General features: G+C 40.6%; 10 protein-coding genes and 1 pseudogene across 29 annotated transcripts; 4 read left to right on the forward strand and 7 right to left on the reverse strand.

Annotated features, from left to right (window-relative positions):
• Positions 1 to 300: 300 nt before the first annotated feature.
• On the forward strand, positions 301 to 15499 carry LOC148361816 (rho GDP-dissociation inhibitor 1-like). 8 transcript variants are annotated; one of them, XM_088342603.1, is made up of 7 exons: positions 309 to 432; positions 8443 to 8562; positions 8647 to 8835; positions 9294 to 9377; positions 10171 to 10247; positions 11831 to 11894; positions 15259 to 15499. In XM_088342603.1, exons 3-7 carry the CDS (start codon positions 8649 to 8651, stop codon positions 15453 to 15455), a joined length of 609 nt encoding a protein of 202 aa, XP_088198729.1. In that variant the 5' UTR covers positions 309 to 432; positions 8443 to 8562; positions 8647 to 8648; the 3' UTR covers positions 15456 to 15499. The 8 variants fall into 8 exon arrangements, with proteins under 8 accessions (XP_088198728.1, XP_088198731.1, XP_088198729.1 ...); XM_088342609.1 differs by having other exon boundaries at positions 8443 to 8539; XM_088342607.1 differs by having other exon boundaries at positions 8443 to 8535; positions 8644 to 8835.
• A 4518-nt stretch (positions 15500 to 20017) lies between these two features.
• On the reverse strand, positions 20018 to 51255 carry ppp1r12c (protein phosphatase 1, regulatory subunit 12C). 2 transcript variants are annotated; one of them, XM_088342612.1, is made up of 20 exons: positions 50895 to 51255; positions 47043 to 47217; positions 46831 to 46961; positions 45644 to 45762; positions 44422 to 44581; positions 42975 to 43119; positions 42823 to 42897; positions 40508 to 40587; positions 40195 to 40304; positions 40046 to 40113; positions 36648 to 36781; positions 36477 to 36564; positions 33724 to 33841; positions 33510 to 33625; positions 31086 to 31132; positions 26524 to 26557; positions 24355 to 24459; positions 23279 to 23329; positions 23124 to 23174; positions 20018 to 20587 (listed from the first exon to the last, which is right to left on the reverse strand). In XM_088342612.1, exons 1-20 carry the CDS (start codon positions 51101 to 51103, stop codon positions 20501 to 20503), a joined length of 2103 nt encoding a protein of 700 aa, XP_088198738.1. In that variant the 5' UTR covers positions 51104 to 51255; the 3' UTR covers positions 20018 to 20500. The 2 variants fall into 2 exon arrangements, with proteins under 2 accessions (XP_088198738.1, XP_088198737.1); XM_088342611.1 differs by having other exon boundaries at positions 40195 to 40307; positions 50895 to 51254.
• A 4091-nt stretch (positions 51256 to 55346) lies between these two features.
• Positions 55347 to 59071, forward strand: LOC148361818 (nicotinate-nucleotide pyrophosphorylase [carboxylating]-like). Its single transcript, XM_088343200.1, has 4 exons — positions 55347 to 55599; positions 56683 to 56993; positions 58472 to 58603; positions 58672 to 59071. Exons 1-4 carry the CDS (start codon positions 55347 to 55349, stop codon positions 58864 to 58866), a joined length of 891 nt encoding a protein of 296 aa, XP_088199326.1. The 3' UTR covers positions 58867 to 59071.
• Positions 59072 to 59939: 868 nt separating this feature from the next.
• Positions 59940 to 120986, forward strand: LOC148361819 (integrin alpha-M). Of its 2 annotated transcripts, XM_088342621.1 has the most exons (32): positions 59940 to 60086; positions 62958 to 63154; positions 67163 to 67280; positions 67410 to 67504; positions 70984 to 71066; positions 72059 to 72173; positions 72306 to 72436; positions 72710 to 72852; positions 76323 to 76476; positions 76604 to 76816; positions 76925 to 77042; positions 80304 to 80446; positions 81805 to 81951; positions 86147 to 86344; positions 89970 to 90100; positions 93681 to 93838; positions 94147 to 94233; positions 96321 to 96487; positions 101302 to 101418; positions 101482 to 101552; positions 101624 to 101771; positions 105261 to 105359; positions 106322 to 106401; positions 106474 to 106554; positions 108743 to 108818; positions 109804 to 109911; positions 110786 to 110827; positions 110893 to 111018; positions 113366 to 113482; positions 113555 to 113620; positions 114432 to 114542; positions 118966 to 120986. In XM_088342621.1, the coding sequence occupies exons 2-32, from the start codon at positions 63112 to 63114 to the stop codon at positions 119155 to 119157; spliced, it is 3678 nt and encodes a 1225-aa protein (XP_088198747.1). In that variant the 5' UTR covers positions 59940 to 60086; positions 62958 to 63111; the 3' UTR covers positions 119158 to 120986. The 2 variants fall into 2 exon arrangements, with proteins under 2 accessions (XP_088198747.1, XP_088198748.1); XM_088342622.1 differs by lacking the exon at positions 94147 to 94233.
• On the reverse strand, positions 83548 to 83633 carry LOC148361820 (U2 spliceosomal RNA; annotated as a pseudogene).
• A 4763-nt stretch (positions 120987 to 125749) lies between the features above and the next one.
• On the reverse strand, positions 125750 to 154612 carry LOC148361821 (sodium channel and clathrin linker 1-like). Its single transcript, XM_088342613.1, has 17 exons — positions 154361 to 154612; positions 146677 to 146793; positions 146510 to 146605; positions 145018 to 145083; positions 141096 to 141160; positions 139443 to 139533; positions 138366 to 138427; positions 138126 to 138303; positions 137030 to 137128; positions 134848 to 134919; positions 134698 to 134769; positions 134496 to 134635; positions 134198 to 134390; positions 129434 to 129630; positions 129290 to 129368; positions 125917 to 126014; positions 125750 to 125831 (listed from the first exon to the last, which is right to left on the reverse strand). Exons 2-16 carry the CDS (start codon positions 146731 to 146733, stop codon positions 125958 to 125960), a joined length of 1524 nt encoding a protein of 507 aa, XP_088198739.1. The 5' UTR covers positions 146734 to 146793; positions 154361 to 154612; the 3' UTR covers positions 125750 to 125831; positions 125917 to 125957.
• Positions 154613 to 159725: 5113 nt separating this feature from the next.
• Positions 159726 to 168691, reverse strand: LOC148361822 (uncharacterized). 2 transcript variants are annotated; one of them, XM_088342614.1, is made up of 10 exons: positions 168573 to 168691; positions 168286 to 168347; positions 168126 to 168201; positions 165712 to 166068; positions 165514 to 165612; positions 165321 to 165436; positions 165059 to 165167; positions 161395 to 161552; positions 159936 to 161326; positions 159726 to 159860 (listed from the first exon to the last, which is right to left on the reverse strand). In XM_088342614.1, exons 1-10 carry the CDS (start codon positions 168585 to 168587, stop codon positions 159790 to 159792), a joined length of 2454 nt encoding a protein of 817 aa, XP_088198740.1. In that variant the 5' UTR covers positions 168588 to 168691; the 3' UTR covers positions 159726 to 159789. The 2 variants fall into 2 exon arrangements, with proteins under 2 accessions (XP_088198740.1, XP_088198741.1); XM_088342615.1 differs by lacking the exon at positions 159726 to 159860 and adding an exon at positions 164925 to 164983 and having other exon boundaries at positions 160917 to 161326.
• An 8877-nt stretch (positions 168692 to 177568) lies between these two features.
• LOC148361823 (group XIIB secretory phospholipase A2-like protein) lies at positions 177569 to 184481 on the forward strand. The gene is made up of 4 exons (XM_088342620.1): positions 177569 to 177885; positions 179086 to 179174; positions 179996 to 180161; positions 184323 to 184481. The coding sequence occupies exons 1-4, from the start codon at positions 177642 to 177644 to the stop codon at positions 184439 to 184441; spliced, it is 618 nt and encodes a 205-aa protein (XP_088198746.1). The 5' UTR covers positions 177569 to 177641; the 3' UTR covers positions 184442 to 184481.
• A 945-nt stretch (positions 184482 to 185426) lies between these two features.
• Positions 185427 to 195427, reverse strand: LOC148361824 (uncharacterized). 3 transcript variants are annotated; one of them, XM_088342616.1, is made up of 7 exons: positions 195312 to 195427; positions 194986 to 195099; positions 194529 to 194899; positions 194287 to 194430; positions 189537 to 191288; positions 186934 to 187006; positions 185427 to 185660 (listed from the first exon to the last, which is right to left on the reverse strand). In XM_088342616.1, exons 3-6 carry the CDS (start codon positions 194859 to 194861, stop codon positions 186941 to 186943), a joined length of 2295 nt encoding a protein of 764 aa, XP_088198742.1. In that variant the 5' UTR covers positions 194862 to 194899; positions 194986 to 195099; positions 195312 to 195427; the 3' UTR covers positions 185427 to 185660; positions 186934 to 186940. The 3 variants fall into 3 exon arrangements, with proteins under 3 accessions (XP_088198742.1, XP_088198744.1, XP_088198745.1); XM_088342618.1 differs by having other exon boundaries at positions 194986 to 195122; positions 195312 to 195412; XM_088342619.1 differs by having other exon boundaries at positions 194986 to 195071; positions 195312 to 195376.
• A 16421-nt stretch (positions 195428 to 211848) lies between these two features.
• LOC148361825 (uncharacterized) lies at positions 211849 to 219428 on the reverse strand. Its single transcript, XM_088342623.1, has 4 exons — positions 219249 to 219428; positions 217022 to 217658; positions 216856 to 216948; positions 211849 to 213760 (listed from the first exon to the last, which is right to left on the reverse strand). The coding sequence occupies exons 2-4, from the start codon at positions 217616 to 217618 to the stop codon at positions 212711 to 212713; spliced, it is 1740 nt and encodes a 579-aa protein (XP_088198749.1). The 5' UTR covers positions 217619 to 217658; positions 219249 to 219428; the 3' UTR covers positions 211849 to 212710.
• Positions 219429 to 223353: 3925 nt separating this feature from the next.
• scrn2 (secernin 2) lies at positions 223354 to 238118 on the reverse strand. 8 transcript variants are annotated; one of them, XM_088342625.1, is made up of 10 exons: positions 237984 to 238039; positions 235751 to 235831; positions 235516 to 235678; positions 232761 to 232942; positions 230875 to 231074; positions 227589 to 227804; positions 226939 to 227104; positions 225588 to 225768; positions 224403 to 224558; positions 223354 to 223576 (listed from the first exon to the last, which is right to left on the reverse strand). In XM_088342625.1, exons 3-9 carry the CDS (start codon positions 235675 to 235677, stop codon positions 224406 to 224408), a joined length of 1260 nt encoding a protein of 419 aa, XP_088198751.1. In that variant the 5' UTR covers position 235678; positions 235751 to 235831; positions 237984 to 238039; the 3' UTR covers positions 223354 to 223576; positions 224403 to 224405. The 8 variants fall into 8 exon arrangements, 7 of the variants coding, with proteins under 7 accessions (XP_088198751.1, XP_088198753.1, XP_088198750.1 ...); XR_015851156.1 differs by lacking the exon at positions 235751 to 235831 and having other exon boundaries at positions 225584 to 225768; positions 237984 to 238118; XM_088342627.1 differs by lacking the exon at positions 235751 to 235831 and having other exon boundaries at positions 227589 to 227762; positions 237984 to 238118.
• Positions 238119 to 288358: the final 50240 nt, after the last annotated feature.

The raw sequence follows: 288358 nt of genomic DNA on the forward strand, positions 1-288358 counted from the left end.
TTTATTTGTATAATCTCAAAGGGCTGTACAGACTATTAAACCAAAATAATGAAGTTTGTGACAAAAAGTATTGTTAAGTGATTTAACTGTTTTTATGTGTGAAGACTTAAATTATACTTTTCAGTTTAATGAAGATAAATAGAAAATTACATTTCAAATGCTGTAATATTTGGGGGTGCTAGGGTCCAAAAAGGGCCTGGTTACGCCCATGCTGCACGCCAGTACACGCAATTCCACCGATTTTTTCGTGTTTCTCGCCTAGAATACTTTTGGCGCTTCTTGCTCGCCGTAGTTCCTTTCCCGGAAATGCTGCGCGGGCGGGTGGCGCACCGGGCGGCGCCGTTCCGTTATTCGCCATACTTGCACATCAGCCTTACAACGAACGCACGTAACCGCGAGGCACTTGGGCACCTCCCCGCCGAAACACTCCAGGTTTGTCTTTTCTTTTACCATTCGAAACGAAAACATAGCGTTTCTTTGTCAGACTTTCCCGGCCCTGGCCCCTCACCCACCGGCAGCTTGTAACTCGCCAGGTGGGCGTTAGCCGGCTGCTTTTGGGTTAGCTCTTAGCGCCTTGTCCCCGACGTCTGCCCCACCCTGTCAAAAATTGACAGCAAAAGGTAAAAAAAAAAAAGAAAAAGTTCAGGTGAATATTTTCATCGGATTTCATCACTTGTGCAATAGCAAGGCCATATAAGAATTCTTGTTTAACTCTTAACGTCGTCCTGTAACGTTATTCTAAATTATTAGTTTGCGATAGCACCGGAAGATTCTGCTCTACTGCTGCAAACCATTGTGTTGCCTTTGTAATGTATGGTTTCATCCTTTCTGCGTCTCACCATGATTCAACTTGATAAGTCCATTTGAAACCTCTTTTTAGAGGATGGCCCTTTCCTTGCGTTCTCTCTAAGCATCCCGACGGCCTCTTAACTAGTATGTGAAGGAGTTGGTGATACAGCATTTTGTTGAGTGGGAGCGTGTTACTGTTACTAATTATTTCATTAAAAAACTATTTGCGATGACTGACAGCCAAAAGTATCGAATCGAATTACTCTAGGTGCTTTGCAAGAGCTTCTGGGTGTTTAAAAATGTAATGTGTCTTTTCATTATAAAGTGTCTCATATTGTACATAGATTGTTTCCATTTAAAAGATTGTTTAACAATTTATAGCCCAAACGGGGTCTATTGGTGTGACACTTTGACTAAACTAATTAAATTTATGTCCTACATTTACTCAACTAAACCCTTCTAACAGTCAGGTTATCGAGTTTGTACGTGTGACAATCCTCTCCATACGTAACTATTAAGCAATTGTGCAGGTTCTATTTTTTTCTCTGAGCCATATGTATTCATGAAAAGAGCCATATACGGCTCGCGAGCCATAGGTACTTGACCTATGCTTTAGAGCAGGGGTAGCGAACACGGCTCTAGAGCCGTGCGGCTCTTGGCCAATAAGAATGCGGCTCTTTGCCTCATCATATTTTCTATATACTGTGGCTCTTTGCCTTGTTTCATATTGAGTTTTTTTGTGTGTATTGAGGGTGGACACTTTCCTTGAAATCAACACAAGAACAATACTTGTTGTATTGTAAGGAGAGGAGTGTGTTATGGGAAATAATCCGTTTTTATTGTGTGTAACTGTTATGGCAGGTCAGTGCGTGGTGTGGCTCTTTGACCCTCAGTTAAAAATTCCGGCTCCTTGTGTCAAACTTGTTTGCCAACCCTGCTTCAGAGCCTTCAAACTAACTTCAATTATTTAATTCACTTATCTTCCTCAATTTCTGGGTAATTTACAAGACAATTTCTTTTTTTCCCCTCCTGAGATGATGGAAATTAATTTCAAAAATAAAAAAACTAAATTCTGCAATTTTTCACCAAAAATTCTGTGCTCACATTTGCCCCACTGATTTTGTTATTTGCTTGACATTCGCTACTGGTGACACACAACCAAATACTCTTATGTGGATATAATCTGATGACTGATTTCAGTATTTCATTTTATAGTTGGATGTAACTATATAAAGTAGAGAATATCAGAATATTAATTGGGGCAAAATAAGTATTCTCATACTTGAAGCAGCTCCTCCGGAAATGTATTCAGTTGTATTTTGTAAGTACCATAAAATTTAGACTACCCTGCACCCAATACTTTTTTTTTTGAAGGAAAAAATATTTTGTACATACATAAGCTGCACCTGACTATAAGCTGCATGTGCCCACATTAAAACATGAGAAATTTACAAAGAAAGGTGTACACAGAAAGAGTTTTAATCATATGCGGTACCTGAACCCCTTAACATACAGACTTTTGATGAAAAAAAAAATACAAGTCTGTACAACGTCACTGAAATATGTCATGCCACATATCATTGGAAAGCTCAAACTCTTGGGATTCAAGATGTAATGACCATATCAAAATATCCTCATCAGAGAAACTTCGCCATTAGTCTTACACAAGATACCCGAAAACTAAAGCCGAGGTCACTCACCAATATGTCCCCGGCCGTCTTTAACTTTTTTTAATGTCCACAAAAATGGCTTCGTTACATCAAGGAAAAATCCATAGAATCCAACCATATAAAACATTTACTCCAAAACACACAATAATACCGGCAGATAAATAGGAATCCGCCTTAAACATTTCTGCTTCGTTGGATATTGTTTCTTGTAATCCGTTCGTTTCGCCACATTATTTCTGTTTACAAATAAACAGACTCGTAAAATTATCCCCAATAGTTAGCGTTCCCTTTTTGATTGACACATTTTTCATGCTGTATGGCTGATCATGCTAGTTTTATTGGTGCAATAAGTGCAAAGTTACATTAAACTTGGGTCTTCCTCTACACATATTCCACATGTTTAACTCTTACCTTTACTGCTTGGGCGTCTCTGGTGTCCGTAAGAAAAAAAATGCATAAATTACCCGCATTACCGCATAAGCCGCATGGTTAAAAGCTTGGGGAAGAAGTTGAGGCTTATAAAAAAATGCATCAAAATTTCAACGGATCTGGCAATTTGATAAGTGTGGGCACTCTTGTTGATTTATTAACTAATGTTATGGTAAGAGCTAATCACTTTAGCCTGCTTTTTATGCTCTCAATCACAAACACACATGCTTGATTAACAAACTAATGTTATGATAAAAGTTAATACATCAGTCTCCAACTACACGTCTTTTAATCGCAAAAACATTTCTATCAAGGACACAGGAATGTCGGACGAGTTAGCTAAGCTGCCGCTCTAACGGTATTGTTCCTGCTTCAGTGGCTCCACCCCTGCTGGCTTGTCCAATCAGGAGGCGCAGGTTGGGTAGCGAGGAGAGAAGCAGAGGGGAGGGGAGTAGGAGCAAGAAAAAGTGAGTCTTGAGACTTAGTACCGTATTTTCCGCACTATAGGGCGCACCCCCAAAAAATAGTTTTTGGTCCTATATCTTTCATAGATAAGGCGCACCGGATTATAAGGCGCTACAATGAGAACGTCGACAAAACAGTCAGATGATTCAGTCCAACTGATTACCCCCTTAACATTCCCAAAGCTTGCAAAGAAGCAAATACGTGTCGTAGACACGTGCGGATGCGGTGTCCGTACGATGTCACTCAAATGCATCATTTCAAATATCATTCGGAAGGTTCAAGTCTTGGGATTCAAGAAATGCCAAACATTTCTTAGTTTCTATTTTCTTTTTCGCTCGCAACTTTACTGTGCATATGACAATAAACACTTGGAATTGAGTTTAATTCACTCAACTCATCACGAGATACAGGGAAAATATAAAGCCGCATAGCTCACCTAAGTTCTCACGTTCAATAATGATACGCAATCATGGTCTTCTTACAACCGTGAGTGAAGTAAATCCAGGAGAGTAAATTATTTGCAAATACAGACTAATAAAACATGTTTCTTTATGGTGTACTTTAGCAAGCTTGCTAAGCTTGCTACGCCATTGCTAAACTCGGCCAATTGCAGGGTTTGTTTTGGCCATCAAGCCAATCCGAGGCTCCGAATAACTTCAGCCAATAGCGATCGATTTAACGGATGATTGACACATCTTTTTCGGCCAATTGCAGGGTTTGTTTTGGCCCTCTAGCCAATCCTTAGGCTCCGAATAACTTCAGCCAACAGCGATCGATTCAACGGATGATTAATACATCTTTTTCGGCCAATTGCAGGGTTTGTTTCGGCCCTCTAGCCTATCCGAGGCTCCAATAACTTAAGCCAATAGTGATCGATTCAAATGATGATTGACACATTGGTTAGCCAATGAAACGCCGGTTTATAAATCCCAGCATACACCGCGGACTACTCCACGTTCGGGGGAAAATCGAGTCGGCGGCTGTTGCGTAAGTTGTGAGACCTTGTGATTTAATGTTGAGCCATATATAAGGCGCACTGTATTATAAGGCGCATGGTCAGCTTTTGAAAAAAATTAAGACTTTTAGGTGCGCCTTATAGTGCGGAAAATACGGTAATCGGTTCGTCGAATTAATAAAAAGGCTGATACCGATATCAGTCAAATTCCTAAAATATCGGTGCTGATAATCGTCCCGCCCGATTATAGTTCGACTTTGAAATATATGCCTGCTGTTCAAATTCTAAGAGAAAACGTTTTAGAAAGGCTAATGAGAAACCACAGAGAACCCCCCCTCCAAATTCTGAGAAAAAAGTCGGGAACACTTCAAAATCACTGTGGCATCTTACGATCACAGGATAGTACCCTTGAAAGCACAAGTCTGTAGTTCAAACAAGGACTGTTTTAACAGGGAGAAGTTTTTTTTTTACTCATCTGGGAACCTCATTTTTTGCACTTTGTTCAAATTTGCACTTAATTACTAAAAAGTTGTGACAATCGTCTCCAGAAATTCTTACTACAGGGAGTGCAGAATTATTAGGCAAGTTGTATTTTTGAGGATTAATTTTATCATTGAACAACAACCATGTTCTTAATGAACCCAAAAGTCTCATTAATATCAAAGCTGAATATTTTGGAAGTTGGAGTGGGGCTTTTTTAGTTTTAGCTATTTTAGGAGGATATCTGTGTGTGCAGGTGACTATTACTGTGCATAATTATTAGGCAACTTAACAAAAAACAAATGTATACCCATTTCAATTATTTATTTTCATCAGGGAAACCAATATAACAGCTCAACATTCACAAATATACATTTCTGACATTCAAAAACAAAACAAAAACAAATCAGTGACCTTTCTTTGCAAGGACACTCAAAAGCCTGCCATCCATGGATTCTGTCAGTGCTTTGATCTGTTCACGATCAACATTGCGTGCAGCAGCAACCACAGCCTCCCAGACACTGTTCAGAGAGGTGTACTGTTTTCCCTCCTTGTAAATCTCACATTTGATGAGGGACCACAGGTTCTCTATGGGGTTCAGATCAGATGAACAAGGAGGCCATGTCATTAGTTTTTCTTCTTTTAGACCCTTTCTTGCCAGCCACGCTGTGGAGTACTTGGATGCGTGTGATGGAGCGTTGTCCTGCATGAAAATCATGTTTTTCTTGAAGGATGCGGACTTCTTCCTGTACCACTGCTTGAAGAAGGTGTCTTCCAGAAACTGGCAGTAGGACTGGGAGTTGAGCTTGAGTCCATCCTCAACCCGAAAAGGCCCCACAAGCTCATCTTTGATGATACCAGCCCATACCAGTACCCCACCTCCACCTTGCTGGCGTCTGAGGCGGACTGGAGCTCTCTGCCCTTTACCGATCCAGCCACGGGCCCATCCATCTGGCCCATCAAGTCTCACTCTCATTTCATCAGTCCATAAAACCTTAGAAAAATCCGTCTTGAGATTTTTCTTGGCCCAGTCTTGACGTTTCAGCTTGTGTGTCTTGTTCAGTGGTGGTCGTTTTTCAGCCTTTCTTACCTTGGCCATGTCTCTGAGTATTGCACACCTTGTGCTTTTGGGCACTCCAGTGATGTTGCAGCTCTGAAATATGGCAAAACTGGTGGCAAGTGGCATCTTGGCAGCTGTACGCTTGACTTTCTCAGTTCACGGGCAGTTATTTTGCGCCTTGGTTTTTCTACACGCTTCTTGCGACCCTGTTGACTATTTTGAATGTAACGCTTGATTGTTCGATGATCACGCTTCAGAAGCTTGGCAATTTTAAGAGTGCTGCATCCCTCTGCAAGATATCTCACTATTTTTGACTTTTCAGAGCCTGTCAAGTCCCTCTTCTGACCCATTTTGCCAAAGGAAAGGAAGTTGCCTAATAATTATGCACACCTGATATAGGGTGTTGATGTCATTAGACCACACCCCTTCTCATTACAGAGATGCACATCACCTGATATGCTTAATTGGTAGTAGGCTTTCGAGCCTATACAGCTTGGAGTAAGACAACATGCATAAAGAGGATGATGTGGTCAAAATACTCATTTGCCTAATAATTCTGCACTCCCTGTAGTGAGAGTCTTATAATGGAGCATTTTTTTGACTTGTGATTTGATTTTGGAGTACACTTCTTTGGTCATGTCTCACTGTGTGTATGCGCTTTACATGTTGGAAACATTCCTCTCACGAATGCTAGTTTGGGCAGGCCACTACCAGTATGTGGAAGGAGTTTTTCTTACCCGCAAAAAAATAAAAGGTTAGGAAAAGTTTTCTCTCAAGCTCGAAAGTTTACTCTTCTTGTTTTTTGAATTTCATGCACAAAGTTAATGCGTTTACCTTAGTGGATATTGTTTTTATTGTCATACTCCCATTTTAGCTCAGCTGGACTAGGAAAAAAAACAGGTCTCGACGCCTATCTTAAGTGGTTGGAATGTCAAGACCTATTCTCACACATGCATAAACAGGCTTATTTGAATTTTGGTTTGAGCAAAATAACAGTAAGCTTCAAGCATTAGACAACTAAAGTAATATTAATGGACTTCAAATAAAAATAGGCTTCTTGAACTGCAGTACTGTATTAGACTGGTGGCCTGTTAAATTATGGCCATGATACTGTACATCAGGGGGTTATAAACTTATGCATTCACTGCCGCATTGGGTTAAAAAATTTGGGCGAAGGGCTGGGCCACAAGGAAAGAAATAATGATTTATTTTCATATTCACTAAAGTTTAGCAATTATAGGATGCCAGTTTATTATTTTAACTACAATACCTCACTGTGCTTGTTTTGACTCTTATATACAGTTAACCTTGTTTTCAATATCGGCCAATAATGTTACTGTACTTTGATTTCCACACCCTTCAGGGTCGGGTCGGATCTTGCTTGTTTAATTTAGGTGATTTAATTATAAAGAAAGCCTAGGTGAAGACTGCTAAAACATGTTGGAATTTTTTATTGGTGTTATGGGTACTCTCTTGTTCCCCTTAAAAGTATAAATTTCATTGCAGTCTCTCCTTATTTTGAGTGTCTACTAAACTATAAACTTATCTACCCACATATTTTTCAATCTGATAACTGTAATACTTACCAAAAAAAGATAGCGAAGGTGTACTGTGTTTTCATTTTTGGGCATTTTATGTAAAAATTCCAACCATTCTAAAAAAAAAAAGAAAAGAATTGAGCTTAGTATTTTCAGAATAGCAGAAATGATATGCCTATATGAATAAATAAACATGCCAATATCTAAATATATATTTTATATTTCATTTTTTATCTATGGACTATGTAAGCAATTGCTTTTGAAACACTAAGAATTAAAGCAAAGTAATAACTTGTGTACCTTTTCTGAGCATTAAACTGGATGCATTGAAAATATAAAAGTGCAATACTGTATAGCTTGGTCAAAAGTGATTTATTTAAAATTAGATTTATTAGATATCTTGATCAAATAAATACCGGCAATAAAAAAAGCAAGTACAGAAAATGTAGCCGGCTATTCAAATGTTCAGGATGCAATGGACAAGAAAGGCACAAAATCAGCACGTTTTTACGAGTAGTATTTACTATGAATGAAATGTTAAAAAAAGATATTATATATATTATATATATATATTTGTAACATTGGGCGGGCTGGAATAAAAAGTCTGACAGTTGGCATGTGACGCACGGGCCGTAGTTTGCCAACAAATGCTCTACATTAATTTGAACATTATTGCATTAATATTGAGCCATTGCTGTTTACAGAACACACATGTAACCTAATAGTCCATCACAAAAAAGCATCTGTGAGCGGTCATATGATTTGCAAATCCCTTTTGGTGACTCATGTAGTGCTGATGTCATTTCAGAGAAGTGACTTGATGTGATATCACGCTGCAGCTAGCACGCTAGGTCAGCAGCCTCAGTAGCATCTTAAAGATGAGCACTGTTAGTCTTTTCTGTACGTGGTTGTGCGCGTGTGCGCGCTCTCAGCAGTTACGAATCAGTTGGCTCAGCGTACCTCTTCTTTATTGTTGTGGTCACCTCTCCCTCCTGGGGAATATTGCACAAAACCAACATAAGGTATTAAGCTGGGATATGATTGTTTCTTCCGAAGGGGGCGTGACAGAAAACCAGGACTCGATCTGGCTGCACTTATTTGATTCCACTTTCGTGCAGTACCCCGTTGGGAGCCTCAACCTCCTTCACAGTAGGCAAATACGGAACTTAAGGATTGGTCTGTGTTGGCTGTTTCAGTGTCCGTGCCTCTTTTCCGCCTCCCGTGTGTTTTACAACATGCCATTTTTGTGGTTGTCAGCAGATATGGCTGAGGATGACGTGACTCCAGAGCAGCTCGCAGCTATCGCTGCGGAAAACGAAGAGCCGGAAGTTGTCAACTACAAGGCACCTGCTCAAAAGACTGTACAGGAGATCCATGAGATGGATAAGGATGACGAGAGCTTGCGGAAATATAAGGAAGCACTACTTGGCACCACGCCGGCGCAAACGGGTAATGTTGACTGAATTTTACAGATTGAAGTTTACGTTAAACCATTGCCTGATAAATGTTTTTGTGTCTGGTTACAATTGTATGCAATTCAAACAAAAGACACCCTACGCAAAACACGTTTTCTTGATTTAAAACTAAATCCTAAATCTCCTGACGAAAACAACTCCTTTGAAACTCAAACATAACCCAAAAAATAGCTACTCACAAAGTTTGTGCCAAATATGCATAAATGCTACTTTGTTGTTTTTAATGTTCACTTGTATTTTTTATGAATCAACACCATCTGTGTCGTATTCAAATTAAACTCCCCAAATAATACAGTATTCTTATATTGCCCACCTATAAGAGCAACTGAACAAAAATAAAATGTATGTACAAGAAACCAAATAAAGGTGTTTTTAGCACCTCATTTCTAACACATTGCACGAATTAGTTCATGATTGTTCTGTTGTTTTTAGATCCCACGGCTCCCAATGTCCAGGTGACCCAAATGGCTTTGATGTGTGAAAGCGCCCCAAATCCTCTGATACTGGACTTGCAAGGTGAGTCCCTTGCTCTACTGCATATTCAGACCCCTTGAAATTTTACACTCCTTTGTCACATTAACACAGTACCTCCTCAGTTATTTTCTCTCATGCCCCCTATCGGCATTTGTGGGTTCCAGTGGAGAATATTTATTCACTGAGTCACTTGAGGGTTTATTACACTTCATGTCTACACTGTGCACTACATACAAATTCTCACTTTCCTATAAAAGATTATAAAATTGTAATTAAGCATTTTTTAAAAATACAGTATGCACTTGGGTATCCAATAGACCTTGTTTGTCATTATTGACCTCAGTTTTCTACTTAATTCCAATATGGCACTTAATGGCCAGTGAGCTGAGGAGCAGGAGTTTTGGCACCACCTAGTGTCTTAGTAGATATGGATAGCACTCGTGCAAGAAACAAAGCATAATAAAATTAAGATTGTTCATCAAGTTATTGCACTACTCAGGTGTGAGTTGCCTGAGAAAACTGAACCCTTCAAGGGAAAAACTTGAATAGTTTTTATTTATTGTGACATAGTTTTTGATAATAAAGTCAAGACAACTCATTGAGGCTTTTTGGTTTCATGTATTTAATAATACTTTTTGTTTCGTATTCCCAATATTTACTTTATACCCATTGGAGTTTTGATAGCAACCAGTTCAGGGTGTCCCCTGCCCACTGTCCGATGATTGCTGGGATGGGCTCCAGCACCCCCGCGACCCTATCGAGGATAAGCGGTGCAGCTGATGAGATGAGATGAGATTAGTTTTGATATTGATGTTTGACTTTTTCTTTCCCCTAGGAGATTTGGAATCTTTCAAGAATGAGGCCTTTGCTTTAAAGGAAGGAGTTGAATACAAAATAAAGATCAGCTTCAAGGTGAGTGCAGCACTTATCTCTGGCATGCACACATTTGCAACACTTTTGTTAGACTGACTTTATATACAGGGTTCCCACAGGTGCTTGAAATCATTGGAAATGCCCGAATTTGAAATTTGTCTTTACATGGATTGAAAAGTTCTGCCATTTTGGGTGAAGTGCTTGTAAATCCTTGAAATTGTTGCCATGTTTCTCAAAGAGTCTGCATAAAAATGACGCCGACTTTGATCTTATCTCTGGGGGCTTCACTTTGCCATTTCACTTATTCCCCCTGATTCACTGCAACTGGCAGTGTTTTTTACAGCGTTGTCCTATGTCGTTTCCTCCTATGGGTCGCGCCCGAGAGGACAGGTGCTTGCTACACCCAAACAGTGCACTACGAAATGTGAATTAGTGCAAGGATTATGTACCAATTAAGGACATTTCTTGTTAAAAACTTGAAGGTTGTGTTTCCCAATGGTAAATTGTAATAGGAAGAACTTCCTGCACCTGAAAATGTTAACTACATTTTACTGTTAATTCTACACAACACCTTTTACGGGGAAACATTTGTTTTAAATATAATTACACGTGTATTGTTCAGATACACAAAAACGTTTGCTATTTATTCCAGGTCAAAAGATCATAAGTCTTGATAAATGCACACGCAAGATCAAAAATTACATAATTAAATCACAGATATATCTGTGTCTCTGCAAAATGCATGATTCACATCGGATTTCTTCTTTTAATCTTACCGGAGAAATCGGAAAATGAGCTTTGAGCGTTCCAAAAATCTGCTTGAAGTGGGCCATGAAAAAGTTGTTCAAAAACCTTTATATACAGTAAATCAAGGCTCAGGTGAGCTACCGGTATTTAGTGATTGGGCTGCAAACAATCGTTAGCAAAACATACATAAATACTTGCTTGAGGTGAAGCACAATAAAATGCATTTAATGTGGAATTCCCCCTTTATCAGTAGCACTCCATTTAATTTCATTTTTCAACGGTTATAAAACATTTCAGTTAAATGGGACAGTGTGTAGTATTTGACCACTAGATATTGCTGTGTTGTGTAGTGCAACCAATACAAGTGCTGAAAAGCACAAAGAAGACTACAAACTACAGAGATTCCAAGTAACCAAATCGCACCATTTTTCTTTTCTTTTTTTCCGCCTTTGAGGTTTCTGGGTACCCATAGATGGCGGACAATTAGGTCAGTTCCCTCTTGGTGAGCCGACAGTTCAGATCCCTCTAGGCCCGAACAAACTGAGGCCAACCGAAGGATAGCTTCTTCCCTAAAGTCACCATACCACTAAACAGCAGTTGTGGAACACAGTTTTAAAGTGCGATATGGCACGATGTCCTTTTAATGAACAAAGGTTTCACCTATAAAATATCACAAGTTTTAAAAAAAAAAAAACAACGTTTTTTTGGGGGGGGGATTTCTCTATGTAATACATCCGCATAAAAAGATGGGAGTGTACTGCCTTTGCCACCCTTTTTATGATATTTATATCAATGGTCAAAAAATGTGCCAAATACTTATATATTTATGTTGAGTGAGTGCAGCATTTCAAGTCTTTTTTTTCCCCCTTTCACAGGTAAACAAGGAGATTGTTTCAGGTCTGAAATATGTGCAGCAGACATACAGGAAAGGAATGAAAAGTAAGTAGAAATTTTAACCGTCACAGAAATGTTTCTGCCAAATGAAACCGTTGCTTTAGTTCAGGGGTGTCAAATGTATTCCCCGCGGGCTCGATTAGGCCAGCCAACAGATTTAATCCGGTCCGCGGGACATTGCTGGGAGAATCTCAAGGGGGAAAAAAGGAGCAACAGTGACCTGCAGTTTTAAATATGTCCTCTGGATAAAGCCAGATGCCACTCCAAAACACCCACATTAGCTGTGCATATTTTTTGTTTTGTAAAATGTGTAGTAGGGATCGACCGATACGGGTTTTTGAGGGCTAATACCGATTATTAATATTAAGAGGGGGCCAATAACTGATATTTGGAGCCACTATTCGTTTGCAGTGAAAGCTAAAAAAATTGCTGTAGGAAATTTTTGATAATTAAAAATAAACAAAGTTATCTTGTTATGAATTCCCAATAACTTTAAAAGCTCTGTGAAATGCTTTACAGTAAAAAAAATACAATTTTAACAAAGGGCTGCACGTTTTTAAAAAAAAACTTATTTGCAATTTTTCAAACGAGTTATTGCAATTTCAATTATTGTTTTTTTTTTAAAGTGCATTTTCTCTGTTATTTTCTGTGAGTACTTTATCATCGTGAATGGTGTTTCCCATAGAATTTTGTAAGACCAAGAACAATATTGATTAAAGAAAATAAAAAAATACATGAAGTATGATACAAACGTGCATTTTTTAAAAATCAACATCTAGTCCTCAAATAATACACATTGTACCTTATTGTAAGTAAATCCCATGCAAATTACAGATCTGTTTATTTATATTTTACCTTAATTCTAAATGTTTTTCTTAGATCTTATTTTGTGTAGCAAATTAAAAAAAGATATTTGAGAACTGTGGAATACTTTTAAAGCTTTGTTTTGGAAAACCCAATTTTGCCCAGTTTTACACAGACCCTAGCTCCAGAGCAATGCTAGGAATTTAATGGACGGAACTATTTGAACGCACTGGAGTATTTCGATTAATCGGGCAACCCTAATTTCAACAGAACTAACATGACTAATCTTTCACTTGAATCAAAAAGTAACAGTGCAGGAAATAAACTTAGGCTCAGCAGCAACTCATAGAAAAGGTACATAAAACGAAAAGTTCCCTGATTTCTTTCTTTTTTTTTTTTTTTTAAACAATCAATAAAAAAAAAATCGAAACAACCAACATGACTTAAACTAACTTGAAAGTGCCCTGTTCAGGTGTGGCGTGTAACATACTGTTGGCACTGGCGCTTCTAGATACCGGACTCACATTTTTTTTTCATGCAGCAGCCCTGATTTGCCTTTTCTTTCAACACATTAGTAAACACTATTTGGGATCGCTATCTAACTAGATGGTAGTTGCTATTTTAAAAGGTGACATGATCCCATGAGTGACGTAAACAACTTGGGGTTAAGCGGAAAGCCGTGAAGCTGAAAAAGTCTTCAGGTGCGCGTGGACAAGTAACGCACCGCTTTTGAATGTCAGTAAGGGTAATGGCATTGTCACGGCGGAAATAAGAATCAGTTACCCTGTTGCTAAAAAAAATAAGCTGTTACGTAGGGCTGCAATAACAAATCGGTAATATCGATTATTAAAAGCGTTGGCAACCAATTACCTCCAAAGGTTTGCTGTTTGTTTGACTTATGAGCCACTAAGTACGTTAAATCAATGTAAATGAGCGCATTGAAGTGTTAGTACTACTTTGGTCCGACAGAAGGCATCTTTAGACCTTTTTATAAAAGTATCTTACTTTTAAATAATTTTTCATTTTCATCATTACAAACAAAATTGGCATGAAATGGTCGAAAACTACAAAGTTAACCATTTTGAAAGGAACAAATAGTGCTGCAGAAATTGAGAAAAAAATATGAAAATAAATTATATAAAGTTAATAGAAACAAAATAATGATATATTTATCTCAACACAAGGGGCAGATTCTTAAGCATATTATATGTATATATATATATATATATATATATATATATCATTTGCACATCGGGAATGTTATTCATCTTCAAAGATTTAACCCAGAAACAAATTTTTTATCAACATTTGAAAAGTGGGTTTACATTTGTGATATTTTTCGGTCGGATAAGAATGTTGCTACACATCAAATCTATTTACTGCTCTTTCTTTGTTTTTGCTTGTATGATAAGTCTAAATTGATATGATCTTCGGATAAAGAGGGGGGAAACGACCATCTTATACATTTGCAGGTGTATACGATTGATTTGTAGGTATTTTTGTTTGTTTTTTGACAAATACTTGGATTTTATATTGTTTTATATCATAGAATTTTTCTTTGTTTTGTGCATTACTTTTCTATCTGTCCAAAACCTAAATATTTGAATATTAGAGGAAAGTAAATACGAAAATCTGATTCCCCGATTAATCTAAAGAATAATCGACCGATTCATCGTTTATTAAAATAATCCTTAGTTGCAGCCCTACCGTAATAGTGTTGTTTATAATTGTGTTATTCCCAACACTGGTCATATGAAAGGTAACTCACGGAGATGACTAGCTTAACTATGATTTTTTTTTTCTCTAACAGTATGTTGCATGCTACACCTGAACAGGGCACTATGAAATGTATACTATTGCAAGGTTTTTGTATCGCTTATGGACATTTATTAAGAGCCATGTATAAAAATAAGGTAGCGTTTTCCAGTGGTAAATTTGATTGGGATGGGCAGGGCACCCGTATGATGCGGCAGGGGTAAACCAGTGAAAGCTGTTGAACAGCAGGGCCCGAACTCGGTCCTGCTGAGTGTTTTGTGTCACCCTGACCCGAGTGACACGGCTGCTTTCTTGTGTCCCGTTTCATCTGGAGGGACGAAAGACTGACCAACTTGGGTGCCGGGGTGCTTAACTTGTTTGGGTGTTTGGCATTCGGGTTGGCCACGGTCAAATTTTTTGATGTTTTTTGCTACTTTTTCCTTTTTTTTTTTTTTCTTTTTCTTTGGTTTAGTGTATGTGATTGTCTTTCTGTCGGTCACCTCTCTTGAGGGATATGACCAAGGTAGATAGATAGAAACTTGATTTGTAAGAACTTCCTGCAATTGACATGTAAGCTACATATTACCGTAATTTTTACACAATATGAGGAAGGATTTGTCTTAAAAACAAATGTACGCGATTTCCTAAAAATCATTCGTCTTGATAATTGCACACGCAAGATAAAGAATTGCATACGTAAATTGCAAAATACATGATACATACCGGATTACTTCATTTAAAACTACTGAAAAAATGTAAAACTGGCCTTGAAAGTGCTTAAGAAGTGCTTGAATCGTGACGGATTACATTGCACTCGATGAGTCTAACGTTGCTTTTTTTTTCTCCCCAGTCGACAAATCGGACTACATGGTGGGCAGCTACGGGCCCCGCCCGGCCGCGTACGACTTCCTGACCACGGTGGAGGAAGCGCCGAAAGGTTTGCTCGCGCGCGGGAACTACGTCATAAAATCCAAGTTCACGGACGACGACAAGCACGACCACCTCAGCTGGGAATGGAATCTCAACATCACCAAAGACTGGAACTAAAAGCATCTTTTGAACGCGCGCTGGAATAAATGATGTTTACCGAATGCCGACAGCCTCACGACCCGATCCTGCAGTCTCCTTCCGCCGTTTGGGCCTTGCTGTTTTTTCTTTTTCTCAACTGTCTTGTATTATTTATGTGCTCAATCCTCATCTGCTTCCTCTATTTCTCTTAACACCCTGCAAAACTCCCATCACTCATCCAGCATCTGTAGCTGCATTCCCCCTCACCGCTCCATCCAATCGCATCACCTTATTAATTCATATGCTGCCATTTACGATTATTGACATCCAGTGTTGGGCGTGTTACTGAAAAACATTAGTTTTATTATCTAGTTGCTTCATTTAAAAAGTAATTCTGTTACCCCCCCAGATTACTGACACCTAAAAGTAGTTTTACAAATTACCGTATGTACTATCATTGAAGCGGAACCCCTAAGACTGCTTCAAAATAGCCACCTGATAAAAGAAATAGAAGACAACATGTACACCAACCTGTGAAAACGGTGAATCCTTGCTTTTTCTTGGCTCGCACAATCTTGGGAGCTTGTAAACGAACACTTAGCTGAGACACTCAATATCCGTTTTGTCTCTGGGCTTCAAAACACTTGAAGATCTGTTCCTCCATTTCTTGGTACAGAACATTTATATTGTCAATTCTGTGCTCACAATTCCCCTATTGATTGTTTGTGTATCATCTATGCCTACTTCCCACGCACTGCTTACCATTTGCTAATGGTAATACAGAACCAAATATTGCATATAAACTAGAGGTAAGATCCAAAACACCTGATGACCCTGGGAGAGTCCCTGATGATGTGTCCATGTTGCACCCAAAGGTGTATTTTGTAATAGGCCTGCTGGCATTCAAGTCAAGTCAAGTCAAGTCAAATTTATTTATATAGCCCTTAATCACAAAAAATGTCTCAAAGGACTGCACAGGATTACAGTTACAAAATTACACAATTACCTGATCTTAAACTAGCAAACCAGCATGCGGGCAAGGAAAAACTCAAAACCTCAGTGTGAGGAGAAAAGAGAAACCTTGAGAAAGGACCTCACATGTGGTAATCCCCCTTCCAGGATTGAACAGGGTGAATTACAATTAGCATTACTGTACACAGAATAGTAAACACTAGGTAAGATGTTGAAAATGTCCGGAAAGAGCATGACATCAACGACGACGCCAGCTGGTAAATGCAGGGGTTGACATGCTGCAGGTCAGACCCCGGTCCGCTGACCCATCCCAAATCCTCCTTCTCCTTCGTATCAGCCAGGCAGGCCTCAGAAAAAGACAGGACAAAACAGAATACGAGGTGGGCATCAATCATATGCTTTGGAATAGAAGTGTGTCTTAATTGAAGCCTGACCCAGCTCAAACCCAACGAATTAACTTGATTTGTGTGGCACTTTAAGAGATACAAAGAACAATGTCTGGTGGATAAGTCCGTGAGATAAGATTGGCCAAACCCGAACGTCATGATTGACATTTTAGGCTTAAAATTTCGAATTGGGCTTAGGATCTTACCTGTGATATAAAATGACCTTTGTTTCAGTATTTCATAGTTATGAATGCGGCTTGAATGTATACTGTAAGGAGAATATCTCCACGAGGCCCCTTTAGAAGAATTTACTTTTATTGTCATTCTTTGTAACCATGCACACAGAACAAAATGTCGATACACCTGACCCGTACAGTTAAACTGTAGCGAGCCGATGCAGCCGCAGCCAAACAGGGCGCCGCCATTTTAGACGCAACTGCTGTGTTGGGAGTCATCAGGTGACCAAACCCCCCAATTCCAACCCTTAATGTCGAGCGCCAAGCAGGGAGGCAATGAGTACCATTGTTGTAAGATATGACTCGGCCGAGGCTTGAACCAGTGATCTTCCAGTCTCGGAGCGGGCGCCCTACCATCTAGGCTACCGAGCTGGTGAGCGTGTACCCTGTGCTAGAGACAGCGCCACTATAACTGTATTTAGTTGTACTTTGGAGGTAGATATAAACGCCCACCTTTTTCAAAATGGCAGATTAAGGGTCGTATGTGAGCAAAAAGGATCAGTTTGGTATTGTTTTAGTTCATAATCTGCTTTTGATAAGTAGTGGAGTACCCCATCATATTGTGATATTTACAACATTTGATTAATTACGTGTTACGGAAAAAAATAATTGGGGTCCTTTGTAACGCATTAGTCCCATTACTGTCGACTTCCTTGCCATTAACTCATTGACTGCCTATGTGGACTATGACGGTGAATGAGCTAAGCTTCAATTGCTAGAACTGCACTTCCCCCGCCTCGTTCCTTTCACAGTTTCCCGAATGAAGTACATGGTCAAAGCATGTGTACAATCAACTTGAGTTTTGCCGCCTTATGTAGTAGTTAACACTGGTTGTGAAAGTGTATCAACATAAGTGATAATCACCCGCCCCCACCACATCCAACCTCGCTTTCCTTCGGCTTGCTTGCTGTTTTGATATGACCAAGACTTGCCTTCTTTTTAAGCTGCTGCACATAAAACATCCCTTTTGAAAATGAGGATTGTGGCACACAAGATAAGTCCAAATCTGCCTTACAATTGATAAAACGCGAGATTCGAAAGCTAGCCCGTTGCAAAGCGGCTGCACGGTAGCCTGAAAGTTGAGGACTGACTTCTCTATCAACTAACATGTAGCCCTGTTGTAGATGAGATTGTTTCCGACCCTCCAGAATAAAAAAATAATAAAAAAACCACGAGAACCTAAAGCCTTTAAAATGCTAATGTCACAAAAACTATCACGGTTTCTTGTTTGCTTTGTTAGCTTTTTGCCTTAATGTCCTCATTACCGCCTCCCCCAAGTAACCCGATCTGGTTCTGATCTCATCAGAACCATCCACTTGCCTTTTTTAATGCAGTGACAAGTTTTGATAAAGTACAGTAGTTCCAATTAAGACTGCTTTTTGAAACAAGTGTCTGCTAACCCAAAATGAACTTGTACTCACGTATGTATTCTTGCGCCATACATTCCTTCACATTGTATAGTTTCTATGAAATCACTGGCATGCTGGTGGGGTTGTACATGATATCATTTGTGATTGTTCTTGGTCAATAAAAGGTTTTTCTCAACTTGGGCTTATTTGTGCTGTATTGACAACCAGAGTTGGTGATGGTGAAAATCAGAATCATTAACAATCCGTTAACAGCATGGCATTACAATATTTGACATTTACTTTTCCAATGGCAGTGAATATGCAACAGCACACCTGGCCGTCTAACGTTCTTGAGCCGGAATATCAAACAACAGACTCGCTATGTCGTATGATCCAATCCAGGCCACCATAAATAGTACGAGGTCAGGGGTGTCCAAACTTTTCAAGAAGCAGGCCGGATTAGGTAAACTGTAGGCCGACTATTCAGCCTGGCATTCTTTGAAGTCTTTAATAAATTTAAAAAGGGCTACTTTCATCTGGTGAAATTATTTTTGTGTAATTTTCATAATGTGGTCAACATTACCGGTGGGCGAGATCTTAATTTTGTGATTAGGCCGCAGCCAGTGAAAATTTGATCACGGAGCATAACTAGCCCCTGGGCCAGACTTTTGAGATGTCTGCTGTAGGTCATTTCTATCAGTTAGGATTTTTAAAATACTTGCAAAACAAATGCTCCCTCTGGCCACTAGAGAGATGTAAATGATATACTAGTAGGCCCAGCCTAGTAATGTGATAATAATAATAATAATAATAATTTCCTTGTATTGTCATTCTGTGTAACAATGTACACAGAACGAAATGTCGATTGCATCTGACCCGATGCAGCCGCAGCCAAGAGAGGGCGCCGCCGACCACTTTTTAAGTCTTAGGAATGACTCGGCCGGGGCGCGAACCCGAACCTCCCAGTCTCAAAGCGGGCGCCTTACCATCTAGGCTACTGAGCTGGTAAGGGGGGCGGCAGAGCGGTTAGGTGGTAGCATGCAACCCCACGGTGTGGAAGTCCAGGGTTCAATTCCAGCTACTGCAACCCCCCAATGAAGGGCTTAGTTTACTTGGTTTTCCGCCTCCCACGTTCCAAACACATGCAGGTTAAATAGCCAGTCCTAATTGTCCCTAGGTCTGTCTTTGTGTTCCCTGAACCAGCTGAGCATATACACTGCCCTAGTATAGCTGGGATGAGCTCCAGCACCCACCCAAACCCTACTGATGAGTGGCACAGAAGATGTATTCCACGCAGAGCTAAAATGTATTTTTGATTTATTTAAAACCAGTACGACAATTAGGACTAGCTTCAACTTCTTTGTATAGCATCATGAGTTGGTTCAAGTGTCAAAGTGTATTTTACCCAACTGTTAAAATGATCCATTCAAAGCCAAACATTATTTCAATTATTTTTGAATAAAAGTGTCATACTTGGATCCCTTTTCATCCATGATTACATATAGATTATCATTCAGCCTACATTAGTAGCCTAAAGTACAATACTGAAAGACTACAGTAAGCTAAACTTTACAGATCTGGCTCACCCGAGAACAGCAAGTCTGGCTCTGGGCTCTAAAGCCAAACTCAGTTTGACATCCCTGTTCTTGCACAAAAACTGCTTTTTACTAAAACCTTTATGCATTTAAAAAAGTCCAGTTAAAAGATAGCAACATTAAATGACAAAGCCACAGTTGTTACTGTATGTACATCATTTACATATTCAAACAAATACAGAATGAGATAAACATGGCACACATTTGCAGTCCAAAAGGGAATGACATACATTCAATTTGAGCAGGATTTGGCACATTTTTTCCTCTTAACCATATTGGAGGTCCAAAATATTCATTAGCATGGCTTTGAGTTTTACTTTGTTCAAAGTCTTACTCTTACAAAGAAGGAGCACTTCAAATATTAACAGTTAAAAGCAATAAACCACAATCCCAACCAGTCCATAAAATTGCGCTTTTGCTCGTTTGACAGTAAATCTGCAATGGGGCAGAATTCTGGTTCCACTCCCTTGGCTGTGTTTGACGTTGTAGCGACTCCAGTCCACCCGTTCATATTACGTGAAGGTTTTTTTTGTTTTGCGGTCGATTTCATCTCGAAAGTTTGCTGATGACGCGGATGAGGGCAGCGTTCTCATCCTTGAGCCTCTGGTTGTCTGCCTTAAGGTCTCCCAGAACCTTCAGAAAAGAAACTGGTGTTAGGCGTGCAGTCAGGGGAGGCAGGTGAGATTGTGCCTCACCTGTCATCATCGAAATATATCATTAAAGCAAAACAAATAGTCATTTAGTGCTTCACATTTGAAAAAAAAATTTTTTTCTTTAAATTGCTGATACTAGGAGTGGTACAATAATAATAATAAATCAATTCATGTATACACAATGGTTCTTTTTTAGGCAATTTTTCAAATCGACATTTCTCCCTGGAATCGATTTTTTGACAACATATTCGGTACGTAAATATGCGGAAAAGCTTGTTGAATTTGAAGGAGCTTCATTTTAATTGGATAGCTTGCACATGTGCTATTTTTCTTTCATTTTAAAGACTTTATTTTATCATCTTACAGTGTTAACTGTAAATAGGATCATTAAAGGATGTTATGTTCTCATTGACTCCGTTGAAATAAAGGTCAGCTTCCGGACTGACTGACACAAACTGAGCATTGGTTGAACATCATTCATAGTTTATTGTCGCACAAGTATATGATTTATGTTGCTTGTTTTTTTAGGAAAGAAATTTAAATAGCAATCGTCAATTATATCGAATCGCAATTATCGAGAATTGTGATACAAATCGAACCAGCACCTTAGTAGCACGATACAATCGAATCGTGACCATAGCATCTCGTCCCAACCCTAAGTGGTACCACTTCATACAAGCACCTCCACACACAAAAAATACACTTGTTTAACAAAAAACGATCTAGCTTTATGAAGGATAAATCGGTTCACAAGCAGTCACAGAGGCTACCACTAGAGACCGCTCAACACCAAGTCAGTTGGCACATGCGCCTCCGACCCGATGAACCTGATTCGACGTCCTTGATTATACCTGTAAAGTACTTGTATTCCACAGAAAATTTGTTTTGATTACATCTCTTCAATCTCACTTTATACATCTACTTTTTGTGATTTTTTTTACCTTAGCCAAGAGTTCTGAAAAAAGGAAACAGTAAGGTGTCTGAGGGAAAAAAAGGAGAATGATGACAATTGAAACAAAGCAAGAAATACAGTGGTAATCTATTCTCACAAATGTCTCTACATACGAAGGTTTCAGGTAAAGTACTTGAACAGGAGAATATTGCCTCTAGTTACAAATAGGTTTCAGGATACAAATTGAAATTAAGGTACAGTACGCGCTGCCCTTTGCCGTGCATATGCAGGAATCCTGGCATGCTCTTTGTCTCCCCTCACCACTCTGTAACCAGTATATTGTATGGTACCACCATGAAGAGCTATCATTCACAATGGACTCCACAAAAGACATACAGAAAAGTGTACGAGGAGAAAAGAAGAGGAGAGGAATTTTTCTGGCCATCGAAACAAAGCAAGATATAATAGAAAGGTATGAAAACACACAAAGCTGTGCAGGAAGAGTGCAGAGGGGACAAGGAGGACGACAAAGCCATCATTCCATCAGCCCATATTAAAGACATTTTGGCAAAATTCCATGAAGTCTCAGAATTTGTGGAATCACCCAGAAAAAATCTTGACGGGTCAGGCTATCGCTCATTATGACATCTGCCTCGCGCATTTTCGACGGATTGTCAACAGGCGACAAAATCATACGCCAGTGGATCAGTTTTTCAAGAAACGAGAAGCAAAAAAGAAACTGATGCGGACCAGTAAAAAAAATAATATTTTTATCAATTTTCTTTATTCTTTGATTTTTTTCTTACATTATGTACCTCTTGTTTCATGTTTATTGTGCGGTAATCTAATTTGGTGGCCTTGGGGGTAGGGCGCCCGCCCTGAAACTGAGAGGTTGCTGGTTCGAGCCTCAGCTGGGTCACACCTAAGACTTACAACATTGGTAGCCATTGCCTCCCTGCCTGGCACTTGGCCTACGGGGTTGGAATTGGAGGGTTTAGTCACCTAATGACTCCCAACGAGATGTAGCAACACATCAGTTGGGTTGAGCGAGGGGGCTGGGAATCCCCTCTTCTATATCAATCTCCCAGAAAGAGTCAAAAATGTGAATATATATATATATATATATATATATATTATATATGAAATTTCAACATGTATTCGTTTCATGCTATGACGCTTTCAGGTTACCAAGCTACTCCCAGCATCAATACAATTTGTAAGTAAAGATACTACTGTAATAGAAAAACACGGACGCGGTGTTCATGTGAGTGACCAGGCCAAGGAGTACAATCAGAAAGCAGCGAGCGCCAAACACGAAGGCCCAGAAGGATTGCAGCGCTTCGTTGCAATCATTTCCGAGGGAGGTTATATTACTGTTGCAGAAAAACAGCAAAAAGGAGGACAGACCAGAGGAGCTGTTTTCTATAAAGGATACTGTAGAAGAGGTGCTGGCTAAGTGGAAGGGAGTTGCTACTTTAGTTTTAAGGGAAGATTTGTGTTCAAAAGAAATCTTGTCTCCAGAGTAGCTCGTGTCTTTTCAGACTCGTAAACATCTCGCTTTGTTCCTTCATACAAAAAGTATATGTTGTTATCGAGTGCTTAAGATTGTGAAGTCAGTAACAACCTTCAACTCGTCTTCCAGTTCCACGGCTCTCCTTTGGAGGGCCAACTTCTCCTGAAATACAACATCAAACTGATAAGACTTCTCACACTTTCTCTTTCGATCTCCTTCCTAAAAATGAAGAAAAAGAAGCTAAAACTGTAGAAGAGCCCACTTACAAATCGCTCGAGCTCCAACAGGGCAGGTCGCTCCGTGCCGTTATCTTGATTCTGTCATAGAGAAAGATTTTCAAATTGTCAAACTGCTTTTCTTTCTAGATTGGAGGTGAAAAATCTCAGGAATTTATACAGTTGGAAACTTTTATTGGAATAAATAAATTTAAAAAAAGCCCATTACTGAACTCATCACGTTTTGAGACAATTTAAACGTGGTTCAAGTTGTGGGTTTCATGAGGTAATCCTTTTCCTGATATGATATAGAGCCCGGCTGGACCCATATATATTACTCCTCTCAAAGACGTCATGTGTGTCCCTTTTAAGAATCTCAAAAACAACAATAATATACATAATTATGAAAGTTCTGATGACCATTTTGATGGGCAAGCCAATAGAAACATAGCCTTTTCTACGCAAACGAGTACAAAATGACTGTTGCAATTATACGGTCAACAGTGTTGAATAAAATGACAATATAGCCTAAAGGAATTTTTTTTTATAAATTAGAAATTTTATTTTATAATTAAAATAAAGCAAAATATCAAGAAAGTCCACGGATATGCGATGAAACCCATTTATTTTTTACATGACAGACAGTAGAAGTGTCAGAAGTATCTCTGGGCATAATGTTAGTGAGCCTGGTCTTTAGCAAAAATATTTATGTACAAAAAAAAGAGAAAAAAAGAGAAAAAAGAAAGGAAAAAAGGGGAAAAAGAAAAGAAGCTAACAAGCAAAAAATTCTAAATATCAAAAAGGAGAGAACAAAGGGGGTAAAGGAAGAAAAAAATGAATACAATGAAAAGGGAAAATAAAATAAATATGAAAAAAAAAACAACAACAACCAAAAAAAGAAATAAAAACAAAAAAGAAAAACAAAAAATACATTTCAGGTGATCTATATGAAGTTTTGTGTGGCGCTAATTAGCCCCAAACACCTAAGTGATTCTCATAAAAAGTTTACAATTGCAATGATCCCCAAATTTTAATATAATTTTGGAGAATTTCTGAGTTCTTACTGTCTGAGTTGATTAGAAAAACAAACAAAAAAATCTCCGTATCAGACTTCAAAGGGGCCCAACCTGTCTGAGGCTTTCCAAGTCCACTTTATTCTGGTTGAGCAGCAATTCCATTTCCTGCAGCTTGTCCTTCAGTGTCATGTTCTGATGCAGTACCTGAAAGTAGAGCTAGAGGGGGAAACAAACAAAAATTTGAATTTTAAAGCCAAGCACCAATCAGCAACTCTCTTCCTTAGGTTCAAAGGAAATCATTTTTAGAACATTTGGTGTTTGTACACCTTTTTCCAAACCAAATGAAAGCACTTTTCAAGCACATTCAAGGCCATTTTTTTCAATTTTCCGAGTCCCTTCGAAAGAAGGAATCCAGCGCCAATCAAAAGAATATTTTGTGTTGTTGACGTTGATAACGAAAAAGTCGCTATCTTGCTGCTGGCACATACTTTGTGCTATTTTGAGCTATTTATGAACTAAGATGTTTTTGTGTCAATGGGCTGCTAAACACCGACATGAATTCTGCAGGTCAGCTACGTCAGACTTGTAGGTGCTGGGTAATAATTAAGGTCAAAACGCAATACAAAAAAAAAAAAGTACCGTATGTATGAAAAGCAGAAAAATGAGCCAATTTTAGACTCATTTTAATGATATTGATTGCTCTAAAGCAGGGGCCATTCAAACTTTCAATCTTAGAGACAGCAGATCTTTTGCCTTTTGTTTTACTTATTTTAATTGAGATTTTTTTTGCATGTTTTCAGAGGATCTGTGTCTAAATTGGTTAAAATAGAATTGTAAATAGTTCATTTTATCATTTATTTATAGCACTGAAGAGTTATTATATTTTTTTAAATGATTACATTGTTTCAATTGTGGCAATTTCGGGGATTTTGTTATTGTTCAGTGTTTTAAAAGCTAAAATTGTTTTGTATTTTGAATATTTTAACAAATATTTCATGTGTTTTTCAGAAATTCCCTGCAGAACATATGAAAAACTAAATAATTTGGTGCAGAATGTTATATAATTATTGATGATATATCACCCCAAAAAATCTGAGGAGCCGTTTAGGAGCCAAAACAGTTGGCTCTTCTCAGTTAGCTGAGCCAAAAGAGACAGTTTTCTAAAGAAAGCAGGGAGTTGTAACGCTTTACATGACAACGTCATAACAAGCCACCAGAGCGGGCGTCTAGGCAGTGTCTGAAATAACGTCAGCCCGGACGCCCGGGGAGTGCATCTTTTACGTCGGGCGTACAACTTACACAACGTCTCCGCCCCCTTGGTGGCTGACAACTTTTTTGAAAAAAATTAAATAAAAATAAACTCTTTAGTTTTTATTTATTATATTTTTTTTCAAATCAAACATTTGCTTTATTCCGATTTCGAAATCTTCGTTCGGTTTGGAAATTTTGGTTTGTTAGGCAATTTGCATATTCGGCAGCCAATCAGAAGCCTGCATCGAATAACTTCGTGCTTCCGGATTTTCCCGAGCGTTATAAGCTCATATGCATATCATTTTTCAAAGAAGACGCACAGAAAACACAAGAAAAATGGATAAGTGGTTAGGAATCAAGTCAGCCCCAGAAGAAATATTCAAAAGAAGCTAACATAATTTATGACGCTACAAAACGTAAACGTACATTAAAAGCATCGTGGAAAGAGGAGTTCCCGTGGCTTGTAGCAGACGACGCAACGCAAACATTGCAAGAATGAAGATGAGGAAATACAGGTACATACTGATGGCAGATGGAAACAGCAATGTCATATACATGCAATGAAGGTTATAAGTAGATTTATAATAAACTTAATTTTAAAGTGTCGTTCTGTTATATATTCCGATTATCAAACCTAAATACTTTGCAACAATGTTTTTTGTTTTTTGCAATTAGTCGTCTTATTGTGTTTCAAGTTGTGAAAACTGGGGCAGGCAACGTTATGGCTGGGCAGGCAACTTTTCAGAGTTGTCTGCCCTGGTGTCTGCTAACTTTTTGTCACAAGTTTCAGACACCGGTATAGGTGACATTTACACACACTTTTTTTTTAAACATTTTTTTCATTTATTGCATGGTCTGTAGAGTCAAACTGCCAAAAACCATGGCGATGGCTACATTTTCAGGCACTTCACACCAAATTCAAGCATTTTCAAGGCTCTCAAGCACCCGTACAAACCCCGTTCAAAGGAACACATTTTTAGAAATGTTTTCTTTTCAGGAATGTGAAAGGGAAGGAACTAGGGCACGTACCATCCTGTAGTCGTCGACTCTTAGTTCACCGGCGCTGCGGGAAAAAATATCTCAGATTACAACTCGTTTTGATTGTTTTTGAAATACATATAAGTGAAACTTCGTGGGAGGGACAGAACACACTCACTCGAGGCCACCAACCATAGCCCGGTAAAGACACTTGGGATCATACAACAACACTAAATCCAGGGTATTAGGCATTGCATTCCTTTCCCACACTTTCCACTCACCCTTGGACCTTAAAAATCAGATATATAGATACAGAGACCCTTTGCTATTTTGCACATCAGTTATCCCTGATCCACTCCTTGGCGGCTTTTTAAATGAATTGATTTTGTCTATGTTGTCATTAATATCATTGTATCGTGCTTTGTGTTAAGCGATAATGTATTAGAGGGAAATCTGTGATGGGTGGGAGTGACCGCATGTGTTCGTGACTGTGATAACCTGGTGCATGGTGTCAGTCAAACAGCGGGCAGGCGCTGCCTCTGTAAACAAATTTGGGAAGCACTGGGACCTCAACCGCGACCACTAGCCTTTAGCGGGTCGTCACATTGAAAATTCATCAATTAAATCAGACTCTGGGTAAAGTCAGAAGAGGGCAAGAAAATCATGATCACCAACGGGTGCTTCATGGAGTTTTATCGGGTTCCAGAAGCGTCTAAGAGAAGGCAAAAGCAGTGCTGCTGGTTCAGCCTACTGGTTTGGCAAACAACTTTTCAAAGCCACTGCTGTGGACCCTGTATCTTGCCAGGTCTATTAGCCAAGAAATTAATGACCAGGAGCCACCACTCATGGAAAACAGCTATGTTCGGGGCGATCTTATTATAGGCATCGCGGAGATCTGTCTCGTTTTGAGGACACCCGCTGCTAGCCAGCCGCTCTCTAAATAGCTTTCTTACACTGAAAGGAGAACCCCTGCTTTTGTATAATGAAACCATTATGTGTTGTGTATTATTATTTGTTGATCTACATTTATTATTTTTTACAGTCATATTGACCCTTTGTATGTGATGCCTTCCCAGGCAAAATGAGAGCCGTGACAGACATCAAGAAGCACCCTAGCAGACAGCACTTAAATGAGGATTTTAGTTGAAACAAATATCTATAACCATGACAGAAGAATATAACCACCACTTTTTATGATGGTGATTAATTGCTGTGCTGTGGGTTGTGCTAACCGGTTCTAACCCCTATTTGGAAATGTATTGCATCCCTTTTAAAGAAGACAGAAGAAGGCAATGTTTATCTGCATCAAATGGAGGGACTGGTAGTGTGCCATGCACAACAGGGGCAGCCTTCAAGTATTCTAGGATTTGCAGCGAACACTTTTTACATTGTACTTTGGATGTATTTTCGAGCAATTTTATGTTAAAAAGGTACGAGTCACGCCAAAGACACTCAATGGAATAAAGTTAGCTACTTTTGTGTTTAACCGTTGCCATTTCTTACTATGCAAAAGAGCTGCTTTTATTGTGATTAACCAGGGATTCAAAACAGTAATTTTCCAAATATAACATGTATTAAAAACTTATGTGCTCTACTACATCATTATGCTGAAATTAATTGCCAAAATTGTCAACAGATAAAACGGGAGATGAATGTCCGGAAGATAAAACGTAATTTCAACATGCTCAAAAGTGATTTCTATACATGGTGCAAATGCCCCATGTTTTACTGTTCTACTATACCCCCCCTAAATTCAGATAAAAGGTCGTTTTAGTAAATTTGGCATGGGGGGTGCATCTTTCGTCACAACATCTACTAGCAATGGTAGGCATCCAGACTAGACTTTTATAAGCTTTTAGATCGGCCCCGGTGTATGGAGATACTCCATTTACGATATAGTGGGAATATTGGGGGTTCTGGTGCCCATTAACTGCAAAAACCTAGTGATCTCTGTAGTAGCAAAAAAATCAAAAAAAAATCACGGCTTGTTATCAAATGTCATTCAGTGAAATAGAATCTGCTGAACAATTAGCTTTTTTTTCTAAAGGGTAGGTTTGGTGGTTTGTTGACTTTTTGTGGCACTCTCAAAATAATAAATCAAAATATTTTTGCTTTTAAGGCTCTTTGGGTCAGAAAGGTTTCGGATCCCTGCTATAGAGTATTTGTGGTAAGATCTGGAACATGCTGTGCACAAAGGAGTACCATCAAACCTTAAGGAACTTGAGTTGTAATGTAAGAAAGACTGGGCATATATTTCTTTTTTTTTAAGATGTGCAAAACGTATAAGGACATACCAAAAAGCCTTGTGGCTGTGTTTACAACAAAATCAGGTTGTTAGGGGCAATATTTCAGCAACGCCTATTTTTAAATCTTTAGTTTGTTAGCACAATATTAAATGTTAAATAAATATAGTTTCTTCTTACGATCGTGTCTCAAATTTTGGTAATTCTTAGGAAATATTTTTTGATCTCAAAGTTTGAAGCCTGAAATATGGCAATATGTCAAAAAGTCCTTGGAGGGCCAAAACTTTCGCAAAGGCACTGTACCTGTGCAAGCCACCGACTTGATCCTTCAAAGCAGTGAGAAGCGTGATTCAACACGACCTGATGTGCTGTTCAAAAACTATTTTGGCATGTAAGAAGTTCACGTCAGTTGTGCAATGAACAGGAGCAGAGTCCAGGTGATGTATTCAAACGCACACATCAAAATTGATTTGCAGAATGATTATTTCTCAAAGCACATCTCCTGCAGGGTCGACCCATATGGGTTTTTCAGGGCCGACCGATACCGATTATTAGCATTAAGAGGAGGCCGATGACAGATATTTGGAACCAAAATTCATCGCATTAAAGGCTCAAATATTTGGTGTAAGTAATTTCTATTAAAGCAAATTGAAACCAAGAATATTTGTTATGAATCCAATAAAACTTTAATAGCTTTCTGAAACCCTTTACAGTATATATATTGGAATTTTAACACTACCCACATGACTAATCTTTCACTTAAACCAAAAATTACAGGAATTAAAATTAGGCTTAGCAGCAACTCGTATAAATCCAGTTCATATAATTTTTTTCGCTTTGAGACATTTTTGTGATAAAGGGCTATATAAATAAACGTGACAAGACTTGACTGAGATACTCAAGAATTTTAAAGGCCAATTGGAAATTCTTTCTAGTGACTTCAAAATAAGAAATCCAGCACCGATCCAAAGAACGCTTTTTTTGGGGGGGTTGACTTTGATGTAAAAATAAAGTCGCTATCTTGCTGCTAGCACATATTTTGTGCTATTTTGAGCTGTTCCTATTTAGGTTTGCGATATTTTTATGTCAATGATATAAACTGACATGTATTCTGCCATTCTGCTGGATCATTAAAACAATCTTTACCTCCAAATTCTAAGCTTTGTTTCCAATATTATGCCTTATCATTCACCCTACATTAGTAACCTACCCTACCCTATGGGGCAGCATGATTTTAAGAAAATTTCCACTTTATAGACAGGAATAGCCATTGCGATGACATTTTCGATTTTATAAGAGAAGTTCATTTTCTGTGCTAGTTTTTTTGCGAGTACTTACTCATACTGAGCAGTGTTTGTGAGAGCCCGGCAGATGGACAGTCCAGCGCAGGGGGCTTAAACATGGTCATAGTTTGTATTCTTTGTCGCACTACACAATACAGCAATATCTAACAGTGAAATAATACACATTGGCCTTTAAAAGTAAATAAAGTCCATGTTAATTACGGATTCATATTTACTTTTTCAGATTAATTTATATTTTCACATGAATTACTTTTTTTTCTTTCGATTTTATTTTGTGTAGCAAATTAGAAAAAATGTTTGAGAACAATGAAATGTTTTTAATCAGTTTTCATGTGGAAAACCTGATTTGGCCAAGTTTCATCTGGACCCCAGCTCCAGAGCAGTGATAAGGACCAAATGGACGGAACCATTTCAAGCCAGGAGTATTTTTTTTTGTTTTTTTTCCCCCCGAGTGTTTTTTCATCATATTTAAGCCTATCCTGTCCTTTTTAGGGAAAACTGTTTTAAAAATGCTATAATTTTGGGGAGTAGCAAGGGTTGAATTTAGGGGTGTTTTAGCACCCCGAAAAACAGGCTGGTTTACGCCCATGGGTAAAAGTTTACTGTAGATTAAAAGGTAATGCCATAGGGATTGTATCTAATGAACACATTCACCAAACATTCATTCCCCTTTGCTCTTTCCAACCTGACACCGAACTCTAAGCCCACAGACCAGGAGGCCCGACAGCATACAATGGTTACCCCCTCAGCATCATATGCGTCGATGGTCATTCTCAACTATCCTTTGACATTTACATCTATGGCACACTTTGGCATCCATTTAATTAACCGACCTTACATCCTGAGCAGAACCAAGTTTTAAATATATCTAAACGACTAGTCGAATAAATAGAAACTGATACCGATACCTGTCAAACCCCAATATTGGTGCAGATTATCGGCTCGCCTGATAATCGATTGACCTCTAGAATGCACCACACGCAGCTGAAATCTTATTACAGTAGATTATGCTGCTTAAATTCAAGAAGAACATGTGGGAGGAACAATAGAAGGAAAACTAACTCACATGGGACTGTCCTCGTTGTTTAGGTCGTCCAAATGATCATCATTGTTCTAAAAGATAAAAAAGGGACACGTTTGCTTGAAAAAGAACAGCTAGGCTCATTTAAAAGCATAAAAAAAGCTCAGTAGTGATGGAGGGTTGAAATTTTCTGGGATATTTAGATGGCTGCAACAACAAATCGATAACATCGATAACTAAAATTGTTGGCAACAAATTAGTTCATCGATCCGTTGTGATGCTGGATGTATGCGTCACTCAGCACGTCCCGGAACCAATTAAGTCACACGAGCATAACTGAACGAGGTGGAGTGCAAACTAAGGCGCTATTTTCAAAAACTACGTTAAATTAAAACAATGAAACATGACGGACACGGAGAAAACAGTTTGGCCGAAGTCCAGAAAAGTGTGGGAGCATTTGCAAAAGCTTTGCAAAAGTGATATTGCACGCGAGCACCACCATGGTGAGGCAGCAATCAAAACCAAAACATGGAGTCACCGACCAGGATGAAAGGAGCTCACTAGAAGGGTAAGTGACTGCATTACTTGTTTTTATTTGTTTGTTATTTGTGTTTTTAAGAGGGGAAACGTGACCTTCGTCTCTGGTAGCTCGCTGATGTTGGCGTTTGCTTTTTAGCTGATTAGCGCGCGTGTGTTGATACTAGTTATTTCAGTTAAATTATCTTAAGCAGTGTTTGATTGTATTTTATAAAAGAACACTCAACTTTCACACAGTAGTGGTAAGAATGAGCACCAAGTTTAAATTTTCTGGCTAAGTCCAAGTGATTAAGTGAGTAAACGGAACGTTAGTCTCTGGTCGCTCGCTTGATAGCTTATTAGTGACTGTATGTGTGTGTGAGGGAGATGCGTTTTATTTCAGTTAAACATAAGAATGAAGTTTACTAGGGCACAGCACAAAAATAAACATACCAACCACTAATTAACAAAAGGGAACAACAAACTATTTGCATCTAACAGACGGAAAAAAATCTGCTGAAAAATACAATATTATCATAAACGTTTCCCCAAAGGGAGTAGGCTTAAGCAGTGTTCAATTGTGCTTTATAAATCAAGCTCAACTTGCAAACAATAATGTTAATAAGTGTAATATTAGGCATCGAGTTTTACTTTTCTGGCAAAGTCTGTGTGATTATTGTATCCTTGTAAATTGTGCCATAATAATACTTATGATATTTGTTCTTATCCCATTAGAAAACAGCAAACAGTGATGATGAGAAAGAGACACCATGCTCACCAATGCAAGCAGCTGTCATCACTGAGAGGATCCTCATCATGATCCTCCATTTTTGCATTGCATGCAAGGTTCTCAAAGAAGTAAGAGTGATTGAGTTTGTGAGCAAAGGTGATAGTATTTTGCATGTTAATGTTGAAAATAATGTTACTGGGTTTTTCCCATTTGCATTTATTTCTTGTTCCAAAAGTTCATGTCCCTTCAAACAACAAAAATACCTTTTTGTTAACATCTTATACATTTGCAGGGGTATACCATCGATTTACATGTATTTTTGTTTATTGTTCAGTTATGGGTTTTCAGATTTGCAATGATTTTTTGTTCCAAAGGCTCATGTCTCTTAAACAACAAAGATGCCTTTTTGCACTTTATACAAAAAGTATATATATATTGGCAGGTGTATCATATACATTTGTATCTATTTTGTTTGTTATTTGACCAACAGATTTTTTTTAAAAAATTGTTTCATATTAAAAATATTTGGTTTGTGCACTATTTTCTCATTTTTCCCCAAAATGTCAATATTTAAAAAAAAAAAAAAAAAAAAAGAATATTAATGTATTTTTTATCCGATCCTTCGATTAATCAAAAATATAATCGTCAGATTAATAGATTATTAAAATATTTGTTAGTTGCAGCCCTAGAATGTTATTAAAGTAATGGATCAACAATACAAACAGCAGAGATATAAAAACTCCTATCTAATTCTAATGAGCGCATGCAATTTGATCCATCAGTGAGGCAACCACCAGTGACAACAACACAAAAAGATGTGCTGCAATCTGGCACTGTTCTCCACAGTATGGTTGCCCTGGTGTTGTCATCTACAAAATATAAGGCTTACATATTACCTGACGCAGCCCCCAATTGCATTTTCTTTCGGCCGGGTAGTAAATATGTGCTGGTCTTTGTAATCGCCATCTTAAAGGGTCACATGATCAAAAAATACAGTCTAAAACCCGGTGCACCTTGCCCAAAGACAAAATGGAGATTCATTCTTAAATTGGAGCATGTGGCTTTCAATCAAGTGCGCTCTGTAGTCTAGAATTTACAGTAATCTGTAAGCAAAAAGTCTGACAATTTGTTACATAGAGGTTATCCAAATGATTGAAGACATGTGTATCTAAGGTGGCACAATCGACTTAATACAAAATCAATCACTTCTGCAACTTTACTACCTCGTTTCCCGGCTGAAGGATGCCAGTGGAGCGCCTCTCCTTTCTGGCCCGCCTCCTGTCCTTAGGCCCCAGACGTCGGTCAGCTTCAGGTTCCTCCTGCTTCTCTTGGTCTGTACCTATAAAAAATGTACAAATCAAAACACTCATGAACACAATCGTGTGCTCTCATCACACTAATCACAAATTGATCTGTAAACTGCAGAACTAAACTGACCCCTCTCTGCCGCCATGAGTGTGATGATAGGGCTGGTGGGCTGAATGGTACAAGGCAGAGGATCAGAAGCTCGGGATATGGTCTTTTCAGCTTCCTTTAGGTCTGTTAGAGTCACACCCTGAAAGACACAGGGCACATTTGAAATGAGTCATTTTTGTTGGTTGATAAAACACAATTCATGGGATTTTCAACGAACAAAAAAGACTCCTTGAAAAAAACCACTGCGTCCACATAAAAGGTGGGCGGATGGATCAAAAAATTTTATTTCATCGAAATTAAGCAAGTACTTGGTTCAAATCGATATGTTAAACCACACCCCCTACATTGCATATTACCGTACTTTTATTGCAGTGTGTATTTTTTGTAGCACTATTAAAATACTCTACACAACACGCTACAGTGGGTATTAGCACGTCACATTGGGTATTTGTATATTGTATTCCTTTTGCTTTATTATTGTATTGTTCTCAGCGAAGGGATGCTGCTGGAAATGTGAATTTCCCTGCGGGGATTAATAAAGTATCTATCTTTCTATCTACAGTCCTGGGATCGATACTTGGCTTTTCCAATTTCCTCTGAGTGCTGCTTCTCTGCACAGAAAGAGCACCTACCCCTCTCTCTCGCCGGGTGCCCTCTGATACTCTCCGAGTTAATGCCCGAGGGAGTAAGCACACTTTTACAACTGTCCCCATACCTGGCTATCTGCATCCTTCTTACCGGGCAGAGGGGAGTGCAAAAAAAAAAAAAAAATATCCAGATCAATCTGCCAAGCCCTAACAAATGCTAAAAATGGCGGAGGCAACAGGAAAAGCAGCGCAATGTGGGCTCTTAAAGTGGTTTACTACTGTGATAAAATAGACATTTTGCATGAAAAAAGTTCACGCTCCAGATGAAAGAGCAGCAAGAGATGTAAATATATTACTGTTCTTGAACAAAAACATTTACATCTGTTATCACTACAGCAACAAAGCCAAAATATGTGCTTTGTTAAAACAAAAAGTAAAAGGTTTGGAATAAGAGCCAAATTACACTCATTTGATTTCAATGCATTGTATGGGATTTAATCGTATAAAAACTGTATAAAATAAACGTTTCAATGTTACAGATTTTGCTTATCACGGGTTCATTTTGGAACTTAACCATTGCGATAAACGAGGGTTCACTGTACTGGCAGCAGTAAAGCAGTCAAAGTAATTCTCAAACCTGACTGATGTCCTAATTATAACAGAAATCTATTTTTCAGAAAGAGTCAAAAGGATTTGCATACATCAAAAAGTTTGTTTGAAGCAGGGGTAGGCAACCCAAAACGTTGAAAGAGCCACATTGGACCAAAATAATAAAAATAAAATAAATTTGCCCAGATAAAAAAAAAAATCAAAAGCCTTTTAAAACCTTGTAATGAATTCTATGCATGCTGTATGTATCTATATTAGCCTACTATCAAAATGACTATGTTGGATGGAGTGCATCCTCTGGATAATGATGCATCATGTGACTATTCTGTTGTAGGATATAACCTCAAGTCAAACTTCATTACAAAAATAATGACTTACATAATGTTTCATTGCCATGAAAAAAGTAAAGAAATGCAATGAAAAAATCCATCACATAACACGACTCACAGGCAATTGAGTATTTTGCCGCCCAATGTCCTTGATTTACTGTTAGGTGATGTTGCTTGCCATTTTAATGGCCTTTTCCTCCACTGTCTAAGTAGAGAGAGGCATGTCTTCAATTTTCGGCACTATTTTACGATTGTTCTAGACTCCTTCATGTTGTCACTGTCTGAACGGTTTTCCCTGCTTTATTATCTCCTGGGTTGCAAAAAAACTCAGTAATCAAAAAAAAAGTGTTTGGAAATGCAATCCACTTGTTAAATCTATATTTGCCCTCATTTAATTTCTCCAAAATTGATGCAATCTCACTTCCAAAAGGGTACTCTGCCGCAAATGTAGCAGGCTTTCGCCGGAAAGTTCTTTCCACATTACTCTTTTTCTCATTTAATAACTTCACACTACAGAGCAAACATTCAAGAAATCCATACAAATAGGCACTGAATGCAAATAGTTAGTTCCAAGAAACGTTGAATCCTCTGTTCTCATCAGTTATTTTTCCCTTTATAGGTTTGGTGTCCATTGCCGATTCGTTGAAAACAGCCACCTGCCTTGCCTGGTGATGCTTCCACTTTTAAACGGGCGGAGCTTAGGACACACAGCTCATGATGTTGGGAGAGAGTTAAGCGGAGAAATCAAGTCATGATTATTTGTATAGCCGTTTATCACAAGAAGCAACACACTGGAGTTCAGCTTGTAGCACTTGAACTTGTACCGGCTCCTTGTTGAAATACAATATCTATTCCACACATTTTTACAGCACTATAGACCGTTAAGTGTTTGTGCCATGTTTAGCCTTTTTATATAAACCATATTCATAAAAATATATTTCCCTCCACAATCATTGGAAATGCGCCAAGGAGCCGCTTGCCAGAGCTTAAGAGCCACGTGTTGCCCACCCTGGTTTAAAGAGACCGTGATAATTGAAAAAAAAATAATAATAAATGAATGGAATTACAGCAAAGAGTTTTTTTTAAATACCCAGGGCATTTGTAGCATAATTGAAATCAATGATTAAAGCTCTCCAGCAAAATGTCTACAATGTATTTGATCAATTCAAATTAAAACAGAAAAAACATTTAACATCAGTATGGAGAAAAGATCAGATGTACCGTAGGTCTAATGTGTATATTGAGATACCTGAGTGGAGCGACGGGACTGGCGCAAGAGTCGAGAGCGAGCTTTCCTCTGAGATTCAGACTCCTCATTTCTGAATGGGGCTTGAAACCTTACGAAATGCATAAAAAAGGACAATATAGCTCAAAGTAATATGTACACAATGTCAACTTGCGCATAATACACAATTCGTACTTGCGACGCTCAGTAGTGGGTGTGTTGGGACTTTCAGACGTGCTGTCCCTCGATTGAAGGGAAGGCTGAACTCTTGCAGTGCGAAGCAACTTGTCCTGCTCCTTATCTTCCTCTCCACTTCTCTCATGTGAGATCTACATTGTGTAAAAGCAAATGTCACAGATATAAAATGTCCTTCAAGGTTCGTACTTTTCATGGCCAAATTCAAGCACTTTTTAAAGATTTTCAAAGCCAATATTCCAATTTTTCTAGTACCATTTAAAGATGAACTCCGGCGTGAATCAAGTATTTTGCAGAAAAAAAGTGAAACAAAATCTTATACCGATTTTTAATCGCTTTCTATTGTTTCCATTCTATGACATTCGTATCTGGTACTATGACTAAAAGTAGTGTAATAATGAGATAAAACTTTGCAAATGTATGTCCTTGGTTGCCTAGTGGAATGGATTCAGCGCTCTCACCATTGCTATCCGGTTTTGATCCCCCGTGCCACGATTGTTATGCACTAGCGTTTTTTTTCTCGAGTGATTATATGTACAAATATGGTAATTTAGCGGTATACATTTATATTTAGAATTGTATCCGTGTATAAAACGCCCTGAATTATAAGGCGTACTTACAAATATCTGGCCAATTTGCGTTTTTTAGAGCGCCTTATAGTATATAGAAAATAATGTAGTTTGTTATCCTAAAAAACAAAAATATATATTTTTCCTACAGATTGGTGCAGCACATGATGTAATACTTATCAATATTTCTGATACTTGTGTGAATACTAAAGAAAACTTTTAACAACTCTCTGTAACCTTGATACACACTGAACATAAGCTTCATCAACAACTTGTCTGGTATATGAACATTTTTTCAGGGTTCGTACACCTTTTTCATGGCCAATTTCAAGCAATTTTTAAGAACTTTCAAAGCCAATTTTCCAATTTCTCTAGTACCATTAAAAGAAAGAACATCCAGTGTGAATCATGTATTTTGCAGAGCCTTAAATATATCTCTGATTTAAATAGGCCATTTTTAATGTTACGTGTGCATTTATCAAGACATGATTTTTAAATCTTGAGTAAAACATAAATATATTTGTTTTTGAGACAAAACTCTCCTCATTTAGGTGTTTGGGAAAAACGAATAATTAGTAGCTTATATTTTCAGTTGCAGGAAGTCATTCCCATTACAATTTTCCACTAGGAAATGCCACCCTAATGTTTTGCATGGCTCACAATAAATGCCCATAATTGATACGAATCTAATACACATTTCAGAGTGCCCTTTTTAGGTGTAGCACCTGTCTTCTTGGGCGTTACCCGTAGGGGGCGATGAAAATTCGTTGGACAATGCCATACAACGGAATGGAAGCTGCAGATAATCACGAGGGAAAAAGAAATGCATTTGCAAAGCAAAGGCGCGAGAGAGCAGTGTCGACATTATTTTTAAGACTTCTTGACAAACATGGCAACAATAACCAGCATTTACAAGGACTTCACCCAAACTTCAAACGCTTTTCATTCTTTGAAAAAACAACAACAACATGAAAATTCAGGAATTTTCAATGATATAAGCAAGGAGTGACCGATATGGGTTCAGTGCCGATACCGATTATTAGTACCAAGAGGAGGCTTTGTTAAACAAATTAAGTTATTAAATGTACTGTGCTACCTCATGAGCAGATAATTAGTAAATAAAAAGTATATCAAAATCTACTGCCACCTACTGATATGGATGACTATTAAAGTTCCTCGTCTGAAAATAGCAAAAATACTGAATAATGGCCTTATTTTTTTTGGAAAGATAAAATTGGGCAAATTCCAGCAGCACACGAGACAAGGTCTCACGGCGCACTAGTGTGCCCCGGCACACTGGTTGAAAAACACAGATATAGACATCAATGGATTCTTTGTTTTAATCACGCCAATCACTATTTCTTAATAAACAGATTACAGTGGGACCTCGCTACTTCGCAAAAAAAAATAAAAAATAAATTAAAAATTAATAATAATGAAAAATATTACATTGACATTAGAAATTACATTATTTTACAAAATTTGAAAACAAAATATTCAATTAGTATTAGTAATTGCATCATTTTACAAAATTTTAAAACACAAAGAAATGCACGTATACGCTAAGTCACGGCCATAAACGCAAGCTCATTGGCCAGCTCGCTGAATACTCGACTCCCCATTGGCCCATTCACTACAGTATGCCACGCATATCTCGTACGTATACTGTACAGCACAATACAGTACGCTTCTCGCCATTACTGTAGCCTGTGTCTTTTAAAGTTTTGTGAAGTCCTCGTGATGGCTCCTAAACGCTCTTCATCCCTTGGTGCAGCTTGTGAACCGAAGAAAAAGCGAAATATGCTAACAATTACAGAAAAAGTGAGTTTATTGGACAAATTGAAAGCAGGAAATAGCTACGCTAGCGTAGCCCGACAATATCAATTACACCGCCTCCTGCAGCTTCTCCTGCATCATCTGCGCCGTCATCCGAGGAGCAGTAAAGCTCTTCCTGCCCCTGTGCAGTCATTCATCGATATTACCTCATCGTACTGCACAGGTCTTTTTATCAACTACGCTTAAAAGAACTTATTGTGAGAGGTATGTTAAATTTTGTTTTATTGTTTAACAAGAATCTCTCTCTCTAACCGTATTCTATATGGTGTACTGGATTGTACTGTATACAGGGGGTGTGAACTGCAAAGGTTTTTTTTAAAAGGTGCGCCGCTACTTTGCGGATTTTCACTTATCGCGGGTGGTTTTGGTCCCCATTAACCGCGATAACCGAGGTCCCACTGAATACAGAATATGATTGCGACAAAGGAAAAAAAATGTTCACATAAAAGGGGAATCGAATTCTGCAGGGGAGTCTGAATAAGGCACACCACCGGTATTTGCTGCTTCGCGTTTGCGTCACTTCACCATGGCGACATTTACTTGACATTTCAGTCAAGGGTGGTCACAAAGGGACAGGGGCAGAAAAACCGATGCTAATTGCGAATGTGAAAAATATTCGTAACAGCCCTAACATTTGTAACTGCGGAAAGTGCAGAGTGAGGACAGCTTCCGGCTTGAGGGCCTGCCCCGTTCTCTCATCCAATCAGAAGGCACAGGGTGAATAGACAGAAGGCAGGAGAGGGAGAAAAAAGATCGAATCGAAATACGCCTCAAATAAGTAAACGGGCCGATACCTATATCCGTCAAAATCCCCAAATATCAGTTCCGATAATCTGCCCGCCAGATAATCAGTCGGCCTCTCATTTTAAGCACCCGTACGAACCATGTCTTTGTAACCCCGATACACACTGAACATGAACTTCTTCAACAATTTGCCTGATTTGTCACGATGATTTTATACTCAAGAAATTAAGCCACAATTTGGGCCCTCACCTTGTCAGTTGGACTGGCCGCAGATACAGTTGCACTTTCAGTGTCTGGACTGGACAAACCGGAGCTCTCTGAAAAAGGAAAATAAAGTTTTGCTTGAGCCTGAATTACGGAAAATAAAATGACTTGTTTCGTGGTGGCAGTCGTTTTACCGGGACTCCCATTGTCCTCGCTGAGTTCTAGGCCTCCTGAGAGGTTCCTCTCTTTAGATTGGTCCTGCACGTTCATCTTCTCTTTACTGCTCATCCTGCAAACTGAGGTCCTGCTGACATAAATAAAATAAGAAATAAATACAAAATAATAAAATTAATTAAATGTGCAAGCTATATGTTATTGGATTGAGTAAAGAGTATAACAGTTAAACCGGCTTGACGCTGACAGAGAACCATTTATTAAAATTATTGAGTACGTGAAACAAATGCTCAATGTTTGAAAGGTTGTTGCACAGAATGGATGAAAACTAACCTCCTTTTTTTAGTCTGAGCAATTACAGTGGTAGCACCTTGTTGGTTCTGCCGTTCTCGAATGGACTGCTCGTTGCGCCACTGTGAAGACAAACAGATAATAGTGAGCCACACTGCAAAACAATTTTCTATTCTTATGGATTTACAGTTTCCGAGGGTCTTTTTTTCACATGCCATCCATCTGAAGAAAAAAAATGTTAGTTTGAAGTATCATTTTTCTTGCTTTCAATATATTTTCTTGTTTTTTTTTCTAGTTAAATTAAGAAAATATGTATCATATAAGTTATTTTTTCATAGTTTGGCCGGGGGTGAGACTTATACTCTCGTGCGACTTATGTGTGAAATTATTCACACATTATTATATTATTTCACATGTTATTTTTACACTAAACCGCAGAAGGGCACTCGAGGCCTGTGTTGATCATTTCAATATGGCGACCTCTCTTGGACCACCAACACTACATCACAGGGCAGGAAAGCACAACAGTGCCTTTACTTATTGAGCAAACTCAAGTAAACAAGTGCTCCCATGTAGAACCTATCCTGACTACATTCAACCGAGAAACCATTGAAAGCTTCTTTTCCAGCTGCATTGCTGTGTGGAGCAGTAGCTGCACAAACTACAACAGGAAAGCCCACGCATTGTAAAAACAGAATAATCGGGGTATCACTTCCCTTTCTGTAAGACGTCTACACCATCCACTAAACATTGTATTTTACACATTTTTCTAAGGGTAGGTCAGGGCGTTTCCAAGAGTGGCCATTGAGTGACGACCAGGTTAGAACATTAAAAGCTTTGCAAATGTGTATTGTGCTTTGGCCAATTTTTTAGACATTGTGAAAGAGTAGTAAATGTTCGATTTCCAGAGGTCAATCAATGATTGTGCACACTTGCGTGTAATAATGGTGCGTAAAAATGAATCACGAATTGTGTTGTGCATTTCATTTTCAAATCTGATTTGAATAAACCCCTGGAAAATGGCATTATCAAATGTTATGAAGTAAATATTTTACCCGGTTGGATTCACCAGACTCTTGCGGATGTAAGGAGGCCATGGTTGCCTACATTAAACAAATATAATGATGGCAAGGCAACATAATTGGCGAGTTACGCCAGCTTTATAGGTTTGATATTTGTTTATCAAAAGTCCGGCGGCTAGCCAGCAGAGTGTTACGGGGTTAAGTACAACGTTCTTATTCTAGGATCTTTACCTTGTTTCTGTTGTAATATTGAAATGTGTCACTGTGAATATACTCATCGTTGTATGAATTTTCTAGTTACATCCTTTCCATTCTTTCAATTGACCAAATTAATATGTTAATCCAGTTTAGTAATTTAGTGGTAATTAATGCACATTGTCGTTATCGAGATATTTGATTCCAATTAATTACTTTGTTTATTTCAACTTAGTAATTTAGTGGTGTTTAATGTACCTTATGATTATCCATATATGTGAATGTACATCTTTATTTCAGTTTTATTTATGTTAGTAATTTAGTGGTAATCAATGCGCCTTATGAATATCCATATATTTAAGTGTACTTATTTACGTAATGTTTTATTCAATTGTTGCCAAAATATATTAAAAAAGTAAAAAAATATATTCTTGAATTAAGCAATTTCTTTTATTGAGTAGACAGTAGAAAAAATGTTTCCATTTTAAGAAACATTTTATACAAAGAAAATACAACTAAAATGAGTTTTAAGTAAACATTTTCTTATTTTACCAGGAAAAAATAGGATATCTTCAAATAACAAAAATCATACCTAACATAAGCAAAATTTTCTGTGAATGAGTTAAGAATTTAGTTTTTAAGCGGTGCATAATTACATATTTGCTAATTTTAAAGATTGTGTTTATTTTATTTTAGGATCAAGATAAAACATGTTAAAAGGGACACTGAAAAATACTTGACCACTTGATGTCACTGAATTATGTAGTGCAGGGGGGAAAAAAAAGAGTGCTAGTACAAACTACGGTGAAGTGACCAAACAGCAGCATTTCTTTGCCCAGTCTGTCACAAGGTATTTGTTTTTTTTAGCCATTCCAAAAAGATGTTAGGCAAGTATGTCAGCTCCCCGTAGGTGCCCTGCATGTTATGTATAATAAAGGCACATTTCCTTGACCTAGAAGTATTAAAAAAAAATACCCAACTTTATATGATAGTTCATGTATTTGTCTTAAATTAAGAAAAAATAATATTTTTGAATGATATTTTTACCACTTATAGGCACTAAATAATACACAAAAAGAATTCTCAAAATTGTCAAAGGGGTAATATTTTGCAGTATAGAAAGGTTGAAAAGTGTCTCACGTTGGCTTGTTTCTTAATTAAATCCTCAAGAAGCTCCTCCACACTTTCATCTGCTACATCCAATGGTGTTTCACCCTGTAGAACATGACACAATTATGAAAACAGCTCATATAGCACGATGTGCTTAGAGAAATAAATGTAAAAAGTCTCACTCCGCAGCTACGGGCTTCCATATTGCACATCTGTTCAGCTAAAATTTCACAGGCTTCCCCCTGGCCCCAGTGTGCAGCTGCGTGCAGAGGAGTCCAGCCATCCAAATCCATTGCTGACACGTCAAGCCCACATTGACAGAGTAGCCTGAACATCACAAAATAAAGTGAATTACGGATTACAGAGACCTTTCGCTACTTCGCGTTTTGGTTATCGCTGGTTCACTCTTTGACGAATTTTGAATTGAATCGTCTTCGTCATTGACATCAACGTATGGTGCATTGTGTTTCTTATAGATGGCAGACAGCGCGGAACAGATTAGGGAGGGCGCTCTGTGTTGGGCAAGTGTGACTGTTTGCTGTCAGTTAACATCTGTGAATTAAAACAAACTTGAAAGCCCCGCAATCACTAGCATTTAGCGACTTGTTACATGGGAAAAAAAAAATCATCAATTAAATCGAACTCCACGGTATGTCAGAAGAACGCACCAGTGGGCGCTGCATGGATTGTTGTCACGTCCGGGAATCGATTGAGGCGGCGTCGTAAGGGAAGCAATAGCCAGGCTGCATGTCTAGCCGATTGCTACGGTTAAACTAACACCCGATGCTAACACAAAAACAGCCTGCCACTTGGGCTCATAACCACACAAGGGGAGGAGCTTCAACGGCCATGAAGGTGTGGCGAGAATCCAAGTGTTCCAATTTCTGCATGAGAGCCGGAGGGTGACAAAGCCCGCACCACACAGGGGTCGACACGGGCTCTTTGCTTTTATCTGAAGCTGCGCGTGCTTTTCACGAATGTCCTCCAATTTCTTTTGAATTTTGTACAATGAAACTAAAAACATTCGTTCAACAGGAATTGTGTTGTGCGATGCTACTTCGCGGATTTTCACTTTTTACGTGTAGTTCAGGTCCCCATTAACCACAAAAACCGAGGGATATCGGTCTCGTCTCAATAAACTGGCAAGGAAAGCGAGCTGCTCTGTTGTAGGCACAGAGCTGGACAGCCTGACAACAGTAGCTGAGAGACGGGCACTGAAAAAGCTGCGGTCAATCATGGACAATTCATCACATCCATTACACAGCATTATATCCAGACAGAAGAGCAGCTTCAGCGACAGACTGCTGTCACTGTCTTGCACCACGGACAGACTGAAGAGATATTTTCTTCCTCATGCCATGAGGCTCTTTAACTCCACCCGGCGGGGTAAAGGCCCACATTAAACCACACCCCCTACATTGCATATTACCGTATTTTTATTGCAGTGTGTATTTTATGTAACACTATTTAAATACTCTATACAACACGCTACAGAGGGTATTAGCACGCCATGTCACATTGTGTATTTATATATTGTATTCCTTTTGCTTTTCCCTGCGGGGGTGAATAAAGTATCTATCTATCTATCTATATACAAATTGAATTGTGATCATGGCGAATGCAGCCTACTTGAGAGCTTCCACGTAGCCTTTGGCCGCAGCCACGTGAAGAGGAGTGGCCCCAGTCCTTGGATTCCGTACGTCTGCAGGTAGTCCCTCGTTCAGCCAGGTCCGAGCATCGCTTGTGATCTGCTCCTCCTCTAGCCGCTTCACTGCTTCCAAGTCCACACCTAAACGCAAGCAAGATCAACACTTGTATATGTATTCCTATACGACTTCATTTATAGACCCAAAAAGCTTAAAACATTCATAAAAGTCTCTGAGGATGCAACAACGCTATACTAGATAATAAAAGGAAAATTATATTCATTTTTTTGTAAAACACTTTCAGCAAAACTGCACCAATGTAGTGATTGACAAAAGATCAAATCACAACATGGGTGATAGAGGGATGTGCTGCACTAACGAATACATCACAACAACGTACATTTAGTAAAACACTGGTCATTTTTTTTGTTTTGTTTTTTAAATGTGAATGTACACAACAATTGCAAAAGTGAGTACACTCTTCACATTTCTGCAGAGATTTTATTATAATATTTACTGAAGAAACACACAATAAAAGGAGGATGCAAACAAAGGCCATGGCCAGGAGGATTAAAGTAGTTCTGCAAAATCATGGGGCCCTTACAAAATATTAAACTTCACGCACTTTTAATTGAGGGTGTACTTACTTTTGTTACCAGGGGGTTAGCTACTAATGGCTATATTTTGAGTTTGAGGGGGAAAATACTTTAACACTGCTATATAGGCTTTACACATTATGTCAAAGAGATATTTCTTCAGTGTTGTTCAATTAAACATTATGATGAAATCTGCAGAAATGTGAGAAATGTACTCACTTTTGCGAGATACTATATTACACTTTTCTTGATTAAACTGCACAAGCCTTTTATTCAATGGAAATTTGTTTTTGATTTGGGTCGCAGCTTTTAATTTGGCTGGAATCGTGGGTTCTGGAGTCAGACCAGTAGAGAATCACTGATCTTGATCCTTAGTGGTTTAAGATTTAGGATGACTATTATTATTGTATAAATAAAATTGTTGTTATTACAAATATTATTTGTAGGCCGGCTGCAAGAATATTGCCACTCAATTGACCAGTGCGTGGTTAAAAAAATAGGGTTGCCAATAACTAGCCTAAATTATCAGTGATTATACATTCTAGTGTATTTTCATGATGCCATATTGAGTCACTTTAACCAAAGTGTTGTTTCTTGGCAAAGGTTTACCTTGTCTCAGAGTGTGTTCCTGAAGAAAGTTCTCTGTGGTTTCATCCAAAGCTATGTCCAAAGGGACATCCCCATCACAGTTGACAGCGGAGACAGAAGCCCCAAAACGCAAAAGGAAACTGATGGAAAAATAAATACATCGCCCGTTTGTATACATTATAATACTATAAAAAGCACCATAGCTAACAAATTCACTTTGTTGTGAAATTACAGTTCCAAAGTGAGTTTTCATTTTGTGCAAATACACTGCAGCCAGTCTAGCATGTTCATTCTTTAGCTGGGATGTTGTGCTGCCAAACACTGCTACAATAATAGAATTGTTCAAAGCAGAAATAGCCTGGCACATGCCACTGGCATTAAGATATAGTGTAACATTGCATCCAAGCACATTTGCAGCACTTCACCTTCTTGTCTTGATATACAGCTTTCTCTCAAAATGTTGTTATTTTTATCCATATTTTCAAAACCCCACACAATACAGCGTAGTTACTGATTACATTTTATATTCACTGCAACTAGGAAATCAAATTTGAGTGCACTATACTTTTCTTTGTTCTAAAGGGAAAAAAATAAAATAGATCAGTTTATTTACGTTTCTGTTTCTTATCAATAAACTGTTCCTAGACATATATGATCAGGAAACTTGTATTATTCAAGATTCAGATCTTGGCAGTGCATGTCCCACCACAAACCAACTTGAATTAAGTGTATATGTTCTTTAAAGCTATAGTCCCATCAGACAGGCAAAGGTTTGTATATCTGGATTGCTAACAGAAATGCTAACAATACCTCAATCCCAATTCAAAATCTTAGCTGGAAACCATAGAAAGACTTTGAATCCCTAGTTTCAAGGCCAAACCACATTTCCAAACCCAAGCTGGAAACCCTAGAAACGCTTAAAATCCTTGGTTTCAAGCCAAAGCCCTTCTTCACAATAATAGCTGGATACCTGAGAAACACTTTAAATCCTGAGTTTCAAGTGAAAACCTGCCCGAGTTTGCCTAAAGGCACCTGAAAAACTATCATATGCATAACAGAAAATTATCTTGAATGAAATCTTGGCATGTGTAGATTAGATGATGCAATAACGCTGTAAAATACGAAAAAGTAGGGAAAAGTGAAGTATTGTGAACCGTCTCCAGATGCACAATTGTTACAGTATCTAAGCTTTAAATGAAGGGCCATACTCTGCAATATCACAGTTGCCACGAACAGCAGCGACGTGCAGGGGTGTCCAACCTTCACTGTCAACTTGGTTTACATTGGCACCGTGCTTCAAAAGAAAGGACACCATCTCCATACTACCGTCAATGCAGGCCTTGGAAAATTAGATTTTCAATGTAAGTTGTGTTTACATCCAACAATAAGGGAACATCTTGTGTCATAAAAGCAACTCCACCTGATGTAAAGCGGTTATCCCGTCAGCATTGGAACAGTTGATGATTTCAGAGCCATCCTTTTGGTTGCTGCTTTTCAACTCCTCGGCCTGCATCAGCATCACTTGGGCCTCTTCGGTCTCCCCACTTGCACACGCAGCCAGGAACTCGGCAGCTATGTCAAACCTCACCCGTTTTCTAACCAGTGTGATAGACAAAATGGGGACTTGAAACACAATACACAATTTCAAACATCATTTTCCATTCATTCATTTTCTCTTTGGTTCTCCTTTTTTAGGGTAGTGGGTGAACTGAAAGTCCTCTTGTTGGCTGAGTTAAATCAATAAATAGACACATGTAAAAGAAAACATTTCCCCGCTACAATCCAAAGAATCATAACATTTGTGAACATGTGCTACTTGGAGAATGCACATTTCTACACATTTTTCATGGCCAAATTCAAGAACTTGTTGAGGGCTTTCAAAGCCAATTTTTCAATTTCTCTAGCACCATTTAAAAAAAGAAACATGATTTTTAGATGTTGAGTAAATCGCGAATGTATTTGTTTTTGAGACAAATCTTTCCTCATATAGGTGTTGGGTCAAAATAACGGTGATATGTAGCTTTAATTTTCAGTTGCAGGAAGTTCTTCCCATTACAATTTACCATTGGGTAACGCTTCCGTAATTTTTTACCATGGCCCATAATAAATGTGTACAAATGATACGTAATTCTTGCACGTGTATACGTACATTTCTTAGTGCCTTGTTTAGTTGTAGCATGCAACTGTTCTGTTGGGCACGACCCTTTAGGGGTGATGACGCTTAACAGGACAAGAGAGCAGTGACAAGACACCAGAGAGCACTTCACTTAAGTATTTCAAGCAAGTTTTTTTCCATTTTATTTACCAACCCCGCGGCAAAACGCCTCACTGGTCTCGATTTATTTATATTTTACATCATTCCAGTGAACTTTGTACAAGCACAATTTGTGAACAAATGGGACACCGCATTGTAGCTTACATTTGAAGTGAGGTGCAAACAAGCATATTTTGGTGAGAGACATGAAAATCATCCTTTATTTATTGTCAAAAACCGTCGGAGTCTCATAAAAATGGACACCTTCTCACATTTGCTCCATTAGTTTTCCCCTTTTCACTTAAATATGTTATCAATTTCTAATCATCCAGTTTTTTGTAGCTTGTATTCTGATGGATGGCATGTGTAAAAAAGACCCTCGAAAACTGTAAAATGTATATCGTGATTCAAACAATCAGATCATTTCTAAATGGACGTAAAAATGACTTATGAGTTGAAATGACTGATCAGAAGCGTTTAAAGTTAATTTGGGCAGGGTAACTTCCAGACCCCTTTTTTGTTTTCTGGTGATTTGTAAATGTTTTAAATTAATGTTTATAGCAGCATGACTGAAAAGAAAAAAGTAAATGGTAAAATATAAATGTTTTTTCTCTCACAAAAATACAAAAGTTATATGCAAAAACAACATCTTTTTGAATAATGATGTAGCTCGTGCCCCCTGATCAGATAGCTCGGAAGTGGCATGTACATTATGTAAGGTTGTTCATTTGTCACTGGTGATGATGACATTTTGGTCCAAAAATTTAAGATTTTAATAACTTACAGACAATTGCCTGCATGTAAACATAGTCACTGTGAATATCTGACTGAATGAAAAATGATCAACTTATATTTAAATGTTAATAGTCCTCTGAATGTGAAATTCACTTTATATTTACGTACTGCTAAGTGTTCCAGTGAGTGTGACATCTCCTCTACTAAATGTAAAAAAGACAAAGATGTATTATTGAGCAATATAAAACCAACCTATTGATGGAAAACAATATCAAACACTACGTGTGTTTTAATTTGTAGCTTTGTGATGCTTAAAATGTGTTTCTGTCTGATTGTCTTGGGCAAATACTGATTAGCTCAAAGTAATGTGATAAGGCCCATTTTTTGATCATGTGATCACGACATCTGTAGTTATCAAGCCGCGGCGCAGTTTGCTGAGGAGTTGAACACATGAATCATATGTGTTGGAAGAGGGACGGATGCAGGAAATACTGGATAAAAATCACTTATTATCAGTTGTTATTCTGTCTTGCTGTGTGTAAACTGGGTGACGTGGGTGAGGTAAGATCTTGGGACCGGGCCCGAACCAGAATTTCGAAACAGGACCGGGCCTAAATGTCAAACATTATGTCGGGTCCGCCCGGCTGGGTTCTCTCTCTCTCTCTCTTTACTTTTTTTAATTTCATGTGTTCCATGCATACCTGTCAACCTGTAAGTTTTTGCCCTACAAAGTACGTTTATTATGCATTTTAAGACGTGTACGTCGTACAAGAAAATCTGTACGGAAAAACGCAAATTTTTCAATCATGGGTACCATCCGGTATACACAGACTATCACGAAACGGCAAATCAATCAAGTCAAACGAGTTCGAGTTGTGTAGTGAAAGGAAGTCTGTCTCTTTTTAGAGAACCGGGTTTTTCGGCTCAACTCATTAAAAGCTCATTTGCTTTGATGCATTATAATACGAATTATTATGTTATATAAAGAAGTTAAGAAAAAAAGGAAGTATAAAAGGGAAAAATGAAAAAAGACAGGTTTGTGGTTATCCCTTTAATCAGTATATTACCAACAATAATTGAATACAGAAAATGAATTCATAATTTGAATAAGAAAATGTATTTTTCTACTTAATTATATTTGCATGTATTTTTTCCTTCTACAGTGAACGTCCAAGCTACTTTATTCTTGAACTTTTTTTTTATAATAAACCTCATTCATGTCAAGCAACTCAGTATCTCATAACAAAATGTTAATCAACAATATACTGTATATGATATAACGAAACACACGTACAATATAGGTCAGCACGGCGGAGCAGCAGTGGTTAGCGCGTGTGCGGCACAGTTCTGAGGTCATGAGATCAAACCTCCTGTGTGGAGATTTCATGTTCTCCAAGAGCCTGCGTGGGTTCCTTCCGAGCACTCCGGTTTAATCCCACATTCCAAAAACATGCATGTCAGGTTAATTGGCCGGTCCAAATTGTCCAAAGGTGTGAATGAGCGAGTGCCTTGTCTGTCCGTGTGCCCTGCGACTGGATGGCAACCAGTTCAGGATGTCCCCTGCCCACTGTGCCAAGACAGCTGGGATGGGCTCCAGCACCTGCGCAACCCTACTGAGGATAAGCGGTGCAGATAATGGATGGATGGAAGTACAATATAACATTTTAAAACTACATAAATAAACACGTTTGAAAAAAAATATGGTGTAAGATTATTTTGTATTTTGTAAGGGAAAATACGACAGTTTGTAAGGGCAGGGAGCCGTGGAGGTTGACAGGTATGTCCATCTTTCTTTTTCTCTGTGCTTTCCGGGCATCATGCACGCTGCAGCCAATCAGTTGACTGGTATGAAATGGGCTAGAATTGGCACCTATTCGGATAACCAGTATCGCTACCAGCTACTGTTAAATAATGTTAATGTCATTGTTTGTTTTATGAATGGTGAGTCTGTCTCAAATGGTACAGAGCTTGCATTCAACATGATGTGTGTCGTAGTAGGAACGGGTGGTTGGGTACAACCACAACTGTCACAAGCAAAAAAATAATGTTTTTCTTAACAGGTATTTCATGGGGAAAACGTATGAAAGCAGAGCATTAAATAACTCATTTGTTTGGTGAAACTGATACGTATAAAGATAACAAGCATAAAAATAACCCGTTGTGCCAGATTAGCAGTCCACCCACACAGGTCCACTTCATTTTGGGATTTAGGGCTATGCAAACAAGAAACTTTCTGGCAATTTGTGTGAAACTGTTCACCCAAAAAGCTTATAAAGTATTTACCTTCTCTTGAGGAGTGGGCTTTCATCGCTCCTCGTAATGTTCCGCTGCTCAGCCATCGGCTGCTGCATCTCGGCCTCCGGCTCCTCGGTTCCTCTTTCCGCGCTTTCGCCTCGCCATCTTCGCCGGGGCACAGCCGAGGCTTTGTCCGTAGAAGAACCGGCCCAGCGCTTTAGCTGCTCCCGCCGCTTGGTCCTCGCCACGTCTCCCATTAGTTCACCCAAGGAGGACCGTTTTATTGAAAATAAAACATAGCCGGGAAGCTAAAAACACGCCCTCCATGCGTATCCTTTCACTTCCTGGTCCAGATCGTGCTGGTGGACGCCCCAGCTCCTGTTCTTGCGTCTGTGACGTCATCACTGCGCGATTGCGCGGCACTCGATGAAACCAATCCTGAGATTAGGTGACTGGGGGCGTACGCATAGAGCGGGGGAGTCGAAGTCATTTCTAGCTTGGGGGAAACATAGTAGGGGTAAAAGAACAACAGGAAGGGGGGTTCAGACTAGTAGATTAAAAGGAAATAAAGAACAAGAAAGAGGGAGGGAGGAAGGAGGAGTGAGGAAGAGAAAGAGAGAGAGAGAGAGAAAATGAAGGAATAAAGAAAGAGAAAAAGAGAGAATGGGAGAGATAGAGAGAAAAAGGAAGGAAGAAAAAAATAAAGAAAGTAAAAAAGAAAAACGAGAGAAAGTGTGAGAATGAGAACAAAAGTGAGAGAGGTAAAGAGAAAGAAAGAAAACAATAAATAAATAGTGAGAATGGAGAGAAAGTAAAAGGAAAAAAGAAAGAAAAAAAAAATCCGGCATGTATAAAGTCCAGTCCCCGGAGGCCAGTTGCAGCCAGTGATCACATTTTACCAGCCTGCGGCCCATACCTGTTAACCTGTACGTTTTTGCTGTACAAAGTACATTTATTATACATTTTAAGAGGTGTACGACGTTCGAGAAAATCTGTACGGAAAAACACAACTTTGTCAATGACGGGTACCATCCAGTATACACCGACTATCACAAAATGGCAAATCTATCAAGTCAAACGAGTTCGCCGCGGTAGCCTCTATCTCGATATCGTTTTTTCGTTTTTCGTCTAATAGCATCTTTCTTAGTTCTTTCAAATCTTCCCTTAGCAAATTTAGTGTTGCTTATTAGCAGTATATTATAAAGAACAAACCCTAACGAAGCGAGCGGTTTGATGTAGTGAAAGGAAGTCCGTCTCTTTTTAGAGAACCCGCTTTTTCGGCTCAACTCATTAAAGAGAGCTCTCAAACGGCTCACTTGCTTTTATGCATTAGATTACGAATTATTATGTTGCCTCTGCAATAAATTGATAATATGCAGCCCACCAGTAATGTTGATCGCAGCATATAACACATTTGTACAAAAAAAAAAATTCAAGAGATGATGGCAGTAGCCCTTTGGGCCACCTTGCCCTTGGCTTTCTGTGACAATTTAACCAACCCCATTTCCTACATGGCGTCATAAAAAGAAAGGAGAGTTGACTGAGAGGGCCGCCGCTTCCAGGACAATTTGAAATTGGAGTATTTTTTCACCAAAATCTGAAACACTGGCGTCTGCCTAGTTTGCTAAGAGACTCAGGCTGGTTTTGAAGAATGGAACCTCAAGAGGCACTTCCAGACAAAAGATTCTGACTACAAAAAGCCAATTGGAAACGATTGCTGTAAAAAAGTGAAGCTACTGGAAGCACTTTTTGACGAGACCCTGCATGTTAAATGAAAATGCTACAAAGGCAAGTTACGAGGTCGTGACGCTCATCGCCAAGCACTGGAAACCTTTCTCAAAGGTGGAATATATGAAAGACTGTTCATAGAATGCCAGGCTGAATAGTCGGCCCTTAAACATTTTCAGTTTACCAAATCTGTCCAGATTTCTGAAAAGTTACTGAGGGCCTCCAGAGCCTTTTACAATACTTTTCACACTTACCCCATTCATACACACACTCAAACACTAATAGCATAGTCAGCCATGCATATCGGGGGGTATAAGGGTTCAGTGGCTTGCCCAAAGACACTTCGGCGTAGAACTCAGAGGAGCCAGGAATCAAGCCTCAGCCTCCTTTGTCCCAAAACAACTGCAGGTTCAGTGTTCTTGTGATAAAATGATATCTTACAAGCAAGGTGCCCTTGTGTTTATGGAAATCATTGTTTAGAAATGGAAGGGAATACAAATTTAAGAAAAAAAGCACCAAAGTGAGAGTTCTGCTTGAAAAACATCCTTTCACAAAAAAAGTTGTTTTTCTTAGAAATTAGTATTTTTGAGAAACTCAGCAAAGCTCAACTGTTTTTACTAAACGATGGTAAAAGTTAAAAGCATATAGCTGTATAGCAAAGGAACTGAGTTTTCTGTAGACCTTTAAAAAACGTTTGGCATTGAATGAGTTAAGGTAGTGTATTTTGGGGAATTTCAAGGTATTTATTATATTAAATTCTATCCGATGGAAAGGAAATTTGATATGCTAATGGTATGGTATGTGGTATTGACTTTAATGACTAATCGGTATCTGAAAAGATTTGGTCTCTTGTTTTAGGGATTGCAACACATGCTCTTTGCTAGACATAAACATTCCAACATGCACTAAAGGGTCAAATTCCACATGACATTTTTCGGTAGTTGAAGCATTCAGTCAATGCAAAGGAACATCTGAAGGTCCCAAGAAAGTAAGTGAACGTGTCATTTAATTGTTTTTCATGGTTAGTTACATTTTAATTATAATGACAAACACCATTGAAAATTTATCCCATAGTCCTCGTACAGCATATCTAATGTTAAAGGCACAGGGTGTAGTATTTGATTACTATATGTGTATGGCATTGTGCAACCGAAAACAAGTACTGAAAAGCACTAGGAATAATACAAACAACGGGGACTCAATGTGACCAAAACACAATATAATTTTCTTTCTTTTTTTTGCTTATCTTTTCCAGAAAAATGGAAAAAGAAAACCGTTTTTAAAAAAGTAAAGAGAAGAAGAGGAAAAGGTGAAAAAGGATAAAGGAAAAATATGAAAAAAGGAAAAGAATAAAATTAAAAAAGAAAAAAAAAGAAAAAGAGGGAATTAAAAAATGAAAAAGGAAATACAAGCAAGATACTTAAAAAAGGAGAGACAAGGAAAAATAATGAAAATAATAATTAAAATGAGCCAAATTATCTTACAGTGGAACAATTTTTTTCACTATTTTCAAAACCTTTTCTGAATTAATTGTGAAATAAGAAATAATGAAAAATATTTTTTTATCTATCTATCTACTCTTGTCATATCCCTCGAGAGAGGTGACCGACAGCAAGACAAATACATACACAAAAACAAAGAAAAGAAAAAAAGGAAAAAGTATCAAAAATCACAAAAAAACGGACCATGGCCAACCTAAATGCCCAGACACCCAAACAAGTGAAGCACCTCAGAACCCAAGCACCTAAGAGACAGCGAGGCAAAGAAAGGACGGCGAGAGACCGAAAGGTCTCGCAAACCCTAGTTATAGGGTCACTAAAGGTGAGAGGATGTGGAAGTAAAGTGACTGAGTGGAAGAAAGAGGAGATTGGAAGGATGATGACTAAAAGGAAGGTTGATGTGTAAGCCTTGAGTTAACCAACGATGAAAGGAAAGGTTGAATTACAGTTTGGAGGTATCTATGGTAGAAAGTCTGGAGTTACGGGTTGACATGCTAGAGAAGGAGTGGCTGTGCTTGTGAGTAAATAATATGTATACAAAAGGGAAAAAAACGGAAAAAAACCCCAAAGGTTTTTAAGGTTAGCATTCAGCAAGATGGCGGACAATAATGTCAGCTCCCTTTGGGTAATGATCCTCTTGGTCGGAAGTGGCACATTTTTATCAAGCGAATATTTATTGCGATCGTTGGAGCAGTTTATTCACGCACAAAGAATAAACATGTTGTGTGAAAATAAATATATGTTAAAGAATATATTTTTGACTTCCATGAGGATACCTCTGAAATATCCCACAATAAATAAACCCAAAGTTAGGCTAATGTAATTATTAAACACAAGTCATTTAGCTTACAAGCTAAACAAATGTTTAGGTCTTAAGTAGTTCATTTATTTTATTTTAGAACTACTGAACCACAACTGTGAATAAAAACTGTTCAAGTATCATTTTAACTTCTTTTATTATTAAACATAAAAACCTACAGCTCCATGCACAAATCACCAGAAAATGAAAGGAATAACCCAAATATGAAGCTGGACAGCTGGCAGTCTGACTAGGACCTTAATCTCTGTATGCGTTTTCACTTAACTTGGGGGCCTGTGTGTCAACAAACCTATCGATCAACCATCAAAAACGAATAAACAAAAAGGCTGTACTCGAATAAACAAACATATGTCAGTTTTTCCTCAAAGATGTACTCGGAAAATTCACAACTTGACAATTTGATTATTTTTATTTCAATTACTATTTCCTTGGTTTTTAAATGCATTTTACAGAATGGTGCCTTCCATACACAATCCAGCCCACATGATTCCACCTCAAACGTTGACGCAGCTAGCAAAGGCTTGGCTAGCTGAGGACACGCCTAACTTTGACCCTGCAGGAGTCTGTGTGGGGGAAAAGATGGTGGAGGCAAGCTTGTTGTGTAAAAGTCCAGGCAGTATCTTGGCAGGAAGTCCCTTCTTCACAGCCGTGTTCTCTGAGGTTGGCTGTACCGTGGAATGGATTTATCACGATGGAGAACAAATGGGTCAGTGTTGAATTGATCTAATTATTAGAGAACACTACAATTATTTTATGTATAATACTTGTTTTTATTAATGATGTGAATCCTGTGGTAAGGCTGTAAATTTCACACCTTGGCCTTCAGTAGTGCTACATCTGAATCAATCCAACCCTCAATAACGATTTTATGGTTATAAAACATTTACTGCACCTACAGCTGCGGCACACATTAAAAAAAGCGTTAATAATAACCTAAAAAACTGCATCAAATAGGAATGTAGTCACATAATACTCGGCAAAAAATATTTTTCTTTTGTGCACAAAATACATCATCCTTTTTTTCCTCAATAAAATTTTAATTACTCCATTGAACAGATTATCTGTGCGTTTTAGTTTCATCAATAAGTTATTTTCTGTCGCCTTCGAAAGCTAAAGCTGAGAGTCGAACCTGGCATAAGCTATGCACATAACACACGTACCCACTTCTCTCTGCCTAGCGCCGTCTACACTGAAGTTTGATACGTCAGTACCCTCGTTTGTAGTATTTTGTGACATTTTTACAAAAAAAGCTCATGTTTTGAAACCATTTATTTGGACAAAAATGAAGGTCAAAATGAGCCTCAACGATCTTAAGTAAGTGCTAGAGGGAGAAAGGTTTAAAGTGGTCTACAGTATTTGTTGATATGGGACACAGGCTCTGGCATTATTCCTATTTCATGATTGTTATCAAATCATCTAACATTACAAAGTAAAATAAAATGCGCTTGGAAACCAGTTTTCTTATGGAGAGCAGATTTGGTGGTTTTGCCGGATTTGATCTCGAAATATACTATGTGGCCAAATATTTTGCTATAATGGCTCTTTGGGTGAAAAAGGCTCCTGACCCTAGGGCTTAATACTTGATTATTAAAGCAACCATCTGGACGCAGCGCAACCAGTGGAAAAGCAATGAAAATAGCTGGCAGACAGTTTGGAATCATTTAATAAGTATTTATGGACAACATGTAATTAACATCACATGGTTTGGATAAATTATAGGCCAGCAGAGAAGGCCTTGCAGGCACTGACAGTCCACTGCTGACCGTATCCTATTTGATTCAAACCATAGGCCCTGATCCTGCCACACTAACTGCTGTTGTGCGAGGGCCGGCCCGATGCGTCCTGCTGGGCGAAAGGCCGGCCCTGAACTGTCTCGCCCGGGCCTCGGGGATCGCCACCCGATGTTCGGAACTCCGGGGAATGGCAAAAGCAGCAGGATGGCACGGAGAAGTAGCGGGCACGCGTAAGACAACGCCTGGCTTCCGCCTTGTGGAAAAATATGCCATTGTGGTTGGTGACGTGTCCATGCACAGGCAGGACTTGAGTGGAATGGTCATGCTGAAGGATAACCATGTATGGGCCTCAGGAAGCATCACAGAGGTGGGCATGCAGAATTTGTTGACAACATTTTAAAAATTGGGTTTACATTTTTATATTTATAAAAAATGTACACATAAATTGAAATGTATATCTTTTTCATTTTTGTTTTGAATGATGAGTCCAAATTTATTGTCATCTTTTGATAAGGTGGTTGGAAAATAGTATTTTACATATTTGCAGTCTTATAGCATACATTTGTATGTATTTTTGTTTGTTATTAAAGTTATTTAGCATGTTTTATATTATATAATATTTTGTTGTTTAGTTCAGTGCTTTTCTATCTGCCCCAAACTGCAATGTTTGAATAGAGTGGAGGAAATTAAGTGTGTTTTTTAAAAATCCAATGCATCGATGAATCGAAAAAAGAATCGACTGATTCACCGATTATTAAAATAATCGTTAGTTGCAGCCCCTATTCTAAACATTTTCTAATGCTTTAAATAGATTTAGAATAAACCACTTTTGGGTGCCATTTTCCTTTTGGGCATGGTCATTGGAACACAAGAATGAAAAAACCCCAACAGTAAGACTGAGTCCAGATGGAGACTAAAATCCTGAAATAAAGGTACAAACAGCCAAAATGTGTAATTGTCTACATATTCTTTGACAAACATTAACCTAAAGTTTCAAAGAATCCATGGAAAAAAAAAAAGGAAAGCGCTTTGGGAGGTCGTCATTGACTTGAAGAGCGCTATATAAATGCAGACCAATTACATTTACATTTACTGGAAGTTGAAAAGCAGCTGTTCAGTCTTCTCGCGCTATTTTGATGAAAAAAATGCTGAGTCTACCAAACCAAAAGTCATAAGTCAACATTTGGGGGCATTTTCACATCTAGAGTACCCTACCTAACTGTCTGTGAAAGATGGTGGTCATATCTCGACGCCTTCTCCCTTTTCTCGGGTGGACAGACACACAGGGAAACAAACAAACAAACACATATTTATACTTACATCCCAAATGAAAACACCCTTGCTTTGCTCGCAGTAGATAATGATAAATGACCAGTGTTGGGCATGTTACTTTAAGAAATTAATTAGTTATAGTAACTCACTACTTCTTTTAAAATGTAAATGAGTTAGTAACAAATTACTCTATAGTAAAAGTAACTTGTTACCAGGGAAATTGACTATTTTTGTCTCTTAAAAAGTAAGTTGTGGTGTGTCAAAGAATAAGAAATGTTCGAGTCATTTGAATTGAGAAGAACAGACAGGTAGTAAGTTGTGTTATCGAACCTTGTAATATTTATTGCACTTCACCAGCTACAGATTTAACATACACTTGAAGTCCAACAAAAAATAAACAGTAAAAATTATCATTAAAAAAAATTAGCATGTACATTAACACGCACAAAATCGTACAAAAACACGCACACATTTTTTAAAAAATAAAACAAACCATAATTTGTCCCAGTAATCTTATATATGCATGTTGTCAACGTCTTCCTCTCCACATGCTTAGAAATTTCTGCTTTCTAGGCTGTAAAAGCTGCCAGGTCAGTGTGTGGCTTTAGCAGTAAGATCGAAGTGGAGTGTCGCTGCACCGAAGAGGCGATGGAGGCAGCTAGAGTAGGAGCAGACATAATTATGCTTGACAATTTCGAGCCCAAGGTACACAAAACAACTTGCAGCGCCCCCCTTGCAAAAATCAACATTAAAATTACTATGATTGTCAACAGGCTCTCCGTGTGGCAGCTGCTGCGCTGAAGCAAAAATTCCCAACTTTGCCAATAGAAGCCAGTGGCGGTGTCTCTCCTGAAAACTTAACTGAGTATTTCTCTCCGTGGGTGGACATCATCTCCCTGGGCTGTATAACTCAAGGCTGTCCTGTTGTGGACTTCTCACTCAAGATTCAAAAGTCTTCTAAAGCATAGAGAACATATCTGGGGTCGTACGGGTGCTTGAAATCCTTAAGATAGCTTGAATTTTAAGGGTGTGTTTTAAGGTCAGGATAATGCTTGAATTTTGGGTCAAGTGCTTGAAAATGCTTGAAATTGTTGCCATTGACATGTTTCTTGGCAATCTGACTCTGTGGACCATGCAATAAAGAAAATTCACCCAAAAAGTGCATGAAAATGACGCCGATATGCCTGCTCTTGTGGTTTGTCATTATTCTCATTACAGGCTATTATTAGACCATCCCCTAATCTAAAACCTACAGAGCAAAAGTTACGAGTCAAATACAAAAATTAGCATTGTAACCAACAAGCCCTTTTGGCTTTGTTGTCATAATTGCAGGTTTTTGTTCAGGAACAGTAACAGTATTTGAATTTTTGGTTGCAGCCTGTTGCTCTCTGAAGGGTGAACAATTTTCATGTATTAATATAAATTTGCCACAGTAGCGGACCACTTTACCACACCTAGTATTGTCCGTTTCTGTGGGTGAAAAAAGTTCATGCCGCGCTGTGCTTCCAGTTTGCCTCTGTCATTTTTAGCTCCTGATAAGGGTGCGTGCCTAGATTTTGCCCTCTTTTCTGCCTGGCAAGCAAGATGCAGCAGCAAGCCAGTAAGGAAGAGGTGCTAAAAGTGTGCCTGTCACAACTATAGGCATAAACGGAGGAAGATGGGTGAGAAAGAGGACTGCGTTATCTGCATCTCTTAGCTGCACTTTGAGGAAATTGGAGGGGTTAAGGATCGATCCCAGGACAATAGTGTCGATCCGATCCAAGTACTTGCTTCATGTCAATAGTATCAATATTTAGATGGTACAGCCACCCCCTCTTTAAAACAGGGTCACGTTTTCGATAAGGTTCTATCAGTACCTTAACGCTGGTGCTTATGTGGCGCAACAAGGGTAGCTGACTAGTTAAAATGTTATATCTTGGGATTTTTATCTTGTGTAATCCGTATTTGACTGTTAGGGGAAGTGTATTATTATTTTTTTCAGGGTATTGAGTTTTGTATGTCAGAAAGGGGTAAGAGGAATACCAGTATATCACCACTAGATGGCATGGTCTCACAGGTCAGAGAAGGGTGCTTGGGCCAAGTCTCACGGGACCTCATGTGATTTAATGAGACTTTCTCAATAAATCATCCTTAATTTCTACAAGTAAAATGTGTCGTGTGAGACTGACATTTATCATCTATTTTGCAGGTGAGATGTATATACTGGTAACATACTTACTGTGAGGATGACAATATGTGAAAATATGTTTGTAAAGCTTGTTTGTGATGTCTGTAAAGTTTACAAAAAAGTGAAATAGTACGAGTGAGTCGTCCGTTGGCATAAGCAACAAATAGGGCCTTGGGTGAGGTATGCTATGTTATGCTGGACTAACTTAAAAGTGTACTGTGATATTCATTTGTATATTTTGATACCAAATAACAAAAAGTGAGTTGTTGTTTTGGAAGGTACAGTTATGTTGTTTTGTTCAACGATTCTAGAAACGTACCAATTGATGGCAATGTTATTTTGTATTTATATGTTAAAAGAGGGGCAGCACGGCGCCGTGGTGGTTAGCGCATGTGCGGCACAGCCCGGAGATGGCTGGGATGGGCTCCAGCGCCCCTGCGACCCTACTGAGGATAAGCGGTGCAGATAATGGATGGATGGATGTTAAAAGTGATCTCACGTGATTTAATGAGACTTGCTCAATAAATAATCCTTAATGTCAACAAGTAAATGGTGTTGTATTATCTATTTTGCAGATGAGGTAGAACAACAACAACAACAACAAAAACAAAAATATATAAAACAAATGTGTAACACCAGCTGGAGCTAGACCATCCACCTGGGTCCCGTTACACTTAGTTTCACTTATTGGGCATCCATATATTTTCAATGCCTTTTCCCCTCTTTATAGCAAATTTTTTAGAACTTTTGATTGCAAAATATTTGTCGGCTTTGAATCTCAAAATGAATAATTATGAATAGTCTAATTACTCGATCTTGTCTTTTTCACACCTGCAAAGCCTTTATGTTTTTTGGGGTTAAGTGTGTTAAATCTGTGGAAGGTTTTTCCTGTCTATATGTATTCTGTTCAATTTACTTAGACGAATAAAGTGACCCGACCCAGTAACAAATGAGCATAGCTGGTAAAATGTTTAGCTATTTTACAGAATAATTTCACTGCTAATGACTTTTAATTAATTCTTAAGATTTGGGTATAAATTTCAGTTTTACAAAATGTGGTATCAAACATCCATCCCTCCATTATCTGCACCGCTTATCCTCATTAGGGTTGCCGGGGTGCTGGAGCCCATCCCAGCTAACTTTGGGCAGTGGGCTGGGGACACCCTGACTGGTTGCCAGCCAGTCACCGGACACAAAAAGTCAGACAAGTCATTCGCTCAAGTCACTCGCTCATTCACACCTAGGGACAATTTGGACTGGCCAATTAACCTGACATGCATGTTTTTGGAATGTGGGAGGAAACCGGAGTGCCCGAGGAAACCCACGCAAGCATGGGGAGAACATGCAAACTCCACACAAGAAGGTTTGATCTCACAACCTCAGAACTGTGCCGCACACGCGCTAACCACTGCGCCGCCATGCTGCGGTATCAAACATCTAAACAAAGAATGATTATTTTACTTCCCTAAATCTCATCACGTTATATTTTCTCAGGGTAGAGATGTCAAACACAGTTTGGCCTGGGGTCTGATCCAGACTTTCTGTTCTGAGGCCGGCCAGATCAATAAATAAAGGCCAAATGCAAATGTTTACCTTTGTTTTTCAGTATTATGGTTTATTAATTAGTAACATTAGTAACTTACTCTACATATTATAATTATTGATGACAAGGGATCTTCTACAAACACAACACACTTATTCACAAACAATGCTGACAAACTATTTTCATGTATTACACTTGAACCGACTCACCACGCTATACAAACTCAACAATGCCATCCAGCAGTCAAAGAGAACAGTTTGGTTTGCATTTAGTTGAAACAAATCATACCTTTGACAGAAATGACCTAGAAACCCCCTATTTGACATACTCAGAAAAGTATGGCTGGTCGGATTAAATCATCCAAGGTATGTTTTACATACCTGCCTTAAGGATTCTTTAATTCTAAAAGTGCAACTAGAGGAAGGACGATATTTTAAATAAAGCTGTTATCGGGAACAGTACCAATTGATTATCACGTATCAGTATTCACACATCCCAACCAAACCACACATAAACATAGAAACAGATTTTGTATTTATTTAAATGCTGTAAAACATTTTAATGTCCCTGGAAAAACCTCACCCATCAACACACACACAATGTGTGTTAGACTATTTTACAGGGGTCGCTCGGATGCTTGAAATCCCTGAAAATTTTTGAATTTTAATGTTGTGTTTTCAAGGTTTGAAAATTGCTTGAATTTTGGGTGAAGTGCTTTTAATGCTTGACATTTTTGCCATTTTTCTCAGCAGTCTGACATAATAGACCAGGAATGAAATTAAATAAACCAATACATATGTGCCAAAAGGCAAAAAAGTAGTTTATACGAGCGCGTCTAAGAATGAGTTGACTGAGGCTGCAATGATGACACAAGCCAGGGGATGGTGGCAGAATGTAACTAAGTTCCAAATTCTGTACAGCTTTTTAAACTTTAGAGTAATTTACTTTCCTTATCTTGCTCCTACCCTAAATACATTGTTAGTGTTGGTGGGATCAGTAAAAGTAATGATAACAAACAATAATCTTTATTCTTAACAATAATGTATTATTTATTCTTTGAATGGTACTTGAGAAATTGGAAAATTGGCTTTGAAAGTCCTTAAAAAGTGCTTGAATCTGGCAATGAAAAAAAAGTACGAACCCTGATTTTAGCTTTTAAATAGAACACCGCAAAAGAGGAAGAGCATTTCACAAGATCTGACTCTCCTACACAAAAGTCCCTAACACTTGAAGTGAAAGTGTTAACATCATTTTAAAATATACAATTTTTAAATGGCTTCTTAGAAAAGGTTTTTAAAAGTACGTGACTAAAAGCCATTCATTTCAATGTGCCTATTTTGACACTGCAGACCGCCGAGTGAATCTTGAAAGTTTCCGGGACTTTTACACAAAGTGTCACAAACCACCTGTTAAGGAAACGCCTCACAGTCACAACGGAAGCATTGCACACATGCTGGCCTCATAATGCACCTCGCCTTTCTTTAGAGAAGTGCAAAGACAAAGATGCATGCTCAGCTTCACCTCTTCCTGTTTACATGGAGTCTTGGTAAGTTATTTTCTTTTGCAGTCCTAATTAGGACAATTTTGCATTCCGTATATAAAATACAAAGATGTGCAGATCGAATGTATCTGTAACATATGTCAGGGGATTTTAGGAGTTTTGGGGGTGCTTAGCACCCAGGGTGTCTGGATGGTTAAAACATTTTCATAATTTACTTTAAGAGATATAACATGTAAAATTTGATTATGATAACGTTTTAAACAAAATATTTGCTAAAGGCTTTCTATTTTAAAAGGTCATTTCTATCAATTGAATTTTTTTTAATAAGGCCATTTTATTAATTAAATATCCCTTTTTTAAATTGAATAATGGCACTCGGGCATCCATAAAGACATACTCCCACCATAATACACCGGAGCCTCAATAGACTTGAGCCAAAGAGGAGCGGTGCTAGGAATCAAATGGATTGAACCATTACAAGGCATTGGAGTATTTCCGACGCTGAGCTGTTCACTTTTATTTTTCGTTACACTTTTTAAAAATATTTTATAATATTTAAACCTATCCTGTCCTTTAATAAGGAAAATAAGTTAAAAGATGATACAGTTTTGGGGGGGTTCGTTTGAATTTGGGGTGCTCTAGCACTCCCCAAGAACCGGCTGGTTACGTCCATAATATAAGTTACTTTATATTCTTCTACATTTCCACATTTTTAAACATTTCTGCAGCAACATTGAACACAAACAAATACAATTATAAAATGAAATACTGGTAATATACTATCTCAGAAAAAGGATAAGACTTTACACTTAAAAATATAAAATAAGGAAAATTAATGCTGTATCTCAAGATTGTTAGTAGCTAGAGAAAAAGTTTGAGTTCATTTGTTATGTCTAGACAAAATGTTGGACTCATTCAGAGAAGCCAAACATGTATTTTAGCTCCAGAGTTAATTGTGGTGATCAATTTGGAATCAATCTGAAAATAGTTCTTCCTTTGACTGTATTTCTGTGCAGCAATTTAGCCTAAATTGTTAGTGACAATTTTTAATTATCCTATGGACATATTTTCTTTTATCATATTAAATAAAACATTCTGCGACTGTAAGCATTCTCAATCCAAATATGTGTTGTAAAACCCATTTTTCAGAAATACATGTAATTGCAAGAAATTCATTAGAGCACTGCTTTGAGATTGCATTCAACCAATTTGTCAGTAACGCAAACATTTTTTTAAATTGATGCTACTATGAACGCTAGTGGAGTGTCTCGTTTTTTTTCCCTTCAGTGAGCAGAAAGCTGCAGTCTTCTTTATCTCTTTGCACAGGAGCAAGTGCGGCAACTGCCACGATGGGTAGCAGCCCAAAATGTGATATCAATAAAAAAAATAATTAGGGGATGGCTACAAAAATGCAACACGTCAATATTTTGCTTTTTATAAGGACAGTGTGTATTATTTTGGGCTTTCTAGTGGTAAAAAAATAAGTTAATTCCTTAAACAAAACTATTGATTTTTTTATAGGCAAAGGTCCAAGAACAATCATAAAAACCAGCATTTAAAAAAAATACTCGTAGGTTGATCTATTGGGATTTGTTTTGCATAACACTTGCCTCACCTGAGGAAGGGGACATAATGTAACTTTCTGCCCTCTTGCTGAGTACCCCAAAACTTTAAAAAAGCTGGGCAAAATTTGGCTTAACCAGTCTCAAATAGAAGTCTTGGTCATTGGTCCTGAAAATCTTATAGACAAACTTTTACCAAAACTGCTAGAATTTTGAACTTCACAAAGTGTTAAGAAGTTTGGCATTGTGTTTGACTCTAAGCCCAAGTTAATTCGACATATAAAAAAATAACTAAAATAGTGTTTTATCATCTGAAAAAATATAGCCAGAGTCTGCCCATTTCTCTCTTAGGCAAACACGGAGGTTGCTGCCGCATGCTTTTATATCATCTTGTTGAGATTACTGCAATACCCTGCTCTCCTGTCTGCACAAAAAGAATACTGCTAGCCTGCAGCTACTAATAAAACGGCAGGACGTGTGCTTAAGGGGCCAGGAGGAGGGATCGCATTACACCAGTTTTAATTCGCACTCGTAGGGTGTGGAGCAGCACGGCGGCACAGTGGTTAGCGCGTGTGCGGCACAGTTCTGAGGTCATGAAATCGAACCTCCTGTGTGAAGTTTGCATGTTCTCCCTGTGCTTGCGTGGGTTTCCTCCGGGCACTCCGGTTTCCTCCCACATTCCAAAAACATGCATGTCAGGTTAATTGGCCGGTCCAAATTGTCCCTATGTGTGAATGAGCGAGCAAATTGTCTGCTCCTGTGTGCCCTGCGACTGGCTGGCAACCAGTTCCGGGTGTCCCCTGCCCACTGCCTGAAGACAGCTGGGATGGGCTTCAGCGCCCCATCCTACTGTGGATAAGCGGTCCAGATAGTGGATGGACAGATTTGGTTCCGAACATACCAATTCGGCCAACAGGTGGTGCTCGTGATTTTCACACCCTAATTACTTCCCAAAACAGCCTCTTTTGTCTCTGTGATATCAAGAAGGAAGCAATTCTCACAACATATTTTATTTGTAGCTTTAAATTATTCATTTAAGTTCATTGATCAGTCCAAAAGACAAATATATAGGCCAGTGTTTTTCAACCTTTTTGAGTCAGGGCACGTTTTTTTTACATTGGAAAAATTTCGCGGCACACCACTCACCAAAAATGTTATAAAATGACACTGAACAGTATGTTTAATTACAATATAATTTATAATACCCGCTGTTTTTAGAGCACATACACTTGACAATGACATAATATTTGCAGAAAATGATTCATAAACGTTTTATGAAATTTTAAATTTTAAAAAGTGACATTGGATAATTTCCCATGGCACACCTGACAATCTCTCATGGCACACTAGTGTCCTGCTGTGCAGTGGTTGAAAATCACTGATATGGGCACAAAAATAAATAATGTGAGCATGGTTTGACTCTGACAAACTATGATTTATTTACATGGTAAGGAAAACTGAATCAAAAGAAATAACAGAGGACATTGTTGACACAAGAACTGAGGGGGTGGAGAAATTATGTATTAGGAATCAAAGTGCTTATCAATAAGCCCACTTTTCCAGTAATCAACTCATTTCAAATGGTCAGGAATTATTTCACAGCCTATCAGAATGATATTTATACCCAGCACCAAGGACAGTTTTCTGGTTAACAGTGGGTTAGAAAGCATCACATGAGGGCAGGGAAGACCGCATGGTCCATGACGAAAGACAGATCTTTTCTCCCCTTTTGGAAACGATCTTAGGGACTTCTCAACTGTTCGACAGGGAGGGACTGATCCACGGGTTGTCCAGGCCTCGTAATTGCCATGTGGAAGGCTTCCTCAATGTTTCAGCCTTCTTTTCCCATGGTCCAGGGTGGTAAAGGCCAACCAGGGCCCTGCTCAGGGCATGAAAAAAAAAGAAAACAGATAGGACTGTCGCTCGCACCTGCGCTCTTAAATGCTGCTAATGTCTATGTCACCAGAGGCATGTACTGTGACCTTTTGAAGTTCCAGTTGATGCGCTTCAAAATAAAGTTCTCCAATTAAAAATGTGATTATAGACAAATTTTCATTTGGACACGCATTGACATATATCTCTAGAATGAAACATGATGAGCATATGCAAATCATTAATCTTTTGAGTACAAATTAACATTTTTGGGGTTCAAATCTTTGGATGCAGCAAAGAAATAAATTGTGATGTGAAGTCATTACTCTGTCATTACTACCTGTGAAAAAATGCAATCTCTGTATATCGGCCCTGGTGTGCACTTAAGGAAAAAAAGGGTCTTATGAATGAATTGTGGGTCTTGGCAGAGTCTGTAATTGGAACGATCAGGGGAAATGATTTTGTCAGTGTAGTACTCTACACATCTTTAATACAGCACTTTGGGTTGCAATTCATTGCCTGAAAAATGCCATAAAAATAAAATCCAGATTTAAAAAAATGCTTTGCTGAAATGTGTTTTTCTTTTACATGAATAGCACTATGCCACCTCTTTTTTTAGCTCCACCTGTGTATTTTGCATTCAACATTGACACCACAAATCCAGACGTCTACGACGGTGATGAAAAAGCTTTCTTCGGGTATAAAGTGCTTCAATTCATGTCTGACTCTGAGAAAGGGTAAGATTTCTTCTGCAGATTGCTATTAAATGAACCTCTGCTTTCACATCAATCAGTGACATTGATTATTTTACCCAAATAAACTAATTGGTTGAAAATGACATTTACATGGGTTTCCCTCATCCTCAGAGTGCTTGTCACTGCACCACTAATGAATAACGGCTCTGGAGCAGTATGCAAACTGGACCACAACTATACTACTACCAAGTGCTTCAACCCACAAGGTACAGTCTAGCAATATTCGACTATAATCTTTTTTTGTTTTATAATATCAGATTGTCATGTCAATATGCAGATGTAAAGACAAGTTCACACACCAATCTATTTGCACAACTAGGTCCAAATCAAAATGAAATGTAAAGGTATCTGGCACCCTTTTTTAATGAAAGAAAGCTTGAGGCACACTGCCCTTTGAGAATGTTTAAAAAATATTTTGCACCTTCAGTTTTATGTTTTTTTTTCCCAACTTAAAGGGACATTGTGTTTATTTAGTGCTTCCTGCTGGTAAAAAAACAACCGTTGTTTATTAAAGAAAAAATATTGATTTAAAATACTTTAACTACCATATAAACAGCAACATCCAGTGGTCAAATATTACACAGTATCCCATTTATTTATCTTGTAGCCCTAAATCGAAAGTTGTCTTTAATCATATGTAGTCATGGTGGCTGTGGAGGTAAGTTACTCATTTTGGTTAATAATTTTCTTGGAATTTTGGATTTTCCACATGTTTTACTTTGTTTTTTTCTTATTGTTTTGAAAAATAACAAATACTGTACTAAAAATGAGCAAAGATTATCTGCCAGTAGAACATTTTTATTCACTATTTCATAACTTTCCCATCTTTGTTTTCTTTTTGTGAAAGAAAATTGAAATTAACAGGAAAATATGAGTAGGATTCTTATGTTATCTGATTTGTTAATTTTTTTGCAGTGCAATATTGAACAGCTTTAACAAAATGTATTTTCTTGTACTAATGCATAAGCAGGTAATTAGAATATATATATATATATATATATATATATATATATATATATATATATATATATATATATATATATATATATATATATATATATATATATAACAAAGCAAAGATACTGAACAATGAAAACTTTTTTCCTGCAATGATGAAATTGAGCAATTGCATTTTTTTGATAGTGGCACACTAAACGAGGTCTCACAACACACTGGTCGAAAAACACTGATATAGAGCGCAACAATAAGCAGCTTCACCAATCATTACTTTAAAAGAGAATGCATTATCGCTAAAACACTATAATGATCAAAAACTACAATATGTAAGAAATATTATAATAATCCTGCATGTATGGATGAATGGTAAAATTGGACTGCAACTATACACCACGGGTGGTGTTCCAGCTCATGACACTTTTCCCTGTATAAATGAGTTTTTTTTTCTTTTTAAATGTCACTTTTGAAATTTATTTTAGGTATTTAATAGTTTACCGTTCTCCATGAGCTAATTCCTCAACAAATTTGCACACTCATTTTAATCCTAGTTCTTTTTTTAAAAGAACGATTTAGTTTAGCTTTTTGGACAGGTAAAAATATTATGAATATTCTTCACCATTTGTAAATGAAGTAGTATTAAGAAAATAGTTACGTCATTAGGTGTCAGACAAACCCAAACACGGGATACAAAGGAATGTGCTCTAACCGTACAAGGGGGACGTTTATTTAAACAGCATTAACAAAACGCTTTACCTGCGAGAAGTGGGTGAGGGACTGGGACAGTAGAGGAGGAGATCTTGAGAGGGAAACTTAACTTGGGAATACCTTTAAGAAGACCGTTAAAGTGTCAGGTCTTGGGACAAGGAGGGAAACTTTAGAGGGGATCTTGGGGTGGAAAGAATATTTTAAAGGAGAGTTGGGATTACCTTTAAGAAGAGGGTTGGAGTGGCAGTTCTTGTAGTGGAGAAACTGGAACCTGAAATAATCTGAAGGAGGATGAAGAGTGGAGCGGAGGGGAAGGAGGAGCCCTAGTCATTTTGGTGAGTGAAAGTCTTCAGGAATCAAAATGCAAAGTGAGGTGGGTGCCCTTAGTATTTACGTTTGAGGTGGCTGATTGTCTAATTCCAAACACCTAGAGAGAGGAAAAGTGAAAGGGACTGGAGAATGGGGCAAATCTGCCATCAAAAGATGAACCACAGGCACCAAACCCTGACAAGTTAAAGGGACTTTTTATTATTTGACAACTAGATGGAAGTGTATTGTGTACTGCAACTGACAATGAGTAGTAAAAAAACACATGGATGTAAACAAACTACAGAGACTCAAAGTGACCAAAATCTTTCTTCTAGTTGTTTTGCCAAGCCTTTCACATTTTTTAAAACTCTTGAATGTGCAAATAATACACATAAAACCTTTTAAAAAAAATGCACAATTGAAAAATGCTGATGAGCAAAACGGGACCTTGATCTCCTGACTAAACGGTGGCAAAATCAAGCAATTGGTTGCTGACACAAAACAGGGCACCTGCAATTTTGTATAACAGACACTTTTTGTAGTTTAAACATTTTTGCTCCTTTGAGTAAAATAACTTGTTTATAACTTTGTAAATGAATGTCTTGATTGCATTCAAATTACCGTATCTTCCGCACTATAAGGCGCACCTAAAAGCCTTTATTTTTTTCAAAAGCTGACCATGCGCCTTATAATACAGTGCGCCTTATTTATGGATCAATATTAAGTCGCAAAGTCTTGCAACTAATCCAAGCAGCCGCCGACTAGATTTTCCCCCGAACGCGAGTAGTCCGCGGTGTATGCTGGGATTTATATACCGGCGTTTCATTGGCTAACCAATGTGTCAATCATCATTTGAATCGATCACTATTGGCTAAAGTTATTCGGAGGTAAAGGGGGCGGATCCTTTTTATCATTTACAGGCTTGTATAGGCTAAAGGGGCAAAACAAAGCCTGCAATTGGCCGAAAAAGATGAAAGTGAATAGCATGTGTGGTTGTCTACGGCATAGAGGAAACATGTTTTACCATTCTGTATTTGTAAATATTTTACTCTCCTGGATTTACTACACTCACGGATATAAGAGGACCATGGTTGCACATTATTATTGAACACAACGACTTCGGTGAGCTACTCCGGCTATATATTTTCCCAGTATCTTGTTTCAGACTGAACTCGATGTTTCTGTGATAAGTGGTGCAGATAATGAATGGAATGGAGTGTCTATTTTTAAATTAAACTCAATTCCAAGGGTTTATTGTCATATGCACCGTAAAGTTGTGAGCGAAAAAGAAAATAGAAACTAAGGAATGGTTGGCATTTCTTGAATCCCAAGACTTTAACCTTCCGAATGATATTTGGAACGATGTAGCGCCTTATTATCCGGTGCGCCTTATGTATGTCAAATATAGGACCAAAAACTATTTTTTCGGGGTGCCCCCTATAACCCGGTGCGCCTTATAGTGCGGAAAATACGGTATGTGCATATTAAAAATTATTTTATTTACTTTCCAATGGAGTCCATCACAGCTGACATGGATCAGCGGGCAAGGGACACCCTGGATTGGTTTCCTGCCAATTGCAAGGAATTGCACATTAAAATTAATTCTTTATATATTACAATTACACCAATTTTTCCTACATCTGAGCACTTGCCTCCCAAAATGTCAATCTCAAGCACATCGTTACTTACAGTGTTCAACTTATGCTTATTACAGGATTTTTCATTGATGACAAAGAAGTACAAGTCAAGCACCTTGGACTGTCCATAGCTGAAGACCTGATAAACTCCCAGTTCACTGTAAGAATGCAAAATTTATGTTTTGCCATATTAAAGCAGCATCATTTTTTTTAAACTTTAACGTCAAAATGCATTTTCTTATCTTGCCATTCCAAATAACTATAAATAAATATGTACAATGAAATACTATAGCTTGTAACTCAGGGGTCGGGAAACTATTGATCTCGAGCCCGATATGATTTGTTTCTTGAGTACATCATGGCTCGGAGATAAAACTTGACCATAGCACATTTCTTTGCAGTGTTCAAAAGTCACTTGATTAGATTAAAATTTTGAAATAACATCAGGTACTGTCCATTATATATGGGGACACATTTTTAACCACAGTCTACAGCTAGGGTATTACACTTACAACACACCAACCTAAGTCGTTTTGGCAGTTTGTAGCTAAGAAATCCTTTCAATGGAAGCTTGTTAAACTATGTACAGTATGTTCACTGTTGAGATACTTTATAATGAAACCCCACAAAAAACACTCTTAACACCCAAAACGCCAGCAAAACACTCAGAGAAATTTGATTGGGTGAGGAGTAGGAATAGGTGGAGCTATACACAGATATACACACTATAGACACGCGAACATCTCCTCGCCCAGCCCCGTCTGCACTGAAGGTAAAAACCTTGGCACCCTCCTTTGCAGCATTTTGTGACATTTTTACAAAAAAACTCTTGAGTAGCTGTGGGAGGAAGTTAATTGGTATATACATATTGATATGGGAGACAGGTTTTGGCATTATTATTACATGGATTTGATCAAATCATCAATTGACACAGTGAAACAAAATGTGCTGAAGAATTAGCTTTTGTCTGGAGAGCTGGTTTTTGTCTTAAAATGTATGGTGTGGCTTTTTTAATTTTAAAAATGTTTTAAATTTTGCTTTATGGCTCCTTGGGTCAAAAAGGTTCCCGACCTCTGTTCTAACTACAACATTTAGGGACATGATGATGAGGATATTTTGGCTATACCTTTTGTCACCCATGTCATTGTGAAGGTTTGCAGCCCATATGTAGCTCACGAATGTTATGAGAACTTTTACCTGAACAGTGTGTGCTATAAGATGACAGAGGATCTTGATGAGATTGCTTCATTCAAACCAATTTTTCAAGGTAAAATATATTAACTGCTTCAACACTAACTAAGGCAGTACAAAACTGAAGTTGTTTTGTCCAAAAGTGCTTCAAATTCTTCTTCCATAACGTAACAGGTATTAATTGGCAAATTATATATTGTCCTCCTAGAATGCAAGAAGAAGACTGTTGATCTGGTCTTTCTCTTTGATGGGTCAGGAAGCATGAGCGAAAATGACTTTGAAAAGAATAAAGATTTTATCCTGGATATAATGGGCAGTCTCGAAAAGACATCGATCAAGGTCAGTGGTGCTTCATAAATGGTTGTGATGTCGACACTTTAAAGACAAAAGCAAGGTACCCGAGTTTGCACAACGACAGCTTTGATATTCTCATTTCTCACGTTTAACAATGTACCAAGACATCCATTTGAAGACAAACATCACTTATACGTTAGAATCATTTTTGTCCAGAACATTGTTAAAAACAAAATAAAAAACTATGCAATGTTCGTTTTTTGACATGAGGTTTTGTATCATTAACCATAAAGTTTTCTGTGTTTGTGTGTGTTGTAGTTTGCCGCGGTTCAGTTTGCCACAAATCCCAGGACAGTCTTTAATTTCATTGACTATCAATATGGAAGGGCACGCCAAAAACTAAAAATGGAACGTCACATGGAGAGCCTCACCAACACCCACGAAGCCCTTCAATTTGTCTTGTGAGTTATATGAATACATTACAATTTTCAATTAAACCTGAGTACCGATTTAGAACACACATTTCACAAGGTTAATTTTACCTTAGACATGGGGTTGGAGCCATACTGGACCAAAAAAAACAAATTTGTCTTGAGCCGCAAAAAAATTAAAAGCCTTAAAAAAACGTTACATTAAATGTTTGAATGACTGAACACTGTATGTGTCTTTATTAGCTATATTAGCCTACTATCATAATGATTAATTGGATGAAACACATCCTATGGAGAGGGCAGCACAGCGGCGCAGTGGTTAGCGCGTGTGCGGCACAGTTCTAAGGTCTTGGGAACCTCCTGTGTGGGTTTAAAGCCAGCTACCGGACTTCCTGTGAGGAGTTTGTATGTTCTCCCCGTGCTTGCGTGGGTTTCCTCCGGGCACTCTGGTTTCCTCCCACATTCCAAAGACATGCATTTCAGGTGGATTGGCCGGTCCAAATTGTCCCTAGGTGTGAATGAGCGAGCGAGTTGCCTGTCCCTGTGTGCCCTGCGATTGTCTAGCAACCAGTTCAGTGTGTCCCCTGCCCACTGCCCGATGATTGCTGGGATGGGCTCCAGCACCCCGCGACCCTACTGAGGATATGCGGTGGTGAGACATCCTATGGAGAATGATGCAACACTTGACTACTCTGTTGTAGGATACCACCTCGAGTTTAACTTCAGTAGGATATTGATTAATTACTGTATGTTTCATTGCTTTGATAAGATTTGCAAAAGAATTGCAATAAAGAAAAAAAAAATGTCATTTTTATTCTGATGATTCGAAAAAACAAAATGGAACGTGCAATAGCTCAGGAGGTAGAGCGCTCGTCTTGGGATCAAGAGATCGCAGTTCGAATCCCGTTTCCTCCGTGTTACATGTCGAAGTGTCCTTGGGTAAGACACTGAACGTCTAATGCCCCCAATAAGCAGGTTGGCGCTATTGGTGTGTGAGTGTGGGTGAATGGGTAAATGTGAAGCACATTGTAAAGCGCTTTGGGAAGTCTTCATTGAGTTAAAAAGCGCTATATAAATGCAGATCATTTCATTTCATTCCACTGCCCCTTATCTGGGCAATCAAAAAAATGCAATAAAACACAGCATCCATTCATAAAAATAAAATAGCAGGCCTTTTGAAAAGGTAAAGTAAATAAATCACATTAAGACAATTTTATTTTGATTTTGGTGCAGTAAGTTTTTCTCTTCTTACCTTTTAACTGCTGGTTTGTATAAAACAGCCCCAGCCTGGCTTGTGACACTGCTCCTTTAAAAGACTGAGCTGTTCTAACACTGCGGAGAGAGTGGAAAACAAGCAGAGGAGAAATGCGTCTGCGTTTTGCATTGCAGCCAAGTTCTCTTCACGTCACAATTTATGTCTTCGCTGCATCCAAAGCGACAACCTGTATCTCGTCTTTTACAAGTCAAGTAAAGTAATGTTTATTTGTATAGCCTTAATCACAGAGTCTCAAAGGGCTGCCCAGACCACAGATTATTGCAAACCACAGACTATTATGACACCATCCCCTGGTCTAAAACCTACATGAGGGCAAGGAAAACCTCAAAAACCTCAACATGAGGAAAATAAAGAACCTTGAAGGGACTGCACATGAGGTGTAATCCTCCTTCCAGGATGACCAGGCTGCAATGGATGTTGCAATAACAAATAATACACAGATATTGTCAACGTAAAATATAGGTTATTTGTATGCCATAGAATAGAAGTGTGTTTTAAGCCTAGATTTAAACATTTCCACTTAGGTTGCAGATCGAATCTCAGGGGTAAGAGCATTCCACAGCACCCGGGCCCGAATGGAGAACGCTCTCGAACCTGCGGATCTCTTCTTGGCTCTTGGGATCACTAGTAGACCAGCATTTTCAGAGTGAAGGCTTCGGACCGTAACATAGGGGGAAATCAAATCTGAAAGAGTTGAGGGACAACGTAACCAGTGAGAGAGCGGCAGTCAAACCTGTCAATTCCCATCCGTAAACTCCTAGCTGATCTTCCTTCTCGTCCTATAGTTACATAGTTACACCCCTAGTTGAAAGGTACCACAGGATATATTCCACACATTTTGTAGCATTGGAAAATGTTAAAAGTGTTTTTGTATTGTTTGCCCTCCTACAGAAACCATATTAAATGTAAATTTAAATGTGTACTTTATTTATACATCCCTTTATAACAATACTTTCGATGTACCAAAGTCTTTTTACAGTAATAACAGAGAATAAATATGTTAAAAAACAAACAAAAAAAAAACAATAAAAGACGATAAAAGCAATTAATAAAATTTGACATCAATAAAAAAGTGCCACTCAGTAGCGCTAAAGAGGCCCAAGCTGCTCCTGAGCCATACGTTGCTGACCCCGGTCCCAAGAGAATGGTTTTACGTCAAAGTTTGAATGTTGACAATTATTCAAGATGTTTAAATACGCTTTGGTGGAATAGTATTGGGAATGAAACAGAAAAAAAGTAGTAAAGTTCTGATTCTCACAAGAAGCACAAAACAAAAGCATCCACCCACCTGAGTACCAAGCGCTTAGGAGACCAGAAAAGTTGGTGCCCAGCTAACTTTTAGGCAAGAGACTATCTGTCTATTGTTTGAATGATGATGAAAACAGTTTGAGTCTTAGGTGTTTCATATCCAGAGCATGACAAATATTAAGTAAGTGAATAAGGTTAAAGTTGGGAAAAGTGAAAGAGCATTGGTAGAACAAGAGTTCACATGGTACGGAAGAGAGAACAGAAGGAAGGGCGGATCTAGGAACAGACTTGTGTACATGACTTGGCTGAAAAGGACAGAATAATATTTCCAATTGATTTCCATGAATACTTATCAATTTTCATAAAATAAGATTTTCCTTGTAATCTACAAACCAGGGGCAATTTTAGGTTCAGAGCTTTGGGGGTGCTGAGCCCCCAGGGTATCTGCCTGGTTATGTATTCATTCATTTATTTTTATCTAAACAGGTAATAAGGAAGAAAATAATAAGTAAATAACCTACCTCTGTGTTCTCAAATACAAGCTGTTTTATTACCAAAAAATTAAGAAATCATTTTCAAAAAATTTGCATCAATTCATAACTTTTTTTAACAGTAGATGGTTTATAGGTAATCCATCAAATTGTGATGATAATGTGGTTATCTCATGAGGAAAAAATACATAAATATCAGAATACATTTTAATTTTATTTTTATTGTGGATGGGTTTTATTTAAGAGAGCATTGCTATGAATAAAGTGGACTGAACCATTTCAAGATAGTGGGGTATTTCCAACGCTGCGTTTTTCATACTTCTGTTTTGCTTTAATTTTTTTAAAATCTTGCATTTTTCATCATGTTTGAGCCTATTAAGGAAAAGAGAGCTTTAGAAATGCTATCTTTTGGGGGACGCCTGGGTGCTTGAGTACCTCCAAAAACGGTCTGGCTGCAAAACTAACATTGTCCTGCTTTCCAACAGGATAAACCTCTTTGAAAACAAAAATGCAGGTGCCTCTTCTGATGCAACAAAGGTTCTGGTCCTTATCACTGATGGAAATCCGAGTGATGCCGACGAAGATTACAACATTATCCAAACCTATAGTGAAAAAGGCATCATTCGCTTTGTTATTGGGGTTAGAGAGAAATTCACATTTATAGTTGAAAGTAATATCACTTAACTTGAAAAACACATAATGCATGTTTACTCAAATCGGAATCTGCACTGAATACAATTACAAAATATCTGTGTTGTGGTTTCAGGTAAAAATAAAGAGCCTGAGTGAAGTGAAGACAATTGCCTCGGACCCCAAGGACAACTACGCCTTTAAAATTGAGAATTACGAAGGGTTGACTGGATTATTGGAAAACTTTCAAAAGCACATCTTCAAAATAGAAGGAGAGACTAAAGTGGCTCGGGCTCAAGATATGACCAATGAAATGTCACAGAGAGGCTTTAGTTCTGCCTTCTATAAAGTACGCAAACTCTGTAAACTCTCAATCGTAGTGACTGGAGACTTTCCTTTTGTGGATATGACGACCTACACAATGCTCAAATTAAATTACTGTGCTTGTCCATGACAGGATACTCTTCTTCTGGGATCGGTGGGATCGAACAGCTGGCGAGGAGCTCTGTATGAGCGTCGAGATCAAACTGAAACACAGATTGAAGATGCGCAAATGCAGATGGACTCATACATGGGTATCCTCTCCTTCCCTTTTACATGAGTGAGACATGTCGGTGTCCATGTGGGCCTGTAACTTTATCAAATGTTTTTTTTGTGCCAATCAAATACAATCAAAACCAGGTGTCGAGCTGAGAGCTATGTTTTGTTACGAATTAGCGCAAAGTGCAACCAGTTTTACATGCTTTACTAAAATAACAACTGATCAGGTTATTACCATGTGGTTACTATGTTATTATCAGGTTAATTATTGAAAGTATAGTTAAATAAGGTTGATGCTTAGCTTAAACCACAGCCGCACTTGCAAGACTTGAAGCCATCTCGAAGGACAAGAACATAGCAGTGAAAGATCAGACTCATTGAAGCGCTGGTTACTTCCATCTTCCTCTATTATTGCAAGACATAGGCTCTCACAACAAAACTGGAAAAGGAAATCCAGGCCTTGGAAATGCTATGCTACAGGAAATATGTGTCAAACAAAACAGTGCGCAACACCATCAGAGGGCACATTGTACTCTTCAAACAACTGTTGTCAACTGTGCGCGGACAGAAATTTCAGTGGTATGGTCACGTCAAAAGATCATAAGGACTGGCCAAGAAAAATCTCCAGGGCACAGTTCAAATTTCCTCAGGTAGCATCGTAGTGGCTAAGGGCACCACGTTGGAGACCTCTAATCAAAACCAACTAAAAACCAAAGCCACCATCCTTTACTGTTGCTTACAATACATATTGTAATTTCCATTTTACATTGCTGTACAGTAATCCCTCGGTTATCGCTGTTAATGGGGACCAAAATACCCGCGAAAAGTGAAAATCCGCGAAGTAGCGACGCCCCTTCAAAAATGCTTTAAAAAAAAATAAAAAATAAAAATAAAAATAAATAAATATATATATATATATATATATATATATATATATATATGTATGTATATATATATATATATATATATATATATATATATATATATATATATATATATATATATATATATATATGTGTATATGTATGTATTTTTCTATTATTATTTTTTAGACCCGCGAAGCTCTGAACGTGGAACCGCGAAGTAGCGAGGTCCCACTGTATTTGAGTCGGATCAGGAGGCTGCTCCTGCTACTGGTAAACACGGAAACCTGTCCTACATGTTCCATGTAGGGGAGCAAACCCCTACCTCCAAAACCGGCCTGGAAAGGGATGGGTGTACTTGCCAGAGATACACCACAGGGATTAAGGGTTAAGGGATACGTGAATCATGAACCATGATTTTACATTTAGAATCTGCGCAAATATCGCTTTTACTGTTACTCCAACAATTTTCTTTTAATTAAATCTCCTAGGTTACAAGGAGCGAATCAGCCCAAAGGAGAGTGGAAGGAACATCAACATAATTTGCCAATAGGGATAATAAAGTAAAAAGTATTATAAGAGTCTATCTACTTAACCTGGTCATATCCCTCGAGAGGGGTGACCCTCTAAGAGTAAAAGTTTCAGCGTTATAAGAGTAAAAATAACAAACAAAAGTGCAAAATAGCATTCAAAACAAACAGTGAGCCAAAAAGAAGAACAAGAAAAGGCAATAATAATAATAATAATAGTTTGAAATAAATAAATAAATAAATAAAAAGAACAACCCTGCCATTCCAGATCATTTTTTTGCAGGAGTCCGATAGATAAAGCACAATAAATTATTTATTTATAACTACCCCCTTTTTTATGTCACAGAAACAAAGAAATTATATGGAGTTTTTATTGTAAGAAAAACAAAACAACAAACATGAAACGAGATACTTCATACATATGCAAAATTTAAACTGGACCGGTTCAATTACATTACTACATTTGTTTCTCCCCTAGACAATGAAATAATAAAATAATAAAATAATGATGATAATGATAAATAATAATAATAATAATGGATTCATATAATTAAGGGCTATACAAATAAACATGACTTGACTTGACTTGACAAGAACACAAAAATAAATTGAAAAATAAAGTCAGAAAGCAAAGTTGAGAAAAATCAAACAAAACAACGCACAAAAAATTAATTAACAGGAAATCACAATAGAATGCAATACAATAGAATTTATTGTCGTTGAGACTCCTCAAATGCACAATAAAATTGAAAGGTGTCATGGTTTGGTGCCTGCAGTCCCTCTTTTCCCAAAAAGACTGCAGCTTCATCCTATTATGCAGTCCCTTCACTTGTCCTCTCGCCATGTGTTTTCAATTGAATAATGAGCAAACTCTACTCTAAATACCCCGGGCTCTCACCCCACCTTGCTTAACCGTTTTTATTCCTGAAAACTTTCACTCACGAAAACGGCCAGATTCGCCTCCCACGACCACCTTCTTCAATTCCAACTTCGTTCCAGTCTCGCCACTCCAAGACCCACCACACCAATCCCTCTTTTGGTCCCCTCTTTGTCCCATGATCGTTCACCCACGCTATTTCCTTAAGGTAGTCCCAAATCTTCCCTTCAAGTTTCACACTAAGAACCCCTCTCTAGTTTCCCTTGCAAGCATACCTCTCAAGATCTCCTCCTCTGCAACTTTGGTCTCAAACCCCCATCTCGCCGATAAAGTATTTTGTTGCTGTTTAAATAAATGTACCCCCTAGTGGGGTTTGACCACAGCCCTTGTTTCGTGCGTTTGGGTCTGTCTGCCACCTCGTGACAAAAGGTTTCATTCATCCTGATGGTGCATGAAAAGGTTCAAGCTAAATACCCCAGTTTAAGATGACAAGTTAAGGGCAATAGTATAAAAATAACTATGAACCATACCTTGTCGTTTTCAGATAATCCCAGTCTAAAGCATGGTTAACCAGTGTTTTTGTTTTGATACATTGAGTGTGATTATTGTCCTTGGGTAGAAGCTGCCTTTCAATCTATTAGTCCTTGACTTGATGGCTGCAAAATCTAATACAAAATGAGACAAAAACACACATATAAAAAATGAATAAAAAATTGTTAAAAAAAGATAAATAAACACAAATAACCAGATTATCAAATCAAGTAAAACAAATACTAAATTGATTAAAATTGCAAATATGAAAAAATAAGACACTAAAAACGAAAAAAAAAACCCTTTTTTAATTATCAATCACATTTTGATGAATTTATTGACTTGCCTATCTCCCCGTAAAGCCAAACAAAATTGCATTTAAATGTAGACAATTATGTCTACAATATTGATTAAGGCTTGGTGGACCATTTTCACATGGTTATGTATGCATTCAAGAATATTAAATATTGAATATTTAAATGTCTGTTTGTGCAGGATACTCAATATCTGTGGGACAGATGAACGGGGTTCCTTTATATTTCACGGGTGCACCAAGATTTCAGCATGCAGGACAAATCGTACTCTTTAAGAGTAATGGCAGCAGCTGGAACGTAGCACAGAGAATAAACGGGGAGCAGGTTGGTAAACTCCATATGTATACCAGTGTTCTCGTTTGTAACGCATTGGGTCAAATCAACGTGCGTCCCTGGGACGCAACGTTTTTGACACCAAATTGTCTTTATTACCCGATTACTTTTTTTTTTTTTTAACAAAGATTTACCGCACTCCAAACTTTTTGTCAGGCAGATCCGCCATTGTTGTTTTGGTCTCGCGCCGATCTCGGCAAACGAGATCTCGTTGCTTCGAGATGACGTCATTGTTGTGGCTGTTGTCGAGTGAAAGAGAAGTATGCTTCCGAAAAAACAATTGGTATTAGGTGCAAATCAACAAAAAAATGGTAATTTCTTCAGTGTCGGTCATAAGTCGAAACATAACACAGAAAGTGGTAACAATGACAATAATTCCGGCACGAAAAAACGGCTCAGAAATTCTTCAGAAGACCGCGAAGGCAAGGAAAACACGTGTTTTGAAGCGAACGATTTGACAAAAGAAAATAAACAAAAGAATACTAGCAAGAAAAGGACCTTTCTGCAAAAATTGACTAAATCATATTCCTGGTTACGCTATGAGGAGGATGATAATGGATTGGACTTTGAGAAGGCATTACAACTATGGCGGGACAGCAAACCACGAAAAATATATAAACTGAAAAATTTGAAGTAATAACTGCTTTGTATTACCAAATAACTGTGATGATTAAAGGTGAATGAAAATATAGATTAATATAATTATTTTAGCAATAATATTTTGTATAATGTACAATAAGTGATAACTGATTTGTATTACCAATACACTGTGATGATTAAAACTGAATGAATATATATATTTATATTATATATTTGTCGCCGATTTACAATTTCAACCACGATAACACTAAATTTTGGGGACCCAGAGATCTCTGTTGGGACCCATAGATTTATGAACATGCGAGTCTCTGGGACCCATCACTTTTCAGAGCTAAAATGAACACTGCGTATACTTAACCCAGTTTACTCTTTACGGTTTCTCTGTTTTACGGATTTGTATCATGCATTGTGTTCTGCACTCTAGACAGTCCCAAAGATTGTATTCATTGGTCATAAATAAATCAATGTTAAGAGTATACAGTCCTTTTATTTGTTCAACAAATGCTTGGGCTGGTAAAAAGCTTTTGTTTTTTTTATTTGAACACATTGTTCAGCATTAATTTGTATGATAATTATAAATAAATAAATGTTTCTACTTCAACTATCACGGGTTCCTTTTTAACCAAACCCTTACAATAAACGAGGGATCACTGTATTGAATACCTTGAATCCCATTCTCTCTTTCATGTTGTAATGTTGAAACAAAGCAATGATATAACCCTGCAAATGTTGTTTTCCAAAATGAACAGATCGGCTCATACTTTGGGGCAGACATTTGTACCGTAGATGTGGACTCAGATGGTGACAGTGATTTTCTTCTGGTGGGAGCGCCAATGTTCTATAAGCCTCAGGAGAAGTCTGAAGGACAGATCTATATCTACGCTCTGACAGATGAGGTAAGGCAGGATGGCAACTGAAAATTCAAGATTCAAAATTGTCTTGATTGTCATTAACATAACATGCCAATGCAATTTTTGTTTGAGTGTAGAGTGTTTACAAAGGCAGGTTAAATTGGGAGAAAAAAAATGCCTCCCAGTCTGTAATGGCACGGATGAGATGTCATCAAATCATCGGGCGACCGATTATCAGCACCAATATTTGAGAATTTGACAGATATCGGTATCTGCATTTTTTTTTCATTTGACGGGACAATTATTATGTCTCATGCAGCCGAGACTCTCTCTTTTGCTCCTACTCCTCCCCTCCCCTCCTCCTCCCTCCTGCTACCCACCCCTTCTGATTAGATAAGCGAGTAGGGGGGGGGGGGGGGGGGGGGGTTGCATGTATGGTTTATTGTTCGATATTCTTTATCAATTATCCATTATCCATTACTGGTCAAATCATAATACGCTACAAAGCCAAGGGGCCGAGACACTTGCTCTCAGCCAAGAGGCTGAGTCAAGTCAAGTCAAGTCAAGTCATTTTTATTTGTATAGCCCTTAATCACAATAAGTCTCTAAGGGCTTCACAGATTAGTACACTATGTTACACAGACTATTTTTCAGCCGACAAGAAGAGTAGGCTATTATTCATATGCAATGGAGTAGAAGTGAGTTTTAAGTTTAGATTTAAACATTTCCACTGAGGTTGCAGATCGGATCTCAGGGGGAAGAGCATTCCACAGCACCGGTGCCCGGATGGAGAACGCTCTCGAACCAGCAGAACACTTCTTTGCTCCCGGGATCACCAGAAGACCGGCACTCTCAGATCGTAGGCTTCGGACCGGGACATAGGGGCAGATCAGATCTGAAAGATAAGAGGGAGCAAGTCCATGTATGATTTTGTACAATACTAAGAGAACCTTGAAGTCACATCTTTGGCTAACTGGGAGCCAGTGCAAGTTAGCCAAAATCGGTGTTATGTGATCGTACTTTTTTGTCCTAGTTAAAAGCCTCGCTGCGGCATTTTGTACTAGCTGAAGAGACTTGATTCTGGACTTCGGGAGACCGGAGAGTAGTGCATTACAGTAATCGAGACGGGAGGTAACAAATGCATGAATTATAGTTTCCGCATCAGACTGAGACAGTATTGAACGGATTTTGGCAATGTTACGAAGATGGAAGAAAGCGGTTCTAGTAATTTTCTTTACATGCATCTCAAAGGTTAGATCAGGGTCAAATATGACACCTAAATTTTTAACTGAGTCACTCTGTGTGATGTGACATTTGTCATTTGTCAATGTTCACAGCAGTTTTTGAGAATAAGTCACGGCATTTAGATGGACCAATGACTAACATTTCGGTCTTTTCAGAGTTAAGACGCAAGAAATTGAGTGACATCCACTCTTTTATCTCAGTGAGGCAGGCCTCCAAATTTCCACAGTTTAGTGTGGAAGATTCCTCCAACGGAAGATAGAGTTGAGTGTCGTCTGCGTAGCAGTGGAAGCTGATATTGTACTTGCGAATAATGTCACCTTATGGAAGCATGTAAATGTTGAAAAGAAGGGTGAGTCAAGGTCCTAGCCACAGAGCCAAGCAGCGATCAGTACGAATGTACCGATCCCGGAGGTACTGCAATACCGGGCCGATGCGTGGAGTGGACAGAGCAAGCTCTTATTCTATCTCCCGATTGCAAAAATCGACTCATATCTGCACAGTCTAAAACCTACAGCTGGCAGTATACAAGTTTAGAACCTCCGACACAGTCCATAACCCACAGGTGGAGCCACTGAAGCCGGATAGAGTGGCAGCTCAGCTTACATGTCCCGACATGCCCGTGTCCTTAATAGAAAAGCGTGTTGTGATTAGGAGAGAGTGTAAAATGTGGAGTTAACTTGTTTTAGAGAGGTACGTTCAGGTGGAGACTAATAAATTAGATCTCATCGTAAACTTATTTTGCCAATCAAACGTGTCTGTGACTAAGCAAGAGCATAAAAAGCATGCTAAAGTGGAAGTGATGAGTTTTTATAACACTTATTTGTCAATCTGACCCCATAACAGGCGTGCCCAATTGAAATTCTTTTGGATTTTTTGTTTTAAGTTAATTTAAGTCGTGTTGTTGTATTGTAATTTATTTATTGAAGTTTTTGTCAAAAGTTTGAGGAGATGAGTTTTTATGTACCTTTATACAAGTTTCTGCTAAGCCTAATACTATTTCCTGCACTGTTAGTTTTCAGTTTAAGTAAAAGATTAGTCATGTTAGATGTGTTGAAATTCTTATTTATTTACTGCAATAGGTTTCAGAAAGCTACTTGTGTTTTATTTGAATTCATAAAAATATTTTTTCTTTCTTTTTACATTATTGCTAAATCTTAAACTTTTACCGGCAACAAAAATCATCTCCAAATATTGGTTATTGACCTCCTCTTGATACTAATAGTCGTATCGGCCCTGAAAAACCCATATAGGTCGATCCCTAGAGCGGATGTTCTTGTACTGTTTTCCTGATGGAAGCCGTACAAACAGTCTGAATTACTGATTTAATATACAGTGCATCCGTAAAGTATTCACAGCGCTTCACTTTTTCCACATTTTGTTATGTTACAGCCTCATTCCAAATTGTATTAATTTAATCTCTTATCTCAAAATTCTACACAAAACACTCCATTATGACAATGTGAAAGTTTTTTTTTTTTACGTTTTTTGAATTTATTAAAAATAGAAAACTAAGAAATCACATTTACATAAGTATTCACAGCCTTTGCTTAATACTTTGTTAAACTACCTTTGGCAGCAAATACAGCCTCAAGTCTTTTTGAATATGATCCCACAAGTTTAGCACACCTATATTTAGGCAGTTTTGCCCATTCTTCTTTGCAATAAGTCTCAAGCTCAATCAGGTTGGATGGGAGACGTTTGTGCACAGCCATTTTCAGATCTCTCCAGAGATGTTCGTTTGGATTCAAGTCTGGACTCTGGGCCACTCCAGGACATTCACTGAGTGGTTCTGAATCCAATTTTTTGAGATCTTGGCTGTGTGCTTTGGGTCGTTGTCCTGCTGAAAAATGAACCTCCGCCCCAGCCTGAGCTCAAGAGCGCTCTGGAGCAGGTTTTCATCCAGGATATCTCTATATATTGCTGCATTCAGTTTTCCTTCTATCCTGACTAGTCTGCCAGTTCCTGCTGCTGAAAAACATCCCCACAGCATGATGCTGCCACCACCATGCTTCCCTGTAGGGATGGTATTGGCCTGGTGATGAGCGGTGCCTGGTTTCCTCCAAACATGGCGCCTGGCATTCACACCAAAGAGTTCAAACTTTGTCTCATCGGACCAGAGATTTTTGTTTCTCGTGGTCTGAGAGTCATTCAGGTGCTTTTTGGCAAATTCCAGACGGGCTTCCGTGTTCCTTTTACTAAAGAGTGGCTTTCGTCTGGCCACTCTACCATACAGGCCTGATTGGTAGATTGCTGCAGAGATGGTTGTCCTTCTTGAAGGCTCTCCTCTCTCCACAGAGGAATGCTGGAGCTCTGAGAGAGTGACCATCGGGTTCTTGGTCACCTCCCTGACTAAGGCCCTTCTTCCCCGATCGCTCAGTTTAGAAGGCCGGCCAGGTCTAGGAAGAGTCCTGGTGGTTCCAAGTGTCTTCCATTTACGAATAATGGAGGCCACTGTGCTCATTGGGGCCTTCAAAGCAGCAGATATTTTTCTGTGTCCTTCCCCAGATTTGTGCCTCAAGACAATCCTGTCTCGCTGGTCTACAGACAGTTTTTTTGACTTCATGCTTGGTGTTTGTGCTCTTACTTGCACACTCAACTGTGGGACCTTATATAGACAGGTGTGTGCCTTTCCAAATCATGTCCAATCAACTGAATTTACTGCAGGTGGACTCCAATTAAGGTGTAGAAAGATCTCAAGGATGATCAGTGGAAAAAAGATGCACCTGAGCTCAATTTTGAGCTTCATGGCAAAGGCTGTGAATACTTATGTAAATGTGATTTCTTAGTTTTCTATTTTTAATAAATTCAAAAAATGTAAAAAAACAAAACCTTTTTCACTTTGTCATAATGGAGTATTTTGTGTAGAATTTTGAGATAAGAGATTAAATTAATACAATTTGGAATGAGGCTGTAACATAACAAAATCTGGAAAAAGTGAAGCGCTGTGAATACTTTCCGGATGCACTGTATAAGCTTAAGTTGTTCTTTTCCTCAGATGCTGCTCCAAATGAAATTAAATGTAAGCGAAGGGTCTATGGGAAGGTTTGGTACCAGCATAGCTAGTCTTGCAGATTTGAATGGAGATGGGCTGCGAGATGTTGCAGTTGGGGCCCCTCTTGAGGATGCCAACGCCGGGGCAGTGTACATCTACTTTGGGGACAGACAACAAGGGATACGCAGTGTTTTCAGTCAGGTGAGACAAAGAACACTGAGATTGATTGGACTCTTGATTTTTGTTTAAAAGTCTTACTATTATCACGTAAGTAAAGAAGCTTGCTCTGGCTATATCATTATTTATTAACGTAAATTCCAGGCTGCAAAAGCTCACCTCATCAAAAGTGAACTTTCAAGGTGGCGATTACAAAGAGGAGCACATGTTTAGTACCTCGCTCAAAGAAAATGTGAATGTTGTCTTTTTCGCATAAAACGGGAGCCCTATATTTCTAGACAACAGCCCTAGAGTTGTAATATTGTAGAGAATAGTGCCAGATTGCAACAGAGATGTGCCTTTTTGTGTTTTAATATTCAAGATCTTTGTAAAGTAAGTTAACATTTCCAAAGGAAGTTCAAATTTAGAGAGGGAGTTCTAAACAGGATATAATATAAAAAAGAATATATCTCTCTCTCTCTTTCGCTCTCTCTCTTTCTCTCTCTCTCTCTACACACACACACACACACACACACACACACACACACACACACACACAAAGGAAAGACATTGTACATATATGTACATTTTTCAAAATGATTTGTGTTGTATATGTACATCAAGGTGTTACTGAGTAGTGAATTGTGAAAAAGGCAATAAGTTATTGTCCTGCCGTTGGAGGTGGGGGTTGTGGGTGATGGAAACCTCTGTTGTCATTGGTGGTTGCACATCAAGGTTCATGGATCCCTTAACCGCATGGGTCTTCAGGCACCAAAGGAGGACGCAACTCTGGACAGCTTTTTCCACTGTTGCCGGTTCCTGGCCTGTTCTTGGGTTGTGGCAAAGTTGGCCATCCCTTAATGTTGTCGGCCCAGTTCTTTTTCAGTCTTTCTCTCAACCTGCCCCCTTGGACAGTTTCTGCACTAATGGAACAAATTCCATTCACTTTTAATCATTTCTAGAGGATTAAAAGAAACTTCAGCGACCCGACATTGACACCAATGATATGGAAAGAGAAGTGTAGTGTTTGTGATGGATATTTTCTAATGCTTTTCAATTCAGATGTACTGTATAGAGGACTTGATTTGCGGGTGGAAAAGTTTGAATATTGCGAATACATTGTAAATATTAACAAAAAAGTACGTACCATGAAACCTTGTGGTTTGATCCTGACATGTATTGTAAGAATAATGTTAGCAAAAATGTCGACTAACTTCTCTCGAAGGATGTCATATAGACGTCACAGCTGGGTTTTGTATTTAGAGTGAATGTCTTGTGTAAAAGAGCAGGTCGCCATTTTCTTCAGTTCTGCCACGAAAAAAAAAAAAGAATGAACTAAACTGTATCTAAAGACCCAGTGTTTAAAATGTAGTACAAAAGTAGCAGCTTGTCATCCAGAATTTACATTATTATTTTTGTCATTGTTTGTGCATAAATCCCGATTCAATTCAAAGAAAATAAAAAAACCGAGAGAGTTGATTCATCCTTGCAATTAAATTTGTAAAAGTAGAAATTTTAGAGCACTCGCACCATGGTTAGGCAAACTTTTTGAGTTACGGGCCGGCCTTGGTAAAAAATTTTGCATAGTAGCTGGTAATCTGCCCCATACGGTGTCTTGAATCCGATACTGCACTGATACAAACAGAAAAACGATGATGAAAGCCTATCCAATTTTTCTCATATGTGTTTATGAATAGATATAAATGCAGATATCTACATGTATGTGTTACTTTTCATTTTTTTATAAATTGATCAATTTGATAAAATGTGTTACTTTTCATTTTTTTATAAATTGATCAATTTGATAAAATTGGTTATGAAACACATAGAATGAAAGAAGGGTAATACATTAGATAGATAGATAGATACTTTATCCATCCCCGAAGGGAAATTCACATTTCCAGCAGCATCCCTGAGCTGAAACAATACAATAATAAAGCAAAAAGAATACAATATACAAATACCCAGTGTGACGTGCAAATGCCCACTGTAGCGTGTTATATAGAATATCTAAATAGTGCTACACAGAATACATATTGCAATAAAATTTGGTAATATTTTTATAAACCACAAAATATATTGAAAAACTTGAAATTCAACGGGGCTGGCTCAAAAGTGTTTTTTTAAAATGGCATTCAATAAATATCTCGATAGTTACAATGATGTAAATAGTTCAGTCAAGACAACAAAAAAACAAACAAAATAAGTTAAGATTAGATAATCCTTTATTTGTCCCACAATGGGGGAATTTATTTTGTTACAGCAGTAAGTACAAAGAATAATGAATAACAGCTAAGAATATGAACAGCATAAAAAAGTATGCAGAAATATGAATATAAAAAATAAAAACCAGAATATTTCCAATGGCAAATGTGCAAAATGGTTAAAGTGGCCAGTAATGTACAAATAGCAGGTGTCCAATATTAAAAACAGAATAGACCTGTATACTAAATACACAATAAAAAATAAGTACAGAAAAATGAATGTTAGTCTTGAGATATGAACACATTATTTTTTAATGGAGGGAGGAGGTCACAAAGGGACACAGGGGACAAGACTGCCAACACACAAAAACAAACGTTTATTGTTAGTACCTGTTTACCACCGTCTACATCAGGGATGTCAAACTCAATTGCACAAGGGGCCAAAATTCAAAACACACTTAAGGTCACGGGCCAACCAGGATAAACATTTAGTGAACTCACTTCAACTGAATGTTTTTGGAACATAAATATGAATAAAAACAGACAAGAATATTAAATTTAAACCTTAAATCACTTACAGTATTTATTATTTTGCTGTAAATAAAAATATCTTGTTAAATTATACAACTTAGAACTAAACTTAAACAACTTAACATTAAAATAACATTCAAATTCCTTTGCTCCTATGTCAATTTATATATTAAATAAAACTTACAATACTTACAATATCCCAAAAGATTTTGCTCTCCTTAATATATCTCCTGTCAGAAGTAGAAATATGAAAATGCTACACAAATTATTTTATTAAAACGTCAACATTCTGAGAACAGGGATGTGCTTACCTTTGGCGCAGACTGAGTTGGGCGAGAGATGGGAGGGAGTGCTTGCACTTTTTGCATAGCTCCACCCATCCCTCCCACTCACCCAATCAAATAACTTTAAGTTATCTTCCGGTGTTTTCGCGTATTTACAATTTGTTCCGTGGATTCATCAAAAAGTATCTGAACACAGATTATATAGTGAGCTTTCATATAAAGGATTCTTTAGCGTTATACAGCCAAAACGGGTTTTTTTGTGTGACACCTTGACTATAAATTGTAGTGAAAACGTGCCCTATATATTCTGAAAAGTACTGCTTTGGTTTGGCTTTGTGTGTATCTGAACAGGATCAATGGCTCAAGTTTTGAACCATTAATAACAATAATGTAAAATGGTCTTGCGGACAGGATATGATTACACGGCGGGCCGGACGTGGCCCGCAGGCCGGGAGTTTGACACATGTGGTCTACATCATCATTTAATTTACTATTTTTGTTAGGCAGGCTGGATTGAACAGCTTGGGAGGCCACATGCAGCTCATAGGATATAGTTTGCTCACCCATGACCCATACTGTGTGGATATTTTTATTGCTACCAGTACACAGTGCCTTAAACACATATATTATGGACTTTCTTTTTTAATCCAGAGAATTTTGGGACATCAAATAAAACATGGGATAAGATTCTTTGGACAGGCCATCAATGGACACCTAGACCTCGGGGATGACGCTCTTCCTGACATTGTAGTTGGATCCTATGGAGCAGCTGTTATCTTAAGGTATGTACAAAGATCCCTCGGGTTTTCGGTTAATAGGGATCAGAACCAGCCGCTAAATGTGAAAATCCGCCACTATGCTTGTATATAATAATGGAAGACTGCCGGTTCTCTTGTGTGAAAAATTATCGATCTGTGACTCTGATCCGCAAAACAAAACTGGAGTTTTCTGATCTGTAGCACACCCAATTCCATTATTGTCCCATTTGGACAAAAACTCCCTTTTTAAAAAACGGACTAATATTTTAAAATAAAAACCTTTTAGTTTCACTGGCATTTTACCGATCCTTCAATTTTAGGTTCCTGATTCTTAAATGGCTATTTGAAGGCCGCGGATACTGGTATTGGTTACCATAGTGAATATTTATCAGTGTTAGGCACGTTGGTTATAGTTGCTCACTACTTTTTCCAAAAGTAACTGAGTTAGTAACGGATGTAGTTCATAGTAAAAGTAACTAGTTACCAGGGAAAGTAAATATTTCCTTTACTTTAAAAATAAGTTTTTGTATTTCAAAGAATTTGAAATTTTCCGGGCAGTATTCGAGTCAGTTGAATAGAGAAGAACAGACTGTTGTGTGGTATTATTTATTGCACCTCACCAGCAACATATTTATCCCACACAGCCGTAAACAATATAAAGTGAATTTCATAAATTAAACCTAACTCACACAACCTGAGACAACTGGTCAAGTAGACATATGCTTTTGTACATTGAGAATTTTGTTCACAACAAAAGTCAACTGTAAAACAATATAAAGTGGGGTTCACTCTACAGAATAAATCACTATCTAGTCAGACAGCTTGTTAAGTAGTTATATGCTAGTGTATTTTCACACAACAAAAGTAAACTGCTCAACAATATAAAGTGTGCTTAACACTGCAGTGTAAAATAAAAAAATCAAATTCTCACATCCTGAAACAGTGATTAATTAGTAATAGCAAGCTGTACTTCAAATATTTTGTTCACAACAAAAGTCAACTGTAAAACAACATACCTGTCAACCTCCACGGCTCCTTGCCCGTACAAACTGTTGTATTTTCCCGTACAAAAAACAAAATAATCGTACACTATATTTTTTTGGGCGGGGGGAATGATGCATGATGGGAAATCCCCAGGCGGCAGACGCATGCGCACAGTAGCATCAAACCGCTCGCTTCGATTGCAACGAAAAAACGCTACCAAGATGGAGGCTTCCGCAGCGAACTCCTTTGACTTGATTGATTTGCCGTTTCGTGATAGTCTGTGTATACCGGATGGTACCCATCATTGACAAATAAGCGTTTTTCCGTCCAGATTTCCTTGTACGTCGTACTCTTCTTAAAATGCATAAAAAACGTACTTTGTACGGCAAAACCGTACAGGTTGACAGGTATGAAACAATGTAAAGTGGGGTTCACTTTATAGAATAAATCCCTTTCTCTAGTCAGACAACTTGTTAAGTTGATATATGCTACTGTACTTCAAGTATTTTCACACAACAAAAATAAACTGCTCAAAAATATTAAGTGTGTTAAACACTACAGTGTAAACTCGAAAAATCAAACTAACAACCTGAAACAGTGGTTAATTAGTAATAGGAAACTGCACTTCAAATATTTTGTTCACAACAAAAGACAACAGTAAAAAGATATAAAGTGACTACCCAATCCCTTTCCCCATGTAATGTCATGTGCTTAATAACGTAAGAACTACTTTACCCATAATGTCACATTGTTATTGAGCATACGCTGTGTGTCCGCAAAAGTTACGGTTGTATGTTATGGTTTATTTGCAAGTGACAGAAAAGAAAGCCCTTGCCAACACACCTCGTTTTAATTCATTAAAAGTAACGCACCGCTTTTGACCGCCAATAGTGTTAACGGCGTTGTTTCTGCGGAAAAAAACTGATCAGTTACATTACCTTGTTACTGAAAAAATAACTATGCTGCCCTCACTCTAAAGTTTCACCGATTTGCGCAAACTAGACAAAGAGTGAACGACATCTTGAATAACAAGACCTCTTGGATTTTCAATGTTGTTTATTCAGGCAATGGTTTCGACCACTACCCTGATATCGTCGTAAAACTGAAAGAAAAGTATAAAAAAGTGCTGTTAGTGTGCTAACTATACACATACCTGTCAACCTCCAGGGCTCCATGCCCTTACAAACTGTCGTATTTTCCCTTAAGAAATACAAAAAAATCTTACACATGTATATTTTTTTCAAACACGTTTATTTATGTAGTTTAACCTGTTATATTGTACATGTGTTTCGTTATATCATATATATTGTGAATTAGCATTTTGTTGTGAGATACTGAGTTCCTCGACATTAATGAGGTTTATTATATAAAAAGTTAAAAAATGAAGTGGCTTGGACGTTCACTGTAGAAAGAAAAAATAATTGCAAATATAATTAAGTAGAATTTTCTTATTCAAATTATTAATTCATTTTCTGCATTAAATTGTTGTTGGTAATATAATCATTAAAGGGATAACCACAAACCTGTCTTTTTTTTCATTTTCTCCTTTTATACTAACTTCTTTATACAACATAATAATTTCTAATATAATGCATCAAAGCCGTATGAGAGCCAGCTCTCTTTAATGAGGTGAGCCAAAAAAGCCGGTTCTCTAAAAAGAGACGGACTTCCTTTCACTACACGACTACCACAGAATGATGCATAATGGAAAATCCCCAGGCGGCAGACGCATACGCACAATGGCATCAAACCGCTTGCTTCGTTTGCAACGAAAAAAAAAACTATACCGTGATGGAGGCTACTGTGGCAAACTCGTTTTACTTGATTGATTTGTCGTTTCGTGATAGTCGGTGTATACCGGATGGTACTATAATTGACGAATATGCTTTTTTCTGTATGAATTTTCTTGTACGTCGTACACGTCTTAAAATGCATAATAAACGTATTTCGCATGGCAAAAACGTACAGGTTGACAGGTATGACTATACATAAACATTTCGTGCTAAGCTAACAACGAGTCACACACAAGTACGTAAATGTGCACAAAATCTCACAATGTTCAGAAAGTCATCACAATCTGTTTCATACTTTCAGACAATAATAGTCCAACCCAACTTCAAATTGAAGAATTTTCACAGAGCGTAACACTGTGCTTCTACAGTGCTTCGCAGTCTTTGTGTTTCTGTTACTTTCACTTCCTCTTTCAAACAATAAGTCTGGTATCTGCACTGATACCACATTGGTACTAGTACTACCCACCCTGTGGATGTACTTCTTTTTTTAAATGGGGGGAGCATTGGCTCAGGAGGTAAAGTGCTCCCAGGTTCGATTCCCAGCTCCTCTGTGCTTTATGTCGAAGTGTCCCTGGGCAAGACACCGAATCCTTAATTCCCCCGATAGCAGGTAGTTACCTTGCATGGCTGACGCTGCTACCGGTTAATTAGTGTGTACAAGTGTGAAACACGTTGTAAAGCGCTTTGGGAGGTCTTCATTGACTTGAAAAGCGCTATATAAATGCATTTACATTACATTACATTTACATAAACCTAGGTTTGTTCTGAATCTGTTGGTAAAAGGATCAGACAGCTCATCAAAACTCTTTGTTTTCAATGTTTTCCAGGTCCAGACCCATCATTAATGTTATTGCCGTTCTGTCCTTTCAACCAAAGCAGATAAGCATCGACCAAATTGACTGCTCTGCAAGCACAGATGTTGTTTTATCTATGGTTAACTTAACTGTCTGCTTTGGAATGATTGAAACAACAAAGAGTAGACCAGGTGAGAATGACCCCTTCAACTATAATTTGCATGAATCTGGCTCTATTAGCTTTCTGGGGCGGCATGGCGGCTAGGTCATTAGCACATAGTCACACGGTGCGGAGGTTCAGGGTTCAAATCCAGCTACCCCAGCCTGGCTGTGTGGAATTTGCATGTTCTCCCCGTGCCTGTGTGGGTTTCCTCTGGGTACTCTGGTTTCCTCTCACATTCCAAAAACATGCATATCAGGTAAATTGGCCGGTCCAAATTGTCCCTAGGTGTGAATGAGCGAAAGAGTTGTCTGTCTCTGTGTGCCCTGTGACTTGCCTGCAACCAGTTCAGAATGTCCCCTGCCCACTGCCTGAAGACAGCTGGGATGGGCTCAAGCACCTCTGTGACTCTACTGAAGATAAGCGGTGAAGATGATGGATGGATATTGTTAGGAATTAAATATCAAAAATGTACCGTTTACCTAATTGTTGGAATTACCGTAAATCCCGGTCTATAGAGCGCACCTGATTATAAGCCGCATCCACCACATTTTAAGAGGAAAACCGATTTTGTACTTACACAAGCTGCACCTGGATATAAGCTGCATGCGCCCACATTAAAACATGTAACACAAAATTAACCCAAACCCGACTTTAAGTCCCGCGATTGAAACTGAATGTCCTTCATTAAAGTACACAGTCCAAAAGTCACAGCCGGCAAAATGAACGGATAATGATACCGGTACTTAAGGTTTGATGCAGACCTGCAGAGTCCGGGTCCCGTTAAAAGTAATCCAATGAAAAAAATATATATTTTTCCCACCCATACCTTTGGAAATATACATCAACTATTGTCCGCTGCGTCCACAAACACGTCTCACCTTTACTCCACTTCTCGTCAGCCCCCGTTGTTTTCGCCCCTTCTTTTTGATTCGCCCGTGGAAAACATATCAGAGTAAGTCTCTAAAATAAATACATTACAAAAATATACAGTTGCAAATACATATTATACATGGTTACACATATTTACAAAGAAAGACGGTACACCGAGAGAGTTTTCAAAGCTTTAATAATAATAATAATAATATAACTTTCATCCCAAACGGTGCCTGTGACAGTTAGCAACACGCTCGCAACACAGTAAACAGGTCCGTTAAAAAAAACATACCGTACTTGTAAAAATCACGGTAAACCGTCCTCATCTTCCTCCTTAGAACTGAAGCCATCAAAGTCGTCTTCCTCAGTGTCGGAAAGAAACTTTGTCATATAGACGTCGTCCCACGCTCCCATCCACTCCTGATTCTGTGCCCTCCTCTCCGTCACGCAGCAGACCTGCTTTTCGCAACCCGTTGGTGATGGTGGATTTTTTTATGCTGCCCCACGCTGTCAGGATCCACTAGCAGACTGGCGAAAAACTTGCCTTTCACACGCGGCCAGTCTTAGTGAAAGATTTTTCGCCGCTAGTCAAGCCAAGAAGTTGCAGTCTTCCTCGGCGCATATATTCCACCAGTCTAAATCTTACCTTTTGTACTCGAGCGCCGCTGGCGGCCGTTCGAAAAATTACATAAATTGGCCGCATCACTGAATAAGCCGCAGGGTTGACAGTTTGGGAAAAAAGTAGCGGCTTATAGTCCGGAATTTACGGTAGTTATCTGACTCCATTAACCAAAAACAACCTGCATTCTCCTAACAATGCATGCTCGTTTCTTGATGTGAAAAGATGGACAAGAGACATGTCTTTGCTCTCTTTCTCCCTTTAATGCTATTATTTCTCTATTTCTCTTTCTTGCTCTCTATCATTTTCATCTCTTTCTCTTTATTATTCTCTCAAACTGTCTTTATTTATTTCTCTTTTTTCTCTTTCTCACCCTTTCTTCCCTTTTTCTGTTTCTCTCTTTGTTCTCTCCCTCACTTTTCTTTTTTTCTCACTATTTCTCTTTACTCCTTTTTTTCTCTTTCCCATGCTCACTCTTTCTCTGTTGTTTTCTTTTCTATCATTATTTTTGTCTTTCTCTCTTTCTCACTTTCTGATTTTTTTCTCCCTTTCTCTCTCTAAGATACACTCATTAATTCTCTAATTCTCTCACTCTTTCTCCCTTTTTCTGTCTCTTACCTTCTCTCTTTCACTCTCACTTTGTCTCCCACGTTCTTTCTCAATTTCATCTCTCTTCTTCCCTCTCTTTTCTTTTTTTTCTCTCTCTCTCTTTTTCTTTCTGTCTTTCTCCTAAACCTACTAGTCCGGCCCCCGGTGAGATTTTTTTCGAACATGTGGGCCCCAGCTAAAATGACTTTGACACCCCTGACCTAAACGAATTGCCACAGCTATGGTTTGCTCAGAATATATTCTTGAAGGAACTGCTTATCTGATTCGTTGTAGCCTGTAGTACGGAACCTCACCACTCGGTAGCTTGTCAGTTCTTACTTTAGCAACGACGCTTTCATCTATGCAAGACGGTTGGATTTCCTTTCTGGAGAAAAAGTCCAAATCTGTGAATTCTGAATTGTCTTTCCAGGATCAATGGACTTGGGACTTAACATTTCCTACATGCTCGATGTGGATCCAAAACGACATTCGCACCGAGGCTTCTTTAGCCAAAGTGACAAGACATCAAGGAATTTGACTTTCACCTACGATATGCCGGATAAAGAAGCATGCTTCCTCCACCCCATCTTCATGCTAGTAGGAGTATATTCATGTAATATACCAGGGCTGGGCAATATGGCCTAAAAATCAAATCAGTCTGGACCAGGGGCTATTTTAGGTTCAGAGCTTTAGGGGTGCTGAGCTCCCAAGGAGTCTGGCTGCTCAAAAACTTTCATTTTTTAAATTAACTAAAAGTGATATAAAATGTAAAATTCAATTGTGGTAACATTTTAATGACGATATTCTACTAAAAGGTTTTTATTTTATTTTCTATCAATTGTAAGTTTGTTCTAAGGGCATTTTTATTAACTGAATATTCTTTTTTTTAGTTAAATTATGGCACTCTTGGGCTTCCATAATAATATACTTACTACCGTAATGCACCGGAGCGTCCACAGACTCTACCGTTATGCTGCAAGTGACATTAGCCGAGCCAAAGAGGAGCGCGGGAGGGGGACAAAAGGGGTGCAAGGAATCAAATGGACTGAACCATTTCAAGGCAGTGGATTATTGTGAATTTCCCTACGGGGATGAATAAAGTATCTATCTATCTCTTGCAACTCAGAGTGCTGGAGCAGTGGGCAGGGGACACCCTGAACTGGTTACACAGAGACAGACAACTGAACCAGCCAATTAACCTGCATGTTTTTTGAATCATGGGAGGAACGCGGAGTGCCCGGAGGTAACCCACACAAGCACGGGAAGAACATGCAAACTCTGCACAGAAAGGCTGATAGCTGGATTCTAAACCATGACCTCAAAACTATGCCGCATACGCAGTGACCCCTGAGCTGCTGTGCCGCCCGATATTCATTATATTTAAGCCTTTTATGTCCTTTATCAGGAAAAGAGTTTGAAAATGCCCAAATATTGGCGCATATTCCTCTTTCCCGTGTTGGGCAAACGTACTAACGATTGTACTACAAAAACATACAGAGTATCTTAATATTAGTTAAATTTCTGTCACGGACCAGATCAGGAAACGAGAATGGAGAACATACTCAGTTTATCAAGGAGAGGAGGAATGCGGGCACACTCGATCCAGGGATCGATGGTCGCGGAAGTGGATTACAATCCGAACAAAATAGTGGTCAAAATCAAACAGATCAGGCCGAAAATAAAACGGGATCAAACACAGGCAAATTCACAGAACTAGGCATTTCACACAGAGTTTAACAGGTGTTTCGCTGACGCTCTGACAACTAACGGCCCAAAGGACTGCGTTTAAGTACTCCCAGGGAGCAATCTGTCAACGTGTTTCAGCCGATGTCCATGGGCGGGGCCAATTGGGCGCCGTGGCAACCGTGACAGAACCTGGCACCACACGGCTGGGACCAATTGGGCGCCATGGCAACCGTGACAATTCCCTCTTCAATGGTGTTTATTAGTGGTTGTGACTTGTGTCTATCTCTACACCACCATTTCTGCTCAAACGGCCCCTGGCGGCTGCTAGAAAAATGCCTGCATCGCTGCATCTCTCTGCATAAGCCGCGTGGTAAACTCGTGTGACAAAAGGTATGGCTTATAGTCCGGTAATTACGGTAATTGACTTTAGATAATCTACACCGCTTGACAAACATGCATGCAAAATGTTTACGCTAAAATAATCCATCCATCCATCCATTGTCTTCCGCTTATCCGAGGTCGGGTCGCGGGGGCAGCAGCGTTAAAAGGGAAGCCCAGACGTCCCTATCCCAGCCACTTCCTCCAGCTCATCCGACGGGACCCCGAGGCGCTAAAATAAATCATTTGTAATTATTTTTACTGCCACAATATTACCCTCTATTTTATGATAATCCACACCAGCTTTAAATAAATTAAAATGAACTCCTCAATTTTGATCCTCAATTTCACGAGTTTGCACGTTTTCAAATCAGGGTTCGTACTGGTGTTTGAAATCCTTGAAAATGTTGTTTTTTCAGGGTCAGGAAAATACTTCAATGTTTGGCAAAGTTCTTGAAAATGCTTGAAATTGTTGCCATTGCCATATTTCTTGGCAGTCTGACTCTATAGACCACACAATAAATTAGGATTTTTTTTTGTGTGCGAAAATTACGCCTATACGCTTGCTCTGGTGGCTTGTCATTATAGCGTTGTCGTGTGTATCGTTATTGCACCCAACTGGTTGCACCCAACAGGACAGCTCTATTTGCAAACTGGCTCTTTTGGCTCGGCTCACTGAGAAGAGCTCCCAAACAATTCCTCAGATTTATTTAATGATATATCATCAATAACAATATGCACCAAATTATTTAATAATTAGTAATTTCACATGTTTTGCAGTGGATCCCTGAAAAACACATGAAATATACAATAAACTAGGCAATTCCCTAGGCAATCGTGGGAGTTGGAGCTGGATCTGAAAGATGTTAAAATGTTACTGTTAATGAAGTTGTTAGTATGTAGTTGTTGGCGCGTCGATAGCAATAAGGGGATGCCTTAGGGAAAGTCGAGAAAGATCGAAGCTATAGTAATAACATAGTAATTACACTGTTATTACGCTGTCTAATAACATTTTGAAAGGGCCCATTCAAATTGAATTGAATTGCCCGGAGTGCATGGGGCCCATTCAATTTAATGGGTTACCATGGTACCCATTACCATGGTACCCAGGGAAGTTTCCTGGGGTGGCTCAAGTAGTCTTTCTCCCACATCATATTGAACCAATTGGTGGATGCTAACTATTGGATGACTCGTTAGCAAGTAGCCGTGAACATAATTTGTTAGCATTTAGCCATTAGTATAACTCGTTAGCATGTTACTGCTAGCATATCTTGTTAGCATGTAGTCGTTAGCACAACTTGTTAGCATGTAGCTTTTGGCAGAATTTGTTAGCATGTAGCTGTTAGCATTATTCGTTAGCATGTAGCTGTTAGCTTGTAGCTGCTAAGATAATTTGTTATAAGCCATTGGCATGTAGCAACAAGCCTTTAGCGTTATTCGTTAGCATTTAGCCATTAGATTGTTGCCGTTAGCATTACTTGTTAGGATGTAGCCGTTAGCATGTATCCATTAGCATAACTCGTTATCATGTATCCAATAGCATGACTTTTTAGCATGTAGCCACCAGCATAAAGATTAAGCATGTAGCTTTTAGCATGTAGCTGTTAGCATAATTTGTTAGAATGTAGCTTTCAGCCACTGTGCTTACAGCACTGATGGCAATGAGTTAACCTGGAATCAAGCAACCCAAACTAATATGCGCCGGCCCAACACCTTGCCAGCTGTGCATGTAGCAGTTAGCATCTACTCATGAGCATCAACTCAGGCCTTTGAACAACACAAAATCCCTGAAAATGCAAAACAAAAACAAAAAATGAAATCTATTCAGAGCTGTAAATGAATGATAAAATGCAAAAAAAAAAGACTATTTACAATCCTATTTTAACCAATTTAGACACAGATCCTCTAAAAAGAGCAAATGAAAACAAGTAAAACAAAAAGCAGAAGGTGGGCAGTTGAGTGGTTAGCCTGTCACGGCGCAGTTCTTAGGTCAAATCCAGCGACCAACCTTCCTGTGCGGAGTTTTCATGTTCTCCCCTTGCTTAAGTGGGTTTCCTCCCACATTCCAAAAACATGCATGTCAGGTGAATTGGCCGGTCCAAATTGTCAATTATGTTGTCTGACTGTGTGCCCTGCGTCTGGTTGGAAACCAGCTCAGGGTGTCCCCTGCCTTCTGCTTGAAGATAGCTGGGATGGGCTCCGGCACCCCTGTGACCCTACTGACGTTAATCTGCGCAGATGATGGATGGAAAAAGGAAAAGATCAGCAGTGTCTAAAATGTAATGATTAAATTCACTCTGCTTCGGAGTAATCAAAATCATACAAATGAGTCCATATGTGGCTTATTCTATAAGTATTGTTAGGTTTTGAATATTAAAATGTATCGTTTACCAAATTGTTCGAATGAGTTATCTGACTCCATTAACCAAACACAACCTACATTCACCCAACAATGCGCGCTCGTTTCTTGATGGAAAAGATGAACAAGAGTAGCCGGCATTTTCGCACGGGGGCAGATTTGATTTCATTAGCAATTAATTAAGTGAAGTCCATCGAATATGGCTGAATTAGCGTTCCACGAGTCTCTGTGTAGCCTTCTCTGAAGTCCTCTAGCTTTATTCTCTCGGCCCACGCCCCCCCGCGAGATGGCGTCTCGACTCCTCCCATGGGCGTGCCAAGGAAGCCCCCCCCCCCTTGGGCGTCGCGATGTCTGGAAAACTCAAAACAACACAGAACGTTTCTACATCATCAGGGCCTTGTTCTCAAAACATCGCCTGCCGTCCTCAGTCAGAGTCCTGTTATCAAAATTCCCTAGTCAAAATATTCTGCATTTGGAACGGCATGACCTGTCATTGAACAATAGCCTACTCAGTGAAAATCTTCATTGCACTCAATAAATGTAACATGTATATCATTACCCAACACCTAAAGCCCTTTGCTTGTTTGTAAACAGTGTGATGTAGCGAAGCTGCATGTGCATTGTTAAAGCGGAATGGCAGAATCTATGTCAGTTTATAGCAGCCCATTGACACAAAACGTTCGTAGATCATGAATTGGAACAGCTCAAAATCACACAAAGTATGTGCTGGGAGCAAGATAGCAACTTTATTTTCATCACCAAAGTCACCCCCCAAAATGTTCTTTTTATCGACGCTGGATTTCTTCTTTTGAGGGTACTGGAAAAACATTGGCCCTGTGAAAGTGCTTGAAAAGTGCATGAATTTGGCCATGAACAAGGTGTAAATGCTAATTGAATTTCTGAATGTATTTCTCAGCCCTTGAACACACTGTTTACGTGTGTGATCTGAAAATACATTAACATTGGCGTTGGTATTTCTGTTCCTTAGAAATGTGTGGCGGACACACTCTCAACAATCAGTATAAAACTAAACTTCTCCCAAGTGAACAGCGAGTATGCAGCCGGCGTCCTGAACACGGACGGCAAAACACAAGCTGTCATTGAGGTACCAGCAATCGTATTACTCACCATCTTCAATTTGGGACGCACTTAAAAACTATCCTTGTAGGTTCCTTTTGAAAGGCAGTGTAAAAAGAATGACACTTGTATTGCGGAAATTGAAGTGGACTTCACATTTTTGTAAGTATACCATGCACACCAGTATCTTCATATCCTTATGTATAAAAACATATTTGTACTGCTTTCATAAGAACTCCAACGTTACTCGTGGCTGAAGAAAATTACTTCACCGTGTCCATCACCATAACCAATCATGGTGACGATTCGTACAACACCAGCCTGACCATGAACTACCCACCGAGTATCTCCTTCTCAAAGATGTTTCAGATCATCACAAAGGTCCTACAAGCAATTGATTGTGTATTACATATCTGCTTTTCTCAAGCAAAGGCAAGCCGAAGTTCTTTTCTTTGCTTGTTCAGCAAAAGAACAAGCATATTCTTAGCAGTGTTCTGCATGTTACTTTTATTCACTTCTTCTTCCAAAAAGTTATTAACTTAACTACTCTGTAGTAATAGTAACTAGTTAACCGCAAAAGTAAATATTTTCGTTACTTTAAAGAGGAGTTGTTGTAGGTCAAAGAATATGACATTTTCTAAGCAGTATTTGAGTCAGTTGAAGAGAAGAACAGACAGGTGACTTATCCTACGCTTGTCATGCAACAAAAATAAACGGTAGGCAATATAATACAATAACAATCAGCAGTAAACGGTGTAAGATTAATTTAATGAATTAAATCTAACTCTCACATCCGACAAAATTGGTCAAGTAGACAAAGCATGCTGTACTTCAAGTAAATTTTCACAACATAAGTCAATCGTAAAACAATATGAATTGAGGTTCCCATTACAGAATAAATTACAATCTCAAGTGAACCAACTGCTCAGGTAGACATACGCGACTGTGCTTCAAATATTTTCACACAACAAGAGTAAGCAGTTCAACAACATCAAGTGTGTTTAAATACTTCAAGTGTAAAACAAATAAATCAAACTCTAAAAACCTGAGACAACTGGTCAAGTAGAAATCTGCTACAGTACTTCAAATATTTTCACACACCAAAAATAAGCAGTTCAACAATATCAAGTGTATTTAAATACTTCAAGTGTAAAACAAATAAATCAAACTCTCACAACCTGAGACAACTTGTCAAGTAGAAATCTGCAACTGCACTTCAAATATTTGGTTCAAAACAAAAGTCAACAGTAAAACAAAATAAAGTCCATATCCCACTTTCTACCTCTCTCACTCCCTCCCCTCTCTCCCTCTATCTCCATCCTCCCAAGAGGTAATATCGGGCCTAAAAAAATTCCGTCCGACCCGAGTCGCGCGTACATAAACCCAAACTCGCCCAAGCTTGACGAATTAACTCGTTTGATAAACAAGCTTCAACTTGCTGCCAAAGTAAAAACAAAGCTTTACTCTTGATGTGCGTACTTCAGCGCTGAACTGTGCGTTTCAGCTGAACTATGCAACTTGCTGAGTCCCTCAAGCAAACGCAGCGCCAAAATGAACGGTTTGGCGCCGAAGTGCGCATCTCGGTGACGTGCAGCGGACGAAAGTGATACTGAACAAAATGGCACAGAAAATAAAATCAAATTCTGCAGGTTACAAGATGCAAATAGTGAAAGATTTGACCAAAAAGCAGAAAGAAAGTTTGTAAAGCTTGTAAGCTATTTGCAAGAAGCAGAAATGACGTCTGACATGAGGGAGGTGGAAGGAGGAAGCCGCGTGTCTTTTACCCCAACACAGAGGAAGAAAAACTTATTTGGATTTAGTCATTTTGATTGAACTCATAGTTTCGTAAGCATGCTATTCATCTAAATAATTACTTGAATTAAAGTGCATGCTGTGAAGATCTTTCACGAAAGTGAGAAAAAGAAAAAAAACGAGAGAGAGAAGCCTGACTGGCCCGATTTAATAATTGACATTTTAAGGCCTGGCCCAAGATCCTACCTCTAATCCTCCCCCTCTATCTATGACAGCTGACAAGAAAGCGGCAGTTTCGGAACAAATTGTTGTTGTTTTTTTAGATGCAGGAACACACTAGTTTTCCCAAATGAGATTTTAAATCAGGGGTGTCAACCTCATTTTAACTCGGGGGCAACACAATAGAACACAGATTCTCTCGGGGGCCAGAATAGTAGATTAGAGAGAAAGGTAAAGAGAGAGAAAGAAATAAAAGAAAGAGAGGGTGGGAAAAAAAAGAGAGAAAGGGAGAGAAAAGAGAGACAGAGAAAAGATATAAAAGTGAAATAGTGAGAGAGGGAGAATGTGAGAAATAAAAGTGAAGTAGTGAGAGAGGGAGAAGGAAATAGAGAGAAAGAAACAAATCCAAAGAGAAATAGAGAGAAGGGAGAAAGAGAGAATGGGAAAGCAAGAGAGGGAGAGAGAGAGAGAAAAGACAGAGAAATGGAAAAAGGAAGTGATAGCAAAATAAGGTCAAAAGAGACAAATAGAAACAAAGAGAAAAAGAGAGAGCGAAATAAGCACAGCGTTTGTGAGAGGCACCTGGCTTTGGCAACATCAAGTGTACATATTTCAACCTGCAGCTCATTTTTCGTTTGCGCTTCCCTCAGCGTTGTCTTGCGGGCCGGATTAAATCCCTTACAGGGCCTGATACGGCCCGGGGGCCACCTGTTTGACACCCCTGTCCTAAGTATTTTGAATTTAACAGCTCATGATATTACTCGTGATATTACGTTAGGATATTCTCACCGCATTGTTTTGTGTTATGGCTGCCGCGTTAGGTTTAATGAGAGCCGTGTTTACGTTCATGTGTTGCCGGTGAATGAATATGTCGAAAGCTGAGCAAGGATGTCCCGCTTATCTGCCTTACGCACAAGAAGACTGCACACTTCACATACCCTTAGCACGAGACAACATGCTTATTTGTATTAGACAAAGTAACTGCATTGCAACCAATGTTCCCTCTGAGCTGCGTGTGTGCGACATTGCGCACTACCCAGAGCTTTTCTGCCACAAGAAAATCTAGTCGGCTCACAAAAATCAGGGCTCGAAATTGCTAATTAAAAAGAAAATTAAGTCAAAGTTTCAGTGCATGAAGGTAAAAATGCACTGGTTCCCCTGACGCTGTTTTCTAAATGCGGTATTTTGAAGTCAATGTCAAAGTAGAACAAAGTGGAGTAAAGTCAGTAGAGTGTTTCGAGAACCGGCTTCTTTGGCTCGGCTCACTAAAAAGAACCGGCTCTTTCGGGTCCCAAACGGCTCTTCAGGTTGTTTTTGCTTCTTTAATCCCTACGCGACTAAATATTATGTAAAATTATGCACAAAATGACTTAAAAGAAGGGGGGGAAATAGAGCAAAAAATAAATAAAATGCCAAAACGAAAAAGTAGTGAAAAGCTGAGGAAAATAAGAAACAAAAGGAGAGAAAAAGAGAAAAAAAGAGCAGGAAAAATTCAGAAAAAAAGAACAAGTAACAAATAAAAAAGGTAATAAAGAAGAAAAAATTAACAGCTAGGAAAAAATAAACACGAGATTTTTTTAAAGGAATTAAAAAAAAAAACTGGATAAAAGAAGAAAAAGTTTGTGTTGCATTTAAATAATTTCCAAATATATCAAGTCAATCTTGTTGCCAACATTGAACTTCCACTAAAAAAAAGTTATTAAATACAGTTGTGTATCGTGCAACCGACTAAATAAGCCCCCAAAAATGTTAGTATTATGCGACAAAAGATACCAGGAAAAAAAAGGAAATCTTGTGAAAGAATTGTAAAAACAAATGACGTTTGTAGGCCGTAAAAATAATTAGAGGGAACATTGTTTCCAACACTGAGTCTTAGCAATCTTTTGTGTCATGACGCAGGCCACAAAACGGACCCTCCACAACTGCGACGGTCTGGAAGGAGTAACTGACAAAACCGTTTGTGGTATCAGTCTTCCCGTGTATCGCAGCAGATCAACCGTGAGTTCGAGTGAAAACGCACACACATGCAAGCAACACTGACCCACATGATGCACAATCATATGCTTCTGAAATGGCTTAAAGCAGTCTTTCTCAACTGGTGGGTCTGGACCCAAGAGTGGGTCAGGGTTCTTTGCCTTTGTAAAATAATTTTAAGAAGGAGAAAAAAACGGAGGGGCAATGACACTCCTAACAGTCGATTGGGGATCATGCCCTGCTCGATTTCTTCTTCCTGTTCGGTCCATCGGTGCCATCCTAATTGTGTTTGAGAGGGACCACATCTCATTTTGTTGTAATTCAATTGATTTTATTTATATTTTTTGCCCGTAAGAATGGGTCCCAAGAAAGTTAGTGATAAGGGAAAGAAAAAGTTGGAAAACAGCGATCGAGTCGAAGAACACGATTACAAAATACTAAATTGGTGTACAGTAAATGCTTTAAAAATGTTATATTTTTAGCTTTTTACCAGTACATCTTTATTATCTACATAATGATATAATTATCATTGTTTAGGTACTTGCTTCATTAATATTTTGAATTTCTCCATTTTTTTGTAATGGGTGCTTGCGTGGGTTTCCTCCGGGCACTCTGGTTTCCTCCCACAATCCAAAAAACATGCATTTCAGGTGAATTGGCCGGTCCAAATTGTCCTTAGGTGTGAATGAGCGAGTGAGTTGTCTGTCCCCGTGTGCCCTGCGATTGGCTGGCAACCAGTTCAAGGTGTCCCCTGCCCACTGCCCGATGATTGCTGGGATGGGCTCCAGCACCCCCGCGACCCTACTGAGGATAAGCGGTGTCGCTGATGAGATGAGATGAGATGGGTAGATCATTTTGACTTGGTTGTTTTGTGAGTAGCTTGCATGCTGAAAAAAGTTTGAGCACCCCTGCGCTACACAATACATCTACTGGTCAAATATGACACAATGTCCTCATAATGTTATTTTTTTCCCCTGCATTTGAAGGCAACATTCCAAAGCTCTTTCCACGTCAGCACCGAGTATCAGTGGAATGACACAATCACAATCAGTGTCATTGGAAATAGGTAGACGTCATTCCTTTGCCTTCACTTGTATGAAATAATTTTTAACCGCGTTTTTATTTTGTCTGCCCGCAGTGATAATAACAACTCCACCAAGTCTCAGCTGACCAAGATGATTCCAGTTCAGTTTGAAATCAAAATGGCAATAATGCCAGTGTAAGTTACCTTTCAAATTCCATTCCTGTGTTTGTGTATTTATATTTATATATTTGAGTCATTTATGCAACAGTTGCTACAGTTTGTCTGGATTTTTCCAGCTTTAATTTTGAAAATCATTAGGATTGAAATGAAATATTCTTTACTGCAATCAGTAAACAAATTTGCCTCTCGATGTTGCTTGTGTTATATATCTTTTTTTTCTCTGAAGGATGCTAAAATTTCCTACACAGAAAACAAATTAAATTACGCTATAACTTTGAGTTCTTTGAATTCTCACATGAATTACTAATCCCAAGAAAATGGATTCAATGAACTAGGCCGATTGAAATAGGACACACAATTTAATAACACATAGAATTATTTATAGGAAAAAAAGGGAAGGACAAGACACCGTAGATTATGGGAGTTTTGGACTGCTGAAAGTCTAGAAGTTACTAGCACAAAAAGAAAGTTTCCCGCGATAATGCTAGTCGATTTGGGGAGATTCCCTTATACAGAAAAACACTTCTTATTCCCAAGAACCAGCTAATATTGTGTTAAATCTGAAACTGTCCTCTTTCTTGTTGTTGCGAGGGGTTTGGTCATGTGCTCCAGATGGTCGCAACATATGGCCCACGTGCTAAACTCAAGGCCGTAGTGCAGGCCCGCACAGCCGTTTGCCGTGGCCGTAATGCAAGGCCAACCAACCAGCCAGGGAGAAGAGGGCGAGCTATCGATCAGCTCCTCTTTTTATGTGGACCAGGGACGCTTGACCAGATCATACCTCTTTGAGTGTGGTCTCAGATATCTGAGACCACCAGGATTGGATGAAGTTGCTAAACTTGTTAGAAAGCCAAAGAAGTGAGAAATTTGCGTAATATTCTGTGCTTGAAATTGCCCCTCCAATCGACATAATTACGTTCGGTGAGAACATTATTTTATCAATGCATAGCCTTGGATGTTTTAATTAAATTCAAAACTTCATGTTATCAGATTTCATTATGGTACAAGGTGAATTAGTACGTTCGGGAACCGTCCGAATGGGGACGCCGTCGTTCCATCCATTCCAAAGTGAACCACCCGAAACAAAGAAGGTGGAAGTCAATTTTGTGCTGGGCTTATTTGCTTATATTATTTGCTTGGGATTTTTTGTTTGGCAGTTTTTAAGGCAGAAGCCCCTCTTGATTCAACCAACCCTTGTTATATTCAGTTCAAGAACAGCATGAAATGGGACATGAGCATGACCCAAAATTAATCAAAATAAATGTAATATATTTTTTACTGATTATTTCCCAAGGTCCTTATCGATACTGCATATCAGGGTTGTTCAAACTTGTGTGAGGGCCGACATTCAGCCTGACCTTCTTTGAACAGTCTTTAATAAATTCACTTTCCGGGAAAGGTTTGCGGTGCTTGGCCATCAGCGTTGCAACCTCGTAGCCTGCCTTTGTAGCATTTTCATTTGACTTGCATGGTCTTGGCGTTAAAACAGCTTCCAGTTGCTTCACCTTTTCACAATTTTAGTTTCCAGTTAGTTTTCTGTAAATGGTAAATGGACTGCATTTATATACCGCTTTTCAAGTCACGGAATACCTCCCAAAGCGCTTTACAATTTATTTCACATTTACACATTTACGCACACACCAACAAACCAATAGCAGCGTCAGCCATGCAAGGCGCTGACCTGCTTATCTTAACTTAAGGGTTGCATAGACAACATTTACAGCTTTTCCCTGCAAATTACATAGATGCAGTTGTTATGGATTTTGGTGAAAAAGTACTCTAATTTCCACTTGTCCTGGAAGTGGTGGCCCTCAGTCATCTTTCCTTTTTAAATTTACATTCGCCATGTTGGAAAGGGTGTGGGCTAAGATTTTCACAGAAAACCAAGGGTAAGGCAACCAAACGGCTACTGCCATCATATGGTGATTTTTTTAAATTTTTTAAATTATTTATTTGTTTTTTGTATACACTGATTTTGTACCTCGGTCAAAATTACTGGAGGGCCACATATTGTCAATTTTAGGACAGACACCGCAGGCCAGTAAAAATGTGATCATAGGCCGTAACTGGCCCCGGGCCGGAATTTGGACATTGCCGCTGTATATCTACTAAAAATAATTAAGATAAATGTATGTACATTAGTTTTTTTTAATTGTTCTTGTGTTATTTTTTTTTTTATGTAATTAAATTTTTATTTTTTTAGGAAAGACGACACCACCACTTATCTGAACTTCTCAGAAGGGGATACAAACCACAAAAGAATGTCCATTGTATATAAGGTAACTTAGAACAGTAACTGGCGACTCTTTGGTGCTCCCTAGTGGCACTTTTCCAAAAATGTTCGATAATGGGTGATTTGGTTTCTGTAGGAGGAAAAACATGACACAAACATTCTAAATATTTTCCAATGAATATAGATAGATACAGTATGGGTTGCCTTCGTTACATATAAAGCTTTTAATTTTTGTTTGTTTGTTTAGGAAGAAAGGAGGGGTCCAATATGGCTCTTTTAATATGTCGGGTTTCCAACCCTTTCTATTAGCATTATTTATCCTGTAGGTTTTTAAAAAAATATATATTTAAAAAAAAAAAAGTGCTTAATGCTATTAAAACTTACTTGAGGTGTGATATATTTTAGGAGTATGCAATGAGTCCAGTTGGAAAGTTTTTTTTTCCACTAGTGCTTGTACTTTTTCCATACTTTTCAGTATTTTTTCAACCGTTTCATTGGTTTTTGTACTTTTCAGTATTTTGGGGTATTTTAAAAACTTTTCCATTCTTTTCATAATTTACAGCACTTTTTTCAAATACTTTTTCCTACTTTTCGACAATTTTTGTACCTTTACCTCTAATTTTCACTACTTTTCCATACTTTTCAGCATTCTTTTGTCATTACTTTTTACTTTTCAATACTTTTTCACTCAAAGTGTTTTTTCTACTATGTAGCTCTGGGCAAAAATGAGTCTACACATGCACTATACCTTTGTAGTGCAAATCTTTCTCTCATATTTGCAATACAATTTATTACCTTTTTAAACCAAATCACGTTGAGACACTGTATGGAAAACATCAGCTCAAAATGGAACACATTTCGCCAGAGGAGTTAAACACGAGTCGACTTTGGATCATGTTCACACAACAGCATGTAAATATAATTATCACCAGTCATAGTGCAAGTTATTTTTAGCAATTTGATAGCTTTGATTGTGCATGTGAGCAAATTCCAAATGCTGATTCAAATAAACAAATGTTCTGTGTTGACAGGTGAACAACCTGGGCTGGAAGTCGTTTCCATTAAATGTTTCTCTGCTCTTTCCCACTAAACTTCAACACAACTTTGAAATGGAAAATTATCAAGTTTTTGTACAACAGGTATGGATCACCTATGCTGTTAGGCAGATGGAAGAATAGCTATTGGAAAAGTTCTAGGTTTAAGAGAGGAAACACCAGTTTTATTAACCCAGTTTTATTTCTATTTTAGAGTAATGACCGGTCATATACTCAAATTTCGGTTTGTAAACCTATTAGTTCAAATCCAGTAGTCCACAGTCAAGATCAAAGGAATAATCCATTTTTTCCCGCGACTTTGATGCAGAGCTCTGTGATGAATCAGGTCCTTTTTGGATTCTCAGATCACCATGATTTCCAATCGTCCAAGGGATCAAATAATTTTCCCGTAAAGGAAAAAAAAACACCTTTGAAAAAGGCCAACAAGGAAAGAAATATATTCAGTGTTTTTTAAGAATATACTTTAACAACTTCAAGCCGTCTTCAGCTCTGCGTCAAGGAACATGAAAAGGGCACCTACTCCTAGCCCTAGTTGGTTACAATAATTTGTAAATTTACACAGAAAATAGGCAAGTCAAGTAACAATATAAAATTAATTTACAGAGACATCAAATATTAATATATCTCAAATTTGATTTAAATGTTAAAATCCGTTACAATGAGCAATGTTTTCTTAGTGCATCAAATCAAATTTTAATAGAACAATGAAAAAAAAACCTTATAAAAACACGTCTAGATCGGGTTTTCCGTCCATTGTGAATCACACCATCGCCGGGTGGAGTCAAAAAGAAGGAGGAGGGATTTGTCAATTTTTTGATCTTTTATTTAAATGTCGAATCATACTTTAATCCACTTATTTCTAACTCACTTTTTAACGGTAGTCACGGGTAACACTGATAACCAGTAACTGCCTGCATGCTCATGATGACATTATCATAATTTGTTCTTCTTTCACCAGAATAAAACTTGGTGTAAGAGTATTACAGGAATTATTTCTGAGGTAAGACAAATAAGTATTACAGTTACAAATTGTTAACTCGAGCTGATCACTTTTCTTTGTTTTAGTATTGCTCGCCAGAAAAAGACTGCAAAATGATCAAATGTGACACGTTCTTACTGGAGAAAGAATCTTCAACTGAGTTTAAATTGATAGGTGACATCCAGTTTAGCAACCTTGAGGAGCGCGCAAGGGTAAGTAAAAATGTTCTACACCAGAGATTTTGACTCTGGAGCCAGATCAAGACTTCTGTTCTAAGGCGGGCCTGATCAGTCAAATAATCTCAATTTAAGATTTTTAGCTTTGTTTTTCAGTATTTTATCATTCAGCCTACATTAGTAACCTACGCAACATATTATAATCATGGAAGACAAGGGATCTTTTCTAAACACAACACATTTATTTACAACCAATGGGGAAAAGAATGTCATGTCGTTTTCATTAAATGTGTCAACTAATTCATTCTGACATTTGAGCGTTTTTTTTTTTTTTCATACCTGAACCAACTCACCACGCTGTACAAACATTGCCCTATAGTGGCCGAAGGGAGCATTTGGTTTGCATTGCTTTACAAAAATCATAACTTTTGATTAAATTGACCTAGCACAGGGGTCTCCTATGTGGTGATATGCATCTCTAAAATAACAACATATCATGTTATTATTTTGTTTCTATGTTATTACCAGGCTAATTATTAGACGTAGTGTTAAATCTATGCTTCTCATTTAATTCCGGGTCAAGCTAAAACTTCTTACCACTTTATTCCAGTCCCTCTCCACCTGTTTTCTCTATTCTATCTATCTATCTACCCTGGTCATATCCCTCGAGAGGAGTGACTTACAGCAAGACAAACACATACAAGAACAAAGAAAATTAAAAAAAAAGGAAAAAGAAGCAAAAAACACACACAAAAATATTTTGGACCATGGCCAACCCAAATGCCCAAACACCCAAACAAGTTAAACACCTCGGCACCCAAGTTGGTCAGTCTTTCGTCCCTCCAGATGAAACGGGACACAAGAAAGCGGCCATGTCACCCGGGTCAGGGTGACACAACACACTCTTCTGTCCAACCGCAGGGCCCGACAGCTTTCACTGGTTTACCCCTCCAGCATCATACGGGTGCCCAGCCCATCCCTTAGAACGCGTTCAATATCCCTTTCACAACACCTCTCCACTCATTCCTATCACCAATAAGAGCTTTAGCTTCAACTATATTTAGACCTCCTTCCTGCAGTGCACTCATAACACCATCCATCACGTCAATAGCGGCCTTCCTCTTCGTCTCTCTCCATTTACTTCTGCTCTTTAAATCCTCTTCAACATTCGCTCCTCATCCATCTTCTCCATGTGTCCAAACCAACACAGTATTCTCCTATCCACACGCTTGCTCAGTTCCACTACTACTCCACAATTTTATTTCAATCTATCAATTTTGTCACTTCTAACATACTCCTCAAACACTTCATCTCAAAAACATTTAATTTCCTTCTTAAATCTGCTTTCAGGCACCAAGTCTCTGCACCATACAACACAGTCGGCACAATCACACTCTCATACAGTCCCCTCTTAACATCCATACTCATACTCTTGTTGCTCATCACTCTCCTCAGAGCACCCAAAACATTGTTTCCTTGATTCACTCTGCGCAATACCTCACACTCCATTCCACCAACTGCAGCCACATCACAACCCGAGTACCTAAAGCTTCCAATTTCTACCAGCACCTGTCCATGCAACCTTTTTTCTAACGCCATGCCCACTCCATCACGTGAACACTCTATCACCTTACTCTTCCCAACATTCACACATAACTTACGCCTATCACACACTCTTCCAAACTCCATTACCAACCTTCTCAATGTTTCCTCAGCATTAGCCACAAGCGCTGTGTCATCTGCAAACAACAACTGACTTACCTGCCAGACCGTTCCACTGTTATCCATCATCTCTACACCTCTGCCGAAAGGTCTCGCAAACCCTACTTATAGGGTTACTAAATGTCAGCCTGTTTTCTCACCCTCCTTAAATATGTTTTCATTGGGTTTGCAACACTTCGTGTCTACACTTTATACTCATTCTCTCAGCTATGTATATACAAAGCTACTACCCACTAATGTAGTGGAAGTGCAATTGCAATTTATTCTATGGCAGCCAAAAAAACGTTCCCGATGTCAAACGCGCACCCCTAACGGGGTGAGCTTGCCCCACGGTTTTAGAACCACTGTGTTAAAATAGACTCAGTCAATTACTGAAGAATAATTTAACCAGGAAATCACAATGACCCAGCACTGAGCTAAGTTCAGAACAGGCCTACGGGCAACCTCAGCTGTCATCGGGGGTAACCACCTTGGAGACCCCTGACCTAGAGACCCGCCTTTTTTGACATACTCAGAAGTTTATGGCGGGCCGGATTAGATCATCTAATGGGCCAGATCTGGCCCCAGGGCCTTATGTTTGACAATACTGTTCTATATGCACTCACACACGTTATTGCCAATGTTGATCGAATCTGGGTGGTGGTATTGTCTCACGTTGCAGAGTATGCCGTTTCTGAAAAAATATAGTGGAGACAGCGCAGAGGTTAAGTTCAGAAGCATGATACACGTTGAATATGACAAGGAAAGATTTGTGCTGGATTCTTCTACTGAACAAGAGGTAATTCAAGCTAATTGCAATTAGTTCTTTTACTAAGTGTGTTATGCTAATTATGCTGAAATTGTCCTCAAGAAAAAAGGTTTGGTAGGTGAAAAGTGGGATGACATGTGGAAAGGGAGCAGTCCTACAAATAAATGGGTATGTTATGCCGTCCAAAACACATTTACAGTAAATTCTGGACTCTATTTTTTTTCCACGTTTTAAACACTGCAGTTTTTATTTTTCTCGCGAGGTGGATGGTTGCAAAGGGCCCTTCCCACGGATCTCCCCTGCTTCAGTGACTATCAGGGCTTTGCGTCGATGCGTCCCTGGCAGGTCCTGGGTCAATTCGATTGTTTAATTAAAACGAAGCATCTTAATTTTTGCCAAGTGCTCTGAAAGTCAAAGTGAAAAAAATCAGCTAAAGCGAGTGACTAGTACTTCTTATCGTGGCCAAATTCCTCGTCATCTAATTAGTGACATGCATGTATTGAATGGATGAATGAGATTCTAATGAAGTAGGATCACAGTCTTGGGAAAATCAGTGGGGAAATGTCTAAGAAAATAACAGTGATTGAGACACTCCGTTGTGGACTCTGAGACTGACAGCTGCGGACAATCAACTAGCAAAGCAATTCATATTAATCGAATTGGCATTAATATGCACGCACGAGTGCGACAAAAATCATGATACATAAATGCTATGAATCTTTCTAACTAGTAGTGTCGGCTAGTTGAATATTTTAGTGTGGCTGCGGCAGCAAGTGACAAATTACCAAGTATATCTTTACTAATATGACATTACATTTTTCAGACCGATAGGCTTAAAATCCAGCTCGTGTGAAGACAACATATAGATTCATTCTTATATTTGCACATGCGGCTTTTGATCAGTTCAGCTCTGTAGTCCTGAATTTACGGCATTTATTTTTTTCAAATATCTCATGATCCAATTTGTGTTTGCCAACAGACTGAAGTTCACGTCGAGTTCATCATTTCGCCTAATAAACTGCTTATAATTTTAACCGGAACTGGACTCGGAATTTCACTTTTGATTCTTGTTACCATCATCATGTGCAAGGTGAGATCTGATTGGCTCTATTTGAAACATTATTCATTATTCATCTCTGTCAGCCGAGTAAATCTACATACAGTAAACCCTCCATATAACGTTGTTCACTTTTCATGGTCTTGTTGCTTCACAGAATTGCATCTGATTGGCTTAACCAGGGTTGTCAAATGCAATGTACGTAATTGGAGTTGACGGAACAAGGGTCTGTGTACTGTTGGGCTGAATCAGGTTATCCGCAGAACAGTCTGTGATAAAAACATTCCCTCGTACTCAAATATTTATATTTTTTTTACATTTTTACATGAAATAAGATCTTAAAATAAAAAAAAATAGAATTAATATGAAAATAAGTCAATCAATCAATAATAATAAATCCATAATTGGCTTGAGCTGCACTTAAAATGAATACGAAAAAAAACAGGAATACAAATTACGGAGACTCAAAGTGACTGACCCGCACTATTTTTCTTCTCTTTTGTTTTTTTTTTGGGTGGTACTAGTAGCAGCAAGAATGGTAGGCCTATCCCCTTACATGTTTGCATAAAACACATAATGAGAGACAAGAGACATTAATTTCAGCTCATGAGGAGATGTGACCAGCTCAAGCCCTGATCCTCATCTGACCAGAACCTGAGTAGTTCCTCTTTTCTATGACAAACAGTTCAGTCACACAGGGGCAAATTTAATTTCTTTTTAATTTAACTAACTTAACTCCATCGAATTAGCCGAATTACCCAAATTAGTGTCGCTCGAGTCTCTGTCAAACCTTCTCTCTCGATCTTCTGAAGTCCTTCTTCCGGCCCACGTTTTTTTCCACAAGCTGGTGTGCCGGCTCCTCCCATGGGCGCGCCAGGAAAACCCCCACGTGGCCCCACCACCTCGGAGAAGAGCGACCCGATGTCTGAAAAAACTCATAACAGCAGAGCGCTTATCAAAACAACTTTTCCAAACAATGCCTGCCGTTCTGCGTCAGAGTTCTGTTATCAAAATTCCCCTGCCAAAACATTCCGAATTTGGATCAGCGTGACCTGTCATTGAACTTCAGCCTAGCCGGTGAAAATCTTCATTGCACTCGATAAATGTAACCTGTATTCAATCGTATAAAATCCCTCATAATAAAATGTATAAAATCCTGCACTAGCTAGAAAGGAGGGCCAAAATTTTGCTTGATAACCGTCAAAAGGGTCAAATGTTAGCTAGATAGCATGCAAAAAAATGTAAAAAGCTAGCTAGATAGCCTGCTAAAGATTAGTTTAATACATGAATACATTCTCATTCTACTTGATTCACTGCTTAAAATAATTTTCAATACTTCAATACAATGTCCCTAAAGCCTATGAACTTGAATGTTTTTATTTGAATTTCTAAAATAACAACTTATGTTACTACTGTTGTTATTATGTTATTACCAGGCTAGTTAATAAAAATAGAGTTAAGTAGACACAGTCAACCAATAAAAAATTAATTTGACCAGAAAATCCATGTTGGAGATCCTAGATCTAGATCATGTGAGTCAAACTCCTGTTAGCTTAGGGGCCACACGGTATCAATAACACTCGGACTAGAAAATAATGGCACCACGTTGGAGACCTCTGCTCTACAGCAAGCCTGCTCCTTACCAGATTAACTACTGTAATAAAGCTAAAATAATCCCCAGGGATAAATCTGGCACCTCTACTGTTTATCATGTGGAAAAATAATGGGTTTTATAGTGTTTCCATTTAATTTCTCGATATGTTGGATTATTTATCCTGCATTAAAACTGTACATGTAGGCTATTTGTCATTTCATTAAACTCTGTTAAATGTATAATTGAGGAGTAATGTTATAACTATTCATGTACAGTATTACATTTATTTCTACACCGAATCTTCAAAAAATGCATACATTGTATTGATTGACCAATCACAAGAGAAAAAAAGCGTCTGGGAGGGAACGAGCTGTTGATTGATGGGGAGCCAGATCCCTTCATTCAAAAAGACGATTCGTTCGCAAACGACAGCAGTCGTTTTTGCAACTCAGCCCTCATTTGCCCTTTCTTTCGAAGAATTAGTAAATACTATATTGCTAATCGCTATCTAACTATATGCTAGTCACTATTTTGAATAACGTGAAAAGACGCAACGTAAACAACTTTGTGGAGAGTTGAAAACCGCCCTGCTGAAAACGGCTTCAGATTTGCGGGGACATGTTGCTGTTGGGGTTCTGCAGCTAAATTAACCCACTGCTATTGACCGTCCGTAACGCTGTTGTAACGGCAGAAAAAAAAGTAAGGAATGAGAGTATGCCGTTACTGAAAAAATAAGGCCGTAAAGTAATGGTGTTATTTCCAACAATGTAGCAAACATAACAAGATTACTGTTTTGAATGGCATTAAAAGCAGCTCATTTACGTGTCCATCGATGAGTAAAGTATTTTCAACTCAGCTCAGCTCAAAAGTGATTCCTACAAGGTAAACAAGGTGCAATTGTTCGGTGCTTTAATGTTCTTTTACATTCCCCAAATAATTAAATATAAAGTCGTTTAGGTCTGCACGATGACGCACAACACCGCCACAGCCTAAAAATTACTTAACAATCCTATTAAAATCGTCTAAAATCCCTATCCAAAATGTACTCGAAAGTAAATTTATTGTTGTTCTTGAACCGTTTTTAGAATACGTACGCTCTTGGTCTCTTTTGAAAGGTAACACTAGGAAGTTTTGTTCCAAATTGCATTTGCTATGAACATTGAGTAATCTGAGTTGGAAAACACAGAAATAGAAGGTTTTCTCACCTGAATATTTTTTTAAATCACATGCCTGCAAAAGAGTGTAGCATGGGCATCTTAGCTGGAAAACAGCTGGATAAATAGCATGAAGCCTAACCTAGTTTCAGGTCGAATTTAATCAGCCTGAAAACCTGAAACCTGAAAAACTAAACATGGTCTACGGTCTGCATTTTATATAGCACTTTTCAAGTCAATGAGGACCTCCCAAAGCACTTTACAATATGCTTTACACTTTTCCCTTTTCCACACTTAACTAACCGATAGCAGGGTCAGCCATGCAACTACCTGCTATCGGGGGCATTAGGTATTCAGTGTCTTGCCCAAGGACACTTTGACATATAACTTGGAGGAGCCGGGAATCGAACCTGTGACCTCTTGATCCCAAGACGAGCACTTCAACTCGTGAGCCAATGCCACCCCGTATACATTGTATTTTACACATTTTTCTAAAAGTATGTCAAAGTGTTTACAAAAGTGGCCATTTGGAGACGACCAGTTTGCAGCTCTAAAACCCCTGCAACTGTGTATTTCATTCTAGCCAATTTTAGACCTTTCGAAAGAGTTGCAAATGTTTGACTACTTACTCTTTACAATGGTCACTCACTGATTGTGTGTGATAGTTTTGGTAAAAACGGATCCCTAGTTGCATTAACTATGTTTATTTTCGGGTCCGATTTCAATACACAAGGTGGCATTAGCTCAGTAGGTAAAGCGCTCATTTTGGGATCGAGAGGTCACAGGTTTGATTCCCGGCCCCTTTGTGTTATATGTCGAGGTGTCCTTGGGCAAGACACTGAATCCCTAATGCCCCCAATAAGCAGGCAGGCGCCTTGCATGTCTAACTCCCTATTGGTGTGTGAGTGTGTGTGTGAATGGGTAAGTGTGAAGCACATTGTAAAGCGCTTTGGGAGGTCTTCATTGACTTGAAAAGCGCTATAGAAAAGCAGACCATTTACCTTTCACCAATACACATCATAAATATGCATCTATCTATTCTGGGAGTTTCATTGGCTACCCAATGTGTCAATCATCATTTCAATCAGTCACTAGTGGCTGAAGATTTTTAGAGCCAAAGTAGGTCATGTCCGTTTTTTCAATACAGGCCCTAATAGGCTATTGCAGGCTGCGGACTATTCAGTCTGTTGAGAGTGGTGTCAATCAAAGGGTCTGAGACTAACAACCACATTGGAAATCATTTTACACGTATGTTCACTTGTAATCATGGAGCAAAACAGATGGATTACAACAAGGAAAGACAAACGATGCAGAAATGCTTTTGGGCAGATTTTTAAATTTTTTTTATCTGTCGGCATTATCGTGTGTTTTAGGGGCCAATGTTTTGCACGGTTGGATTCTATGGACTGTCGTGAATGTAACAAGACCATGTTTGGGTAAAATTGTTTCTTTAGTATGCTATGGCACTTATTCGGTGAGTTATACTGGCTTTATAGTTTTGGGTTACCTTATTTCATACTGATGTTACTGTAATGAGTACATTTTGAGATCCTAAATTCCAATAGTTTAAGCTTTCCAATGATATTTGGCATGACATATTTCAGTGACCGGTAATTAGGAACTATCAAAACCTGCCATCGGCAGTCAATAAGTTCACCCGAGATGGAGTCAACTAAAACGAAATTTCTTCTGCTTTGTCTGCACAAAGCTGGGATGCTTTAGGAGAAAAACAGTCCAGTACTATAAAGAGCAGGAAGAAGAGGCTACTCTCCAGATGGGAGCGGATGTTGGCAGCGATAGCGGAAACCGACAATTGGAGAGTGAGATGCCCGCTGAGGAAAAAACACTTCTTGAAGGCAACCAGCCAGCTGACACAAATACAGCCTCAGACGACGAGTGACTTATTACTTGGGGGGATACCACCCATTTTATTGTGGTGGTTCTCCCTGACTCAGGAGGTGTATTTGTTTTCTTTGATGGTTTGTTGGGTCACCCCGAGATCATCAGAGGAGAACGGATACCGGAGAGCACGTCATCTTGGATTTTAGGCATGTTCAACTTGAAGACTGAAATAGGATATACTACCTACTTGCTTAAAGGGACTGCGTGTATTATTTGACCACCAGATGTCTCTGTATTGGATTGTATAACCAAAAAAGAGTGTGAGAAAGTACAAGGAAGAACACAAGCTATAAAGACTTAGTGAACAAACAGCATTATTTTCCTTCATATTTTTGCCCAGCTTCTTACAAGGTTTTGGGTTATGTGGGTTTCCGTAGCAGCAAGATGGTGGACAATCATGTCACGTCCCTCTCGGTGAGCCTCATATAAGGTCCAACGAATGCACATTTCTCGGCCTACAGGATTTTTTTTAAAATGCAGATTTATGACATGTATTTTTGTTTATTATTCAAATCGTTTTTTAAATCAATGAAGTTTTTTTATCTTACCATTAGAAAACGCTAAATTATACACACAGTCGTTTTGAGATATAATCTTTTAAAGGACAGAGTGTATAATTGGACCACTAGCTGTTGCTGAATGTTGTAAGGCAACCGAAGATGAGTGTTAAACAGCACAATGAAGAATAAAAACTTAGGCAAATAAAAGTGATCAAAACATTTTCTCTTCTCAAGTTTTTGGATATCAGCTTCCTTAAGTAAGGCTTTATAATCATTAATAAGCTCATGCGAACATGGTATTACAGACAATTGCTTTTCCAAAAAGTCTAAAAACAGAGGTGGGTAAAGTGTCATTTTACTTAAGTAAAATTACTGTTATATCAGAATAATAATACTCAAGTAAAAGTAGTCATCCAAATACTGACTTGAGTAAAAGTAAAAAGGCACTCAGTGAAAAGATTACTCAAGGACTGAGTAAAGGTAGCAAAGTCGTATTTGATTTTTTTAAAAGATCATCAAATATCAAAGTCCTCCTACTGAACAAAAAATACATTTAATTTAAAAGTAGATTGAAATAATCAGCATAAATTTAAGTGCTTTAACAATGAAAAAAATAGTATAAACCAAATAAATAAATTAAGCACATGTAGCACATTTAAAGGCCCAATACTTATTCTAACAGGGTCTGCAAGCAGAACAAGCTAGCCTATGAACTTTGTCAAAGGAGACGTTGCATATTGAAGCTGGTGTTTGGCACCCTTTTTAAGGATAACCTGCTTCTGATGTGAGGCCAGGAGTGCTCCCCCTTTTCTGGGTTTTCATTGTCTGTATTGCTAAGAGACATTGTCCATCTGTTTCATCCGTAAACAAAATTTCCCCCGCTGAAGTTGAATATGGTCACACCATCTGCAGCAAGATCATGTTGTAGGTCTTTGGAACTGGTCTGTTGGTTGAGTTTGACTGTTCTCACCATCCTTCGCCCCTGCTATATCTGAGATTTTTCTTGGGCTGCCACTCCGGGCCTTAACTACAACTGTGCCTGTGGCCTTCCATTTCCACACTATGTTTATTTTTGTTTCCATCCTCTAAGTCTAAACCATGATGTTGAACAATCTTTGTTTTCAGGCCAGTTGACAGTTGTTCTGAGGCTCCCATGTTGCCACTCTTCAGAGAAGATGCAAAGAGGAGAACAACTTGCAACTGGCCGCCTTAAATACCCTTTCTCATGATTGGATTCAACTGTCTATGTAGGTCAAGGGTCAATGAGCTTACCAAACAAATTTTGTGTTCCAATAATTAGTGCTAAAGGTATTCAAATAAATAAAACAACTAAATTTATGCACCTGCCTACTTTTGTTTAAGTAATTATTGCACACTTTCTGTAAACCCTATGACTCCCAGACTTCCTCAACAGTTGCATCCCACATTTCGATCCCGTTTATTTACATGTGAAAAATAACTCATGAATATACATATTTACATTGGCTCTGTGGATATTCATTCGCCTTCATTTTTCCAAAACCGGACACCAAACATTAAGCCCACACAGCACAATAAGGGGTGAGTTGCTGGGCCTTTGAACCCTTCATCAGCAGAAAGGCCCGACAGCATACACTAGTTTATTCCCTCTGCATCATATGTGTCGATAGCAGTCATTCTTAGCGATCCTTCACATCCATCCGCAGTACACACTCTTGCATTCATTAAATAACAGACCTCATATCCAGAGCATGTTTTGCCCCATCCACCCCAACCATATTTGGCCCTTCCTCTCATTCTATTTCCCACCACTTCGGCACGATATACAGTGGAACCTCTGTTCTCGACCATAATCCGTTCCAGAACCCTGTTCGAAAACCGATTTGGTGGATCACGGAAAATCGTTTTTCTCATTAAAAGTAATGTAAAATCGTTTTAATCCGTTCCAACACGCTTAATGTTTAGCAAGAACGTAAACATGAAGCTAACCCAGGCTAATCGTACGTTAGCGTAATCTTCCGTGCAAAAGATTACGCTAACATGAACGTGTAAAAATAAAAAAAAAGGATTATGAATAGGATTTCTTACCTTTGTGGACGGTGGGGAGAGAAAAATCAAGTTTTTCAACCTCTTCCAAAACTTGCGGCAGTTAGTTGCTTATAGCTAACTTCCTTAGCCGCATCACTCGATTTCACAGCCTCCTTATTCTTTACTATCGCACTGATAGTAGATTTAGCCATGCTGTATTCACTAGCAAGATCGGAAATTCGTACACCTCTTTCAGATTTAGTTATTATGCCTTTCTTAAAGGTCTTAAATAGTTGGACGAACAACTTGGTTTTTTTCACCTGTCCTGCGTGCACCGACCTTCTTCGGAGGCATAATTAGGGGCTAAAACATCGGTACGCCGCTCAGCATCGCACCCTAGCGTACAGGCGTTAGAACTCCGATTTTTTGACCGAACAGCGATGCAAGAATTTCTCAAAATTTTTGGTCGAACACCGATTTGTCCGAACTGAGAGGCGTTCGAAAACCGAGGTTCCACTGTACTCTTTTAGTCAAACGGCCTTCATCCATTCTTTCCATATGTCCAAACCCTCTCAGAACATTTCTGTCAATCCTCTAAGCAAGCTCTCATCACACCAAGTTCTTACTTCCTCATTTCTTAACCTACTCCACACATACTTCGTAAACATCTAATTTCAAAGACATTTAAATGATTACGCTGATGTACTCTTAAACCCTAGATCTCTACATTTGAACAATCCTTTAGGATACTCATTGCCTTGCACCCTTCACTCACCCTCTTCTTCACATATTCCTCCAAACCACAACCTGCTGCCACATACGAACCCAAATACTTAAAGCCATCTACCTCCTGTCACTTTACCCCATTCAACAAAATCTCTAATCCACCTACCCCACTACATCTCGAACACTTCATGACCTTACTCTTGTCTGCATTCACATCAAGCCTCCTTCTCTTATACGCTCAATCAAACTCCACTACCAAAATACAATAAATAAAGCAATAATTTCTAATAGCTCTGTCAGGCATCCTTAATTTTCAACAGGGAAAATCGCAGATTTAAATGGAAAAAATCCCCCTAACATGAAGATTAAATGAAAAGGCAGCAGGTTTTATTATGTAGTCTATATTTTCTAATATTGCAAAAGTAGTCTTTATTTACTTCAAATAAATAAAAACACCAAATTTCTATCATTGGATCAAATGAAATCGATTTGGATTTAAACTGTAAACATTTATGAACCAAAAACAACACTTTCTACAAGTAAGTAAAAAAAAAAAAACAATAAAATCCCGTCTTCCGGGGCAGAAGAAAGCCTTTATTAAGTATTCATGGACTAAATATAATTAATTTCACACACTTCAAATATTTTTTAGGCCAGCGATATAAAAGGCTTGCAGGTCTTGACAGCCCATCACTGGTATTAAGCTGTATTATGGAGGTAGTTGTAAAATGCCTACCCCTATTTTTCTCAATAGTTGTATTGTTGTCGGCAGATTCTAAGATTGTATGTTATTCCGTGAACGAAAAAAGCAGTCTGAGACCAGTAGACATTATGATTCATGATCGGCTTCAAAATAATGGCAGAGCAACACACCATGTTGTAACGGCGAAAGAGTCACAAAATGTCATTAATGTTGCGGTACAGTACTCGTTACCAAAAAAAGTTATTTTGTTTTAGAAGCGCGTACCTTTGTAAATCATTACTAAATAATGTCACCAAACAAATCTGTCTTTGGTACTGTATTATGGATCAGGGTTATTTAAAGAGATTTATGTTTGACAGAAAGGTGTGTTATGACATTGCAGTGGACCCAAACGCAGGTAGCCCGACGAGGTGCTCAAAAATGACAGACTCATCCACTAAATTAGAAAAAAAAACAAGAATAAAACTGATACAATGACAAAAAAAAATCGCAATGCAGGATGGACTGGGAAAAGGTGATGGTGTAAAATGAAAATCACCGGACACTGGTTGCTGTCCAAATTGTCCTCATGAAGGGTGTGGGGTCATTAGAGACACCTGTCCCAATTACGAACAGATAGGCACCCTCTGATGGATGGAATTGTGTCAGACAGCCCAAAAGAAAAATAAATTATGGAGGCTGCAGCAACAGGACAGCTGAAGGTCTTTGCTGGAACAGGGAGGTGGGGGCTCTTCTCGCAGCAAGCGACCGGGGAACGTAACAGGGAGCCGGAGTGTCCGGGGCCCTCCGATCAGACGGAACAGCGTGCAGAAACAGTAAGGGACTCTCCTCGCAGCTAGAAGAGGGAGCCGAAGCAGCCGAGGACTCTACTCGCAGCCGGAACAGAAGCGGGCAGGGAATCTCCTCTCAGTGGGGTGCTTCCCGTTGGGTCCTTTTATGGTTTGGTGATTATGTTATAAGTTTGCGGTGGACCCAAACACGAGATGCAGGAAACACGTTTAGGTGCTCAAAAAGGATAGTGTTTAATGACAAACTCATCAACAAAGTAAGAAAAAAATGGTTAAAAGGAAGAATAAAACTGTTTAAAACAAAAAAACAAACCTCAGAATGCAGGATGAACTGGAAAAGGTTGATGGTGGAAAATGAAAGAAGATAAAGACAATTTAACAATAGTTACCGTCCAAAATGTCCTTATGTAGAGTCAGGCTAATAAGGAACAGGTGTGTCCAATCACACCTCATTGATTGGACACACCTGTCCCTAGTCAGCGCCCAAAACGTGACACTTTCTGACAAGGGAGTAAAGGTAAGATTAGGCCTAAAAAAATTCCAGCCTGACCCAAGACCGTGGTTTTAAAGCCAGACACAGCCCAACCAGCGGCAAACCCAACTTGACCTAAGGTCGGGCCTAAATTGTCAATCATTGCGTTCGGGTTGTGCTGGGATTCATTCTTTTTATTTTTAAACGATCCTCCTTTTAATGTTTTTCTTTGTCTTTACCCTAGCCCTAATTCATACCTGTCAACCTCCAGGGCTCCATGCCCTTACAAACTGTCGTATTTTCCCTTACAAAATACAAAATAATCTTGCACCATATTTTTTTTCTAAAAGTGTTTATTTATGTAGTTTAACGTGTTATATTGTTCATGTGTTTCTTTATATCATTCTGTACATATTCTTAATAAAATAAAAACAATTGTTCCTTATTTTTATTTTTATCAGCGTAACTAAAATATCCATTAATAACACTTTAAATTTAAATATGTAAATAAAGTTTTTTTTTGGGAGAAAAAAAACTAGGTGGCATTTCTATCTTGTAAACCAAACCACAATATCAACCATTGTATTTTAAATTTCAAACGGACTATTTAACAGGGATAGAAACCTTTGCAGCCTTGTGACTGGGAAAAATGTTTTTCATAAGCCTTGTGAAGTGATCGGCAACTGTTGGAGGTATGTTGTGCTCTGCTCTGCTCTGAAATGGCAAAACATCACTTCTGCAGCTGTTGAGGAATCTTCCGGGGAAGTGCCTAATTTCGATCGTATTCTATTGTCGGAAGCGCAGCAGAATGCGCGTTCACGCAAGGGGGCAAGGATTTTGCAGGGGAGTCGAAATTAGGCACCACGGCAGCAGACGCATGCGCAGTGTAGCATCAAACGCTCACTTCGTTTGCAACGAAAAATACGATACAGAGATAGAGGCTACTGCGGCGAACTCGTTTGACTTGATTGATTTGCTGTTTCGTGATAGTCAATGTATACCGGATGGTACCCATAATTGACAAATTTGCGTTTTTCCGTGCAGATTTTCTTGAAGGTAGTACATGCCTTAAAATGCATAAAAAACGTACTTTGTACAGCAAAGACAAACAGGTTGACAGGTATGCTAATTAGGGACAGGTGTGTCCAATTTCACCTCATTGATTGGACACACCTGTCCCTAATTAGCCTGATCCCAATTCCAGACTTGGCGCCCTCTGGTGGACGGAGCTGCGCTAGACCCTAACATATTAAAAAAAGGAAACGATAAAAAAAACAAAAAACAAAAGTAAAAATTAAATCAACAACAATCAACATTAAAAGTCTATAAATTGCTTATTCCTTGGATGTCAAATGGACAGCTGTGACAAAAAAGCGGCATCAAGGAGCAATCAGTTCAATTTCTGCAAATTATATTTTCATGAAGCACAGTATAACAAGAGCCCACATTCATCACAATTAGTTCTTGCAACTTTCCCTGAATTATAAGAAAAAAAGAGAATTACACAAGGATGCTAAAAGTATAAAAGGCATGCAGCAAAATTCATTAGTACACGTCTTACCTGTTGTATGGCAGTCACAGCTTTTTCCTCAGCATGTGCCGTCATCTCCTTCGGAGGCCAAGTGACTTCTCTTGATATTCGGTTAGCTGACTCTCATACTGTGCGCACAGTAAAACAGAGATACAATTTAGCACGTCTGGATACTGTTTTGTAAGTCAGGGACAGTGTGTATTTTTTGACCACTGGATAGTAGTACTGCATGGTGTAGTGCAGGCATGTCAAACTCAGTTTGGCTCTGGGGCCGGATCCAGACTTTCTGTTCTGAGGCGGACCGGAACAGTAAAATAATGTCAACTCCAAATTTTTAGCTTTGTTTATCAGTATAATGCTTTATCATTCAGCCTACATAAGTCAAGTCATCTTTATTTGTATAGCCCTTAATCACAAAGAGTCTGAAAGGGCTGCACAGACCACAGATTATTGCAAACTACAGACTATTATTACACCATCCCATGATCTAAAACCTACATGAGGGCAAGGAAAAACTCAAAAACCTCAACCTCAGAGGAAAAGGAATAAACCTTGAGAAGGGACCACACGTGAAGTAATCCTCTTTCCCAGATGACCAGGTTGCAATGGATGTTGCATTATCAAACAATAAAATTAAAAATAATGACATTTTAATATGAAGTAAAATTCAAATCAAAAGGTTGACCAGGCTGCAATGGATGTTGCAATAACAAATAATACACAGATATTGTCACCATACAATATAGATTATTCATATGCTATAGAATAGAAGTGTGTTTTAACCCTAGATTTAAACAGTTCCACTGAGGTTGCAGATCAAATCTCAGGGGGAAGTGCATTTCACAGCACTGGTGTCCGAATGGAGAACGTTATCGAATCTGCGGATCTCTTCTTGGCCCTTGGGATCTGCATTTTCAGAGCGAAGGCTACACTACATATTATAATAACGGATGGCAAGGTTTCTGTTAATTTAACATTTCAGTGAGTGCAGTTTTACACCTGATCCAACTCACCACACTAAACATTAGATATAGCACTTAGTTTCCATTTATTTTAAAAAATTACTGTTGATAGAAATCATCTCCAGACTCGCTCCTTTTTTGGACATTCCCAGAAATTTAAGGCAGAACAGAATAAATCATTGGGCTGGATCCAGCCCACGGACCATATATTTGACATGGCTGGTGAAATGTAACCATAAATCAGTATTTAAAAGCAAAGGGAAGATTATAAAAAGGGACCAAAACGCAACATCTTACTTCTCTTTTTCTGCCAAGCCTTTTTTGGGTACCCGCAGCAGAAAGATGGTGGACAATGATTTCAGCTCCCTTAAGGTGAACCACATGTTATGTAAAACAAATGCAAATTTCTTGAACTATGAGTATCTTAAAAAAATCACCTTTTTATGAAAGTTAACCTATTTTGCCTATTATTTAAATCAATATGGTGATTGTCTAATGAATTCAGGGTTTTTTAAACCATTTTTGGCTGCATTTTTGGCGCTTGTCCTGTGTAAAGTGCTGCACAGTTTATTAATCCAAATTCAAAAATGTAATTATGGATACATTCATTTTGACTAATGGCAGTATTGTTAATCGATAAAGGTAAGAACCAAGACCAGTAATTACCCGAGCTCAGAGCTACTGTGAAGTCATTTTCATTGGATCGTGAGTGTCTAAACTGTCGCCACTTTATATGGACAAAGCAGTTGGATTTTGTTTTTTTTCCACTGACATAATCCTTATTTGAATGCTGCACTCTGAAAACACCTGGTTCAATAATTCCCAAAATTGAAATGTTCAGTATTTACTTGCAAAGCTTTGTTGTTAAATGTAGCATAGATTTTACATTTCCCCCTATGTTCCGGTCCAGAACCTTCGCTCTGAAAACGCTGCGATCCCAAAAGCATAGAACAGATCCACAAGTTCGAGAGCGTTCTCCATTCGGGCCCCGGTGCTGTGGAATGCTCTTCCCCCTGAGATCCCATTTGCAACCTCAGTGGAAATGTTTAAATCTAAGCTTAAAACACACTTCTATTCTATAGCATATTATTATGAATAACCTAGGCAGCACGGCGGTTAGCGCATGTGCGGCACAGTTCATGTCTTGGGAACCTCCTGCGTGGGTTCAAATCCAGCTCCAGACTTCCTGTGCGGAGTTTGTATGTTCTCCCCGTGCTTGCGTGGGTTTCCTCCGGGCACTCCGGTTTCCTCCCACATTCCAAAAACATGCATTTCAGGTGAATTGTCCCTAGGTGTGAATGAGCGAGTGAGTTGTCTGTCCCTGTGTGCCCTGCGATTGGCTGGCAACCAGTTCAGGGTGTCCCCTGCCCACTGCCCGATGATTGCTGGGATGGGCTCCAGCACCCCCGCGACCCTACTGAGGATAAGCGGTGTAGCTAATGAGATGAGATGAATAACCTATATTTTATGTTGACAAGATCTGTGTATTATTTGCCCTCATGTAGGTCTTAGATCAGGGTTTGAAATAGCATCTGCCCGGACGCCCGGGGCGTGCATCCTTTACGTTGGGCGTACAACTTTCACAGCGTCTCTGCCCGGGTGGACGACAACTGTTTCAAGAAAACGAGCCTTTTTTTTTCCAAATCAAACGTTTTTATTATTCCGATTTTGAAATCTTCATTCGGTTTGGAAATTTCGGTACTTTGGTTTACATACTCGGCAGCCGATCAGAAGCCTGCATCGTGCTTCCGGACTTTCCCGAGCGTTACAAGGTCGTGCATTTGCTTATCATTTTGCAAAGAAGATGCACAAAGAACACAAGAAAAATGGAGAAGTGGTTAGGAATCAAGCCAAAACCTCAGCCCCAGAAGAAAGATTCAAAAGAAGCTAACAAAATTGATGGCGCTACAAAACGTAAACGTACATTAAAAGCATCGTAGAAAGAGGAGTTCACATTGCTTGTAGCAGACATTGCATAAATGAAGATGAGTAAATACAGGTACATATTCATGGCAGATGAAAAACAGCGATGTCATATACATGCAACGAATGTTCTAAGCAGATTTATAATAAACTTAATTTTAAAGTGTTGTTCTGTTATATATTCTGATTCTCAATCCTTAAGGCTTTGCAACAATGGGTGTTTTGCGATTAGTAGTCTTATTGTGTTTAAGTTGGGAAAAATGGGGCTGGCAGCTTTATGGCCGGGCAGGCAACTTTTCTGGTGTGCGGTAACTTTTTGTCATGAGTTTCAGACACTGTCTTAGATCAGAGGATGGTGTAATAAGTCTGTGGTCTGTGCAGCCCTTTGAGACTTCTTGATATTTAGGGCTATACAAATACACATGACTTGACTTGACTTATGGTTTTGACTTAATGGACTAACAATCAACCTGACACACTGTGTGGAGGAGTTTTGCATTATTTTCTGGTTCACAAACCTCATTCATGGTGTCCCGACTGTTTCGGAGCTGGAATTCCGACTCATGTAATCGCTGTTTGAGCTGGCTCATCTCCGTTCTGAGAGGACACACAAAGCCATTGTGAACACAACTTTGGGTTTGGGGTACTGTAGTATACTTTACGTGAGATGCTTAATCCTGTTTTCGAAAGTCTTGGTCATGTTTAATGCATCATCCTTGGAGCGTTTAATGGTTTTCTGCTGATCTGCGAGTAGTTGCAACCGCTCGGCTTTAAGATTGCGGCTCCTCTCTTCCAGCACCAACATTTGTGCCTGGATTGTCTGCTGCTTCATCTCATACTCTTGCTCCATCTGCAAGATCTGGAAACTTCAATTGTAAGTTTTGGGGATAATTAACATGAGCAGCATCTAGATCAAGTGTGTCGAAACTCCTTTTTGTTGAGGAGCTACAGATTAGAAAAAACACTCTTGGGGGCCAGACTAATAAATAAATGGCATGAAACAGATGTCATGTCCTGACTAGCTGACACTTTAGAATGTCATCTAAGTGCTTGCTGGTAGGCTTTAAACACATTTTTGTTTTATTGATATTCATAACTGAGAAGATTTGTTCACAAAGGCAGGTTGCTTCAAACATGAAAAAAAACTCATAGTAGATAACTGATTAAATTTGTCCAGACCTAAAGAGACAAATTTGCCTTTCAAATATGCATCACACTGCATTGATCGAAAGAGCACAACTCTGTTCCCTAGTGGACAATCTGTGAATTGCATCTTTGTCTTAATCCATTTTTATTTCTTGACATTTCTTTTCATTTCACAACAAGATAAAATAAAAATGAAATACTATTACAATAATAACATATTGGCTTCTTCTTCGGTGCCATAGCTTGAAATCTTGATCTTCACGGGACTGTGTCTTGAGCGGTATCGATTTCTACAGCCCGGCTCGGCAGCTTTTATACCCGTGGTCCACAAGCGTAAAGGACGTGGAACTGACGCGATGAGAAAGCGGAACAGTCGCCGGCGTCTGTTTTGCGGGCATACCACGGATGAACAGCGGTTTGGCCAATTTTGCGCAATTTCTACCGCGGGCAACCACGGGCAAAAAAAAATCGCAAAATTTTACCCGCGTTACAGACGCAAAAGGCTGTGTGATCGGGCCCTAAGCGCGGAGTGAAGTCTGGTGGGTGCATAACTGACTTAGTGCTAATATAGTAAATGGTTTGGTCTATAAAGAGCATATAAGAGTATATAAAGAGCTCACTCCCCACTATGGCTTACAGTCAAAGTGTCACACCAACCGTTCCTGTTTTGGCTTTACATTGGTAAGTGATCTTTAATATGGATGCTCATGAAACAGTTTAGGTTTACTGTTGGGGCTGTTATGATGAAAACCCCAGAAAAACTGTAAACAGCCAGAAACGGCAGCCAAGCCAAAGAGCAATTTGATTGGGTGAGTGGTAGGAGTGGGCAGAGCTATGCAGAGAGTGCACTTCTCTTTGCCCAGCGCCATCTGCACTGAAGGTAAATACGTTACTATCCTTTTTATTTTGTGACATTTTTTAAAAATACCTCTGCTTGAACCATGTTTTGAAACCATTATTTATGAAAAGAAAGGGGTCAAAATCAGCCTAAATGATCTTAAGTAAGTGCTGGAGGGAGACAAGTTTAAACTGGTATATTTGTTGGTATGGGACACAGGCCCTGATATTATTCTTATTTCATGAATTTGATCAAATCATCTAATGTCACACAGTGAAATAAAATAAGCTGAAAAAATGGATTTTGTCTGCAGAGCGGGTTTGGCGGTTTTTCTGAAATTTGTCTTAATATATATAGGATGTCTCTCTCTAGGAAAACAAAGAAATCAAAGTATTTTGCTATTGGCCGGTCCAAATTGTCCCTAGGTGTGAATGAGCGAGTGAGTTGTCTGTCCCCGTGTGCCCTGCGATTGGCTGGCAACCAGTTCAGGGTGTCCCCTGCCCACTGCCCGATGATTGCTGGGATGGGCTCCTGCACCCCCGCGACCCTACTGAGGGTAAGCGGTGTAGCTGATGAGATGAGATGAGATGAGGTTCTTTGGGTCAAAAAGGTTCCTGACACCCTGCCATAAAAAGTGTGCCTTAGATGTTAGGGTGGGGATCTTTCAGAGCCTCACAATTAAATTATTATAATGATGTTAAAAAATTAATTGAGGTTTTATTTTCCTCGATATTTTTTGCAGGTGTACCTTCAATAACGTCAAAGCTCAGGATGACAAAGACGAGCTGTGTTCAAAATGCATTTGCCCAGAAAATAATTGAAATATACAAATTAGATATATAGAGATTTTATGCAAAAACCATGTAAATGTTCCTCACATGATGCATTTTTAAGAACTTGGGAATACCTCAGAGGTAAGACGGTAAAAACCCTTTTTCTATGCTCAAGTTTATACATTGTTTTGTTCCACTGCCAATCAAACTAAGAATAAGATGTACTGGTTGGTTCATGTCAAGTCATGTTTTTGTATATTTTGTAAATCCCTTTATCACCAGGAGTCTCAAAGTGCATATGTACACACACACACACCATGTATTTGGCAGCACGGCGGCGCAGTGGTTAGCGCCTGTGTGGCACATTTCTGAGGTCATGAGGTCGGACCTCCTGTGTGGAGTTTGCATGTTCTCCCCGTGCCTTCGTGGATTTCTTTCACGCACTCCGGTTTCTTCCCACATTCCAAAAACATGCATGTCAGGTTAATTGGCCTGTCCAAATTGTCCCTAGGTGTGAGCGAGCGAATTAATTGTCTGTCTCTGTGTGCCCTGGGACTGGCTGACAACCAGTTCAGGGTGTCCCCTGTCCAATGCCCAAAGATGCTGGGATGGGCTTCTGCATCCCCGTGACCCTACTGAGGATAAGTGGTGCAGATAATGGATAGATGGATGGATCATGTATTTGTAAATCTGTGCCTCGCCAGTCACGAACCTAACTGCACGTCACTGAAATGCCTCCTGCAGTCAGTGAGCTAGCCATCTAGATCTATTCTGAAAATGAACACATATACAGTACTGTATTTTACAGAATATAAGGCCCACCTAAAAAAATACCAAATTGGGCAGAAATATGAAATTGCACCTAATAACCTGTTGAGCCTTATTTATTGCTGAAGACAGTGAATACGTTTTTATAGGGGTGCATTATTATATAAGGTTGAACAGTATACCTCTTTACTTCAGTGATGGTTGATCAATCGTTAATTTCTGTCCCTAATCGCAAAACATCATATGCAAAGGGATTCAAACCCGGGTCGGACGCCGACACTTTCGCACTAGACCTTCAGTGGTACAGGTGACATCCGAAAAGGCATTAGAGCTCATCTCTTTATCACACTATTGCTACTCACGGTGGCAGAAACACTGATTTGCATAGTGCAGGGGTCTTCTATGTGGTGACCCCTAAGGATAGGAGGTGCCAGCAGACCTGGACTGAAAATAGCTCAAATGTGCTGGGTCATTGTGATTTTTTTTAGTAAAATTATTGATTGTATTGGTTGACTGAGTCTATTTAACCCTATTTTTAAATTAATAATCTGGTAAAAATCAATTGTTATTTTTGAAATACAAATAAATGCATCCCATAGGCTTCATTGACAAAAAAATCCATTCTCTATCTTCTATAATCTCTAGTATTGATTATTTTAAGCAATTATTTCAGCGAATATAATGAGAATATATTAATGTAATCATTCATCTTTTTATTAATTTATTTTACAGGTAATAGAACAAACTAAATTTCAATTAATGGGTTTTATAAAGCGAATGAGAAAAAAATGTGCAGTTTTTTAGCTATCCTACCTTGTTAGCTATTTAGCAAGCTATCTACCTGTTTTTTTTTACATTTTTTTGCATGCAATTTAGCTTATATTGTATCTTTTTTGCTAGTTATTAAGCTAAATTGTGGCCTCTTTTCTAGATAGCCATCTAGCCTTTTTAGCTTTTTATCAGGGAATATAGTTGGCTTTTTACTGTTTTAGCCAACTATCTAGCTCCCTTTTAACTTTTTTGCCTGGTCACTTTTTGAGCTTATTATTAAGATATTTTTTAGCTATTTAGCAAGCCATCAAGCTAAGTTTTTAGAAATTCATATCAAACTGGGTGCCCTTTGTGCTAATTAGCAACAAAAAGTAGCTCTCAGCTTGAAAAAAGTGTGAGACCCCGGGCATAGTGCATTCTGATAAGTTAAACAGTCCCTTTACCTCTTCACCTGTGCGTCAATAACGTTCAGAAAGACAGAAACGAAATACGATACAAGACATGAGCCCGGCCCGAAATTCGTCAGCCAAAGACATCCGTCCTCCCGAGTCCTCACAAATAAAACAAACATTTGCTCAGGTCTTGCTCCCTCAAATTAAGTTAATCGGTCGAGCTTGAGCTTATTCGGGCTTTTATACCCGCGAGCCCGGGTTGGGTCAGGCTGGATATTTTAAGCTTGATCTTAATTCCAACGTATGTAAACATATTAAACAGAGAGGTTATTGACGTACAGGTGAAGTAGTGAAGAGATTATTTAACCCATCAGAATAAATTATGGAAATCGCTAAATCTGGTACGGCCATTAAAAATGGTCTGATAATGAGATAAGGTCAATTGCATTTTCTCATGTTATCCGTATCACTGCTGGTAAATGGTAGGCGCTCTTACCTTGTGATCCGAGTTCGATTCCCGGGGCAAACAACGTTATGAGATATTAATAAGTAATAGTTCTCAACTGACTTATTATTGCACTTGATGTGCCCTAAACATGGAAGCTTTTACTGCAGTCTCAATTTAATATGCCTTATACTCTGGTGCACATAAGATATATGACTTTTAGGGGTATGCCTTTTAATTCAGTACACGTTACGGTGCGGAAATACGGTACGTTTCATGTCATAAAAACTCACTTGATTTTTGGTGGTATTTTGAATTTGCAAGTTTTTTCTGTGCAGCTCGTCGATCTCCCTGCGTAGCTGCAAGTTCTCCTGTTGCAGCTGAAATCGTTCCTGGCTGACCAGTTCGCAGTCTTTGCGGGCGGCGGCCAAACTGCTCTGCAGACGAAGGACTTCATCCTGGCTGCAAAGCAGCTCTTCGTTATTGCTGTAGATGGAAAGGACAAACGCTGCCGGTGGCTGAATCGGTGTTCTACCGCTGCAGCCGGCAAGCTGTACCGAGTGAATCGAAAGAAAATTCGCCGTCACTCACTCCATTTCAAACCGTTTGACTTTGTTTTGAGTACTTTGCAGAGTGAAGTTCACGTCGTCCCTCGTCCTTTCTGCACTCATGCACCTCCGCTGAAGGGCATTGATCGTTTCAAGGTCGTGCTCCGCTCGGTGTTTTGTCGCCTACAACAGAAGTAAAGCGTAAAAACGTGACTTGAGACTCGAGAGGGAACTAGTCAAACAACCTCCAGTTGTTTCTCAAGAGCTTTTTTCTCATGCTTGGACTTCTCAATCTGAGACTCTTTTATTGCGCACTCCTGCAGACAAGTGGTGCAAGTGTCACCATGTGAAGAAGGACAGATGAGAACATCGAATGGGATCTAAAATGCTTTTACCATTTTGAAATGGGACAGCTCCTCTACTAGTTGGTGCAGTTTCACGTTGCACTGCTCTCGCACATTATCCACCTGGAAAATATAAAGGACGCAGTTTACTCAGGTTTAAAAAGTGCCTTGTGCAATAGTATGTTTCCTTTTAAGCCAGGGCTACATGATAGAAAAACAGTCTTGCGGGGGCAGGACTAGTAAATTAATGGCATAAAGATCTTGCCTTATCTGGAGGGCTGGGGGTCTTTTGGAGGCTCACAATCGATTCAGGGATATAAGATTATAAAATGATTATTGTGTTTTTTTCTACTCAATATTGTTTTTCTTTCGCAAAGATTTAATCTCTTGCTGTGTTTATCAACTATGTATTTGTAAAAAGAAAAGAATTGACTTAATTTCCACTACGTTTTTTTCAACGTGAGCAATGGTTGGTCAAATAGGGCATTAGACCTCAGGGGAACTTTTTTTTATCCTTCCCAGAATAAAGCACAATTGCACCTCCACTTCTCTAGGGGGCATTGGCTTTCTCAGTAGCAGAGTGTTCTGTTTTCATTTAGCCTATATATTTTAAACTGCAGGTCATTGTTTGACGTTTTCTTTTTGCCTCTCTCAGCATTGTTTCCCGGGCCATACTGTAAAAAATGATGTGGCGGGCCACCTTTGGCACACGGGCCTTGAATTTGACACATGTGCTCTAAGCCATTTAGGTTCTGCATTATAGGTATTTATCATTTTGGAAACTTTCTGGCTCTGAAAACCATTTGGGTCAAACATTAAACTACAGAAAACAAACACCTCTTACCCCATTGGCACAAAATTGTTCTTGTTTTTAGGGCAGTTTTTTGCTAGATTTAAACCTTTTTTTATTTAAAATAAGCTAAATTATCTCATCTAACACAAAATGGCTTGTTAATCAGAGACATTTTCTCTCTAGGAAAATATATTTACAGAAGCAGAAGGATCTTCCAGGGTTAAAGATCAAAATACTATGCAAAAAAAACAAAACAAAACAATGTACTAAAAATAAACTTAACTGTATAATATTTAACCACTCGATGTTGCTGTATTGTGTAGTGTCACACATCAACAACACTTGCATTAACCGCAAAACCACCCGGATTGCAAGTGACCCCACCCATCACGCAGCCTCTTCAACCTACTGCCATCAGGGAAAAGACTTCAGAGACTCAGAGCCAAAACCAGCAGGCTCAAGGACAGCTGCTTCAATCAGGCTGTAAGGCCTCTGAACTCTTGTCCTGCCCTACTCCCTCCGACCGCTCTGCCTTCTGCAAAATCAAAGCAAAACTGCTTGGTTTAGATTTTGGGTACACTCTGCACATTTTTTAATTCTATACCTTATATATTTGTAGATTATTATACAGATACCTTTTCTTTTGTTTACCTTGTTACTTCTTATTTGTATTGTGTCTTATTTTTGGCATATTTGCATGCAGGGAAGAGGAAGTAATTTAATCTGTGCTTTACGTTGTGCATACAGCATATTTGAGAATAACGTTGAATGTTAAAGTCGATTGCTAATGTTTTTTTCGCATTTTATTTTATGTAGCAAAAAATGAGAACAGTGGAATGTTTCTATCAAAGCTTTTCTTGTAGAAAACCCAGTTTGGCCAAACTTTAACCAGACACTTCTTTGGCGGCCCCCCATGTAATTTGAGATTTAGTCCCCTGCTTTAAATTAAGAAAATTATCTACCTCCTGTTTTTATGCAAGGTTGAATTTGCATTACTTATGTATTTTAAAGTATTCATGTTATTTTGGTGCAGGGTTTGGCAACCCAAAATGTTGAAAGAGCAATATTGAACCCAAAATAGCGTGTATGTTTGGAGCCGCAAAACAATTGAAAGAACATACTGGAGATTTTATATAATATATATATATATATATATATATATATATATATATATATATATATATATATATATATATATATATATATATATATATATATATATATATGTGTATATTGCACATGCCTATGTTTATTGGAAAACATTAAGAATGTGTCATGCTTTTCCCTTAACGAAGCCATATCTTTTTTCTATTATCGAACAATTTTTAAAAAGCACCAGGAAGACACTGAGTAGCACTAAAGAGCCACATGTGGCTCCAGAGCTGCTAGCTGCTGACCCCTTTTGTAGTGAACGTATTTTAAAAAAAGAAAGTTGTATACCTCCATCCTCGCTCGAATAGCAGCTTCCTGGATTAACCTTTGGACGGCCTTTTCTTTGTTATCCAGATTCATTATCCTATGCCTCTCTATTGCCAGTGGCTAAAGAAAAAAAACACATACTTTGCTTAAAACCATACCTATCAACCTCCACGCCTCCATGCCCTTACAAACTGTCGTATTTTGCCTTACAAAATACAAAATAATCTTACACCAATTTTTTTCCAAACGTGTTGATTTATGTAGTTTAACATGTTATATTGTACATGCGTTTAGTTATATCCTATATGTTTTAACATGTATATATATATATATATATATATATATATATATATATATATATATATATTGTCGTGAGATACTGAGTTGCTCGACATGAATGAGGTTTATATAAAAAAAAGTTCAAAAATTAAGTTGCTTGGACGTTCACTGCAGAAGGAAAAAATACATGCAAATATAATTAAGTAGAATAATACATTTTCTTATTCAAATTAATAATTCATTTTCTGCATTAAATTATCGTTGGTAAAATACTGATTAAAGGGATAACCACAAACCTGTTTTTTTATTTTCTCCTTTTATACTTCCCTGTTTTCTTAACTTCTTTATACAACATAATAATTCGTAATATAATGCATCAAAGCAAGTGATCCGTTTGAGAGCCAGCTCTTTTAAATGAGTTGAGCCGAAAAATCCGGTTCTCTAAAAATAGACGGACTCTCTTTCACTACACAACTACCACATGAAATCCGAGGCGGCAGACGCATGCGCACAGTAGCATCAAACCGCTCGCTTCGTTTGCAATTAAAAAAAACAATACCCAGATAGAGGCTTTCGTGGCGAACTCGTTTGATTTGATTGATTTGCCATTTCATGATAGCCTGTGTATACCGGTTGGTACCCATAATTGACCAATTTACGTTTTTCCGCACAGATTTTCTTGTACGTCGTACACGTCTTAAAATGCATAGTAAACATACTTTGTACGGCAAAAATGTACAGGTTGACAGGTATGTTAAAACACAAAACTTTTATTTACTTTTTTTTTTGAGAGAAAACAACAGATAAATATTTTGGAGTAAGAGTGACAAAGGCAGACCTGATCTAGGTCATGCTTCTGGGCTGGTCTTGTCGGAGCAGTCAGCTCACGCTCGTAGGTTTTGTTTCGAGCTTCATACGTGTCCTGCTCAAAAGGAGCACGAGGGACATGGACGGAAGCCATCATGGTGTCCAAAACAGATGGCCCCTCAAAAGCGTTTTCTGACACAGATTTTTGACTGTGAAAACATACAGAGAAAATCATACAGTCTATTATGGAGCAGTTTTATCATATGCTCACTTTGCCTCTTGCTGTCGGAGGGTTGATTCCTCACGCCATCTCGCCTCTGCTACACCCGCTTCCTAAATATTAAAATAAGAGTTCAGAGGTAGTAAGAAACATGTGCAAAAAGTTGTTCTTTGCCATTGCTAACTTTTTTGCTTTCCTAAGACCAAGCGTGAGATTTATTTTGCTCATACCAAACCAATCTAGCAAGCTATAAACCAGGCAAGTCAAACATACAATTTCTGAGTACATCAAAAAAAAAGAAGCAGGTCTCATTTCTGTTGTAAATTATGATTTTCCTAAATAAATACCATATTTTCACGACAAAAAGGTGCACATAAAAATCTCAGATTTTCTTCAAGTTGTGCAGCACGCTTTATCGTTTAGTGTGCTCTCTGGTGTTGTAAAGCGGCAGACGTAGCTGAGGACACCATGAGGCTCTGTGGGAAAAGTGGGCACCGCGCTAAAGGGTGATGTGTGGGCATGTAGAGAAGGCTAGGTTCACGCCGAGGAGTTTTATGCCTAATTACGATTTCTGAGTGATCATTCACATTTCCAACTCAATGCGACTTGTATGCATTCACTGTTTGCAGAAGTATATCATGGATGCTAACGCAGTAGCAACCCCACTATCGGAGAGTTATTGTGCTACTGGAGGCTTAACAACTTAAGTTCTCTCATCTTGTATTTCAAAACAGTATGACAACTGAGGTAAGCATATTTATATTCACAGCTCCCACATATATTTGTTTAGTGTGGTGGGCTGGTTCAGACATAAAACTGCATTTATGTAACTGTTAAAATCACCAGTTTGTTAACAAATTCGATGCAAAACATGAAAATTCATTTTTTCCATTTATTGTGAATAAATGAGCTGTGCTTAGAAAAGATCCCTTTTAATTATCGGTTATAATTTGTAGGCTACAAATGTAGGCTGATCGATAACGCAAAGTACTTAAAACCAAAGCCAAAAATTTGTTGTCGACATATAATTACTGTTTTGGCTCACTTGAAAACTTAATGTTTGGATCAGGCCGCTGAGCCAAAATAGGTTTGACATGCCTAGTATAAAAAGTATGTGTTTTTGGGCACCTTTCTTTTTATCTGCCGCTCAAGACTTTCCAGTTGCTGGTTCATTTCCTCCATTTTGTCCGTAGAAAATCTTAAATCAGTATTTGCCTTTCTGCAACAACACACACATAATATTAGCATAACCTTGCTTTTAATAAACCACGCTCTAAAAACACAAATCAAAAGGGGGACCAAACCAATATTTGAATAAAGTTGACCTTTTTTTGGCGTCATTTTAGGGTTGTTGTAAACAAGACGACCCAGACTGTTTATTATAAAACAAACAAGTTTTTTTTTTATAATTTTCTTTTTTTATTGTTTAACAAAACTATTTGTTAAACAAAACTATTTTTTACTCAGAGACGTGTGGTGAAGTTTGTGTCTGATGAGGCTAAGTCAGATACAGTATACAAATTAATTAACATACATATTATCAGGGTTGGGTAGGGTTACTTTAACTTGATTACTTTCAATTACTTTTGGATTATTCCAATACCAAATATGCTAATAAAAGACAAAAAAACTAAGTATGAATAAAATTACTAAATTTTGTGCAGGCTCGGGGAGTAACGGAACACATGGAATGGCAAGAATGTGTCGTGTCCAGCATGGTCGCCGTGGCAACCAGCTGGCCCCGCCCCCTGGGCAACAGCTGAAGCAGATCGCCTAATTTGCGCGTTTGCTTCTTAAAGGGGGTTTGGGGTTTTGCGGGTGCTGGCTCATTGCATTTTCTGTTTTGCATTATCTGTCTGCATCTCCCATTCTGTTTTGCTCTGTCCTGTTTTGTTTGAGTCGGAAGAAACCTGTGTTTGCACGTTTTTTTGTTAAAGCCTGTTTGTTCTGTCTTGTCTCTGAGTTTTGGACGACTTTTATTTTGGTAAATAAAAGTTTTGATCGTCAACGCAATTGAGTTCTCCCTTCCTGCCTCCTGCCTCCTGCTTCCTGCCTCCGTTCTGGTCCTCGTGACAGAATGAGCCAGCCAAGAAATGAACTCAGCGGACGATCCCTTGTTTACCTGTCTGATTTGCCTGTCCTGTTTGCCTGTCTGATTTCGCCTGTCCTGTTTGCCTGTCTGATTTCGCCTGTCCTGTCTTGCCGGTTCTGATTCTGCCTGTCCTGTCTTGCCGGTTCTGATTCTGCCTGTCCTGTCTTGCCGGTTCTGATTCTGCCTGTCCTGTCTGCCTGTCTGTTTTCGCCTGTCCAGTCTGCCCGCCGGACCCCCCCTGCCGAGCGCCGAGTCCGGTCGTCCGACGCCGATGGCGTCTGCCTCTCCCCGTTCCTGCGTGTTCGGAGGAGGGAGCGGGGTTGCCCCAATCGAGAGCGTCGACCCATTCCGACTCCGCTGCCGATCGCCTGTCCGACACCCCCCCTGCCAAGCGCCGAGTCCGATCCGTCCAACGGCGATGGCGCCTGCCTCTCCCCGTTCCTGCGTGTTCGGAGGAGGTAGCGGGGTTGCCCCAATCGAGAGCGTCGAACCATTCCGGGGTGCGAGGTAATAATTTTGGAGTTTGGGTCAAATCAATCCAATGTTGGACCATTTTTTACCTTAACTTGCATTATTTTAACACAGGTTTTTCAGAGTGCAATCAAATTCCATAATACTTTGAAACACATTGCAGTTTTGAAGTGTCGCTTTCATTTTGTTTAGCTGTGATATTGAGTGTAGTTGAGCACCTGAGTTGGCTGCGTAGTTCCTCTTCGTTTGGCTCGTTGTCCGTCACGTGAAATTGTATGTTGAACTGTGTGTAACAAGGGATGATCAACAGCCATATACATATTAATTTAACTCAAACTACTCCTATAGAGCTGGGGTCTGAAATGCAATTAATGTGAGGGCTTCTTGGGAATGTCTGATTATGTATGGGTTACATGGCATTTTCTACGAGAAAGCGGTTCCTGCATTTAATCATATTTTCAAGAGCAACTAAACCATATTAAAAATAATTCAGAATGTGTGGGCCCAAAATATTGCATAGCAGGCTTTGTAGAAATCTACTCTAGCATCAAATTAGCTAATAGTATCAAATTCTAGACTATCTAGAACAGGGGTCTTAAACTCGCATCAGTGGTGGCGCGAACAAGTTTGATTATGAAGGCTACTTCTCTGCCAATTAGTTAGGCAGCGCTTAAAATTGGGAACCATTCATTCCCAATTAAAGACACAACTACTGTCCATGCGGAAATAAAAAAAAAACAGCCGGCAAAACCTGAGTCAGCCGGCAAAACCTGAGTCGCGTGTGTGTGTATGTATATATATATATATATATATATATATATATATATATATATATAGATATAGATATAGATATAGATATATAGATATATAGATATATAGATATAGATATAGATATATAGATATATACAGTATATATACAGTATATATATATATATATATATATATATATATATATATATATATATATATATATATATATATATATATATATATATATATATATATATATATATATATATATATATATATATATATATATATATATATATATATATAATAGATGTGGTATTAGAAGGTCTGAGTTCTTGGCTGTGTGCTCCTGTTGAAAGCATCAGATGGAGCAATTTTGGACAGAGTCAGAGACAGACAGGGTGAAAGACAGAGACAAGGAGGGGCACAGAGGGAGGGAAAGAGAGGTGGGGCAGCAATAGACAGACCCAGGAGAGAGACAGCACAGAGGGAGACAGACATGGGTAGAGAGACAGAGACAAGGAAAGATGGGGAGAGCAAGAGAAAGACACAAGGGAGAGAGAGAGAGAGAGAGCTGGAATGACAGAGACGGAGAAAAGGACAGAGAGTGAGCGAAAGAGTAAGAGACAGACACAGGGGAGAGAAAGAGAGCAAGAGACGAAAAGAGACAAAGTGAGAGAAGAGGGGTGGGACAAGGGTAGAGGGAGACAGAAACAGAGGGAAAGACAGAGAAGGAGAGACAAAGGGGGAGAGGCAGAGACAGAAAGGGACAATGATAGAAAGAGGGAGAGAGGAAGAGAGAGACATTAGAAGAGATAGAAAAATATAGGCAGACATACACTGGTGGGAGAGAAAGAGACCGAGAACAACAAATAAAGAGAGAGAGACCACATGCACATCTTATGTTCCCACCCATCCATCCATCCATCCATCTATTGTCTTCCGCTTATCTGGGGTCAGGTCGAGGGGGCAGCAGCCTTAAAAGGGAAGCCCAGACGTCCCTATCCCCAGCCACCTCCTCCAGCTCATCCAACGGGATCCCGAGCCGTTCCAGGGCCGGCATTGGGAAATAGTCTCTCCAGCGTGTCCTGGGTTGCCCCTGGGGCTTCCTACCGATGGGACATGCCCAGAACACCTCCCGAGGGAGGCGTCCAGGAGGCCTCCTTATCAGATGCCCGAGCCACCTCAACTGGCTCCTCTCAATGCGGAGGAGCAGTAGCTCTACACAGAGTCCCTCCTGGATGACTGGGCTTCTCACCTTATCTCTAAGGGAGAACCCAGATACCCTGCGGAGGAGACTCATTTCGGCACTTATATCCGGGATCGTCTTCTTTCGGTCATAACCCACAGTTCATAACCATAGGTGAAGGTAGGAGCGTAGATCGACTGGTAGATCGAGAGCTTTACCTTTTGGCTTAGCTCCCTATTCACCACGACGGACCGGTACAGGGTCCGAATTATTCCCTATTAGTATTATTTTTATTTATTACCAATCAATTTATTTTGTTACTATTATCAATACAAGTATTCACTTATCCTTGGATCTCATTTAGAGCAGAAAAAAACATATGCGAATGGTGGAATGTTTGATGCAATTTTAGTCCTCACTCAACCTGGATCCGAACACTGGGCGCCCGCTGAGTAAATTGAGTTGAAGACCGTCATCTAATTAAGACAGTACAAAGAGGTACCACTGTTTTGTGATTGCTTGAAAATGAACAACCTCAAAAATCTATATTCAATGTTATCACACTGTGATATTTACTTTATCACGAGGTTTCGATATCACCACATACCTCAATGCCTAAAAATTCAAATAATGCTCCATATAATACAGTGTCTTGCAAAGTTTTTGGCCCTCCCAAAAACTTTTTGCAATATTTCAGGCTTTAACTCATGGATGATAAACTCAAAATATTTTCCAAGAATCAACAACACAATCGTGAAAAGACACACAAAAAAAAATATTTTATGTCGTGCTAACGGATAAAAAATTCAAAAGTAGGCATTGTTGGAATGTTGCCCCTTTTGAATGAATACTTTACGCAACCTGATTCGACTGACCATAGCCACAAGTCTTTTTAGATATGTCTTTCGAAATTTTACACATCAACATTTGCCCATTCTTCTCTACAAAACAGCTAAAGTTCCTCAATGTTTAATCTTGAATGTTTGCAGGCAGCATTTTTTAAAATCTTTCCACAAATGCTCTGAGACTGAGGTCTGGACTTTGAGTTGGCCATTCTAACACTTTTATATTGTTAGTTTTACATTCCATTGTAGATTTTGCTTTATGTTAAGGGTTGTCTTGTTGGAAGGGGAAGTTGCGCCCCATCTTCATGTCTCATGCAAACTCCAACAGATTCTCTGCCAGAATTGCCCTTTATTTGGCTCCATCTACCTTCCCAACAAGTCTAACAATCTTCCCAGTCTCTGCTGAAGAAAATCAACGCCAAGCATGATGCTGTCACCACCATGTTTGACAGTGGGGATGGTGTTTTCAGGGGGATATGCAGTGTTGCTTTTAGTCCAAGTGTAACACTTTGTATTTAGCCCAAAAAGTTAGATTTTGGTCTTATCTGGCCAGAGCACTTTGTTCCACATGTTATTCGTGTCTCCATGTGGCTTCTTGCTAACACCAAACAGGCCTTTTTATGGGATTCATTAAGGAAAGGCCGTTCGTTTTGCCACTCTTCCATTATGGGCAGATTTATGCAGAGTACGTCTAATGCACTCGATTGTCCTACCTCAGCTGTGTATGCATGCAGGTCATCCAATGTGATAATGGGCCTCTTGCTTGCTTCTCTGTTTAGTTTTCTCCTTGTCTGGTCCAGGTCATGGTAGGTTTGCAGTGGTTTTATGTTCTATTTTGATATTTTTGCTCGCACATTGATCCGGGATATGTGTAAATGTTGCAAAAATCTTGTCTCCTATTACTGCTTAGAACAATTCCGCAACTTAGTCCCTGACCTGCCTTTAGTGTTCTTTGGTCGTTATAAGGCTGCCTTTTCTCCACTCTCTCCTTTCACAGACCTGTGGCTCCATCAAAGAGCAGATGCAAATAAACTGGCACACTGGAGCACTCTGTCACTGTCAGTCATTTTGGTCAAAATTGCTCCTTCTTCATAAGTTATCTTGAAAATTCTGGAGTCAGATGGAGAACAGGTGGCCATTATTTTTGCAAATCCTAATTTTTTGTTTTTTCGTTGTAAATATGATATAAAATGAAGAAATAATTTGCTTATTTTTGATGATAATGTCTCACATGTTGATTCTTTAAAAATATTTTCTTTTTTTTTTTTGCTTGAAATGTTGCAATCTGACAAAGTTTTTTGGGAGTGGGGGTTTTTCATTACTTTTGCTAGGCACTGTATTTGACGAATGGCTTACCAACTGAATGTCTTGATTAGTCCCTTTGACTTCGCACATCTCTTGGGTGAAGTGAACAAGCTGGTTCTGTGACCAAAGAACAGATTTCTGCCTTTCAGTACAATTTCGAAATGCAGCTCTCAATTTTTTATTTAATTTAACGTAGCTAGGATAAAAAGGTAGAATATGTTTTTCTGTTGAACTCGTTATTTATTTCTATTTTAGAAATGGGCAAGTTCAGGTATAAAGTATCGTATTAGGCCTTTTGAAGATATCAGTACTCGAAACAACCCAAATTTTGTCTGCTTGTGGCTTTTTATTTAGGCACAGTACATAAAAACATCAACCACTAATAAACAAAAGGAAACAACAGAATGTTTCCAAATAGTTAAGATTAAACTATTAGTTTTCTTCAGAAAGAATGAAAAATTATACACCGGTAATATTAGTATATAGTACCAGTATCGTTGACCAATCCTGCCATATGTAGAAACAAAGGTATGAAAAATAAATACCTGAAAATATATGCCATACAAATAAACGGGCACATAATTTAAAACCAAAAAACTTTACATAAATGCGGTAAATGCATTTTGTCATTTAAAATATCATACAACTTAGTACTTTTTGTAACGTTTTATACTTTTCAGTGCGTTGTTTATCTTTTATACATTTTAGTTTTCATAGTATTTTTTTTTCACTACTTTTGAGTGCTTTTTCACAATTCACAGTACTTTTTTGTATATTTTTATACTTTTCAGAACTTTTTCATTCTGATTTGAGTTTTCATATCCATTTTTTTTCATACTTTTCAGTAAATTTTTCACTTGTTTACATTTAGGTTTTTAAAGTACTTTTCAGAACTGGGTCATCATTTTTACTACTTTTCAGTACATTTTGTACTTGAAAGTACTTTTTATATATGTGTATACTATTCAGAAGTACTTTTTCAGACTAGTTAGTAAGTTAGTATATTTCCAATTTATCAGTACATTTTTCACTTTTTACATTTCAGTTTTATAGTCCAGTACTTTTTACTACATGTTTCTTCACTCCAAGACCTGCCAGACCAACCCTCTTCTCAAAGGTATTTTCAAGTCTCCTTTTCAAGATTCTTTCCACTCCAAGATCCCATCACATGTTTTACCTCCTCGTCCGAGACCTGCCATTCCGACCGTCTCGCCACCCAATATCCCCTCTCAAGTTTCCCTCTCAAGATCTCCTCCTCTGCTCCCTCAGTCCCACGCATCCTTCTCGCCAGTAAAGCCTTTTGTTGCTGTTTAAATAAACGTCCCCCAAGTGGGATTAGATCACATCCCTTGTGTCCCGCGTTTGGGTCTCTCCAAAACATCGTGATCAACTTTTCATACTTTTCAGTATTTTTTGTAAAAAAAAAAATCTACTATGTGGCCACTGAGTAAATGAGTTTCCCGCCCCTGGATTACACCGATTGTAAAAATGACCAACATTATATTAAAAGTTCAATATTGAGCTTCTTTGTCATGCCACTTGCCTGCTGCCCCTCAGTGAGGGACCTTTGGTAGAGCTCCTGGAATTGTTCCACCTCTTGAGCTGCCTTCTGCCACATTTCCATGGCATGTGCGTATTCCTGTAGAGAAAATGTTTTAGTGTATTTTAATCAAATTCTCCTTACAGTGTTTTTAGTAAGACAAATGGCACCTGTTTAAAACGCTGAGCTAGTGTTTCATATTCCGTCTTGAGTTGTTCCACCTCCATTTTGCTGCTGAGATTTTTGGCAGCAGCAGAGGCTTACTGCTCACTCTTTTCACTTGAAACCTATCAAAGTTCAATACATTCTTCAAAATGAAATCAACTGCATGAAAACTATATTTTATACACTACCGTTCAAAGGTTTGGGGTCACCCAGACAATTTTGTTTTCAAAGAAAAAGTCTTTTATTTAGCAAACTATTGGTAGTTGTCTAATGCCTGTGTTCTTTTGCCCATATTAACGGTGTCCTATAATTGGCCAGTCTCAGATCCGGCTTTTCTTTGCCACTCTTGAAGGCCAGCATCCTGGAATCGCCTCTTCACTGTAGTTGTTGATACTGGTGATTTTCAGTTACTATTCAATGACGGTACTAGATTAGAACCTACGAGGCATCTATTAATTAAACTACAGACTTTGATGCAGGGGTTGGCAATTATTAGGAGTGGGGGGCCACTTTGGGCTAAAAAAAAAATGGGGTCCAATGTGGCCATCCTGGGGAACTATCACATTTTTCTGATTTTATAATTATATATACATACAGACATCTATATGTTATACTTCTTTGTTTTTAAATAGATCAGTTTCATTAAATTGGTTTTGAAACACTCACAATTAAAGCAGACTAATAAATAAGGTCCCTGTTTGAAGGAGTAAATTGGATATTTAGTTTTGTAGTATTACTGTCATATCATTTTAGTATTTTTGTTGTATTACGGTAGGTTTATTGTTGTAGTGTATCTGCAGTAGTATTTTGTAATATTTATGTAGTATTTTTAGAGTATTTCCATTGTAGAATTTCTGCAGTATATCTGTAGTACTTTTATTGAGATATTTACAATATGTAATAGTATTTTTGAGTTATAGTATCCCTGTAGTGGCATTCCTGTAGAAGTATTTGGGAAGCATTTCTATAGGAGTATTTTTCTAGTATTACAGTATTATTTTTGTAGCATTTGTGCAGTATTTATTTAGTATATTAACGTATTTATGTAGTATTTTTGAATAGTTCTATAGAAGATTTGTTTTTATCATATCTGTAAAATGTTTGTAATGTTACTGTAGTAGTATTCTTGTCGTAGGTTTTTCGTAGTATTTCAGCAGAATTGTTTATGAAGTATTTCCACTGGAGTATTTTGTGTTATCTTTGTGTGGTAATTATGTCGTATTTTTGTATTATAGTATCACTGTAGTAATATTTTTATAGTACTTCTATGGTATTTTCTTTCCTTTTTAGAATGAAAGCAAAGATATTAGGTCACTGTCTAAATTTGATATTTAGTTTTGGAGTAATTTTGTAGTACGTAGTATTTTTGTTTTAGACACACAAAGACACAATTGGGACAAAGTTGGCATCTAAAAACATTTTTTATCAGTAGTACATTATTTAATATTATTTATAAATTGTCATTATAATTTGACAGTTTTTGTTTGGGGGGCCGGGTTAGAAAGCCAGAGGAGCCGCATGGGGCACGCGTGCCGTAGTTCCCTAACTTCTGCTCTAACGTAGTTTTACTCTTGCTTGTGCCTCCGACTTCTTTCTAGTCTGGTTAGAGCCTGTTTGTGCTGTACTATAAAGGGAGTATTACACATACTATATATTGAGGGAGTACTTGGATCTGATGGATACTATTCTCCTGGGATTGATACTATCTTACTGTTTTAACTAGCACAATAACAATGCTGTTAGTGAATTGAAAGATTATGCATTAGTATAACTTTCAAATCATTTCCGTTGTTTACCGGCAGGCTTGATTTGCACTGTGGATTTTATTTTCAAAATATTGTACGATGGAAGATATTTTAGTTGACTTGCTGACATTGTTATACAATATTTTGTTTTTTGTTACATTGCAGATCTTTTTTATTTGACTCTCTTGACTTTTGTCCTGAAACAGTTGTTGTAAAACTATATATTATTTTTTTTATTCTGTTAAAGGAACAGTGTGTATCATTTGACCACTAGACGTCACTGTATTTTGTAGTGCAGCAGAAAACGATTGCTAAAAAGCACAAGGAAGAATACCAACTATGGATAATCACAGTGACCAAAATTACTGTGTTTCTCTCAGCCTTTTTGAGGTTTTTGTGTATACGTATCAGGAAAATGGCAGACAAAGATGTCTGTTTATATGATAGTTTATGTATTTTTGCTTGCATTTTAAATAAATACGCTTTTTTTTTTTTACTAGAAGGCGCTAAATAGTACCAGGGCCCTTTAAAGTTTAAATTGTATTTACTTAATGAAAAATAACCTTTTAGGGCTTAAAATCTGTGCTGTGTTAACAATATTCTTAATAACCTGGTAATAACATAGTAACAACATAGTAATAACATAAGTTGATATTTTTAAGATACAAATAGATAAATTCCAGTGATTTGGCTTCATTAATATATATATATATATATATATATATATATATATATATATATATATATATATATATATATATATATATATATATAAGTATGGTTAATGATGTTTAAACAATTATTAAGAGAATAGTATAGGAATCTATTTGAGTATCAAACAAATGTATTTTTTTATCTTTTTGTGGATTTATCTTACAGGAAATACAACAATCTAAATTTCAATTTATGGGTTTATAATGCGGATGAGCAAAAAAATGTGAATTTTTTAGCTTTCTCTGTGGCTAACTTTTTGGCTTTGTAGCTAGCTATCTTCCTACCATTTTAGCTATTTAGCAAGCTATCTAGCAAACCGTTTAAATTTTGGTCTTATGCTTTCCAGCTAACCCTCTTGCTAGTTATCAAGCTAAATCTTGGCCTCCTTTCTAGCTAGCTATCCAGCTTTGATTATTACCTTCTATATGGCTATTTAGATGGATTTTTACTCTTTTAGCTAGCTCTCAGCTTGAAAAAGGTTGGAGACCCCCGTTCTCATCTCTGGAAAACAGATCTGGAAATATTTGAGTTGTCTTGAGTTGACAGTGTTATACAGTATTCTTTTTTGTTACATTGCTTTTTTGGTTTGACTCTCTTAACTTTTGTTCTGTAACAGTTGTTGTTGTACGGTTGAATGTTTTTACATTGTATTGTTTACACTAGTTAGATAGATAGATAGATAGATAGATAGATAGATAGATAGATAGATAGATAGATAGATAGATAGATAGATAGATAGATAGATAGATAGATAGATAGATACTTTATTCATCCCCTAAGGGAAATTCACATTTCCAGCAGCATCCCTGAGCTGAGAACAGTACAATAATAAAGCCAAAAGAATACAATATACAAATACCCAGTGTGACGTGCAAATGCCCACTTTAGCATGTTATATAGAGTAACCAAATAGTGCTACACAGAACACATAATGCAGTAAGATTCAGTAATATCCAATGTAGGTGGTGTGGTTTAATGTGGGCCTTTACTCTGCCGGGTGGAGTTAAAGAGCCTCATGGCATGAGGAAGAAAAGATCTCTTCAGTCTGTCCGTAGTACAAGACAGTGACAGCAGTCTGTCACTGAAACTGCTCTTCTGTCCGGAGATAATGCTGTGAAGCGGATGCGATGGATTGTCCATGATTGACCTCAGCTTTTTCAGTGCCTGTCTCTCAGCTACTGTTGTTAGGCTGTCCAGCTCTTTGCCCACAACAGAGCTCGCTTTCCTAGCCAGTTTATTGAGACGAGAGGCATCCTTCTTCTTGACGCTGCCTCCCCAACACGCTGCCGCATAGAAGAGGGCGCTTGCCACTACTGTCTCATAGAATATTTTCAGGAGCTTTTTGCAGATGTTGAAGGAGGCCAGCCTTCTGAGGAAGTAAAGTCGGCTTTGCCCTTTCCTACATAGAGCTTCTCTGTTGGCAGTCCAGTCCAGTTTGTTGTCCAGCTGCACACCCAGGTATTTGTAGGTCTGGACAAATTCTACACATTCTCCCTTGATGGTTACAGGAACCGGATGAGTTCTGGTTCTCCTGAAGTCCACCACCATCTCTCTGGTCTTGGTGGTGTTTAGGTGCAGGTGGTTTGCGTCGCTCCATCGGACAAAGTCCTGAATCAATTTCCTGTACTCCTCCTCCTGCCCGTTTCTGATACATCCCACGATCGCAGTGTCATCTGCAAACTTTTGCACATGGCAGGACTCAGAGTTGTACTTAAAGTCCGATGTATATAGAATGAATAGGAACGGAGAGAGAACGGTCCCCTGCGGAGATCCTGTGCTGCTAACCACGGTGTCCGATGTACAGCCCCCCTGTCTCACATACTGCGGTCTGCCTGTCAGGTAGTCAGTAATCCATTCTACAAGGTGTGAGCGAACTCCCATCTCTGTCAATTTCCTACTCAGTAGCAGAGGCTGTATGGTATTGAAGGCACTAGAGAAGTCCAAAAATGTAATCCTCACAGCCCCCTTCGCCCTATCCAGGTGAGAGAGGGATCGGTGTAACATGTATAATATAGCATCCTCCACTCCCACCTTCTCCTGGTAAGCAAATTGCAGTGGGTCGATGGCGTGACGGACCTGTAGCCTCAGGTGGTGCAGCAGCAGCCGCTCCATGGTCTTCATCACATGTGATGTCAGGGCGACTGGCCTGAAGTCGTTGAGTTCCTCTGGTTGCACTGTAGTTGCACTTTGACTTCAAAACATTGTGCAGTGGAAGGTATTATATCCGTCATGTTGACTTTGCTTTATTGGTTATTTCGTAACATTGCTGTTTTTTTCTTTTGACCGACTTGACTGTTGTAACATTCATATTTTTATAAGCTTCTTAAGTTTGCATTGTGGTAATTGGATCCAAAAATGGTAACCTTTTTTAAGATCTAATTATAAACTATCTCAAGAGGAGGGGTTCAATTATTCAATTATCATGAGATTTCCAAACAAAAGTATCGGTATAAAATCTATAGTCATGTCAGTCATGTTTATTTGTAAAGCCCTTAATCTTAAGGAGTCTCAAAGGGCTGCACAGACCACATACTATTGCAAACTACTATTATACTACCCTGTAATCACTTGGAACGAAAGAATACCACAGATCTTGGTGTGACTCACCGCTTCTTGTCAGCAGCCTTGGATAGTAACGGAATCCAATAGTGTTACGTAATTAGGATACAAAAAAATGTAATTGTATTTCGTTATTTACAGAAAAAAAGTACAGGTATATTTAGTTAAAATAAGGATTACTTTGCAATATTATCTTAAAGTATTTTTATGTTGCACATGACAGGGGTCAATATTTTTATTCTTTTCGTCGTTCTGATTAGCTTAGTTTACATTTGCCATTTTCGGTCGCGCCTATCTCTCCCTCTTCAATCATTCATTCCGCATACACACGCAGCACACATATGAGCCCACTCCTTCCTTCCTGCAGAGCTGCCCAAGGTGCCCGATTAGAAAACATGACTATATGAACAAAAAAGCCGCAAAATTAAGAGAAAAGTGCCATCTTATTGACGTGAAACTAACGGGACATCATCAACAGACAAGTACAAACAAATTAAATAACATAAAATGAAATGATGATTGCAATTTATTTCCGGGGAGTATGTGCCCCTGTCAAAATCATCACTTCATGGACTCGCTCACAAATGTTTAATATTTGAATAATGCTCTCATTAGTGTTCTCGTTTGCCCGCATCCCTGCGTCCTAGACGCATAATTTTTGCTGGGGACGCATAGTGTCAAATCAACGTGCGTCCCTGGGACGCAACTTTTTTGACACAAAATTGTCATTATTACCCGGTTACTTTTTTTTTAAACAAAGATTTACCGAACTCCAAACATTTCGTCAGGCAGATACGCCATTGTTGTTTTTGTCTCGCGGTTCGAGTTTTTCGTCTGCACGCCTATCTCGGCAAACAAAATCTCGAGATTACGTCATTGTTGTGGTGGTTCTCGTCGAGTGAAAGAAAAGTATGCCTCCGAAAAAACAGTTAGTATGAAGTGAAAATCAACACACAATTGGAAATTTCTTCGGTGTCAATAATAAGTTGAAACGTAATGCACTAAGTGATAACAACGGCAATAATTCCGGCACGAAAAAAACACTTGTGTGGAAGCGAACGATTCGACGAAAGAAAATAAACAAATGAATACTCCTAGCAAGAAAAGGACTTTTCTGCCAAAATGGACTAAATTATATTCTGGTTACGCAATGAGGAAGATGATAATGGATTGGACCTTGAGAAGGCATTACAACTTTGGCAGGACAGCAAACCACGAAGAATATATGAACTGAAAAATCTGAATTCATAACTACTTTGTATTACCAATTAACTGTGATGATTAAAACTGCATGAATATATAGACTAATAGTTCAGCAATATTATTTTGTATAATGTACAATATTTTTGTGAACTGAAAAATCTCAAGTGATAACTGCTTTGTATTACCAAATAACTGTGATGATTAAAACTGAATGAAAATATAGATTAATAGAATTATTTCAGCAATATTATTTTGTCTAATGTACGATATTGTTGTGAACTGAAAAGCATCGTGAGAGCTCCCACAATGTCAAGCAGGTATTTCATGTTGACAATATCTGTATATTGTTTGTTATTGCAACATCCGTTGCAGCCTGGTCATCCTGGAAGAGGAATTACCTCATGTGCGGTCCTTTCTCAAGGTTTCTTCATTTTCCTCATGTTGAGGTTTTTGAGTTTTTCCTTACCCTCATGTAGGTTTCAGATCAGGGGATGGTGTTATAATAATCTGTAGTCTGTGCAGCCCTTTGAGAGTCCTTGTGATTAAGGGCCATACAAAAAAAAAACGAGACTTGACTATTATGGGTTTTTTTTAGTTTCAGATCAGGGCGGGTTTAATGAGACTGTGAAAAAAATAAACATGACTTGACTCAATACACTATACTACGTAGTTAAAATGTGAGCATTTATATTTGGACTTCAAGCAACTACCTGATCTTGGTTTCCTCTATTTCTTTTTCAAGGTTACATTGATGTTTTATCTTTAACAACATTTAGTAATTTTATTTGTATTTAGTTAGGCTTTTTTCCTTTAAGCATATTTAGTACTGAAGTAATTAAAAAGTAATTAATTTATATCTACGGTTCACGGATCCTTTAACCACTTGCATCGTAGGGGCGGCCACTTCATGAGGTGATGTAACGGGACCCAGGTGTATGGTCTAGCTCCAGCTGGTGTTACACATTTGTTTTATATATTTTCGATTTTATGTTCTTGTTGTTTTACCTCATCTGCAAAATAGATGATAAATGTCAGTCTCAAACGACACAATTTAATTGTTGGCATTAAGGTTCATTTATTGAGCAAGTCTCACTAAATCACGTGAGGTCTCGTGAGACTTGGCCCAAGCACCCTTCTTTGACCTGAGACTTTGCCATCTAGCGGTGATATACTGGTACTTCTCTTACCCTTTTGCTATACAAAACTCAATAATAAACTCCCCCCAACAGTCAAATACGGATTACACAACATGAATCCCAAAATATAACATTTTAACCAGTCAGCAACGCTTGTTGCGCCACACTGAGTCTTGGGCAATTACAGCCTGGCGGTGTCATTACTGCAATATTATGGTTATCGGATTACATTCCTGATTACATATTTTCAACAGGTAATTTATCCCCTGTCTAGGATTACATATTTAAAGTAACCCACCGAACCGTGAGTAATGAAAATGATGTGTACAAACCTTTACATTGACAGGAAACCGGATGTTGACACTCGGTGCGTTTCCTTCTCAGATTTACCTCTACATCTCGCAATTTCTCCTTCATAATTCAAAACGAAATCGCAAGAAAATTGTCTGGACAACTTGAATAAGTCTCCATAGGTATGACCCTTTTTAAACGGGTGTAGACATCCAAAAAAGTGTGGTTAAGTCTCCCCACATTTTAACTACCACCCGAAAATGCAATCTTCATTTTAAATTTGCTTTCTTCAGATTTACGTGCCATGTTTTAAACAAAAACAAATCAATTACGTAACAACGTTGCGACGAATAAAAGCCGCAAATTAAAGTCACGTCGCCGTTGCGTTTAAAGCCTGTCAAAAAATGTCGTGTAAAGTTATCCATAGGATGTGTAAGTGTAGGCTAGCAGGTTTATAAAATGAAACGGAAAAGAAAATAGTGACTTGCATTTTTTTTTCAACTCTCCAACATTCTGCAAGTTTTCGGATAAATATCAGTAAATATCCCGCTTAAGCAGTCAGGTTAACAGTATGCTGTCATTTGTTTAGTATTACATTTTTAAAATGATGTAATAAAAATGTAAGAGCTACTAAAATCCTCAACAAATGGCGTTATCTAGCAGACGTGAAATGTAATTGTGCTAAAAACAAGTGACAGTTAAAGTCCTAAAACATTAGTAATGCAAGCAAGTTTAACGACCCTCAATCATGAGCGACACAAGGGTTCAGAGTCATTCGGTTTATTGCCTGCATTCAACAAAAAATACAATTAAATCAGGGCGTCTGTGCACGACTGCATACATCTTCAGCACGAGGTGATAGAACTGTGAGCACATTGATAGTGAAACCTGTTGGGAAATAAATATATTAAAAATTTACCGTTTACCAAATTGTTCGAATTAGTTATCTGACTCCATTAACCAAACATAACCTTCATTCATCTAACAATGCATGCTCGTGTCTTTTTGTGAAAAAGAATAGAGACCGGCATTTCCACACGGGGGCAGATTTAATTTCTTAAATAAATTAACTAAGTGAACTCCATCGAATTAGCCGAATTAACCAAATTAGTGTCGTTTGAGTATTCGTCGAGCCTCCTTTTCGATTGTGCCTCTCGATCTCCAGTCTTCTGAAGATCTCCCGGTCCACGCCTTTTCCCGCCAGCTGGTGCGCCGCTCCTCGTGGGCGGGCCAAAGACTCCGCACGTGGGCTCCACCTCGTCGCCTCGATGTCTGGACCCTTGCGCCACGAAGCGCTGATTATCATATCAGCCCTTGTCCCAGTACCTGTTGTTTCTGTAAACATCATTCTTCACAAGGTTGCAATGACCTGCCCCACAGCTCAGCCAGTGAATATCTTTTGCATTTAAATGTACCGGTAATTTGTTTTTGATCGTACAAAATCCCTTACAGTCAAATAGATAAAATCCTTCGAACCTTAATAATAACAATAAACATAGCTTTCCCACATACCTGCATTCAATAAAAAATACAAATAAGTCAGGGCGTCTGTGCGCGACTGCATACATCTAAAACATTAACAAAAATACAAAAGGGCACATCACTCAACATGCCGCACATCGTGGCGTGGTTGCATTGAAACATCTTGCATCACAGTAATCACCTTTTCAAGCTGTATTACTTTACTTTTAATTTGTGCTTTTTATGCATCATTTAGCACCATTTATATACATTTATATACAAAAATAGTTCATGAAAGCAGCTCCTATATTTAGCAAAATATGAACTTTTACTCGAACTGATATTGGGAACACCTTACCTTCAGCACGAGGTGATTGAGCTGAAAGTACGGCAAGCGCAGAAGCCCATAAAGTACCAAACGAAAAATAGTCGCACACGCCCATTGCTTAACAAATGAATGTGGTACCAGAATTTTAAAAGTAATGCAACAAAAACACAGAATTTGTGAGAATTCAAAAAAATTCAAAACAATCAAATTTCAACTCTGTTACACAAGGGTTTGTGATTTCCAAGATGTGTTTAACTTCATAAATGTGAATACGTTTTGTGGTCAGTTTTTTGATTAAGGGCTATACAAATAAACATGACTTGACTTGACAAAAAGAGTACTTTGGCGACCCAACCCTTTATTGAACAAATATCATACAGGGAGCTTGGATATTTTTGTTTCGTTATTTTGGCTATAAAAAGGTAGAAATCATGTTATGAGTGATTACCTTTAGCCCTTTTTCCAAAACGTTCGATATCTAGCCATATCTACCACAAATATGTGTTAAGACAATGTAATAACAGTTTAAAATAAGAAAAACTTAAAAAACGGACTTGGATTTTTCAGAATGACAATACTGGAACTGAACGCAAACACATTGTAAGACAACTTCAACTGAGAATATTAAGTGTTGTAAATTTTATAAAAAAAAGTTGATTCTTGCTCTCTCGCTTGTCCTTTTATGGTCAACTATATTTCACCATGATCATGCGTTTTATGGGCAAGTGTGATACATGGTGAAGCAAGTCCTGAAGACAGAGACCCACATCATACATGACTCATCAGTACCCCATTTCATTGCCCCGTTGACATTTAAAACCAATAAAGTAATGTTATTCATGTTTTTTTTGCAATACGGATAACAAAAAAATCCTTTTAAATGCATTACTTATTATACCCCCGTACATGTCATTTCTTGCCTATGATTGGTCCGTTGTGCATTAGTCTAGGGTATGCATGTTTTGTGTCCCTTAAGGGCTTTTCTCATTCTTTGTGCGCGCACACACACACACACACACACACACAGTGTCCCCAACACTTGTTTGTAAGGAAATACTGGAGATTAGAGCCATTGCTGTCCTTGTTTTTTTTAGGCTGATGCAAAAAAGTTTAATTTACCACAGATGGATGCCTGTGAGATACAATTGTGAGAAGGTGCCGCCACCTTCTGGGTGTTTTGGAGAACTACTTTGATTCATTTATTAAATATCGCTGCAAAGCCCGTGTTCTTTTCTTCCAGGAACCGTTTGAATTTTCTCTTCAGCGCAACGGTCGCAAAGTTACAATCATTTAAATAACACCTCTATGGCCATAAAAGGGTTAATATGTCCACAGATTTATTAAACCAGTCTTCAAGGTCAGGGTTTAGAAAGCAAAACAAAATACATTAAACAAGAGCACAAAGTGCTGAAGATAATAATACACTATGAAACGCAATAAGGTGTAAAACATCCAGTTGGAAAAGTTCCTCACAGGTGGCCAAAACCATCTTTGACTGACAATTCATCAGTAAGAAAGGACAGGGTATGTCTGCCCTATAATGATTTGATGGCATTGGAATATTGAAATGTTATTGCATATATAGTAATGGCTGTACGAGTTAAAAATAACCCTTAAATCATTTCAGTCATTTATAGCACTTTCACTTATTTAATCATAATAATGCACTTCATGATCATTCTTACATTTGGTTGTCGTGCAGTTCCACGGTGCGGAGGTCATTGGTTCTATTCCAGCTACCGCAACCTCCCGGTGTGGAGTTTGCATGTTCTCCCCATGCCTAGGTGGTTTTCTTCCGGGCAGTTTTCTCCCATTTCAAAAACATGCATGGCAGATTGATCGGCCAGTCCAAATTGTTGCTAGGTCTGAATGAGCGAGTGAGTTGTTTGGGTCTCGGTGTGCCCGGCAACTGGCTGACAACCAGTTCTGGATGTTCCCTGCCTGAAGACGGCTAGGATGGACTCCAGCACCTCTGCAAGCCAACTGAGCAGAAAATGGACGGATGGAATGGATATCAATTGATTATATATCATTCTGATAAGTTTATTCTGTTTCTATAGCAGACACCCGCAAAGGGGTCTGCACAGGTTGCCCGTTTGTGAAGTTAACGATTATACTTTACTGTTCGTTGTTTTGACTATTATTCTTGGTTTACCTCATTATCACTATCGACTAATCGTGTGCAAGGCTGCAATAAGAAAGTGCTCAGGGGAGGGCTTTTAGAACAAGTTGGAATTTCTTATTTGAGGTTTGGGCTGTCCCTTGTTCTCCTTGCAAGTTTAAAATCAACTGATGTGATCTATTCTTATTTGGAGTGTCGACTAAACTTTAAACTTATCGTATTCATCTATCCGTCCATTACCTGCACCACTTATCCTCGGTAGGGTTGCGGGGGTCCTGGAGCCCATCTAAGCAGTCTTCAGGCAGTGCGCAGGGGACACCCTCAACTGGTTGCCAGCCAGTCGCACAGAGACAGAAAACTCACTTGATTAGTCACACCTACGGACAATTTGCACCGGCCAATTAACCTGAAATGCATGTTTTTGGAATGTAGGAGGAGACCGCAGTGCCCTGAGGAAACCCATACAAGCACAGGGAGAACATGCAAACTCTGCACAGGAAGGAAATTCATTCAGTTATTTTCCAGTCTATACATTGTGTTACAGTGTATTTTTTCTTTGCAGTTAGAAAAGGCCCTTAATTTTTTTAGTACTTGCCGGACGCTAGACAAATGGCTAGTGCAAAGTAGGGATTTTTTTCACTTCCTCTTAATGTTTTTGTACTTTTGTCTTGGTCCACCCTCCTGGTATAGTGATTGTCAGACATCTTGTCTGCGCATCTGTAAAACTTCACAGCCTTGTTCTGTTTTTACATGCCCAAGATAGTCCGGGGACCAGTTACAGCCTATTTTATCGGCCAGCAGCCTTATGATAAAATGTATTATATGTGGCCCACCAATAATATTAACCACAGTATAAAATACACTTGTACAAAAAAATAAAAATAACCTGATGATGGAAGTAGCCCTTCGGCCACCGTGACCTTGGCTTTCAGTGAGATTTTTAGCCCGCCCCATTTCCGACATGCTGACAGTAAATGAAAAAAGGAAAGTTGACTGAGGGCAGCTGTTTCAAGGACAAGAGGAAATTGGAGTATATTTTCATCAAAATCTGAAACAACTGCTTCTGCCTAATTTGCCGAAAAAATTGTAGCTGTGTTCAAAGAATATATCAAGACGCACGGCTAGATGAAAAACACCGATTACAAAAAGCTAACTGGAAACGATTGCTGTGAAAAGGTGAATCAAGTGGAAGCTGTTTTAATGGCACAGCAGCGCTTTTCTATGGACCTTGCAAGTCAAATGAAAATACTGCAAAGGCAAGCTAGTCTGTACAAAGAATAACAGACTCAATAGTCTGGTATTTTCAGCCTACCAAATCTGGCCAACTTTCTGAAAAGTCATAACACCCCTGATTTACTTAAATAAAAAAAAATAAACAGCCCAAGACTAGTGTTGTTTTACCTGTCTCACTACACAGAAGCAAGAAAAGTTACAAACAAAAGTACTCCTCGATTAAAAAAAAGTTACAATTTTAGCAAAATGTACCTAGGACAAATGTACATCCAAGCATGTTTCCACTTTTTATACCTGCTGTGACCTATAGAAAAAAATTCCAACGCTCAGTCACTCTCTTGCTGATATGGGCTCAGGGACAGGAAGAGAGTTTTTAGGATTGAATTTGATGAGGGTGCTGTAAAATAAAGGGAAAATTGCGTCAGAAATCATGATTTTTTCATTATAGTAATCATAGATTTGCTCCTCTTACCAAGAGGCGGCGTGACAGGGTTTTGAGGAAGGGTTACCGGCGTATATGTGCCTAAGACCACCCCATTGTGAGCGTTTCCTTGACTCTCGTGTTGCTTGGGTGTAGCTAACCGTTCTCTCTTTGTTGAGGTCACTTGTGGAAAAGGAGTTTCATTTGCAGTAGCTGTATCTGAAAGGGGCGTGGCAAAAAGGTTTTGAAGAAAACTTGTGCAAGGTTTGTGTAGTTCAGCAGGTTGAAGAAAGTTTTTAGGGGAAGGCAAAGTATTTGAACTGTGGCAATCAACGACGCTGGCCGTCAAAACACCTTGAGATGGAATTTTCAAAGTTTGATCACATCTGTGTGCCGGCGGGCTGAGGTCTTCGGTTTTAAGCTTTGTTTTTATCCCGGGAGCAAATTTGGTATTGCTAGAAAACAAAGACTGTTGGGGTAGGTGAGTTTTAGGTTTTGGGCAAGAATTGATTTCTACTAAATCATGAACAGAGGGTCTTTCTTTTAACTTTGGGAACTTCTCAGGCGAAGGACTCTGGCCATCAACGATGCGGCTAGTCAAAACTTGAGATGGAGTTTTCGAGGTTTGGTCACATCTAGGTGCTGATGGGCTAAGGTCATCGGTTTCAAGCTGTGTTATGGTCCTGAGAGCAGGTTTGGTGTTATTAGAAAACAGAGATTGTTGGGGGAGATGAGTCTTAAGATTCGTGCAGGCACTGGTTTGCAATGAAACATAAATAGAGGCTCTCTCTTTTAATTGTGGGAACTTCTCAGGTGACGGACAGTAAGGATGTAAACTGCGAGCCGAATATGAGTGAGGTGGGGAATTAAATGTTTGATTAGGGGGATTTGAACAACTATTTTGAAGCCCATTATTGCACTCTTTAGAGGAAGTCACATGTGTCTTTGGATTCTGTTTTTTAGAGCTTTCAAGTCCTGATTTAAAAGATTTGTCAGAATTTTCATTTTCCAAAGTAAATGTAGGAACATTTGAGTCCTCAGAATGATCATCTTGAATTTCTCTCAGATCCTTGTCTAAATTTAAGGCTTTGATATTCCGATCTGAAAAACCCTGTGTCCTAGTTGAACCATCAACTACGACAGGCAGCACTGATACGAGCGAAGGACTTGAAGTGGAGATCACTGTCGATTTAGAAGGCTCGAGGACAGCGTTGATTGAATAAGGCGCATCTTTAGATGAGAAGGTGGTTGGGTGTTTTGGGTAGACAATGGATGTCTTGGAGCCCAGCACCGCTTCAACAGAATATGAAACTGGAAGATCGGGATTAAGATTGATCGACTCAGATTGGCAAGACGGTTGATGTGATTCTGCGTCTTGATCAGCGACTTCCTTCGTTTCCATACTGTTGCCATTAAGCTCAGCACTATTATAAAAGTTAAACCTGGAAAAAAAGAAAATATTGCTTTTTAGAGTTGCACAAACTTATTTAATGTTTGTGTTAACACTTACTTGAAGGGTTGTGTTGAATCGCCAAATATCTTGTCTTCTTGCAGTACATCAGATGTGTACGAAAATTGAGCGACCTCTGGCTCATCTCCTGTCTTGGGCTCAATTTGCTTAGCATCCTCTCCTGTCTTGAGCTCCATTTTCCTAGAAGACTCAATTGCCTGTTGATGAACAAATTGAGAGCAGTTCCATACATTTACTAAAACGTGGCAGAAAAAGTGTGCTCCATTTGAAATGTTACAATTTCAGCATCAAAGTTCGCACACCTTTTTCATGGCCAAATTCAAGCACCTTTTAAGGACTTTCAAAGCCAATTTTCCCAGTACAATTAAAAGAAGAAATACACTGATCAAAAGAACAGGAGTCTGAACCTTAGTTTCAAACCTTAACTCTAGCCTTGACCTCATTTCGGAACCCTAAACTTGGTTTAATATCCTAACTTGCAGCCTAAACCCTAGCTCATAGCCCTAACCCTACACGTAATCTTAGTTGTAAACCTAAACATACCAGTTTCAAACCCTAGCTTTTAACCTATTTTGGACCCCTACATTCAGTTTAGAACCCTAATATGGAGCCCCTACCCTATTTTCAGTTTAATACCGTGATAAGGTGTCTAAACCTGTTAAAAGGTTTCTAACCCTAGCACCAATCATATTTTGGAACCATAAAATACGTTTAAAAGTTTTATTAAAAACCCAAACCCTAGCTCAACATAAAAAAACATGGCAACCATTTCAGGCATTTACAAGCGCTTCACCTAAAATTCAAGCACTTTTCAAACTTTGAAAACACAACATCAAAATTCAAGCATTTTCAAGGATTTTAAGCACCCACACAAACTCTGTAGCGCACTTTTAATTAGAATAGTTTATTGAATCTAATTTAACCCTCCCCAAATATCCCTTAAAGGATATTCTTTTTTAAAAACTTGAAACTATATTACTTTCCTAGATGGGCTCCAACAGTAGAAAAAGAGAAATATTGTTTTAATTCACATTCTCGTAAAGACTATATAAAAAAAACAAAGTTGATCTTTGGGTCAAAATGACCCATGAAGCAAATAAAGTTGAAATCAGAGGTTTGTTTTTTAACACAAAACTGAATGCTACAATATTTTATTTGTGTTATGGATCAATCATTAGCAGAAGTGTTAATTTACATATTTTGTATTGTATTGCATGTCTTTGTAATGGCTTAAATTGTTCAATGGAGGAATAAAAAGACAGAAGCATTTGTCATTCGGATTAACAAATATGCATACCAAACTTTTTTTCGGACAGTTTTTCCTTATTTTAGCTATGGAAATGCAACTGAAGAGGGAGTACTATACAAGACATGTTGTTATATTTGAAATTATAAATTGAAATATCACATTTATTTTATTTATTTTGTATAGCCCTTAATCCAAAATGTCAATTATTTGTTTTTAAAAATTTTCCTTGTGGGAAATACTGCGGTGTTATGGCTTTGATCTGATAGAGGTAGGCATTTAAAAGCTTCGGCTTCAGTCCTCTCCCTCTGTTGCACGTGTATATTTTATTGTATCGTATCAGGGTTTTTGTTGTGTGCATGCCAATTTTTTGTCGTTTTCGTTGGAAAATGATTGATGCGGTTTTGTGCGCATGTTGTGTGTCAATAAAGCCTCAACCGAATCAAAAACCAAGTTGTTTCTTCAGGCGATATAAATTTGGTGTTTAAAATGTTATCAATCTGCAAATATTGGGGGTTTAGTGAAGTCGGGTCATTTTTACCTGGAGGACATGGGATATATACAGAAAATGAGGACAACAGGAGGGTTAAGTAAGCCATCTTTTTTTTTCATTCTGACAAACATTTTTACTGAAACACACAAGACTGTGCATCATGGGCTCTTCCAAACAACTCATTGTTGGTTGTGTATATTCCCATTTTCTAACAGTGCCGAAAAATTCCAGGCAACCTTTTTTCAATTTATAACCCAGTTTTTAGATTCAGTGTTTTGGAGACATAAGTAGCTGACTCACTGCTCATTTTAGAGGATGAAAGATACATCTGTTTTAAATTATGAATCCTCCCTCCTTTGGAAAGACAAAGACATAACAAAGACCGAAGCTATAAACATTACAAAAATACCCTGAATGGGCCATTTTGCAAACATTCCGTGATTATTTTGTGTCAAAATGTTTACTGAAATCCATTTTAAACAAAACACAAAAATGTTCTTCCTTTTATATTAAAATGGACATTGTGTATATTTGTACCTACTAGTGGTATAAAACTAAATTAAAAACAGACTGGGTGGGTGGGGGTCAATCCCTTAACCACTAAAGTCGTAGGGGCACATCCCTCTCCAGGCCAACATGTTTCCAACCGGTCTCGAACCACTAACTTGAATAAGCAAAAATACCTCAAATATTGTATAAAAATGTACGTTTTTTATGTACTTGTAGGTTGAGAATTTGTTATTTCTTTTATCTAACGAGAGGCTCACGTATAGTGGTGCTGACTTAATTGTTGGCTATGTTGCTGCTACAGGTACTGCCAAAACCAAAAACATTGAGTAAGGCTGGGCAAAAAATGAGTTCTTTTAGTGTCAATGGGTTGCTTTAAACTGACCCAATTCTTCCATTCTGTTTCAACAAAACACGCACAGCTTGGCTACGTCACACTTTTTTACATACACGGATAAGGACTCTATAGGTGCTTGGTAATAATGGAGGTCAGTACGCAAGGCAAAAAAAAAAAGACAGTAATTTATGTATGAAAACAGAAAAATAGGCCAAATTTGGACTCATTGAATGATATTGATCGCTTTTAAGCAGAGTGAATGAAATCTTTGATTTGTATATTTTGCTTGTTTATTAGTGTGTCTAAATTGGATGACGGAGAATTGTGAAAAGTTGTTTTTTTTTTGCATTTTATCATTTATTTAGAGCAATTAAGGTTCTTAATATTTTATTGTTTTGCATTTTTGGGGATTTTGTGTCTATCAGTGTGTAAAAAACAAATGTGGTATTTTACAATTTTTTGTGTAGCTCTGAATATTTTAATTTATATTTCATGTATTTTTCAGAGATACCCTGCAAAAAATATGAAATTACTAATAATTAAATAATTTGGTGCATAATGTTTATTATTGATAATATATGAAATAAAATTAAAAAAATCACAGGAGCTGTTTGGGAACCAAAGGAGCTTGTTGTCTAAATAGAGCTGTCCTTTAGGGTGCGATCAGTAGGTGACGGTGATGCTTTACATGACAGCGGCATAATGAGGAGCTGCAACCAGAGCAGGTGTGTCATGTCATTGTGACGCACTTTTTAAAAAATGGTCTTCATTTATTTTGTGGTCTACAAACACAGACTGCTAAGAAAAATGGCAATGGTAATGATCTTCAAAGCACTTGAAAACAATATTAAAATTCTATTCAGTTTCAAGGATTTCAAGCACATGTACAAACCCTGGTCTTGAAGGTTTTTGTGGTACAGTCCTTTCCTGTTCTCCTACTTAGTTAAAAAATGATGCCTTTTTTTTCAAGAGTCTACTAAACTTACCATAAAGATCCAAATTTTTCTACCGCATAATTGATTTTTGCCCACATTCCAGTCAGTCCCTGTGGTTGAGATATTTTTTTTCTTTTTATTGTTTTCTAAAATGTGCTCAAAACAAGCAAAGTAAACATACGCACCTCATTTAACAATTTTGTGGTAAGATCGTTGAGTGGCTCATGGGAAAACCTGCAGTTGTCTCCTTTTGAACAGTTTCCCATTTTATGGAAATATTTGCAGGGGAAAGATTGTGCACAGCCGTTCAGGAATCAATTCAAGAGTCACTAAAGCACGCTTTATCTCTACAGAGGATCACACTTTACACAAACATTGGCATGCTAAAAAAGTTGAGTTTACCTGTAGCAGTCCATAACGGGATTATTTTGGCTCCTGAAAAGGATATTGTGCATAAATGGGCATTTCTCCCCTTTGATGCAACTGCTTTGTATGTAATGCTTGCAACATGCTTTGATGAGATCGTTGCAACTCTCAATGTGCTGCATCTGACAGCTGTCACCCTGCGACAAGGAATAAAGCCGTATAAATCACATGGATTTGTGTTTTGCATTGGATGCAGTACCTAAATATCACTTACCTTGATGCACTTTCCGTGGAGGTAATGTTTACAAACCATTTGTTCATTTAGCACCAAAACATTCTGCTCCTTGAACTCTTCTGAGAAACCTTTGATGGTCTGAGAAGAGATAATTTCAGAGAGCATGTAAGTAGAACTTAAAATAGTAAGTTAAGACACACATTTGTCACTTTCATCAATTCTGATGATGAATCTCACCCGAGTTTTATTTTTATTGAAGCTAGGAATCCTCTGTTGTGTTTTTCCTCTTGCATCGCATGAACGTTTTGTCTGGTGAAACTTCTTTGGATTTTGTGCCTGTCCTTTCTTCTGTGGTCGACCTTTCTGATGCTTGGTCTGTTTTCTCTGTTGTTGCTGGTTCACATGTTGGTTTGTTTTCAATTTTTGGCCACTGTAATTACCGGGACACTTTGGTGTTTCGTCAGAAAGGGTTAAGCCTGCCCTTATTTTCAGATGATCAGCGATTGATTTATGATAGTTCAAAGTCTTGGAATAATCACCTCGGACTAAAGTGTCCATGTCAGTCCTGCTTGCCTTTGTCCTGTTACATTGCCACTGTAAAAAAACACACACAAATAAAATATCCAGCCAAAAATGGTAACCTTGAAAGATCCAAGACAGGGGTTGGCAACATATGGCCCAGAAGCCAGGTATGTTTTTTTTTCATATGTACAACTTGGTTGGAGATAAAATAACGGCCATGCTATGCTTCTCTGTAACGTTCCAAATTAGATAGATAGATAGATAGATAGATAGATAGATAGATACTTTGTTCATCCCCGAAGGGAAATTCACATTTCCAGCAGCATCCCTGAGCTGAGAACAATCGAGAATTAGGTATATGCGAAGCCGAGGAGACACAGTTACTGCTCGGTTTGGTCCAAAACAAATAGGGCAGAGTTCCAACTAGTTCTAAGTCATAGTGTTATCCCAACAGAAGACGTTTTGGAAGTATGTCTCCATGGAATACTGTGTATGGAAGCTCACTAAATGATGTATGTTCACTGTTAACACACTTTATGATGAAAACCTACAGAAAAACTGTAGACTCCTGAAAATGCCAGCCAAGCACACAGGGCAATTTGATTTTGGTGAGAGATAGGGATGGGCAGATCTCTGCTCATACAGCATCTGTCTCTCGCCCACCGCCCTCTGCGCTAGGGATGTCGAAGATTTGCATCTATAAAACGGAATGGAGGATGCTTACAAGTGTCACCACGTCACATAGCTGAAGGTAAATACATCCTTATCCTTCTCATTGGCAGCATTTTTTGACATTTTTGGATAAGACCTCTTCTCGCACCTTGTTTCGATTTCACAATTTACAATAATAAATTATGGTCAGAATGGGCCTCAGCGATTTTAAGTAACTACAGGAATAGGACAAATTTAGGCAGTGTATTTGTTGACGTGGGACACATGCTCTGTCATTTTTAATGTTATATAGATTTGATCAAATGTTACAGTAAATACAATTAGCTGAAGAATTAACTTTTGTCTGGAAAGCACTTTTGGCGGTTTTGTACATTTCTTCCTTAAAATATATATTGTGTTAAAAAATGCTTTAATGGCTCTTAAAGTCAAAAAGGCTCACGAACGCAGTTTGATTTTATGCTTAAAATTGACTTCAATCTGTTGCATATAATCAACATAGCCCAGAAGATCATATGCTGCTCTCTACCCAGTCTGGAGAAGTAATGGATTCTGATACCGCAGCAGAGGCATCAACATTATAAAACACTGCTTTCACCCCGACCGCCACCTCTTTGACCTGTGGCCCTTTTCTGGGTGCTACAGATCCCTTAAAACAAGGAGTAACAGGCTCAGAGACAGTTTCTTCCCCAGAACCATTACCACCCTAAGCAAGCGCGCAGAACTGTGAAAATATACAGAGATCCCTCAGTTACAACTTGAGCACTACTTATTATTTTTGCCCATGTATCCAGACAGTCTTTTCTCTTATTTTTCTCTTTAAAAACGTATTTAAAAACATGTTCTATCATACAGTGCCACGACAAATCTCGTTGCATTCAATGTTTCATCACATTAATATTGTAATGCCCTTCGATATGATGAATGATGCACTCAGTCAGCGATTAAGTCTCGTAGCAAATTTAATTACAAAATAACAGGGGGTATTGACATTTACACAAGAGCTACTGTTGGTCGTAAATCACGTGCACATACAGACTGACTTCCAAGCATGAAACTTTAAAGCCTGACAGACACACACATCTTAAAGGGTCCATGCGTGAAACAAAGTGAAGTCACGTTTATGTGTGTATCACTTAATCACGAAGAGTCTCAAGGGGCTGCACAGATCAAAGACTATTGCAAACTACAGACTATTATGACACCATCCCCTGATATTGTCAATATAAAATATAGGTTATTCATATGCTATAGAAGTGTGTTTTAAGCTTAGATTTAAACCAAAGTAACATACATTACACTGTCAATTTAAATACAGACAATTCGATTCACTATGTTGTCACTATGGTGTGATGCTTCAAAACTAAATGATCTATGCACTGACATTGGAAAACAATCGTATGATCGATGATGCGAACAGTCAATATACGCGTAACTGAATGTCATTTTGTTTTACAAACCTTCATTGAAGGACCTGGCGGCTCATATGTTCTCAACCTCTTTTTACCACTTCTTTGAACCTTGGGAATGCAGTCTCTAAAAGCAAATAAATGTCATCAGAGTAGCACAATAAAGCAGTGTTTTTAATGTTACACTGGGAAAGAATGCCGCAACCATTACCCATGTTTAAAAGAATGGTGATCTTCAATCTTTGCATTGCTGTCAGAGAGACTCGCAAAGAGGGGTTTTAAGGGTTATTTAGCTTGTTCATAAATCATTATCCATTATCCGTTATCGGTCAGTTCATAATACGCTACAAAGCCTAGGAGCTGGGACACTTACTCTCAGCCAAAAGGCCAAGCTAAGGTCCCAGCCCCAAAGCCTTGCTGCGATCATTGCGAATGCACCGTTCCCGGAGGTACTGCAATACCGGGCCGTTGCGTGGAGTGGACAGAGCAAGCTCCTATGTTGGTTAAGGACATTATTACCACAAGACAAACAAAAGTTAATCAAAACGAAGTGGTTTCGTATGCCGTCGTGATCCAGTTGGCTGCGTCGCGCACATTTTGCGTCACATAGATTGGATGCGTTGAATGTCCCTGGGAATAATTCGTCTTGCAATCTTTTGTGATTTTTTTTCTTTTTTTAGAATAATACCATATTCACTGCTCCAGAGTTAAATCATATTCTATATCATGGTACGAGAACCCCTTTTACCACAAAATGACTAAAAATGAGAAGACACTGATAAAAATGAGAGAACACACTGATCAACATTAGTGAACAACAATGACTTTGGCATGGTAAAAAAGATGCATTTCAGCAAATTAGTAAGAAGTGTACAGGCCTCAGCTGTGAATGACATTAGCACATCAGCGGCCACAGGGTTCACACTAGTCCAAGGGTAGGGAACCAATGGCTCGGGAGCCGTATATGGCTCTATTCATGAGTACATATGGCTCCGAAATAAAATGTAACTATTGCACATCTCTCTGTGGCATTCCAAAGTCAAGTGATTTCATCCCGATTTTGGTCCGTATAAAGCCGAAGCAACTTAATGCAGGAGTTCGATAAGAAACCATTTAAACTGATGAATATAAACGCTGGCAAACGACTTTAGGTGAGCAGTACAGGTGGGCATATCCCTGCACACAGCGCTAGGCACTTCCTTCTCTCTTTCTCGCTCAGTGCAGTCCACACCGAAAGTGAATATGACGATATGCTTATCGTTTGCAGTAATTTGTGACATTTTTGCAAGGGAACTTTGCATGCACATTGTTTTGAAACCGGTATCAAGGACAAATTTCGTGGAAAAAAATTGCCTCAACACTCTTAACTGAAGGCGGAAGACAAATTGTAAATAGCTTATTTACATTGATATGGGACACAGGATTTGGCATTATGATCATTTCATACATTTGATCAAATCATCAAATGACACACAGTGAAATAAAATGTGCTGAAGAATTAGCTTTTGTCTAGAGAGCGTGTTTGGCAGTTTTTTTTTAATTTTGTCTGAAAATATATGATGTGGCTCTCTCAATTTATTTTTAAAACATTTTTTGCTCTTATGGCTCTTTGGGTCAAAAAGGTTCCTGACCCCTGCACTAGTCTCTCACACTGATTTTGAGACATACTGTGAGTAAGGGGGGCAGCACAGCGGCAGCCGTGCGGCACAGTTCTGAGGTCATGAGGTTGAACCTCCTGTGTGGAGTTTGCATGTTCTCCCCGTGCTTGCGTGGGTTTCCTCTTGGCACTCCGGTTTCCTCCCACATTCCAAAAACATGCCTGTTAGGTTAATTGGCTGGTCAAAATTATCCCTAGGTGTGAATGAGCGAGCGAATTGTCTGTCCCTGTGTGCCCTGCGACTGGCTGGCAAGCAGTTCAGGGTGTCCCCTGCCCACTGCCTGAAGATAGCTGGGATAGGCAACAGCACCCGCACGACCTTTCTGAGGATAAGCGGTGCAGACAATGGATAGATTGATGGGTGTGATTAAGGGCTGTACCGTACAAATACATTTGACTTGACTTGACAATGTGTCGCCGAACATAAAGCCTCCCATCAGACCCAAGTAATCTTCCGCAGTGACCTCTCTTGGAATTGTCTTCCGTGGACGACCGGCCTTCTTGGGCGATTTGAATGAGTTTGTAGTTTTATAAAGATTCAATTTTCTTGAACTCACAGATTTTGAACGATCAACTTGTCTTTCTATAGGTGATAGGGTCATCACTTTCGTTTTCATCTGGACAACCTGCTGCGGGATGTTTTCAGTCACTTTAGAACGGCCCATGATCTTGCAAAGTCAGTGAAATAGTTAGACTGCCAGTTAAATCGGGGTTGACAGGTAATCAAGGAAATTAGCACAATGTGCTAGATTAGCATTTTTTCGTGGGAGGCACTTGAAAGTGTTCTTTAATTTTAATCAGTGCATTTTTGACAAAAAGGTTTTTTTTGATAAAATGCCATATCCATTATGCGAAAAAGTGTTTCAGCAGCATGGTATAGACACAACAAAACGTCCTTTAGCTGTTGCGCAGTAAAGATGGCATCTTTTGAGAAGTGTTCATCCATCCATCCATTTTCTGCGCCGAATATCTGGCTTGTGTTGGAGTGGGTTTCCTCCCTCGTCACGAAAGACGTGTACGCCGGGTCAATTGCCATGTTGACTCCAACTTGTCCTTAAATGACAGCAGCTTATCCCCCTTCCTTGACAATGCTGGGATCTTGGCGCGACATAGTGTAGGATTGCGTATTGTTTTATCTCTTTCAGATTGTAGTCTAAATGAATGGGCGTCAGGACCGACCCAAGCCTTCATGGGGCCCTAAGCAATATTTGATTTGAGGCCCCGTATTACTCATGATTATAGTATTTTTGTAGTATAACTTGTAAGGTTTAAACATTTATTAGACTGAAATCTGACTCCGAAGACACCTCATGTGTCTTGTCTAAACCCTTACAGTTGGAGCATATACAGAAGCCAGAGAAATTTAATCAGCCGAGGGAGGAGCATAGTCCACACATTAATTCTTTTAGCCAAATCAAAGAGTTGAACAGATTGGGTTTTTTCTGCCACGCCAAATTACAATTGTGTGTAGAAGACGAGGGGGTTCCAGGGTTTTCCCATGTTATAATACATGCAGATGAAATGTTCACGCCCCATGACCAAGCTGCTGCAGATTTGTCTGCGCTGTCGCCGATGCAGATTTCCCAATCCTCGTTTGAAGAATGGGAGGAGGGGTGATAGGTCATCGCCCACCGGACAGAATGGGGCAAGACACCAACTGCAACCCCCCAGGCGAGGTGATAAGTCATTGTTATCTGCACAGAATGGAACAAAAGGCACATTCCAACGCAAAGGGCGGTTTATGACACCCTTCTGCTCGAGTTTGCCCTCGAACACTGAAGTCAGATTTCAGGACAAGTAAATTTGAATTTACATAAGATAAAACAGTGTATAAAATAGTATATAACTTCAAACTGTTGTATTATTATTTTTAATATTTTTGTACTATCTCTGTTCTATTTTGTAGTATTTCCATATAATAATGTCTGTTGTATATCTGTAGTATTTCTGTAGTATTTTTATAGAACAGTGTTACTGTAGTATTATTTTTGTAGTATTTTTGTGATATTTCCATATAAGAATTTTTGTAGCATCACTATAGGTGTAATTTGCAGTATTTCTGTTGTAAACCTCTTGAAGTAGTATTTTTGTAGTAATATTTCTCTAGTAGTTTTATATATTATAGTACTATGAATTGGTATTTTTTTAGCATTTCAGTAGAAGTATGATGTATTTCTAAAGCAGTATTTTAGTAGTATTTTTGTAGTAACTTTGTCATATTTCTTTAGTATTTTTGTGATTGTCTTTTTGTAGTATTTTTGTAGCAGTACTAGTATTTTGTAATATAGCATTACTGTAGTAGTACTAAGGGCAGCACAGTGGAGCAGTGGTTATCGCGTTTGCAGCACAGTTCTGAGGTCATGGGTTCAAATCCAGCTACCGGAGTTTGTATGTTCTCCCCGTGCTTGCGTGGGTTTCCTTCGGGCACTCCGGTTTCCTCCCACATTCCAAAAACAAGCATTTCAGGTGAATTGGCCAGTCCAAATTGTCCCTAGGTGGGAATGACCGAGCGAGGTGTCTGTCCCTGTGTGCCCTGCGATTGGATGGCAACCAGTCCCCTGCCCACTGCCCGAAGATAGCTGGGATGGGCTCCAGCACCCCCCGTGACTCTACTGTGTCATGATTACGGATGAAGTCACAGTATATAAAAAAATCAAAAACTACCCAAATCAAAAACCCTGGATGACCAGCGAGGTGCGCACCCTCCTCAAACACCGCAACACCGCCTTCAGGTCTGGAGACAAGGCTCTTTACGGGGTGGCCAGGGCTGACCTGAAGAGAGGCATCAAAGGAAGCAAAATCAGCCTACACAAGGAGGATCGAGCACCTCTTCGTTGGAAATGACCCGAGGAGGATGTGGCAGGGCCTCCAACACATCACCAACTTCAGAGGCCACAACCTGGCAACTGTTGAGGCTGAGGCTTCACTAGCTGAGGACCTTAATCAGTTCTTCGCTCGCTTTGAAGCTGGTAGGCCACATACAGCCACATCACACCCATCAACAACCAGCAGCAACTCCCTCACATTTCAGGAGCACAAAGTCAGGCGTGCGCTGAATACCATAAACCCCAGGAAGGCAACTGGCCCGGATGGAGTACCAGGGAGGGTACTCAGGGACTGTTCCAATCCGCTGGCTGGGGTCTTCACCACCATCTTCAACCGGTCCCTGTCACAGGCGACCGTCCCACCTTGCCTCAAAACCTCCACCATCATTCCCGTCCCCAAAAAGTCAGCAGTGGAAAGCCTCAACGACTACAGGCCTGTAGCTCTCACGCCTGTGGTCATGAAGTGCTTCGAGAGGTTAGTGTCCCGGCACATCAAAAACTCCCTGCCACTCACACTGGACCCCCACCAGTTTGCCTACAGGGCAAACCGCTCCACTGACGACGCCATAAACACAGCACTTCACACCGTGCTGAAACACCTGGACCACCGGGGGAGCTACGTTAGAATGCTCTTCCTGGACTTCAGCTCAGCCTTCAACACCATTATCCCGGAGATCCTGGTGGAGAAACTTGCACACCTAGGACTCTCTCCCTCCATCTGCCACTGGATAATGGACTTCCTCTCCAACCGCCCACAGTCGGTGAAACTCGGTACCCACGTCTCTCCCACCCTAACACTGAACACTGGCTCCCCCCAAGGTTGTGCACTGAGCCCCCTGCTTTTCACCCTCTACAGCTCCGACTGCTCACCGACCCACCCCACAAACACTATTATTAAGTTTGCTGACGATACCACCTTGATCGGCCTCATCTCTGAAGGGGACGAGGCGGCATACAGGGATGAGGTTGAGTAACTTTCAACGTGGTGCTCGGAAAACCACCTCATATTGAACACAACAAAAACAAAAGAACTGATTCTGGATTTCAGAAGGAATGGCAGGAATCCAGCACCACTCATCATAAAAGGAGACTGCGTAGAGAGAGTCCACTCGTTCAAATTTCTGGGCGTGCACATCTCCGACGACCTCTCCTGGTCTGCAACCACCAGAGTGGTGGTAGGGAAGGCCCAGCAGCGACTGCACTTCCTGAGATTGCTCAGGAAAAATAACCTAAAACAGCAGCTGCAGGTGTCTTTCTACAAAGCCACAGTGGAGAGCATCCTAACATACTGCATCACGGTGTGGTATGCGGGGTGCACAGCAGCAGACAGGAAAAAGCTCCAGAGGATCATAAAAACAGCCCAGAGAATCGTCGGCTGCTCTCTGCCCAGTCTGGAGGACATTGCCTGCTCTCGCTACCTCAGCAGAGCAGAAAACATCGTCAAGGACTTTTCTCACCCCGGCCACCATCTCTTCGACCTGCTGCCTTCCGGCAAGCGCTACAGGTCACACAAAGCAACACAGCCATTACCACCCTAAACAGACACCGCACAAAAAACTGAAAACTGAAAAAAAAAAAAAAAATACCTCACATGTATGTAAAATGGTACTCACGTACATGCTGTCTGCACTATGTTTGCTCACTGCTCAACAGACACCGCACAAAAACTGAAAACTCGTGCCAACACTACCTCATACGAATATAATGTTACTCATGTCTTGTTCTTGCACATGTCGACTGCACTACGTTTAATGCTCAAATTGCACAATGTCTGACCATTTCCTTTTTCTGCACTATGATGTCTATGCTTCCACCAATGTATATGCGGACTATTTTTGCACCATGATGACTTTGCACCAAATGCAATATTGCACAACCGTTACGATACAACGTTATCACGACAACCCTGTATGTAACATCCCACATGCCGACATTCTTGTGTAAATACCATGTAAATTATAACTATAGCCTTATTCCCCTTGTTTTATAACATTATCTTCTCTGTTCCTTTATCTTCTTGCTCATACCCTCACTATATGTAAAACTGGAGTGTCATGCCCAATTTCGTTGTCACAATATGTTAGCCCATTTGTAACAATGACAATAAAGGTATATTCTATTCTATTACTAACTCAGATCACCTAGAGCAATCATGTGGGCCCCTTCTGATTGGCTGGCACTTCGCTCTTAAGCGCACTGCGCCAAGAGTTCCTTTGTCAGAGTGTACATCTGTAACTCTGTGTGAATTTCCTGATATATCGTGTATTTAACTCTGCTTACCTGTTTCTGCCTGCCTCCGATTCGACCTGTTTCCGTCCCACGCTTCGATCTCCTCTCCAGCCCCGGTAAACCCGACCCACCTGACCTCCGCACTTCGATTCCGGACTCGTTCCGAGGTGTTCTTCCCGGCGCCGCTGCTGACGTCTGACGGCCATCACGTCTCCCGCAAGCCCTGAACGCTTTCTTAAATAAAGAATTGAAACGAATGCTCTGGGGTTTCCTGGTCTGTTCTGGTCTCCTGATATACTAAGGATAAGCGGTACAGATAATGGATGATGGATGGATTCTATACTATTTTTTTTTATTTTCAGAATGAAAGCAAAATAATATCTGATGTCCCTATTTTAAGCACTATATTTTTCTTGTGACTATTGCGTAGTATTTTTGTTGTATTTCGGTAGAAGTTACTGTTATTGTTACTGAAGCGGTGCGCTACCTTGGCTGCAGAGCGGCAACAGTTGCTTACCCCCAAAATCAGGACGCCGTTTTCAGCCGCGAGGTTTTCCGCTCTTCTTTGAGTTGTTTGTCAACATTCAAAAATATCAATATAGTAAGATAGTGATTATTCAGATTCAGATTCAGATTCAGATTCAGATCTACTTTATTGTCATTCTAGTACACGTGTATACAGAACGAAATGTCGATGGATCTGACTCCCACAGTTTCCCTCAGTGTCCTTCAGTGTACAGATATAAATAAAGCTGTATTGTGTTATTTACCATAGTGCCGATAGTGCGAGAAGAGACGCTAACCAGATGTGCAAGATGGGCAGTCAGGTTAACAAGTCAGGTACACAGTACCATTATATTGTAAACAATAACACTGTAAGTAATAACACTGTAAGTAACAATAGTGCAGAGATCAAATGTGCAAGGAGTGGCAAGCTATAAAAAAACTGCCACTAGTGCAAAAGTCAAATTAGCAGCCGTTTAGATTTAAGTTAACTATATGTTAGATTGACCATTTAACAGTCTAATGGCCAGGGGGACTAGACTATTGCGGAGCCTGGTGGTCCTGCACCGCACACTGCAGTACCTCTTCCCAGAGGCTAGCAGAGTGAATAGTCCATGATGGGGGTGAGAGGGGTCCCCGGTAATGTTCTTAGCATGGGATAAGCAGCGCTTCTGGCCAATGTCCTGAATGGAGGGAAGTGTAGTCCCGATTATTTTCTCCGCTGTCCTCGTTACCCTCCTCACACTAATATAGTATTAACTTAAGGGCCGAAAGAAAAGGCCGAAAGGATTGAAGGCTGATTCGCGGAAAATGTCAGGTGTATATTTGACAAGCATCCGACTTGTGAATGAAAGGTCTCTAGGAGCAGGCTCTTGGAAGTGAACAAAGGGGGCTTGCTTCCCACAAATCAACAGCTGGTTCCCTCAGAGAAGCCTTTTTTGTCCTGTGATTGGTCAATGTGTATTTGAAGATTCTGTGTTGTTGACTTTAAATATTTAAAGCATAAAAATGTTGTAATTTATCGTTTTGTTGGGAGATTTATAAATACTTGATATATTGATATTTTTGTGATTTTCAGTGTTTGTGTAAAGTTGATTCTTTTTCGTCTTTTATCTCTCTTTTTCCTTTTGTTATTGTATTTTTTATTGTCTCTCCCCCCACACACTTTTTACGTCATTCTATGCATCGTGTTACCTAATAACTGGTAATATAATGATCAAAACAACAAAAACACCCCGGAGAGCCGTTTGGGACGCGAAAGAACTCTTTTCAGCCGGTTTTCTAAAAACAGTCGGAATTGCCATCTCCACAAATAAACTCTGGTCAAAGACGTCACCTTACTCAGAAAAACACACAACAACTTAGTTTTAAAGTTACTTTCCCCGGTAATGTCATGAACTACAACAGGATGATGACCCAAACACGTGACGTTTCTCACACAAGACTTTTATTTTACGGGAAATGGGGAGTCATGCACATTAGGCAACAGTCTGGCGTGAAATGATAGGAAGCCAGAGGCCGACGAGATCGATACCAATAGCCCAAGTAGACATCGGACAGATGGGGTCAATACCGTACAGGACGGGACAGACAGGATTGATAAAGAAACAGGATATCTGAATAAAACAGGACAAACTAGATGGGAACAAAAACTGGAGAGAATAATAAATGGTAAATGGTCTGCATTTATAGAGCGCTTTTCAAGTCAATGAAGACTTCCCAAAGCGCTTGACAATGTGCTCCACACTTACCCATTCACACACACTCATACACACACTTACACACCAATAGCGTAGTAAACAGGACAAAAATGGACGGGAAAGAAACTGGAAACCGATATTAAACAGGACAAAATTAAAACGGAACAATACCGGACAGGAAATGCCAACAGGGAACAGGACCGGGTCAAAACCCACGTCTTGTAGGGCAGAGGTCCATTGACGGACTGACAAAGGAAAAATGAGAGCACTGAGCTTAAAAAGACGGGAAGCCAATCTGTCAATGAGCCGCAGCTGGCGCTACACGGGCGGGGCCAATTGGCCAGCATGGCAACCGTGACAGGTAACCATTTACTTTTACAATAGAGAAATTCAGTTACAAACTCAGTTACTTTTTGTGTTGAGTAACTATTACTCATGACTATTTTCCAAGTAACGTGCCCAACACTGAAAATAAGCGTGTGCCATTAATCACCAAAAGTGATGACAAGTCCTGCAAGACAGAGCTCGGACTTTGTTCTTCTGCATGAGTGGTTGTCCTGATGACGTCTACATGCTCAAAGTTCAAGTCACACTGTTTCAGTTGTCAGGCTGTGATTTTGTAGTGTTTGTGTGCTAAACTCTCTGCTGCAGGATGACCCGCCGGGCCCTCGTTGCTCCACTCTTGCTGCTGTTCATCTGCTCTGCCGCCTCTCAAGAAGCTGGAGAAATAGTAACAACAGCGTCACCTCCAGTATCCGACGGCAATGATGAAGATCTCACCGAATGGGGCCTGAACTCTCTGAGAGGCGGTTTCGAAGCTGCTAGCGGCTACTTTGACTCAGTCCTGGAGTTCATGGGTGGTCGAGACGGACTCTGCCAATACCGATGCAGATACGGTAAAACAATATATCAAATCCGTTAACATAGGTGTGGGAGCTTCATCCCTTCTGTAAACAGTTTTAAGTGAAATCTAAAGTTTATGTATTATTTCAATCTGTTTTGTAGTTCTAACAAATAAAACCTTTAATTAAAATAATTCACTGTACCAAGTACTAAACTTTTTCTTTACTGTCACTTCGTTTGTATTATCTATGTATGTCGTTATGATCATCATTGAGGGTCAAAAGTGGACTGTGGCCTCGTCCGATAGTAAGTAGGTTGTGTGTGTGGTAATATCTCATTTATCAATGTGTTTGTCCCCAATAACATTTATTTTCTTCCTTGTGCTTTGTAGCACTCATGTTGAAATCCAGTGTCCCTCTTATAAAAAAACGAGTGCCGAAATGGCTGACACCTGAGACGGATCAGAAAAGGCGAATTAATATGCTTAATATTTGACTGCAGAAGTAAATGAAAGGAGACCAAGAGGAAGGCCGCGATTGACGTGGATGGATGGTGTTATGAGTCCACTGCAGGAAAGAGGTCTAAATATAATGGAAGCTCGAGCGCTTGTTGGTGATAGGAATGAGTGGAGAGGTGTTGTGAAAGGATAGTGGGATGTTTAGACGTGTTCTAAGGGATGGGCAGAGCACCTCTATGATGTGGCGGGGGTAAACCAGTGAAAGCTGTCGGGCCCTGCTGTTGAACAGAAGAGTGTGTTGTGTCACTTTACCCAAGTGACATGGCCGCTTTCCTGTGTTTCCTGGAGGGACGAAAACATGACCAACTTGGGGTGCCAAGGTGCTTAACTTGTTTGGGTGTTTGGGCCAAACCATGGCCCAAAAATGTATGTGTGTGTTTTTTGCTCCTTTTTCCCTTTTTCATTTTCTTTGTTTTTGTATGTATTTGTCTTGCTGTCGGTCACCCCTCTTGAGGGATATGACCAAGGTAGATAGATGGATAGATGGATAGATGGATAGATGGATAGATAGATAGATAGATAGATAGATAGATAGATAGATAGATAGATAGATAGATAGATAGATAGATAGATAGATAGATAGATAGATAGATAGATAGATAGATAGATAGATAGATAGATAGATAGATAGATAGATAGATAGATAGTTGACTAAGGGCAGAGTATTGTGTTTTTAGAGTGTACAATTTATGCTAAAGAAACATTTGTAGTTCACTTCCTTGTTGACTTCTCACAGGTGCCGCTCCACTTCCACGTGCCGGATACCAGATGCCTGAACCGGATGGCTGCAGTTCTTACTTCTTTGGCCTTCCTGTTCCAGAAGGGGTACGAACATCATAACATTTCAAGAAACCTGGACAAAAATTCAAGTTAGACCATATTGTACACTTTTGTGTTAGTGTCATGATAAGTTTTTCTGTTTTTATTATTCAGGGTTCGTACGGGTGCTTGAAATCCTTGTAAATTCTGTTGTGTTTTCAAGGTCAGCAAAATGCTTGATATTTAGGTGAATGGTTTGAAAATGCTTGCAATCATTTCTATTGCCGTGTTTACTGGCAGTCTGACTTGATAGACCGCACTTTATATATATATATCAGGAGGTAGAGCGCTCGTCTTGGGATCAAGGGATCCCGGTTCGAATCCCGGCTCGTCCGTGTTACATGTGAAAGTGTCCTTGGGTAAGACACTGAACCCCTAATACCCCCAATAAGCAGGTAAGCGTCTTACATGGCTACAATACAAGGCCGCTATTGGGAAATGTGGAGCACTTTGTAAAACTCTTTGGGAAGTCATTGACTTGAAAAGCGTTATATAAATTCAGATCATTTCATATATATTTTTCCCCCTTCTTTTTGTCGATTTTGGAGTAAAAGCTGCTCACTTTCAGTCTTAGTAGTTTGTTGTCTTTCTTGGACTCATTTTTGGTTGCACTAAAAATGAAAGCAACATCTAGTGGACAAATATAAAACACTGTTCCATTAAGACCACGGGAATGGTTTCATTGCCCCATTTGGCCCAATCTCACTCGGATCGTAGCTTCAGTTGAGTTTGAGACCCCCGCTTTAAACTTGGCAACAAAATGCATCCAGGAAATCCTCCAAACTACTGTATTGAATGAAGCTGGACTCTTTTTGTGCGTACTTCAGATGGATATGGGGATCCCAGCCATGACCAAGTGTTGCAATCAGCTGGATATGTGTTATGACACTTGTGGTTCGAACAAATATCGCTGCGACTCCAAGTTCCGCTGGTGCCTCCACAGCATCTGCACCGACCTGAAGAAGAGCCTCGGTTTTGTGTCTAAGGTAGAAGGTCGGTATTTTCTCAGGAATTCCTTTCCCGATATGACATTACAGTTGTCAAACACCTTTAGACAAAATAAGGGACCTCAATAGGTATAATATAAGATTAAGGCTGATAGCAGGGGTCTCCAATGTGGTGCCCCCTGAGGACATTTGAGGTGTCTGCAGTTCTGAAAATAGCTCATTTTGATTTTCTTGTAAAATGATATTTTTAGTGGTTGACTCATTTAACTAAACCATTTTTTAAAAATATGTAACCTGTTAATAACATAGTAACAACATAGTAATAACATAATTTATTTTAGAAAAAAAAAAGAAAATAGGCAAAAGAAAATCTATTCAGGTATTAATAATTATTTTTAGGCACTTAATTAAGAGAATAGCATGAGAATCTATTCCTGTATTAAACAATGTTATTTTTTCATATTTTTATTGATTTATAATATGGAAAATACAACAAACTGAATTTTAACTTATGGGTTTTATACAGCGAATGAACAACAAATGTGCAGTTTATTTTAGCTGGCTATTGTCCTACCTTTTCAACTATTTAGCAAGCTATCTAGCTAGCTTTTAAATTTTTGGGGGGCCCTATTTTTAATAATAACAATAGTAATAACATGATAAGTTGTTATTTTAGAAATTTTAAAAACTCATTTCATGGGCTTAATAGACAAAAAATATATATGCAAGTATCAATAATTATGTTTAAGCAGTTATTTAACAGATTAGAACGAGAGTCTAGTCATGTATTAAAGAATCTAATTCATTCGTATTTTTATTGATTCATGTTACGGGAAATACAACAAACTAAATTTCAACGTATGGATGTTATAAAGCGAATGAACAAAAAAAGCAGTTTCTTTTCGCTAGCTATTGTCCTACCGTTTCAATTATTTAGCAATCTATCTAGCTAGCTTTTTACATTTTTTGCATGCTTTCTGGCTAACATTTCACCTCTTTTGCTAGTCAACAAGCTAAATTTCTGCCTTGTTTCTGTCTATCTACTGTATATAACTTTTTAAAGCTTTCTATCTGGCTATTTAGTTGGCTTTTTACCTTTTTAGCTAGCTAACCAGCTCCCTTTCAGTGTTTTACCTGTTTACATTTCTAGCTAAATATCAAGCTACCTTTTAGCGTTTTATCAAACCAGAGAGCTTAGTTGCTTTTTTAGAATATTATAGCAAAGTGGGTGCGTGCCCTTTGTGCTAACTAGTCACAAAAGTAGCTCTCAGCTTAAAAAAGGTTGAAGACCTTTGGCTAACAGCCAACTAGTATACAATTTGAGATGGGATATTTGAGTTTTTGTAAGCAGCAGAATATTTTGACCACACTTTTCTTGTCAAAAACCTGAAGCAACCCAACCTCACCCAGACGACCCTAATTCTGGAGATCCCCAGATCCAGACTTTAATGAATCGGCAATACGTGGTTCAGAAAATGGATAATATAATATTTGATCTGCCGTTTTGTTGAAAAATGGTAGCTTAACTCTCACGAAAATATTATATTTCTGCCACCTTATTCTAAAAAAAATACTATTTGTTACGGATGAAAAAATAACCCCTTCTTCCTTTTATTTTAATTTTATTTTTTACCCATTTTGTGTGTGCGTAGAACATGGGCATAACCTGCCCGTTTTGGGGGTGCTCAACCACCCCCAAATTCGACATAAGCATTTTTAAAACCCTTACATTAATAAAGGAAAGGAAAGGCTTAAATATGATGACTAATGCTCGACGAAAGATTCTAGAAAAACAAAATGATATTCCACTGCCTTGAACTGGTTTAGTCCTTTTGATTCCAAGCTTTTTTATTTAATAATTTTATTACTTTTTTAAATGACTGAATTATTTTTTTAATAACTGAAAAATGCTTGTATGTGGTGGTTGTTGGAGTAAAGGGAGAGAGATAAGGCACTCCGAAAGCTCTCAAGCTAATATCGCCCCTGGTGTAGAACAAGGGTAACTGAGAGGTACTTTTTGTTAGTAATTAATGCAAAGAGCACCCAGATTGACTATGTGTTACTATGTTGTTACCAGATTAATTAATGGACGTAGAGTTAAATAGACTCAAATCAATTACTTAAACTTTACTAGAAAATTACATTGAACCAGCATTGGCGAGCAATTTTCAAAGCAGGTCCGCAGGGCCCTTAGCTGTTGTCAGGGGGAAACAATGGTACCCCGAGGCACCACATTGAAGACCCTTGACTTAGAACATATGGAGACGGTCCAAGTGAGGCAGATCAGCTTTGCTCTTTTGACTGTTTTAGGATGGGTGAAAATTCAAGCATTTATGTCTGGTTTAAGTAAAAGAAATCATGACTCGCACAACATTTTTTTAATATCCAATAGAACTGTCATTTTACACCAGTCCAAATATACAACATGGATAGAGATTTTAATCGTATAACTCAGTAGTTTTCAACCCATTTTGAACCAAGGTACACTTTTATTTCTACAAAAGTTCAGAGGCACACCGTCCGTCGAAAATGTTTGAAAATGAAGTTATGTCAAATATTTCACTGTACTACCTCATAAGCAGATAATTAGTATATAAAAAGAAAATAATACTTACAAATAAAACAGAATAATGCGCTTTATGTTTGAGTTTTTACAGTGCAATCTTAAACCGCTTTGTTAAACAAATTAAGTTATTACATGTACTGTGCTACTTTAAGAGCAGATAATTAGTACATAAAAAGTATATAAAAATCTACTGCCAGCTACTGATATGGATGACTATTACAGTGCCTCGTCTGAAGATTGCAATAATAGTGAATAATGGACTGATTTTTTGAAAAGATAAAACTGGGCAAAATCGAGCATCACACTGGTTGAAAAACACTGGTATAACTGACCAATTTATCTTCCACTATTCTTGTTCATCAATCAACTAAAGAATGAATGTGAATAACAAGTGGAAAGGCCTGTAGCCATCCATGACTTAAACTTTTTGCTACAAGAATTAACCAGAATCAACCATTCTTCATTAACAATGAACTACAATCAAAAAACAAGTGCTATTGACAGCTACCATACCATTCATCAATAATATCTTGTTGCAGAAAATATCCAAAACTTGAAATAACAGCAGCGAAGCGGAAGGCACGCGCGCACACATGCGCACACAAACGCACACACACGCACAAACACGCGCACACACGCATACACGCACACACACGCTTCTTAAAAATATTCGCCATCAGTAAATGGTTTTCTGTGCTCTGCTATGCAGTGAGCAATATGATAGTGTTGTTTTTAGCGGTGACAAAGGTTTTCAGGGTCTTGTCAGACTCATCCTAGAATTCATGTTCCTGTTTTGTTTTGTAATGACGTTTAACACTTGCTGTGCGAGGTACAACGCTCTCGAGGCATAATGCACAAAACAGCACAATCATTTTTTGCACAAAGTCTCATTTGTCTGTCCACGCTGGCTGAAACGAATGGGATCTTTTCGCTCGAGGAGCCGTCATGATTCGTTCATTTATTGAGCGCGGGTGTTTCGTTGGCTGCGTTAAAACGCGGAGCTCTCCTCTGTGGGGCGCGGCGCAGACACACGCAAAACAGAAAAGAAAGAGCGCTAAACACGGCACGCAACTGAAAAGGTCTAAATTTCAAGTTAAAATGCGCTTTTGCTGCGAATCCTGGATTAATTTGAGGGCTGCGAGTCACTTTGAATATCACCGTTTTCTGTCTTCATCAAAATGGATACCATAGAATGACAAATCGGGCTTAGATCCTTGCTGGTTAGCAGAGCAATAAATCACCCTTATATGAAGTTGTGGTTATATTCTTCTGTCACGGTATTGGTATTTGTTTCAACACAAATGCCTATTTATGTGCTGTCTGCCAGGGTGCTACTTGCAGTATGTCATGGCTCTCATTCTGCCAAGGAAGGCAACATGACATTGTGTGCGAAGGGTCAATAAGGCGCAACGGGTTATGAGGCACGCTCTCAAATTTCTGACCAATTTTGAGTTTTTAAGTGCGCCTTATAGTCCGGAAAATACAGTCATTCTGGCACACCAGACCAAGTTTTGTTGCATCCGAGTGACACTGCTCAAAGGCATACAGCCTGACACAGTATTGCAGTTTTTTCAGCTACTGTTCATAACTCTGCTGCAATGACTGACACTAACTACACGTGTTGTCTTTTTCTTTTATCAGCATGTGAAACGGTGGCTGACACATTGTTCAACACAGTGTGGACTCTGGGGTGCAGACCCTACATGAACAGCCAGAGAGCAGCATGCTACTGCCAAGGAGAAGAGAAAGATGAACTTTGATACATGCCATATTTTTTATTAATAATACATGTAAACCACACTTGTTCTTATGAGTTGGACACATTTTTGTTTTTCCCTTACCAGATTTTTTTTTATCAATAATAGCTATAACCAGGGTCTGCTTTGTACACCCTTGAATCTTTCCACTCGTACTGTACACTTTCTGCTAGCACGCACTACAAGTTAACATCAGAGTCTATTGGTGAAAATAACATAATCTGGATTTTTTGCACTATAATGTGCAGAAAGGATCGCCTGAACGGTTCTTCTATCTTAGATGCTTGCTATACTAGAAATAAGAACCAGGAGACACCAAATCCTCTTTTAAATATTTACTGGATGCCGGAACGATGGCGGAGCTTCCTTCAGCATGACGCAGAAGTCTGCCTTATCAAATTTACGGACTAGTTTTAAACTGTCTTGGTCACCAACTCACACAGGGGGGTTGATGCGGCCTCAAGGTGACTATGTGAGACTCTACGGTCTTAGCTGGTTCCTACTGGATAATGGTGAGTAAGAGTGCTTTGATAGGAAGAGAGCCAACATTTTACCACTAAACCATCAGTGTCAAACATGCGGCCATTGAATCCAGCCCGCAAGATGATGCTGAGGGAAGCGCAAAAAGACAAAAAGAGCCCCAGTTTTCCATACGTCTGCTTTATGCCACCAAAGCTAAGCACCACTCCCAAAATCGCTGAAGCTGTTTTTGTTTAGATCTAAAGTCCGGCCACCGTGGGTTATTTTTTTCTACCATGTGACGCCCGAGTTAAAATGAGTTTGCCACCCCTGAACGAGACCATCAGTGGCATGAATGACAAATGTGATTATAGTTCAGAAAATACGGTGCTTTCTATTGCCCCTTCTATATCTAGTCAAGCCCAGTGCTATTTGATATGTACCACGTAATTTTTCAGCCTGTCAAGATTTATTGTTTGCATTTTCGAAGGTATGGACACATTTAAGCAAGACACACAAGCAGGGTGAATTTGGTCCAAAAATGTTCCTTTATTCTGATTACCGGTACTTATTGAACACTGTTGTGATTTGATGTGAAAACATGTTTACGGTAAAGTATGAAAATGTATTTTTGTTAAAAGATACACACAAACACTTGGAAAGCAAAAAGAAAAAAGGAAAAAAAAGGAAATGTATCAATTAAAAATGTCACAATTACAGTTCATCCAAAAGGTGGTGGAGGGTTCAGTCAAATGTCTGATATCTGCACACAAATAAGAACATTTAAAAAGAGTGTTATTTTTTGAGAGGGGATGAAAATAAGTATCATTGATATATTTCGTTTGTTCAGTTAAAAAAATCAGGACTTAATTGTATATTTTAAATACCTTTAAATATATAATTAATGCATATCAAGAAATCCGTTACGCTTCAGGACTGCTGTCCCAAAGATATGTGTCAAATCCCAAACCCACAAATTAAAGTACACCAATGACCCTCAGCTCTGTATAGCAGCTTTAGAAAAAAAAAATCACCTTTATTTCTGAATTCAAGCCTAAAAAAGTGGCATTATATATTCAAGTCTCAAGCAAAATAAATACCAAAAGGATTTTAGTTTAAAATGTTAATTGTTATTTATTTTTCTTAACATCCCCCCCCTCAAAAAAAAAACCTAGAAAAAAAACCCCCTCTATATCAGGGGTTGGGAACCTTTTGGATTTAAGGAGCTATTAAAGTTAAATATGTAGATGATTTTTTTAATAAGATCCACACAATATACTTTAGGACAAAATCAAATCCTCTCCAGACAGCAGCGACTGTATCTATTCGTGCAGAAGTCACACTCGTGTATAATGTGCACCCGCTAATGTTTGATTATAAAATTGGTATAATTTTTTTGTTATTTTTGTCTTCCTCTCAGCTCAAATTAAGCATTGTAAGGGACAGACGTCACCGCCAGTATCAGTAGTGGCACACACCGCTGCCCGTTAATACTGAGATCTGGCTCCTCGCTGCAGAGCGGGATGACACTTTTCGAGGGTGCTGTATCGGAGTCAGATCAGGAGGCTATTCTGCAAACCCCAAAGAAACGTTCTGGAGAGGGATGGGCACCGCCAGGCTGTACTTGCCCAAAACACTCCACAGGAAGTGGTGCACTGATGACCCTGGTGGTTAAGGGACCAGTGAACCACATAGTAATAACATGATAAGTTGATATTTTAGAAATGCATATCAAACTGGGTGCAGTTTGCGCTAATTGGTATGAAAATGGCTCTCAGCTTCAAGAAGGTTGGAGACGCCTGCACAAGTGGAAGAAACACATTGTTGCATTCCAAGGCATAAAAGGGTAAAACAAGTTAAATTTATCTCTGGGCCAGACGTACTCAAGAAAAGAGCAACACCTGTCTCGCGAGTCATATGTTCCTGAGCCTTGCTCTATTTCCAGGGTTTGATTTGAAATAGACCTTTTACCAGTCCTGAAACTTTTCAGACACATCTCATATCAACATTAGAAATCCAGAACGATACATGTTTACCTGTGTGTTAGGATGGGGGCTGGGGGCATGTGATTAGACGCTTGTTCTTTGACTTCTGGTTGAATGCTTCAAGCTGGAAATAGATAAATAACAAATAAAATGAAAACATAAAAGAACACACCAAAAGAAATAATATTATAGTTATCGACATTTGTTCTATCAAGGGACTTCAGATGGCATTCCTATCAAATGCAATTAATAAATGCCAATTGCGTTCAGCTAAACACAACATCAAAGTTGGTCCGTGATCATAATTTAAAGTAAAAATAGATGTGTCAGTACTGATAAGAGTATAAGGCCAGTTTTAGATATAACTCACGAATATCAATACCAGCCACCCTGTTATGTCTGTTTCACAATAAACTACAATTATTAATTTAATGCATGCTGTATTTGGAATATAAAGGGTCTTTTTTCTATATACTTGATTGCAGGAAATATTGTGTATTTGTGGCATTGGTATTTGGTTGAAAGCAAGGGTACATACTTTTGGTGAACAGCTTATCTCAGCTATTGTGCTCACTGTGATGTGCTGCAAGAAAATGACGGCGGACTGCATAACTCCTGCTTTAGTGGTTGGCAGCCTATAACTATTTGCTTTGTTCTTTGAAGGGGGTGGGGGTTACATACAGTAGATCTCCACAAATTATAAATGCTAAAACACATCTACTAATGATCTGTGGTAGACCAACATCATTTGTACAGGGCCAATAATTGTAGTTATTAGGGTTCAAGGAAGCTGATAACAGATATTGAAAACAGATTATGCTGCAGTTGTCAATTATTTGCATGTATTTTTTTTCAAAATAAATCCTAAATTTTAACTTCATTTTAATACGAGAAAAACATGTCTATCAAGTTCTCGTTAGATTGGTGCGATTGGTGTTTATCTTTTAGAGCTTAATTTAAAAGCTTCCTTCTAAAAAATGAACTAAATCTCAAATATCTAGGACATACATGTCAAACAGATCCCGCCCACTGGATAATTTATTCCAGCCCGCCATAAATTTCTGAGTATGATTTTAAAAATAAACTCGCTCTCTGTTGAGTTTGTATGGCGTGGTGAGTTTGTTCAGGTGTAAAACTACATTCACTCAACTGTTAATATAAATCAGTTACCACATTCAATGCAAAAAAACAAAATTCTTCATCGTTTGTGAACAATTGTGTTTAGAAAAGAGTCGTCTGTGATTATAATATGTAGGGTAGGTTAGCAATAAAGGCTTAATAATGAAGCACAATACTAACAAACAAAGCCAAAAATTCGGAGAAGACCTGCCTCAAACAGAAATTTTGAAATCAGTCACAAAGCTAAACTGAGTTTGAAATTCTTGATCTAAAACAAAAATAGAAAAAAACAAACCATTACCTCATAGGACAATGCCGTAAAAACTACCCTAAATTCCGGACTATAAGCCGCTACTTTTCCCCCGAATTTTCAACCCTGCGGCTTATTCAGAGATGCGGCCAATTTGTGTAACATTTTTAACGATCGAGTATGAAAGGTAACATTTAAACCGGTGGTTTATATGTGCCGAGGAACGTCACAACTTATGAGCGTAAACATACTCTCATCATGCAAATTGCACAAAATAAAGCTTATGACGCAGCATCTATGTTAAAAGCAAACGGGCATATTGCTGGGGTGTATCGAATTAAGGGAGCGTGGAACGACGTCATCATGATTAAGTTTCTTCCCGACATTAAGAAAGACAACTTAGACTTCATTACCAAGGAGGAAGAAGCGGATGGTCTGCCATGATTCTAACAATTTCAACATTAATTTCCTTAACAGACTAATTTGCAGGTATGCGAGCGTCTTGTTAGTAGCGTGAGGCTACCTCCCAAAGGCACGGTTTAGGATGAAAGTTCTACTATTATTATTAAAGCTTTGAAAACTCTCTCGATGTACCGTCTTTCTTTGTAAATATGTGTAATATGTATTTGCAACTGTATATTTTTGTAATGTATTTATTTGAGACACTTATTCGGCACGAGTAAATTAAGAGGGGCGGAGCAAACACAGGCTGATGGGAAAGTAGGGACCGGTAAAGGTGAGTTTTTGTGGACACGGCGGACAATAATGGATATATATTTTTCCCACCCTTACCTTTGGAAATATACACTTTTTTTCCTTGGATTACTATCAACGGACACCCAGAATCTACAGGTCTGCAACAAATTTTAAGTACCTATATCAATTTGCGTTCATTTTGGCGGCTGTGATTTATAGACTGTGTGCTTCAATGAAGGACATTTAGTATTAATCGCAGGACTTGAAGTTTGGCTTGGATTAAATTTATGTTTATTTTATGTGGGCGCATGCGACTTGCTTACATACAGGTGCGGCTTGGGTATGGACAAAATGGGTTTTCTTCTTAAAATGTGATGGGTGCGGCTTATAATCAGGTGCGCTCTATAGTCCGGAATTTATGGTAATGTCAATTGCCGTTAAACACGAGGGAAGAAGAAATGCAATGGCAAAGCAAAGCCACCACACTGCAGTGTCTGTGTCATTTTAAAACAGACTTCTTGAAAAACATGGAAAAACTTCCAAGCATTTACTAGCACTTTATAAAATGTTTGAAAAACTTAAGATTTACCTTTTTTCTCAGGTCTTCCCTAAATTCCTTGTCTGCCTTTTGTTTCTTTGCGTCAACATTCTCTTCGGTTGGTTTGTCATCAATCTTTTTCTTGGTCTCTTTATTTGGTTTTGGTTGTTGCAGCTGCGTCAACTGTACTAGGCACCTTGTGCTTTGTCTTTCATTCACATGTTTTCTTGTAGACTTGACTGGATTTGCCTCGAAATTATAATCACTAGAGTAGTCATGTAGTTTTACTAAGGGAATATTGTATCTGGATTGTTGACGCTCTATAAGATTAATGGAATTATCTGGTGTTGAACTGGCACTTGGGCCTGCTGCCCAATAATTGTTGCCATTGTTGTAGCTGGAATCATAGTTATAATAATGAGGCCAACTGTAATTTGGCCAATTTAACGCAGCAGGATGATAACTGGAATGAGCGTGGTGAATTTCAGACAGGACTTGAGGATTTTCGTTTGTGGCCGGAGCAGTCCATGTTGCTGTGAGTTCTCGGCTTGATTTAGCTTCCTTTACCTGTGTGTCATCGTGGCTTTGACACAAAGGTGAAATTTCTTTTCTCTGTGTCCGTCTGTTACTTTGCCTTTCATTCATCAGTTTTTCTCTGCTCTTGCTTGATTTCTCTTGCTCTACTCGTGTCTTATTGGGACACAGACGAGAAGGTGACTTTTTACTTGCTGTGAATTTTCGGCTTGATTTAGCTTCCTTAACCCGTGTGTCATCGTGGCTTTGACGCAAAGGTGAAATTTCTTTTCTCTGTGTCCGTCTGTTACTTTGCCTTTCATTCATCAGTTTTTCTCTGCTCTTGCTTGAATTCTCTTGCTTTACTCGTGTCTTATTGGAACACAGACGAGAAGGTGACTTTTTAATTCTCAGTGTTTGTTTGTTACTTTGCCTTTGTGACGGTATTTTTTTGCTCTTGCTTGAACTACTGCACGCACGCCGCAATTTCATATAAAGATCCCGATACTGAGAGCCTGACGATGAAGAGGAAGAGGAGTAAGGAGAGGAGCGGGAGGAGGAGGAGGAGGAGGAAGATGAGAGTTTCCTTTTACGTTTGCAGCATCCAGTTAGCACCGGAATCTTCTGCATTGTGATGGGAGTCTCAGGTTGTTTTTCCTGACTTTTTCCATACAGCCTCTCTCTAGTCCTGTTTGTTAGCTCCCTGATGTCCTCTACCTTCAGGCTCAGGCCCAGAGTTTTTAGAATGTACGAAAGATGTTCACTTTGCCGATTGTTCTTTGATGTTTCACTTTCTTCTTTCTTGGTTTCCTCCACTCTTGGGGGTGACTTTGACACACTACTGAAAATTGGAGGGTGGTTTTGTTTGTCAGTTTCGTTCTTATCATCAGCAGACATTGTTTGGCTCTCGCTGAGAACCATCTCACTTGAGAAAATTTCAGCGTACCCCCCACTAACTTCTGTAGTTTGGATTTTTTGGAGTCTACTATTGCTTTGAAAACTCCCACTAAAAGTAGGTAGGTCTGATTCGACCCTTATAACAGATTGCTGGCTTTTAAAACTATTGTCTTCTAAATGAACATCTTCACTGTCATCATTGACAATCCTGTTCAGAAGGTCCAAGTCAACCCCCTTGTTGAGTAAAGCAAGAAAGCGCTCAAAGCCTTTACTGGACACATTGTTGTTTTGCTCCGGTGGACATTGACTGGAAAGAGATGTTGCAGCAGGTGATGTAGCAGTTGGTGTAATAAGTGGTGTAACAGAGGGTGTGGCTATTTCATGATTAGGGACCTAGAAAGAATCAAAAGAGATAGAGAAATATTTCATAAGTTGAACAGATTTATAACGGTATTTTCATGACCATAACGCGAACATGAACGCTTTTCAAGTTGTGCGGCGCATCCGGTTGTGTTGTGCGACCTATGTGTGATATAAAGCAGCACATGTAGCTGAGGACACAATGAGGCTGCTGTTCACACTGCAGAGCTTAATGCTCACTTCAGATTTTTTGGGGTGAAATACGATGTTTTTGTAAAAGTCATAAAGGCAGCACATTTCACAAAAATATACGACTTGTATGCGATCTTCTGTGACTTTTAAGCATCTCCTATTTGAACGCCAGGAGTGTCCCGAGTTTGTATTTTTGATTACTGGTTCTTGGCTTGAAGTGACATTTTGTGTTAAATGTTACGAAGGCAACCACAATCTGCGGCTGTGAAAAGAGTTACCCACATCATGGGATTTTGTTGCATGTTATGAGGATGCCCAAATACTGCAGATGATGGGATCATACACCTTTGTAATGGACATATTCAAGCACTTTGAACGGACTATTAAAGTGAATTTTCCAATTTTTATAGTACAATTAAAAGAAGAAATCAGGTGTGAATCATGTATTTTGAGATCTCAAAATATATCAGTGATTAACACACGTTTTTCAAGCCCTTAATTATGTCTGCAATCGTCACGTGTTTTTCAAGTCCACAAATATATCCGTGAATTACATGTGACATTTTTAATCTTACATGTGCATTGACCAACACAAATGATTTTTAGATCTTGAGTACCATATTTTCCGCACTATAAGGCGCACCGGGTTATAGGGCGCACCCCCAAAAAATAGTTTTTGGTCCTATATCTTCCATAGATAAGGCGCACCGGATTATAAGGCGCTACAATGGGAACGTCGACAAAACAGTCAGATAGTTCAGTCAAACTTATTACCCCCTTAACATTCCCAAAGCTTGCAAAGAAGCAAATACGTGTCGTAGACACGTGCGGATGCTGTGTCCGTATGATGTCACTCAAATGCATTGTTCCAAATATCATTCGGAAGGTAAAAGTCTTGGGATTCAAGAAATGCCAACCATTCCTTGGTTTCCATTTTCTTTTTCGCTCGCAACTTTACTATGCATATGACAATAAACACTTGGAATTGAGTTTAATTTGAAAGAAGACCCATTACAGAAACATCGATATCACTCTGAAACACGATACTGGGAAAATAAATAGCCGGAGTAGCTCACCGAAGTCGTTGTGTTCAATAATAATGTGCAACCATGGTCCTCTTATACCCGTGAGTGTAGTAATACAGAATAGTAGTACAGAATAGTAAAACATGCTTTCTCTATGCCGTACACAACCAACCAAACTTGCTATTCACATTCATCTTTTTCAGCCAATTGTCGGCTTTGTTTTGTCCCTTTAGCCTATGCAAGCCCGTAAATGATAAAAACGAACCGCCCCCTTTACCTCCGAATAACTTTACCCAATAGTGATCGATTCAACTGATGATTGACACATCTTTTTCGGCCAATTGCAGGGTTTGTTTTGCCTCTTTAGCCTATCCGAGCCTGTAAATGATAAAAAGGATCCGCCCCCTTTACCTCCGAATAACTTTAGCCAATAGTGATCGATTCAAATGATGATAGACCAATGAAACGCAAGTATATAAATCCCATCATACACCACGGACTACTTCACGTTCGGGGGAAAATCTAGTCGGCGGCTGTTGCATTAGTTGCAAGACTTTGCGACACACCATTGAGCCATATATAAGACGCACTGTATTATAAGGCGCATGGTCAGCTTTTGAAAAAAATTAAGACTTTTAGGTGTGCCTTATAGTGCGGAAAATACTGTAAATTGTTAGAAAGATGTGAACAATACGTGTGTAGATATTCCCGAGTTAAATCTTTCACAATATTCGAATGAATGAATGAATGAAAACTTATAAATAAAAACAGAACAAAAACAATAACAACAAAATAATATTACATGTTCGAAAAAGGGGTAGTCACAAGCAAATGCTTATATTCCCTACCGCTTCATCTTTCCTATTAAACACACCATGTACAGTATGTGTAGGGTAAAAATGACTAATATGTGGTTTATATTTTCAGTTGGACGAAGTTATTCCCATTATAATTTACCACTGGGAAACGCTACCTTAGTTTTTTACATAGTCCATGATTAATGTCCATAATAGATATGTAATCATTTTTCCAATACACATTTGTCATCATTTCATAGTGCGCTGTTTAGGTGTAAAATATAGGAAATGGTTAGAAAAAAAAAAAAAATCATAGTAGAGATATTCATCTCTATGAATAACCTTTCATACGAATGAAAGGAGCTGATTCTGCCAATTGTGAAGAGTTAGATCTATTTAGTTTTTACCATGCACCATGCTGTGCGAGGATTTCTTTCCACATTTTAGCCATTGTTTGCATTTTACGTTTCCGAGCCATTTAACTTTATACCTGTCCTCTGAGGCGTTAGGAATGAAGGGGGCAGGAGGTTGATAAAACTTCACACGACATACAAACTAATGAGAGCTGCCGTTAATCACGAGGGAAACAGAAACGCAATGCCAAAGCGAAACTACCAGAGCTGGTGTGTCAGCGTTGATTCTAAGCAGACAATTTATTTTTAATTTAATGTGTGGTCTATTGAGTCAAAATTGCAAAAAAAGATGGCCACAATTTCAAACATTTACAAGCACTTAACCCAAAAGTTCTAGCACTTTTCAAACCCTGGAAACACAATGTCAAAATTCAAGCATTTCCAAGGGTTTCAAGAACCCGTACAAACCCAGTAATAGGTAGATTTCCACTTATTATTATTGATTTCATTAACATTGTTATCATTAAGATTATCAATGTTTATTGTTTTCATTATTGATGTGATTATTTTTGGGGGGGGACATAAGGACGTTGTCGTACATTAAACCAGTCCGTGGTACAGACATTGTTGGAGACCAGTGCTTTTATGAGAGCAATGCACTAACCTTGTAGTTTAGCCTGTCTCTACTGGGGCCAGAGAACCTGTATTTGAGTAATGTTTGGATTCGGAACTTCAAAGGATGGTATTCCGGAATCTCTTGGCTTTGGCTACGTTCTTCACTTTCAGGAGACAACTGATTTATCCTGCCCTATGATCAGGGAAAAAAATCAGGTATTAATATATCTTAACCAAAACACAGTCTAATACAGTAAAAACTGACTAGATATAACATATTGTATTTCTCACCTTGGACAGGCTACACGACTGTTGTTGCTGCAAAATTGCAGTCACCCTGTCCTTAAGAGTTCCAATTTTAGTATTGGCTGTTTGCTGCTGTTTCATCTTCAGCAGGCAAGTTTTTTTGTGTAATACCTGCTCTTCTATCTTTCGAAGCTCACCCAATTTTCTTCTCAACTCCGAGTCAATTACCTTGGGCAGAGGCCCGCCATCGAGATCCCCGGCAAGATTATGCAATCTGTTATGTACGTGAACTCCCGTGATTCGGCTTTCCCTTGAGCATATTGTATTAAAATCCCTCTGCTCAAACTGAGAGGCGTTGTCGCAGTCATCTGGATCCATTCTTATGTCGAATCCTCCTTCATGTAGGTGCGTGTATCCTGAAAAGTGGAGTTGATGGGACATTGAACATCTCGGGTTTGCAAGGAGACATGTTTGTTTTGCACCACAATGAAGGTTCACTTACCCTTTAATTAACCAAACTTCTATGCTCTATGTACCAACAGAACAGTCTCCGACTTCATCAAATTGAATGTTCAATTCGGCGGCCCACTGGCAGCAACAGTCAACGTTTAGTTGTCTTGCTCAAGGACACAAAGATAACTGTCAACGAGTGTAGACGTTTTTAGAACGTGCGAAATGTGACTTATAATATAACAGCCATACGGTAAAACGTATGAGCTAGCATAGTAGCTACTAAGAATCGCTGACCGTCTGGTGGATTCAATTGTATTCAATCCTTTCATATTCTGAAATAAATGTTCTATGTGTTCAATATAAACACCGAAGTACCTGGCATGCGTTAGATAAAGCGTGCGCGTTGTTGATCCACTGGAAAACTGTATTCTAGTCACCCAAAACAGGGAATTTATTTTTCTTCAACATTGACCCTGATACATTTGGAGCGCCCCCTAGTTTGTGGAGGACTGATAGAGGCGCGTGGCAGAGGATAAAAGTGGATTATCCATCCATCCATCAATTTTCTGCGCCCCTTATTCTTGCTAGGGTCGCTGGAGCCCATCCCAGCCATCACCAGGCAGTGGGCAGGGGACAACCTGAACTGGTTGCCAGCTAGTTGCAGGGCACACTGAGACATACAACCACCCACATGCTCATTCACACCTAGGTGTTACAATGTATGTGTTTCACCCGGTGCGGTGACTGCCATGCGGCAATTGATGTAATCTCTAGCACAAAACACTAGGGACAATTTAGACTGGCCAATCAACCTGACATGCATGTTTTTGGTCCGTGGGAGGAAAGTGGAGTGCCCAGAGCAAAACCACACAGGTGCGGGGAGAATATGCATACTCCGCAGGAGGCTGCGGTAGCTAGAATTGAACCCTGGAGCTCCGCACCGTGAGACTGCGCGCTAAAGCAATTCATATCTATAACAGCTGAAATTCTTAAATATCAACAATTTAACCTCCACATACCGCCACCTCTTGTACAGGGGTTTGGTTTGAACAATTTTTATTGACACTTTTAACAGCAATTAAACATATTCACAATTTCATTAAATCATTTTCTAACAATATGAGGTTTGAACAATTTTTGTCGACATTTTTGACAGCAATTAAACACATTCACAATTTCATTATATCATATTCTAACAATATGAGGTTTTATCGACACTTTTTTTCCAGATGGCATCTTTGATGGCGGCGAGAGTGAGCCAGTCCTTGGGGCAAAGTCGTTCTGTGACCTTTTCGAACCGACTCACCCCGCAAAGCAAGTACTGTCCGTCAGGGACTTCCCCTGCTGGCAAGTCCGGGTATTTTCCTTGGTGGCCGGCTATTGCCCTCAGGTCCTCGGCAGCGCTGCACTCCCAAAAAAGGTGCCTCACCGACTCCTGGGCGCCACAGCCAGGTCGAGGGCAGGTCGAAATCGCTGACATTCCTCGGTAGTGCATGACGGCTCTGACTGGGAGAACCTCATGAGCCACCATCCATGACAGGTCCCGTAGTCTCGTTGGGAGGGAAGGATGTTTCACGTTGCTCCAGACCGTTGTAGGCTCGCCAAGCGCAAGCCCCCGCACAGGACTCACTGTTGCTCGCTCCTGCATAATAGCCATAAGGGCCCTGTGATTTTGTAAAGTGTGACATTCTTGTGTTTCTCAATATAATTTCTTTAAAAAGTACCGAATAAAAAGATGTGTTAATGGCAAGTTAAAGGACACTGGTATCAAGTGATTGTTTGGTACAAGTTTTAGCTTCCGCAAGTACAAGCCCATCCAGAATCGGGTCATCGCTTGACTTTTGGGGTTTTTGGGTGGGCCCACAGCGTTTTGGAAGTGGAGGGAGACGTATTTGCTCCCCAGGAAGAGCTGGAGGTCAGGCACCCCTTTTTCCTTTTCATTGTATCTCTCTTTATCCTTTTCCACTTTGAACCCCAGATAAAGTGAAAGATGGCTCGGTCCAGTTGTAAAAGCACGTTTCTTTTGGGCATAAAAACTAAACCGATTGATAAAAGTAATGGGAGGATGATCGCTTTGAGGATTAGTGTAGCGACCCTCTTTCATGCACGACACAAGGTTTCACAATCTCTGGGTTTATTGCCTGCATTCAATAAACAAAACAATACAAAAGTCAGGGGCCTCTGTTCACGACTGCAATTATCTTCAACGCTTACAAACTCACTTCAGCTACGGCAAGCGCTGAAGCCCATAAAGTGCCAAACGAAAAGAACAGTCGCAGACGCCCATGACTTAACAACTGAATGAGGTACCGGAATATTAACAGTAATACAACAAAAACACAGATTTTGTGAGAATTCAAAAAAACATTCAAAACAATCAAATTTCAACTCTGTTACATTAGGAACTTCCCCTCTATTGTCAGTTTTCTTAGGCTCCAAAAACCAAGCCTTTACCTAACTTTCCCTGTCACATCATCCCAGTTGGTCTCGCCTCCTCCATTCGCATTGAATTTTATCCCTAGAATTTTCTGGTCTGTCTTTAACACAGTTAGTGGGAGTCCTGCCTTTTCTGTCTCTGTCCACGGTCCATAAAACTTCGCTTATGTCATTTCTCTATTGAGCCTTGACCCAGACACCCTCCCAAACAGGTCAGTCAAGTCAAGGGCTCTTCTAACGGATAAGAGGTCAGTACATAAAATATTAAAATCATCCATGTAAAAAAACACACTTAGTAATTTGTCCCCCACTTCCTGGGATATTGATCCCTTCGACCATTCTATCTTTTCTTAAAATCTGTGCCAAAGGTTCTATGCAAAGAACATAGAGGGGAGATAAAGGGCAACCCTGACCTACACCGCAGTTGATCTCTACTGCTTCCGATAAATTCCCGTTAATCATGAAATTGCTGTAGATATCTCGATACAGCAGTCCCACCCACTTGATATATTTTTGGGGAAAAACACATTTTTGCAGTACCCTGAAGAGGTATTGGTGCGAGACTCGATCAAAGGCTTTCTCAAAGTCTAGGTTTAGGACCACTAGTCGCATGTTTCTGTCTCTCGCATAACAGATGGTGTTACGGATCAGCATGAGCCTGTCGTTGATCTTCCTTCTGATGGATTTAAACTCTAAAGATGTTATTCTACTATTGCACAAGCTTCTTTGCATACAATGCGCCTTTCTTGCTTGTGTTTGAAGAAGGAGGAAACAGGATAACACCTTATTTGCGGCCAGATAAGGGACCTCTCTGACCGCAGGCACACCTAGTTTTTGTTTGCTATAGATAACATGTTATCGTATAAACAGGTCTCAACTGTTTGTTTTGTTACTCCCCTTCCCTTAGCAGAGGAGACCTTATGTAAATTAGGGCCTTCCGAACACAATAAAAAGACAAGGAGCATAAGAATATTTCAGAGTATCCAGCAGACTGCCTTCGGGTAGACTATGGATATTTCTCCTTGCAAGTAAGTTATACTCACGATTCTTTGTGTCTTTTTGTATATAGGTTTTGTACATCTGTTGGGTTAAACCTGACATTTATTTGGTCCTTCGAGCCGGATTCCAAGATACCTGACGATCCCAGCGTGTGAGTAAAGATCCAGGCAAGTCTGTGGCCACAGCATTAAGACCCTTTTCGGGACTGGTCCTTTTCCTTACAAGTTGGGATCCGACGGTTGACGGAAAGTCCAAGGACTCAGAGAACTGTGAGTAAAACTTTTATTTTAAAAAGGAATGCATGTGACTAAAGTAAAAGGGTATGAGTGTGAAGAATTCAAAACAGAGTTAAGAAAATAAATCCTAACAATCCTAGGCACTATTAGGTAAAAGAGAAACGTGGCCAGTGAGCCTTAAGACACAGTGAAGTCTTAAGTAAGAGGGAAAGGGTTCCTCTCCGTTTCAAAAATAACTCAAGGGAAGTTCTTTAAGTAAGAGGGCAAGGGTTCCTCTAAGTAAAAGGGCAAGGGTTCCTCTCTGTTTAAAAAGAACTCAAGGGAAGTTCTTTGTTCTTCAAAAAGAGTGAAAGTGAGTGTGAAAGAAAATACTATTACCACTAGGTAATTGTATTTTATACCAAAGCAACAGGGAATAAATGGTGAGCCTTTGTGGATGCATGTAGGCAAGAAAACTCCACCTGGGAAAAAGGTAGAAGTGAGTTTTACCACAAAAGGTTATTTATCACCATCCTGTTGAAAGAGAAACTCAGTGTTAGAATACACTAGGTATTAAAAACCACTGAGTCCAAATTTAGTTCTAAAAATGGGAAAGGGGCAAAGTAAAGCAAAACAGAAGCTTTTAGAAGATTTTTCGTGCAAAGACTGGAAAGTTATTGAAAAGGAAGATTCCTCAGCAATAGAACCCCTATGTTACTGGATAAAACAATATAACTTTAATGGGAAGTTGTCCACAGCAGGCATTAGAGAACTGCAACAAAAAATAAAAAACAAATGCAAACAGAAAAATAATAAGATGAGAAAAGAAGGTTATGAACAGACACAAGTCTGGATAAAAATAGCAAGACAGGAGAGAGAGGATGTAGAGGAATTCATAACGCAGATAGAAAATCTAAGGCGATCTTATCATCTAAACGGAATGGAAGTACAGCGAGTTTGGATGACACAATTAGGGCCAGATTGGTTCCACGTAAAAGTAGCATACTCTCCAACTAATGACGCTAACCCTCCCGTGATACTTGCACCCGAATCTGAACGATTGACACAACAGGTGACCCCTCTCCTAGAAAGAATCAGAACTAAATACAGGAAAAGAGCAAATTACAATGAAATAGGGAGATGTAAACAAAAACCAGATGAGCCATTTGATGAATACAGAGTAAGAATGGAAAAGGTGTTTAGGGCACATAGTGGGTTAGAACCTGGTGATGGAGCTGACGAGGGCCCCTATAAACGACAATTAAAAAATGCATTGCACTCAGGCTCCTTACCAGAGATTAGTGGATGGGTAAATCGCCACTATATAAGCATGAATGGAGGAACACTTGCAGAATACATAAATCATGCCCTCCATGCTGAGAAAGTGATCAAAAGTAAGAAAGGGGAGAAGAAGCCATCAACAATTTTCTACCAAGAAGATGAAGGAACCACAGTGTTCTTTCAACAATCTAGAGGTAGAGGCAGAGGTTTTGGATCACGTGCAAGCAATAAACCTAGAACCTGTTGGTCTTGTGGGAAGGAAGGGCATATTGCTATAAATTGCAGAGGCAACTCTTCCCCACAAGACCATCAGAGTGCATGACTAGGCCCGGAACCAGGACCAAAGCCTGAAATGAAATTTGAGATAGAGATAAAGCTAAAGGATAAAAATGAGGAAGAGGAAGAATATCTTTTCAAAACTCGCCATGAGAGATTTGAAGAAGAGGTTTTAAACTTAGAAAACATACTCTATAAAGAAAAAATAAGAAACCTAAATCACCAAATTTTGTTAAATTTATTAGAAGTTTGATTGTTTGGGCCCTGTGTATGTCTTATGTTATGTGTTTGTGTGTCTTGCTCGTCAAAAAGAAAGCTAAACGCTAAAAAAAAAAAGTACGTTTTCAAAAGAGCTGAGATTGTTTAAAGAGTGATATTTAAGAAGAATTGATAGAACAGATTAAAGGAGTTGGAAAAAGTAGATTTTTTGAGGAATAGGTGTTCACCATAAGGGTGTTTAACACAGGCACCGGGGGCCACAGATGGTTCTGGAGATTTTTTTCTTACGGTCCGAATTTTTTAGTTGAAAATCGATAAATTAAAAACTGAGAAATTTAGGGAAAAAATGAGTGAGTTATTTTAGATGCGTTAATTCAAGATAATGACAGAATAATACAGAAAAAGATAAGATATTCCTGTTTTCAGTACAAAAATTGGTAAAATAAGGACTGGGAAGACTAGGAAAAAATCTATTTGAGTGAATTGGAATAAATTAATTTGAGATAAAGGCATTTTTATACAAAAAGTATTGAAAAAGCGTTAATAAATAATTTATTTTCAATGAATATGGAGGAAAAATGTATTGAGTGGAATACAAATGAGTAATATAACTTGTTGCACATCAATATATGTGAATTTCACATTAAATAAGTGAAGCTAAAATAGTAGATTTAATTGGTTTGAAGGAAAAAATTAAAATTAAGTGAGATGATTAAACGTCATTTTCGCATTAAACTGGTGAGCTAAAAAGCTATTGTGAGAGGGCGTGTAAGGAAGGAATGTTATGTTGAGAATGGATTGTTGGCAGAACAGGTAGGGAAGTTACAAATACAGAAAGATAAGAGTAAGTAAAAGAAGGTATAAAGGGAAAAGAAAATAAATATTAAGAAAAGGAGCATACAAAAAAAAGAAAGAGAAACATAAAGGGGAAAGTTAATTAAATATCAAAAAAGATAATTGGTTGAAAATTAAGTGAGACTAACCGTAATACCATAGATTGGGACAAATAACTTTACTTTTTCAACATTGAATTGTGTTAAGTCTAGATGACTAAAAGCAAATGGGTGAGAGTGAAGCACATTATAGAGTGCTTTTGGAGGTCTTCGTTGACTTGAAAAGCGCTGTATAAATGCAGACCATTTACCATTTATAACATTACTTTTATAGAAAAGCTACAAATATAAAAAAAAAATTATTGCAAGGGGATGAATATCTAATTAAATGCTAATAAGCATGGACATAATATTTTGTTTTGCTTTAGAAGAAGAAGAAAGAAATACCACAATATTTATACACAAATAATATTACAGAGGAGAAAATGTACGGTATTGGGTAGCAACAGGCCTTAACACATGGTTCAGCGATTATACTGGTCTATCCAGAAAGTCATTATTCTGGACTATAATAGTAAACTCAGGAGTACATCTGAAAAAAAAAGAAGGAATGACACATTTACTTTACTAAGGAACAGCAGGAGCTATTAAAACAAATTCCTAATAAACTATGGTCCCAGGGACCCACAGATGTAGGACTAGTAAAAGGAGCACAACCTATAATAATAAGACCCAAAACAGAACATCGGCCCAGAATAAAACAATATCCTTTAAAACCAGATGCAATGGAAGGAATAGAACCAGTAATAGAAGATCTAAAGAAGGCGGGAGTACTAGTAGAATACGCTGAGTCACCCGTAAACACACCGATATTTCCTGTAAAGAAGGCACCCCCATCTTCAGGGTGGAGAATGGTTCAGGATTTGATAGCGGTAAATAACGCAGTGATCCAGAGGTCCAAGTGTGTGGCAGATCCACACACGCTATTGAACTCTCTGAACCCAAAGGCCAAGTATTTCACAGTGGTAGATATAAGCAACGCATTTTTCTCAGTACCAGTGCATAAAGACAGTCAATTCTGGTTTGCATTTACGTTTAAAGGGAAAATATATACCTACACCAGATTACCTCAAGGGTATTGTGAAAGTCCAAGAATTTACTCTCAAGTAAGTTTCGAGCCTCTAAATAAGAGCGAACTATTAACTTATGTAGATGACATATTAGTAGAACCAGGGAAAGAAAAAGAATATTGCATACTAAAGAGCAGGAAATCTGAGTCATTTCAAATAATCAAAATTTTTAAATGAGTTTGAAAATAACGACTTATTAACACAGAAAAAGAAATCGTGAGATTGGAAATTAAATTTTCTGTTTTAATCTCTAAATGAAATGTGCTTTGTTTTTAAAAGGAAAAAAAAATACACACAGTATTAAGTATTAATTCAGATAAGGTCATGTTTATTTGTATAGCTCTTAATCTCTAAGGATATTAAGGGGCTGCAAAGAGAAAAGACTATTGCAAACCGAAGATTATGATAATAATATAATATAATACAATGCGAGTTGATAAGGCAATTTATTAGTGACAAGTATATGTTGTTTTATATTGAATCAATGAGAAAAGATAGTTGATTATGATTGAAAAGAGAGGAAATGACAATTAAAAAAGATTTGACGTTGAGTTCCATTTGGCATTTTTGAGATTTTTGATGTTTAGGCAGTGTGATGGTTTGGAATTTTGATAAGTTTAGCGCCAAGGACAAGATCCCCTAGGAGGACAACTGATAAAAAGTCTTTCAAGAGAAGGTGAAATAAGCCACGCTTAATTTTTAAGTATAAGCATGTTACAATTAACAAATGATTAATAAATACGTAACAAATGCTGACTTATAGTTAAAAAGAAACAATTTCTATGGAAGGAGTGTTTTCAGAAGATAACGAGAAACTGATTGAGCTTGAGTAGGTAGGATCATAGGAATTTAAAAATAGCAGATTAATTATCTTGAGACAGATCATGAGAATTTAAAAATATATCTGCATGGATAAAAAATAATGTCTACATAGTCATTTAACTAAAAGAAAAAAGAAAACAAAACGTGAACAAAAAGAAAAAGAGGCTAAAATAACAGACAAAGTATTGTTTCATAGGAAAGACAAATGAAACAGGAAAAAGGAGGACAGGCTATGCTGTAGTAACACATGATAAAGTATTAAAGGCAGAAGCATTAACTCAACATTGTTCAGCTCAAGCTGCAGAATTAGTGATCCTTTCAGAATCCTGCAAACTTATGAAAGATAAGATAGGAACAATATACACAGATAGCCAGTATGCCTATGCAACAACTCACACGTTTGCACAACACTGGAAAAATAGAGGTATGATAACATCAACAGGAAAACCAGTGACACATGCAAAACTGCTAACAGAACTATTACAAGCAGTGCAGCTGCCAAAACAGTTAGCTATATGTAAATGTGTGGCCCACACACCAGAAACAAACCCAGTTTCAAAGGGCAATGCATTTGCAGATAAAATAGCAAAACAAGCTGCACAACGAGAAATAACAGTTCTAAGTCTAACAGAAAATGCCTTAAAAAAACAAAATACTACAAGAAATGCAACAACAATCGCCTAAACCAGAGCAAGAACTCTGGAAAAGAAAAGGAGCACACCTAAAAGATGGAATCTGTAAATGCCAAGAAGATAAACCAATCCTACCAAAAAATCTATACAAATGGGCAGAAATATTGAGACATGGGAAGACATGTCTCAACAGGAGGGATAGTAGGATTGATAAACCAGATATTGATAACCTATGGTTTTAACTCCTATTAAAAAAAAAAAAAAAAATAAAAATAAAAAAATTGTAGAACATGTTTGATATGTGCAAAGCACAATGCTCAGGGTAATCTAAGACCAAAGAGAGGACAGTTTCCAAAGATAGAGAACTGTAATTAATCACCTTTTATGGACTTTATAGAACTTAACAATAGTGAAGGGAAAAAGTTATGTTTAATGATAATAGGTTCATTCTCAAAATGGATAGAGCTTTTTCCTACAAAACACCCAGATGCGCTAACAGTAGCTAAAGCATTATGCCAAGACATAATTCCATGTTATGGGATTCCAGAAAAGATCTATAGTGATAATGGTTCACATTTTGTAAATCAAAAAAAATTAACTAAAATAGGCATTTCATATAGACCTAAAAGATCACTGTGCTTATCACCCATAAAGTGCAGGGTTAGTGGAAATAAAAGAATGGAACTATAAAAAAAACAGACTTAGGAAGTGTATGGAAGAAACCAAAAGACCATGGACTAAATGTCTAGAATTAGTAAAACTGTATATTAACATCATCAGTACAAATGTGCTAACACGATATGAAGTAATATTTGGTGAATTACCATTATTTAAAAATATGTGGGAAACTGATGATGAAAGTACTCTGGTTGATTACATGAGAAAAATGTTGCAGCACCAGAAGCAACTGGCGGATCGTAATGATAACGATGATACACTTTTTATGTCTCCATAGGAAAGCCAATTAGTTGAACCAGGTGATTGGGTCCTGATAAAAAGCAGTAAAGTTTGCAGAAAAACACATGAGCTCATTTGACACACTGTAAGAAAGTAATTAAGCATGAGTAAAATAACTGTTTCAATGTTTCTATTTTAGCATACGCTTTGATTGTTCTTAGTTGCGTCATTGTAATAGCACTGTGGTACCTACTGGAGAGCTGTTATTCCTCAACAAAACTTTCAGAGGAAGTCTGGCTACAAAGGGGGCTGCAATTATAGTTTGCAGTCGTCTCAAACCAGTGAAGATTGTCCACAACTCTGGAAGTGTTAGGAGGAATTGCAGATCTGCAGGTAGAATGCTAACAGGTAGAATGGTAGCGGTAGGCGAATTGATAGTAGCAATTATAGCAACGTTTTTATTGTTATTTGAAGAAAACCTTAATGTGCAAAAGAGAAGAAGAAAAAGTAAAAGAACTCTCAGGAAGACAACTGGGATGGCGTTCCCCAGGTTTCTCCAAGAACCCCACGGGCGCTGAGATGCTTTTGCACCCGGCAGTGGTGAAGCCATATTTGACACTCCTTGCTGAGAGCTCCAACCCTGCAACTCTGGAGGGCGCTGCAGGGTCACTTCAAAACCTCTCACTGGAAGTTTGCGGCATACAACCGTGCTGCAGTGTGGTAGGAAAAAGAACTTTCCATCCTGGTGGAGCTGCTGCGAATGGACAACGATTAATGTGTCCCAGCCGTTGCAAGCACGCCTGCACCGAAAAAGGCGAATGCTGCCACCGCCAATGTCTGGGCAGCTGCACGCACGCAAACAGCGACACGGCATGCGCCGCCTGCCTGCATTATTACCACGAAGGCCGCTGCGTGCCCGACTGCCCGCCCGGCACTTTCAAGTTCGAGGGCTGGCGCTGCATCACCATGGACCTTTGCTCACAAGTTCACCTGCCCAGCGACGTTCACTTCGTCATCCACGAGGGCGAGTGCATGCCCGACTGCCCCTCCGGGTCCGCACCAACGAGAGTAATCGGATGCTGTGCAGCGCCTGCAACAGCCTATGCGACAAAATCTGCTCCATCTCCGTCATCGACTCGGTGAACGCCGCTCAGTCCCTCAAGGACTGCACCGTCATCGCCGGCAATCTGGACATCAACATCTAGCACCTTCACAACCTCTGGGACTGGACTCAGCACAACCTAACCATCCGTGCGGGACGCCTCTTCTTCCGCCTTAATACCAAACTCTGCATGTCTGAGATCCACACCATGTGGGAGAAAACCAGCGTCATGGAAAAGCCCCAGGAAGGCGACTTTCGCAATAACGGCGAAAGAGCCAGTTGTGTGAGCCACGTCCTCAGGATTTTGTCCAACAGCACGTCCAGCTATGCCATCCGCCTGATGTGGGAGCGCTACCATCCACGGGATTACAAAGGCCTTATCAGCTTTATGGTCTACTACAAGGAGGCCCCTTCTCAAGAACATCACCGAATTCGACGACCAGGACGGCTGCGGTTCCAACAGCTGGCACATGGTGGACGTGGATCTTCCGAAGGATAATAATACGGACCCCAAAGTCGCCATTCACCACCTCAAACCCTGGACCCAGTATGCCATTTTTGTCAAGGCCATTACCCTGCGGGTGGAGGACAAGCACATTCCTGGTGCAAAGAGTGACATTATTTGAATTCAAACTCGTCTGTCATTGCCGACCGTGCCCACGCAAATTCATCCACGAAGCTGCTGGTCAAATGGTCGCCGCCTCTTTTTCCCAACGGCAACCTAACCTACTACCTCGTCAGATGGCAGCGGCAGCCAGAAGACCGAGAGCTATACCTGCACAATTACTACTCCAAAGAGCTGAAGATCCCGATCCGGATCTCTGCCACGGGATTTAACGACATGGAGGAGATCAGCAAGCCCACCAAGTCGGAATTGTCCGGAGCCAAGAAGGGTCCTTGCTGCGTTTGCCCAAAGACCCCAGAGGAGAAGGACCGGGAGAAGGATGACCGCGTCTTTCTCAAGCTCTTTGAGAACTTCCTCCACAACGCCATTTTTTTTTGCAAAGACCTCAAGATCGTCGTCGCCGGGACGTTTTTAGCCTGGCAAATGCCACTTCCTTACATTTTCCAGATCTTTTTTCAGAAGTTTTTGACTACGGTGAATCAGACGACAAAGTTTAACCTCTAAGTGTAACATGAGTACTATAACATGATTCTGTAACTGAAAATCGAGAGAAGTTATTGGATGACAAAGAGAAATAGTGCAAAGTGAATAAACAGGAGGGAAATGATGGATTTAAACTCTAAAGATGTTATTCTACTATTGCACAAGCTTCTTTGCATACAATGCGCCTTTCTTGCTTGTGTTTGAAGAAGGAGGAAACAGGATAACACCTTATTTGCGGCCAGATAAGGGACCTCTCTGACCGCAGGCACACCTAGTTTTTGTTTGCTATAGATAACATGTTATCGTATAAACAGGTCTCAACTGTTTGTTTTGTTACTCCCCTTCCCTTAGCAGAGGAGACCTTATGTAAATTAGGGCCTTCCGAACACAATAAAAAGACAAGGAGCATAAGAATATTTCAGAGTATCCAGCAGACTGCCTTCGGGTAGACTATGGATATTTCTCCTTGCAAGTAAGTTATACTCACGATTCTTTGTGTCTTTTTGTATATAGGTTTTGTACATCTGTTGGGTTAAACCTGACACCTTCCCACGATGGCACAGGTTTGGTCCGGATCGACCATGTCTACCATGTTATCGTGCAGTATCTGCTCAACCAAAAACAGATGTCATCTGCATTCACCACTTCATTATGCATTCTGACAATGACTGTCTTGCTAGCATTGTCAGTCAGCTTCTCCACCGTAAATCCAGAAAACTGGGGCCTCACCCCCTCAAAGCGATCACAAAACTCTTGCAAAAGAGCCGCCGTTACGAAACTCATATCAAAGCCTTTGGCAAAAGGTAGGGCTATAATGCAATATATCTCCTCCGGTTTAAATTTCAGACACTTTTAAACAAAACTCCCCGAAAAATCCAGCCTTGACATTTTTTCGGATTCAGCTCCCAAATCTTAGAACAGGAATCGCACGCAGTTATGTCTCCGCCCGCCGGCATAATGCCCGGCCATGACCGGTCTCGGCCGCTTTACTTTGCTAATAAGAACACAATATATCGCAGACAGAAAGGATGTAATATGAAAGTGTTCAATATACCTCCTAAAGCAGATTCATACTAGAGCCACAAACCAAAGTTCTGAATTCTAACAGAGGCGATCACGCGACATACTCACCCTCCACGACAGCACTTAGGCCCTGTACAGGGGATGTGAATTCTGGACATTAAATGTAATTACAACCTAATGAAACAATTCTTAACACAATTGACTATTCTGGAAAAACAAAACAAAAATAAAATTCATTATAAGTTTGATGACACTGTGACAAACAGATTGAGAACTATGTATTTGAAATAACCTATAGCCCCCAAAGTTAAATCTTTGAGTTTGAAAACTTACAACGTCCATAAGAGATATAGTATACTTAAGAATCTCCCCCTTGTATTGAATAAAATGTAATTTTTATTTTTACTTTATTTATTTACTTTCTTCTCTGGATTTCTACAGAACCATACGTTCTCTTGAAAATTGTTAACTCTGTATTGTTTGACTTTTCTATGGCAATTTGGTTTGTATTCGTGTGGTATCCTGCATTATTTGTATTTCTCTAGACACAATAATTAACAATAAATGTAAAATTGAAGAAACATTGTATTTGGAAATTCATTCTTTATTATTATTGGTTTGCCTATGTATGTTTTTTTTTTTTGACAAAGCATTACCTTTAAGGGGCTGAAGAAATGTATGATGGGAGAACGAGTCAGAGAAAATAAAACAAGAAGAGTAAAAACGCAGATGCAACCGATCCGCGTTTTGAAAAAAAAAGTTGCCTAAAAGAAGCTGAAAATGATTCTTGTGAGTCATTTCAAGAGGACAACATTGCCATGTTCACTAAAAAAATCGTAATTAACAAAAAAAAATGTACCCAAGCGTAAATGTACAAAGCATCGATATTGTATCAATTGATACTAGGATGTAATTACTTGGACCAAATCAATATCAAAATTCCCAGTATCGCCCACCTCTACTAAATACACATTTCTTGACCAACGATTTTTTTTTTAAAAGCACGTTAATATGGCAGCTGATGTATTTTTGCTTTTAATTGAAATCCAAGTTTTTTTTTCAAAAGATGATTTTTATACTAATTGGAGACACTAAATAATGCATTATGTCAATTTAAATAACAAGCAAAAATATACTAACTATAAAAGTGCAGTCTTAAAATACTCATAGGTCGAGAAATTTATATTGATGAGCCTCACCTGGAGGGAGCTTACAAATGTGTCTGCCATGTTGCCGTTTCAGGGTTACCAAAAAACAAAAATCCTTGTGTAAGCAGGATTATTACACCTTTTTTGTTGCCATATTGAAGCACTTTTCAAGCAATTCTTTTCAGTGCCAATTAAAATAACTTTTTTTGTTGACTGTGATGACTAAAGTAAATTTGCTATCTTTCTGCTAGCACATACTTTGTGCTATTTTAAACTGTTCCTGTCTACGATCAATGATCTTTTGTGTCAATGAGCTGCTATAAACGGACATGAATTCTGCCATTCTGCTTCAACAATGCACATGCAGCTTGGCTACGTCACAAACACGAAAAGAGCTCTGTAGGTGTTGGGTAATAATTGAGTTCAATACAGAAGACAAAAAAGACAGTACTGTACTTGGCTCATTGTCACCTTAAGATGTTATTTTAATATTCTGTTGGTACTAGAGTCAAGTCAAATTTATTTGTATAGCCCTTTATCTCAAAATGTCTCAAAGGACTGCACAGGCCACAACTACACCATCTCCCGATCTTTAACCACCATTTGGGAAATGAAAAATTTTAAACATCAGCATGAGGACAATAAGAAACTTTGAGACAAGTGGTAATTCCCCTCCTAGGATGACCAGGATGCAAAATATTTTGCATTGCGTAAAAATACACATAGTGACATCAAAAAGAAAAACATAGGTAATGTTTAAAAATTGCCCGAAACGTCCATGACAGCAACAATACCTCTAGCCTGTAAAATTGTCAGGTCTATGAGCGCAATGATGCAGCTCCTTACACAGAATTATGCACGGACTTGCCCTCTCACATCTTTCAGATTTAATTTCCCCCCCATGTTACTCTTCGTAGCCATCACTCGGAAAATTCTGGTCTACTAGTGATCCCAAGAGCCAAGAAAAGATCCGCAGCCTAGAAAGCATTCTCCATTCGAGCCCCGGTGCTGAGAGACGATCTGCAACTTCAGTTGAACTGTTTAAATCAAGGCTCAAGACGCTTATATTCGCTAGCTTATGAATGACATTTTTTTCATGTCATTTCATTTCATTGCAGCCTGGTCCTCCTGGAAAAGGAATTACTCCATCAGAGGCCCCTTCTCAAGGTTTCTTCATGATACTTATACTGAGGTTTTGCATTTTTCCTTGCCCTCATGTAGGTTTTAGATTAGAGGATAATGTAATATCTATACATCCGTCCATTACCTGTAAGGTCGCAGGGGTGCTGGAGCCCATCCAGTTATCTTCGAGCAGTGGGCAGGGGACTCCCTGAACTGGTTGCCAGCCAGTTGTCAGACTGCCAAGGAACATGGCAATTGCCACGATTTCAAGTCAAGTCATGTCTATTTGTATAGCCCTTAATCACAAGGAGTCTCAGACTACAGACGACTGCAAACTACACACTAGTATTACACCATCCCCTGATCTAAAACCTACACGAGGGCAAGGAAAAACTCAAAACCTCAGCACGAGGAAAATGAAGAAACCTTAAGAGGGGACTGCTTATGAGGTAATCCCTCTTCCCGAATGACCAGGCTGCAATGGATGTTGCATTAAGAAACAATAAAAATAAAATATCAATCAATTCAAACCCCGTGTTATTTGGATCGGATAAATACCAAAAAGTGTAAATGTTTTTACATTTTTGTAAAAGAATGTAAATATTTTTACATTTTTGCAATTTAAAAATAAAAACAGTGCAAGCTGTGGGTCAGATATTTCTTTTGTCAAGAGTCATACAAAACCAGAACACTTTGAAATCTTTACTAAGAGAAATTAACAAGTGCATTACAAAACATAGTATATTTACAAGCATTTCTCGCACAGATCAGAATGTGTCAAAAAATGTATGTGTAATAAATGGAGAACTAGGGGAATCCAGTGTCGATTGTTAGACATCAGTGATCAAATGTAACTCTTTCTGGTTTTAATTAATACATCTTATACCTACATTAACATTATGACATTAAAATAAAATGGAAAACATAGTATCTGTGAACATAGAATTGAATAACAACAAAGATGTAGAATGTTGACGTAAAACATTTACGGGGAACAAACATATAACAAGGAAATTACAAAAAAATGATAGTCATGGATCAAAAAATTAACCAATGTAAATCAGCATATGCTTTTTGAATTGAAGTTCATCTATCCATTTTTTTAACACCGCTCATCCTCACTAGATTTGCAGGGGGTGCTGGAGCCCATCCCAGGTTTCTTCAGGCAGTGTGCAGGGGACACCCTGAACTGGTTTCCAGTCAGTCCCAGGGCACACAGAGGCAGATAACTTGTTCTCTCGTTCACACCGAGCGACGATTTCGACCGGCCAATTAACTTGACATGGATGTTTTTGGAACTGCAGAGAGCAATAAGCAATTGCTGATAATCGCAACCGAAGTGCACGGAGAAAACCCATACAGCCACGGGGAGAACATGCAAACTGAGCAGGGGAAGCCTACCTTAACTTAAATTTAACCGTGGGGCTGCACGCCAACTACCCAGCCACTGTGCCGCCCGAAATGAGGTTCATAAATTGCAAAATCAGAGAAAAAAACTATGAAAATCAAAGCATGTTCTCTGGTTAGCATCCCCATTGAAGAGGCAGGGATGCTCTTTTGGGGATAGAGCTCAATTAAAATCGAGGGGGGATTGCCATTTTCTGATGGCACCAACCGTCCTTTTAGAAGCTAAAGTATACAGTGCTAAATAAAAGACGACCCAAAAAGATATTTGTTAAATTTGCTTTAATGCTTATGGACAAGACAAAAAGGTTTTAGTAGTTTTGAGGATAAAGACAAGAAACCATTTTTACCTGCATGGCACAAATGCTTGGTGAATCATTTACAAGACACTTTCATTATAGCAGCTGCTAATTACCTTCTGCTATAAATGACTGGTAAATAAGGGAAAGAAAGAAATACAACTCTTAATGGCAAAGATTTGTGAACTTTTTACACGTTGTATTAAAGGTGATCACAAGCAGGTTGTGAAGACCCACGACAATTATATAAAACAACAGCAGTAATAAAGGGCCAATCTTTGTTTCTTGAGTTGCCAGTTAATTTTAAGTTCAGCAGCACAAGATGGTAAAATTACAAGAAATTAAAGAAAACGTTGTGTCACATATTTCAACAATTCTACATACAATTCATGTACAAAAATATCTAAATACAATTTATACACAAATGTATACATGTTTTATAGACATTCCATTTATTTATTCAATTGCCGTTCTTCTGAATTTCAAAGAATTGAAACTTGTCGTGTTATTTTAGCTTTCAAAAATGAGTATTTTTTTTGGAATGAGCTATGTTTATCGGCTAAGTCAGTGATTTTCTACCACTGTGCCGTGAGAGATAGTCAGGTGTGCCGTGAGAAATTATCCAATTTCACTTCTTGAAATGTAAAATTTTATAAAACATTTGAAACATTTTCTGCAAATATTATGTTATTGTCAAGTGTCTGTGCTGTAAAATACAGGGGATATAAATTATATTGTAATTAAACATACTGTTCAGTGTCATTTCATAACACTCATGGTTAGTGGTGTGCCGCCAAATTTTTCCAATGTAAAAAAATGTGCCCTGGCTCAAAAAAGGTTGAAAAACACTTGTTTAGATTGCAGGCTCATAAGCGTTGGCGGTAAAGGGATATTAGTTTGATGGAGAAAAGATGGACGCATATCAACAGATGGAAGCATATCAAACGGTGGACGCATATCAAAAGTTGGATGCATATTAAATGGTGGTGGAGGAGGGAAAGGCAAAAGGGAAGGTCGATTGAGATTAGGGGGGAGGCCAGGCCAACGTTGAAAAGGAATCTGGGGAGCCTGAAATGGAAATGGCAATAAGGGAGGAAAAAAGCCTGGCGGCGTCACATTCAAAGTGTTGGGATGCAACGGTGGGAACAGCATTGAGGAGTCATTCACTGGACATTGGGCTGAAATTAGGGGTCTTATTGTTGAGGATGTTCTACTTGGAGAAACTGTTTTGGGGATTTCACAATTTTGATGATTGCTAGTGGGAGGGACCCTGACCGGATTGACATTGGAATTGGGTTGAGGACTCTGCAAGTCGTCATTAAGTGTCGGTTTGGATATGTTTGATGAGGAAGATGATGACCTGCTGTGACGCTTCTGAAAGTTGGTCCGGATTGCCGAAGGCCGTTCCCTTTTTTCAGTATTCTGGCAGCTGACGCCCTCGTCTTTCTTTCCGTATAATCGTTCGTTAATCCGGTGCCTCATCTGGCCGAGCTCTTCGAATCCCAAGTTCATCCCGATGGCCTGCAGCACCTCTTGAATTTGCTGGTGCTTGCGCTCGTCTTCAGGTGTCAATTTTATCTGCTCTTCTGCAGTAGGTAATGCAGACCTTGTGAAGCATGGTCCTCTGTCACTCAGGTGTTCAGCTCCAGCTTCATCTTCATTCCAGTTAATGACATTTTGTTGCTCTGCCACTTTGCAGTAAAATCCTGCATCTTCATTTTTTTGGTACCTGTAGTCTTTTGCAGGGGTCTGAGTGGCAACCTGGTTGAGTAGGTCCATGTCCACACCTTTATTGAGTACATCAAGGAACCGTTGGAAACCATTGTCCATTTTCTTCTCAGGCACATCGTGACCCGGCTTGGTCACATGTTCAAAATACTGAAGGGAGATGTACAGAGGAAACCAGTTTACAATATTTTAGCTGTGTTTGCTTACAAAAACAAAATATAATCAAGAGAGAGCACCTGTCATCTGGTGAACCCAAACACTCTAAGAATGAAGCGCAGGGCTTGGAAATAGATGGACTAAAAACGCATCCAAAACCCCCAAATTGGCCAGGAATTGCGCCTCATGTATGGAAAAAAATCGGAAATGCTTTTTTGTGTGTCAATTGTATCTAGTAGTTTAGTGGCATGGGTCAGATCCAGGTTCGATTCCCGCTGCATCCGATTTGCAATTGTGATCAGTGATATATTTTGACTGATCAATCAATTGACAAATATGGTACTTTCCTATTTTTAGTGGAACCATAACCCTGTTTATAGTATTGATTCTATGCATCTTATAGTCTGGTTTACCCTATATATGGGAGAAAAAATATAATAAAAAAAGACTAACTCTTGGTGGTGCGCCTTATAATCCGGTCCGCCGTTTAGTGCAAATAATACGGTAATTTGATTTATTCGTTATTTTAAAAATTGGCAATTTGAAGATTTGCCAAATCAGACTAACTGATATAATTGAGATTTTATTTTGAGCCCATATTAACCCAGCCATAATGGAGCCTGACGGCACAGAGCATCAAGCGAAAGCGAACCCACCCAGTAGATTTTATGAATGCCTAACTTCAATATCAGCACGGAATCTTTACATTTCTACCCAATATGATTTTAGAAAGTATAAAGAAGTCTAACCCCAGTATACTACAGAAATACACCAACGCATCAAGTACACGGCCTTTACAAAAGGTAGTAATTGAAGATATTAGCACCGTAATAAACGAATACCTAACTTTTAAAAAAAAAATCCCCTCCGGATTTTTCATAAAATTTAATACAGCAATTTGCTTTTTTTATTTAAGTCAGACTTAGTCAATCAGAGTGTACCGCACCATGCATGATTTACAATTTTCATGACCAACTGTGACCCAAGCTAAAATTTACCTTTGGTCCTTAGTCCAGTCTACAAACACTACCTTGTGAATATAGCCTGTCTGACCTAAAACTCGAATATAATTTAAATATAATTTTAAGTCATTTGTTACACATTTATTCTGGAGTACCACGCCAAACCTTGTAAACAATTTACGCCAAGTTGTCATCAATGACAACACAATTCTATTGTATTCTAATTGCATAGCCTCCAAATCAGCATTTTTTGGGGGGATTTCAAAACAATAACACTATCTGCTATTGCTGGGAAGATTTAGGGAAGTGGGGGAGAATAGTATCTTGTTGTAAGTACAAGGTTGAAAACTCTAGAAATAAATAAGGGAACACCTCCTCACCTGATGGCCATAAATATTTTTTGAAGACGGAAAGGAATATTATTTAATGTTGGTATCTGTAATTGGTGTCAGCATCTATGGCAAGTAAAGCGTTGTGCATCAAGTATGTATTACTTTGAACAAATGTGGTATTATACTTCAGCAATATTATGTAAAATGTTTATCTAAATAACTATCTAGAAATATTTTCTTTAGAGGATTTTTTTAAAGGCAATTATGCCTGCACAATTTCTCACACAGTGTTAACTTGTTGCTGCACTTCCCCCAAACTAAGATAAAGCACTACATTTAATAGAATCAGTAAATTAACAAATACAACATATAACTTTGAACTTTTTACAGATATTCACAATTAAACGTTATTTTTGAATCATATTGACGGTGTTTAAGAATGAGTGCAAAATCAATTGAGTGTTTTGTGTAATAAAATGTGCATGTTTAAATTTTAAAATTTTTGGTCTTTATTGTATTGTAATGCACAAAAAATATTTTTTTAATCCATGCAACATGTGACTTTGTAATCCAGAATGACAGTTTTACTTGACCTACTTGATATTATGAAGTGCTTTATTTTGCCACAGCTTAACCACTTAATGATAGTGAGCCAAACTTCAATCACCTTAGTTCCGATCACAATTTGGGCTTAAATATTCTAAATGATGTCCAGGGGCGATTGTAGGTTCAGAGCTTTTGGGGGTGCTGAGCACCCATAGTGTCTTATCTCTCTCTCTTTCCACCAACAACCACATACAAACAGCTTTCATTCATTAAGAATATTAATTCAGTCATTTAATTAAGTAATAAATAATAAAATAATGAATAAAATAGTCTACCTTCTTGTTCGCTAACACAATCTGTTTTACAACCAAGAAGATAAAAATTCAGTATCATAAAAATCTGAATCAACTCATAAACATCTTTTAAATAGTAAATCATTTATAGATAATTTCTCAAAATGTGATGATGATGCGGTCAACTGATGAGGAAAAAAAAATACACAATTATCAAAATACAACGTAAATTTTTGGGTGGAATGTTTAGCCACTGTCCTAGCGCGATGCTCGGACTGAAATGATCTGAATTATTTTAAGGCAGTGCATTTTTTATATTATTTTTTTTAAATCTAGAGTTTTTCATCATTTTGAAGCCTATCATGTCCTTTATTAAGAAAGAGTTTCCAAAATGCAATAATTCTTGGGACTGCTTAATTTGAATTTTAGCACCCCCAAAAATGGGCTGCTTACAACCATAATGATGTCCATTTTTTCTCTCGCAGGTCAACTTTGTAAACACATGCTTAGGGACCTTGCTTTTAGGGGCCCGTTACTATAAGAGCCGATTTGTGCAGATAGTTTCATCCATTGACAAAGGCCTCAAAAGGTCAAAGTTGAGACTTCAGATCAACACACAATTTAATTTTACAATTTACATATCGATAAGATTTCAGCCAATATTTATGAGCCTGGTGGCCCACCAGACTTTATTAAGTGTTATCATTGTAAGGAAAGCGTCGACCCCAATAATGTCAAATGCAGCGATGAAGTCGTTACCTTATTTAGTCTGGTGGACCGTGTTATCATTGTAAGGAAAGCTTCGACCCAAATAACGCATTTATAAAAAAAAAACATAATAAGGTAACGACTTCAACGCTCATTTGACTTTATGGTATGGGACTCAATTGTCAAGAATGTTGAAGAAGACGAGTTTTGTGCTGTAGTTAAAAATACTTTGTGTGAAATCAACTTACCGGCCTTTTTAATTCATTTGTATAACCCCTCCCTCGACGTTCTGCACATTCTGGAGACGAGCTATACTTACGTTCTCTGGGTCTGACATAGCTCTATAGAAAAATGTGAAAAATAAGATTAATTTATATTACAGAACTCATTTTTTTATTCTGGAAATACTCTTACCTCTTTGGAGTCATCTTGGTAAATTTTATTCTCTAAGGAGTAATTCCGGCTTCTTTTTGTGTCATCTCTGCCTCTGTCATGTGAAGAACGTCGTCTATGACTGGAATGATAGGACTCCTGATCACGGGGAGTAAAATCTTCATGTCTGTAGTGACTCCTGGAATCTTGCATATTCCTCCTGTATTTGAAGTCTGCGTCCTGGGACGACGTATTATTTGAGAAACCATCTTGTGACCACTTATAGTTTTTGTTATCATGCTCAGATCTATAGCTGTAGTCATCAGGGTAGATATTATTGTGCCTCGACTTCTTTTTAGCAATCTGCCTATCCGGCGAGGACAAGCGTCGCCTCATTGGGCTCCACCTGTCGTCATCTCGGTCTCTATCGAGGGAGTGTTGTTTGTACAGCTTTTGAGGCGGGTCACTGCAATCTGGACTTCTGCTCTTTCGTTCTTGTCTTTCAGACCGAGTTCGATTAAAGTCATGACGGTAGTCATGCCTCCTCTCTTCATGTCTATCATTGAAGTCATCCCACCTTCTTCTTTCTCTGTCACCATTGGGCTGCCATTGGCCATAAATTAGTCTTTTTGAAGTCATATTCACACAACAAAACTAGCATTTGGTGAAATGGAAAAATCTGCAGGGACAGAAACATTACTTTGTAACACAATTATAGTTTAATGGAAGAAAACTTTTCTAAAATTGATTACTTCTACGACCCATCTTAATTTCTCAAGTTCTTGGGCGTGGATATATGCGTGTAAGTTACAAAACGTATTGCACACATGACCTATTACTTTGGTCACACTTGTGTAGGGTTTTATCCAGTGCTTTATTAGCCCGATGTTTCTGACAATGTATAGTTAACACCGGTTGAGAATTGTTTTGAATGTTAACAAAACCAATTAAAAAAAAAACAAGTTTTGACCACAACTGGAAACATTTACAAATCCTACTTAGAAATCTCAATGTTTTGAATATAATTTTCACCTGCATGTTTTATACTTTTACAAAATTTCGAGGGGACATTTGTGTATTTTTTAGCACCCCTTTGTGGTATAAAAATCATTTAAAAACATATCAATTTAAATAATATTCCAAAATATATTATCTATCATATAATCATGCATTCAATAAAAAATAAATGCTATAGGTCGAGAAATTTTTATTTATTTTACATAAGGGGAGGCTCACCTGGAGCAGGGATGTCAAACCCGCTGGGGGGTGGACCAGTACAAGAATGTAAAATCCAAATTTTTATCTTTGTTTTTTCAGTTTTATGCTTTATTATTCCTGTCATAAAGACCTACCTTACATATTATGTGATCTTCCATGAACAAAACAAATTTATTCAAGAACAATGTAGAAAAAAATATTTTGGCATTGAATGTGTGAACGTTTTATCAAAACAGTTGAGTAAATGCAGTTTTACACATTAAACAACTCACCACACTATACAAATTATGCATTGCCCTCTACTGCGGTAGAGAGCGTTTGGTTTGCATTTATTTAAAAAATAATAATAATAATAACTTTTGATAGAAATTCAGTATCTTGCCCAACACCTCGACATATACAAGGAGGAATCGGGAATCGAACCTAATAACTCTTGATCCCAAGTTTAGAAAGATAACTATTTAAGAAATGGCACAATCTACTATAAAGTATTTTTGCGAAAATCTGAAAAAACATTTCTTAGAGGTTGCTCTGTTTTGTGGTTCAGCATGTATTATAGATCGAGCAAATGCATTATTTCTTGACACATTGTGATAAATTGTCTAAAGTGCCAATAAAATAAAAGTCATCAACTCCTTCCTGGCATAGAATATTTGATATTTATTTTTGCTCATGTCCCGTTGGCAAAAAAATTGTCCTACCCTAGATAGTTCCATGATTGAAATATTTTGGATGTATAACTTGGCTCATGTAACCAGTTTTGGATCATTATTCTAGATAGATAAGATACTTTATCCATCCTCGTAAGGAAATTCACACTGTAATTCTATACATATGGGCATGTGAAGCTTTTTTAATACATTTAATGGCTCAAAACTCATTCAATATTACTTTTTTACACACATGTATTCGTGTCACAGTTGATGGCTTTCGTTAGATTGGTTTAAAATGCAAATACGTTTGCTTCTGAGTCAAGATGGGCGACTGCTCTTAGCTAGCAACGCTCCTCATGTAGCATTTTACAAATAAACTCGTGATGCATGCTAGTTACCTTTCCACCGACGTTTGGGCATCAAATAGGTATCTTGGTCACTCAACAAGAAGGAAAACTAATTTTTCGCACTGAAATGCAAGGTTATGATAATGACAGAACCGTACGACTAAACTGGGCTCTCCTACCATCGGAAATACTTATAAACTGATGTAATGCCTCTATTGCCACCTACTGGTTGGAGCGTCTTCCTCAGATTAAAAAAAAAATCTTGCACAGGATTACAATTACACAATTGATTCATTCATTCATGAATAAAATACCTGTACTTATACATTTATAATACGGCAGTCACGACTAAATCATGACTTTTGCAATTTGGTTTGTTTTTAAGATATTTGTGTTTTGTATCCAGGGTATTTCCAGGATTGGGTAGGGTTACTTTAACTGGATTACTTTCAGTTACTTTTGGATTACTCCAATACCAAATATGCTAATAAAAGACAAAAGAAACTAAATATGAATAAAATGATGATTCACAAAACGTGGTAAGCTTTCTCTCCTGGCTTTGATCTATTTGATCTCCGGCAAAACTAACATAAAATGCGACAGAAACAAAATGAAAATAAATCCAAACAGCTTGCCAACATCATTTTTGCTGTTCCATGTGTTCCGTAACTCCCCAAGCCTGCACAAAATTTAGTAATTTTATTCATATTTAGTTTCTTTTGTCTTTTATTAGCATATTTGGTATTGGAGTAATCCAAAAGTAATTGAAAGTAATCAAGTTAAAGTAACCCTACCCAACCCTGGGTATTTCTTGTGTTTTTTTACACACAACAAAACGAATTTTTGATAAATAAGTATGTCGTTGTAAACCAAGGGTAGTCAGACTACGGCCCACGAGCCACATACGGCCCCAGAAGCTTTTTCATACAGCCCGCCCAACAAAAATGGTAAAAACACAGGATGTTCTACAAGTTTGGAGCAAAGTTTGGTATTAAATATCTCGGAAACTATAAAGGATATATAAATACACAAGGTAAATTCAGAAAGCTTGTAAACTCAATATTTACATGGAATGTTTAAAGATGTTCAATGCGAGCACCATTGGCAGGTGGGTAGTAACGAGTTACATTTACTCCATTATACATACTTGAGTAAGTTTTGGGCCTTTTTCTACACACACTTTGTATTTTAAAATCACTTTACTTTTACTTCAGTAGATTTGTGAAAAAGAAACTCTTCTTACGCAGCTACATTAAACCAGACACTTAAATCCCCGCCACGTAAGTAAAAGTCTGTCTGTCTGTCTCTGCTAAGGCACATTTATTTTGTCAGACACCTTGTTTTTTTTAAATTTAGATTTGACCAGCGACCCAAACAACCACCAGGTGGCTCTTGTGAGCAGGTTTAGGAACCTTTTTTAAAATTTCCTGTATGTGCAGTGTATATAGCTGTAGCTATATGCACTGGCTCCCAGTCCACTTAAGATGTGACTCTAAGGTTCTCTTATTAACATATAAATGTTTGCATGGGCTTGCACCCTCTTATCTCTCTGATTTGATTTCCCCCTATGGTCCTGCACGGAGTCTGCGCTCGGAAGATGCCGGTCTACTTGTGACTCCGAGAGCCAAGAAATCTGCAGGCTCGAGAGCGTTTTCCATCCGGGCCCCGGTGTTATGGAATGCCCTGCCTCCAGAGATAAGATCTGCAACCTAAATGGAAGATTTTAAATCGAGGCTTAAGACACACTTCTATTCCAAAGCTTATGATTGATGCCCACCTCATATTCTGTATTGTCCTGTCTTTTTCAGACTGCCTGCTTGGTGGTGATACGAAGGAGAAGGACAATTTGAGACGAGTCAGCGGACCAGCGTCTGACCTGAAGCATGTCAACCCCTGCATTTACCAGCTGGCAGAGATGAAAAGCTGCGACGTGGCCGTCATAGACTTTCTGGACTATGTTACAGGCTGGGGGCGTCGTTGCTGTCATGCACTTTCCGGACATTTTCAACATCTTACCTAGCGTTTACTATTCTGTGTACAGTAATGCAGATTGTGATTCACCCTGGTCAATCCTGGAAGGGGGATTACCACATGTGAGGTCCTTTCTCAAGGTTTCTCTTTTTTCCTGACGCTGAGGTTTTTGAGCTGTTCCTTGCCCGCATGCTGGTTTAAGATCAGGTAATTGTGCAATTGTGTAATTGTAATCCTGTGCAGTCCTTTTGAGACATTTTTGAGATTAAGGGCTATATAAATAAATGACTTGGCATATTTTTAATCCAGAGAGGGTTTAGCCGAACAAACTGCCTGAGCCCACACTTACAATTAAACAGACTTTGATGACTTAATGATCTGATTGAATGGTTGTTTTAAAGGTGGGGTGTATAATTTGAAAATTTAAGCCCGTAATGATGACTTTGAGCCTGTAGATGGCAGCAGAGTAACTCATGTTTTGCTCAAATAAGGGCGGCAAGGCGGGTGGGTGGTTAGCGCGAAGCCCCACGATTCAGAAGTCCATTGTACAATTCCATGTACTGTGGCCTCTCCGTGCGGAGTTTGCATGTTCTCCCGATGCCTACGTGGATTTACTCCAGACACTCTGGTTTCTTACCACATTACAAAAACATGCATTAAAGGTTAATTGGCTGGTCTTTTTTGTCTCTACGTGTGAATGAGTGAGCGAGTTGTTAATCCCTGCGACTGGCTGGCAACCAGTTCAGGTTGTCCCCTGCCCACTGCCCGAAGATGCCTTGGATGGGCTCCAGCACTCCCGCAACGCTTGTGATGATAAGCGGCACAGAAAATGGATGGATGGATGCTCGGATAAACTTTTATTTTCTTTTATTATCTTTTGGGAGGTTTGTTCCACGCTGAACAGGCCTGATAAAAGTAGAATAAAAGCAGATAGGTGCAATAGAAAATAAATTATATGGGCTCTTTGAACTCAGTTGGGCATTGTTAACAGATCCTTAATAGAGAGAAATTTAACTTTCAACTTTTTAAGGACACCTCAAACTATGCACCCCAGCTTTAAAAACAAAACAGAACACAAAACAAGGAAACGAGACGTTGCTACAGTAATTCACTACTTGAGTAGTTTTTTTCACCAAGTACTTTTACTTTTACTCAAGTATCGATAATTATTTGGATGACTATTCTTTACTTCTACTTGATATCCTTAATAGTTTTTCGGATATTCAATATCTGCCCTGCGACTGGCTGGCAACCGGTTCAGGGTGTCCCCTGCCCACTGCCCAAAGATAGCTGGGATGGGCTCCAGCACCCCTGCGACCCTAGTGAGGATAAGCGGTGCAGATAATGGTTGGATGGATGGATATTCAATATCAAAATGTGTCCAAGACTTTTGGAACACCCTGTATAATGATTATGTATATTCACACTTATAACATATGGGCATAACTCATATTTTGGGGCCAAATTGAGATTTTTGCCTAAATCAGCTTTCCATAGAAAGCCGCACTATTTGCACGAGTCGGTCACCCAAACATATTACAGACCAAAAATATATATTTCTCCATAATTTAAGGACTTAAGAATTTTCTATTTTTTAAAAAAAAATCTATAATCTTCAAAATAGTTCAGCAATATGGTAAAAATAATAATTGTTGTTTTGGTGGCAGTCTTGTCCCCAGTCTCCTTTGACGTAAACCCCTGGATTTATTTTATATATCATGGGGGAGCTTGGATCATCGTCAGCCATCTTCCTGCTACATTTAACTCAAGTCAAGTCAAGTCAAATTTATTTATATAGCCCTTAATCACAAAAATGTCTCAAAGGACTGCACAGGATTACAGTTACAAAATTACACAATTACCTGATCTTAAACTAGCAACTAAAAAAAATCTGGGCAAAAAAAGAGGAAAATGTGCTTTCTGCTCACTTTGAGACTCCATAGTCTGTATTCTTCCTTGGGGTTGCTAGCACTCCTTTTCGGTTGCGCAGTACAGCGACATTTGAGGGTCAATTATTACACAATGTCACTTTAAGATATGAGTTAAGTTTTTTTTTCCCTGTGTCTTGCTAAGCTATCGGGTGATTTGATACAAAGAGATCAATCTTTTTTTTTTCACCAGTCCGGCACAACTACCACATTTTTTAACACAATAAGACCCGCGATTCAATAAGTTTACCCAAACATGTTCTACACTGTCTTTATTTAATGTCCTTTTGACCATTGCCTGGCAATCTATTGTATTCATAAACAAAACACACATTTAGAAAATTATCTTATAAAGGTATTAGCTGATGCGAGCGATTAGGGCAGGGACAAGAAGAACAGGAGTGGAGGATAAACATTCCAAAAGTCCCACCACAGCTTTTTTGCCTTTCTTCACTTGCTCAGTGTTAGTGGTGGGGGCCACTGCAAGACAAAACAGTTTCAGTCATTTCAATGTGTTTCCAAGTGACACTTTAAACTACATATTCACAGTTAAATCCTGTAATCATTATTCAGGTAGGTCGGGGTTTCGAAACTTTTCAAAAAAGAAGGCCAGATCTGATAAACTGAAATTGTGTCAGGGCCGACTATTCAGCCTGGCACTCTCTGAACAGTCTTTATAAAATTCACCCTTTGTGAAAGATTTGCAGTGCTTGACGATAAGCGTCGGGACGTCGGAACTTGGCTTTGTAGCCTTTTCATTTGACTCGGAGAGTCTCGTGAAAAAGCAGTGCTGTGCCGTTTTTACAGCGTTCGTTTCCAAATAGTTATTTGTAGTCAGCAATGTTTGTCTGGCAGTGCTTCATGATATTATGTTATTTAAAATTAGCCACAGTCTCTTGGAAAATTAGACGGTCACAGTCGTTTCGGATTTCTGTGGAAAAAACACCTCCAATTTCCGCAGCGACCCTCACAATCAACTTTCCTTTTTGTATTTACAGTCGCCAACTTGAAAATGGGGTGGGCTAAAATTCTCACAGAAATCCAAGGGTAAGGTGGCCAAAAGGCTATTACCATCACCTGGTGAAATGGGGGTATTTTTTTGTACAAATGTATTCTTTACTGTGGTCAACATTACTGTCGGGCCAATTATGATTATTTTTAATGGATGAGGCCGCCGGCCAGTAAAAATTTGATCACAGGCCATAACTAGCCACCAGGCCAGACTTTGGACCTACCTGAGGTAAGGAGTCAGAACAGTATTGTAAAGTGTGGAAAAGATTTTAGCATCAGTAAACAGCGTTCCCACCTGTCATTGATAGAACTTGAGTTCTGTGTCCACGCAATCAAAAAATAAGTTTCCCAGCTCGTCACCTGGTATCGCACCATTCAACATGGCTGAAATCTCACTCAGACACTGCGATTCAAGGTCCCTCAGAATATTATAGATAGCTAAGCCCTTCTCCTGTGGGAAAAAAGAGAAAAGATACCAAAGTGGAAAAATGAAAGCTGTGATTATTACAACTATTGCCAGCTGCATTTTTATGTTTTTTTTGCCATGAATATGCAACCTGCCATTATTATTTCTATGAATAATTAGTATAATGAGTCAAAAAATAATAATATAATGCACTTGTCAAGAACCACAACAGGATCAGGACCCAATCGCGTGACGTTTTCACACAAGCCTTTATTTTACGGGAAATGGGGAGTCATGCACGTTAGGCAGCCGGTCTGGCGTGGAAAGACTGGAAGCCAGAGACCGAAGAGATCGATTCCAATTGCCCGAGCTGATACCCAACAGATGGGGTCGATACCGGACAGGACAGGACAGACAAGACAGATAACGAGTCAGGATATCGAAAATAAACAGGAGAAACTAGACGGGGAAAAAAACTAGAGAAAATAACAAGAGGACAAAAATAGACAGAAACAAAACTGGAACCTGAAATTAAACATGACAAAAATAAACGGGAACAATACCGGACTGGAAATATCAACAGGAAAACAGGACAGAGTCAGAACCCACGTGTTGTGGGGCAGAAGTTCGTTTGACGGACTGACGAAGGAAGCATAACACAGTGAATTTGGGCTTATTCTTATTAATATTATCATTGCTATTATTACTAATATTATTATTATTGGGCCGGGCCTCTAGAATATAGTCAGACATTAAACTGTTCTGTGGTACAGAACTAGTTGACCGCTGCTTCAAATGTCAAAATGAAGACATTCATTTTCTGGTAAATGGTAGAAGTAAATGACTATTGGACAATAAGAATGCAGAACACAATGAACGATGAGAATCTGTGAAGCAGCGAAACCACAAAAAGTATACCGCGATACAACGGGGTATTACTGTACTGTTTTTTTTTTTACCTGATTTTGTACCAATATCTGATATCAATATTGGCTCAGGACACTTCTATTCACAATACTACACTCATTCAGTGTTTAATGGTTATTCCGATAACTGAACAAGCAATGTACCTACTGGGTCAATCTTCATGGTGTTAAGCGCTTCCTGGTGAGCCTTGTAAAGCTCATGTCTACGGTCCACCTGGTTCTGAAAGCGCGGCAGCTTCCTTACAGGATCATCCGGACCAAAATTAGGAGAGACGACCCCAAGCACGGGGCTGCAATCCTCGGAGAAAATATAAGGTTTGAATATAGACCTGTATTGTGCAAAAGAGAGGAAGAAATTACCAAAAAATACAATAACTAAAAAATACTAAAGAGTATTCAAGCTATCCACCTTGGTTGTAGCAGCAACCGTGCAGTAAAAAACAAGACCTACAAAATTGTGTCACTTTTTGTTTTTTTATGTAAATACGTTTTCCTACTCTCCAGTGAGATTTGAATGAAAAAACTTCTGATCAAATCAAAGATGGTATCCGGTCACGGTACAGTGCACATATCCTATTTAAAGATCTTCAGATTTTTTGGGTATTGACAGTACTTGAACTGGTTGCATCTCCTCATGAGATGAAATTAATTTATCTAGTCTCTTATTGTGTCTTTTATTCAGAGATGTAAGGTGATAGGTAATAGTTGACATCTAGATTTTGCTTCATTGTGTAGTGCAACTGAAAACAAGTGCTAAAAAGCACAAAGAAGAATACAAACTACTGAGACTCAATGTGACCAAACTACAACATTTTTCTCATAATTTTCCCCCCTAGCCTTTTGTGAAGTTTTTGGGTTATCATAGCAGCAAGATGGCAGACGATTGCGTCAGCTCCGTCAAGGTGAGGCTCATCATATATAAAATAAATGCCAATTTCTTTGCCCAGATTAGGGCGATTCCTCTTTTTCCACAAAAGTTGGATCCCAAAAAGAACATGCAATGGGCAAAATACATGAAGTAGAATTTTTTTGCAACTATTAAAGAATTAAATACTCTATTATACACTGAATCCAAACACATCTTTATTAAAGGCTCATGCATTTTTTAGTAAATAAAAGTATTGTAAATATTTTTTGTGTGTGTTTTTTTTAACATAAAATTACTGCCCCATCAAATAATAAACAGGGAGACTGTTTGTAGCCAATCAAAATGCAGGAAACCTTTAAAAGTAAATTTCCTTACAGTGAGGTGATTACTCTAATTTAAAATATACATATTTATATGATTGTTCATGAATTTTTTAATTCTTATTCAAATAAGTATTGTTTTTTTAATCGAAATAAGTCTATTTCAACCACTTTTAAGAGTAAAGGTTTTTTTTTGTGGTTATGCTTATTTTTTTCATCCTTTTAGTTTGTTTTAAAGCTTAGATATTGTTATTGTCTATTCTGTTTGGTAAATGAATTTTGCTAAATGTAATCCTTTTAAATGGACAAACCTTGAGGGGTCTGGAGTAGCAGTGAAGAAGTGAATGCAAGGCAGGCTTGAGTCTCTCGGTAGAATTGACACCATACTGCCTGTGGTACAAAAACCCTCCGAGTCCATGCAGATGCCGCTGGACTTATCCCTCAGAATAGACATCATAACTTCAGCAGTCACCAAACCTAATCCATAAAGCAAAAACATATTTGTCGCAGAAAACACCCTTAAATGTTTTCAGTTATAGAGAATTAGTCATATGATATCCATTAAGTATCTAAAGTGCATACCCAAATTGCTCAGCACAGAGATAAAAACACTATTGACAGTTTCAATAATCGTAACACACATTGTAGATTGTGCATGCAGGAGGAATTAGTTAATTTGTTATTTTTTTACTGTTTCTTTTTGTTGCACTTTAAGTGTAGGACAAATATGTCGCTGTTGAAATGCAATAAATATTACAAAGTTCAATATTACAACTACCTGTCTGTTCTTCTCGATTCAACTGACTCAAATACTGCTCAGAAAAATTCTTTGACATACAACCCATTTTTAAAGTAACGAAAATAGTTACTTTCCCTCGTAACTAGTTACTTTCACTACGGATTAACTCAGTTAATTTTTGGAAAAACTAGTGAGTATCTATAACTTATTACATTTACTTACCATGATGTTGCTGTAGAAGCTCTGCACCCCCCTTATAGCGCTTTTTGGCTAGCTCCATTCTGACCGGTTGCTTCTCTGGGCTGAACACTTGTGAGAAGTTAAACTCTCCTACGCCATCCCACCAGCCATTTTCCTGAGCCACACTCCGCAGGTCTGGATGCTCTGCAGTAATTTCTGTGGCAATTGTCAACTGGTTGGAAATGTTTTTTACTCCTTCTGTGAAGAGATTTTGTCATAATATGTATAATTACTGCTGCAGCGCTACCGACTGGGGTAGTGTGAGGAGGGTAACGAGGACAGCAGAGAAAATAATCGGGACTACACTTCCCTCCATTCAGGACATTGGCCAGAAGCGCTGCCTATCCCATGCTAAGAACATTACCGGGGACCCCTCTCACCCCCATCATGGACTGTTCACTCTGCTAGCCTCTGGGAAGAGGTTCTGCAGTGTGCGGTGCAGGACCACCAGGCTCCGCAATAGTCTAGTCCCCCTGGCCATTAGACTGTTAAATGGTCAATCTAACATATAGTTAACTTAAATCTAAACGGCTGCTAATCTGACTTTTTGCACTACTGGCAGTTTTTTATAGCTTGCCACTCATTGCACATTGCTCTCTGCACTATGGTAATTACAGCGTTATTGTTACAGTGTTAATGTTACTGTGTACCTGACTTGTTAACCTGACTGCCCATTTTGCACATCTGGTTAGATACTCTTCTTGCACTATCGGCACTATGGTAAAATACTATACGTAGCCAAAATACAATACAACTTTATTTATATCTGTACATTCAAGGAAACTGTGGGGGTCTGATGCATCGACATTTCGTTCTGTATACACGTGTACTAGAATGACAATAAAGTAGATCTGAATCTGAATCTGAATTGGAGAGTTCATTTTAATCAAAGATTTACAATCATGAATTAGTCACTGAAACAACCGATCAAAATAAAATAGATAGGTAGGTCTATACCTTACCTGGATTAGTTAAACACTGCACTTAAATATTTCCAACAGAAGAATGAGCTACCGTTCAAATTATGTGTGCTCTGATTACCGATCTGGATCTCCCTCTGGTCTATAGGCAGATTGTCCTTGAAAATATAACATCTACCAATGTATTTCACGCAACGAAATTAAGAAATTTATCCATCCAACCATTTTCTTCCTCGTATCTGGGATTGTGTCGCGGGGGCTACAGCCTTTGCAGGGAAGCCTGTTATGATTACTGATGTGACTCACCTGTGCCTGCTCATTTGGCGCCAACCTCTGCGGGTTCTGATTGGCTCCTTGTCCCTACTTAAATCCAGTCCTGTCTGTCCTCTGTTGTCAGTCCGTATGTGAACCTCAGTGTATACTAGGCAAGCCTTTTTTGACCCTGACTCCCACCTGTCCCGTTTTTGCTCCCGTCGCTTTCCTGACCATGTCTGCTCTCCCGTCCCGGCTTACGACCTCTTATTGTCCCTGACTACGTCTACTCTCCCGTTCTCGGGCTTACGACCCGTTTCCGACCCCGACCACGTCTCGCTCTTACAGTCCCGGCTACCGACCCGTTTTTCTGTCCCTGACATCGCCATCGCTCGCTATGGAAGATCACAATCCGAGTACGGGAGCGACTTGCTTCCCGCGTCCAGCGAACACCGGATCGTGGGCGAAGCCTTTCCTCTTTCCTTCAATAAAACTTGTGAGAAGTGTAACCCAATTGGGTCTTGTTTCCGTTCTGGTCTTGACAGAAGCCCAGACCTCCCGATCAGCAGCCACTTCATCCGGCTCATCCGACGAGATCCCGAGGCGTTCCCAGGTCAGCCTAGACATGTACTCTCTATGGCGTGTCCTAAATTGGCCCATGGGCCTCCTGCCGGTGGGACACGCCCGGAGCACCTCCCAGGAGGCATCCTTATCAGATGCCAGAGGCCACCTCAACTGAATCTCTCAATGCGGAGGATCAACAGCTCTATCTACACTTAATCCCTCCTGGATGAAAACCTCCGTATGACAGAGCTTATCACCCTATCTCTAAGGGAGCCCAGCCACCCTACGGAGTAAACTGATTTCAGCCGCTTGTATCTGTGATCTTGTTCTTTCTGTCATGATCAACAGGTCATGACCTAAGGTGAGGGTAGGAACGTGGATCTATTTAGCGCTTTGCCTTTCGGCTCAGCTCCTTCACCAAAACAGGGTCCGCATGGCGGCAGACGCTAAACCGATCCATCTGTCGGTCTCCCATTCCAGCCTACACTGACTCGTGAACAAGACCCCAAGATACTTGAACTACTCCACTTGGGGCAGGAGCTCATGGCCAACCTGGAAAGTGCATGCCAGCCACTAAGAACTGTGGTCTTGGAGGTGCTGATGTTTATACCGGTCTGCACTCTGCTGCGAACTGCTTGAAGATCACGGCTCAAGGAAGATAACAGATCCACATCATCTGCAAAAAGCAGGGATGCAATGCTTTCCCCACCAAAGCTGCACATAGTAAATCTGTCCATAAAGGTTATGAACAGGATCGGCGACTAAGGGCAGCCTTGCCGGAGTCCAACTTTCACTGGAATTGAGTTCGACTTATTGCTGGCAATGCGGACGAAACTCTGGCACCGGGCATAGAGAGACGACACAGCCCGGTTAGGAAACATAAACGCCACAAGTGATTTCTATTGAAACTTAACATATTTTTGGGTATTTAGTTTTTTTCTCATTAGCAATGACTACATGAATAGTGTTTTAATCACTGTTTTTTCTCCAGGCACAATTATTTCGGAACTTTATACAAATACAAAGTTTTAAGCACTCCTGTTTTTTAGGATGTGCCCCTCCTGACACGTGGCATATTTAACTACACAGATATTTTCTAATCAAGCTAAGAGATGTCGACAAAGATTCATACATGAGTAAATCAGTTTGTACAAATGTCTTCAGTCAAGTACTGTAATCACAATAGGTTTCATACTTCCAGGCAATTCTTGTCCAACGCAACAACAAATGGATTAGCAACAGCATTCAGAAGTTTGTGTTGTTTTCCATGTTCTGCGTTTTCACTTTTAGCAAAAAACATGTTTACCCAGCGCTTCTCAAATTATTTTCTTGAGAACCACTCTGTTAACCAAACGACGACACAGTCTCCTATGTATTTTGGCCCATTTATCTTGACATTGTTTTATCTCATTTTTCTCTCTCTCTTTTAAGTCACGTGGGTACCTTGGAGTATCATGTTATAATCTTGCTGCAAACAATGTTCACTACATTTTTAAGATGACAATAAAGACAATTCAATTCATTGTAATCACCTGAAATCTTATGTGCCACCCAAAGTCTTCCAGCTGTCTCCAGGACCCATGCTTCATTTCGGTCCACCAGTAAGAAAGTGTTATGGTAGCTGAGAGGTTCTGGATCTTCCCTGCACTGACCCCCTTGTCCATGCCTCTCCAGGAGCTCAGTGATGACGGTGACTGCTGCCCAAGCACTGTCACTACGCTCCAAGCCCAGCCTGGGGCAGAAAGGATTGTTTCCTTTAGCATGCTTGCCTTAAATTGATCAATTACCAAATTGTCTGCACTATACGGTGCAGCGGGTTTTAAGGCGCACACCTAAAAAAATTGTCTCCTCTTTTATATCTTTCATATATAAGGAACCCTGGACAATAAGGCGCATCAAATTGAAACTTCAGTGAGAGCTATTGTGTGTATTTAAGTGTAACTCTTAGGCTCATTATACACTGTCTCGCGGTATATATTGATCTAATTTTTGATTAGTCGATAAGTGTCCTTGATGAAACATTGTATGCAAGGGGAATCAAACCTGAGAAGTGGTAGTGAGACCGCTGACACTTTTCCACTAGACCACATACACATTAGACATAGGAAAAGGAATTTGAACTTATCCATTATTACACTATTTTACAGTGCCAGAAACACTGATTCGCAAAGTGCTTTCTAATAGGTTAGACCAGGGTGTCCAAACTTTTCAGAAAGCAGGCGGGATTTGATAAGCAGCAAATGTGTGAGGGCCGACTATTCACCCTGGCATTCTTTGAACAGTCTTTCATAAATTCACTCTCTGTTTGCAGTGCTTGGCGATTAGCGTCGCAAACTCATACCTCGACTTTGCAGCTTTTTCATGCGACTCTATCTATCTATGTACCCTCGTCATATCCCAGGTGCTTCACTTTTTCACGGAAATCGTTTCCTGTTAGCTTTTTGTAGTCAGCATGTTTCGTCCGGCAGTGGATTTTGATATTATATTCTTTGGAAACCGCCACAGTATCTTGGCAAATTAGGCAGACACAGTTGTTTCGGATTTTGGCGAAAAACTACTCAAATTTCCACCTGTCCTGAAAGCGGCAACCCTCAGAGTCAACTTTCCTTGATTTACTTACAGTTTCCAGATTGAAAATGGGGTGGGCTAAAACTCTCAATGAAAGCCAACGGCAGGGTGGTCAAAGGGCGATTGCCAGCATCTGGTGAAATGGTGATGTTTTTTTTGGGGGGGGTAAAAATGTATTTAATACTGCCACCACGATTATTGGTGGGCCAAATATTATTAATTTTCTGACGGAGGCTGCGGGCCATGACGAGCCGTAACTGGCCTTGGACTTTGGACATGCATGCCGTAAAGCCTCGTATGGTGCCTGCCTATAATTACTGTATGCATTACCAATCATATCCACTGTTGTCTAAGGCACACTTTCAAGATCCTGGCCAAATTGTAATAATAATTCGGAAAATACAGAATATTGTCCAACAAAATCAAGGTAACAAATTCTAGTTTTAGCGGAAAAACGGAAGGGATTGTTTTTCTTTTTTAACAGTTTTTAATGGGTGTCAATGTTGGAATAAACATTTGAGATGTCAAATAAAAAATATCCCTCCCGCCAACCCAGACCAAACCTTTCCAGTTAGCATGAGTTTTCCCTGTTAAATAAACTGTAGTGGAAATGAAATCAATTGTTGGTTTCCTTATTTAGTTTTTCAAATATACAGTTGGTAAACACTACAAGATTGAAATTGAATAATGAGCCTCCAAAAGATCCCAAGCCATCTAAGGCACAATTTTTATCCCATTATTTACTAGTCCAGTCCCGGTGAGAATGTTTTTTCGACCATGTGGCCCCTGAGCTAAAATGAGTTTGACGGTCCTGGTCTTAAATGTCATGATGCTGTGGAGCAGAGCTCACCTCACAAGATCCATGCCCAGCAAAGCATCTCCAGGAGTGACAGCCTCCCGAGTCCAAACCGCCTCATTCCCGATGCAAACTCCCTGATTGTTTGCTCCCATTTCTGCTCCCCACACCCAAGCTGGTTTACTGAGGATAACACCATGGGTGTGCTCCACCTGAGGGATCTGTATGTACGTACACTATGGAAAAACAAATAACACGAAACGGACATATGTATGTAGATATTTTGAATTGAGCATCATATTTGTAAATGTTGAATTATAAATGGAGCGCACAGTGCTCAGAGAATAGACTTTAAAACAGCTCCGCTGGTGTAAAAGTCTCTTCATGGTCTAGCACCAAAGTACATCTGTGACATGTTGGTGCCATATGAACCATCTCGGATCCTGAGAACCACAGGGACAGGCATTCTGCTGGTGCTCGGAGCCAGGACTAAACAGTGTGAAGCTACGTTTCAGTTCCATGCAGCTAAACTCTGGAATAGTCTTCCTGATGACATCAGACAGGTGTCTACTCTGACAATGTTTAAGTCCAGGCTGAAAACAGCTCTGTTCAACTGTGCATACAACTGAAAGGGTTCTATCTGAACTCTTCACTTTTACCTTATTTTAATTCATTGATTTTATTATGTTTATCTGTGGCTTTAATGCATTTTAAAAAACACATTAAAATTTTCAATGTCTTTCATTGTGTGTTTTTAACCTGTCTGCCATTTCTGTAAAGCACTTTGAATTGCCTTGTGTATGAATTGTGCTATACAAATAAACTTGCCTTGCCTTGCCATACAAGTGACTTGTTTATTACTATATTCAAGTCAAGTCAACTCATGTTTATCTTTGTCATGATTGCAGATTCGGGGCACCTGCGAATGCCCTGTTGGCGCCAACAGCCCTGAGCGCTGATTGGCTCATTGACTCTTTTTAAACCTCCGGCTTCCAAGAGGAAGCTGTCAGAGCATCCTGCGAACCTACGCTTTTGCTAGGCAAGCACCGTACCCTCCGACAATCTCCTGCTCCGTTTTCTCCTGCCTGTTACCCGTTGCCAACCTGTTTCTGGACCCGTTTCTGTCCTGCTCTTCCGTACCTGACATCAACCTGTTTTGCCCTGTATCCTTCCTGATACTTGTTGCCGACCTTTTTTCTGGACTCGATTATTGCACTTGCTCCCCTGTCCCGGCTACCGACCAGCTTTCCTGCCACCCACGACTATCCTCGCTCGACCAGGAAGTGCCACTTCTGCATTCCTGCCATCAGCCACCCGTATCCGACGATCATCGGATTGTGGAAGCAAGCACTGCTCTTCAATAAAACTGAGTTTAACGAATGCTATTGGGTCCTGTCTCCGTTTCTGGCTTGTGACAATCTTTATTGCCCTTAAACACAAGAAGTATCGAAGGGCTCCAAATAAAACAACTGTTTTGCCCTATGTATGTGAATATTGCATCATTTCTTTTATGTGTTGATTGAGTAGGTGAGTCACCTTTATTACATAAACAAATGTCATATTATTAAGCCAAGTGGAGTTTAGGTCATGGGTCACCAACCTTATTCACACTAAGAGCAATTTCTATGTTAACTAGTGCTGAAGGCTCCAAGTTCAGTATGCATTTTAAATCACAACTGCTATGTTGCTATTGTTATTACGTCATAACTGGTTTGCAATTATTAAAAGAGGGATTGAACTAGGCTCAATGAATCATGAAAAAAATATCCATCGAAAAAGGGCACTGGGCGATTACATATATGTTTTTAATGGATAGGCTGATTCTATTTCTATCTATCTATGTACCCTCGTCATATCCCTCGAGAGGGGTGACTGACAGCAAGACAAATACATACAAAAACAAATAAAATTTAAAAAGGCTGATTCTAAAAATATGTATTAAGCGTTATTAGTAATAATCATAATTATAATTATGATTTATTATGCCAGTTAGGAAACCTACAACCATTATATATTATTCTCAATAGATCATTTGTTTTATTTACATTTTCAAATTTCCAAGTACACCATAATAACCCATTATTGCTGTTTTCGGAACCAAACCACAGGTTATCCGATTATTTGACAGATGGTTGGTCCCCGTTGACATCATGTTCATGACTCCTGGTTTAAGTTAAAGGGACAGTACATTATATAAACATGTAGTTTTTTTTAATACTTCTAGGTCGAGAAATTAGCATGTATTTCACATAACATATGCCTCACCTAAATGGAGCTGTCATCTTGTTCCTACGGTTACACAAAAACCCGAAAAAAGGCTGGGCAAAAAAAATTAAAAGTATAATGGTGCTCTCCATAGATTCAAAGGTGACCAAAAAGCCTGTGTGTCTATAGATCCCCTTTTTGTCTCTCTCCCTCTTTCTATTTCTCTCTTCAGGGTTTCTCAACCTTACCTTATTTAGTCACTCACGTGTTGGTTCAGTTTTCCTCCTCACATCTGCAGTTGCTTGTCCTGATTACCATCCTGTCACGACTCACCCTTATTATTATCGAAACACTCTGTCTCTTGGGATCTATGCAAGTACATCGCCCATCTTGTCACGTCCCAAGCACTCTTGTCTCAGCCTGTTGTCATACGAGTGTACGAAAACCTTGTCTGTCCCTACGGTTTATGAGTATCACCTGAGTTTACTGGACCACCTAATCCTTGCCTTCATCTTTGACAAGTGTTACCTCGCTACATGACTTCCCGTGTACCAAACCCTGACACAATAAAGGCGTCTGTTACTAAACTCCTTGAGAGACTTACTTCCAGCATAGTGCCAGGAGGGTGGTTGGTTGGTAGGTAGTGGACTACTTCCTGAACCTCATCCCGGGGGCGGTCCGAATTCTTTCCAAAAATCACTTGGTCTTCAAGAGAGCCAGGGGGTAATGAAACAAAACAGTCACATGACATCGGGTACTCTGACATCCTGAAAAAAAACAAAAACATTGCAAACATTCCTAAAAAATATACACATTTTAATTTATTTTTTTAAAACTACCTCAATATAGATCTTAACTTCACCCTCCGTCAGGGACATCAAAATCAGTTTTAGCTCTGGGCCTCCGATGTTAACGCTAGGCTAATGTGAGAAGAAAATTTTAGTAAGTATAGAAGACGTTAGTGTTAATCATATATGTTTAATGTACTTTATAGTTTTGCAAATATGGAGAAAGTTTGCTATGTGTTAGTTTGTGTTTTTTTTCTGTGTTCGATGTACGCATATTTAGATCAGGAGGCCTCTCTTGCTAATGGTATCCATGGAAACCAGGTTTGTTTCATGTGGGGAAGCAAACCCCAACTCAAAAATACGGTATGGATAATAATGCCAAATCCTGTGTCCCAAATCAATGTAAATATGTCATTTACAATTTGTCTTCCACCTTCAAGTAAGAGTGTTGAAGTAATTTTTTTTCCATGAAATTTGTCCTTAATAACGGTTTCAAAACAATGTGCATGCAAAGTTATTTTGTAAAAATGTCACAAATTACTGCAAACGATAAGCATATTGTCATATTCACTTTCGGTGTAGACTGCACTGAGCGAGAGAGAGAGAAGGAAGTGCCTTGCGCTGTGTGCAGGGATCCGCCCACCTGTACTGCTCGCCCAATCAAAGTTGTTTGCCAGCGTTTTTATTTATCAGTTTAAATGGTTTCTCATCAAACTTCTGCATTAAGTTGCTTCGGCTTTATATAGACCAAAATCAGGATGAAATCACTTGACTTTGGAACGCCACAGAGAGATGTGCAATAGTTACATTTTATTTCTGAGCCAAATGTACTCATGAAAAGAGCCATATATGTTTCCCAAGCCATAGGTTCCCTACCCCTGATGTAGGATAATAAGTCAAAAACGTCACTAGGAGGTGCGCTTTCACTGTTTATTGTTTTGGGGTTATTTTAAATTTAAGCAAGTGAATTCATTTTGTCCTGGTCAAGACCCCTTACTTTGCCCTTGTCTTCCCGTGGCGCCATTTTTACGTCAGTGTTTCTTTTGGTTTCACATTCATTTGTTGTCGATGTAAAACATGATTTAAAAAGGCTGTATCTGTTATTTATGTTATTAATTTATGCTGTTAAGCCATGTTGACACGTTGTCACGTGTCAAATTCATTTTGGCTCAGGGGCCACATGGTAGAAAAATGAGGGCCGGTCAAGTAAAATAAACAGAAAGAAAGACAGATAGGTAGAGGTAGAGAGAAAATAAGGAGGGGGAAGAAAGAAAGGAAGGAACAAAGAGAGAAAGAAAGAGTGAATTAAATAGAAAGACAGAAAGAGAAAAAGGAAAGAAAGAAAGAAAGAAAGATAGGGAGACAAAGAAAGAGAATAAAAGTTAAACAAAGAGAGAGTAAGGGTGAGAAAGACAGAGAGGGCGACACAAAACGGATGAAAGTGAGACAAAGATAGGAAGAAAGTGAGAAAAGAAAATAACAAAATATGGAGAAAAGAGATAAAAAAGAGACAACATGAGAGAGTGAGGAAGAAGTACAGCTCCAGTTGCTTTGGAAGTGGAACCTGGCTTTGGGGATGAATTTAGAACTGTAGCTCATTTTCTCTAGTCTTGCGGGCCTGATCCTCCCCACGGACGGCATGTTTGACACCCTTTTTGACATACTGAGAAATGTTCTAAAAACCGAACAGGCCAGATTCTTCCGCGGCCCAGTTGTTTGACAAACTTTCTCTATGTTTTTAGTGTTCAACAAAAAGTCACACATACGTTCATTTATATACCCAATTGTTTTGGCCGTGTGAGAGGGCGTATTGCTGCGTGCACAGCCAACTAGTGTGCAGTCGAAAAGCAAACTTTGAACGCATTTAAGCGTTAAACGTGTTCAAAGTTTGACTTTAATCCCACCAAAAATCGAGCCCGTTCTTGCACCGCCCCAACCCAACTCGAGACGAGGAGCGCGTTCTATAGCGAGCGCTCCATACACCATCATTTGCATAAAAACGGACTGCTCTATACGTGACACTGCGCTCTTTTTTCACGTTTTGCTTTTCCATCGACGGCATTTAATCCTGCGAACTAATCCTGAAAACGTGAGACGGACTGCAACGGGTTAGCGATAAGTGTTTATTAGACAAGATAAGGCCTGGACACAAATAGCCGATTCGAAGCGAACTATAATGCAACTGACTTCGCGGGACGTTTTGGAAGGGGGGGTTACATTGATATTGACCCAGTGCATAAAATTGCGCGAGAACTGCTATCATTCCCGACAAAAGAGCAATTACCTTTCGGGTATTGTGAGCGCTGGCTACCCGGCTAGTCAGTGGATGACAGATTGGATTTGGAGACACAAGATCACGTGACCAAGTGGGTGCTTATAGGACTGCTCTCTCACTCATATCCCACAGGACTGTTTCAGAAAAAAGAATGTTGTGATAAATACATTAAAAAAAGATAATATAATACAATATTATATATATATATATATATATATATATATATATATATATATATATATATATATATATATATATATATATATATATATATATATAATTGACTAGAAAACCTCTAATAAAAACATTCCATTCGTTAAATAACTTTAAAGGGACAATGTATAGTATTTAACGGTAGAAAAAAAAAAATTAAGAAAAAACAATATTGTTTTGAATGATTAGAACAAATGCATGAGGTATCTTTTTCTCTTTTTTTAAGTAATATATATATATATATATATATATATATATATATATATATATATATATATATATATATATATATATATATATATATATATATATATATATATATATATATATATATATATATATATATGTGACACTGCGGCACAGTTCTGATATCGTGGCATCAAATCCAGCTACGGGTCTTCCTGTGCGGAGTTTGTATGTTCTCCCCGTGCTTGTGTGGGTTTCCTCCGGGCACTCCAGTTTCCTCTCACATTCCAAAAACATGCATGTCAGGTAAAATGGCCGGTCCAAATTGTCCCTAGGTGTGAATGAGTGAGTGAGTTGTATGTCTCTCTGTGCCCTGCGACTGGCTGGCAACCAGTTCAGTGTGTCTCCTGCCCAATGCCCGAAGACACCTGGGATGGACTCCAGCACCCCCGTGGCCCTACTGAGGATAAGCGATGCAGAAAATGGAGATTATATATATATATATATATATATATATATATATATATATATATACTGGACTGTCTCAGAAAATTAGAATATTGTGATAAAGTTCTTTATTTTCTGTAATGCAATTAAAAAAACAAAAATGTCATACATTCTGGATTCATTACACATCAACTGAACTATTTCAAGCCTTTTATTATTTGAATATTGCTGATTTTGGCTTACAGCTGAAAAAAACTCAAAAATCCTATCTCAAAATATTAGAATACTTCCTCAGACCAAGTAAAAAAAATAATTTTATAACAGCAAAACTAAATCAAACATTTGAAAATGTCCATTGATGCACTCAGTACTTGGTTGGGAATCCTTTTGCACGGATTACTGCATCAATCCGGCGTGGCAGGGAGGCAATCAGCCTGTGGCATTCCTGAGGTGTTATTGATGCCCAGGATGCTTCGATAGCGGCCTTCAGCTCATTTGCATTTGTAGCTCTTGTGTCTTTCATTTTTTTCTTAACTATACCCCACAAATTCTCAATGGGGTTCAGGTCAGGGGAATTAGCAGGCCAATCAAGGACAGTGATGCCATGGTCAGTGCACCAGTTACTGGTGGTTTTGGCACTGTGGGCAGGTGCCAGATCATGCTGGAAAATGAAATCCTCATCTCCATAGAGCTTTTCAGCAGATGGAAGCATGTAGTGCTCTAAAATCTCTTGGTACACAGTTGCATTTACTCTGGACTTGATGAAACACAGTGGACCAACACCAGCAGCTGACATGGCTCCCCAAACCATTGCTGATTGTGGGAACTTCACACTGGATTTCAAGCAACTTGGATTTTGCTCCTCTCCAGCCTTTCTCCAGACTCTGGCGCCTTGACTTCCAAATGAAATGCAAAACTTGCTTTCGTCTGAAAAGAGGACTTTGGACCACTCTGCAACTGTCCAGTGCTTCTTCTCCATAGCCCAAAGTCAGACGCTTCTTCCGTTGTCTTGAGTTCAGAAGTGGCTTGACCACGGGAATACGGCTATTGTAGCCCATTTCCCGGACACGTCTGTGAACTGTGGCTTTTGATTCCTGGACTCCAGCTTCAGCCCACTGTCTTTGAAGCTCCCCCAAATTCTGGAAGCGGCTCTTCTTCACAATTTTGTTAAGGCTGCGGTCATCTCTCTTGGTTGTGCAGCGTTTCTGGCCACATTTTTCCCTTCCAACAGACTTTTTGTGGATATGCTTTGAAACTGTACTCTGTGAACAGCCTGCTCTTTGAGAAATTTCTTTTTGTGTCTTACCCTCCTGATGGAGGGTATCAATGATGGTCCTCTGGACAGCAGACAGATCAGCTGTCTTCCCCATACTTGTGATTTAGTTTACTGAACCAAGCTGAGTGTTTTTAAGGCTCAGGAAACCCTCGCAAGGTGTTTCGAGTTAATTAGATGATTCAGGTGATTAGTTGAATAGCCTACTTGTATACTTTTTCATGATATTCTAATATTTTGAGATAGGATTTTTGAGTTTTCTTAAGCTGTAAGCCAAATTCAGCAATATTCAAATAATAAAATGCTTGAAATAGTTCAGTTGATGTGTAATGAATCCAGAATGTATGACATTTTTGTTTTTTTAATTGCATTACAGAAAATAAAGAACTTTATCACAATATTCTAATTTTCTGAGACAGTCCAGTATATATATATATATATATGTATATATATATATATATATATATATATATATAGATAGATAGATAGATAGATAGATAGATAGATAGATAGATAGATAGATTTATATATATATATATATATATATATATATATATATATATATATATATATATATATATATATATATATATATATATATCCAAGTAATGGCAGATAAAAAATTGAGAACATCTTATTGAATAAAATACATTATTACACAAAGTAATACCATCCTTGCTGTTCTACAGTTAAAATACATTTTAACATGTTTATATCATGATACGACAACATTTTTTTCATAAAAGGACTCATGGCATTTTACCCCCAATAAATATTTCTCAGCAAACGCACCGATCAAAATTAGAAAACAACAATGCCTTGTCATGGGAAAAAAATTCTAAAGATTGCACAGGCCTTTGCTGAGAATAACTTAAGTCCATTTTTCTTCCGGTCCCCTCCAAAGTTCGGTGATTGTGGCGGGTTTCTTGACCTTAACTTTGTCACCAAGGACTTTCCAAAGGTTCTCCATTGTGTTGATATCAGGACTTTGGGAAGGCCATGCAATTAATTTAATGTTTTTTCCTTCAAGGGAAGGAAAAAAACATGATTTAAAAAGGCTGTATCTGTTATTTATGTTATTAATTTATGCCTTGTTTTTTCCCTTTCTTCGTTTTGCTGTGTGACATGGAGCATTGTCCTGCGTGAGGACTGCAGGCTAATTGGGCGATGAACATAAGTAAGGAACCATGAGCTGTTGAAGAAAGTTTGATACACATTTGCATTCACTCAGCCTTGTGACTGTACAAGAGGCCCAACTCCTGCTGCAGAAAACATGCCCCAAACCTTGACACTGCCCTCTTTCGTCCAGTATGTGAACTGCAAGACCAGGGGAAATAGGACTATTGACCTTCTGTATGCGAATATAAAAAATGCATACAGCGCTAAACCACTGCCTGCCCTTGGAAAAGGAGACCACAACCTCATTCTGCTTAAACCACAGTACAAACCAAAAGTGAGGAGGCTACCAACAACCACACGCTCATTTAGAAAATGGTCCACCGAGGCAGAGCAGGCTCTGAGACACTGCTTTGGATGTACGGACTGGGATGTCCTGCTAGGGTCCAGCAGTGGGGACATTGAGGAGATGGCAAACTGCACTACTGACTACAGTAAGTTCTGCATGGACAATGTTGTTCCTATAAAGACTGTACGCTGCTATGCCAACAACAAGCCCTGGATCACGAGCGACATCAAGTGCCTTCTGAACCAAAAGAAGAGGGCCTTTAAAAATGGTGATCATCAGGAGCTAAAACGAGTACAGAAGGAGCTCAAAGTCCAGCTCCGGAAAGGGAAGGAGCAGTACAGGAGGAAGTTGGAGAAAAAGCTGCAGAACAACAACATGAAGGAGGTGTGGGAAGGGATGAAAACAATTACTGGCTGCAGCACCAAGCAGGGTGTGGCTGTGGATATAGATGTGGGGCAAGTCAACCAGTTGAACAACTTTTTCAACAGGTTTGACCACTCCGCCTCATCCTCACCCCTGAGTAGTGCAGCTGTCCACTCCGCCTCATCCTCACCCCTGAGTAGTGCAGCGGTCCTTCCCCCTCCCCCTCTGGACACTAGCATGGAAGACATCCCCCCACTAAAAATAACTTCAGAAACGGGCAGGAGGAGGAGTACAGGAAATTGATTCAGGACTTTGTCCGATGGAGCGACGCAAACCACCTGCACCTAAACACCACCAAGACCAGAGAGATGGTGGTGGACTTCAGGAGAACCAGAACTCACCCGGTTCCTGTAACCATCAAGGGAGAATGTGTAGAATTTGTCCAGACCTACAAATACCTGGGTGTGCAGCTGGACAACAAACTGGACTGGACTGCCAACACAGAAGCTCTATGTAGGAAAGGACAAAGCCGACTTTACTTCCTCAGAAGGCTGGCCTCCTTCAACATCTGCAAAAAGCTCCTGAAAATATTCTATGAGACAGAAGTGGCAAGCGCCCTCTTCTATGCGGCAGCGTGTTGGGGAGGCAGCGTCAAGAAGAAGGATGCCTCTCGTCTCAATAAACTGGCTAGGAAAGCGAGTTCTGTTGTGGGCAAAGAGCTGGACAGCCTAACAACAGTAGCTGAGAGACGAGCACTGAAAAAGCTGAGGTCAATCATGGACAATCCATCGCATCCACTACACAGCATTATCTCCAGACAGAAGAGCAGTTTCAGCGACAGACTGCTGTCACTGTCTTGTACTACGGACAGACTGAAGAGATCTTTTCTTCCTCATGCCATGAGGCTCTTTAACTCCACCCGGCAGAGTAAAGGCCCACATTAAACCACACCACCTTCATTGGATATTACCGAATTGTATTGCAATATGTATTCTGTGTAGCACTATTTAGTTACTCTATATAACACGCTACAGTGGGCATTTGCACGTCACACTGGGTATTTGTATATTGTATTCTTTTGGCTTTATTATTGTACTGTTCTCAGCTCAGGGATGCTGCTGGAAATGTGAATTTCCCTTAGGGAATGAATAAAGTATGTATCTATCTATCTATCTATCTACTTCCTCCTCCACCGTTCACATTTTTTTTAAATACTTTGGGTTTTGTCTTCCTCCAATGTGTCTCTGAATATAATGTTTCCCATCAAACCCCTATAAACTAAATTTGCTTTCATCAATGACGTGAACTTTGTACCAGTTCTCCTCTGTCCACACAACATGCTTCTCAGCAAAGCTCATTCTAGCTTTTTGATTCATTTATTTTTTTGCTAATGAGGCTTTGGTCACTGCAGTGTGGGCCTTCAATCTAAATGCTCTTAAACGGCGAGACAGATCCTTACCATGTTCAACACTGAACTGGCGAGTAACTCCAGCTGCAGTGTGGAAACGATTACCTGTTGACATCCTCCGCAGTGACCTGTACTCTCTTGCATTTGTTTTCAGTGGACAACCAGCTTTTTGGGCGACTTGAATGAGTTTGTAGTTTTGCAAAGATTCAATATTCTTGAATTCGCAGATTTGGAACAATCAACTTGTCTTGCTATAGCTGATTGGGTCATCCCTTTTGTTTTCATCTGGACAACCTTCTGCGGGAGGCTTTCAGTCACCTTAAAACGGCCCACCATCTTGCAAAGTCGGTGAAACTGGCAGTTAGAATTCCAGTTGAGGGTTAGGGTTAGGGTTAGGGTTAGGTTTTTGAAGGGTTAGGGTTAGGGTTAGGGTTAGGTTTTTGAAACAATATTACTTTCTCAAGGTCCCCCAAAAAAAATTTTTTCTGGGGGTCCTTGGGAAACCAATTTTTTAGCACTCGCCATACAGGAAAATATAGCGTTTTTTTGTGTGTCTTACCTGCGTTCGTTTAGTCCATTAGGAAAGAGAGTGTTTAGTTTTTTTATCCAGTCTTTTTCTGCTAAGCGTCTTTCTTTTTGTGTCCAATTGCTATTTGTTTGAAGGCCCGATATTTCTAAAGCTTGTATCCCATGATGAATGAAGTGTGCAACAAGATGTGTATTAATTTGTCTAAGGTTCCTAATGTTGTAAATGTGTTGTGCTAGTCTACATCTGATAGAATTTCCTGTCTCTCCTATATATTTAATGTCACAGTGTTTACATTTTATGACATAAATACAGTTTTCTGTGGTAGGAGTGATTCTTTGTTTAATCAGGTAGTTTGTTTTTGTAATGGTGTTCCTAACTGTGGTGGCTTGTTTGTAAAATGTGGGCGCCTGTGTTTGTATTGTGTTAATTTCAGGTAGTTTGCTTTTTACTAAGTAATCTTTGAGGTTTTTGTTCCTTTTAAAGGCTGAGATGATTTTGTAATCTTGAATTATGCCTGTGTTCTGTTGTGTCTGATTGATATTTTGTCTAATTTTTCTATTAGCAATTTGGCTAAATTCTGAGTACGTGGTAATTAGGGGAATGATTTTCTGCGTGTCTCGTTGCCCTGTGGTTAAAAATGTTTTACGGACTTGCCTGAGGAAGGATCTTGAGTATCCTCTTGGTCTCAGTGCCTTGAAAAGGGTTTGGGTGGCCTTTTCAAAGTCCGTACGTTGCGAGCAGATTCTGTGGAATCTGAGCAACTGTGATTTTATTAAGCCTCTGTAGGTGTGCTTTGGATGAAGGCTGTTTTTGTGTAAGAGTGCATGTGTGTCTGTGTTAGGGTTAGGGTTAGGGTTAGGGTTAGGGTTAGGGTTAGGTTTTTGAAACAATATTACTTTCTCAAGGTCCCCCCAAAAAAATTTTTTCTGGGGGTCCTTGGGAAACCATTTTTTTAGCACTCGCCATACAGGAAAATATAGCGTTTTTTTGTGTGTCTTACCTGCGTTCGTTTAGTCCATTAGGAAAGAGAGTGTTTAGTTTTTTTATCCAGTCTTTTTCTGCTAAGCGTCTTTCTTTTTGTGTCCAATTGCTATTTGTTTGAAGGCCCGATATTTCTAAAGCTTGTATCCCATGATGAATGAAGTGTGCAACAAGATGTGTATTAATTTGTCTAAGGTTCCTAATGTTGTAAATGTGTTGTGCTAGTCTACATCTGATAGAATTTCCTGTCTCTCCTATATATTTAATGTCACAGTGTTTACATTTTATGACATAAATACAGTTTTCTGTGGTAGGAGTGATTCTTTGTTTAATCAGGTAGTTTGTTTTCGTAATGGTGTTCCTAACTGTGGTGGCTTGTTTGTAAAATGTGGGCGCCTGTGTTTGTATTGTGTTAATTTCAGGTAGTTTGCTTTTTACTAAGTAATCTTTGAGGTTTTTGTTCCTTTTAAAGGCTGAGATGATTTTGTAATCTTGAATTATGCCTGTGTTCTGTAGTGTCTGATTGATATTTTGTCCAATTTTTCTATTAGCAATTTGGCTAAATTCTGAGTACGTGGTAATTAGGGGAATGATTTTCTGTGTGTCTCGTTGCCCTGTGGTTAAAAATGTTTTACGGACTTGCCTGAGGAAGGATCTTGAGTACCCTCTTGGTCTCAGTGCCTTGAAAAGGGTTTGGGTGGCCTTTTCAAAGTCCGTACGTTGCGAGCAGATTCTGTGGAATCTGAGCAACTGTGATTTTATTAAGCCTCTGTAGGTGTGCTTTGGATGAAGGCTGTTTTTGTGTAAGAGTGCATGTGTGTCTGTGTCTTTAAAGAAGACCTTTGTGTCTAAAGTTTGTGTTTGAGTGAATGAGGGTCCCTTGTAAGTGGTTGTGTCTAGAAAATCTATCTGGTGGTCATTTGTGGAGTGTTTGACCGTAATTGTACTATGGTGTGTGTTGAGGATTTCTATGAATTGTTGAAATTCCTCTTTGCTATGTGTCCACGTTCCCCAAATGTCATCTAAGTACCTAAAATAATTGGTGGGTAGTTTGTCGCATTTTTCAAAAGCTGTTTCCTCCCAATGCGCCATGTAAATGTCAGCATAGGCAGGTGCAAACTTTTTACCCATGGCTGTGCCACTGATCTGTAAGTAGAATTGCTTGTTGAATTCAAAGTCATTGTTAGTGAGGTTAATTTCTAGTAGTTTTAGTAATTGTCGTCCGGGTACTTTTCTATCCAGCGTCTTACTGCTTTTAACCCTGCGACCGTATTTATGTTTGTGTAGAGGCTATCTATGTCAATGGTAAATAAAATTGTTTCCTGCGTTATTTTAATCTGTTTTATTTTGTTTACGAAATCATATGTATCTTTAATGTAGCTATTATGTTTTGTGGATAGTGGAGTGAGAAAGTGGTCTATGTATTCCGCGATCCTGTAGGATTCACTGCCGCAATCTGAGACAATTGGTCTTCCCGTCGGCACTTCATACGGAATAGTCCACGATAGTGGTGGCTTGTGTATTTTAGGTAGCAAATAAAATCTGCGCGGTCTGGCTTTCTCCTCCCCTATTAGGTAACGTTTTTGTTTTTTAGTTATATATTCCTTTTCTAGAAGTGTTTGTAAGATATCTTCTATTTTCTGGGCTGTTTCTGGGTATATTGGTTTTGTTAATTTCTTATAATGTGAAGTATTGTTTAATTGTCTGTGGGCTTCAAATATATATTGTGTCCTGTCTAGGATAACTATTGCACTACCCTTGTACGCTGGTTTTATAACTATCTGTTTGTTGTTAGCTAATTGAAAGAGAGCTTCACATTCTCCTCTGCTAAGGTTATTCTTGTCCCTGTGGGAATGCGGGTTTAGTGTGTCAATTAGGCTTTGATTATCGTTAATTATTTGTGTTATTATGTTAGGGATTTGATTGTTGCTCGGTTCCCAATTAGACTTTGGTATGAAATGTTTTTGTTCTAAATCTTCTGACCTGTTGAAAAACGCTGCTAATTTAAGCTTTCGGTGGAATTCTTGTAGTTTCCCTCTCAAAATCTCCTTTTGCCTCTTTCGGACGTCCACAGTGGGGACGAACGATAAGCCCTTTTCGAGTACATTAATCTGGTTTTGTGTAGGTGTGAAATTCTGAGCTAGTAGAATGATGTTCTTATACCCCTCCCTATTTGGGTTCGTGGGGATGTCTAGTTTAAATTGTGAAACCAGTGTTCCAACATCTTGTCCGCTGTCTCACCTGTCCAGTGGATCCCGTCTTCGGTGGTGTGGAAGTCGCGCTCCGGGAGTTTTGGGAGGAATGGCATGTTTCTCGAGATGTGGTCATTGATTTCCTCCAGGTTGAGTTTATGGAGGTCTTCTAGTCGCTGTGAGTAGTTGATCAGCGGTATCCAGATTTCAGCTGCTGGGAAGGTGGCTTTGGTATTTTTCACCATCATTTGGAGTTGTTTGACAGCTGTCTTCTTGGGCTGTTGTTCCCTGTTGTTTACTCCAACGGACAAGATGACCCTTTGTACCTTGTAATTCCGTGGAGTTTTCTCTAGAAGATGTGCCATGTGGTAAAATGTTGCCCCGGGATAGCTGTCAACTTGGATGTCCTCTCTGGAGTAGGATTCGATTCTCGAGAGATTGGAATCTCCCAAAATTAGATTTGGTTTCACAGCTGTGAGTGTCCATTCTTGAATCTTCCGAGGTGTTCTTGGATGTCTGTTTGGGTGAAAGAGGCTGTGACTGCGGTTAGGTGTGGTTAGGGTTAGTGTTGTAGAGACAGGATTGGAGGTTCGTGTGGGTCTCCGTGGTCTTTGTGGAAGTGGTTTGGGACCTCTGTCGTCTTGTTGCCCAGAGGTTCCTTCTCCTCCCCCACTCTCCCGTCTCGGTGGTGTTCCCTGTGGTTCCAAGGGTCCCGTGGGACTCCCTGTCATCCTTGTTCCCTCGGGCTCGGGTGTCTCCCTCAGTGGAGGTCCCCGAGGGAGATCGCAGGATCTGTCCAAAGGAGAGACAGTGTGGTCAAAATTGTCTCCACTTACCTGAGTCTGGTTCTGAGCGGTTGGTGTTCCTCGTGGCTTTGGGGACCCCCTGGGCCTCCCCGTTGTCCTCATCTCCTCGTGTTCGTCCGTCCCACTAGGTGAAGGCCACTGAAGGGGACTGTTGGTTGTCTCCCTCAGCAAAGGTCCCCGAGGGCGACCGCAGGATCTGTCTGAAGGTGAGATAGTGTGGTTAAAATTGTCTTTACTTACCTGGTTCTGGTTCCGACTTGTTGCTGTTCTTGGTGGCCTCGGGCGTCCCCGGGGACTCCCCCTTGTCCTCGTCCCCTCGCGTTCGTTTGTCCCATTCAGTGGGGGCCACTCGTTCTGGTCTGTTAGGGCTGCAAATCTGTTGGTGTTGTGGAAAGCTGTTAAGGGGTCCTCGGGTTGCGAGATTGGAGTTGTGTCTCCTCTGGCTTCCAGACACCCGGTGGCCGTTTCTAGTGCGATTTCTACTGTGGAATGATGTAATCGTTTGCCCAACTTTTTTCTAGCCCATCTAGTTGCCACCTCAAATGCCTCCAGCCAGTTGGTTAGCCGGATACCCTCCAGTTTCCCGTTGAGACCTTTCAGATTCTCCAGGTAGTGTTCTTCGAGGATTTGCATGCAAGTCTGTAGCCAGTTAACAGCATTTCCTTGTATTTTCATCATGGTCTCTTCTGTGGGGGACGCTGGTTTAATTAGGGTGGCTAGTTCCTGCATTTTTCTTTGGAGGCTGGCTGGTGGTGAAGTTTTGGCCCCCGATGATGTAATATTCTGCAGGTGGTGTAAGGTTTGGATAATGCGAAATAGGATTTTCGCGGTTTCCGTGAAGGTTGCCATAACGTTTATGTTTGTGTAAGTGAGGTTTTTATGTGTTTGTGCATAGTGTAATCTTTATGTGTGTTTAGTGTTAAGAGTGTGATTGGACGTTGGCGTTGTCTGAAAGAGAATTGGTGTTATAATAATGTTTTTACTTACCCGAGTTGTCCCTTTGTGGCTCGGTTGATCCTGTTAGGTTCTCACCACAAAGAAATCTCCCTTGTTCTTGTGCCCGGTCTCGTCCAATACTTTGAGGTATTTTGAATTGGTATTATAATAATGCTTTTACTTACCTAGGCTAGTACTTCGTGGCTTGAGTTGTCACCGTAAGGTATCCACCACCAAGTAGTAGCCTCCCTTGTTCTTGCGTCCGCTTCTTTTCTTGTCCTGGTAGTCTAAGTGTTCCTGTTTTTTTTAAGGAATAGGCAGCAGGAGGTTCCCTTTGCGTCGACGAAAGGTTCTTCCTCTCTTTTCTGTCTTCCAAATTAGTTAGTTCACAATGTTTCGGCTAAACTAAGCCTTTTTCAAGTGAAATGAGTTAAAATGTTTGTGTAGTCCTCTTAAATAGTGTCGGTGGAGGTGTGGCCAAATGGGTTAGGAATTCTCACCTGGCATTCCCCTCCCCGTTTAGTGAGGGGGTGAAGCTATTGTTTTTTTCGGCGGTAAGGTGTAACGACTCATTACTGCAGTCGTCGATTCGCTTTTCTTTTCATTCTTTTGTGGCTTTAATGGCTCTGGCCCTTACTTCGGTGGGTGGGAGTTTTGTTTTTCTTACCTTTTCACAGTGGAATTTATCTATTTTCCTTTTAATTTGGTATATCCCATTTATTTTAGTTATGTTGTTGTTTGTAAATCAATTTTTGCTGCTAATATTTCCTGGAGGCTCTGGCTTTAGTTAGGTTTTTGAAACAATATTACTTTCTCAAGGTCCCCCAAAAAAATTTTTTCTGGGGGTCCTTGGGAAACCAATTTTTTAGCACTCGCCATACAGGAAAATAAAGCGTTTTTTTGTGTGTCTTACCTGCGTTCGTTTAGTCCATTAGGAAAGAGAGTGTTTAGTTTTTTAATCCAGTCTTTTTCTGCTAAGCGTCTTTCTTTTTGTGTCCAATTGCTATTTGTTTGAAGGCCCGATATTTCTAAAGCTTGTATCCCATGATGAATGAAGTGTGCAACAAGATGTGTATTAATTTATCTAAGGTTCCTAATGTTGTAAATGTGTTGTGCTAGTCTACATCTGATAGAATTTCCTGTCTCTCCTATATATTTAATGTCACAGTGTTTACATTTTATGACATAAATACAGTTTTCTGTGGTAGGAGTGATTCTTTGTTTAATCAGGTAGTTTGTTTTTGTAATGGTGTTCCTAACTGTGGTGGCTTGTTTGTAAAATGTGGGCGCCTGTGTTTGTATTGTGTTAATTTCAGGTAGTTTGCTTTTTACTAAGTAATCTTTGAGGTTTTTGTTCCTTTTAAAGGCTGAGATGATTTTGTAATCTTGAATTATGCCTGTGTTCTGTAGTGTCTGATTGATATTTTGTCTAATTTTTCTATTAGCAATTTGGCTAAATTCTGAGTACGTGGTAAATAGGGGAATGATTTTCTGTGTGTCTCGTTGCCCTGTGGTTAAAAATGTTTTACGGACTTGCCTGAGGAAGGATCTTGAGTATCCTCTTGGTCTCAGTGCCTTGAAAAGGGTTTGGGTGGCCTTTTCAAAGTCCGTACGTTGCGAGCAGATTCTGTGGAATCTGAGCAACTGTGATTTTATTAAGCCTCTGTAGGTGTGCTTTGGATGAAGGCTGTTTTTGTGTAAGAGTGCATGTGTGTCTGTGTTAGGGTCAGGGTTTGGGTCAGGGTTAGGGTTAGGGTTAGGGTTAGGTTAGGAAGCAATCTTACTTTCTCAAGGTCCCCCCAAAAATTTTTGGGAGGTCCTTGGGAAACTAAGTTTCTGCACTCGCCATTCAGGAAGCTGGAGCGTTTCTCACCTGCGTTCGTTTAGTCCATCTGGGAAAAGAGTGTTAAGTCTTTCTATCCAGTGTCTTTCTGCCCTGCGTCTTTCCCTTTGATTCCAATTGCTATTTGTTTGCAGGCCCCATATTTCTAAAGCCTGTAGTCCATGTTGAATGAAGTGGGCGACAAGATGTGTATTATTTTGTCTAATATTCCTAATGTTGTAAATGTGTTGTGCTAATCTACATCTGATAGAATTTCCTGTCTCTCCTATATATTTAATGTCACAGTGTTTACACTTTATGACATATATACAGTTTTCCGTAGTAGGTGTGATTGTTTGTTTAATTAGGTAGTTTGTGTTGGTGACGGTGTTCCTAACTGTGGTGGCTTGTTTGTAGAATGTGGGGCCCTGCGTTTGTGTTATGTTGATTTTTGGTAATTTACTTTTTACTAAGTAGTCTTTTAGGTTTTTGTTTCTTTTAGAGGCTGAGATGATTTTGTAATCTTGGATTATGTCTGTGTTCTATAGTGTCTGGTTTATATTTTGTCTAATTTTTCTATTAGCATTTTGGCTAAATTCTGAGTAGGTACTTATTAGGGGGATAATTTTCTGTGTGTCCCGTTGCCCTGTGGTTAAAAATGTTTTACGGACTTGCCTGAGGAAAGATCTAGAGTATCCTCTCGGTCTCAGTGCCTTGAACAGGGTTTGGGTAGCCTTTACAAAGTTAGGGTTAGGTTAGGGTTAGGGTTAGGGTTAGGGTTAGGGCGAGGGTTAGGGCTAGGGCGAGGGTTAGGGTTAGGCCTAGGTTTAGTGTTAGTTTTACAATATTTCTTTTTGCTAAAATGCACTCGCTCGCCAAAAGAATACTGGCTGGGATGAAGATGTTGATCAGAAACGCCTCCTGGCTCTATATATTAAGTAAAGCAGTAATTTACAGACCCTTAGAAGCCTAATACTATACGGCCTGTTTCTGAAAACGAATAGCAGAGGATGGTTTCGATCCATCACCCTCTGGGTTATGAGCCCAGCACGCTTCCGCTGCGCCACTCTGCTAGGTGTTTTCAATAGTATTAAACAACCCTGCTTACTTCAGCGCTTACCTACACTGACCTGGGCCCTACCTCACAATGACTTTGCCTTTACCTTAACACTACCGTAACCCTACCCTAAACATCCTTTATCCCTTCATGGAAGTGTAGGGTTTAGGGCCCAATCCCATTTCTCTCACTCGGCCCTGAGGACCCTCCAGTGAGGTCCCTCGAAGCGGAGTGCCCTCCGCGAGTGAAGTGCAAAGCGGAGATGGCTTGGACAAGACTTGCAAGGTTCCACCCCTGTCCAGGAGATGGCGGTAATATTAATTGGCTGTAGACCTCAGTGACGTATTGGTCTACGTCACATGTAAACAACTCGAGTCTCAACTTGTAGTGTGTCAGTTGGAGAGTTCGTGCAATGTTAAAAATGCCCGCTACTGCTGTGTTATTACCGATTGCCTGAAAGCTCATCATCTTTTCCGTGTCTCCAATAAACGGAGGAGAAATGTGCTATACTGAAGACAGCTTCGGCGCTATGTAGTGCTGATTCATCTTTACAAGGTACGTACACTCATTAAAAAAATGACCCGTTCGGTCAAATACAGTAAAAGTTAACATACAATGCACGTTCACATAATACCTTATGTTTGTGTAGACATAAATGGCAATCTACTTATTAGTATCTTAATGCCATTTTATGACATATAGTAGGGGTCTTTAGTGTGTGACATGATGAAAAGTAAACAAACACAAGAACAGTCCACCTGACCCTTAAGCTGACATAATATCGTCACCAAACTTCCCTGTACGACCCAAAAACCTTGGTTCATAAGGAATTTAATTCAAAAGAGTTGTCATTGGATATAAAAAAGCTCATTTCAACATGTTTTCATGATGCTTACATCATCTATGCCCACATTTATGTCTAAATTGTCTGTTATCTATTGTGTTCCAGAGTGGCTGTCCCATAAGCGTGGACAGGTTGGACAGGAATGTTCCCATCCTGTGCTTATGGTTCGATGTGAAGTCAAAACTCATTCAGGACTTAAGGTTGAGCAAGAAGGTCATGTGGGCCCTGCAGGAGCTGCTAAAGAGGGAACAGGGCCATGGCTGGAGGGCCTATACTGGCTGGCCCACGGTCTGTCCTACCGTGTGGTGTCACGGGTCTTCAGGGTTCCCAGGTCCACGATACACAGAATTGTCCACAGTTAATATGGAATAAATTGCCCAAAAGCCATGTTTTAGGCTTTGGAAGTCAGACCCACATTTGCATTCCGTGCTTTTCTGCATTACTATTCAATAAACATCTTTATTTTGAGTAACACCTTGGTGGTTTATTTCATAATGATGTGAGATACTGTGTGTGAACTATGTGACTGTTGGACAGAAAACAACTACAAATCACTCCAGTTGAAATAATAGTTTACTTTCAGAAAAACAAAATCACATTGGGCCGAAATACATAATAGTAAATAAATAATATGTCACAAATTGTAACAAAAATATACCAATACTTCCATAAAGCTGGAAAACACAAACTGGAACTTCATTGAGTTCTTAATAAAATAAAATATTTTCCTTTTATAAAACAAAGGGAAACATTGCAGGGATGTCACTGTTCTGGAAATTTGTCCACGAGCTTCCCAAAAAGGACGGGAACCGCTCAGTTTTGGCCACAGTTTCCTCGAGCCTTTTCCTCACTCCGGCAGACTCCGCTTTCAAAAAGTCAAGGAGTGTATCGTGCTTCCTTTTTTTTCTGGGTGATTTGGGGTTTGGCGCCGGATTAGAAGATGCCAACGACGTGCCCGTCGGTGTGGATGGCGTGGTAGCTGTGATGGTGGCCAGCTCTTCCACGGGACGTTCTACATTGGCCTTTAGGTTGGGTGGAAAAAACAAGAATTACTTAATGCTTGTGTATTGCACAAAAACAACTGTGTATAGGATGCTCAACAAGTTGATGTGAGAAATTATAGGATGTGTTCTGGATAATTATTTGATAGTGAATAGATACACAAAATTGACATGTTATTCTTATGGCTGTAAGAGCCTTCTATTGGCCAGCATCACATATGCTTTAGAATTGTCTCCACATTTGGACAACATTTTGAAAAGGTAATTAGTTTACTTAATATGTGTTTACAGAGAAGGCAGTGGACTGTGTGATAGTAATTTGTTTCAACTGTATTTCCACGTGAAATTCGGAGACATTACTCATAATGCATGATGAAAACTAATGCATTCTGATCTCACATGAAATAATCATATTGTAAATAAAACACGACAGCCGAAATTGTGACTATGCTCCTTTAGCGACTGGGCATGTAGATGTAAAAAGCACGACTCGTTTAAGATACAAACAGGGATGGGCTGAACCGTGGTTTTCTGCACAGTTATCCTACTTTACAGTTTGTAGCGTGAAGATTTTTTTTGGGCAGCTCCCTCGGTAGACTTGTGCACTTCGTAAAGTAGCGATTTTGCAATGTTCATGTTTTAACGCGAAAATACGGTTTTCTATTGCATTTATGTCTAACTAAGATATCTCAATACATTTCGTTGCAAATAGATGCGCGGTTGTGGAAAACTACTTACATTTGTGCGGTTCCTTTCCGGGCATGTTTGTTGATATTGAGAATTCGCAAAGCCTTCTGGGTAGTCACTTCGCTGCCAAGTGAGGTCGAGAGCCCCCTCGGTCTTGAAGTGGTTACGACATGGTTTGAGGGCACTTCTGCCTCGGTCTTGAGAGTATCGGGACACACCCCATTTTCACGTGAACGCGCAAACCGAGTGACTAGGGCACATAGCGAGTGAAAGTGCGAAGAATGGGACTCGGCCTAGGGTTAGGGTTAGGGTTAGGGCTAGGGCTAGGGCTAGGGCTAGGGCTAGGGCTAGGGCTAGGGCTAGGGCTAGGGCTAGGGCTAGGGCTAGGGTTAGGGTTAGGGCTAGGGCTTGGACGAGGGCTAGGGCGAGGGTTAGGGTTAGGGCTAGGGCGAGGGTTAGGGCTAGGGCTAGTGTTAGTTTTACAATATTTCTTTTTGCTAAAATGCACTCGCTCGCCAAAAGAATACTGGCTGGGATGAAGATGTTGATCAGAAACGCCTCCTGGCTCTATATATTAAGTAAAGCAGTAATTTACAGACCCTTAGAAGCCTAATAGTATATGGCCTGTTTCTGAAAACGAATAGCAGAGGATGGTTTCGATCCATCGACCTCTGGGTTATGGGCCCAGCACGCTTCTGCTGCGCCACTCTGCTAGGTCTTTACAATTGTATTAAAAAACCCTGCTTACTTCAGCGCTTACCTACACTGACCTTGGCCCTACCTCACAATGACTTTGCCTTTACCTTAACACTACCGTAACCCTACCCTAAACATCCTTTATCCCTTCATGGAAGTGTAGGGGTTAGGGTTAGGGTTAGGGCTAGGGCTAGGGCTAGGGCTAAGGCTAGGGCTAGAGTTAGGGCTAGGGTTAGGGTTAGGGCTAGGGCTTGGACGAGGGCTAAGGCGAGGGTTAGGGTTAGGGCGAGGGTTAGGGCTACGGCTAGTGTTAGTTTTACAATATTTCTTTTTGCTAAAATTAACTCGCTCGCAAAAAGAGTACTGGCTGGGGTGAAGATGTTGATCAGAAACGCCTCCTGGCTCTATATATTAAGTAAAGCAGTAATTTACAGACCCTTAGAAGCCTAATAGTATACGGCCTGTTTCTGAAAACGAATAGCAGAGGATGATTTCGATCCATCGACCTCTGGGTTATGGGCCCAGCGCGCTTCCGCTGCGCCACTCTGCTATGTGTTTACCACAGTGTTAAACAACCCGGCTTACTTCAGCGCTTACCTACACTGACCTGGGCCCTACCTCACAATGACTTTGCCTTTACCTTAACACTACCGTAACCCTACCCTAAACATCCTATATCCCTTCATGGAAGTGTAGGGGTTAGGGTTAGGGTTAGGGCTAGGGCTAGGGCTAGGGCTAGGGCTAGGGCTAGAGTTAGGGCTAGGGTTAGGGCTAGGGCTTGGACGAGGGCTAGGGCGAGGGTTAGGGTTAGGGCTAGGGCTAGGGTTAGGGTTAGGGCTAGGGCTAGTGTTAGTTTTACAATATTTCTTTTTGCTAAAATGCACTCGCTCGCCAAAAGAATACTGGCTGGGATGAAGATGTTGATCAGAAACGCCTCCTGGCTCTATATATTAAGTAAAGCAGTAATTTACAGACCCTTAGAAGCCTAATAGTTTCCGGCCTGTGTCTGAAAACGAATAGCAGACGATGGTTTCGATCCATCGACCTCTGGGTTATGGGCCCAGCACGTTTCCGCTGCACCACTCTGCTAGGTGTTTACAATAGTATTAAACAACCCTGCTTACTTCAGCGCTTACCTACACTGACCTGGGCCCTACCTCACAATGACTTTGCCTTTACCTTAACACTACCGTAACCCTACCCTAAACATCCTTTATCCCTTCATGGAAGTGTACGGTTTAGGGTTAGGGTAAGGGTTAGGGCTAGGGCTAGGGCTAGGGCTAGGGCTAAGGCTAGGGCTAGGGCTAGGGCTAGGGCTAGGGTTAGGGTTAGGGTTAGGGCTAGGGCTTGGACGAGGGCTAGGGCGAGGGTTAGGGTTAGGGCTAGGGCGAGGGTTAGGGCTAGGGCTAGGGCGAGGGTTAGGGCTAGGGCTAGTGTTAGTTTTACAATATTTCTTTTTGCTAAAATGCACTCGCTCGCCAAAAGAATACTGGCTGGGATGAAGATGTTGATCAGAAACGCCTCCTGGCTCTATATATTAAGTAAAGCAGTAATTTACAGACCCTTAGAAGCCTAATAGTATACGGCCTGTTTCTGAAAACGAATAGCAGAGGATGGTTTCGATCCATCGACCTCTGGGTTATGGGCCCAGCACGCTTCCGCTGCGCCACTCTGCTAGGTGTTTACAATAGTATTAAACAACCCTGCTTACCTCAGCGCTTACCTACACTGACCTGGGCCCTACCTCACAATGACTTTGCCTTTACCTTAACACTACCGTAACCCTACCCTAAACATCCTTTATCCCTTCATGGAAGTGTAGGGGTTAGGGTTAGGGTTAGGGTTAGGTTTTTGGAACAATATTACTTTCTCAAGGTCCCCCAAAAAAAAATTTCTGGGGGTCCTTGGGAAACCAATTTTTTAGCACTCGCCATACAGGAAAATATAGCGTTTTTTTGTGTGTCTTACCTGCGTTCGTTTAGTCCATTAGGAAAGAGAGTGTTTAGTTTTTTTATCCAGTCTTTTTCTGCTAAGCGTCTTTCTTTTTGTGTCCAATTGCTATTTGTTTGAAGGCCCGATATTTCTAAAGCTTGTATCCCATGATGAATGAAGTGTGCAACAAGATGTGTATTAATTTGTCTAAGGTTCCTAATGTTGTAAATGTGTTGTGCTAGTCTACATCTGATAGAATTTCCTGTCTCTCCTATATATTTAATGTCACAGTGTTTACATTTTATGACATAAATACAGTTTTCTGTGGTAGGAGTGATTCTTTGTTTAATCAGGTAGTTTGTTTTTGTAATGGTGTTCCTAACTGTGGTGGCTTGTTTGTAAAATGTGGGCGCCTGTGTTTGTATTGTGTTAATTTCAGGCAGTTTGCTTTTTACTAAGTAATCTTTGAGGGTTTTGTTCCTTTTAAAGGCTGAGATGATTTTGTAATCTTGAATTATGCCTGTGTTCTGTAGTGTCTGATTGATATTTTGTCCAATTTTTCTATTAGCAATTTGGCTAAATTCTGAGCACGTGGTAATTAGCGCAATGATTATCTGCGTGTCTCGTAGCCCTGTGGTTAAAAATGTTTTACGGACTTGCCTGAGGAAGGATCTTGAGTATCCTCTTGGTCTCAGTGCCTTGAAAAGGGTTTGGGTGGCCTTTTCAAAGTCCGTACGTTGCGAGCAGATTCTGTGGAATCTGAGCAACTGTGATTTTATTAAGCCTCTGTAGGTGTGCTTTGGATGAAGGCTGTTTTTGTGTAAGAGTGCATGTGTGTCTGTGTCTTTAAAGAAGACCTTTGTGTCTAAAGTTTGTGTTTGAGTGAATGAGGGTCCCTTATAAGTAGTTGTGTCTAGAAAATCTATCTGGTGGTCATTTGTGGAGTGTTTGACCGTAATTGTACTATGGTGTGTGTTGAGGATTTCTTTGAATTTTTGAAATTCGAGGGTTAGGGTTAGGGCTAGGGCGAGGGTTAGGGTTAGGGCTAGGGCTAGTGTTAGTTTTACAATATTTCTTTTTGCTAAAATGCACTCGCTCGCCAAAGGAATACTGGCTGGGATGAAGATGTTGATCAGAAACGCCTCCTGGCCCTATACATTAAGTAAAGCAGCATTTCACAGACCTTTAGATGCCTAATAGTTTCCGGCCTGTGTCTGAAAACGAATAGCAGAGGATGGTTTCGATCCATCGACCTCTGGGTTATGGGCCCAGCACGCTTCCGCTGCGCCACTCTGCTAGGTGTTTACAACAGTATTAAACAACCCTGCTTACTTCAGCGCTTACCTACACTGACCTGGGCCCTACCTCACAATGACTTTGCCTTTACCTTAACACTACCGTAACCCTACCTTAAACAACCTTTATCCCTTCATGGAAGTGTAGGGGTTAGGGTTAGGGTTAGGGTTAGGGCTAGGGCTAGGGCTAGGGCTAGGGCTAGGGCTAGGGCTAAGGTTAGGGCTAGAGTTAGGGCTAGGGTTAGGGTTAGGGTTAGGGCTAGGGCTAGGGCTAGGGCTAGGGCTAGGGCTAAGGCTAGGGCTAGGGCTAGGGCTAGGGTTAGGGTTAGGGCTAGGGCTTGGACGAGGGTTAGGGTTAGGTTTTTGAAACAATATTGCTTTCCCAAGGTCCCCCAAAAAATTTTTTCTGGGGGTCCTTGGGAAACCAATTTTTTAGCACTCGCCATACAGGAGAATATAGCGTTTTTTGTGTGTCTTACCTGCGTTCGTTTAGTCCATTAGGGTTAGGGTTAGAGGGTTAGGGTTAGAGGGTTAGGGTTAGAGGGTTAGGGTTAGAGGGTTAGGGTTAGAGGGTTAGGGTTAGAGGGTTAGGGTTAGAGGGTTAGGGTTAGAGGGTTAGGGTTAGAGTTAGAGGGTTAGGGTTAGGGTTAGGGTTAGAGGGTTAGGGTTAGAGTTAGAGGGTTAGGGTTAGAGGGTTAGGGTTAGGTTTTTGAAACAATATTGCTTTCTCAAGGTCCCCCAAAAAACATTTTTTCTGGGGGTCCCTGGGAAACCAATTTTTTAGCACTCGCCATACAGGAAAGTATAGTGTTTTTTTGTGTGTCTTACCTGCGTTCGTTTAGTCCATTAGGAAAGAGAGTGTTTAGTTTTTTTATCCAGTCTTTTTCTGCTAAGCGTCTTTCTTTTTGTGTCCAATTGCTATTTGTTTGAAGGCCCGATATTTCTAAAGCTTGTATCCCATGATGAATGAAGTGTGCAACAAGATGTGTATTAATTTGTCTAAGGTTCCTAATGTTGTAAATGTGTTGTGCTAGTCTACATCTGATAGAATTTCCTGTCTCTCCTATATATTTAATGTCACAGTGTTTACATTTTATGACATAAATACAGTTTTCTGTGGTAGGAGTGATTCTTTGTTTAATCAGGTAGTTTGTTTTTGTAATGGTGTTCCTAACTGTGGTGGCTTGTTTGTAAAATGTGGGCGCCTGTGTTTGTATTGTGTTAATTTCAGGTAGTTTGCTTTTTACTAAGTAATCTTTGAGGTTTTTGTTCCTTTTAAAGGCTGGGATGATTTTGTAATCTTGAATTATGCCTGTGTTCTGTAGTGTCTGATTGATATTTTGTCTAATTTTTCTATTAGCAATTTGGCTAAATTCTGAGTACGTGGTAATTAGCGGAATGATTTTCTGCGTGTCTCGTAGCCCTGTGGTTAAAAATGTTTTACGGACTTGTCTGAGGAAGGACCTTGAGTATCCTCTTGGTCGCAGTGCCTTGAAAAGGGTTTGGGTGGCCTTTTCAAAGTCCGTACGTTGCGAGCAGATTCTGTGGAATCTGAGCAACTGTGATTTTATTAAGCCTCTGTAGGTGTGCTTTGGATGAAGGCTGTTTTTGTGTAAGAGTGCATGTGTGTCTGTGTCTTTAAAGAAGACCTTTGTGTCTAAAGTTTGTGTTTGAGTGAATGAGGGTCCCTTGTAAGTGGTTGTGTCTAGAAAATCTATCTGGTGGTCATTTGTGGAGTGTTTGACCGTAATTGTACTATGGTGTGTGTTGAGGATTTCTATGAATTGTTGAAATTCCTCTTTGCTATGTGTCCACGTTCCCCAAATGTCATCTAAGTACCTAAAATAATTGGTGGGTAGTTTGTCGCATTTTTCAAAAGCTGTTTCCTCCCAATGCGCCATGGGTTAGGGTTAGGGTTAGGGTTAGGGTTTTTTGTTTGTTTTTTGTTTGTTTTTTGTTTTAAATGCCCCATCCATTTTGCAAAAAAAGTGTTGTAGTAGCATGGTATAGACACAACAAAATGTCTTTAAACTGTTGAGCATCAAAGATGGTGTTTTTAAAAAAAAATCGTCCAGTTTTTATCAGATGTTGTCTAATTTTGATCCCCAATGTACTGCAAAAAAATAAGTTGGCAGCACGGTGGCGTAGTGGTTAGCGCGGGTGCGGCACAGTTCTGAGGTCATGCGATTGAACTTCCTGTGTGGAGTTTGCATGTTCTCCCAGCGCTTGCGTGGGTTCCCTCCGGGCACTCCGGTTTCCTCCCACATTCCAAAAATATGCATGTTAGGGTATTGGCCGGTCTAAATTGTCCCTAGGTGTGAATGATCGAGTGAGTCGTCTGTCTCTGTGTGCCCTTAGACTGACTGGCAACCAGCTCAGGGTGTCCCCTGCCCACTGCCTAAAGACAACTGGGATGGGCTCCAGCGCCCCAGCGACCCTACAGAAAATAAGCGGTGCAGATAATGGATGGATGGAAAAGTAAGTTCACCGCTCTTGTAGGCCTCCTAGTGGTCGCGAGGCCCTAAGCAGCCGGATTTGAGCCACTAGTGGCGGGCTGCGAGCCCCTGGTGACCGCCCAGTGGGCCACTTTTGGTAAGCAGTTTGGGACTGGCTTCAAGACCGGGCCGGTGTTCGCGCTCGGCGCTGAGGCCGGCGCCCGGCGTCTCCCGCTCGGATTTGAGCCACTAAAACACCGGCCCGGTTTTGATTAGTCTTTCGCCCCTATACCCGGGTCGGACGACCGATTTGCCCGAAGTGATCCGCGGGAACGGCCCGGCGTTTGGGGACTAGTATTTGGCTTTTTTTAGGGACACTTTGAACGCACAATGCGAATTGCGATTCCTAATAAAATTCTGGGTCGCGCGCGGTTTTAACGGGGGGGGGACTGGCTGCCGCCCCTGTGGGCCGGTCCCCAGGGTCACTAGGGGCTCACGGGGTTTTGAGAATAGGTTGTGAGCGTAGAGCTGTGCGGTCGGGGCCGGCGCCTGTGCGGTCGGGGCCGGCGCCTGTGGGCCGGTCCCCGGCCGGTGTTTGTGCGGGGGAAAAGGGTAGCCGGTGGGAGCACCGAGTCATCGCCGCATCCGGCCTCCACCTCTCCGGGCCGGGTGAGCCGGCCTCGGCCCACGAGACCGATAGTCGAACTGGCCATTCGTACTTCCCCAAACGCAAGCCGGGGACCGGCCGGTTTTGAGCCACTCCATCCGCCGGACGGACGCGGCCAGGTCGGGGGACTTAATTTGGCTTTTTTTGCATACGACCGAAGCCGACGGCGCGTGGGACTTGTGCCCGCCAATAGTGGGTCCGGTTTCAATACTTTAAAATTTGAAAAACTTAGAAATTTTTCGACTCTGAGCCGGTTTCCGTTCGGTCGCTCAACACTACCGCCTTTCTGTCCGGCCTTCGCCCAAAATTTCTAAGTTTTTCAAATTTTAAAGTATTGAAACCGGACTTCTGCCCGCGAGTCGGTGCTCGTTTGCATGTATTAGTTCCAATCAATCGGACGCGGGCCGAACACAAACCCATCGGGGTTTGCGGATTTCAGCCCGAGTCCCCAAACAAACCCCCAAAGAAGCCAAATTAAGTCAAAACTTAAAATTTTCAAAGTCCTGCAAAGGCTCGCGGACGTGAAACCGTTAAGAGGTAAACGGGTGGGGCCGTGGACCCTTGTAAACCAAACCCACCCGCTGACCGTTGGTGGGAAATAATTGGCCGCCAAAAGGTGCGCCCGGCGGCGGACGTCCGGACCGGGGCGCCCGCGGCGGCGACGACTCATTCAAATGCGCGGCGGTGGCGTGCGGCATTGCCCCGCCTGCGGCCCTGGTCCGGATTTATCAGACACAAAAGTCCCCAAACACCAGCCCGGTTTTGAAAAGAAAACGGGGTCATTTTACATCAATTCCCCATTGGGCGTTTTGACTGGCCCCTGACCCGGTGTTGTGCCCAAATCCGACTCCTCTGCAGATTCCTCCCCCCCTCGCGTGAACGTTGTGCCCAAATCCGACTCCTCTGCAGATTCCTCCCCCCCTCGCGTGAACGCGCATTCTGCTGCGCTTCCAACAAAAGCGATCGTATTCTATATAAAACGCTTATTATAACAATTGGGAGATCCTTGTCTATATAACGCGTTTATTTAAACATTAAAGCGCGATCGTATATTCTACAAATTGCGTTTGTTAACGCGGATGCAAAAGTCACCAATGTCAATGTACGCTTCCGACAAAAGCGATCGTATTCTATATAATACGCTTTTTAAAAAAAATAAAGTGAGCTAATTATAACAATTGGGAGATCCTAGTCTATATAACGCGTTTATTTAAACAATAAAGTGCGATCGTATTCTACAAAATGCGTTTGTTAACGCGGATAAAAAATTCACCAACGTCAATGTACGCTATGATTTCCGCAATCACAACTAATCGTACACAAATAATATTTATTTGATTTACTATAATATCCGTATGTAATGTCTTTTTTATTGTGAATGAAACCCTGGTTGCATTGGATCCCGCGATGTAAACAAATTGTTGTTGTTTTTTTTTCATTTAAAATCGGACTTCCCTGTCTATACTGTTTGGAAAATAAGACACGCTTTAAACCTTATTATGCTCTTTGGTTTTGGGATCCAACTACAGAGGAATACCTCCACTATGCGATGTGTTACTGAATAGGTGTTCGACCAATCTAGTTCGTTTTTATTACTACTATTAATAATAATAATAGTAGTATTATGAGAAACGTCTGAAAGTTTTCAAATTCACTGTGCTGACATATTGATGCCACAGAAGGTTACTCTACAAGTTACAAGTCTGTATCTCCAACAAAGTCTGTTTTAGCAGGGGGGGGGAGGATTTGGGCAGGCAAAATCCTCCCCCCCCCCTGCTAACTCCTGAATAAAAACTCCAAATGACCCCAAATTCACTGTGCTGACTTATTAATGCCACAGAAGGTTACTCTAGAGGTTACAAGTCTGTATCTCCAACAGAGTCTGTTTTAGCAGGGGGGGGGAGGATTTGGGCAGGCAAAATCCCCCCCCCCCCTGCTAACTCCTGAATAAAAACTCCAAATGACCCCAAATTCACTGTGCTGACTTATTAATGCCACAGAAGGTTACTCTAGAAGTTACAAGTCTGTATCTCCAACAGAGTCTGTTTTAGCAGGGGGGGGGGAGGATTTGGGCAGGCAAAATCCTCCCCCCCCTGCTAACTCCTGAATAAAAACTCCAAATGACCCCAAATTCACTGTGCTGACTTATTAATGCCACAGAAGGTTACTCTAGAAGTTACAAGTCTGTATCTCCAACAAAGTCTGTTTTAGCAGGGGGGGGAGGATTTGGGCAGACAAAATCCTCCCCCCCCCCTGCTAACTCCTGAATAAAAACTCCAAATGACCCCAAATTCACTGTGCTGACTTATTAATGCCACAGAAGGTTACTTTAGAAGTTACAAGTCTGTATCTCTAACAGAGTCTGTTTTAGCAGGGGGGGGGGATTTGGGGCAAATCGCCCAAATCCTCCCCCCCCTGCTAAAACAGACTCTGTTGGAGATACAGACTTGTAACTTGTAGAGTAACCTTCTGTGGCATCAATATGTCAGCACAGTGAATTTGAAAACTTTCAGACGTTTCTCATAATACTACTATTATTATTATTAATAGTAGTAATAAAAACGAACTAGATTGGTCGAACACCTCTTCAGTAACACATCACATAGTGGAGGTATTCCTCTGTAGTTGGATCCCAAAACCAAAGAGCATAATAAGGTTTAAAGCGTGTCTTATTTTCCAAACAGTATAGGCAGGGAAGTCCGATTTTAAATGGAAAAAAAAACCTATTTGTTTACACCGCGGGATCCAATGCAGCCAGGGTTTCATTCACAATAAAAAAGACATTACATACGGATATTATAGTAAATCAAATAAATATTATTTGTGTACAATTAGTTGTGATCGCGGTAATCATAGCGTACATTGACATTGGTGACTTTTGCATCCGCGTTAACAAACGCAATTTGTAGAATACGATCGCGCTTCGCGCTTTATTGTTTAAATAAACGCGTTATATCGCGCTTTATTGTTTAAATAAACGCGTTATATAGACTAGGATCTCCCAATTGTTATAATTAGCGCGCTTTATTGTTTTAATACGCGTTTTATATAGCATATGATCGCTTTTGTTGGAAGCGCAGCAGAATAGCAGAATGCGCGTTCACGCGAGGGGGGGAGGAATCTGCAGAGGAGTCGGATTTGGGCACAACACCGGCCCTGGCTCCGGCGGTGTGCCAGGTTTTGAGCCACTAGTGTCGGGCCGGTTTTGAGCCACTATTGGCGGGCACAAGTCGCGGCGTCCCGGGCGGGGACCGGTCCACCCGCCACTATTGGCTCAAAACCGGCCCTGGGACGGTGTGAGGCCGGTAGCGGCCCCTGGCCAGTGTTTAGGGACTTGTGCCCGCTCCTAGTGCCGACTCCGAGAAGGCCTCGCTCCGGTAGCGGCGCCCGAACGCGGGGCAGGGACGCGGCGCCGCCGCGGCGCGTTACACCTGGCAGCACAAATCCCCAAACCCACTGACGACCCGACAGTTAAACGTGTGCGTTCGGCCCGAGCACCGCCCGCGCGGGCCGGGTTCTCGCGCCATCTGCCGTTTCTAAGTTTTTCAAATTTTAAAGTATTGAAACCGGACATCCGGTTTTATGCCAACAAGTCCCCAAACAATTTTAAAGTATTAAAACCGGACTTCCGTTACCGGACTTCCACGGCCCGCCAATAGTGGCCGAAATCCGGGCTGGTGTTTGGGGACTTGCAACACTAGCCCCGGGGACCGGCCCACAGGAGGCGGGAGCCAGTCCCCAAACGCAAGCCGGGGAACTCCCCACCTGACAAAACCGGGCCGGTGTTTGATAGTGGCTGAAATCCCGTGTGCCCCAGCCTCGGTGTTTGCAGCACAAGTCCCCAAACACTCGTCGCGGCGTAGACGAGACGACGGAACAAGTCCCCAAACGACCGGGACCTGACGCTCCAATCTCCGGAAAAATTTCTAAGTTTTTCAAATTTTAAAGTATTGAAACCGGACTTCCGCGGACTTAATTCGGCTTTTTGGGGGGTTTTGGCACTCCCATTGGAAATGCCAATAGATCGGACGGTATAGGGGCGAAAGGTCGCCGCGCCGCACGGACACGCGACACCGACGGGCGGAATGTGCGTTCAAAGTGTCGATGATTAATGCATCCATTCATGCGCGTCACTAATTAGATGACACACGCCGCCTTTGGCGGTCGGGGCCGGCGCCGGCATTTGGCTTTTTTTAAGTGTCACCGCCACCACGGAGCCCGGATGATGGGCCCAAACACCGGCCCGGTCTGTGCCCGCCAATCCAAAAAAGCCAAATCTGGAATCGAACCCTGATTCCTGCGTTTGGGGACTGGAGCCGGCTTGGGGCGCGTGCCAAGTCCCAAAACACCGGCCCGGTTTTACACCCAAACACCGGCCCGGTTATACGCCCCGCCACTACTGGCTCAAATCCGGGCGAAATTTTTCGAGAACCGGAGCTTGGGCCGGTGTTTTACGTCCACTAGTGGGGGGACTTGTCCGCCGGTACGTCCGGCGGGTGGCGCGCGACCCGTCGTGGGGCCCCCACGAGCCGAGTGGATACCCGCCTCGCCCGTCGCTTTCGCGTGTCCGTGCGGCGTGCGCTTCCGGCGTGCGCTTCCAAAAACACACAAAGGGCATTTCCCCAAACACCGGCCCGGTCATACGCCCGCAAGTCCCCAAACACTCACCGTCTAGCGAAACCCGCATACTGGCCCTTCACGACCGCGCGGAACCGTTTTGGGCGCCGGCCTCAGCGCCGAGCGCGTCAGGGCTCGCGGGGCTTGCGCCGGCTGACTGTCCCCGGGGCGGGTCGTGCGCAGTTCACGCTCCTGAGGAATCCCCAGGCCCTGGCGGGCGCAAGTCCCCAAGCACCGGGCTGGTTTTACGGTTCCAAGTGCTGCGGTAGGGCAGCCCCCCGAGGGTGCGCGGCTGTAAATCCACGAAGCTGCGATTTTCAGTATGAAAATATTGCGCCAGGCCATTTGGGGACTTGTGGGCATAAATCCGGGGGAAGTTAAAGGCACCTCGGCAAAAGCCCCCGTGATGCCACTTAATTTGGCTTTTTTGGGGGTTTTGGCTGTGGTTTCGCTAGACGGCGGGCACCGCATTGCCACAAAAGCGCCGCCGGAATTTCTAAGTCCTGCGAGGTTTGGGGACTTGTGCCCCAAATCAAGTCAAAATTCAAAAAGCAAAATTAAATCAAAACTTGGGGACTTATAAGCCGACACTAGTGAAAACTTAAAGGGCAAGTGCCGATTTTGTCGTCTCGTCTGATCTGAGGGCGTGCGCGTCCCATGAAGTCCGATTTCAATACTTTAAAATTTGAAAAACTTGAAGGGCCCGGCGCACGGCCAGAGTTGGGCCGGTTTTTGGGACTTGTCGACTCCCCCCCGCCCGAGCCGGTGTGTCGGTTTGCGGATTTCAGGCACGAGCGGGAGACGCCGGGCACCGGCGCGCAAGCGGAGTAGCGCACTCGTCCGAGGCATCTCTGGAAGTCCGCTTTCAATACTTTAAAATTTGAAAAACTTAGAAATTTTTACGAACTCGCTCCTATGCGTGACCTGCCGGACACCCGCGCACAGTTTTAACGGGGCGCGTGGCCTAAACACAAGCCGAGAACGAACCGCGAGAGGCGATCCCGGCACCGGCCCTGACCGCACAGCTCTACGCGCACGCCACATCCGCAAAAGCACCGCCGGAGGGCACTCGTTTGGGAGGATTCAAAAGCGCCCCTCCCAAACGAACCAACTTTTGCACGCGTCCAAAAACACCCAAAGGGCATTTCCCCAAACACCGGCCCGGTCATACGCCCGCAAGTCCCCAAACACTCACCGTCTAGCGAAACCCGCGTACTGGCCCTTCACGACCGCGCGGAACCGTTTTGTACTCAAACATACTAAATAGTACCGCGGCCCCCCGCGTGGTCAGCCGGTGTTTGGGAACTTGTGCCCGCCGCCTCACTCGCGTATCCAAGGAAGGCAGCGATCCGCTTGCTCGGGGCACAAATCCCCGACTCGCGATCCGGCGGCGTTATTCGGGCCTCCAAGCCGCGCCGGGATCAAACGGCGCAATGTATTTCCAAAGGCAGCCGCAGTACCGCCAAAATCCACGCAGAATTGAAAACACCAAAAGGGGAATTGATGTAAAATGACCCCGTTTTCTTTTTGGGCGCCGGCCTCAGCGCCGAGCGCGTCAGGGCTCGCGGAGCTTGCGCCGGCTGACTGTCCCCGGGGCGGATTGCGCGCGGTTCACGCTCCTGAGGAATCCCCAGGCCCTGGCGGGCACAAGTGTCCAAACACCGGCCCGGTTTTACGGTTCCAAGTGCTGCGGTAGGGCGGCCCCCCGAGGGTGCGCAGATGTAAATCCACGAAGCTGCGATTTTCAGTATGAAAATCTCGCGCCAGGCCGTTTGGGGACTTGTGGGCATAAATCCGGGGGAAGTTAAAGGCACCTCTGCAAAAGCCCCCGTGATGCCACTTAATTTGGCTTTTTTGGGGGTTTTGGCTGTGCTTTCGCTAGACGGCGGGCACCGCATTGCCACAAAAGCGCCGCCGGAATTTCTAAGTCCCGCAAGGTTTGGAGACTTGTGCCCCAAATCAAGTCAAAATTCAAAAAGCCAAATTAAGTCAAAACTTGGGGATTTATAAGCCGACACTAGTGAAAACTTAAAGGGCAAGTGCCGATTTTGTCGTCCCGTCTGATCTGAGGGCGTGTCCGTCCCATGAAGTCCGGTTTCAATACTTTAAAATTTGAAAAACTTGAAGGGCCCGGCGCACGGCCAGAGTTGGGCCGGTTTTTGGGAATGTCGACTCCCCCCCGCCCAAGCCGGTGTGTCGGTTTGCGGATTTCAGGCCCGAGCGGGAGACGCCGGGCGCCGGCGCGCAAGCGGGGTAGCGCACTCGTCCGAGGCATCTCTGGAAGTCCGCTTTCAATACTTTAAAATTTGAAAAACTTAGAATTTTTTACGAACTCACTCCGACGCGTGACCCGCCGGACACCCGTGAGCAGTTTTAACGGGGCACGCAGCCTAAACACAAGCCGAGAACGAACCGCGAGAGGCGATCCCGGCACCGGCCCCGACCGCACAGCTCTACGCGCACGCCAGTTCCGCAAAAGCGTCGCCGGAGGGCACTCGTTTGGGATGATTCAAAAGCGCCGCCTCCCAAACGAACGAACTTTCGCGCGCTTCCAAAAACACCCAAAGGGCATGTCCCCAAACACCGGCCCGGTTTTACGCCTGCAAGTCCCCAAACACTCGCCGTCTAGCGAAACCCGCGCACCGGCCCCTCACGACCGCGCAGAACCGTTTTGTACTCAAACATACTAAAAAGTACCGCGGCCCCCCGCACAGTCGGCCGGTGTTTGGGGACTTGTGCCCGCCGCCTCACTCGTGAATCCAAGGAAGGCAGTGATCCGCTTGCTCGGGGCACAAATCCCCGACTCGCCATCCGGCGGCGTTATTCGGGCCCCCGAGCGGCGCCGGGCTCAAACGGCGCAATGTATTTCCAAAGGCAGCCGCAGTACCGCCAAAATCCACGCAGAATTCAAAATGCCAAAAGGGGAATTGATGTAAAATGACCCCGTTTTCAGTTTGGGCGCCGGCCTCAGCGCCGAGCGCGTCAGGGCTCGCGGAGCTTGCGCCGGCTGACTGTCCCCGGGGCGGGTCGCGCGCGGTTCACGCTCCTGAGGAATCCCCAGGCCCTGGCGGGCACAAGTGTCCAAACACCGGCCTGGTTTTACGGTTCCAAGTGCTGCGGTAGGGCGGCCCCCCGTGGGTGCGCGGCTGTAAATCCACGAAGCTGCGATTTTCAGTATGAAAATCTCGCGCCAGGCCGTTTGGGGACTTGTGGGTATAAATCCGGGGGAAGTTAAAGGCACCTCGGCAATAGCCCCCGTGATACCACTTAATTTGGCTTTTTTGGGGGTTTTGGCTGTGGTTTCGCTAGACGGCGGGCACCGCATTGCCACAAAAGCGCCGCCGGAATTTCTAAGTCCCGCGAGGTTTGGAGACTTGTGCCCCAAATCAAGTCAAAATTCAAAAAGCCAAATTAAGTCAAAACTTGGGGACTTATAAGCCGACAATAGTGAAAACGTAAAGGGCAAGTGCCGATTGTGTCGTCCCGTCTGATCTGAGGGCGTGTGCGTCCCATGAAGTCCGGTTTCAATACTTTAAAATTTGAAAAACTTGAAGGGCCCAGCGCACGGCCAGAGTTGGGCCGGTTTTTGGGACTTGTCGACTCCCCCCCGCCCGAGCCGGTGTGTCGGTTCGCGGATTTCAGGCCCGAGCGGGAGACACCGGGCGCCGGCGCGCAAGCGGGGTAGCGCGCTCGCCCGAGGCATCTCTGGAAGTCCGCTTTCAATACTTTAAAATTTGAAAAACTTAGAAATTTTTAAGAAACTCGCTCCGACGCGTGACCCGCCGGACACCCGTGCGCGGTTTTTACGGGGCGCGCGGCCTAAACACAAGCCGAGAACGAACCGCAAGAGGCGATCCCGGCACCGGCCCCGACCGCACAGCTCTACGCGCACGCCAGTTCCGCAAAAGCGCCGCCGGAGGGCACTCGTTTGGGAGGATTCAAAAGCGCCGCCTCCAAAACGAACGAACTTTGGCGTGCTTCCAAAAACACCCGAAGGGCATGCCCCCAAACACCGGCCCGGTTTTACGCCCGCAAGTCACCAAACACTCGCCGTCTAGCGAAACCCGCGCGCCGGCCCCTCACGACCGCGCGGAACCGTTTTGTACTCAAACATATTCAATAGTACCGCGGCCCCCCGCGCGGTCGGCCGGTTTTTGGGGACTTGTGCCCGCCGCCTCACTCGCATATCCAAGGAAGGCAGCGATCCGCTTGCTCGGGGCACAAATCCCCGACTCGCAATCCGGCGGCGTTATTCGGGACCCCGAGCGGCGCCGGACTCAAACGGCGCAATGTATTTCCAAAGGCAGCCGCAGTACCGCCAAAATCCACGCAGAATTCAAAACGCCAAAAGGGAAATTGATGTAAAATGACCCCGTTTTCTTTTTGGGCGCCGGCCTCAGCGCCGAGTGCGTCAGGGCTCGCGGAGCTTGCGCCGGCTGACTGTCCCCGGGGCGGATCGCGCGCGGTTCACGCTCCTGAGGAATCCCCAGGCCCTGGCAGGCACAAGTCCCCAAACACCGGCCCGGTTTTACGGTTCCAAGTGCTGCGGTAGGGCGGCCCCCCGAGGGTAGGCGGCTGTAAATCCACGAAGCTGCGATTTTCAGTATGAAAATCTCGCGCCAGGCCGTTTGGGGACTAGTGGGCATAAATCCGGGGGAAGTTAAAGGCACCTCGGCAAAAACCCCGTGATGCCACTTAATTTGGCTTTTTTGGGGGTTTTGGCTGTGGTTTCGCTAGACGGCGGGCACCGCATTGCCACAAAAGCGCCGCCGGAATTTCTAAGTCCCGCGAGGTTTGGAGACTTGTGCCCCAAATCAAGTCAAAATTCAAAAAGCCAAATTAAGTCAAAACTTGGGGACTTATAAGCCGACACTAGTGAAAACTTAAAGGGCAAGTGCCGATTTTGTCGTCCCGTCTGATCTGAGGGCGTGTGCGTCCCATGAAGTCCGGTTTCAATACTTTAAAACAGGGGTGTCAAAGTCAAATGGACGGAGGGCCAAATAAAACATTTGGCTACAAGCCGAGGGCCGGACTGTCCAATCTTTACTGAAACCAAGATTTAACCTACTGAAAACACAACAAATATATTACAATATGATTGGATAAATAAAGCAATATTTTCTTATGACTCTGTCAGTCATTTTTAATTTCAGCAGGCACAAAATACAAATGTCCTTTATATAAAAAACTCATAACATATCTCATAACAACAACTCATAACCATTTTCTATCATTCAATCATCTGAAATTATTAAAAAGAAGTATTGCCTCGAAATACAATAAAATAAAGTGCAAAAATCTCTTGTTACTTAAAACCAATAGCAATCAACACACTGGACCTCATCTGTCCTGCTCAAATGTACATTGACTTTCCTTTCTGGGCTTTCTCTGGGTTAGTGTGAAAAAAAGGAATTACTGATTAACAAATAATAACAATCAAAAGTCATTTTCTCTGCTAAATAGGAGACAATTTTATCAAAAGACTGTTGTCCACATCAAGATCTACTTTCCATGAAAAGCCGAAAAACAAGAAACACTCCCAGGACAGAGTCGGCAAACAAAAACAACATAGTCAACATAGACAATAAAGCTTTAAAATTCCCGAGGGGAACAACAAAAAACAAGACCTTCTTTATGTGCATATTTAACTTTTAAAATTGAACGGAGTAAAAACTTCAAATGTGTAATTGCACAGGAAACATTACTGTATTATTACTGTATTTACATACATTTATATACAGTACTGTATTACTACAACTCTACATTACTTGTTTGAGGCTGACGCTGATACTTGGCAGTGCTTCATCTTTTGCACAAGTTGCTCTTTTAGATTGTTAGACAAGAGGTCTACGCGATCAGCAATGGTATTTCTGCTCAGGCTGGTGTTTGAAAAAAGTTGTCTTTTGCCTGCGCAAAGTTCGTCACAGACTTTAAGCATACAGTTTTTGATGAAATCCCCCTCGGTAAATGGCCGGGCTGATTTGGCGATCTCCTCTGCTAAAATAAAACTGGCCTTGACAGCAGCCTCGCTTTGTGACTGGGCTTTTCTGAACAGACCCTGTCGAGATTTGAGACCTCGTTTAAATTCCTTGACCCTCTGTAGCCTTTGTTCTATGTCCAGAATCTTGGTTTTCTCCGTGTGTCTTGTTTCATGATGCCGTCTAATATTATACTCTTTCATCACCGCCACACTTTCTCCACATAGCAGACACACAGGTTTTCCAGCTACCTCCGTGAACATGTACTCCAACTCCCACCTTGTTTGAAAGCCCCGGTTTTCATTGTCCACCTTCCGTTTAGCCATTTTTGATTTTTGCTGTTTGCTAATGACTGCTGCTGATCCACTGCTGAATAAATCAAACCGCCCCCCGCTTTGCTCCCGCTCGGCGCGTCCCCGTTGCATTGTGGGAAATGTAGTATTCATGCGTACTGCGGGCTGCTGGCTTGCAGCAGCCTGCGGGCCGGATCTAATAATATATTGATATCGTCACGCGGGCCAGGTAAAACCCTCTCGCGGGCCTGATGTGGCCCGCGGGCCTTGACTTTGACATATGTGCTTTAAAATTTGAAAAACTTGAAGGGCCCGGCGCACGGCCAGAGTTGGGCCGGTTTTTGGGACTTGTCGACTCCCCCCCGCCCAAGCCGGTGTGTCGGTTCGCGGATTTCAGGCCCGAGCGGGAGACGCCGGGCGCCGGCGCGCAAGCGGGGTAGCACGCTCGTCCAAGGCATCTCTGGAAGTCCGCTTTCAATACTTTAAAATTTGAAAAACTTAGAATTTTTTACGAACTCACTCCGACGTGTGACCCGCCGGACACCCGTGCGCGGTTTTAACGGGGCGCGCAGCCTAAACACAAGCCGAGAACGAACCGCAAGAGGCAATCCCGGCGCCGGCCCCGACAGCACAGCTCTACGAGCAGGCCACATCCGCAAAAGCGCCACTGGAGGGCACTCGTTTGGGAGGATTCAAAAGCGCCGCCTCTCAAACGATTGAACTTTCACCTATTTAACGGTCTTGTACTTTCTGGTCGATGCAAATCGGTCGTCCGACCCGGGTATAGCCCCGGTGCGCATTTAAGCCACTATTGGCGGGCACAAGTCCCCAAACACCGGCCCGATAATACGCGCGCATATCCCCAAACACCGGCCCGATAATACGCGCACAATTCCCCAAACACCAGCCCGGATTTCAGCCACTATTGGCGGGCACAAGTCCCCCAACACTAACCCAGTTCTCAGCCACTAGTGGCGGGCACAAATCCCCAAACACCGGCCCGATAATACGCGCAAAAATCCCCAAACACCGGCCCGATAATACGCGCAAAATTCCCCAAACACCGGCCCGATAATACGCGCACAAATCCCCAAACACCGGCCCGATAATACACGCACAATTCCCCAAACACCGGCCCGGATTTCAGCCACTATTGGAGGGCACAAGTCCCCCAACACTAGCCCAGTTCTCAGCCACTAGTGGCGGGCACAATTCCCCAAACACCGGGCCGATAATATGCGCGCAAATCCCCAAACACCGGCCCGATAATACGCGCACAATTCCCCAAACACCGGCCCGGATTTCAGCCACTATTGGAGGGCACAAGTCCCCCAACACTAGCCCAGTTCTCAGCCACTAGTGGCGGGCACAATTCCCCAAACACCGGGCCGATAATATGCGCGCAAATCCCCAAACACCGGCCCGATAATACGCGAACAATTCCCCAAACACCGGCCCGGATTTCAGCCACTATTGGCAGGCACAAGGGGGAACGCGCTCGTCCAAGGCATCTCTGGAAGTCCGGTTTCAATACTTTAAAATTTGAAAAACTTTTTTTTACGAACTCACTCCGACGTGTGACCCGCCGGACACCCGTGCGCGGTTTTAACGGGGCGCGCAGCCTAAACACAAGCCGAGAACGAACCGCAAGAGGATATCCCGGTGCCGGCCCCGACAGCACAGCTCTACGAGCAGGCCACATCCGCAAAAGCGCCACTGGAGGGCACTCGTTTGGGAGGATTCAAAAGCGCCGCCTCTCAAACGATAGAACTTTCACCTATTTAACGGTCTTGTACTTTCTGGTCGATGCAAATCGGTCGTCCGACCCGGGTATAGCCCCGGTGCGCATTTAAGCCACTATTGGCGGGCACAAGTCCCCAAACACTAGCCCAGTTCTCAGCCACTAGTGGCGGGCACAATTCCCCAAACACCGGCCCGATAATACGCGCGCATATCCCCAAACACCGGCCCGATAATACGCGCACAATTCCCCAAACACCAGCCCGGACTTCAGCCACTATTGGCGGGCACAAGTCCCCCAACACTAGCCCAGTTCTCAGCCACTAGTGGCGGGCACAATTCCCCAAACACCGGCCCGATAATACGCGCACAATTCCCCAAACACCGGCCCGGATGTCAGCCACTAGTGGCGGGCACAATTCCCCACACACAGGCCCGATAATACGCGCGCAAATCCCCAAACACCGGCCCGATAATACGCGCAAAATTCCCCAAACACCGGCCCAATAATACGCGCACAAATCCCCAAACACCGGCCCGATAATACGCGCACAATTCCCCAAACACCGGCCCGGATTTCAGCCACTATTGGAGGGCACAAGTCCCCCAACACTAGCCCAGTTCTCAGCCACTAGTGGCGGGCACAATTCCCCAAACACCGGGCCGATAATATGCGCGCAAATCCCCAAACACCGGCCCGATAATACGCGCACAATTCCCCAAACACCGGCCCGGATTTCAGCCACTATTGGCAGGCACAAGGGGGAACGCGCTCGTCCAAGGCATCTCTGGAAGTCCGGTTTCAATACTTTAAAATTTGAAAAACTTTTTTTTACGAACTCACTCCGACGTGCGACCCGCCGGACACCCGTGCGCGGTTTTAACGGGGCGCGCAGCCTAAACACAAGCCGAGAACGAACCGCAAGATGCAATCCCGGCGCTTGCCCCGACAGCACAGCTCTACGAGCAGGCCACATCCGCAAAAGCGCCACTGGAGGGCACTCGTTTGGGAGGATTCAAAAGCGCCGCCTCTCAAACGATTGAACTTTCACCTATTTAACGGTCTTGTACTTTCTGGTCGATGCAAATCGGTCGTCCGACCCGGGTATAGCCCCGGTGCGCATTTAAACCACTATTGGCAGGCACAAGTCCCCAAACACTAGCCCAGTTCTCAGCCACTAGTGGCGGGCACAATTCCCCAAACACCGGCCCGATAATACACGCGCATATCCCCAAACACCGGCCCGATAATACGCGCACAATTCCCCAAACACCAGCCCGGATTTCAGCCACTATTGGCGGGCACAAGTCCCCCAACACTAGCCCAGTTCTCAGCCACTAGTGGCGGGCACAAATCCCCAAACACCGGCCCGATAATACGCGCAAAAATCCCCAAACACCGGCCCGATAATACGCGCAAAATTCCCCAAACACCGGCCCGATAATACGCGCACAAATCCCCAAACACCGGCCCGATAATACGCGCACAATTCCCCAAACACCGGCCCGGATTTCAGCCACTATTGGAGGGCACAAGTCCCCCAACACTAGCCCAGTTCTCAGCCACTAGTGGCGGGCACAATTCCCCAAACACCGGGCCGATAATATGCGCGCAAATCCCAAAACACCGGCCCGATAATACGCGCACAATTCCCCAAACACCGGCCCGGATTTCAGCCACTATTGGCAGGCACAAGGGGGAACGCGCTCGTCCAAGGCATCTCTGGAAGTCCGGTTTCAATACTTTAAAATTTGAAAAACTTTTTTTTACGAACTCACTCCGACGTGCGACCCGCCGGACACCCGTGCGCGGTTTTAACGGGGCGCGCAGCCTAAACACAAGCCGAGAACGAACCGCAAGATGCAATCCCGGCGCCGGCCCTGACAGCACAGCTCTACGAGCAGGCCACATCCGCAAAAGCGCCACTGGAGGGCACTCGTTTGGGAGGATTCAAAAGCGCCGCATCTCAAACGATTGAACTTTCACCTATTTAACGGTCTTGTACTTTCTGGTCGATGCAAATCGGTCGTCCGACCCGGGTATAGCCCCGGTGCGCATTTAAACCACTATTGGCGGGCACAAGTCCCCAAACACTAGCCCAGTTCTCAGCCACTAGTGGCGGGCACAATTCCCCAAACACCGGCCCGATAATACGCGCGCATATCCCCAAACACCGGCCCGATAATACGCGCACAATTCCCCAAACACCAGCCCGGATTTCAGCCACTATTGGCGGGCACAAGTCCCCCAACACTAGCCCAGTTCTCAGCCACTAGTGGCGGGCACAAATCCCCAAACACCGGCCCGATAATACGCGCAAAAATCCCCAAACACCGGCCCGATAATACGCGCAAAATTCCCCAAACACCGGCCCGATAATACGCGCACAAATCCCCAAACACCGGCCCGATAATACGCGCACAATTCCCCAAACACCGGCCCGGATTTCAGCCACTATTGGAGGGCACAAGTCCCCCAACACTAGCCCAGTTCTCAGCCACTAGTGGCGGCCACAATTCCCCAAACACCGGGCCGATAATATGCGTGCAAATCCCCAAACACCGGCCCGATAATACGCGCACAATTCCCCAAACACCGGCCCGGATTTCAGCCACTATTGGCAGGCACAAGGGGGAACGCACTCGTCCAAGGCATCTCTGGAAGTCCGGTTTCAATACTTTAAAATTTGAAAAACTTTTTTTTACGAACTCACTCCGACGTGCGACCCGCCGGACACCCGTGCGCGGTTTTAACGGGGCGCGCAGCCTAAACACAAGCCGAGAACGAACCGCAAGATGCAATCCCGGCGCCGGCCCCGACAGCACAGCTCTACGAGCAGGCCACATCCGCGAAAGCGCCACTGGAGGGCACTCGTTTGGGAGGATTCAAAAGCGCCGCCTCTCAAACGATTGAACTTTCACCTATTTAACGGTCTTGTACTTTCTGGTCGATGCAAATCGGTCGTCCGACCCGGGTATAGCCCCGGTGCGCATTTAAACCACTATTGGCGGGCACAAGTCCCCAAACACTAGCCCAGTTCTCAGCCACTAGTGGCGGGCACAATTCCCCAAACACCGGCCCGATAATACGCGCGCATATCCCCAAACACCGGCCCGATAATACGCGCACAATTCCCCAAACACCAGCCCGGATTTCAGCCACTATTGGCGGGCACAAGTCCCCCAACACTAGCCCAGTTCTCAGCCACTAGTGGCGGGCACAAATCCCCAAACACCGGCCCGATAATACGAGCAAAAATCCCCAAACACCGGCCCGATAATACGCGCAAAATTCCCCAAACACCGGCCCGATAATACGCGCACAAATCCCCAAACACCGGCCCGATAATACGCGCACAATTCCCCAAACACCGGCCCGGATTTCAGCCACTATTGGAGGGCACAAGTCCCCCAACACTAGCCCAGTTCTCAGCCACTAGTGGCGGGCACAATTCCCCAAACACCGGGCCGATAATATGCGCGCAAATCCCCAAACACCGGCCCGATAATACGCGCACAAGTCCCCCAACATTAGCCCAGTTCTCAGCCACTAGTGGCGGGCACAATTCCCCAAACACCGGCCCGATAATACGCGCGCATATCCCCAAACACCGGCCCGATAATACGCGCACAATTCCCCAAACACCGGCCCGGATTTCAGCCACTAGTGGCGGGCACAATTCCCCAAACACCGGCCCGATAATACGCGCGCTAATCCCCAAACACCGGCCCGATAATACGCGCAAAATTCCCCAAAACACCGGCCCGATAATACGCGCACAAATCTCCAAACACCGGCCCGATAATACGCGCACAGTTCCCCAAACACCGGCCCGGATTTCAGCCACTATTGGAGGGCACAAGTCCCCCAACACTAGCCCAGTTCTCAGCCACTAGTGGCGGGCACAATTCCCCAAACACCGGGCCGATAATATGCGCGCAAATCCCCAAACACCGGCCCGATAATACGCGCACAATTCCCCAAACACCGGCCCGGATTTCAGCCACTATTGGCAGGCACAAGGGGGAACGCGCTCGTCCAAGGCATCTCTGGAAGTCCGGTTTCAATACTTTAAAATTTGAAAAACTTTTTTTTACGAACTCACTCCGACGTGCGACCCGCCGGACACCCGTGCGCGGTTTTAACGGGGCGCGCAGCCTAAACACAAGCCGAGAACGAACAGCAAGAGGCAATCCCGGTGCCGGCCCCGACAGCACAGCTCTACGAGCAGGCCACATCCGCAAAAGCGCCACTGGAGGGCACTCGTTTGGGAGGATTCAAAAGCGCCGCCTCTCAAACGATTGAACTTTCACCTATTTAACGGTCTTGTACGTTCTGGTCGATGCAAATCGGTCGTCCGACCCGGGTATAGCCCCGGTGCGCATTTAAGCCACTATTGGCGGGCACAAGTCCCCAAACACTAGCCCAGTTCTCAGCCACTAGTGGCGGGCACAATTCCCCAAACACCGGCCCGATAATACGCGCGCATATCCCCAAACACCGGCCCGATAATACGCGCACAATTCCCCAAACACCAGCCCGGATTTCAGCCACTATTGGCGGGCACAAGTCCCCCAAAACTAGCCCAGTTCTCAGCCACTAGTGGCGGGCACAAATCCCCAAACACCGGCCCGATAATACGCGCAAAAATCCCCAAACACCGGCCCGATAATACGCGCAAAATTCCCCAAACACCGGCCCGATAATCCGCGCACAAATCCCCAAACACCGGCCCGATAATACGCGCACAAATCCCCAAACACCGGCCCGATAATACGCGCACAATTCCCCAAACACCGGCCCGGATTTCAGCCACTATTGGAGGGCACAAGTCCCCCAACACTAGCCCAGTTCTCAGCCACTAGTGGCGGGCACAATTCCCCAAACACCGGGCCGATAATATGCGCGCAAATCCCCAAACACCGGCCCGATAATACGCGCACAATTCCCCAAACACCGGCCCGGATTTCAGCCACTATTGGCAGGCACAAGGGGGAACGCGCTCGTCCAAGGCATCTCTGGAAGTCCGGTTTCAATACTTTAAAATTTGAAAAACTTTTTTTTACGAACTCACTCCGACGTGTGACCCGCCGGACACCCGTGCGCGGTTTTAACGGGGCGCGCAGCCTAAACACAAGCCGAGAACGAACCGCAAGAGGCAATCCCGGCGCCGGCCCCGACAGCACAGCTCTACGAGCAGGCCACATCCGCAAAAGCGCCACTGGAGGGCACTCGTTTGGGAGGATTCAAAAGCGCCGCCTCTCAAACGATAGAACTTTCACCTATTTAACGGTCTTGTACTTTCTGGTCGATGCAAATCGGTCGTCCGACCCGGGTATAGCCCCGGTGCGCATTTAAGCCACTATTGGCGGGCACAAGTCCCCAAACACTAGCCCAGTTCTCAGCCACTAGTGGCGGGCACAATTCCCCAAACACCGGCCCGATAATACGCGCGCATATCCCCAAACACCGGCCCGATAATACGCGCACAATTCCCCAAACACCAGCCCGGACTTCAGCCACTATTGGCGGGCACAAGTCCCCCAACACTAGCCCAGTTCTCAGCCACTAGTGGCGGGCACAATTCCCCAAACACCGGCCCGATAATACGCGCAAAAATCCCCAAACACCGGCCCGATAATACGCGCAAAATTCCCCAAACACCGGCCCGATAATACGCGCACAAATCCCCAAACACCGGCCCGATAATACGCGCACAATTCCCCAAACACCGGCCCGGATTTCAGCCACTATTGGAGGGCACAAGTCCCCCAACACTAGCCCAGTTCTCAGCCACTAGTGGCGGGCACAATTCCCCAAACACCGGGCCGATAATATGCGCGCAAATCCCCAAACACCGGCCCGATTATACGCGCACAATTCCCCAAACACCGGCCCGGATTTCAGCCACTATTGGCAGGCACAAGGGGGAACGCGCTCGTCCAAGGCATCTCTGGAAGTCCGGTTTCAATACTTTAAAATTTGAAAAACTTTTTTTTACGAACTCACTCCGACGTGTGACCCGCCAGACACCCGTGCGCGGTTTTAACGGGGCGCGCAGCCTAAACACAAGCCGAGAACGAACCGCAAGAGGCAATCCCGGCGCCGGCCCCGACAGCACAGCTCTACGAGCAGGCCACATCCGCAAAAGCGCCACTGGAGGGCACTCGTTTGGGAGGATTCAAAAGCGCCGCCTCTCAAACGATAGAACTTTCACCTATTTAACGGTCTTGTACTTTCTGGTCGATGCAAATCGGTCGTCCGACCCGGGTATAGCCCCGGTGCGCATTTAAGCCACTATTGGCGGGCACAAGTCCCCAAACACTAGCCCAGTTCTCAGCCACTAGTGGCGGGCACAATTCCCCAAACACCGGCCCGATAATACGCGCGCATATCCCCAAACACCGGCCCGATAATACGCGCACAATTCCCCAAACACCGGCCCGGATTTCAGCCACTAGTGGCGGGCAAAATTCCCCAAACACCGGCCCGATAATACGCGCAAAATTCCTCAAACACCGGCCCGATAATACGCGCACAAATCCCCAAACACCGGCCCGATAATACGCGCACAATTCCCCAAACACCGGCCCGGATTTCAGCCACTATTGGAGGGCACAAGTCCCCCAACACTAGCCCAGTTCTCAGCCACTAGTGGCGGGCACAATTCCCCAAACACCGGGCCGATAATATGCGCGCAAATCCCCAAACACCGGCCCGATAATACGCGCACAATTCCCCAAACTCCGACCCGGATTTCAGCCACTATTGGCAGGCACAAGGGGGAACGCGCTCGTCCAAGGCATCTCTGGAAGTCCGGTTTCAATACTTTAAAATTCGAAAAACTTTTTTTTACGAACTCACTCCGACGTGTGACCCGCCGGACACCCGTGCGCGGTTTTAACGGGGCGCGCAGCCTAAACACAAGCCGAGAACGAACCGCAAGAGGCAATCCCGGCGCCCGATAATACGCGCGCAAATCCCCAAACACCGGCCCGATAATACGCGCAAAATTCCCCAAACACCGGCCCGATAATACGCGCACAAATCCCCAAACACCGGCCCGATAATACGCGCACAATTCCCCAAACAACGGCCCGGATTTCAGCCACTATTGGAGGGCACAAGTCCCCCAACACTAGCCCAGTTCTCAGCCACTAGTGGCGGGCACAATTCCCCAAACACCGGGCCGATAATATGCGCGCAAATCCCCAAACACCGGCCCGATAATACGCGCACAATTCCCCAAACACCGACCCGGATTTCAGCCACTATTGGCAGGCACAAGGGGGAACGCGCTCGTCCAAGGCATCTCTGGAAGTCCGGTGTCAATACTTGAAAATTTGAAAAACTTTTTTTACGAACTCACTCCGACGTGTGACCCGCCGGACACCCGTGCGCGGTTTTAACGGGGCGCGCAGCCTAAACACAAGCCGAGAACGAACCGCAAGAGGCAATCCCGGCGCCGGCCCCGACAGCACAGCTCTACGAGCAGGCCACATCCGCAAAAGCGCCACTGGAGGGCACTCGTTTGGGAGGATTCAAAAGCGCCGCCTCTCAAACGATAGAACTTTCACCTATTTAACGGTCTTGTACTTTCTGGTCGATGCAAATCGGTCGTCCGACCCGGGTATAGCCCCGGTGCGCATTTAAGCCACTATTGGCGGGCACAAGTCCCCAAACACTAGCCCAGTTCTCAGCCACTAGTGGCGGGCACAATTCCCCAAACACCGGCCCGATAATACGCGCGCATATCCCCAAACACCGGCCCGATAATACGCGCACAATTCCCCAAACACCGGCCCGGATTTCAGCCACTAGTGGCGGGCAAAATTCCCCAAACACCGGCCCGATAATACGCGCGCAAATCCCCAAACACCGGCCCGATAATACGCGCAAAATTCCCCAAACACCGGCCCGATAATACGCGCACAAATCCCCAAACACCGGCCCGATAATACGCGCACAATTCCCCAAACACCGGCCCGGATTTCAGCCACTATTGGAGGGCACAAGTCCCCCAACACTAGCCCAGTTCTCAGCCACTAGTGGCGGGCACAATTCCCCAAACACCGGGCCGATAATATGCGCGCAAATCCCCAAACACCGGCCCGATAATACGCGCACAATTCCCCAAACACCGACCCGGATTTCAGCCACTATTGGCAGGCACAAGGGGGAACGCGCTCGTCCAAGGCATCTCTGGAAGTCCGGTTTCAATACTTTAAAATTTGAAAAACTTTTTTTTACGAACTCACTCCGACGTGTGACCCGCCGGACACCCGTGTGCGGTTTTAACGGGGCGCGCAGCCTAAACACAAGCCGAGAACGAACCGCAAGAGGCAATCCCGGCGCCGGCCCCGACAGCACAGCTCTACGAGCAGGCCACATCCGCAAAAGCGCCACTGGAGGGCACTCGTTTGGGAGGATTCAAAAGCGTCGCCTTTCAAACGATAGAACTTTCACCTATTTAACGGTCCCTTACTTTCTGGTCGATGCAAATCGGTCGTCCGACCCGGGTATAGCCCCGGTGCGCATTGAAGCCACTATTGGCGGGCACAAGTCCCCAAACACTAGCCCAGTTCTCAGCCACTAGTGGCGGGCACAATTCCCCAAACACCGGCCCGATAATACGCGCGCATACCCCCAAACACCGGCCCGATAATACGCGCACAATTCCCCAAACACCGGCCCGGATTTCAGCCACTAGTGGCGGGCACAATTCCCCAAACACCGGCCCGATAATACGCAAGCAAATCCCCAAACACCGGCCCGATAATACGCGCAAAATTCCCCAAACACCGGCCCGATAATACGCGCACAAATCCCCAAACACCGGCCCGATAATACGCGCACAATTCCCCAAACACCGGCCCGGATTTCAGCCACTATTGAAGGGCACAAGTCCCCCAACACTAGCCCAGTTCTCAGCCACTAGTGGCGGGCACAATTCCCCGAACACCGGGCCGATAATATGCGCGCAAATCCCCAAACACCGGCCCGATAATACGCGCACAATTCCCCAAACACCGGCCCGGATTTCAGCCACTATTGGCAGGCACAAGGGGGAACGCGCTTGTCCAAGGCATCTCTGGAAGTCCGGTTTCAATACTTTAAAATTTGAAAAACTTTTTTTTACGAACTCACTCCGACGTGTGACCCGCCGGACACCCGTGCGCGGTTTTAACGGGGCGCGCAGCCTAAACACAAGCCGAGAACGAACCGCAAGAGGCAATCCCGGCGCCGGCCCCGACAGCACAGCTCTACGAGCAGGCCACATCCGCAAAAGCGCCACTGGAGGGCACTCGTTTGGGAGGATTCAAAAGCGCCGCCTCTCAAACGATAGAACTTTCAACTATTTAACGGTCTTGTACTTTCTGGTCGATGCAAATCGGTCGTCCGACCCGGGTATAGCCCAGGTGCGCATTTAAGCCACTATTGGCGGGCACAAGTGCCCAAACACTAGCCCAGTTCTCAGCCACTAGTGGCGGGCACAATTCCCCAAACACCGGCCCGATAATACGCGCGCATATCCCCAAACACCGGCCCGATAATACGCGCACAATTCCCCAAACACCAGGCCGATAATATGCGCGCAAATCCCCAAACACCGGCCCGATAATACGCGCACAATTCCCCAAACACCGGCCCGGATTTCAGCCACTATTGGCAGGCACAAGGGGGAACGCGCTCGTCCAAGGCATCTCTGGAAGTCCGGTTTCAATACTTTAAAATTTGAAAAACTTTTTTTTACGAACTCACTCCGACGTGCGACCCGCCGGACACCCGTGCGCGGTTTTAACGGGGCGCGCAGCCTAAACACAAGCCGAGAACGAACCGCAAGATGCAATCCCGGCGCCGGCCCCGACAGCACAGCTCTACGAGCAGGCCACATCCGCAAAAGCGCCACTGGAGGGCACTCGTTTGGGAGGATTCAAAAGCGCCGCCTCTCAAACGATTGAACTTTCACCTATTTAACGGTCTTGTACTTTCTGGTCGATGCAAATCGGTCGTCCGACCCGGGTATAGCCCCGGTGCGCATTTAAACCACTATTGGCGGGCACAAGTCCCCAAACACTAGCCCAGTTCTCAGCCACTAGTGGCGGGCACAATTCCCCAAACACCGGCCCGATAATACGCGCGCATATCCCCAAACACCGGCCCGATAATACACGCACAATTCCCCAAACACCGGCCCGGATTTCAGCCACTAGTGGCGGGCACAATTCCCCACACACAGGCCCGATAATACGCGCGCAAATCCCCAAACACCGGCCCGATAATACGCGCAAAATTCCCCAAACACCGGCCCGATAATACGCGCACAAATCCCCAAACACCGGCCCGATAATACGCGCACAATTCCCCAAACACCGGCCCGGATTTCAGCCACTATTGGAGGGCACAAGTCCCCCAACACTAGCCCAGTTCTCAGCCACTAGTGGCGGGCACAATTCCCCAAACACCGGGCCGATAATATGCGCGCAAATCCCCAAACACGGGCCCGATAATACGCGCACAATTCCCCAAACACCGGCCCGGATTTCAGCCATTATTGGCAGGCACAAGGGGGAACGCGCTCGTCCAAGGCATCTCTGGAAGTCCGGTTTCAATACTTTAAAATTTGAAAAACTTTTTTTTACGAACTCACTCCGACGTGCGACCCGCCGGACACCCGTGCGCGGTTTTAACGGGGCGCGCAGCCTAAACACAAGCCGAGAACGAACCGCAAGATGCAATCCCGGCGCCGGCCCCGACAGCACAGCTCTACGAGCAGGCCACATCCGCAAAAGCGCCACTGGAGGGCACTCGTTTGGGAGGATTCAAAAGCGCCGCCTCTCAAACGATTGAACTTTCACCTATTTAACGGTCTTGTACTTTCTGGTCGATGCAAATCGGTCGTCCGACCCGGGTATAGCCCCGGTGCGCATTTAAACCACTATTGGCGGGCACAAGTCCCCAAACACTAGCCCAGTTCTCAGCCACTAGTGGCGGGCACAATTCCCCAAACACCGGCCCGATAATACGCGCGCATATCCCCAAACACCGGCCCGATAATACGCGCACAATTCCCCAAACACCAGCCCGGATTTCAGCCACTATTGGCGGGCACAAGTCCCCCAACACTAGCCCAGTTCTCAGCCACTAGTGGCGGGCACAAATCCCCAAACACCGGCCCGATAATACGCGCAAAAATCCCCAAACACCGGCCCGATAATACGCGCAAAATTCCCCAAACACCGGCCCGATAATACGCGCACAAATCCCCAAACACCGGCCCGATAATACGCGCACAATTCCCCAAACACCGGCCCGGATTTCAGCCACTATTGGAGGGCACAAGTCCCCCAACACTAGCCCAGTTCTCAGCCACTAGTGGCGGGCACAATTCCCCAAACACCGGGCCGATAATATGCGCGCAAATCCCCAAACACCGGCCCGATAATACGCGCACAATTCCCCAAACACCGGCCCGGATTTCAGCCACTATTGGCAGGCACAAGGGGGAACGCGCTCGTCCAAGGCATCTCTGGAAGTCCGGTTTCAATACTTTAAAATTTGAAAAACTTTTTTTTACGAACTCACTCCGACGTGCGACCCGCCGGACACCCGTGCGCGGTTTTAACGGGGCGCGCAGCCTAAACACAAGCCGAGAACGAACCGCAAGATGCAATCCCGGCGCCGGCCCCGACAGCACAGCTCTACGAGCAAGCCACATCCGCAAAAGCGCCACTGGAGGGCACTCGTTTGGGAGGATTCAAAAGCGCCGCCTCTCAAACGATTGAACTTTCACCTATTTAACGGTCTTGTACTTTCTGGTCGATGCAAATCGGTCGTCCGACCCGGGTATAGCCCCGGTGCGCATTTAAACCACTATTGGCGGGCACAAGTCCCCAAACACTAGCCCAGTTCTCAGCCACTAGTGGCGGGCACAATTCCCCAAACACCGGCCCGATAATACGCGCGCATATCCCCAAACACCGGCCCGATAATACGCGCACAATTCCCCAAACACCAGCCCGGATTTCAGCCACTATTGGCGGGCACAAGTCCCCCAAAACTAGCCCAGTTCTCAGCCACTAGTGGCGGGAACAAATCCCCAAACACCGGCCCGATAATACGCGCAAAAATCCCCAAACACCGGCCCGATAATACGAGCAAAATTCCCCAAACACCGGCCCGATAATACGCGCACAAATCCCCAAACACCGGCCCGATAATACGCGCACAATTCCCCAAACACCGGCCCGGATTTCAGCCACTATTGGAGGGCACAAGTCCCCCAACACTAGCCCAGTTCTCAGCCACTAGTGGCGGGCACAATTCCCCAAACACCGGGCCGATAATATGCGCGCAAATCCCCAAACACCGGCCCGATAATACGCGCACAATTCCCCAAACACCGGCCCGGATTTCAGCCACTATTGGCAGGCACAAGGGGGAACGCGCTCGTCCAAGGCATCTCTGGAAGTCCGGTTTCAATACTTTAAAATTTGAAAAACTTTTTTTTACGAACTCACTCCGACGTGTGACCCGCCGGACACCCGTGCGCGGTTTTAACGGGGCGCGCAGCCTAAACACAAGCCGAGAACGAACCGCAAGAGGCAATCCCGGCGCCGGCCCCGACAGCACAGCTCTACGAGCAGGCCACATCCGCAAAAGCGCCACTGGAGGGCACTCGTTTGGGAGGATTCAAAAGCGCCGCCTCTCAAACGATAGAACTTTCACCTATTTAACGGTCTTGTACTTTCTGGTCGATGCAAATCGGTCGTCCGACCCGGGTATAGCCCCGGTGCGCATTTAAGCCACTATTGGCGGGCACAAGTCCCCAAACACTAGCCCAGTTCTCAGCCACTAGTGGCGGGCACAATTCCCCAAACACCGGCCCGATAATACGCGCGCATATCCCCAAACACCGGCCCGATAATACGCGCACAATTCCCCAAACACCAGCCCGGACTTCAGCCACTATTGGCGGGCACAAGTCCCCCAACACTAGCCCAGTTCTCAGCCACTAGTGGCGGGCACAATTCCCCAAACACCGGCCCAATAATACGCGCAAAAATCCCCAAACACCGGCCCGATAATACGCGCAAAATTCCCCAAACACCGGCCCGATAATACGCGCACAAATCCCCAAACACCGGCCCGATAATACGCGCACAATTCCCCAAACACCGGCCCGGATTTCAGCCACTATTGGAGGGCACAAGTCCCCCAACACTAGCCCAGTTCTCAGCCACTAGTGGCGGGCACAATTCCCCAAACACCGGGCCGATAATATGCGCGCAAATCCCCAAACACCGGCCCGATAATACGCGCACAATTCCCCAAACACCGGCCCGGATTTCAGCCACTATTGGCAGGCACAAGGGGGAACGCGCTCGTCCAAGGCATCTCTGGAAGTCCGGTTTCAATACTTTAAAATTTGAAAAACTTTTTTTTACGAACTCACTCCGACGTGTGACCCGCCAGACACCCGTGCGCGGTTTTAACGGGGCGCGCAGCCTAAACACAAGCCGAGAACGAACCGCAAGAGGCAATCCCGGCGCCGGCCCCGACAGCACAGCTCTACGAGCAGGCCACATCCGCAAAAGCGCCACTGGAGGGCACTCGTTTGGGAGGATTCAAAAGCGCCGCCTCTCAAACGATAGAACTTTCACCTATTTAACGGTCTTGTACTTTCTGGTCGATGCAAATCGGTCGTCCGACCCGGGTATAGCCCCGGTGCGCATTTAAGCCACTATTGGCGGGCACAAGTCCCCAAACACTAGCCCAGTTCTCAGCCACTAGTGGCGGGCACAATTCCCCAAACACCGGCCCGATAATACGCGCGCATATCCCCAAACACCGGCCCGATAATACGCGCACAATTCCCCAAACACCGGCCCGGATTTCAGCCACTAGTGGCGGGCAAAATTCCCCAAACACCGGCCCGATAATACGCGCGCAAATCCCCAAACACCGGCCCGATAATACGCGCAAAATTCCCCAAACACCGGCCCGATAATACGCGCACAAATCCCCAAACACCGGCCCGATAATACGCGCACAATTCCCCAAACACCGGCCCGGATTTCAGCCACTATTGGAGGGCACAAGTCCCCCAACACTAGCCCAGTTCTCAGCCACTAGTGGCGGGCACAATTCCCCAAACACCGGGCCGATAATATGCGCGCAAATCCCCAAACACCGGCCCGATAATACGCGCACAATTCCCCAAACACCGACCCGGATTTCAGCCACTATTGGCAGGCACAAGGGGGAACGCGCTCGTCCAAGGCATCTCTGGAAGTCCGGTTTCAATACTTTAAAATTCGAAAAACTTTTTTTTACGAACTCACTCCGACGTGTGACCCGCCGGACACCCGTGCGCGGTTTTAACGGGGCGCGCAGCCTAAACACAAGCCGAGAACGAACCGCAAGAGGCAATCCCGGCGCCCGATAATACGCGCGCAAATCCCCAAACACCGGCCCGATAATACGCGCAAAATTCCCCAAACACCGGCCCGATAATAC

Source organism: Urocampus carinirostris, chromosome 8 (assembly GCF_059441175.1).
Source record: "Urocampus carinirostris isolate Australia breed hairy pipefish chromosome 8, RoL_Ucar_1.0, whole genome shotgun sequence".
NCBI lineage: Eukaryota > Metazoa > Chordata > Actinopteri > Syngnathiformes > Syngnathidae > Urocampus > Urocampus carinirostris.

Excerpts from the sequence above, each read along its gene's own strand:
- LOC148361816 (XM_088342602.1), top strand. The coding sequence starts at position 8,649 with ATGGCTGAGGATGACGTGACTCCAGAGCAGCTCGCAGCTATCGCTGCG. Across the intron at positions 10,248-11,830 it reads AAATAAAGATCAGCTTCAAG|GTAAACAAGGAGATTGTTTC; the intron begins GTGAGTGCAGCA and ends CCCCTTTCACAG. Across the intron at positions 11,895-15,258 it reads ATACAGGAAAGGAATGAAAA|TCGACAAATCGGACTACATG; the intron begins GTAAGTAGAAAT and ends TTTTCTCCCCAG.
- ppp1r12c (XM_088342611.1), bottom strand. The coding sequence starts at position 51,103 with ATGGGAGACGTGGCGAGGACCAAGCGGCGGGAGCAGCTAAAGCGCTGG. Across the intron at positions 33,626-33,723 it reads ACTCATGGCGGCAGAGAGGG|GTACAGACCAAGAGAAGCAG; the intron begins GTCAGTTTAGTT and ends CATTTTTTATAG. Across the intron at positions 20,588-23,123 it reads AACTGGAAGACGAGTTGAAG|GTTCTGGGAGACCTTAAGGC; the intron begins GTTGTTACTGAC and ends TCTTTTCTGAAG.
- LOC148361818 (XM_088343200.1), top strand. The coding sequence starts at position 55,347 with ATGGTGCCTTCCATACACAATCCAGCCCACATGATTCCACCTCAAACG. Across the intron at positions 56,994-58,471 it reads CCTCAGGAAGCATCACAGAG|GCTGTAAAAGCTGCCAGGTC; the intron begins GTGGGCATGCAG and ends TCTGCTTTCTAG. Across the intron at positions 58,604-58,671 it reads TTGACAATTTCGAGCCCAAG|GCTCTCCGTGTGGCAGCTGC; the intron begins GTACACAAAACA and ends GATTGTCAACAG.
- LOC148361819 (XM_088342621.1), top strand. The coding sequence starts at position 63,112 with ATGCATGCTCAGCTTCACCTCTTCCTGTTTACATGGAGTCTTG. Across the intron at positions 77,043-80,303 it reads GCAGATGGACTCATACATGG|GATACTCAATATCTGTGGGA; the intron begins GTATCCTCTCCT and ends CTGTTTGTGCAG. Across the intron at positions 81,952-86,146 it reads TCTACGCTCTGACAGATGAG|ATGCTGCTCCAAATGAAATT; the intron begins GTAAGGCAGGAT and ends TCTTTTCCTCAG.
- LOC148361821 (XM_088342613.1), bottom strand. The coding sequence starts at position 146,733 with ATGGAGGTGGAACAACTCAAGACGGAATATGAAACACTAGCTCAGCGT. Across the intron at positions 134,636-134,697 it reads CTCTTGAGAAACAACTGGAG|GCGACAAAACACCGAGCGGA; the intron begins GTTGTTTGACTA and ends CTTCTGTTGTAG. Across the intron at positions 134,391-134,495 it reads GTCAAACGGTTTGAAATGGA|CAATAACGAAGAGCTGCTTT; the intron begins GTGAGTGACGGC and ends TTCCATCTACAG.
- LOC148361822 (XM_088342614.1), bottom strand. Across the intron at positions 165,168-165,320 it reads AAATGCCCATTTATGCACAA|ATCTTTCCCCTGCAAATATT; the intron begins TATCCTTTTCAG and ends CGGCTGTGCACA. Across the intron at positions 161,553-165,058 it reads CCACAAAATTGTTAAATGAG|GCAATTGAGTCTTCTAGGAA; the intron begins GTGCGTATGTTT and ends GTTCATCAACAG.
- LOC148361823 (XM_088342620.1), top strand. The coding sequence starts at position 177,642 with ATGACCCGCCGGGCCCTCGTTGCTCCACTCTTGCTGCTGTTCATCTGC. Across the intron at positions 179,175-179,995 it reads GCCTTCCTGTTCCAGAAGGG|ATGGATATGGGGATCCCAGC; the intron begins GTACGAACATCA and ends TGCGTACTTCAG. Across the intron at positions 180,162-184,322 it reads TTTTGTGTCTAAGGTAGAAG|CATGTGAAACGGTGGCTGAC; the intron begins GTCGGTATTTTC and ends TTCTTTTATCAG.
- LOC148361824 (XM_088342616.1), bottom strand. The coding sequence starts at position 194,861 with ATGGATCCAGATGACTGCGACAACGCCTCTCAGTTTGAGCAGAGGGAT. Across the intron at positions 191,289-194,286 it reads GAGACAGGCTAAACTACAAG|GTCCCTAATCATGAAATAGC; the intron begins GTTAGTGCATTG and ends GATTCTTTCTAG. Across the intron at positions 187,007-189,536 it reads GGGAAGACCTGAGAAAAAAG|CTTGAAGCATTCAACCAGAA; the intron begins GTAAATCTTAAG and ends ATCTATTTCCAG.
- LOC148361825 (XM_088342623.1), bottom strand. The coding sequence starts at position 217,618 with ATGACTTCAAAAAGACTAATTTATGGCCAATGGCAGCCCAATGGTGAC. Across the intron at positions 216,949-217,021 it reads ACCAAGATGACTCCAAAGAG|AGCTATGTCAGACCCAGAGA; the intron begins GTAAGAGTATTT and ends ATTTTTCTATAG. Across the intron at positions 213,761-216,855 it reads CAAATGAATTAAAAAGGCCG|TATTTTGAACATGTGACCAA; the intron begins GTAAGTTGATTT and ends ATCTCCCTTCAG.
- scrn2 (XM_088342624.1), bottom strand. The coding sequence starts at position 235,677 with ATGTCAGAGTACCCGATGTCATGTGACTGTTTTGTTTCATTACCCCCT. Across the intron at positions 231,075-232,760 it reads CTGGGCATGGATCTTGTGAG|GCTGGGCTTGGAGCGTAGTG; the intron begins GTGAGCTCTGCT and ends TTTCTGCCCCAG. Across the intron at positions 227,805-230,874 it reads GGTGGCACATAAGATTTCAG|AAGGAGTAAAAAACATTTCC; the intron begins GTGATTACAATG and ends ATCTCTTCACAG.